The following is a 248,105-nucleotide window of genomic DNA, read 5'->3' as shown; positions in this document are numbered from 1 at the left end:
AAATCACCTAAAGGACTGTGAGAAACAACGTTTCCTGGTCTGGTGAAATCAAGGCCAAACTGCTGAACTCCAGCACCTCAGCATCAGCTCAGTGCCATCACATCGTGGGGCACTGAGAATAAACTGAAAAGAGCAAAGTATGATGATTCAGAGGCCGTTATTCTGAATACTGAGTAAAGGATGTACCTTTTTTTTAATAAATCTAAGAGGAACAAAGCTATAATTTAGTTGGACTGACAACGGAAAAAGTATTTGAAAGCTTTCCGGCGACAACACAAAAATGAAAAAAAAAACGGTCTAAATTCTTCACTCGGTCTGAAGGAGCATTCTTGACTTGCCTAAAAGTGGCCTGTTCTAAGCAGACAAAATAAAGTTTGCTCATTGCATGTGGGCTCTTTGGAGACAGAAACTAAGCCAAGTAATAAACAGATACACAACAATTTCATATCCGCAAGTTTTCCACAGTATGCAGACCATGAGATAGACTCTAAACAAAGGCTTTTTAAGGATTGGGGCTAAAAGTGGAGCAGGTTAGGGCTGCACGAGGTAAAGTGGGAGATAAGGGAACACATTTATTAATAGCCAGCCATGGAGCTGGCAAAGATTCCTGTCAAATCGTCAAAGACAGACAGAGTGGGGACTGTCTGACCGAGAGGAAGAGAGGAGGGGGGCACCAAACATTTCTCCCTAATATAGGACAGGACCAGTCTGCTGACCATGTGCCACCCGGTCTGCCACACCAACACAAGCCACAGTCAAGGAAACCGACTGGGCTCGGAAACGATGTCCCAGAGAGACATGGGGACGATGGGAACACACACACACCCAAACACAGTTTCAAACCGATAACTCGAAGCAGATTTTGTGTTCGAGAACTGCGGTGAGAGTGGCGGACGGGCAATGTAGGCGTGTAGCTCGTGTGGGCAGGCAGGCTGGCAGCCCACCCTTCCTCCATGACCACCTGATCAATTAGCGATGTGGTGGGGCTCCACAGTCTCTCCCATGCTCACCAGAACTTAGAATAACAACATGGATGTCAGCAACGACATCAACTGCATCGAGACCGAGTCAGAAAGGCAACAGATGCTCCATGTGGTTTCCCAGAACTTGGCTAAAAACAAAGAAGTCCATAAATGTCCAAATATACACTTAAAAAATAGTGGACCTTGTCAATATAAACTTTATGTAACCTTTCCAAGGAAGTCTGGAGTATTTTAGATAAACATGTTGCGCAATTTGTTTGTATAACGGTACAGGAGTAAACAACACAAACTGCGGTGAGGAGAGCTTGTTAATGTCTGGGAGGAGAGGCTGCTCTAGAGCTGGGAACTGATGGTGGAAACCACCAAGCTGCACTGACGCACTATGACCAACAGGGGCACTTAGGAACATTTGCCCACATCTCCACCCCCACCAGATACTCTAAATGGGCACCTATATGTGTGTTTCTGCTGTTGTGCAGGCAGCACATGGTGAGAAATCAACATAAACACAGGGAGAGACGTCTGTGTACAGTTACACATGTTTGACCTAATGAGGTGAAGTCCAAAAAGGTGAAAGGATAAATAGTTGCTGGTCTACAAATCTGTGTGTGTGTGTGTTTTGCATGTGTGTGTGTGTGTGTGAGTGAGAATGACAATGTGACTGCTGAGTGCTTGCACACCACACATCGCTGTGGCCAAACCAAACAACCAGGAATTAGAAAACACACACACGGGGGCTCCTGGAGGCCTGTGACGTCAACAGTGGCCCAACACACAGCAGTGTGTGTGTATTCACATGGAGGTGGCGTGTGTGCCGTTTCACCAGTGTGAGGTGAGCAGCATGCATCCATTCACATGAAACACCCACTTTTTTTACCCCCTTGATAACGGAATGGGATTTAGTGTGTGTGTGTGTTGTGTTGGTTGCTTACAGGGAACTCAAAGACAAACACACACCCACATAAACACCCTCACAGCTGTGACACAGCTAGTAAAGCACTTTTTTTTTCATTCTGTGCACAAATATCCATGAGGTTTATTTAGAAGGAAAATGGGGACAGTGCAGGAGACATGGACGAGGTCTGCCCTCAGCCTCGGCTGAATACTGTATACTTACAGTATGTATGTGGCATTCCTTAACTATTGGTTTGAGGGAGCCAGTCTCTCAGCCTCTCTCTCTCTCTCTATGTGTGTGTGTGTGTGTGTGTATGTAGTGGTTTTTGTAACCTAAGGTATAAACACTAACTTTTTCTGGATCTCGCTTGGTCCAAAGTCCGCTCCTAAAGAGGCAGAACCACACTCTGGTGATAGGTTAAAGTTAGGGTTGAGCATTAACTGCTTATGGTTAAGGTAAGTCTTTCATTCTGCTGCCCAAATGAATGGAGGTGGACGCATAGTCCTGACATGAACAGCCAACCTGTGTGTGTGAGTGTGTGTGCGTGTGTGTGTGTGTGTGTTTGGCAGCAGTGATGTCCTTCCTAAAAACAAGTACATCCAATCCATATAGATTAATTTAGCATTTTACGCACAACGGCTCGAGTCTTGGCGCACACGGCAGAGCAGTGGTCGCCTGCCTGCTGTGAAGGCAACGAACCATTTTCTGCGCAAAAACACTATCCTCTCAAAAACTTTCAGGAGCCTTTTAGATTTTTTTTTAACCCCAAACTAACACATCACTGTGCAATGTCAGGCCTCCCCTCTAAAACCCCGCGGTCAGGGTTGGTGGTTGACATCTGTGTCTGCAGAGCAGCTCCTGTCTCTTTCTGCCTTTATATCTTAAGTAGATCAGATTAGCCACCTTTATCTGCTCCACTATCACTAATCTGTGTTTTACAAGAGCAGGGAACACCCCCGGCTTTGGTCAGCAAAGGAGCACCACCGCATCGGGAGCGCGCCTGTCATGTATCCACCAAATAACAACCCAAATATAGGCTCCACGCTAAAGCCACGGGCTTTTGAAAGACAATAGTTCGACACAAGAAGAAAACGAGTCTTTACCTTGTTTTTGCGTCGGTATGAGAATGCTGTTGAGTCGTTTGGACGCGGCAGGGGTGCACACTCCTCGCCCCTCCAGCAGCGCCTGCAGAGGTCGGCTCTCCCCGGGCTGGTGTTGGCAGCTCAAGCCGGAGCCGCAGCGCGCCGTGTACACTCCACACGCATGTCCCTCGCCGAGGGCGCACGTCATGCAGCAGCCGCAGCCGGGCTCTCTCATCCGCTCCGCGCAGTCCTTGGGCAGGGGCTTGCACTGCAGCAGCGCCCCTGCGTCGCACGGCTCGCACCGGACCACCGGCCCCACGGTGTCGGCGAGCCGGGCGAGCGCAGCCAGCGTCGCGGCGAAGCAAAGTACGCAGAGAGCGGGCATTCTGCCGATGAAAACTGGTCACAAAGGGACAGAATGCGAGTTGTCACGCAGGTTTAATGGAACTCTCTGTGACACAGCGAGCCGGCTAGCCTTCTCCATCTGTGTTTACTTTTACGCGAACTTCTCGTTTTATAAAGGCGAGGGGGAGCAAAAAAAAAGAGAGCCAACAAGTCACACCCTCCGTATGAATAATGTAGACGAAGAGCCCCGATATGAGGCAGCGCTGCATCAGCCTGAGGAGAGAGCTGCTCGAACATTTAACTCTATTAATCAACTCATCCAATTTAGCACACTAATCATCCGCTGCGCCTTTATTCCCACACTCATTTATTTTCTGTTAATGCACAGTGGTTTGTTTCCACTTGGAAATGTGGTTTCTTGCCACACAAGTGACTGTGATTGAGCTGCACGCGCATTTCTGTTCACTGATCACTGATACAAACAGTGTTTTTATGTCAGCAGACTGAGAATTGAATGCGCGGCTGCGCCGGCCAACGCTTCGTCTGTGCTGGCTGAGGGTTTCCACACCGCTGGCCACATCCCCTGCTGGCACCAGTGGTGTGAGTGCATGCCAATACACCCCCACCCCCCCCCCCCCCCCACACACACACACACATGCAAAACATTCCTCTGGGCAGGTGTGTGTGTGGAGGTGGCTCTGTATGTTAACCCCTTGGAACAATCATGTGTATGTGTTCGTTGCAGTGTTGCCTCTTTAAGACCTTTTTTTTCTGGCTAATCTCAAGCCCAGGACCTGGTCCTATTGAGGCAGAAGCTAATTTGTGAGAAACTGAAGGTTAAATTCGAGTTTAACTGTTTATGTTTAGGGTAAGAAATGACACTTTGTTTAGGTCGTCCAAATGAATGGAAGGCATCACAGTGTCCTCAGCAGAGTAGCTGTGTGTGTGTGTGTGGGACCACATGCTCAGAGGTGGATGCAGGCAGCCAGATTGCTTTACTGTTCTGGGTGGTGGAAGCTGCAGTGTTGGAATTGCACATCAGTCAGAACAGCAACCCTCAGCTACCAAGCGTGCGGGCCAGACTGCATACCCGAGCCCTCGGGCCAAATAACTTTCAGGAGCGCTGCTCACCTTTCACGTACCCAGAGCAGACCTGGTGATCTCCCACCCCCCGCACACACACACCACCTCCAAAACATCCATACCCCCTGCAACCTTTCCTCCTGTATATGTATTCCATTTACGAATTATTTGAAAGAAAATGTTCAGATTGTGCAGCCTCAGCATTGCAACGCTGCCCCCCCCCAACCCCACCACCACCACCTTGTTCCAGCATATCCTCCTGTTCTGCAATAATAAACATAAGAAGGGGGTACACACTGAGAAAATAAAGCAATCAGTATCGGCCATTGTGTGATTTCTACCACAGAAGCAGAAATAGTGTTGAGACTGCATTATGAAAAAACAAGCACGGGGTAAGGAAACACCCCCAGAATAGCACCAAGACGTCTCCAGCTAAGATTAGTTTTCTTATTACTCCACTTGCATTTTTGCACGTCTAAAATATTCTGACCTTTGCCTTGTTTATTGTCTGCCCGTCCGTCCAGAATGTATACATTACCCAGCGCAGACTTTTACAGTGGAGACACATTCAGCCTGTGGCCCCTCTGTAAGAACACAGTACACTCTCAGTTTATTTTGTCATCGTGTGAAGGAGGCAAGGTTTGTCCTGATCTGCTGTTATTGTTTCCCCGGCTGCTAAACCAGTCTTTAGACGGCACATAAACAGCTCAAATAGCTCCAACATTCTCAAGTTTAATGGCATTTCTTTTTCTGCTTGATTAGTGTGCAACGCGGGAGGGAGATGTGGGTAAAGGTCGTCTAAGTAGAATATCATTCACCTTCTTCTGCACAGCCACCCTCCAGACGACAGCACACTGTATGTATTGTAAATTATGAATTATGTATTGTGACGAGGTAAATTAAATGTCTGGGTTTCAACCTGTCTGTGTTTTGAGTTACGAACAAATTGCAATAAGTGACACAATTCCTCTTGTGCATCTGCACTTTTGTCTTTCACCCGCTTTGTTTTGTCGGCCTCGGGGAATCTGATATTCCCTCAATATTAATCTTTCCTTCCTTTTTGCATCTCTGTCCCAGTCAGCATTCCTCGGCATTACATTCCCACAATGCAGCACATTTCAGGACGCAAATCATTAATTAAAAACACAAACACAAAGTTGGTGACAGTCCTCAGTAACACTGGCAAAATGCACTTTATAATTTTGCGGATTTGCACGGACAAAGCGGTTCTGGACCAGCGCAGTCGTTTCCTTCTGCCACGAATGATTAGCACAGCACATTTTTTTCATATATGTGTGCTATAGCATGAGCGTGTACCCACACTCGCTGACCACATTATGGCCCACATATCACATCATATAAGAACAGGCATTTTATAGGCCACGCACCATGGATCATGTTGACAGCACTGTTATTTAGTGTTTTGTCACTTGGCTGACATTCAAGGCCGTCACAGTCTGCTGTGCTTCGTCTACATGGCTGGAAGTCTGGAGTCTTTCTCTTTTTTTAGGGGCTTTCTCCATGTTAGTTAGTTTACCGAAAGTCAGTGTCAGTACATTAATTATTCATTTACAGATCGTTGATTTATTTTTGAGATCGGACATGACAAAGATTCATTGGTTCTGGCTTTTTCTTCACCTCTGTTGACTCAATTACAACAACAAAAACAACACTTTTACTCCATTTTACATCCGTCCATCCCAATCGTTATCTCCATCACTACCCTACATGCCTCTATGCTGAGTACTAAGTTGCAGGCTTCAATAAAATAGCGAACATTGAAGACATTATTTAATCACTGGTGATGCCAGTGAGAGCGAGAGCGGTGACAAGCAACAATTTTTATATTTCCGTATGTTCGCTGCGACTTTGAACAACTTCTGATTTCATCTTGCTTTCCCGGGTAGCCCCTGGAATCAGGTGAGTGCCTGGCAGTCACTCAGGATAAGCCAACAAGCCCTGGCTTGAATGTTTTCAATTGGGCACTGCAACTGTAGTTTACTTCTACGTAATTTTTCCTGACTGTTTGGACTATTGACTCCATACTGCCCCCACGATTTCCCGCTGGTATTGCTTCTTTTGTCCGTCAGAGTATAAGAGTGTAAATGGGCCTTTGCCTGTACATGGTGTCAACTGAAGGGCCTCTCATTTACCTTTAATTGAGCAGAACAATCACGGATGGTGTAGTTTTTGCCTTTGAAGCAGGAAGACCCGGGTTCAAAGTTTAATTTTATTAATCCCCTTAGGGAAAGTATTCCTCTGCATTTGACCCATCCTAGAATTAGGAGCAGTGGGCTGCCACACTGAGTAGTGCCCGGGGAGCTTTGGGGGTTGGGTACCTTGCTCAGGGGTACCCCAGCCCGGGTGGGGATTTGAACCGGCGACCCTCCGGTTACAAGTCAAGTTCCCTTTCCACTTGGCCACGGGCTGCCCTTGAGCCCCCGGTTGGAACAAGGGTCTTTCTGCATGGAGTTTCCATGTTCTCCCCTTGTGTGTGTGGGTTTTTCAAAAACCGGGTTCTCCGGCTTCCTCCCACAGTCCAAAAGCATGCAATATGGGGATTAGGTCAATTGGTCACTCTAAATTGACCGTAGGTGTGAATGTGAGTGAATGGTTTAATTGTTGTTTGTCTCTATATGTGGCCCTGCAATGGACTGGCGATCTGTCCAGGGTGTACCCCACCTATGTCAGCTGAGATTGGCATACCTCCTGTGGAGGATAAAGTGGTAGAAGATGGATGGATGGATGAGCAGTACAATGCTCAAGGTCCCTCAGACACGTCTGGTTCACAATTGAAAGGCCCGTTGGGCAGGGGAGTTAGGGTGTCAGCTGGTTTGAGGGTCGCCAGGTCGAGGCTCGGATGACTATCCTTGGCGACTTCTTCTGTTGCCGAAATTGTTTTTCTGCTTGGTGAGTGGGGCTTGTACTACACCTTTCGGTGGGGGCGGATTTTCAGTTCGCTCATGCGCTGTCCACGCGCACCCAACGTGCGCAGTTCCAAAATCTGGAAGTATACCAAGGCCTCCAGAAGTTGAAAATGTTACCGCTTTCCAAGAGGCAGCACGCGCGTCAGGTACTAGCCAATAAAATCACATTCAGGACATGGTTTTTCAGACCAAGTGTGAATAACAATATCATAAGTGATTGAAATCATGGCCAGAGCTATAAAAACAAGTTCCCTTTTAATTAACTAACTTACACTGAATGTTCCCGCTCCACATATCGAGGAAAGCCAGCGATGATTAAAAAGATAAAAAAAGAGGAAAACAAAGTAATCACCTAAATCTATCCAAACTTCATCACAGTCAAATTACGTGGCTGCCTCCCCATGTGTTTTCTTTGAAAACCATTTTCTTGGTTTGATTCATTATATTCCAGAAGGTTAAAGAGTTTGAATGAATTAAGCATTCTTTTACTCAGCCACACGACAGCGTTTCTCATCAACAGAATGTGTTTCAGCTTGGTAAACATGCTTATTTGGGCAATTGTGTTCTATTGCTGCTATTGTGCTGCTCAGCCAACACAGCCACTTTCAATTTTAATGTTTTTTTCTTTTTTATCTTACGCGGTTGGGTTGCTTTCCCATCAGGAGAATGAACAAGATATAATTTTGTGGAATGATGTTGTCTGTGGCTCACGGGAGGGGGGCGGGGGAAGCATAAATAATGTGTTGTGCTGCCATCTGAGGCAAATCATTCAGGGCTCCTTAACTCAGCCAGGGGCGCTGACAGCGGAGACTGGCCTCGTCCACGAGGAGGGAACATGGAGATCAGCTCGTGAAGGGGGGTTTCGTTCTTTTTCAGACTGATAATTGCATCTGGGATGTTTTGGGGCCTTCAGACCGACTGCATGTCATAAAATCTGGTAAACTCGCTGCAGAAAAATGTCAGGATTTGTTGGTAGATGTTGGAAATGTAATCGTTCCATCGTAGCTGGAATTGACATCTAGCATTACCGCCTAATGCTTTTAACTGTTTTGTGAATTTACTAGAGCATACAAGATGGGATGTAATCGTATGTCGGATGCCAACTTGGGTGGCAGACATCTGCGTTTGTCAACCACCATCCTCAGACTCCATTAATTTAGCTGTTTTGAGGTCGGGACTGACAGTTGAATAATTTTTCCAGGAAATTCAAGGCCTTGACTTTCAGCTGTAACTGTATCTGAATCAGCTAGAATCCCCCTCCCCCCCCCCCCCCAAAGTTCTCATTCAAGTGGGAGCAGGTAAATCTGAGTCAGAACAGTCCTGTTTAGTTTTTATGTGTTTTCCGAACTTACATAACCATGAAATTTTCCACATCAGCCATCAGTGATTTGGGATTTTTTTTTTCTTTCTTCCAGGCACAGGGCTAAGTTTAGAGTAAAGCATACCAGAAATTATAAGTTCTTCTGTTCACATAACATGATTTGCGACTTTAATTGTGCTGCTGTTACACAATGCCACCCCTACTTCTAGAGATAATGGTGCAGCTTTTATTGGAATCTATTAAGCATGCTTTTAAAACCAGCCATTCATTATTGATTGCTGTAATAGAGAGGAACTGAATTCTTCCTGTTGTCGTGTCTGCTTTCAATAAATTGAAGGAGTCAACATGGCCCCCGAACACTTTGTCACTATGTGCATGATACAGTCGGAGAAACATCTGGAGGCAGGAGACAAGAAGAAGCAGAGGAATGTGTGCAGCTCGAAAGGTGGAGAAAAGAACCACAAAGACAAGTTAACTAGCTGTAGGTTTTTAATCAAGGCCGCTGCATGTGGGAGCAACCAGAAGGCAACGGGGTTAGGGTTCGAGCATGTGTTATACGAAGTGTTGTGGTGAAGTCTGTGTCGTTTGTTTGAGCTGGAGTTGGATATGCCTGGCAGCTCCCAGCAGGAGGTCTGGGTCCTGCCCAGCAAAGGCTCACTCTAATTGGTCAAAGAGGCAGTGTGGCATCTTGGGTTGAACTCATGCCTGCAGGCCAGGTATGGCATAGTTAGCAGCACAGTCATGTGTTCACAGTCACTGACTGTCTTTAGGTCAGGAGGAGGAGGAGGAGGAGGAGGAGACTGCTGTAGGAAGGAGATACAAGGCTAGACAATCTCGCCGGGTGCTCTCAGGTTCACCAACTCAAGTGACACTTTCCTGAGCATGGGCCAATTCCAGGCTGCTAAGAGGATCAGTTTCCCCTTCCTGTCCTGACACACATACCCAGCAAGGGCCACTCGGATGTCTTCAGGCTCGCTGCCCACCAGGCGCAGCCTCTTCAAACACTGTCCCACGCTTTTTTCAAAGCCTTGTGGGTTCTGTAGCACGAATGGGATCAGAGAGTGTTTCACTGCAAAGACAAAGTCCTCACTAAGAGGATTGGGACTCTTAAACCTAACTCATACAACAGTGTGACCACAGGTAGATGGCAGGCCAAGGATAACAGTGCATTTCACATGATTTTAGATTAGAGGAACATTTTAAAGAGGTTATTTTAGGGGGGAAAACATTGGGATTAAGTCTGTCCGTACGCTTCTCTTTGGCCTTTGGCACTTTGTGAGATGTTTTTTTTTGATTTTTTTTTATTTTAATTGATTTTATTGTATGGCTGCTATTTCTTCTTGTGTTTTTCATCCATCATCTACCACTTTATCCTCCACCAGAGGGTCGCGGGGGGTGCTCTGCCAATCTCAGCTGACATAGGGCAATAGGCGGGGTACACCCGGGTCTTCTTGCTGCAAAGGCCTTGTGTTTTTTATGATTTTTTATTTATTTTAAGCTGTTTTATCTCATTTTGAACCTTTTACTTAACAAATAAAGTTGGATTGGATTGTTCAGTTGGGGAGAGAGTGATGCAGAGATGTGTCTGATTCTGGGTCCTGGAGAGGTGAGATCTGGGCATGTGCTCAATAGGTCGTCTTCATTGAATGGACACCTGGGACAGAGGAATGAAGGCAGACAGAAGGCCATTAGAAATCATTTATTTAACCCAAACTTTACTTTACTACATTACTTTTGTGTGGCAAACAATGACACAACATAACAAATCCTGAATGAAAGAAGGATGGAATTATTCCGGGTCATATTCAACAGACAAAACAAATATGAAAACAAAAATGAAACGATACAATTTTGGCATTTTTAAAACCCACCCCACTTACCTACAAAATAAATTCATGTTATCATTGTCAGTTATGACACATCACATAGTTACAACTCATACTTCCAGATTAAATTAATTAAATTAAGTTTTCCTTTTTCCACTGATGAATACAGACTAGCACCACCTGCTGGTGAGGAGAGTAACTTACTCTCATGCAAGTATAGAACGTACATGGCTGGTTGTTCTTTGCCGTCGGTTTGATGATGTGTCCTCCTCGGCTGACGTCCTTAGATCGGCTGGTGTATTATACTTGGCACCGGTCGCCTTCCTTCAACGAAAACCAAAAGCTGCTCAGCTAAGCTGTGAAGGCCAAAGTCAACAGGTAAATGACAAGTCTTCTTGCAAATGAAAGGGGCAACCCACCCATGATTGATTTATCAAATTTAAGTAGGGCTGCAACTAACGATTATTTTGATAATCGGTACATTTTTTCGATTACTCAATTATTAATCGGATAAAAAGGAAAAAAAACACATTCTCTCGCTCTCTCTCTAGCAACAAAAGGGAAATGCAATCAATATATATTTGACCAGATATTGCTTAAGTTTCTGTTTTGAGGAAATGAAGGATTCGTGTTAAACTGTCTCTGAATAATTGCATAAAAGCTGTGTAGGCTTCCAGAATCACGTCACATGAGCTACACAAGGCGTTGCATTGGTTCTTTTCTTCTCCCTCTACGGCGCTCGGCATGGGGTAGCAACTGTACATGTAATAACGTAGAGCCAACTAACTTAATAATCGATTTTAATCGATTAGTTGTTGCAGCCCTAGTTTTAAGAAAAGGGACCAAGAGACAGTTTGAAAAATGCTGAGGAATGAGGAATCAGAGAAGCTGTATCAAAAAATTTCAGACTAATAGTAACTAATCTATAGGATGAAGTACCCGTACAGAAATGTCACAGTGCCATTCCGCAGCCCTTGTAAAGAGAAGTTAAAGAATATGTGTGAAATTAGCGCAAACATCTGCACAGTCACATTTAACAACGTTATTTTATCATCACAAATAGACCTGACGTCAGTGTGAACCGCACAGGGAAACGATCACACGCACGTGGCCACAGGCGATTCATCCACAACGCTGTTTTAATGCCAGGTGTGACTCGCCTCACTTTATTCTGTCCAACTGTGATCTGATCTCTCACCGTGGATGTTACTTAACTTGGGCCTCAGCTTTTGTTTTTATACGCAAACGAGTGCCAAAGCCGTCATGAAAGGTGTCGTATTATTTAATTTGTCTCACCTTAGCAAAGGCGACTGCGAACATGGTCCCATAGTACGAGAGTTTGCGGAGTGGTGTGAGGCATCCTGTCGACATTAATATGTCAAAGATTAAAGAGATGTTTAGAGATTTTAAAAATAATCCTACAGTTACCTCAACATTCAATCTGTTAACTTGATGCAAGCATACATTTACTCAGTCTTAAACATATGGTATTGTAATGGTGTGCAGAAAAAATTGTCTCAAACTGCCCTCAATGACCTGTACAGGGTCAGGTCATGAAGAAGACCTGGACTATCGTGGCTGATTTGACTCTCTTTTGCCAAAGATACAGTCTCAGGCTCACTGCAGAACAAATCATCCATCCATCTTCTATCGCTATATCCTCGGGGCTTACGTCTCAGCTGACGTAGAGCAATAGGCGGGGTCACAACCTGGACAGTTAGCCAGTCCATTGCAGGGCAAACAACCATCCACCCTCACACCTACGATCAATCTAGAGCAGCGGCCCCCAACATTTTTTGCGCCACGGACCGGTTTAACGTCAGACAATATTTTCAAGGACCGGCCTTTAAGGTGTGGCGGATAAATACAACAAAATAAAATGATATGAGCAGCATTAAAACTGGTATTTTCTAAATATAATAATAAACGCAACTTTATTAGCAGCGTCCTCGCAACATCGCACAACGATACTGCACAGAGCGCAGCCGTGCGTCAGCTCGTGACCGAGGCAAGCATCTTGACAGACAGACAGATGTGGCGGCGAGAACCTGGTAATTTTTCAAAATAAAACATCGTTCAGAATCAGATAATAAATAAAACGGAAATAATGTAAGTTATGTATCCTTTCTGTGCGGCCCGGTACCAATTGACCCACGGACCAGTATAACGGTGCACGGCCCGGGGACCACTGATCTAGAGTGTCCAATTGCAGAGTGTCCCCTTATTGCATATTTTTGGACTGTGGGAGGAAGCCAGAGAACCCTTGTTCCAACCGGGGAGTGCTAACCACTACACCAACCGTGTGGCCCAGGAACAAATCAATCAAATAAAAAAGTAGTTTATACCTTATGCCATTGGCCCGTTCTGGTTTTCAATAAGCCAGCCTAACTATTGAGTACAGAGAAATTTAAACACCTTTATCATTTTGGGCCTTGTTAAATCCATCAACTTGAACTTCTGACAAAATTCCAGGTGTTAGGACTTCATGCTGATGCTGCCAAAACCAAAGAGCACAGGCTGAGTGCCGTTCACCTCCGTATATTTTGACACACACTGCAGCCCGGCCTGATAGTGAGCAGGTGTGCGTGTGCCAGAACAGCCTAAAAGGCAACATGTCCTGCACACCAGCTGCAGAGTGGCTCCAGATGAACCCTGACGCCTGCTAAACCTGTCCGCCTGACGTGCTGTTTGGATTGCGGGTGACTGATTAGATCGTGATGAGAAGCCTTTTCCACCACAACGTGTCTCGACTGCTGCACTCAGGCAGCTCACAGCTCCTCTGAGCAGCACCTAGCCTTTTGCTAATGGATGCCCTTCATGATATACATGTGGAGGAGCCTGACAGGCTGTGTAGGAAAGTTAAGGTGTTTGTCAAGTAAACGCTGGTGTACAGAAAACCCTCTCAGGGTACGTACACACAAGAATGAGCTTAGGAAAAAAACTTGGTATCGTTTCGGCTTTTAATCCGCACTGACCTGCTCCCAGAGTCCCCACGAGCTTCATGCACATCCTCTTTATCCTCTTCTTCTCCATTTTTGGTGATTCCGTTGCAGCATTACAGCACCACATACGGGCCTGGCATATATAAGAGTTGTAGTCAAGACCGCCTAAACCAAGACCAAGACAATACCAAGACCAAGACCAAATCGAGACAAGACCGAGACCGGGAAAAAAAAACCTGTGGTTGAAGACCTTCCTTGAAACGATGCCTTTTAACTTTAAGAACAAAAAGAAAAAGTTGGAAAAAATACTTGTTCTGTTGCTACAGATTTAAAAACTGTTGTAAATTGCAAATTATTGCAATCATCAAGATGTGATTTAAAAAATGGAATCAATCTCGATCAATTTCTGAATTTCTGCAGTTGATTGCGCAGAAGAAAAGGGTCATGATTTGTATTTACTAACCTTAACTTACTCCCAATTCAAATCTTAGCCCTAAACTTAACCAGCTCCTCAGACATTGGGTTCTGCCTTAGGACCAGGTTTTGGTCTCAATGAGGGCTACCGGTCCAGACAAGGCCAGTGTTTGTGCCAGAAAACGTCCTAAAGCGGTAACAAACTTTCATGAGTCCCTTTTACATTTGTTGACCTTTGTGAAAGTGCAAAGGTTTTGTCACTGATCGCTCAAAGACCTTCTTTTACTCACATACTTGGGTTTGATATCTACTGTTGTGTACTCAGCAACCAAGAATAACCGTGTGCACAATCTCTGCTACAAATGTTTTTGGTCAGTGTTTCCTCGCAACTGGACAAGGCGATTCCACAAACCTCAGTTTATGTCTCTGCTTCAGGCACGAGTCCCATCTCCTGTCACCTCCAACAGCTCGCTCAGCGGGGGAATTCATGCGTCCCCCAATAAAACATCTCATGTGTTGATTCTGGTGAACATTGTCAGGGAAGTCATTGAAAAAAACAAACCACACTCCTGTAATTGATCATAACAATGAAAAAATGAAGGTCGGGTAACGGCTTAATTTCATTCATCACTGACTCTAATTTTCTTCCAGCTGATTCTGCCAAAACTGAAATTCTCAAACAGTTTTTCACAAGTGCAAAGTTGTTTACAGGCATATAACCAATCTTAAACTTGCCGTATATGTTAGTTTCTAACAGCTGTCTCCCAAGTATGCGGCCAAAGCTGAAAAGTTTCTCCTTCACTTTGAACGAAGTGGTGTCAAGTGAACTGCATTGTGGGTCAGCGGAAGAAGTTTAAAAACGTTTTGACTTTTCAAGGGGTCTTTCTGAGCGACTAACAATGACCAACCATAGTGGAAACCTTAGCCATGTGTGAACCTATGAAGGCCACCAAACATCAGGCCTGTCCACCATCCAATCCAATCCAACATTATTCCTGAAGCACTTTAAAAGCCAACATCAACTCGAGCAACAAACCTCTGTCTGTGTGTGTGTGTGTGTGTGTGTGTGTGTTTGTGTGGAGGGTTTGTGCTGCATATGTAACGTAAATGATTCCTTGAATTTTCATGGTGTGCGTGTGTGCACGCTCACTGTACTGTATGTTCATATGCACACGCATGTCTGTGCTCTTCGCCTCAGTGGTTGCGTAAAGGCCATGTTGAGCTCTGTAAATAGTTTAAGTGAATAGAGAGAGTGGGGGGAGAAATGAATGGTTGCCCCTGCTTATCACTGAGCAGAGCAGCTGAGTGAGGCGGTGGCAGCGGTGGTGGTGGTGGAGGGTGACGGCTGTAAAAGGTTGGTTAAGTAAATACACCGTGCTCTTCTGACAGCAGCGGAGAAAAAAAGAAAAAAGAAGAATGAAAATGGAATCTCACTCCAGCTTTTAAATCTGTCTCCGCTGCAAGACCTTGAGAAAAACACGTTTCCCATCTAACGGCAGATTAATCTCATGTATCTCATGCGTGGTCACATCCCGGTTCCCCTCGCAGTGCTGGGAAGCCTGTGTGGGAGTCTGGCGGGGGAGGGATGACAGGGGAATGATGGGAGGAAGGGCTCACGGCACGCATCATATCACTTGATTTGTGGGGCGCGCGGGGAAGCGAGAGAAATAATGAAGATGCCGGCAGTGAAAGCAATATCGTTGCCCGGGCCAGCGTCTCCCTCTCTGTTCTCATGCCACCTGCTCTGCATTACAAGGCTGCTGACAGCAGAGTCTGGAGGCTGCTGCTCACACAGGCACTCACACATGTGGGAGCAAACGCAACAGATTTCAATGAAGGCAATCAGAGACCATTAGTGAATCACAGCGACTGTGACACCGAACGCTGAAATGAAAATGGCGTTTTCTGTCTGTTAACTGCAGACGAGAAGTCCTAACATTTACATCCACCACGAGATACTGTGAACGTGTTCACATGATCGACAGTTTTATTTACTTTTTAAAGACGCCGGCGTTTTCTCCTCTTCACATATTACAGCAAAGAGCAAAGAATTATGGAGAAGCCTGAAAAGAGTTTCTCTCCAGTGTTTCTTTTCAGGATGTCTAATAACATGGCTTTGGCGTACTTCATCAGTGATTTACCGTTCACTCGTGAGTAACTGCACCTGCTCCTACACGACTGTCTTACATTTAACATTCACATTCAAGCATTTAGCAGATGCTTTTTATCCAAAGCGACTTAAAAGTAGTCTTGGAAAGAATTCCACTCGATGGGAACAGTGGACTGACTGAGGGTGAGCATGATGAGGTGGATCCGAGTGCAGAAGGAGAAGATGCTCTTGGAAGAGCTGGGTTTTCAAGAGCTTGAAGATAGATGGGGACGTCTTCCTCCCCTATAGCTCGCTTAGGTGTCTTTGTCCCTGAAAAGATCACGCAGGATTAGGCAGATCTGCGACACGAAGGCATCGCACATGCCTTTCCCGAGGCCACATCTGCAGCTATATATTTATATTTACTTAAAAAAAGCATCACTTTCACAGCATTTGTGTCCACAGTAAGGATTCCTTTGGAGACGCTTCTGGCCCTTTTTCATTTAAGTCTGGGAACTCCAGAGTTGCATTTTAGTCGGGACGAGCCAGACACAAAGACCGACTGCAAACAATGACTCAGACGCCTACGTTTCCTTCCAGATTAGGTCTCATCAGTCAGTACAAATCCTTCCCTGATTCATCACAGTCCTATCTCTGCAAGCAGCTGCCAAGCCACTTAAACTCTGCATATAATTCTGCAACTGCCTACGAGCTCATAAACGAGATGAGCTGTGTTTTGGCTCGTGACGTTTCTGAGAGCGAGAGAGAGGTGTCTGATGAAATGATCAGCTAATTTTAGTGGTTAATGTTTTTCCGCTGACTCTTCACTTTTTTTTTTCCCCCATGAGCAAAAAGACGGAGCTAAAAGATTCCACTACAAAGCAAAGCATAGAAAAAAAAAGATATTTCCAGCGTCAGGAGCAGTTTTTCTATCACACCCATACCATTGTTGAATGGACATAATGTAAACAATGTACAATTTTTGTCATGCAAACATTCACACACCTGAAACGAAGGCTTAGAGCAGACAAACCCGTAACTCTTTCATTTCTCCTCTAACGTCACCTGCCATTTGTGAAGCCTGTTGAGCAACGACCCTTGGACAGTTATGCACTTAACAGACAGACGTATTGACAGTTGTTTGATTAGCCTCGACTTACTGTGGTGCACACAGCAGGTGTTGCATTTATCTTCATTAACAGCTTCTGTGCAGTAAAATCCTTAATTTTAACAGTAATCTCACATGTCTACATCAGGGAGATTGTAACGTTTGAAGCCTCGGGTTTTAGAGTTTGGTGTCAGTCACTTACATGTGCCATGATTTATCGTCTATTAGAGAACATTGTTTGCTATTTAGGAAGAGCTGGAACTAGTGATTGAGGTTGTTTAAAGTCTTCAGAAAAATGTTTCATTGTGGTTATAAATCAAGTGGGAAAAAGAATCACATTTCAAACGGAATCGTTTATGCAGAAATAGCAGAGTTGTTCCGTGGTGGCTTTTTTAGTATATGCTTCCATCCACAAAGGAAACCAAAGGACTTTGTCTTCTTTACATGAGATGTGTTCACTTCTGCGTTCTGGATGCAGCAAATGCAGTAAGTGTTTAGGTTTAGGCACAAAAAGCACCTGGGGGTGTCCAGTAAAGATCGTGTTATTGTTGTTTTCTCACAGCATTACAACATAAATACACACTAAAATGTGCTCATCACACCACAACAAAACATATGTGTGTGTATATATATGTGTATGTGTGTGTGTATATATATATATATATATATATATATATATATATATATATATATATACACACACATATGTATACATATATATGTATACGGCATGTATACATATAGATGTATGTGTATATATATACTGTATATGTGTATACGGCATGTATACACATATATATGTATGTGTATATATATATATGTGTATACGGCATGTATACACATATATATGTATGTGTGTATATATGTGTATACGGCATGTATACACATATATATGTATGTGTGTGTATATATATATATATATATATATATATATACACATACACATATATGTATAGTTAGACAACACTGCACATGTCAAAATAGTCCATTCTGATTGAACACCTGATGCACGTGTATGCACGCCACCATCTGATCATTTATTTTTGCGCCAATGTGAACGGTGGAGTTGTGAATTAATCTTTTGTGAATGACGAAAATGTGATGTAAACTTTTAAAGAACGAAAAGGAGGGAACGTTCTGTTTCTGCCTTAGGCACCAAATATTTCACCTGAGCACAGAGTCTTCAGACACACACACACACACACACACACACACATACTGCAGTCAGAAACACAGGGTGTTTTGTGTTCACTGACTCTGAACAACTTGTACATGTCAGATTTATTTCCTGACCATATAGTCTAATGTATTTTTGCCACGAGCGCCTGTGAAATTCCTCACATGAACTTTATTTCTGACACAAAATATTTGGGAGCTACTTGACATAATGAAGGAGAGAAAGTGAGTGTGAAAGTCAGAGAGAGACAGAGAGAGGGAGGAAAAAAAGAGTGTCATGCACGCACATGGACTCATCAAGACTCACATACACACACACACACATGTAAGCACATACATAGTCTTTCTTAGAAAGCCACAAGTTTCTAATTATATCCTGGGTTTCAAATAAAAAGCGTTTACAGCCAATTCGTTTGCGTAAATGCCATTCCTGTCTGTGCGGAGAGATGTAACCATTTCTACCCTCCAGACAATAAATAGTTTATTGCTTTTATTTGTCATGGCTTTATGTTGTATTGCCAAGCCCTCAAAAGAATTGAAAAAAAGCATATTTTCCCACTAATGACTGCGTGTGATTTACAGAGTCTGCCTTTGACATGGGGGTGTCTGCGCTTTCAAACCCAGCGTAATTAGACCCCTGGAGCTGCATGCGGCGCAAAACACATTGGACAGAAACGCTGCGCTTCCCAGAGACACTCTGCTGTGCGGTTAGGGGAATGATGCTGCTGAAAAGTTGGTGCATGAGAAAAAAACGCTTGGGGGTTTCCTTTCCAAACCCACACACACACACACACACAGGGGTCAATGATATCTGAAACAAACGTAATGATTGGCTTTGACACACTTTCAGAATCGGATACAAGGGGAGAAGAAAGAGCATATAGATTGGCTCCGTGGGGATCCAAAGAGTTAGTCAAGCATGAGCTGTTCCCTGCTGAGCAGAGAGAGAACAGATTCCCCTCCCTCCTTTGTCCCCGCTGACCCTGAATGCTCACCGAGTGATTCCAACAGGTCACAAAGGAGCCGGAGTTCACACTTTATTTTTTTTGACACCCCTCACCCCTCTCTCTCTCTCTCTCTCTCTCTCTCCTCCACCCCCCCACTCGCTGCCTTTGTCTGCCTCTCTTTTTTCAGTCCATGTGTGCAGGAGGAGAAGAAGAAGAAAAAAAGAGCAAGAAGTGCCGCGACGTTTCTGTTTTGGGTCGCTGTCAAGTGATTTCTAATGACACACTGCTCTTGTGTGCCACAACATGTATTTTAGAGTAAACGAATCAGGCGGTACATGGCGTCGTTAAGTTGAAAGTGCCGCTCTCTGCCACAAAAGTACATGGTGCGTTCACACCAGGAGGCCGACAGAGCTGCAACACCAACACGCGCAAACAGGCATTTTTATGTGTGTGTGTTTATATTCACTGCAAAGACAAGAGCGTTGAGCAACACATGAGAAACACTAGTGGATTTTCCAGAGCCGGTACACCTGAGTCTTATCCGATAATGTTACCGGCCTGGTTTTACTTTGGAAACCGCGGGGGTTGACAGGCAGAAACAGATTTTTGGAAACAATGACGCACACACAGCCACGTTCCTCTTCCTGGGTCTCATCAGTTAGTACGTGTCCTTCCCCGATTCATCACTCTTCTTCTGTCCTAAAACATAAAAGCTGAGACGTAAAAATGTGCTTCAGGTCGCTCCAGTTAACTGTGCAGCCTGTGGTGCCCCCGTCTGAGTGCTGACTGAGCAAGATCATTTGTTGATCCAGCCTCGTGCAGGCAAAGTAAAAAGAGTGGGAAAAAGGTTATACTTAATGCCGTCCCTCCGTCATCTATACCAGGGCTCTGAGCTGGTACTGGCACTGAAACCGACAATAAAAACCTGTTAGAATCAACTCTATGACATGTTTTCTCACACCTGACAAAGCAGCACGTTTAACCGTATAAAACCAAAACAAGGCTCTGTGGCACGGACTGGACCTGCTGTGACTGTCACTCACTCATAGTACCAAACTCCACAATCATTCATTCATTCATTTTCTATTATCCTCAACTGTCCGGCAGAGGAAATCCTGGACAGGTAACCAGTCCAACGCAGGACAAACAAACATTCACTCGTACTGTCAGTTTAGAGTTGGAGAACCCAGGGAGATCATGCACACTCCACACAGAAAGGCCTTTGGGTGAACCAGATTTCAAACGGGTGACTCTCTTGCTATGAGGCAAAAATCCCAGCCACTGTTCCACCAGTTGTGACAACAATGCCTCTGGAAAACTGGCTCATTGTGCGAAGGTGTTGATACAGAGTTCCAGTAGGTGTATCCCTGTAAATCCACTCATGTGAAAGCTAAGAAGTAGGACAGAAGTAGCCATCAGCCTCCAGGGGGCAGCACCACACGGTATAATATAGCAAATATTTGACTTAGATTTGAGTCTTTTTTGAGAACATGAGAACATCAGTTTTGTAGATTATGTTCCAGTTTAGAGGAAAATAGATGGTAAAAGTGACACATGAATCCTGTGTGATTGACAGCTGGTGTCATCCACTAGGGGCCTGGCTGTTCTGAACTGTGAAATGACATGGCGCCACTGAGGGCTGCAATTTATCATTATTTTCTCAGTTAATCACTTGGCTGTTTGGTCTATAAAATGTTTAACCCTCTCATGACCGTCATGATTTATTTAGATTTTATGGCTGTAGAATTGTCAAAAAAATGTTCAATGAGTGAGTTCTTCTGCCGCTTTTTCCCAAGATGACTTTCACATTCGATATCTGGCATCATTCTCACGCTGGTGAATCTCGTCTGTGATTGGACAGTCGTTCCACTGAAGTCCTGAGGTTCTACCGTAATGCCAAGTATAAGGGCCCAAAGCTCTATTTCTCTGCTTTCCGGTATCCATCCATCTTCTATCTACCGCTTTATCCTCCATGTGAAGGTCACGCGGGGGTGCTGTGCCAATCTCAGTTGACATAGGTTGAAAGGCGGAGTCACACCCTGGACAGATTAAATTTTATGGATATCACAAACGGCCTTGGAGGTACGGCCACGAAAAGAACGCATGCCAAATAACAGAAGGGTTAAATCTGTTATTTGTTGTAATGTCTTGTATTGTCAATTGTGAGGTAAATTCTAATATTTAGCACCATCTCACCCTAAATTCATATTGCTGTCTTTAATTTGAAGGTCAGTCACACTTAGTTTCACACGAGATGTGATTCCTTAAGTCTCACTGAAGCGAGAGGATTATAGACGCAGAAACTATTCAAGGTCGTCTCCACAGAAATCACAACTCGCCACCATCAGACCTTTCAGATGCTGTGGGAGCTGAGAGCGTACCATTCCACAGACAGTTTGGCGTCCAGGTTCTAATAAACTATGTTAAGGTCGTAGACCGATGACTCGACAGTATGTATCAGCCTGAGCAAGCTGCTCGTCACAATCTGAGGTCATCGCTCATTCGTCTGACGTTACCTCGGTTTTCCTCAGTACTGAGCTGTAACTCATAGTACTGTCACTGATTCCAGGGACAGTACTTTCCAAAGCCTTGGTAACAGAAAACTCCCCCAACATCAGTGTTAAGGATTTCTACCACGGAGTATTAGCGCCACTTTGAGGAAAAAAAGTCTTAATTTACGAGAATAAAAATTTAATTTACAAGAATAAAATCTTAATTTACGAATTTACGAGAATAAAGTTTTAATTTAAGAGAATAAAGTTGTAAATTTACAAGGATAAAGTTGTAAATTTACAAGAATAAAGTTTTATTTTACGTGAATAAAGTTTTATTTTACGTGAATAAAGTTTTATTTAACGTGAATAAAGTTTTAATTTACAAGAATAAAGTCGTAAATATACAAGAATAAAGTTTAAATTTACGTGAATAAAGTTTCAATTTATGAGAATAAAGACGTAAATAAAGACGTACATTTACGACATTCTGATAAATGTACGAGATTAAAGTGGTAATATTCTAACCTGTTGTTTTAGAAGAGGAGAGTTGTTAAAATGAGGCCGTGGAGTATTTCGTGGAATTACTTAAGGAGATACTTAAAGTTTTGGCACATCAGCGTCACATTGTCTTAAGTATCAAGACTTTAAAAAGTATATGCAAAAACATGCATCTGTACCGCAGAAAGAACCAGGCGGAAATGGCTGCTTTTGTGGTCGACTGCAGGATTATCGGTGGATGCATCAGCTGGTCATTCAGAGGGATTTTGTGGTTTCTCTAGTTTATCATATGAATCCAGGTGTACTGCAGGCTTTGGAGGCTGTGCGCTGTGCTCGCCAGATCTCGACTCCTTCTGGATCCAAAATCATGAGAAACCACAAAACCCCTCTGAATGGTCACTGATGCATCCACCAATAACCTGATTTCCCCCTCTACAAAAGCAGCCGTTTCCTCCAAGTCTGCAACTCTCCTCTTCTAAAACAACAGGTTAGAATTTTACGACTTTGTTCTCGTAAATTTATGACTTTATTCACGTAGTTGTGAATTTCTTTTTTCTCAATGTGGCCCTAATGCTCTGTTGTAGATTTCTTTGTTATACGGAGCAAAGAAAACCTGATAATATTCACATTTCTGAAGCTAAAAAAAACTTTTTTAAATGATTAAAAAAAACACTCAAGCCAATTAACATATTTGTTGATTCATTTAGTAATTGTAAAACGTTAATTTTACAACCAGATGTACATTTTTTTACATTGATTTAGGTTGAACGATGGGGAACCTTGGCTTGTGATCGAAGGGCTGCCAGTTCAGGTCCCTGCCAGGTTCTCCTGAGCAAGGTACCAAATCCCCATCGCCACTCTTGTGCACTCCTTGTGCTGGTTCTATCTGGCGTGAGAAAAATAGCTGCAGATCATAAACAAAAAAATATATAAAGAAGTAGGTTCAGTGTGCCTTACATATCCTCACATGACATTCATTTAGAAATATGACGACTGCTCTGTTATAATTAATAAAGGGCTGGGAATCCCCGAACTTCACTGCTCATCCTTCCAAGAGTCACAGTGGAAAAACTGCAGCCAAATACATTTCATTCCAAATAAAAGCAGAAAAGAAGCAATTGAAGAATCTGAAGAGATGATTTCTCACCTTATTAATATTTACACTAATAACCATCACTATCAACACAGATGATTAAAAACCGGGTATAAATATAAGAACAGGCTGATATTTCCTGTGATATGGAGAAGGATTTATGAATTTTCCTATTTTGCACTGGAGGCAAAACTTAAAATATGAAAACATTCCATGACTTAAAAGATTAACACCTGTTAACAGATAACGACTGTGTACATGTCGGTGCACTGAAGATTCTCAGCAACACATCAGGTCTTAATGAAGCAGATGTCTACATGTGATACAACATCCTTTTTTATCATTGGGTGCAAGAAACCGCACGCTCTGCAAAAAGCCCCTAACCTCCGTCGAGCCAGGACGCGATGGACGTTTCCCATCACACACACAGACACACATTCATTTACACAAAACCCAAAAACACATGGTGAAGTCATCGCGCACCACTCACTCTGCTCGAAAGCTGTCAAAATAGCTTTGTTTATGAGACACTTTTGTGTCACTGGGCTTGATTTTTAGAGAGAGAGAGGGGAGAGAGGGGAGAGAGGGGAGAGAGGGGAGGAAAAACCAACGTCATATGACGTTTGTGAGCCAGATCGAGAGTGACGCCTCAGCACAATGTTTGATAATGATCATATTTGTCCAATAATGACCGCAGAGATTTCGCTATTTCTGTGGCCAAGAGTTAAGAAGAAACAGAAATCGTTCGCAGCAGAGCTCATAACCTGTTTGATCCCAAACGCCGCCTGAGATGATAAATCTAATCTGCCATCGACCACGAACCCAGCCACAGGAGGTGAAAATAGACTTTTGAGAGGAAGAGTTTAGTGCATTGATACATTTCTGCTCTCCATTAGTGGCCGTCCTGCAGATTGTGAGGACAGAGTGATCACATTGATTTTTTTTGTGCAGAGAGTCACAGTCACCTGACTGGCAAGGACTGGTGGAGACGGATCAGGAGGTTTCAGCGGCCAATCACGGCCACGCCGTGCCGCCTGTCAGTCATCGTGCCACAACCAATTGGCTCACCCGCAGCCCGGCTGAAGTCCCGCCTCCTGAGCTGCAGTCAAAGGGTTAAAAAAGAAATTCATTATAGTCTAATCATATGGTCGAATGATTGAAAAACCACAGAAAACAGAGAGGCTTATTTTACCCCCGTCTGTTCTGGTTCTCCAAGACATAACAGAGAAGATGCTCCCTCGTGTTTCCTCTGTCATGTAATATAATATAATGTAATGTAATATAATATAATATAATATAATGTATATACAGTATATCTATATATATGTATTCATTAGTACATATGTATTATCCCATGAATCTCATTTTCAAAACCTCCGAGCCGTCACGTTTTCTTTTACATGAACATTTAACCATAACAGACTCTCACCCTCACCCTGCAATGAACTAATAGATAATAATAGAGAAGTACAGACGCTGGATGAAGCAGATGAAGATAAACACGAGGGAGGAAAAAATGACAAATCAAACGCTCTCTCATCAGGGTGGGACCAAAAAAACTAAACACACTGATTTATTTGTCTATCATTTCAAAGGATATGATGATCTCCTGCAATCTTTCACAATGAGTCTTGGCACAGAAAGGAGAAGAATAAAAGAAAGAAAATCTTCAGGACATTAATTGACATTGATTCAATTCAATCAAACATGGTTTAAGTTTATATTTTCACCGTTTTATTCTCCCGGGGTGTCTGTGTTTTTCCAAAGTTGACAAAATGGCAGAATACTTGGACTTGTGCTGCGTTTCATTTGTAATCAACCTCAGCGTCATCAACATTGGATTCCACCGTAGAAACACGTGCACCAATTTTACCTTCTTTTCCAAGGTTGGGTCGAAGCCCAGACTTCCCTCTCCTCGGCCACTTCATCCAGCTCTTCAGGGGGAATCCCCAGGCGTTCCCAGACCAACCGAGAGACAGAGTCTCTCCAGCGAGTGCTGGGTCGTCCCCGGGGGGCCTCCTCCTCCCAGTGGGACGTGCCCGGAACACCTCACCAGGGAGGCGTCCAGGAGGCATCCTAACCAGGATGCAGCTATCTTCTGAGCCTCTCCCCAATGACCAAGCTTCTCACCCTATCTCTGAGGGAGAACCCATTTCGGCCTCTTATATCCGCGATCTCGTGCTTTCAGTCACTACCCACAGCTCGTGACCATAGGTGGGGATAGGAACTTACACCAACCGGTAAATCGGGAGTTTCGTCTTTTGGCTCAGCTCCTTCTTTACCGTGACGGAGCGATGCAGAGCCCACATTACTGCAGACGCCGCACTGATGCATCAGACACGCAGACTCATCAGGAGAATGAGATGCTCGGTGTAAAACCTGTGTCTGTTCTCAGCCCAACTCTCCCAATCACCGCCGCCACCGATCAGCGCTATTCACCAAACTACAGATGAAGTTAATTCACCTCACTGTCGCGTCGTTAACGCTGCATGTGTTGATCAGGTTGTGCTAATGTTTGATTTGTTACGTTGTGATCGTAGTTTTTTGGTTTCCTTAATGAGGTCAATCAGGAATACCCAATGGATTGAATAGCCACCAGGGGGAGACTCCCACGTCACTAGTTTCAGCTCCTCTTTAATAGAACATGATGTCAGTTTTTTTTATGTCATTCCCCTGTAGAGGAAAATGGATGATAGAGTGCGTCACACATGAGTGGACACCAGTGTGATCAACAGCTACACACAGAGTCTGGTTTTGGGTAAAGCCTTTGAACTTCCTTTTGTCAACATGGCGCCGGCCAACTTGTGATTCTGGTGACTTCAAAACAGGAGTTCAGATTGGGTCGATGGCTGACGTCTGTGCCGGTTGTCATATGGTTATGATGCAGTGTGTTGTGAATGTTACACAGCGTTTCTTGTAACCAGTGATTGACGCGTAACAGCTGTTTCATTTTCCGCCGTCTTAGGGCGTGTTCACACCAGACACACGCGAGAAAGCAGTAGGGGCACGTGGATCCACTGTGAAGCCGGATGAATCGTCGGGAGGGACGCTTGAAAACCCTGGAAAAACTAAGTGATGGAGTTAAAGCAAAGACAAAAACTGAGCTAAAACTGAAACACACAAAATGAACCGACCTGAGCCGTGTTCATCAAAGGGTTAACACCCTGTTCTCAGCAGACTGTACACAGTAATGCACGGACCGTTAAACACATGTGAGACATGCTCGCAGTCGCCACACACACACACACACACACACACACACACACACCCCTCTTTACATGTCTTTATTTTAATAACCTTCTTACCCCCTGCTCTCTCTGCACCACCACCCCCACCTCTAACCTATGTGGCAGGTGGGACGTAAAATGTTGGGAGGTCTCGAGCGCCGGACATCAAACAGATGCATCGTGGGTGAGTCACCCCCACAGAAACGGCATCGAGCAGAGAGCCTGTGCGTAACAACCCTCGTTGGCAGCGGGCTGAATGCAAAGCACCATACGAGCGTTCTCAGTGGAATGTAATCAAAGTGCGTTTTTACTATGTTTGGCGCTGCGGGGGCCGCAGAACGCTGCGGGGGCCAGGGGCCATGGGACGCTGTGGGGGCCGCGGCACGCTGCAGCCTTCACCTCCTTGTGTCATTCATCTCAGAGCGTGATACACGCCCGCTTTGATTCTGTGTTTGGAAGGATGTCTGCACGTTCCTCTCATTCATTACACAAGCACGCTGCATGCCTGCATGCTTATGAGTGTCTGAGCTGCCACATTATGCCTTATTTAAAATGACCCAACGTACAGGCGGCTGAAGGGAAGTGGAGGTCCAGGGTTCAGTTTGAGACCAAAAACCCGCCTCAAAGTCCAACTGATGCAAGCAATCGCGAGGATAGTTATGACGCGTTAATGTGGTTCAATTAAAAAGCTGAGGTCACGCAGATATCAAAGTACAGTTGGTACTGATTCCCCAAACAATTGTAGCAATTGTACTGACGTTCGCGCTGCATTTGCCAGAATCCGAGTAATCAGCGGTGGATGTGTGGGGAGTGTCTGAATGTTTGTGCCTGTGTTCATCTGAAACTGTGACTCATACCATCGCCTCACCAGAAACTCCAGATCTTTCTGTGATTCCCCTCCGTTCTACCCCCGTTTAACGTCCTCGTCTCCTCTGTGTGGAGCGCTGCTCCAGCCGAAACATCTTGAACTCACACGGAACACTTTTGCCTCTGATCACGCTGGCCTGGCCAAATCTGTGTCCAATCAACATCTCCCACTCTGTTAAAGGCCACAGGAACGTATGCCTCTGCCCTTTAAAATGTGTTTACACACAATACAAACACACTCTCCCACAACCATCACGGTGCCTTTTTTGATGGAGATGCTGCAGCCTGTCCATGGTAATTCAACACAAAATGAGTGTATAAAAATGTTTTTAATTCATCTATGTTAGTTTCAGTACTGTTTACCCTTCTTTAATGGCTACAAATGAAATAACAACAGGTGTATTTTGTGTGGGGTGTTGTGAGTACTGTATGTACATCATGGAAACAGAGCTCTCCATATATCATCTATTTCTTTTTCATTCCTCAAGTTTTCCATAAACACGGCTCTGTTTCATAAATGCCTTCATATCCCCTCCATAACAACACCGTAAACACTGTAGTTTACAGTATATGTAAATATGCCAGGCCTGTATGTGGCGCTGTAAAGCTGCCACAGATGTAAACCAAGGGTCTTTTGAAATGTGTGGAAAACTGGTCGACAAGATATAAAACTTATTCCTGGTGTGTACCGATCGTCATGCTCCTCATTGTTAGAAAGAAATGGCCGGAAAAAGTGTCAGACAACACACAGTCGTCAGTTGATTGCTCATCACCTCATCATCTCCATGCAGAGGTTACATCTTTAAATGTCAGACCCAAACATAATGATTCTCCCCGTTGCTCCACTGACGCAATCGACCTTTTAAAACCCACCCATTATAAAAACAATGGAAAAGTAGCGCAGATAGAAGATACATTAAAACAGACAGATGATAGAATGAAAACTGGCCTCTGAAAGAACTCATTACATTTTATGGAGTGACAATTATCACAAGAAGTGGAGACTTGGATGGACAGATGGATCGACTCTGCAGTCATTTCACTTGGACACAAATGGAAAGCCTGATTTATACTTTATGCTCTCAAGGACTGAAGTTGAAGCCCACATAGACCGGAAGCTCCAATTAACGCTGCGTTTGTGTGTGTATCTGCGTCATTACCTCGTTTATGAAACCCTAAAGTTTCAGAACAAACAGTTCAGCCACTGCTGAGAAAATAGGGTTTTATTGTTTTCCTGGGCTCTGCGAAGTGGATCGGCACTTACGTAATTTGATGTCGTCATCAGAAATCCTCACCACCGTAGCGCCTCCTGGTGCGGGCACTAGTCCGGGCACATCCGGTTGCGTACTTTCAAGAAGAAGAAGAAGAACTATTCTCGTTGTAGCTGCTGAGATGCAGAGCATCCACCGTGCCAGAGGGGGAGCTGTGTATCTGAGAGCTGGCCTACCAATTACGTCACTTCTAGGTACCTGGCCAATCACAGGACAGTGGGAAAGCTCTCGTTGGCTGGCCAATCACAAGACAGTCCACGTTCTGGGGGTGTGGTTTTGGTCTGAAACAGCGCGGCTGGCGAGAGCGTCAGTGAGGAGATATTTTGATCGGCTCGTTTGCAGCGATAAGGAGGTTTTTAATCATGAAAACAAGTTAATATATGTAAGTAGACCTCCATAACTAACATATATGTGTGATACAAGCATTCTATGTCACCTTTAAATAGTGTAAAAACGTGTTTTTAGTCCCTGCTTTGGTTAAATTTCCTCGTTTCCTTGAACAACACATGACCCTCCAGCTCTTTGAGTTACCTTGCTTTGTGTCAGCACTGCACATCCATCTGTGGAGCATTTGTTTGCCTGGCTAATGCCAGACTTAGCCAACAGATGCAGATCAAAATGTGAAGGGACAAACCTATGACCAATCAGATCCAATGATCTGGACGATGTACGTGGAACAGTGCTTGTTGTAGTTTTCGTAGAGCCATGGCGATCTACTAATGTCTACGTCTCGTGACTTTTTGTGGAGCAAGTGGAAGCAACGGCTGCTCTTCAGTGGTCGCCATGTTTGGATGTTTACAAAAGCTGACTCAACCTTGCTTATCTGTAGTCATCATCACATAAAAGCCACCACTTTTAAGCTCGCTCATACAATCTAGTAAGAACAATTTTAACGTCTGATTACGTTGCGAGGTCAACAGAAGTTGAAGAAACGGATGTGGTCAGTGCATCATTTGAACTAATCAAGAGAGCAACAGGGAGAATAAGATGATGATGATGATGATGATGATGTAACATCAACATGGAGATGGTGACTGTTGATTACTGTGTGACAAATTATGACTGCAACACAAGACATCTCTACAGGTCAAGTGGATTTTATGTAATCCAACATCACAAACACATTTTGCCTAGAAGGGCTTTACAGTCTCCTTAGACCAGGTATAACCAAAGTCTGGCCCGTGGGCCAATCACAGCCCTCAGTGAGATTTTGTACAGCCTGCAGCTCCGTTTTTTTCTTTTATTTTTTCACTCCTGCTGATTTGGTTACGTTGACATTTAAAATTGTAAAAATGAAAAAGGTCTGAAGTGACCATTGGCCCCCTGGACATCTTCACATTATCAAATCTGGCCCTCGTTAAAAAAAGATTGGACACCCCTGCCTTAGACCCTTCCAGTCTCCTTAGACCCTCACTAGAATTAACTTTACAAAAACACTTGTATAGGGGGGAAAATTATGGGCGAAACCTCAGGAAGAGCCACAGATGGGACAGACGTGTATGGAATGAGATAAAAATGCCAAGTGACACCTTGATTTGTCCAAAAATACATACTTACTGATGTCTATTGCCTTCAGAAAGTGCACTCTTAATGCTGCTGGAGTGCACAGGTTGAACACTCCACAATTGTTTTCCTCCACTTGTTATATTTTCATTTGCAGTTCACATATTCCAGCGTTAGAATATCCGGCCATCTCTTCAGTATTTGTCCCGGCAGAGCCAAGAGAAACAAATGGAAATGAACAAATCTATCAAACAGACTAATACTCGAACACAGGGAACATTCTACCTCACAGAGTGAATTGATTTTTCCTTTCATTGTGTTTGGGATTAGTGTAACGGCGAAACGGAGCCTTCGAGATAACAGCGGATATGAATCAGACATGTGACAAAGTGTCTCTGGTATTCATTAAGGATGGTTGAGAATGTTTTCCACCCTCATCTTCCAAGATGTTAGTCACCCAACGAGACGAAGAAAAGTACCAGAAAGAGAGGAGTGAAGCATACGGGTGAGGGATGAGTGGTAGAATAAGAAGCAGGCGACTCCTCTGAGTAAGACGAGACTCTCGGTCGCCTGAAGATTTATCACATCCTCTGCGGAATAACCTTCAAATTCTGAGAAGTGTTTCAATGAACCGGGCATTTGCTGGTCACCTCTCACAGCAGGGGGGAGTGAAGAGGAAAGTGTGACACTTTTATTGAGTGAGGAAATGTGTTAGGGGGTGTAAATATGACAGGAATTCAAAACAGCCTAAAAATCTAAAGGTCCACCAGGAGTGGATGCCTCTCTGCCTCTGGATATCACAACACAGTGTGTATTGGGCTGAGCGTCTGCAGCAGGAGGGCGACAGAGCGGCACAGAGTCAGTGAGCGACCACGCTCGCATGGCCCTCTGCCTGCCTCACAGGTGTTCATAGGTCATATATTCATATTATCTTATGTGTTGTTGAGTCAAAGTTTTGATTCATTTTATATCGCATTTTTAGTAGCGATATAAAGTAGCAATGATTGTGCAGAAGTCACAAATTCGACCGTTTTTCTTTTCTTATTTGTTCATAAAAAAACGATCCAAGTGAAATTTGAACTGCGATGTATTTCCAGATTTCACAAATTCAATCCGATTTTAAACATTTCGAGTACTTTTTACTCTGGTGTATTTATATAGTTTGCCTAAGTTGTGCTGAAAAAAGGATATAAGACATTTTATATAGCACATTATTACAGCCTCTGTATATACTGTACTTTAACAACACAACCCTGACTCTCTAAACTGCAGTGGAACCATAATTAATGTTAACGTTTGTTCTACTGTTTCATGCTGGGAAAAAGGTCCATGACACCAGGTCAATTCAAGACATTACATACACTCATCGACAGCTACTTTGCTAATATATAAGGCTAGTCTTTTTTAATCCAGGGATTGAGAAATCCTGCTCTAATCCAAATGCCAAAGTTGTTGTTTTTTTAAACGTGTATATATAATACAAACAAAAAAAAGTATATACTAGGTCACAGGCTCTTTCCCTGGCAGCAGAAAGAAAAGTGGTAACATGGAAGACACCCTTACACAACAAAAACACAACTGATAAAACAAAGATGTATGTTGTAGAATTATACATATCAACACATATTACAAAATTAAGTGAGGAGACAATAACACAATGGAGTTACTGTCATCACACATTTAGGCCCCGTTCACACAAGGACGCTTGTGGGTAAAAACGACAAGAGACGGTGGCGCCGTTTTTGGGGCTTAAAAACGCAAAAATCTGAAACCACCCTCCAAACTTGAATACGCTCCGCCGTAGCGTCTCCGTCTACACTGGCAAGATGCAAAACTCTGCTCAGATCTGCTCACGTCGCGTACGCGTTTACGTCACATACCGTTTACGTCACATACATGTGCCAGTACAGGGAAATAAACAAACCATGGGACGGACCTTCAAGCTGCTCTGGCAGCTCTAATAAACGTACAGGAGTCTTTCCACGAAATGTACATGATATGTACAGATAATATTACTGAACAGAGAAGGATCTGTAATTACCTCTCTCAAATTTTGGATGCACCAATGCGTTGGAGGCGAGCCAGACGGCTTTGGACGAGACCTGGGAGATCTAGTCGATGGTGGGCTAACTTTGTGGAAGGAGTAGCTGATGAAAACGCGTGGCGTGAAAACTTCCGCATGTCCAAAGATGCTCTTATCGCTTTAAGTGAAGAACTTCCACACACTTTTGCGTCACCGCATGCATGCAGATTTCCTCCCGAAAACGCTTGTCTAAACGCGGAATAAAAATTGAAGACGCGACGCCACTTTTGCGTCTTCTGTTCAGACCGTCATCATGTAAACGACGTAGCCTTAAACTCCAGTGACACCGAGTGGAAAATTTCAAAAGGGCAAATAAACCTCAATAAAGTAAGAACGACATAAGATGAAGTCAAAAATAAAGAAAGTTTCACGACTAACGAATATGCCAGAAATAAATCTGATGGAGACGTCCCGTGCGTTGGCGACATGTGACCGGCGAGTGAATGCTGATTGAATCCCCCACTGATCACAAACACAGTGGGAATGCACGTATTACTTTGACTTTCACAATCATTGCTTTTCAAGAACTTCAGAACCCTGACTCTCAAATAACTGATAAGATGAAGCCAAATTTGATACTTGATAAGATTAACTGAAACCAACGTTAAGACACACACCGCCAAGATGATCTATGATGGAGGTCAAGTCCTCAATGTACTGTGTGTTCCATCCCCGTGGTCATGATGTCTGGAGACTAATAACTATAATTAGATTTAGCAGTTTTTTCCCCACAGAATTAGATTCTGTTTATAGCTGCATTAAAGGTGGATGTGCAGCTGACCAGTGTGTCCAGTTTCAGCACACACTCGTCCTGGGTTTCACTGAGGTTGTGTTCACAGCAGCCTGGTGCATTTACCTCATTAGGACCAAACAACCAAACTCTGGACCGCTTTAAAGACGTGTTCACGGGCCGCAGGCAAATGAACTCTATCCGCACCTTTCCTCTGTAGAATTAAAACCCTTTAACGTCGAGCGTATCGCTGACGACACGTTTGCACAAACACATTTTGTGTCACCGTAACTGCGCGGCGGTTTGTGTGTTTGCACGTCAACGCCAGCGTGTGGTTATTACGGTAATTTCACTCACGGAGAATCATTGTCTTCGTCGCCGGAGAGGAGAGAGTTGGAAAAAACACCTGTTTTTGGACATTGAGGCAAATCTCCAACAAATATTATTATTTAAATATTTTATAATTTAATATTTATTATTATTATAAATACACAAACACTGGTGTTCATCTACAACGACAGTGTTTTTTTCTCAATAAAACTTGTTAATAAACTATTTTAACATGCAGTAAATTGTAAATAACTGGCAGATATTGAAATTTAATACAAAAAAAATGTGCAAAAGCAACATACTGTAGTCACAGGACATTTTCTGGCCCTTTTATGGTCAAAAGACGGACATTTTGAGGCTTTGGTGCTAAAGTGTGAACATCTACAGCCGCAAGTGAGGAGAAGGGAGAACTGGGAGTGGAGCTCGGCTCGGCAGGTCTAAGCTCATACATTTAGCCAAGCATCATCATCCTGAAGCATCACACAACCACTGACCTGCTGCTGTTTCTCAACCGTGGGCAGTCGGATAAGGACGAGGGCAACGCCTGCAACTCCGGACCCTCCTGGTCACAGGAAGGAAACACCAGTGTCGAGCTAACCATGATGGCTCAGACGGGGGCCAGTTGGCCCCTCACAGACCTGGACTAGAGCTGCCATTTTACGGCACATATCCTCTGACCCTGCTCCGACTTTTTGATGGTTCTCCACCTGGTTCCTGGTTCTCTCCGTTCTTTTGGGAAATGTGGATGATGAGACCCTTACCCTTAAAACCCACCTGTGTATAAATACTCTTCACCAGTATTTTCAATCGCACGTTTACTTTCCAACGCTTCAAAGTAGCCTCAGGTCCACAAGACGCCATATATGTATATATATATATATATATATATATATATATAAAAATATAAAATCCACATTATTATAACTATTATTGATGATTGTTACCATAGTGTTGTGATGCACTGAGCAAGAATATTGAAGGGAAAATGGTTGAAAAAGTTTATTGGAGATGAGATCAAAAAAAGACTTTCATATAGAAGAAAAATGACTTCATAGGTTGAAAATTCTGAAAGTTCTGATATTATTAAAGCTATAAAATGACACATGTAAAGATGCTGTCAGTGTTGTCAGGGACAGAGAAAGACGACCGACTCTCTCCTCTGCTCTCCCCCCGTAGCGCCGGCAGCTTTTGTGTTTAAACAGGACGGCCGACATAACCCCCTCCCCGTCTGCGTGTCAGTGGAGAGAGTTAGAAGCTCTGCTCTCTCCTCCACCCCCCACTGACTCCTTGGCAAGTGGCCGTCAGTCAGTCAGTCAGCTGATCCGTGCTGCTGAGGGGGATTTGGAGTTCCACGTAAGCTATTTTAAAAAGCACTGACACCTCTCACCGCTGCCTCTCTCTTACAAACACATAAGAAACCCCTCACCCATTCCCCTTTATTGCTCTCTACGCTCGACCTCTCCCCCCTCTACTGCTGCCTCGGTGTCTTTTCACTGCTTATATTTATTCTACTGTATCGCTCTGTTCACATCTACTCTTTAAGTTTATAGACATTTTAAAAACACTAGAGTTTTATTTTGGACTTTGTAGACATGGTGTCGTCCTGTGAGCTTCAACGTCTTTTACCACAGTCACATTGCTCAGAAAATCCCATTCAAACCAAGGTTATACAGTGATTTAGTTTTTAGTTTTTATTTACTTGTTGACTTTTTGTTTTTAAAATGAGTTTTTACACCTAATCCTCAAAATGTCCGTCCAGACATCTTTGCTTAATCGAACCATAAAAGGACCAGAAAGAACAGGTGAATGATGAGGACAGACAGGTGAATGATGAGGAGGACTGATCCTCTGAAATTATCCCGGAAGTGCCAATTAACGCTGCATTTTTGTGTGTATCTGCGTCATTACCTCGTTTATGAAGCCCTAAAAGTCCATAACATCAGTTCAGCCACTGCTGAGAGCGCAGGGTTTGACTGTTTTCCTGAGCTCTACGAAGCAGAACGGCATTTCCGTTGACTAGTTACGTAACTGGCGAATTTCACCACTCCTCTAAACAGCAGTGCCTCCTAGTCCGGGCACATCCGGTGACATACTTTCAACCGTAGAAGAAGAAGAACTACTCTTGTTGTAGCTGCTGAGCTCCGTACAACCGATACGCTCAGCAGCTACAACGAGAGTAGTTCTTCTTCTTCTACGATTGGAAGTAGCAATACAAAGAAGGACACAGCACCAAACTTCACCTAAAGGAAGGAGCAGTGCCAACAATATGTATATAACTGTCTTTGTGTGCTTGTTTTGTCGTTTAGCATTAGCGATAGCCGGCTACAGGCTAAGCTACGCGCTAAGCTACACGCTACGCTCGTGTTTCATTTGCATGTGTGTTTATCATCTCGGTAACCACAACGTCATCCAAGCTGCAGGCGTCCTGCAGCAGTCTTTCACTTGTCACAGTGTCTTCTGACTCTGGCTCAGACTCCGGATCAAATGCATCCGCCTTTCCAGAGGGGGAGCTGCGGGTCTGAGAGCTGACGTGCCAATTACGTCACTTCCAGGTCCCTGGCCAATCACAAGACAGTCTGTGTTCTGCGGGTGTGGTTTTGGTCTGAAACAGCGCGGCTGACGAGAGCGTCAGTGATGAGACATTTACATCGGCTCGTTTGTAGCGACTAGAACGTTTTTGACCGTAAAAACGACTTCATGTTTGTAAGTACACCTCCATATCTCACATATAAGTGAGATAGGACCATGCTACGGCCTCTTTAAAAACCAATTCAGGTGAGATTTGTGTTCCCTTGTCCCTTTTGCACAACAAGAAAACAAAAAAGTAACTAAGTAACTCTTACTCTGAGTACATTTTAAACAAGCTACTTTTTTACTTTAACTTGAGTAGAATACTTCAGTGCTCTTTCCACCTCTGGTAGCACTTATATAATAATGATAATACATTTAAACGTAGCCTCTTACTGAATTTCACAGAGGATAAAGTGGATGCAGAGCATATAATAAAAATAATATAATCTTCATTCATGTGTCACTGCTCAAGCAAAGTTACAAAGTGCTTCCAAAGCTCATCTTCAAAAGTTCCTGCTGAGAACTGTGGGGCTGTGTCTTCATAAGCACGAGCAGAAATGGACACGTTTGAAAACATTTATGTTGTGACTTTTTTCATTTCCTGCTTCCTCGTTCTTTTCACAGAAACACTTTCAGTTCCGCCTCAGAGTCCCTGGAATCTGCTGCTTGTTTACAGCGGCACAAACGCACAGATTTACCACATGCGGCCCACGACCTCACCTTCTTTGAAACACAGCGTGAGGCACAGCTGCCGGCGAGGTGAATATAGACAGAATATAAGATGATATCTGTTTGCTAGCACTGTTTTTACAACAGTAATAACAAGACATTCATAGTCATGATTATCACATTATTAAATGTATTACATACAACATTCAATGACGTGTATAAATGAGCTTGTTTGGTGTTTAATACATCATTCCATATCAAAACAAGCACTTTTACTTTGAAATATGATCATGATTGTTGATATCATGATGGAATATTGTGTTGTAATTCTAAGCTTTTTGTTCTCTTGACCAGACTATAGATGCTCATTGGCCCCCAGGTCATTGGAGTTGTAGACTGTTGTATTTGAGTCAGGGAAGATTGTTCATGTGTCAAATTGAGTTTTTATGACACACAATACTTATGAGGACCTTTTTGAATCTCACACCTGGCAAATACTCCACTTTACAATTTTTTTTTAACTTAAACTAATGACAAATCCAGAACTATTATAAACAACTAGGTGATTGTGTGAATAGAAATACATTCACAGCGATGAAGTGTGTGTTGCTCTCCTCTGACACCGGTCCTCACCTAAACCACACAGAATATTTCCAGTAGGTGTGAGAACATGTCAGACACGTACAGCCTAACTCATATGTGTGTGAGTGTTTCACCCTGAGGAACATGTGCAGATGTCTGATGGATCACAGCATATACTGAATACCTTCAGTTTTCCATTATTTTCAGTCTCGAATGCACATTTGAAACGTGTTTCCGACTAAAAAGCCCCTCAGCTCACCAGTCATAGCATATACTGTAACCTGTATATAATATCTCAACGTGCTTGTGTGGAGTCATCATGTTGAGGTGCACGTCATGTCAGGTCCTTGTTGCTGCATATGTATGATTTACAACAGGTGTGTGTGTGTGTGTGTGTGTGTGTTCTTGAGCACCCTAAAGATCATGTAACGCAAACGCCAAGTTTCTCCACTACTCCATCTATTAAGATGTTGTTATTGTTTGTCTTCACAATTCATTTTGCTGATAAAAACAACATTACAGAATCCTTGTATGGATTTCTGGACGTCTCATCTGTTTGTCCTCGTCCATGTTGACGTCTGTGTAGATCAACCTATCCTCTGTACCTCTTCTCTTCTGATTGGTTCTCCTCCCAGTTCAACATTTTCCTCATGTCCCATCAACTTTATATTTTTTATTTACTTAAAGGTCTCGTTTTTTCTCACTGAAAATCTTGTCGTTGACAAACATTTTTCAGCGATGACAGTTTAAGTTCGATTGTCTCATGTATCTAAATCTTTTCTAAGATCATTTTAGAAGCTGTACGTGCACGTTGTTGGATTTACACCGGCTCGCCTCGGCACGGCATGGCACAGTTAGGTTCCATCTCCAACACAATAAAAAGTACCTACACAACGTGGGCGGAGTCATCACTGCACGGCTGCGTGAAACTGCGATGACTTTATTCGCGACACACACACACGAGTGACTAGTGACTGTGTATCAGCCTCTTAATTAGTCGTTTTTATCTGTCCATTTCCTGTTTTCAAATTGTTATACTGTTTTAGGATCACTGTTTTTACTGTGTATGACATGTTATTAAATGTTTCTCTTTAATTTTTATATCATTTTTAATGTTGTCATTGTGTACATTTTAAGGTGTATGTTTTTATTTTGTAATGTAAAGCACTTTGATGTTCCACTGTGTGTCCCAACATTGAAGTATTTACATTTAAAGCACCATTCTAGGACTTTGGTCCCCACTAAAGTGTATAGGTCTGTGTGTGTGTGTGTGTGTGTGTGTGCGCGCGCACCCCCACCCACATGATTTACAACCAAATTTAAACATTTTGTCACTTTTTTTTTGAATGTATTTATTAAACGTTGGTGAGGTTTTTAGTATGTTTTCTCACAGGAGACATTTTTCACTTTGCACAATCTTTAATTACTTTTTTCTGATGTGATGTTTTAATCAACACCCCCCCCCCCCCCCACACACACACACGCACTGATAGATATACACACACACACACACACCATAACATGCCCCCCCGCCCTTCTAACCTCAAGAATGTAACCATGCAGAAGTGCTGCAGAGTGTCTCCAGTGTCTGAACTCTGCATTTACCCTGTTACATTTACAACGGAAACAAAAACATGGCCTTGGGACTTCACGGTAATATATAACACACAGGAGTGTGTCTCACTAAGTGTGTGTGTGTGTGTGTGTGTGTGTGTGTGTTTGAATGCGTGTTTACAGATGCGTACGTCTGTGTGAAATTAGAGGGGGAAAGACAGAGGAAGAGTTATCTGTTGTTTCTAAAGCAGTTAGTGCAGATTCCTTGGAGCAAGACACACACACACACACACACATACAAAAACTAGGCCACAGAACAAGAGGAGATACCAAAAATGGATTAAGAAAACAACTGAGAGAGAGAGAGAGAGAGAATGAGTGGCAGAGGGCAGAGGACAGAGAAGCAAGCGACGACTGCATGATACATACGGCTCTGTTAATCGTCCTCTGAGTTTTAAACATCAGGTGAAAAATACCAAATAAGCTCACTATAGCAGAGAGTACTTAACTCCTTTTTTTTTTTTTGCTTCTCAAATGCACTAAAAACCCGGCGTTATGAGCTCTGTGTCCTTATAAGGTACAAAAGAGTGGAGTGTGTTGAACTGTGCAAAGTTTATCAGCGTGTGCTTTTGCTTCTCTCTCAAGTTTAAATCTGAGAAGATGAAGACTGGATAAAAGGATGTTGTGTTTTAGGCTCCGAGGCTCAGAGAGGGAAAGGGATGAAGCTGACGTTCAGGCCACTGTCCAAACTGTAAATGGAATTCAGATCAATTGAAATGAAAGATTTATTTAGGGAAAAGATTAAGAGAATAAATGTGTCTTTGAGCAGCAACAACGTTATTTGTCTCCATTTGCTTACTTGAAGCACTGACTTACCTCGAGCTCTTGTTTGTACCCAAATGTTGAAAGTCTGCTAAATGACATGTAATGTCTCAGCAGCTGATCCAAAGTGACAGAAGTGACTTCAATAATAACCAGATTAAATGTGAAAGTGTTAACCGTCCATGCTGAGGACAAGTCAGGACGGACGGACGAGAATGAGAAGAGAATAAATGACTTGGCAACTTGTTTGTTTGAGAGATGACGGTAATCTTATGTCATGCTGCTTGTGGTAATTGTTCTGGAGAAAGTAATGGAATGTCTTCATGTCTGTCTTCATGTCTGTCTTTATGTAAATTTATGACGTCTCTACGCCACTGTCTCATCCAAATTTTATTCCCCTTCTTTTCTCTTTCACTGTCCCTCTCCTCTCCCCTTCTTTTCCTTCTCTTACAAATCCCCGACTCATCACCTCCTCTTTTCTCCTCCCCCTTCCCCCCCGTGTCACACATCGTCCCACTCTTAAACTCGTCCCATCCCCTCTCTTCCTCCCATATTCGTTCCCGTCTCCTCATCTTTTCTGCCGATTCTTCTCCTCACTCGTCTTCTCTCTCTCAACAACACGTGGTGTAGAGTTACTTGTCTTGAAGACGTGAAGACACAGGACAGTCCTTTTAAATTCTCCTTCTGTGTCTCGGCCGTGTCTCGGCGGCTCGTGGGACAGCCACTGCCTCCGTCCTCCTCCGTGGTCCCGCTGGGCAGAGCAGCTGAATAAGCTCATTGTCGGCCTGTGGAGAGTGCAGGTGCGCCTCTTCTTTTTCACCTCTGACCCCCGGCCCTCGACCCCACAAAGCCCTTTGTGAACTCTATTTACTGGCAACTCCAGTGAAACTGCAGTCCATTACCAACATCTCCTCTCTCCCTTTCTCTCCCCATTTTCTCCTCCTCAGAAGAAACCAATTAGCGACAATACAAGTAGGTTAGACTCTCTATACAGAGTGGGCATTGTTGAACACAATACCAGGAAGCATTGTGAGCTAACAATTAGTGGCAGTGAGTGTCACTGACATTGTTGGGTGTTGCACAAGGCTGGGTTTGTTCCCAAAGAAGGAGCTGGGACAGGGGTGGAGGGAGAGAGAGAGAGCAGAGAGCGTTCCCAGGTACTGAATTAGTCCGGACTCAGCCCATGTGTCCCTCATCACACAAGGCGCTTATCAGCTGCAGGGCTCAGGATACAGGAATGTGTCCCCGCGAGGGTGTGTTGCTTTCTTTGAGCGTACATGTTTACGTTGGATGAAACTCTACCTGGATGGGATTGTGTGTTCATGCATGCATTTCTGTATTTGTTGTCGAGCGAGTGTATCGCCGGAGTGTGTGAATGTGCGTCAGGTTACCGGGTGTTTTTCCATTTTTCCTCTTTCGGTTTTTGCCGCGTGGGCGTCGCGTACAGATATGGCAGCACTTAGGGAAAGAACACGGGCACTTACGGGGTTATTCCAGCGACCGCCTGCCCCCGGGGGGTCAGGACCCCGGGTCATTAGCTCATGCTAATACTAAGAAGAGGCTGCGATGCCACGTGACGGCGCTGCTGCACAGAGGCCTCACCCACGGCCGGTGACTCGGTGCAAGAAGGTCACGACCAGAAGGTCAAGGGTTCAGCCATCATTGTTATCCTGCCCCTCTGTGCTTCCACCCCCAAACACACCCCCGCTGCAGCATGACATCATAGCAAACGCAGCCAGGGAGAGTGGAGGAGGAGACACAGCCGCTGACAGCTGACACTGGCTGAGCTCAGCCTGAATACTCGCCCGTGATCAGTAATGAGGAAAGGTAGACGACCGTGAGACTCCACCATCCAGGTAGAAACCTAAGAAGTTTGCTTCTCGGCAGACGTCGGGGAGGAGACGAGCCTTGATCCAGTAGTCGTGTATAAGACGTTGGGAGACAAATTAGCCCTTTTAGGAACACATCTGGTAATTATCATGGTAAACCTCAGTAAACTCGACACTGCGGAGCAGCTGACTGCTGAATAAGACACACTCACGCTTGTACTCTGCTTTCTTTGATGTGAATCAGGCCCTGAGGCTCGTCTCACAAGGTAGGTTTATGAAGTTAGCGAGCGGAACCCTCAGGAGCTATTTTTACTGAGACTCCACGGTCAATTATCCTGATAATTCAGTCATCCTAAACTTACTAATGCTAAGTTTGTCCTGCGAGCCTTACTTTAAATAGCCGCTCCACTCTGTGGACTGACAGGCAACTTAATAACTCGCTTAGTTCGGGGTGAAGCGGCTCTGTGACTTTGACCGTGTACAGTAAAGCGAGGAAATCTGAATCAAAGGATCACGCGACACGCAACTCCTCTCACATTCTATTTTTGGTCATGGGTACATTGGGACAAATCTAATAAACATATACTGTCGGGAGCATACGAGGCAAAGATTGATTGTCACAGGTCAGTCACACAGTCCTCAATGTTCTTGACAAATGTTCCCACCCTATCTCACCTGATGAGAAACGTCTTGTTGTTCACCTCATGTTTATTAACACTTGTATTTACTCGTGTCATGAATTCAAACTAAAGCTCCCATCGTTGTTTGGAACACGCTGTGAAAGCTTGATCTGTTGAGGCCTTTTACCGGTGGATGCACTTTATATGTCAAATATGTACCTCAGTCACCGTGAGTGTTTAAAAGTGTCGCTACAATCCCAACTCAAAACACGTAGTTGCCAAATGACATCCAGAATATGAAAACATAGGTACACGGAGAGAGAGGGAGGGAGAGAAAGTGATCCACGAGCAGATGATTTCCACTTTCTCTTCAGTGTCAGTTAAAGGCTTTTACTCTTTTATCTCCGCAGATCCTGGGGTTTTTCTGGTCGAGATGTTTTTGAGAGGGGTAGTGTTTTTTTTTTGTTTTTTTTTAAAGTTTGTTAACATTACCGTAGCTGCAACTCGCTGTGGTTTGAGTAACCCTGGATTATACTGCTTGCGTATCCTTTGCGATCAACAGTGTTTATTCGAATGTTTGTTCAAATCCGAATTTATTGTACTTTTAGTTAAACGATGATGTATTTAGTTACATCTTGTTTTAGTTCAAAGGTTATTTATTTTATTATAAAGACGGTATTTATTGTTTTATTTCAAATATTATTATTTAACATATCTTAATTTGAACAATGCTGTTTCATATTATATTGTGTCTATTTTGTACCGTTTGTGTTGCTTTGAATATTTAAATCCGGAGAAACTCAGTACTCTTGAGTACTTGAGTAGTCTTTTCACTGCATACTTTTTTACTCCTACTCGAGTAATTATTTTCACGAGTACTTTTACTTCTACTTGAGTAATTATTATCTTAAAGTAACAGTACTTTTACTTGAGTATTTTTTTTTGGCTACTCTACCCACCTCTGATTATAATACATGTTCCTTCTGTAATGTAACTAACGCATCACAGAGTTTGCCATGTCAAGCTTTCACCATATTTACATACACAAGACATTTGCAAGTGAACTATCGACAGTCGTGCAATCAGATTAAATATATGAATCCATTGACAGGCCGAGTTCAACCTGCGACATTTTGTTGTGGCTACGTTGTTGACGTTAGAAAAACAAATATCTTTACCAGGTGCTTTTTCGCACCTAAACTTACTCAAGGCGTGTCCTTTTGTCCTCACCCTGGTTTTTTGTCCTTCGTTTCTGGTTTTATTTTGTAGTTTCTCTTTGTGCGTACTTTGCTAACTTTCACTTCCTGTCTTCTTGTCTGCCCCGCCCCTCATGTGATTCACCTGTGTCGTCCCTGGTGTGTTTATTGTTTTTATCGACGTGTCGTTGTCGCTTCATTTGTTTAATTTCACCCTGTTTTCCAGAGATTTCCATGAATTCTTGTTCCCCGTGTTTCAGGGGTCGTGCAGTTTACTTGTGTGGGAACGTCATTGTTTTTATTTCGGAGGTTGTTTTTGCACATTTCTTCCTGACAGCGTCAACAAAACACACAGTATCAGTCGTCCTCCTTCACTCGGGTCACGGCGACTTTGACGCCGCCAAGGTCGGAGAGACGAGTCAAAACAAATGTAGCCTTTTTTTTGTCAGCACGCTGTTAGATGCCCAGACGCTGAATATGACACACTGGTAAGGAAACAACAAGCAAATGTTGCACCAAATGCTGAGAAGGTTAGTGTTCATCCTGCAAGTCACGCAGATGCAGCGCAGTCTGGTGACGGCGTCTGGGAGCCGAGTCGCGCCCGAGGAGATGAACGCCGCGATAACTCGACATGGGACTGCAGCCACATCATAATGGCGCCCACCACTGTGGAGTCGAGACACGCAGACAGTCGAGCCATCTGGGTTCAGGCCAATGCCTGTCGTTCCTTTACTTAACCACCGCCCGCCCGCCCCCCACCCTCCGTTCCCGCAGACGGCCCCTGGTTTAATGTGAGCAGTGTTACAGCAGAGATATGGGGCAGCTCGCACCGATACTGGAGACTCTCCTCACTGGGAGCCCATTGTGCTGCAGCCATCCCCAATGACCCTGTTCTATTTCTGTCTGCTCTTCTCGCTTTATCTCTTTCTCTCACCTTCAGCCTTGCTGCCACTCGTTCTTTCTTTCTTTCTTTCTTTCTCTAATCAGCGAAAGAAAGAAAGAACCTCCACATATTTGTATTGCTCGATGTTGGAGAGAAATCTGGGTCACGGCATCCAAAAAAACTCTCAGGGTAGAAATGCTGAGTGGGAAAACATGGGGGTCAAAACAAGACAAGGAGATTGTGTGTGTGTGTGTGTGCGCGCTTGTATTTTATATATTTGTGAGGTCCAAAACAACTTAGAAACTTCTCAAAATGTAAATGTGGGAACTTTTTGTCCGGGCCTCACATTTATAGGGTCAAAGGAATATTTCACCGATTTGCGTTTAGCTTTAAGTTACTAGAATAGTGTTTTTGAAAAATGGTGCTTCTCAACCTCAGTTTCCCCTGAGTCGAGAAATACCTTCATCCTTTTCTTTGTTATGTGACCACCAGTGACACTGTGGCCGAGCCTTGGTACTGCAACGCTAATTCCACACTTTTTAGACCACAGTGTCCGCCATCTTTGCTAACAGTTATGCTAACAGGACCAAGTGTCACTGGTGGCCTTGTAACAAAGAGAATAGTAACACAAAGCTAAATGCTAATCGGTGAAGTATTCCTTTAAGGGTTAGGCACTTAGGGCAAGAGGCTCGGGAATGCAATATGGGAATCTTTGTGAGGACCAAAAAACATATTATACCTAAGAAGTGAGGACATTTTGGGAAAGTGAGGACATTTTGTTTGGACCTCACGTCTAAAAATGGCTTTTCCAGGGTTAAGACCTGGTTTTAGGGTTAGGTTAAAGGTTTGGGTTAAGCACTTAGTTGTGGTGGTTAAGGTTAGTGTAATGCGCTAGGGAAAGCATTATGTCAACATGAATGTCCTCACTATGAATGCTATACAAACGTGTGTGTGTGTGGGTGGGCGGAGACGGGACAGGCAGCGCAGGAGAATCACGTACACTCACTCACTCGCCTTTGTTCTCACAACATTCTGTAAAGTTATTAAAGTGCGCACAAGAAGCCAAATAAAGGACAGGAAATAGGAGAGAGAGAGAAAAAAGGGGGGGGGGGGGGGGGGAGAGAATGAGCCTGAAACTGAATACAAGGAGAAAAAACAACAACACACACACACACACACACACACACACACTGCTGCTGGTGTCATACAAAGCATATTTATCGATGAATCGATTATTAATCTGATAAAATGAACTTACTACAAACTTACCGTGAATCTCCTTCACCCATGGCTCCAACATGCTTCCTCTTTAGTTGCTCGTGCAGTTTAATCGATTGTGTTTTTTGTGTTTTGTTTACGACATAATTCTGTGTTCTCTCGTAGTTTTAATGGTCTATAATTTACTTGTTTTTATATCTTAGCGAGGACACATCATAGACAAAATGCCCCTTACACGAACCTTAACCATCACAACTCAGTGCTTTAACACTAACTTCACTGAAAAAGCACCTTAAAATGTGTGTGTGACAGACAGACACACAGGGACTTGGTTATCTTGGTTTAACGTCGCAGCTCCCTTGTGTTTATACATGTATTTATACACAATGACAAGTGTAATTTTGCTTCTTTACTCACGTTAAAGCAGTAAAAGCCTTGAGCTCGTTTACATTTGTTAAGTTATTAACAAACTTAACCTGAGATGACTCTGCTCCCTGAAGATTGAACTGGACCTGTTCTGGAAACAGTTCTGGAAACTGGAAACATTTTGAGATAAAAAGTCGAAATTATAAGATAATAAGTCATAATTATGAGACACTCACAATGTGTAATCTTAAATAAGGTAACTATAACAGGTGACTTTAGCTACATCAGACGTTAGACATAATCGTTAAGTCTTTTAAACGATTCAATGACTTAACGATGATTTCTTTGGTTTGGTTTTGAGTTTGATGCTCAGGCTGCTGCTGAACCAGACTGTACATCACTTGTGTTTGAGTCTTATCCACACAGAGAGCAGAACGTTCCCGACTTGATCTTATTTTCTTTTTCTTGTTCTGTGAAACACGGCATTGTTTCAGGAAATGTCGAGTCATGTGATCATATCCGTGTGTTTGAATATGCCCACGTTCACGCAACCGAGCGCACTCTGAATCAGCAAAAAAAAAAGTGAGTCGCGGCATTTAATTAGTGATGCAATGGCCATGAGAGCCAACACACACACACACACACACACACAATCCCTCCCTCATTAGGTGTATTGTGGGGATGCTGATGTAATGCAAGTTAATCTGTTGGCCTCTGGTTGGCTCGGTGGCCCAGTGGGAGCTCTTTGTGTGGGACATTACCCTGGCCCCGCCCCCTGGAGACAGGTTCATTAAGACTGACGCTGATACCCAAGTGCCCAGGCCTTTTGTGTGTGTGTGTGTGTGTGTGTGTGTGCCTGAAACAGTGTGTTTCAGTCAGTCATACCAGAGACAATGCAACGAAGAGGCTTGGCCATAAAGGCAACTGCTTTCTCAGCATGTGCCTGAGATCACGTAGACAAATTTTGATTGGTGTGCAAAGTGGGTGTGGCTCTGTGTGTGTAGTGTGTGTGAGAGCCTGTACTGTGTTTGTTAGTTCTTTTTTATGGCATAAATACAGGACCTTGTGAGGAAGAGCAGTCCTTGTCCTGGTCATAATGAGGCAGAACCTCATTTCTGAGGAACTGTTTGAAGCTGTGAAAATGTGGTTCTGGTAAAGATTAGGGATCAGGCTTTGATTGGGCTGTCAGTGCAGTGTCTAACCTGTGTGTGTTAATAAAGCCATGAAGTGTGTGCCCACACAAATATTGCTGTGGTGTGTTTATGTTTTTTGGACGCACAGAAAAGCTCAGTGCATGAATTGTAAGTTCCGTGAAACAGCGACGTCCTCACAGGTTTCCTGGTCTGAACAGCAACGATGAAAAATACTGTCAATCAAATTGAGACCTCTGTCGCATCATCCTTTATTTCCAAACACTGACTTGTGGGTTGTTTTGTCTCTTTATATTTGCCCTGTGATGGACAGGGGGACATGTCCAGCACTGTGACCCCGTCTTTTCAGCCCGTGTCAGCCTCCGTGAATGAATGAACACTGACGTGCTTCAGCCTCCATCCTTGTGCAGTTTAAAGTTTACAGTGTTTATTCCTCCTGAACACCAGGGGGCGTAATGGTAAAGTTCATGTCACCCTGATCACGGGTGTTGCTAATTTTGGGGAAAGCAAGCGTTTCTGGACTGTGCGCGGAAGACGCATGTTGGATTTTATGGTTAAAAGACTTTGTACGGAAAACTTATTGAAAGTGAAGCCGCAGCAGAGTGTGGACAGTTTCACGTCTGAGCAGTCTACCGATTAGCAATCAGTAGCGGCCGAATACGAGACTTGGCAACGTCAAATATACTCAGTGTACTGACTGACTTCAAGTACTCGGTATCTTTTAAAATATCGGTGCCTCTTCTTGAAATGAACACACAGAGGCTGTGAGAACGAAAGGAATCTGTACGCAACAAAAATAAACTCAAAGTTTAAAATGAGCTGAACATTTACAGTTGTGGGCAGTTTCAATATTCTTTGCACTCCCTGATTTGTTCTTTGCGCTCCCTGATTTGTTCTTTGCGCTCCCTGATTTGTTCTTTGCACTCCCTGACTTGTTCTTTGCGCGCCCTGATTTGTTCTTTGCGCTCCTTGATTTTTTTCTTTGCGCTCCCTGATTTGTTCTTTGCGCTCCCTGATTTGTTCTTTGCGCGCCCTGATTTGTTCTTTGCGCTCTCTAATTTGTTCTTTGCGCTCCCTGATTTGTTCTTTCGCTCCCTAATTTGTTCTTTGCGCTCACTGATTTGTTCTTTGCACTCCCTGATTTGTTCTTTGCACTCCCTGATTTGTTCTTTGCGCTCCCTGATTTGTTCTTTGCACTCCTTGATTTGTTTGCGCTCCCTGACTTGTTCTTTGCGCTCCATGATTTGTTCTTTGCGCTCCCTGACTTGTTCTTTGCGCTCCATGATTTGTTTTCTTTGCACTCCCTGATTTGTTCTTTGCGCTCCCTAATTTGTTCTTTGCGCTCCCTGATTTGTTCTTTGCGCTCCTTGATTTGTTCTTTGCACTCGTTTGCGCTCCCTAATTTGTTCTTTGCGCTCCCTGATTTGTTCTTTGCGCTCCCTAATTTGTTCTTTGCGCTCCCTGATTTGTTCTTTGCGCTCCTTGATTTGTTCTTTGCACTCGTTTGCGCTCCCTAATTTGTTCTTTGCGCTCCCTGATTTGTTCTTTGCGCTCCCTAATTTGTTCTTTGCGCTCCCTGATTTGTTCTTTGCGCTCCTTGATTTGTTCTTTGCACTCGTTTGCGCTCCCTAATTTGTTCTTTGCGCTCCCTGATTTGTTCTTTGCGCTCCTTGATTTGTTCTTTGCGCTCCCTGATTAGTTCTTTGCGCTCCCTGATTTGTTCTTTGCGCTCCCTGATTTGTTCTTTGGACTCCTTGATTTGTTCTTTGGACTCCTTGATTTGTTCTTTGCGCTCCCTGATTTGTTCTTTGCGCTCCCTGATTTGTTCTTTGCGCTCCCTGATTTGCTCTTTGCACTCCTTGATTTGTTCTTTGCGTTCCCTGATTTGTTCTTTGCGCTCCCTGATTTGTTCTTTGCACTCCTTGATTTGTTTGCACTCCCTGACTTGTTCTTTGCGCTCCATGATTTGTTTTCTTTGCACTCCCTGATTTGTTCTTTGCGCTCCCTGATTTGTTCTTTGCGCTCCCTAATTTGTTCTTTGCACTCCCTGATTTGTTCTTTGCACTCCTTGATTTGTTCTTTGCACTCGTTTGCGCTCCCTAATTTGTTCTTTGCGCTCCCTCACTTTGAATGATTAAATGGATATTTTATTTGCTTCTTAAAAAGTGTAAATAAAAGAAATCCATAAAATAGCACCTTTATTGCTTCTGCAGCGTTTCATGACAGACATTTTGATAGTTGACGAGAGAGAATAGCACAGATGTAAATAATCAAATGCATGACTTGCGTGAAGTGAATGTGATCAGTTACACGTGCGCTGTGTTTCTCAGATCGCACAGTTATACGACACTGTTGTGTTAAATGTGAGCAACATAAACTGTCGCTGTGTGGTCACGGTGGAGAAAACCAATAACAACAACATTCATCACAATCGAGATCATGTTTGGTTCGTAAAAGCAAAACTGTAACCAGCTGTGAAGTAAAAAACATAATGACGGTGTCCATGTATTAAGCAGAATAGACCCTAAAGTTAATGCTAAATATACACGTACTGTGATATTAAAGCTACGCTAAATACAAACTCAGCCAGATTTGGTGCAAAAACAAAGTATCAAATGGCAAATGAGAGAGAGAGTGAGTGAGGTTGTCGGCCTGGTCACAGTCTGTGTCCCTGCTGCCCACCAAATTAAAAATAGGAGAGGGTTTATTTGTGGGTCGCTGTGGTTTCAGTGTGTGAGATGTGACTGTGTGTGTGTGTGTGTGTGTTTGCTGCAGCAGCAGTCGTACACTTAGGCTTTAAATAGCCTAACTCGGCTAAAGTGAGCCGAGGCCGAGGATCAGAGGCTGAGAGAGAGAGAGAGACTCTGTGAGGGAGGCATTCCCGAAACGGAAGCGGCCTCTGGATTTCCAAACACCGTCCGCCCGGGCGCCAGCAATGCCAGGAATGTGATGTCGTCCGGCAGCGATGAGGACGCCAGCAGGTGCAGGTGCAGGTGCTGGTTTCACGCCTGACAGGAAGTGCCAAGGAGAGGTCCAGGTCCAGCTGGGCAGGACAAAATGGCAGCAGGTGACTCAGCAAAGGGACGGCGGGTTGTGGCAAAAAGCGGAGCCTCTGTCAACCCCAAGAATCTGTGGAAGCAGTGAAAAGGGAAGACGACTCCCCCTCTGAAACGGCCTCTCTTTCTCTCGCTCCTCTCACTTTGCCTCCTTTACACACTGTGGTAAATTTCTATTCTTTCTCATCCTTTTTACCTTTTGACGGCCTTCTTTGTGTGCAGGCTGTGGGAAAGTTTTCCGTAATGGTGAGGTCATCCACCACCGGCAACCCACCACCCCCCAACACCACTCTCACCCCCACCCCCCTCACACACACACACACACACACTCACTCCATGCTGTCCCTCTTTCCCGTGGCCGGGCAGAACTGCGGGGGACAGTGATGGGTGATGCGTCCCCGCGTCTCTGTCCCACTTCCAGGTCCTCGGCTCCCTCTCTCTCAACAGAGACGAGGAGCTGTGAACAGATGATGATCTGACCTCTAAAAACCAAGACACTGATGCAGCAGCAGGACTTTGAGGCACCTGGAGACCTGTGACCTCACTTTGTCTCTCTCTCCCTCTCTCTCTCTCTCTCTCTCTCTCTGTCTGTCTGTCTGTCTGTCTGTCTGTCTGTCTGTCTCTCTCTCTCTCTGTCTGATTCTCTCTCTGTCTGTCTGTCTGTCTCTCTCTCTCTCCTTGTCTGTCTCTCTCTCTCTCCCTCTCTCCTCTCTCTCTGTCTGTCTCTCTCTCTGTCTATCTGTCTGTCTCTGTGTCTCTCTCTCTCTCCTCTCTCTCTCTCTCTCTCTCTCTCCCTCTCTCTCTCTCTCTCTCTCTCTCTCTCTCTCTCTGTCTGTCTGTCTCTCTCTCTCTCTCTCTCTCTCTCTGTCTCTCTCTCCTCTCTCCCTCTCTCTTTCCTCTCTCCCCCTCCCTCTCTCTCTCCTTTTGTATCTCACACACTCGTACAAACTCGTACACACTGTGACATTACCAAGTTTATTCAGGGAGGTTCTTTCTTGCGTGTGTTGACTCGCTCATCTTTTTTTTTCTTTTTTTTTTATCTTGTTCTAATGAAAACAAGGAGGAAAAAAAAAAACCTGTCATGTAGTTTCTGCACACCTCATCACACACACACACACTCTCTCTCCTTATTCTGTGTGGAAGGTGGACTGCGGTGGTGGCTAATTACTGCCATCTGTTGGTCAAAAAGTGTAAACATCTAATGTGCCTTTTAATTTTAAAGACCCAGTGCGAGCAAAACGTTTTTAGATAATTATGAATCATTGAATCCATATTTATATGCAACATGCGTAACATTTACATTTCAAAATAAAGTAAAAATACAAAATGTGAATATTTCAAGATAAACGTGTTATTTGATCATCAGACAGTGGATCTGAGAGACGTTGGGACTTCCTTCAAAGAAAAGAAAAGCCCTGCACTGCTCTTCACTGTGTTCTGTCAATTATAACATGTTTTATGAGTAAAAGATCTAAAAAATAAAATGAAATAGATATTTTTTTATCCAACTCTAATAAGTAATTGAATTTGAACAGACACAGCAGCGCTGTAATTGTCTTTAAGTTGACTCTTCATTTGAAACAGCCCTTTAATGTTAACGCTAAAGAATGTGAAGAAAGTTCTGCCTCATTAGGACCAGGTTTTTCTGTCTTTAGGTCGGTTTTTATGCCAGAAAAAGGTCCCAGGGAGACTGTGAGCATTGTCTCTTCATCACGCCTCGTCTATAATCTCATTTTGAACCAAAATCAAATCAGCAAGAGTCGACTTGAGGGAACCTGTGAGGACGCCTCAGGCCGGATGTGGCCTCAGGACCTGATGTTGCCCACGTGTGGTCTTACATACCTTTACCGGGTAACCGCTGCACTTTTAGTGAAAAAATATCAATTTATTTAAAAAAAAAAACCCTGTTCATTTAAATAAGTTTGAATATAAAAGAAGTCACTTTTTTTTCTCAGTGTTGTGAGCACAAACATCTGCTCTTCTGCTGGATTCTCAAAGCCTGTTGACATCAGAGTGGAGCTTCCTGTGTGGTTAAACGCTGTTAGTTGTGTTTTTAGTAATTTGGGCGAACTAATCCTTTAACAAGGCCTCGGATTTGGAGGAGCTGTGGTAACAGTCATGATGTTCTCACATTCATCACAGTGAGTCAGTGGAGAAGGAAGGAAGGAAGGAAGGAAGGATGACACAAAAGCGGCACAAAACAATCCACATTAAAGGAAGAGTTCTAAAAACAGATTTTTATCCACTTAACAAACTGTTCCCTTGATAAAATTGTGTCACTTATTATGTAAAACATTCACTCCATAGAGAAAATAAGCGATTTTACATCACATCCCCACAGGAGTTGTTGATCGGTGACTTCAAACGTGTCATTTTGTGACTTTGGTGTTGGAAATTGTTGCTTTCAGATTCACCTCAGTGACACAAATTTACCACACAGTGAAGGAGTAGAGCGGCAGCTCCAGTGTGGACTTTGGTTTGTGAGCGGTTCACTCACAAATGTTTGTAATGATGTCCAATGATGGGATGAAGTTGTGATTCATGTTTTTGAGGCGTCTTGGATTTAAGCAAAATGCTGTGTTCACCAGATCATCTGCTCACATGGCTTCTCATTATCAACTGCTATGCTGATGACACGAGACCTTGTCTCTCCCCTCTCCCCTGCACCATCTCCTTCTGCACTTTCACCCACTGTCGCTTTGGATAAATGCTTCGATGTATCTTAGTAATTCCTGATAATATGAATGGTACACTGCCTTTAATCCGTATGTACAGTTATGTGTTAATATACAAAAATAGATGACATCATGTACATAATTAGTGAAAACACATAAATACTTTGAGCAATATACAGATAAAGATGCACAATACGACCACATCATTGGCTTTGTCATGTGACAAACATGTAGTGACACACACACACACACACAGCGGGATCGGTGGTTTCGCAAAAAAGAGAGATTTCACAATCATCATAATAATTATAAGTTTGTACTGTTTTCTGATTTTCTTCAGGTTTCATCGGAAGTCAAATTCGTCCTCGAAACTGAGTTCCATCAACGAGCAAACAAGAAACCATACAGACGAGATCAATCTGACTTTATACTGTAGAGATATGGAAAAACCGGGGAGTCTAACTTTATACAAGGCGGTTTTGGCTCCCTCTAGTGGCAGCGCGACACAGTTCATTCTCCACAGATGATTGGATTTCATGTTGTCTTTCTGAGTGTCTTTCTCTCTTCCTTTCTTTCTCTCTCCCGTTACTTTTTATGCGACCCGATCATGACCTTTGACACAAAGTTGACGATGGCGCTCGCCGGCTGCTCGGGGTCGTGCTCGGCAAACAGGTGGCAGATGTTTTCGGTCTCGCTCTGAGATTTCCTCGCCACGAATCCAAAGATCCTGGCAGAGAGAAAGGAAAGGAAAGAAAAGACGAGGGACTTTAATAAAAGCATTTTTGCAAATACAGGAAAAGGTTAGAACAAACCGAGAGAGACGATCTGTGTCTTTACTTGACACAAAAAAGGTTTTTGCACGTCAGGAAATCTAAATGCAAAACACGCTCCTTCAGTTTGATCCAGGTCTTCTTTGATATGGGAACAATAAAGTCAAGTTGTGTCAATTTGGGCCAAAGTGCAACATACAGCACAGCGGCAGCAGAAGAGAACATAGTTTCAAAGAGAAGGACACAACAATACACGGCAAAATAGAAGTAAATCAATGGAGAATGAAAGTATGTCAAGTTCTGCATCGGCCCGAAATCTTTCAGAAAGAGAGGAAATGTCTGCACGCCTGAGTCTGAGAGTTCTTCCTCTTTATATAGAAGCAGTTTATAGAATATCTTGTCCTGAAAAAAGTCACAAAGTGTTTAAAAATAACGTTTTAGAATCATGTAAAATGCTCTGAAACACTGGGGGCGTGGCCACATGCGTGCACACGCAAGTACACGCAAAGTGAACAATGGAGAACTCACTTTGCCGTGGATCCGCTGCCTCTCGTCCATCTGCGAGTGACAAAATGAAATGATCATCGTAAAAGTAGCTCTTACATCATCATCATCATCTCATCACAACTGCACATCTTTCCCAGTGAAGACATTATCATGGCGGGCCGGATGTGGCCCACGGGCCTTGAGTTTGACGCCTGTGTTGTAAGGGGAACGTAAATGTCCAATTTCAGACTCATTCTGACAATAAAGTATTTATCCATCAATCAATCAATCAATCAATCATTTCTATAGCCCCTTTCCCACCTGTGGTCCCAGCTTTGCCTCGGCACAGCACGGTTTAGGTTTGGTTTCCACTATAAAGTGAGTGACAGTGACTTGTAAAGCAGTTGTTTTCAGTGTAACTGAATCATTAGAATCATTATGTGTTCAGTTCTTTCTCCATGAGCGGAGCACAGACTCCGTCTGTTCAATACATTTCCCTGATAGCTGTCTTTAGGATTGTTAAGTCTTTTTTAACTGATCTACAGTTTACTTGATTCTTGTGTCAGACGTCTCTTCCTGTGACAAAGTATCAGCTCAGCTCACTTTGAACCTCAGACCAGGTACCAGATACTATGCCAGTGGAAACATAACTTTGTCGTGGCGAGCCGGTGGAAACACTTCATTAGAGGATTGTTTCCTCGTGTTGCCGTGCAGCAGCGTGAGAATGACGTCAGTAGAAATAAAACAAAGTCGCAGAGAACTCACTTCCTGCCCTGTGGGTCCAGAGAACAGAATATGACCGTGTTGACGGCGTAGTGTCTCCTGAAGAACAACCTGCACAATCACACACAGACACAGAGAATCACACACTGACTCATCAGCCACAGGAAGTGAAGATATTTAGGCTTTTCCTCATTAAGTTTGGATTCTCTTTGGCTTTATTGATCCCACACAGGGGGGAGTTTCACTTGTTACAGCAGCAGCAGAGTCGTGAGCAGATATTTAATATTTAAATATAACAGCAGAACACTTTAAACGATGGATGTGCAAGAAGTGCTTACAAAATATTGAAAATACAAAACTAAATTGGCTGTTCATGGGTTAAGACCTAGTTTAGTGTTTAATTGTGATGGGTAAGAGTCAAGGTCAGGGGTCAGGGGTCAGGGCTCTGCAACATTTAGTATTAAAAGAGCCCTTGTTGTCTTTTCTCCACCCAAATAAATGTGATCCTATATTGATGTATAAAGTTTTATATATAGATATAAAAAACATAGTTTGTTGCATTTCTGAAATCTAAACAGCCGAAAAAGAAAAGTGTTAACAGTCATGAGATAGTTTTTACCTCTTTGAAGCTAAATATGTAAAAATGACTGCTGCCATAATTATTTGGATCTATGGATGGACAGGACGTCTCCACTTGAATGTCTCTCCACATGTGTTCTGGGACGCGATGCACATTCATTTTAGTGGACGAAATATTAAACCACTTTCATTTATCGCCGTGATCCCTAAAAAAATGAGTGTTCACTATGACAGAAATAATGATAAAGAAAATAAAGATAGATTTTTTCACTGGATATAAGTGTCCTCACTGCCACTGTGCGTGTTTGTGTGCAGGTGTGCGGCAGCGACGACTCACTTCCTCTGGTTGTCGGTGAGCGTGATGCCCTGCGCCGACACTTTGAAGTGGACGGCGGTGGAGGCCGGCGGCGGGTCCGTGGAGAGCGTCACCGTGGTCGCCTTCTGCACGGCCTGGTGTCCCGTCAACGACTCCAGCTCCACGGAGCCCAGGTACCACACGTTACACGCTGCACACACACACACACACAGAGAGAAAGTTAAACTGGACTGAGCGACTGATACAAACATCACTGGAGTTCTGTGTTGTACCTGCTCCCTGTTTGAGGAGTTCAGCTGCTGAGTTTGTTGCTGTTTGTGCAGGTGAGTCGTTCAGCTCCTCCACTGGGTCTGAAAACACACACACAGTTGTTTCAGTGCACAAAACCGCTTCTCTCTCTCCACTCTGAAGTTCTGATGAAGCGTCATGAAGGATGCTCTTATGCTCTTATAATGTATTTAATCTTAAATCAGAAGAATGGTCTTGTGTGGTATTTAAAATGCCACATACACTGACATTCATCCTTTACTTTTTGAGTTTTGTGAGTCATTTTTATAAGCTGTTGTCAGTTATGTTGCTTCTTTTAATGAATAACAGACGTCTTTCAGATTTTTCAGCTTCATTAATATGATTTTTTTCTTTTTCTCTGGTTTCTTTGCTCTGTTTAACAAATAAATCTTTTCTTTGGAGGAAACAAGACGTTTGGGACCTAATTGATAGATTATAGGACACTCTATAAACACTCTATAATGCAAGAAATGTGGGCCTTAAACGGAGTTTGTGTATGAATATTGTGAAATATTTTATATGACGTTATTTAACAATGTCAGTCGACTAAAAAGTGAAACAATAGACGTTCATTGTAACTATGAATAGTACTGTTTGTATAATATGATCTAGCCTGTGTTTAAAATCATGCACAAAACAAAAGAAAAACATTTGTAATTAAATAGTCTAGGGTGCCCCCTGGTGGTCAAGGGGGGCAAAAAAAAAAACTTTTAAAAAAAAGACCTTTAAAGGGAGTGAGAACAGCTTAAAATGTCCACAATTAAAGGAAGACATGACGACATGTCCATGTTTACCTTTATGAGGCAGGATGAGTTTACACGGCAGAGCCAGTGGTGTGATGGAGTGTTGACAAACCAGAGCCGTGAGACTTCCTGTCACAGGAGAGAGAGACAAAACATTCATGTTTGAGTTTTTGTCTCAATGTGTAAAAACGTATGTACAGGTGTTTCCCCCACTCTCTCCTCTCTGGTGATTCCTGCCACAGCACGAGTGAAATTACCGTAATAACCACACGTTTGGGCTTTGACATGGGCAACTTCACATCAAAAATTGTTTCACGTTTTAATGTAATAACAGTTTGCACTTCCAGGCCACCGTACCGTCTACATAAGACAAAAGTCAAAAACCTTATTTATTTAGCGGCGCATGCTGCACCTCACATTTCTGACCACTAGATGGTGGCAGAGGGCACGCGATGTGTATGTCCTCGGTCCCCTGTTGAAATCTCAGCAAATGCACTGGATTATTTAATCTGAGTGCTGTCTCGGTGTGAAAGTGAAGGATCTGCTGTCACTGGACACTTTTACTGTGTTTTTAAAATATCAGATGATTTTATACCATATTTTGTATTATTTCATGTATTTCACATTATACTGAGTATAAAAGTCGTATCCGTGCCCCCTGACCTTGGCCACAACGGGATTTTTAATCTCAGTGAGATTTTTATTACTAGTTCAGTAAAAAGTTCAATAAAATACAATCATTGGCAGTGGATTACAGCTTTTTCTTTGCTGCACGTGAGATTTTGTTTATCTCACTGAATGCCAACCTCAGCCAAGGCCGCTCAGTTCCTCACATTGTCCTTTATCTTTCAAGGTTGTTTTGAAATGAATTCATATCGCCACCAAAATATAATCATTTCTTCACAGGGACAAAACAAACACTTCCAAATTCATCCTTTACTTTTTGAGCTGTGCATGCAGATATATCCTACATTATTTCTCTGTCTGTGGAGATAATATTTAACTTTTTTAACAGGTACAAACTATACTCATACACCAATATTTGACTTTTTATAAGCTGTCGGTGCTTTTTTAACGAATAACACACGTTTTCTGATTTTTCAGCTTCATAAACATGAATATTTTTTGGATAAAACCAAACGTTTGGGGAGATTTTTAAACCCTAAACACAGAAATGTGAGTTTGTGTATGAATATGTTGAAATATTTCCCCTTTTTCCTTTTAAATGTGAGAAATATCATATTTGGCCGTTTCCTCACCAAAATAGGGCTCATTGGGACAACCTTTGAGACGGACTCCCTTCTGTGTGCACTCGATCAGGAAGTGTCTCACCAGCTCGTTGGACAAGTCTCCCGCTGCAGAGACACAAAGACACGAGCTCATTTTATCACTGCGTCATTATAGTTCATAGACGTCCATAAAGGTGAAATTATGAAGTCCTTCTGACCCCACCTTTCTTACTCTGCTGTAACACAGACGGAGGGGGCGTGGCCACCTTCATCGCCAGCCCGTACGCCCCGCGAAACGAGTGACTGTCCCTGACGATGAACGATCCCGGCTCTGTGTCCTTGAGCACTGCGATGGCTGAGGAGGAAAAACTGTAAACTCTCCACAAACTCTTCTGCTCTAAGGCTAATATTTATTTATTTACCTTGGTCTCTGGAAATGTCGGGCTTGTACCAGAACTTTGAAGTGTCCTGAACAAACTTCACTGTGTCCTGCTTCGTCCCCGAGTCTGCGTGACACAGATTAAAGCTCTGAGTTAGGATTAGAAGTCTGGCTTCAGCCCAAAAATAATACGTACAGCCAAACTACAACAGGACGGTGCGTTAAACCCCACATTATTTAATTGTTTCAGTTTCTTACAACTCATAGTTGTGATTCAGGATCTTTTTGTGAGGCTGTTTTTATCATCGTTTAGTGTCGGGTGTAAATTTCTCTTCTTCAAGAAAGAGAAAAGAGATTCAGGGACCGAAGAAATGTTTAGAAGACGTGGGGGGAAAATGAAATGACTGTGTTCTGAAATCGGACTTTCAGAATACATGTAAACATAGTTAGTCAGACTGAAAGTCTCAAAGTCAGACTAACACGGCTAGTTAAAGAACAAGAAACCGATACACACACACGTCAGCTTAAATAATTCAATATTTTACAAGTTAATGGATGGTAGACAGACACTCGACATGATACCGACTTGGTCTGAGACATTACTGGAATTAACGTATATAAAAAAAACTTTTCTAGGTTGTCTGGCTGAGGACAACCTAGAAAAGTAAGAATATATTAAGTAGCCACCAGGGGGCAACACTGCTGTTGTCAAAAAGAAGTCCATTTGAATAGAAGTCTATGGGACTTTAAAACTTCAGTAAACATTTACCTCAAGAGTAAAGTGTCTCACAGAAACAGGTTTAGGTGTTTCCGTCCACACAGGAAACGCTTCCGTGTAATGACATGATCATATTCCCAGCTCGCTCTCTCTCTTTTGCACTATCATTCATTGTCTTGTGTTTGGAAATTGTTTGACAGTTTTACCTTTAACGACTGTCAGTGAACAGTAAACTAAAGTCAGTGTGAACAGACACTCGAACGTGTCCTTGTCTTTAGAGAGTTCACACATTTCAATAAAGAGAGGAGAAAAACAAAAGCTATTTTTACTTGAATAAACAAACAGATCAGTGATTGTTCCTCACACACAGTCTGCTACTGCACTGCACGTCCACTGCTCTGTGCGCTGTGTTTGTTTAAAGTCGTTAGATTTGTCGCTAAAGTCGTTAAATATTCACAAGGCCACTTACAGCACTAGCATATGTGCTACAGAGGGACAGTTTTTGAATACGGCAAAGAAAAAGATCGTTTCCGTCCGAGCGTGGCCTCAATCACTCGTCTCAGATCTTCTTCTTGGGAACATGATGTCATGTTTTGTAAATGATGTTCCCATTTCGAGGGAAATCATCCTTCAATCATCTGCAAGATCATAACATCACAAAGCTGGAGGCCTTAAAACACAAGTTTGGATTCTCATGTGTGACATCACGACCGGTTGCCAGAGGAAAAAGAGCCTAAAACTGACTCACATCTATAGCTCGACTTAATTGTGCGTGGAGAGGTATGAAGTGTTTTGTACCTGCTCCTGGTGACGGCGCCCCACTGTGTCCTCTCAGGGGGTCGGGGGTCATGGAGGACGAGAAAGGGATGCTGATGTTGCTCCCACTGTGAGGGCTGGAAAACCCACTGATAGAGGGGGAGCGGGAGTTGAGGTCTCCCCCCTCGCCCCATATCCTCCTCTTCTCAGGCAGCAGTGGAGCGAGGCCCCCGTCCCCGACGAGGTTCAGACTCCCGAGTCCCTCCATGGCCTCCAGCAGGCTTTGGTCCAGACTGCCGTTCCCCAACAACGAGGACAAGTCTGTGCTGTCCGTCTCCCTGCGGACACCCAGGCCTCCACCCAGGCTTTTCAGAGGCCCCCGGGGGGAACTGTGGGCATTGGGTGTGCTTATGGAGAGAGGGGGTGACGGCTGGGGGGGGTATGGAGAGTTGAGGGAGTTGGGAGTGCGGTTGTGCCATACTGGAGGAGGCGTGGCACTGCAGAGGGAGTGAGAGGGAGCACATACGCAGGTTTTGACATCTTTTGGCTAACTTCCTGTCCATTACTGCTGTTAGCAAACCCCGCCCCTTCTCCATTATATTAATACAGGAATATGGGGATGTTATCTCACTATTAGATGGACTGTTTACATCGTTGGAAACCCAGCAAATTAAACAGCTGGCGCTCCTCCACCAAAGTCCATAGAGAAAATCTCTGTTTTTAGGTCACAGGGACACAGCAGCTGCTGGTCCAACGCTGCCTCGTTTGTGTTACTTAAAATCAGGATAAAGGATTTCAAACTCTGAAGTTGCAACAATAACATATTTGAGCTTCCTGACGCAGCAGAGGATGCAGCAGTGGATCAATCAGCCCCGAGTGCCATGGTGTAAAAATGCTGATTTTCTTCATGGACTTTGGTGTGGGGGGAGTGAGTGAGTTTACAAACTTCAGATTCCCGTCAGAAAAGGCAACATATATAGGTCTATTTGTGTGTTTCCTTGGATTTGTTATCTCTTTGGGACATTTTCTGGCATAAACGCTCACCTTGTCAGGACCAGTAGTCCTCATTGAGATCAAAACCTGGTCCCAAAGAGCTTTAGGGCTAAGATGTGGTTAAAGTAAGCGGTAACACTTTGTTTAAGCCGTCCAAATTAATGGAAGTCAATATAGATTCCTAAAAAGAATAGCTGCACAAACCTGTGTGTGTGTGTGTGTGTGTACTCTTGTCTCTCTATGCTTGTGTGGACCGACCATTGACAAAACACCTTTCTTGTGAGGACGTTTTGCCCTGTGTGGACATTTCCTCCTGTACCTGTCTGTGTGTGGGAGGGGACTTCCTGACGACACTGAGCACATGGAACCAAAGATCCTCTGACAGGAAGCGGGAGTGACCGCCACGTCTGAGCTGAACAGGTCGCCCTCTGTGGAGCCGCCGCTGTGGTTCATGCTGTCCAGGAAATTACGGGCATCTGGTGAAAAAAAACCCCAAATCAATCAACCTTTTCTGCACACACACACACGTCATCACATAAAAAATGGAGCAGATGCTGTGAAAGAGGAATGAGCACAGTTTCATAAAGTGTAATAACCGCCCGCACACTTCACCTCTGCATTACCAGCTGCCACTGCTGTTTACTTTTGTTGGTAACGCTGCCTTTGTTTGGATTAAAAATCCATCAACCACACAAAAGAACACACCTGTCATTTTGCTCTCAGGTTTCGTTCAGCTTTGTTTTTGTCAGGGGAAAAACTAAATAACTGTTTAACTTTAACTATTTGATGTTATTTTAGTGCAATTGCCTGCTTTAGGACTAAGATGGATAAAAATGACAAGTGTTTATATTAATTATCAATGAATTATTATTCATATTCAGGGCCCAAGCACGAATGCTAGGGGCCGAAATGGCTCCTGGCACAAATTTGTGAAAGGAATTTATTGTTTTTCCTTCAGATTATTATTAAATCCGTGGGTTTACAGTAATTTTTGAGGCAGTTAACGTGCATAAAAACTCTGGCGTGGCGAAAATTACTGTCATAGTGGTCGGATCTGTGTGTTGCACCAGGGCTCTATAGCTAATGGACTATATTTAATTTAATTTAAGTGTTACCTGCTGAAGTAATTTTTCAGTGTATAGTGTTGCTTATAATAATTCTATTTTGTGATACAGCAAATGAATCTCTCACTAACCTAGTGCATTAGATGTGTTGGTGTTTGTATTTGTGTGTTTCTCTGGATAAGAGAATGCACTCTCTGTGTTAACTGTTGAGCTTCATGATTTAAGCTACAGTTTCCCTCCATGTTGCAGCTGCAGACAGTAGGGCTAATTAATCGTTTGTGTGTATCTGTGAATCTAAATCTTTAAATTTGGTCTGTGCGACACAAACGTCGCCGTCCAGTGGATTAATAGTGTTGGAATGAAATGTGGGATCACGTACACATGCAGAGAATACCAGACTGACAAAGACTTTCTTTGTTTTCCTTTTGTCATGGACAATAAAGGCAACATAAACACAAACAAACACCAGTGTAAAACACACACAACTTGAATGCTATATATCTTCATTACAGCACCAACACCGTTACAAAGTGCTGCACAAAGAATTAAAACCCAAATTATAAAGCAGGGAGAAAACAACAAGTTAAAATAATAATGTTGTACAGTATATGTGCACGTGTGTGTACTTGTATTTTAGGACATTTTCTGGAATAAACACTGACCTTGTCAGGACCAGTCAACCTCATGGAGACCAAAACCATGTTCCTCAAATTCAGATTTGAGGCTGGTCGATTATTAAGTATTTTTCATTCAAAATGAAAAACAAGCTGTCGGATTTTTCCAGCTTCTTAAATGTGAAACTGAACAATTTTGGCTTTTGATCCACATGACATTTAGAACATTATCAGTCCCAGGTTTGAGAAACACTGATCAAGATTTAGCAGGAAAACAATTGCCAGATTTATCGATTATTAATTATAAAAAAGATTATAAAAAAGATTATTAAAAAGGTTAGGTTGAGGTTAGAGTTAGGTATTAACTGGTTATGGTTAAGGTTAGGGATAATGCTTTATTTTTGCTGTCCAAATGAATGGAAGTCAATGAGAGTCCTCAGAAGAACAGCTGTGTGAACCTGTGTGTGTGTGTGTGTGTGTGTGTGTGTGTGATATCACAGAGCATTTCAAACATGCCAACATGACATCCTGACATTCTGACAACAGTATGTCATTCAGTAAACAGCACAGATACAACTCCTCAGGCCACAGACTGAGGCCTGTGAAGCTCGATGAGTCACCGTGAACACAGTCAGTCGTTATAAAGAAATCCTTGTTATTGAATATGACCTCCCCCCTCCCCTTCTCTCTCGCTCTCTCCCACTTCTTCTCTCCATTCATGCACTCAGAGATGGAGTGAGTGGATAATTCGGACTCGACCTCCAGCTTTTGGATCAAACAGTGACAAGTGACATCATCTGAAGTGGATCACGATCATGAAGTGTGTGTAGTTTACGCATTTTCTTTTTTTCAAGCAACTATTCAATTTTAAGAATGGGAGATTAATAAATAAATAAAATTCATATTTTTTACGCAGCTAAACCTTATACCTAAACTACGGAGCCCCAGACATCAAAAATCAAAAATTATTTGTGGGCACGAAATGCTAATTCCTTCTCATGAAATGGGTAAAATGTGCGCACAAAATACTAATTTGTTACCATGAATTACACATTTGTTCCCACGAAATAGGTAAAATGTGCGCACAAAATACTAATTAGTTCCCGCGAAATAGGTAAAATGTGCGCACAAAATACTAATTTGTTACCATGAATTACACATTTGTTCCCACGAAATAGGTAAAATGTGAGCACAAAATACTAATTAGCTCCCGCGAAATAGGTAAAATGTGCGCACAAAATACTAATTCGTTCCTATGAATTACACATTTGTTCCCACAATATACTAATTTGTTCCCATGAAATAGGCAAAACGTGCACACGAAATACTAATTAGTTCCCACGAAATAGGTAAAATGTGTGCACGAAATACACATTTGAATTACCCTTTTTTTTCCACAAAATACTGATTTGTTCCCATTAAATAGGCAAAACGTGCACACGAAATACTAATTAGTTCCCACGAAATAGGTAAAATGTGCGCACGAAATACACATTTGAATTACCCTTTTTTTTCCACAAAATACTAATTCATTCCCATGAATTACACATTTGTTCCCACAAAATACTAATTTGTTCCCATGAAATAGGTAAAACGTGCACACGAAATACTAATACTAATTTGTGGCCACAAATCAACATTTTATGTGCACATGTCATGTCTGGGGACTAAAACCATGTTTCCGTACTAAACAGATTTGTTATGACAAAGTATTTCAACATTATTTCAGCTCAACTCGTCATTGACGATCTTTGAGGCTAAAATTCTCCCTAAAGCAGTTTGAGTGCCTACATTCAAAATGCCGCATCTTCTTAAATATTTTCAGATTTCCATGGGTTAGACAGTGATGGAAAGCTTAGAATCTGTAAATAACCACTTGTTGCTGGTTTTGCCATAGCTGGGCACTAATGTTTGAAGCGCAGCTCTTGTAGTTTACATGTCGATCTATTTGGACTCTTTATTGTCTTGTGTTGTTTTGAAAGTTTCTCCAAAGCTTTGATTTGACTGTACAGTGAAAAGTAGAAAAGTTCCTTCGTTAAACCTACACCCTTTCAAACATTTTGTTGCTGTTTATTGAAGATATTCAATAAATATATTGGTTCAACGACATTAAATTAAAGCCCACTTTATGACAGAGTAGGAAGGTGTGATACAGTAAATGATCTGTGTGAACCATAACTGTGGTGTAAAGAGTTTCAGAGGCTGCTAAGACTTAAAAAAAAAGCTTAAAAAAATGTTTAAATAGTGTAATATATTTGTATAATGATAATTTATAATATACAAACTCACTGTAGATATAGTATAGTTATTTTTAACTCAATTAAATTTAATTTAATTTGTATAGATAAATCATAACATACATTATCTCAAGGCCCTGTACACAGACAACATCATGGAGAGCAGAGAAACCCAACAATTCACACAATGAGCAAACACTAGGCATCAGTGGAGAGAAAAAACTCCCTTTTAACAGAAGAAAAATTCTCTGACAGAACCAGACTCAAAGATGTGCGTTAACGTGCCAAGACAGGTTGGGGTGAAAGGAAAAATGGGGGACATAGGAGAGGTGGGGGACAGAAAGGGGGGAGAGAAAGGACAAGAGGGAGGTGAGGTAGAGACAGAAATGAGACTAACTTGTGCTCATAAATACACTCATAAATAAAGTGATGTTTATCACATTCAGGGATCCAGGAAAGTTTAAGTTTTGCCGATACAGTCTTGCTGCCAAGTTAATTCAGTCATAGTTTTACATAACAACAGTGTGACTTTCCCACAGCAGACGCCTTCCTGCGCACAGTCCTCTGATGCCTACTTTATGCACAGTGTGTCAGACAATTTCTGCGTGTGAATTGATCAGCAGCTGCTCTGAGCGAGGAGAAAGTAGTGTTTTTACGTCACACTGGTCATAAATGGAGTTTGTGGCATGGTATTTGGCAGAAACACAAAGTAACGGACAAAGAACTGTAAGCACAATTCTCAGGTACTTAAAACAACAGGGGTATGAATTTGATCCTCTGAAGTATTTTACTGTGTTCTCTGCAGGGCAGCGTTTAGCGTCTTGGAGCGCAGTAATTTTAGATTGACAGCCTTAAATGTTGACATTCATTTAACAGCAGAGAGAAACTTTGATCTCGTCTGCTGTCGTGTGATATTAATTTTTTTCTTATTTAATATATTTTCTGAATTCTGTTAGTTTGTGGTTTTTAAGTCTGCTTATATTCAGTTAAATGCAACCATTTCCAGCATGTTTATATACATAAATCATAGTTTTAGAGGAATTGTCCCTGCTCATTGGGAAACATACAACAATATGAACAATGCAATTGCAGATTGGAATAAATAAAGAGAATTCACTTGAATATGATCTACGGCGATGAATCAGCAACTAAAAGTGTTGATTATATAGACAAAAATAATCTAAACCAATCAAAATTGGACTTGGATTTGATTTATGTTTAAGTTTTCTTGTTTAGACAATAAATAGATAGATTTTTGACTTGTTTCCACAGTGTAAGTAATACATGGCCAGGGTTTTGCTGCTGAAATCCTGAATATTATATTAATGTTGCACATTGTATAGAATGTTTACCTCACTAACACTTTTAGAGGTTAAATGTCAACAGTCAAGAGATAAGAGATAATCCAAGGTTGTGTTGTTGTTGTTGTTGTTGTTGTTTAGAGGAAACAAACACATGCTGAGAGGAATGCACTGAGGGCAGCAGGGTTTTCCAAACATTCCCACAGTTGCTGTCAGTTTTCCTGGACTTGGACAGCGAAGCTTCGTCTCCCTCTTCCTTCTCTCTGTTCCCACGGCAGCTTCTTCTTCCTCTTCCTCACCGTGGTTTGTCACATCTGCTGCTTCACAGCTCATCCACTTAATTACAGAACAGGCCAAACTGTGGCCGCACTGGCTGTGTGAGTGACCTCTCCCCGACCCCCGACCCCTGACCTCAGACACCAGACTGTAGTATAGGTTGCGTCTGGTCAGCTTTCCTCCCTCACACACCTTTGACCTCCCGTCTCCATGCTGCACTGTCACCATAGCTACTCATGCGCAGGAAAGATGGATGGAGGGAGAATATTATGAGCTCGGTGTGAAACAGAAGGACCGATGAAGAGTAAATATTCTTCGTGGCCTCTGTGAAAGGTTTCAGTCGTCTCCATGGCCCATGTCAAATATGTCATTTATAGTCAGGTTATACATTAAGCTTTCGTGTGACTGAGGTGTTTGGGTTTGAATATTTTATAGAAAAGAAATGGTCAAATTGCAAATATCAAACATCAGGCCATATGAATGCTCTTGAAATACTTATATATTTAATGATCAGCAGGACGACTTCATACTGCAGTGTCTTATACACTAATTTGCCTCTTTATTAGGTACACAGACACCTGATAAAGTGGCATGAGTGGCACCCGGTGGTATGTTCTTCAAACCAATCTCCTCTGACATCAACGTGGATTTCCCTGCCCACTTTTTATTATTTATTATTTTATTATATTATTTTTATAATATATTATACATTATTTATACTCACTTACTTAAATCACACTTCTTCCTCTTCATGCTTGAGTTTCTGCCCTGTGATTGGCTACTGTTGAGATGTTTGCATTAAAAAGGTGTTTAATGTATTCATTGGCTCATATTGTATATCCACGTGCGCCCATTATAATTTGCTGAATAGAACTGAACCCACATTTTCCACATCAACATCTACAGTTTAACTTCAACACTTTACTTTTTTCCATGGAACTCTTTCAGAGACCTCGTTTTGTGTGTTTTTCTGTCTGTTGTTGTTCGAGCCCCCCCCCCCCCCCCCTAGTCTCTAATGCGGCTCACAAAGCCTCTTCAGTTTAGGCCGAACTATGCAAAACCAGTTCCAGATGGCACAGACCCACATGGGTCCAGCTGCCAAACTTCACCAGCCCATAACACCCTGAGCTCAGCCACCTCGTCACAAACATGCAGTATGAATACTGGCTCTGCACCTCTGCACCTCTGCACCTCCCCGATCGCTGTGACTCTTACACGCATACCTTCACGCTCGCTATGCAGACGGACGCCATGAATCAATAAAAGCACAGCGAGGTTATCTGGAGCTAATATCTGAACCTCATATTTCCTACCTCAGACCACACTGACGTCCGCATGAGAGAGAGAAGAGAAACACACACACACACACACACAGCCAGAGCTGCTGTGTGACAAAGACACACACTTTTCCTTGTGTCTTTTATTCTTCCACTCACGCACCCAAACATTTACTCGTGCAGGGTGAGCACACACACACACACACACACACACACACACACACACATACATTTAAGAAACATGCAAACACAGGGAGGACAACAGACTCCCTGCTGACCTCAGGAATGTGACTACACACACACACACACACACACACACACAGCTATTCTTCATAGGACACAGCACTGACTTCCATTCATTCACACAGTCCAAACAAAGTCTCGTCTCTAACCGTGACCTGACACTCAAAACTCAAAACTCAGAAATAAAGGTTTCTGCTTCATGAGGACCTGGTTTTGGTCTCCATGTGGACCTCCGGTCCTTACAAGGTTAGCATTTGTGCAAGAAAATGTCCTAAAGAGGCGACAAATACAAGTACACACACACGGTTACAGCTGTTCAGAACATTCACACGGGCTGCAGACAGAAGGAAGAGAGGGACACAGACGTCCTGAGGGAAAAAAAGCACCTGTTACCACTGAGACTAGAATAATTCTGCCCTGCTCAACATTTAAAGGGATAGTTCACTTATTTTTTTACGTGTGATTTTTTTTTTTTACGTCTTGATACGTTGACCTCGCCGTGGTCGGACACTGTAACCACGGCTACCAACAGAGACAAAAGCCATGACTCAAGCCACACAACAAAAAGCTCATCTGGTTAAGTCTACATGTGCTTGAGGACTCTATGATATATTTAGAATATGTTAGCTTTGTGAAAAGAAGCCTTTTTAAACGTGACAGCACACAGGAGTTGTCCCTCTACCACTGCCTCGTCCATTAAGTTCAAATGTGATGTTTTTGTGACACCCGTGAGTGAAATCCTCCGTGTGGATTTACTCGCATCACAAATGAGGCAGCAGCAGACCTGCAGATGTTGTGTCCCTGTGAGCTAAAAACACAGATTTTCTCAATGGACGTTGGTTTAGTGGAATGAGCGGAGTTTTCCAAACGGGAGTTTCCAGTCGGCAAACACTTTATAAGGTGCGCCTTTAGTGTATAGTTGCTTTAAATGATTTGCTTTTCTTGTGTACCTTCTGGCAGCCGTGTTATCAGTTATAAGCCAGGTGGGTCCACGGAAGCGGCGGCGCGCTCAGCAGTGCTAGCTGATAATGACTGATACAACACAATGAGGAGTATCACAGCACCAAAGTACACCAAAGAGTTTTTACTTCCCCTGTATCTTTACAAAAGTTATCCGATAAAGTAAAATACGAGAAGGATTCAGTGTTCTCTGTCGGGGAACAGGCCTCTCTCTCCTTGGCCCTTGGCTGTGCTTCAGAATGTGATCACTTTCTTTACCTCACCCTCCCTAAACACAATCAATCAACCTCAGACCCTGCTGTGTCCTCCTCCCGCCTGAGCAGAGCGCCGGTGCTTCTGTGTGGAGTGGACAAACTTATCAGGCGGTCGACTGGGAATCAGATTCCTGTGTTTTCTGAGTCAGTGAAGTGGCAGTAAACGGGCTCGCAGTGAAAGGGAACTGTGTGAAACCCCAACGTGTTTATTAGTGTCTGAACTATTGTGGTCATGAGTTCATGGCTTTATAAACTGCAGTCACAGCCACTGCTGCGGTGTCACTCACAGCAACGCTCGTGATGCACAAACTGTACGACATGTCGGATATTCTCGTGTCCGGAACTGCAACGACGAAAAAGAAGACAATGATGAAGAAGAAGAAGAAGATGGGGAGAGAAGCTCACTGAGAATGTTTGTGCTCACAAAGGAGAAACACGCTGCTGATCATCGATGGCCAGCCGGACAAACTTTCTTGTTCAATAGTTCAGTGATTCAGTGCATTAAGGGAATAATCTGAGCAGCTAAAACGCCCCAGATATTTGATCATGTTTTGAAGCTGCAGTTAAATTCTTCCATCTGGACAAGTCGTCATGGCTTTGTCCTCCTGCTGGGTGGAGACACACATGACAACACAGGCAGAAGATAAAGAAACTGTGGGACCTGCTTCAATCTCTTCGAGTCATATTCTTGTTTCGGGGACAACAGTTTTGTCTGTTTCCAAGCAGGTTCTGGAGCTTTCATTCAACCTTTTCATTTTTTTCCCACCAGGAATTCAAGTCAAATAATAAGAGAACCCTGTCACCAGCCTTTCAGTGATTTGTTTTCAGGTTGTACGTATTCAAAAAGAAACGTACATAAGCAGCACGCAGACATTCTAATGACTGTGGTTATGTGGTTATAGCTGTTGCTGCATTTTTGTGCTAATGCAGTCATTTCCAAAGTGTGGTTAGCAATGGTTTCATTGTCTTTAGGCTCCTTTTTATAAATGTTTTATAAATATTTGCACACAGAAAGCTTATCAGGAGCCGCTTTGTTGGGGAAAATCTTTGCATTAAATCCATAAGGCGTCATTTTGTCCTCTGGCTAAGACGATTGTTAAAGTGTAAACTCAGCTGCCAACCTGGACCAAAGATGACCAATCACAGAATCTATATGGACGAGGCCTAAAGTGACACAACAACTGCTAAAATAGAGGCAGCCATAGTTTATCTTCACCTGCAGTCAGTCACCAGGGGGTGGTAGAGATAATAATAATTTTGTTTATAAAATGTCACATTGACTGAACGTGGATTCCAAACTTCCTGTATTTATTTGTCATGTTGTCACAAACTGCGGTCGTACCAGTCTCGGTTACATCATCAGAGTTGACGTGGAGAACAATCGATGCTCTGCTACGCTTCACACGTGCTCGGCTTCTGACAACACAGTCCACTTGTTGATGAATTCTCCGTGGAACAAAATGTCCCCTTTTGGTCCTCAGCGTCCTCAGCTGGCCTTCTGTCCTCTGTGCTGTCAACATTTTCCAGCCTTGGGGTTTAGATTTTCTGCCTTTTTTGCCCTTTACTTCCTGCAAGTTGTGCAGAAGTCAAATGTTTCTCACACGGCAAATGGAAATGGATTATTAAAATGTCTTATTTGTACATTTTATATATCGATAAAAAGATATTTGTAGTTGGAATTGCCAAAAAAAACTATTATAAAAGGCTTATATTTCTAACACACAGCTCTAGTTTTGTGTCAGCCTCTCTGCTGATTGGTCGTTGCCCAGGCTGACCACAGGTAATGAATCGTGGCTCAGTCGTGGAGAAACTCACTGGTAAATGCAAATGCTGATGGTCAGTCTGGGCTGAAATGAGCTAAACAGATGCTCTGCTTTCCTTCAGACACTGTTCTCCAGAATGACTCGACTCTGGAAGGAGATTTTTCTGTCTTTCTCAGCGACAGAACGACTACATGCTGCGTCCAGGTGAAGGACAGTGACTGTAGAGTTCTCGCTTTAGTTTTCACACTTTCTGAACTCAGTCTTTATAAAGTGTCTACAGCAGCTCTATAAACATGATTTTGTTTAAAAAAAAGTAACTTTTCTGCACAGTGTCTCAGAACAGTTCTTAACCTGTACGTACATCATCATGCTGAGTTTGCCTCTGTTTCATCAGCAAAAGAAAACGTTTCCCTGTAACTGCAGTTTCCTGGCAACACTGTCATTAATCCGTGATTCAGCTTCAGTGTGTTTTCATAGTGGGAAAACTGCCATGCACTGAATTAAAGGCATTTGAAGGTCCAGTGTGTAAGAATTGGTGACATCTAATGGTGAGACTGCAGATTCATAACAAGCGTCAGTGCTGAGTCCACTCAAGCACATCATAAGGGAACTTTGGTGGCTTTTGCATTTGACCAAAATATGTCATTCTTCTTGGTTTACGTCGTGAATTTCCTCTTCAAAACACAGACTGTGTCTGGGCAGAAACTGAATACCACAAAGACGGCTGTGTCCCTGACATGTCTTCTGAAGGGAATATTTAACTTCTGATGCTGAAATGCTGAGTCACTGAACTCCTTCTAAGCATAAACACAGAGACTGCACCTAAACAAATGTGGAAAAGCGAAACTTTCAAACTATTTGTCTTGCGGCTCGGTGAGATGTTGCCATTTCATTGTGTGTGGCATATCTGGCAGATGTTGGTTAACACAGCAATAATAAGAACCCCAACAGAAACAAGACGCTTCAAAGACTGACTTTTTTTTTGTTGGTTCAGTCCAGGTCAGCAGTGCAGAGGGAGGAGGGGAAAAGACCTCCCTTGGTTAAACCACCAATACATCAGGCCAAAAGTGTCTTTAACTAGGATGAGATCATGAACGCAGCAGTGGAACAAACCACCTCACCATCCCAGCAGCTGTGGGACGTCAGGAGTGCTGCAGACACTGCTGCTCGCGATGTCAGCTCAACAACGACAACAACAAAAGTCTTGTGAACCAAAAGTGTGAGAGATGAGGTTTGGATGGGCGTGCTGCAAAATTCCAGTGGCCTGGAGGAGAGAGAGGAAGTCTCTCTGTGCCCTCCTTAAAATTCCCAGGAGGGATAGAGGGAGAGATAACGCTGCATAAACACAAGAGGGAGAAAATAGAAAGAGAAAAGAGAAACCTGCAACCAGAATAGGTGCATACAGAAGGAAAGGAGGCAAGGAAAGGTGTTCAAAGTTCCTCTGATGAACATAATCAATCTTTGACACACAGACAATAATGAAGAGAATCATTCATTCATTTCTCTGACACTTGAGTATGATAAATGGTACATACCCAGAGACGCAGTCATGATGGAACACTCTGAAGACAAGTCGCCCCGAAACTGTCCTGTTTCCTCTTTAACACCCAAGTAAAGGATCACTTTCCCTCCTTCCCGCTCCAAAGTCTTTATCTCTTTCTGTGACGCTCTGCCTCCCAGCTTGAATGGAACTCGCCGACTCTCTCTCTCTCTCCCTCTCTCTCTCTCTCTCTCTCTCTCTCTCTCTCTCTCTCCCACTCTCTCTCTCCCTCTGACTCTGCCTCAGTAAAGTTTTTTTTTCCGGGGCTTAATAGTTTTGCCCAGCTCCTCGTCGTCCAGATGGAAAAATAAAATCTCCTTGTTCATTCCTGGCTTCTTGTGACACCACTCGACTTCACGCTTTGTATGAAGGGAGGGACAGAAAGAGGGAGGGAGGGAGGGAGGGAGGGGGGAAGAGGAGAGGTAGAGAATGTCAGACCCCCCCCCCCTTCTCGTCCATTGATGCCCACATACCCTCCCGTCTCTCTTCCTCCTGCTGACCACTGAGCATTGTTCCCGCTGAGATCCTGCCAGCACTTTCTCCCAATCAGAGTGGATTCCGCTGGGGTCAGAGTTCACATGTGGCCTTTTATGGAGCGCGGCGAGGAGGTGGTGTTTGCCGGGGTGGTGGCTGGTGCTCGCAGTGTTGCATGAGTGGGCTTACTGTGGCCCCTCTGTTGGACCATGTGTGTCCACTCCCACCATCTGCTCGCCACAAACACAGGGACAAAGGCCGCTGCGGACGCACGGGGACTGCGTCTGATCTCAGCACATCATAAAGTGCACCACAAAGCTCCTGATTGAATTGAGTGGAGTTGACTTTTGTTTGGTTTGGAGCATGTGCCGCCTGCCTTCGCCTCTGTGTCACAGGAAATGGGCTCCATCCATCTGTGTGTGAAACACTTGAAAATGACACTGCTGACATAAATAAGAACTGCTGAAGGTCCACCGTGTAACGTTATTGTCAGAAATGTAATGTCTTTCCCATAATTATGGTTTAATAAATGAATAATGGCTTAATTATTAAATTCAGGTGTTTCAGTCAGGCTTTAGGTCCCTTATCTCCAATGAAGGACAATCTTCACGCACACCAAGACATTGCCACCAGACTTTAAAGACTGGAAGAGCCCTGACCTCAACCTTCTCGTCCAACGTCAGTGCCTGACCTCATAAATGCTCTGCAGAAGGAAGGAATGGACACAAATTCACATAAAAACACTTCAAAATCTTCGAAGAAGAGTGGAGGCTGTTATAGCTGCAAAAGCAGGAGCAAAAACTCCATATTAATGTATTGTATATGTATTTGAATGTGTCATTACAGTCCCAGTCATTGTCCATTGGTGTGTCCACAAAAACCTGGCGCATCATGTTCTGCGGCCACTGTCAAATGAAGAACCCGAGAAAAATGTCCCCCAAGAAAGACACAATAGGTTGAGAAAGTGGATGAGTTTAAATATCTGGGGTCAAGCATTCACAGTAATGGACAAGAGAGGTGAAGAAGAGAGTTCAGGCAGGATGGAGACGAGTGTCAGGGGTGATGTGTGACAGAAGGATGAAAGTCCACTAGACAGTGGTGAGACCTGCTATGACTTGGAGACAGTGGGAGTGTCTAAGAGACAGAAGAAAAACAGAGCTTAAGAGGCTGAGATTTTCTTTGGGAGTGACCAGGATGGACAGGATTAGGAATGAGCCTAGTCCAGGGACAGCTCAGGTTAAACGGATTGGAGATAAAGTGAGATTGAGATGGTTTAGTCAAAGGATGATGAAGATGGAGCTGCCGGAACAGGAGGAAAACAGGAGAAGGTTCATGGATGTTGTGAAGGGGGACATGAGGGCAGACGAGGTGGCAGATGATGCGCTGTGGTGACCCCTAAAGGGAGAAGCCGGAAGTAGAAGAAGATTTTCAATAAAAATAAAGTGTAAACCTTCTCTAGTTTCTGTTGAAGACCAGCAACTTCGACTTTCACTCCGTTTATCACAGACTCTTCTGTTCCAAAGCTTTGCACTTTGTCGTCTCATTCATCACAGATGAAACATCTCACCACTGACCTGCACTTCCCCCTGACCACAAACACTCCAGCGTTTGTCTGCGTGAAAGACCATCTGCCTTTTCCTGAACCTCAGCTCATAACCACATCTGTATTCCTTTTGGCTCAAAGATGCTTCCGCTCCCTGAGAGCTTCTGTATATATATATCACTGTTTATTGTGGATTTGGCCTCAAGTAAACAGAAAGAGAGGTTATTACATAACATGTCTGAGCCGAGATGAGCCGAGCTGAGCCGTCACGTGGAGCTGGATATTCACAAGAGAAGAGACAACGGGAGGGTTCATCTTCAGTTTGATGAGATAAAGATTATCACACGACTAACTTTTTCCTTTTATGTTTCTGTAATACAGTCTTGTAAGGTGTGTCTTCATGTGTGTGTTTGAACCTCACCAACACAAACACATCACACTCACCACAGTGTGTGATCACGCTGGTGATAACACTGTGGGAACTCGTGCCGCGGGGGCTCAGTGTGGCAGACACCGCTGATGTTTTGCCCCTGCCCACAATAATCACTCCACGCACTCTACAGCTGCCTCAGGCCAATTTGTGATTACATTAATGACTGTAAACATGAATAAAAAAAATGTACAGGGGGTGGGGGGTCCGAGTGTTCTGTCCCGCCGTGGTAAACTGTTTCCCAGACTGTTGTCTGCCGTTTAACGTGGGAAACAGGAAACTCGTGTCTGCCCCCCAAAATGAGTGCGAGCCAAAGATATTCTCTCTCCTTTGTTAATTCTTCTGTCCGTCCAGCAGAATGAAAGAAAGACTGACGAGTTTCACCCTTTCATCCTCTCTGTTCTGACAGAACTGGCCTTTAAAGCAGTGAAGCTCTCGTTAACATCACTGTCGCTGTGTTTTCAATCAATGTTTAGTTTTATGATGCTCTGCACTTTATTACTTCATATAAAAAATGATATCTTTAAAAAAGGTATATATATATATATATATATACACATATATATGTATACACATATATATATATATATATATATATACATACAGTATATATATGTAAACTATTTAATATATTATGTACATGTTTTCAGGACCACAGCAGTGCCTCAAATCTACTCATTATTTAAGCTTTGGTCTAAACCAATTATCGGTGTGATAATAAGTCTTTTATGTCCCTTATTAACATTGTTGTGAGTACGACCTAAGTGCTGTAACCCGCCATAAAACATCCTCCTCCAACAATGTGGCGGATTATTGCAGCTCTAGTGCAAATGTCACAAGTGTAAGTGCTTCCAGTCCTCTTCTATCACCTTTACATGCTTTTATTTTGAAGTGGTTGCAGGAAGCAGCGCCGCAAACACACAAGACAGAACCTAAAGTGGAGTAATTGTGTAAAATTTGCCAGAGGATTTAGAATTGTCATCCAAGTTCCTTGAATTCGCCTACAATGGCTAAGCTACACAAAAACCAACAAATTTGTTCCTGGCGGCAAAAAATGTCCACTTCCCCAAAACACCTGTCAAAACATTTTATATTAATGTTTTTTTCCCCACTTTAAACAAGTCAATCTTTGCTTCCTCATATCACAACTGCAGACACACATCAACATGGCATCGACAAAATGTTGAAATGCCTAAAACGCGAACCTGGATCAGGGAGGAAACGCTGTGTTTACTTTCTGTTTGGGGAGAACGTCGGTTTCAGTTTGAAATGGTGCGTCACCACGCCATGTGGGAAGAGCTGTGTTTACCTAAAGTAATCAGAAGTTTCGTGCTTTTGACCTTCTTTTGGTTTGGAATGGTGTTCATCATTTGCCACAGACTTGACCGACCACCTAGTGTGAAACTAAAAACTACTTGTAAACAGGAAATGATGGAATATTTACTCACATATTTACTGCTAGTCTATTTCCTGACATTTTTACCCAAGGTAAAAGTCGCTGTACTCTTTACTGACATGGTTTGGTAAATGATTGCTGCCATGGCACATTCGGACCAGAAGCCCTTGTAATAATTACTTTACCTGACCTCTTCGTCTAAAACTAATCCTGTCTGAATAACACTGTGTTTAGCATTAACTGGCTAATTTCCGAGATCACCTGCTGCTGACATTTTTATTCCAATGAAAACAAGCTTTATTGCTGTATTTGTTAATAAGATGTTGTTACACCACAAAAAGTACAACTTCTTCCGAAGTGAATAAGCACTAGCTCATAAACTAACTTTAAAAAACAACTTTGACTGCACTCATCCGTCCAGGAACCCTCTCATCACCGCACTGATTTCACACCGTCCAGTTACATGTCCTTCGTTTGGTCTCAGGATCGGATATGAAAACTGGGCTGCAGGTTGGTGTGTGTTTTTGACACTACAGTAAATTCCTCGTGCAGCTGTGAGCTGCACATCTCCTCCAGCAGGATGTCCCAACAAAACAAAAGACCCTCCCTTCTCCCCCCACCAGTCCTCACTGTCCCCTCCCACAACAGGACGTGAGTGGACATCCTGCCAGCAGTGTTCTCTTCCTCTGTGACCGCCGGCTATTATTAGCATCAGCTGTCCTCCATCAGTCTGTATATTATTGGTATTATATAATCAGCAATAATGTTCAGTATTCAGCAAAGTACAATGTGTGTGTGTGTGTGTGTGTGTGTGTGTGTGTGTACTAGCTTTATATATTTGTGAGCCCCACAAATTTAGAGGGCTTTTTCACAATTAAGACCTGGTTTTAAGGTAAAGGTTAGAACAGGGTTTAGGTTAGAGTTAAGGTTAGGCTGACTTTTTAGGACTGGTTAATCCTCATGGGACCAGAACCTGGACCTGATGAGTTTGGTTTCTAAAGGTTCTGGTCAAAGTTAGGATTATGATTTGAATCATTATTTGTGCGTGTGTGTGTGTGTGTGTGTGTGTGTGTGTGTGTGTGTGCATGTGTGTGTCTGTGTGAGCTTGTATGTGTGTGTGTGTCTGTGTGAGCTTGTGTGTGTGTGTGTGTGCGTGTGCGTGTCTGTGTGAGCTTGTATGTGTGTGTGTGTGTGTGTGCATGTGTGTGTCTGTGTGAGCTTGTATGTGTGTGTGTGTGTGTGTGCATGTGTGTGTCTGTGTGAGCTTGAATGTGTGTGTGTGTTTGTATATATGTGTGCATGTGTGTGTGTGTATATATGTGCATGTGTGTGTATATGTGTGTATATATATGTGCATGTGTGTGTCTGTGTGAGCTTGTATGTGTGTGTGTGTGTGTGTATATATATGTGCATGTGTTTGTCTGTGTGAGCTTGTATGTGTGTATATGTGTGTGTGTGTGTGTGTGTATATATGTGCATGTGTGTGTGTGTGTCTGCGTGAGCTTGTATGTGTGTATATGTGTGTGTGTGTGTGTGTATATATGTGCATGTGTGTGTGTGTGTCTGTGTGAGCTTGTATGTGTGTATATGTGTGTGTGTGTGTGTGTGTGTGTATATATGTGCATGTGTGTGTGTGTGTCTGCGTGAGCTTGTATGTGTGTATGTGTGTATATATATGTGCATGTGTGTGTCTGTGTGAGCTTGTATGTGTGTATATGTGTGTGTGTGTGTGTATATATGTGCGTGTGTGTGTGTGTCTGCGTGAGCTTGTATGTGTGTATGTGTGTGTGTGTTAGGAGGACATTCCAGCAGCTCTTGTCTAGTACCAATTAGGAACTCAAGTGTTTGGGTTCAAACTTTAGGGCTATCACCTGTCACACATGCACACTGTGTACACACACACACACACACACACTCCTGGGAAAGTGTACCTTGTGTCCAGCTGTGTTGGTCCCACTGCTCTCCACTCCTGAGCTGGGAAAACTCAGAGAAATGTTTCACTGGGAAGAGAAGGAAGACGGTGATAAGATATGAAGCATGAGGACACGCCCACAGTGAGGGAGACTCTGTCCTGACTGTGTCTCTTACTGTAGGGCGTGGGCGGAGACACCGGGAAGGCCGGAGTTTGTGCGACCATGTCCGAACCGTCCATTTGTCCCCGGTCATCCACGCTGTAGGTTTTGTGTAGATGTCCATGCTGTGGAAGGAACAAGAGAGAAGGGGAATTATTTATTTTTCTTTGTTTATGAGGTGACACACACACACACACACAGACATCAGTCTTGAGATCTGCATGTGGCTACAGTCTGTGTTTTGGTGTAAACAGTTGGGCCATTCCTGCCAGCCAGTTTTTTTTTTTTTTTTTTAGAATGCTTCAAAAACAGAAAAGAAGACAAAAAAAGGGGGGGGAGGGCACTGGAAGAGAACCATGTGAAGATGAAGATGAAGATGAAGGTGTAGAGTTACAAACACAATCTGTCTGTTCAATCACAGGTGATGTAAAAGAATGCCGAATTGTCTATGAGCGAGCGAGAGTGAATTGAATATAATAAATGAGTGAATTGGCTGCACCTTATTGCCAATAACAAAAAAAAGTAAACACTAAAGTCAACTGACCTTTAACTCTCTTATGAACGCCATGATAAATCACTGTCCATATCTGGCAGTTATTCATTCGCGTTTAGGAATCAGTCCTGAGGTCCTACCGTAATGACAAGTATATGTGTGCAATTAAAGCTCTACTTCTCTGCTTACTGCTTTACTGAAATACCATTTATTTCTCATGTAGGTTTTCCCTTTTTAATGGCAATTACAATGCTGTGGTAATAAGGATATAATTATGGCCAGAAAAAAAAAAGACGTAAAACTTAGCCTTTATAATATAATAAATTATGAGATAAAAAGTCATATTTATGAGATAAAAAAAGTCATAATTATAAGATAAAAAGTTGAAATTATGAAATAAAAAAGTAATTTGGACTTTTTATCTCAAAATCTCGACTTACTTTGAGGATATTTTTATTAAGTTTTACCTCTGGCAGAAATGGGCTTCCATATATAATACTACATTAATAAAGTGTTATTTCCAAAGTGATTTCTAGGTTTCTGGGCTTGCAAATGAGAGTTATCACAGGCTGTCATCACCGTAAAACCTTCATGTGGAAATGTTCATGAATTATGACCATATTCATCTTTCTTCATTGTTATTACAAAACGATTATAATGAAACAATAATATTATTCTACACTACAAAATAACCATAATAATAATCTCTCTTAAGATTCCCTCAAGTGTCTGTACTTTAAACTTTAAAAGTAAGTGTCCTTTATGTGACCTTTGTGTGTTAGTCTGCCTCTGAATTCTAAACTCACTCATGCTTAGCCGCCTTAACCCAAGCCTCTCTTTCCTCCGTCATGACGTCAGGACACATTGTTTTCTCTTATCTCTCTAAAGTTCCAGTATGTTACGTTTGCACTGTTCCAGCTCACAGAGGAACTGCTGCACACTGTGCTCTGATTTGTATTTTCAGTTGATAAGGAGCTCATATAGGACAAGGTTTTTTGTTCTCAAAGTGAGAAACTTAAAGATCTCACTCAGACCTTTTGAGAAAAAGCAACTTTTCATTGGGGTTAGCGATAGAATATAGCCCAATATTCCATTACAATGTGGAAATAATGATGTTTGTAATGATTGTTGTGCAAAATTAATCTTTTAATTAAAAAACACAGACAAATAACTCATTATATTAAATGGAAAAGCCACAGGAAATCGCTCAGGGCCATGTTTTACAACTCTGCATTGAAGTGAATAGTAAAGAGACTTTTTCCCGTTTATTTTCTAGACTTTTACCTAAAATAAAAATCATGCATAAAATGAAGTGTTGATTCATTTAACATAATATGTATGAATACAGGTGCAGATATTGTGATAAATATAGACAGGAATGTTAATGTTAAGGTCATTTTACCAATTTATGGGAATATAAGGAATCCTCTTTTTTAGTAAAATGTGCTCATTTCCTGTTCCTGGTGCTTTAGATACGGCGTTGTAAAGATAATTAGTTGTAGTTCATCTGCTTATTTATGTATTTTTCTCCTCTCAGTGGGATGAGTTTTGTGAGTTGGCTCACGATGGTTTGCCAGCTTTAAAAAGTGGGCGCCCATATAAAGAGTTTGGGAAAATTCAGATCTATTTAAGTGAGGAAAAAAATAGAAAAACAGTTTGTTGTTATTGTTTTTTTTTTACCTGAGTCTGTGAGAAAGAGAAAGCGGGACTGTAGGCCGGAGAACCTTTGAAGGTCTGAGCTCGTCCTGCTCTCCATCCCGGACTGTGTAGTCCAGCGTTGCCGCTCACATCGCTGATCTGCTTGTGCTGCTTCCACCCTGACCAGGAGATAAAGAGTGAACACAGAAGATAAGAATCAACTGAATCATATGAAACAGCCACAGAGTGTTGTGTCTATTCCTGTGAATCCCGACACTGACACCAGGAGACCTCGGCAGTGATTGGTGTTTGTTGTGTTTGCTCCTGACAAAAGTGTCTATCACGTTATGTTCATGAGCAGTCGTCAGGACACAGACCGTGTGTGTGTGTGTGTGTGTGTGTGTGTGTGACTCAGTGAAGCTTTCACTGTGCACAGATGTTGGAACATCACAGCGTCTTTAATGGAAAAAAAAAAAAGCAACATCTGTTGGAACAATCGGTTGTTCTGTTTTCAGATGTGAGCAGATCATCATCACCCACCCGCAGAAAATCTATAATACACATGTTGTGGTTACACAGTCACCTCCTCCTTCACCAGAGACAGACAAACTATATGAATGATAAAGCAAATTATAATCAAAGGATCATCTTTAGTGTATTTCTGTCTCACAGCTGTTTGTTCAGCGTCTTAAATGCTGCTCTTTGTCTCATTTAATGGGAGTGAAAGTGGACTCCCACTCCATCAAACACAAAAACATCTGCTTTCTTTTGCTCTTTGCTTCTGTATGCTACACTGTGTTAAGTGGTAATAAGAGGAGGAAGAGGAGGACAGGGTTCTGGCCAGGATTTTATTTTAGCGTGATGGTGATGGCGAGGGGGCCACACAGCTGGTGTAGTGGTTCGACCCGGGTTCACGATCTCAGCTGATATCTCACCAGCAGACCTGGGCATTTGATGGCCTGCGGGCCACATACGGCCCTTTGGGTATCCCTGTCCGGCCCACGGTATGTCAGTCATAAACACAGATGAACAAGTATTTATGCTGCGCATGCAATACAACTGTGTTGCTTTTATTTTGAACGTTAAATAAAGAAAAGTTCATTCCGAATGGTTTTCAACAAGACATGGACTGCTACATATTTCTTTACAGGCGTCAAGGGTCACGCCGTGTGTTTAGTTTGTGGCACACAAGTCGCTGTGATTACAATCTGAATCGCTACTACGTGACCAAACACCAAGAGAAATACAAGAACTTATCTCATGCAGGTGTGCTCTGTGTGCACACCTCAATAGAGTTGGTTAGTAATTGTGTTTATTGTGTGTTTGTATGCTGCCCAATTTACACCAAAACAATACAACTTATTGCTTTTTTAGATAAAAGAGATCAAATTTAACTCAAATTAACTCAAATTTGGCTCGGCCCTCAACAATGCAAAGAGAACATGCAAACTCCATGCAGAAAGCACAGGACTCGAGGCCTGGGGCTCGAACCCTGTAAAGGCAAGCGTGCTAACCACTACACAACAGTTTGAGGAAGGTCCCCTTTCTATTCCAACATGACTGTGTCCCAGTGCACAAAGCAGGGACTATAAAGACATGGTTTGACTTTGAGTTTGGTGTGGCCCCGCACAGAGCCCTGACCTTTAACCCCATCCATCCAAGCACCTTTGGGACAAACTGGAACAGGGACTGTGAGCCTTAGACCCTCTTGTCTCCAAACATCAGTGCCTGACCTCATCAATGCTCTACAGAATGAATGAATGGACACAAATTCACCACAGAAACACTTTCAAATCTTGAGGAAAATCTGTTATAGCTGCACATTAAAGTACTGTATACGTCATTACAGTGTGTGTTGGTGTCAGGCGTCCGAATACTTTTGTCCAAAAAGTGTAATATTTAGAATATTTTCCAGTAAGTTAACTTAATTTTACTCATATTTTATTGAAAACAAACACGTTTAATACTTCACTATGAATTGTACTTACACGTTACTAGTGTGTTATAAATGTTGCTTGTTTTTAAAGAGAAAAGTGTAAAAAACAGCATGCATACTGGGGTCATAAACACTCTGTATTTAACAGAAAACTCCCTCGTTCTTGTTTGTTGTTGTACAAGCAGTAGTTTGGCTTAATTATGCGGCACGTTCTTTAAACGCTCTCGTCTGTTTCCTTTAGCTGGTTTTACCTTCTGACTTATCTGAATTAACTTCAATAAAACCTGACAACTTCTCTGATACTTATCAAATATCATGCCACAGTTAAACAAGTATTAGAGGTTTGCTATAAACAAACAAAAGGATCATGTTAAAAACTTTATTTTGAAGTTAAATCGTTTGGTTTATCATGGTTTGGTTTAAAAGTAATAATTAAAAAAGCCTTAAACGCTTTATTCTCCAGACAAAGCTAAGAGCAGTCACTGGAGTCTTTAACAACAAAGTTTAAGATCAAGTTCAGATCATTCATTATCGTAGAGAACAATGTGTTTGTCTCTGTCTGTGATAAAGAGCGATGTAAGAATCTTTTATTCTGAGCAGCACAGACGACAGAACGGTTGAAAAACAGCATCAGCTGAGTCTGGGCCTCGGGGCAGAGACTGTTTACCAGTCCTCGCTCAGAAACCACATCAGTCAACTGACCCTCGCCTTGTAAATCACAACAGTCCCTCCGGGCTTGTCCTGGGTAACATTGCTTTTTTTAAAAGAAGAGTGGAGATTTTTGATGAAAAACATCTCACAGTTTATTATACCCATGATCACTGCGGGCACAAAACAAGCACCAATCATGTACTATTTTGCGTTTGGCTTGTTTTACTTCACTCTTACAATAAAATCAACTCTGAAGTTCACGGTTCTGCTGCCAGGAGACACCGAGAAACACACGCGTGACATGTGTGTGTCATAATAAAGATTCATCATTCATGGACTTCATTCATGAAGTGACGAGGAATCAATACCGGCTCAGTTTTCACTGTGACCGTCCATCAAACTCAACAACGACAAGTGAAACTAATCCTGTGAGTGTTCCTCACCACAGGGGTCCACGATCACTCCATACTAAGGCTCAACATTAAATAAAACCACTGACGTTCTTTAATCTTTCTGTCTCTTGTGGGTTGGGCTAATCCAAAATACTGAAAACAAGGGGGGTGTTCTCTGAAGACACACTGTTACCTGTGAAACAGGGGTGCTCTGAAAACACCCCCATTAGCACTTGGTACATTCCTCCAGATCCAAATCAAATCAACCATAGACTGTATGAAATGAACACAGAAGGAAGTCGACTTATCAGAATCTGAGTCGAATCAGAATCTATCGACTCATAAATCGACCAGTCGACCGGGACTTTACTGCCCTACTCGATACCCACTGTGCTCGCGGAGATGATGAGAGGGAGAGCAGAGGAGGCGTGACACAAACGCACGCTGCAGAGCAAAGTGTTGTGTCAAACTTCAAAAGCATTCCTCGTCGCTGACAACAACATCCCCTCCAAAAAAACACATGTTAGACACAGAGCGATGCTGCGTGCTGAGGTGTCAGAGTTACGGCTCCAAATGTGCCTTCAGGGAAATCTCAGCTCTGCAGAACCCTGACACACACACATGTTTCCTGTGCTCTGCTTCCACAAGTGCAGCAGGACTTATATCAGACCTCTTGTTGACCCCGCAGGTGTGCAAAAATGCAGAGGTTAAACGTCAGGGATCTCCCACGTGGACCATCTTCATCACACAACCCCTCGGAGGCTAATGGGCAGCTGATTGGTACGTGGAGAGACCCATGACCCGCTGTACTCAAACAGAAAATGAACCAGGGACGGAGGTCGCCGCAGAAATGCGCCTCTCCCTCCAGGTTCTGTCCCGGCGGATAAATCTGTCATACGTGTCAGTACAGTGAGAAGAAACAGAAGAAGAAGAAGAGGGAGCACCGGCACCCGTGGGGAAACGACGTTTCTACACAACCAAACTGCAACTGCATCGTGTGTTCATGCACGACACGGGAACAGCAACGCAGGCCGTGTTCAGAGGCAGCGTTTGTGTTATGAGACGGTGTTTGTGGTGGAGGGAGTAAACACGTTTGTACGCTTGAGCCTGTGATTTTTAATTGAAACGTTGAGTGTTCAAAACATGGACTGTTCCAGCAGTTGTTTTCGGTGTAACTGAAACATTAAAAAGATTAGTTGACACAATGGTTCAGTCCTTCAGACTCCGTCACTGAACTGAAGTACCAGTGAACGTGGTCACGCATTTTTACACTGTTTTCTGAGGTTTTACCAGACAGAATTAAAGATTAAAATGAATTCATCTGGGAAAATAGGTTAAAAAGGCTTAAGATGAAGTTTTTATGTCATTTGTTTAAATGTATACACATATATTATATATATTTATCTATATAGCGCTACAAAACAGACTTTGAACTGTGATGTTTTTCCAAATTTCACCATTTCAATTGGATTTTTTGCTCAGGTGTGCATGTATTGTTGGTAAAAATTAAAATAATATATAATTTCATCACATTGCCTGTGGGTTGGGCTGGAATAAGGGATAAAAGACACTCTATATTGCACTATATATTCTTATAGCCTCTGTATGTAGGCTCTTGATTCAGAAGTGAAAACATGCAGCAGCTCTGTCCAGCTTTGTACGATCTTTGCTTCGTTATTATTCTCACAGAAACTCATTCAGCTGCTTGTAAAGCTGTCGTTTCAGCGTGTGTGTGTGTGTGTGTGTGTGTGTGTTTTCATGATGTAACTCCAGTATATTTCCATTCAAAATAAGACAGATTGGACAGTAAACACGGCACTGTGTGCAGAGAGCAGAGGTCCTGACTTTACTCTGCTTACACAGCAAAGAAGATCCAGCATCACCTGTTTCATCAAACGCTGCCACGCTGACAAAAAACGCCAACTCCAGATTTACTCTGTATTCAGGCGTCTGTATGTGGGTGTACTGGAGTATTTATATCTTCTGTCTGGTCTGCGCTTAGGCTAAGGTTTAAGGTTAAGGTTAAGGGTAAGGGTAAGGGGCTAGTGCAGGGGTCGGCAACCTTTAGAATGAGCCATTTTTGTCCTCATGCCACCCAAATAAAAAATGAATCTGGAGCAATAAAAAAGCATTGTGTTAATATTTTCAAACAATACTTTTTAAGAAGAAACTACAATATTGATTGAATCGTTCAAAGATATTGTATTTTATTGTTTGAAAATTCACTTGTTCTTTGAGCCGGGTTTTTTTTATTTGTGGGCGGGGCCTTTGGAAGCTGCCTGCTGATTGGCTACTGAGTTTTGGACCGGAAGTCGCTGTCCGTTTCCACACAAAAGCTATTTGAGCCATAAAATGATGATAATAACACGTATAAAGTCGTCGTTTGTTGCACTGATGAAATTTAAGAAGTACAAAAAGACATTTCATTGCTCTTTATACCAAACACACAATCATGTCCACACAGTCCTTCCAGTGTTTGTGGTAAATGAATGAAATTAAAAGTAACCTGTGGATCCAAACATGGACAGGACTCCAGAATGTCCACATTACTGCATTTTAGGCTTTTTAATGTTGTGTTTGACGTCGGATGTAACGCACAAATCACTCGTATTTATCGCCTTGAGCGACTATAGGAGCTACTGCAGAGGGGCTGGCGAGCCACATGTGGCTCCAGAGCCGCAGGTTGCAAACCCCTGAGCTATTGGAATGCGTTATGTCATTGATGTGATGGTGAGCATGTATACTGTCAGTTCACCTGCAGCAGCTTGTTGGCACAGGTGTGTTTTTTCCTTCCTTCACTCATAAAATGACAACGTGTGTAAAACTATAATTACCTTAAAGGAGCAGTTCACCCAAAAATAGACGTGCGTCGAGTTACGTGCGCTGCTGTGGAATTTAGACGCTGAGGGAGTGGAGTCAGGTACCTCACTCAAAATGTGTCATCAATTACGTTTCAAATGTGTGTGCTTTTTATTTATTTATGGGATATTCTCACGGAAAAGGAATGTTTGTGAGCAGCGCACGATTTTTCTTTTTTTTTTTTAAACTAATCTGAAGATTATTATTATTACATGCGTGGCTCTCCGGTCAGGTTAACGAACATAAAAACTCTCGAAATTTGGCATGTGTGGTGAAAATGCCAAATTGAATAGAATGAATACTTAATTAATCCCCTTTGGGAAATTATTTCTCTGCATTTGACCCATCCTAGAATTAGGAGCAGTGGGCTGCCACACTGAGTAGCGCCCGGGGAGCAATGGGGGTTGGGTACCTTGCTCAGGGGTACCCCAGACCTTTCGAGGACTTGAACCGGCGACCTTCCGGTTACAAGCCAAGTTCCCTTTCCACTTGGCCACGGGCTGCCCCGTTATAGTGATCAGCTCTATATCGCCCCCTAAGGCGAAACATGGATGGAGCAAGCCATATTTAAATGGTAAATAGTTTGTATTAATATAGCACTTTTCTAGTGTTGATGACCACTCAAAGCTGCTGTACACTACAGTTTTGCCATTCACCCATTCACCCACACTTACATACAGCACATTTTCCGTCACTCATCTTTTATACCCACTAAACGTAACGCGGGGTTAAGTGTCTTTCCCAAGGACATATTGGCATGTAGGCTTGCAGAGCCGGGAATCGAACCTTCGAGTTGAAAGATGACTCACTCTACCACTGAGCTAGCGTCACCCAAAATTAGGTTGCACCTTAAGTTGCAATTTCACGAAACTTGTTGGGAACTTGTCACCGCCCAAGACGAAACAAAAAAAGTAAATTGGGACCATGGCCTCAACCCAACAGGAAGTTGAATTTGAATTTAGCGTCCATTGTCGATTTGCTCACTCCGTGCATTTGTCGTACCAACATAAAAAAACAAGACAATTCATACTAGACACATCAAAGACAAAAAAGCTATGGAAAGGTTTTGAGAATTCAAAAGGCCGCGGCCACGGCAACCATCAGACGTTTGGGCGAATTTTGACCAATCGCCTAAAAACAGGAAGTTCCCTATAACTCCGCCATGCATTGACTGATCGCCTTGAAAATTCATACATGACACAAGAGATCGTGTTCACGGACACAACCTTGACAGGACCAACAGGACTCTATAGCGCCCCCTAAGGCGCAACGTGGATGGAGCTGCGGTCAGGAAATTGCTGCACTCCCCGTCCTTTCATGACTGCGTGTTTCTAGTCCTAGTTTATTTTTGTAATATTATATTTCTAATCACGTGGTACTAAAGACAGATAAATCACATTTGACTGACCTGTGAACTCTGACAGTTTACTGAGCACTATCCCATCAGACATAGAAAGAAAATGAATGAAATAATACACCTTTTTTAAACATTACGCAAAGTCACAGACGAGACTGAGTGTCGGTCGGAAGCTAAAGTTGAAAACTGACGGTCGAAAACGGCAAATTTACGGAAATAAAAACTACAGCTAGAAGCTGTAAATAGAAATTGATGAAATAGAAACAGTAAAACGAAGAGCGCTCCAGAAAGTCCCCCTATTTGTTCATCATGCTGTTGCTGTCAGCTTTGTAATACTTGTTATTTCTTAACTTCTTAACTTGTTATTTTATTTGAACGAGATTTTCATTTCTGGGCTTTTTTGTAAAATATGGCAGGAAGGGTTGAAACTATGATGAAGTATATTGATTGTTGCGTTGTCTTACCTGACTGATGTGTATTTCCCTTGTGGCTGAGGCCGTTGGTGTGGAGGGAGGCCGAGCGGGACAGAGGGGCACAGTGGGTGGGAACAGGGACAAAGGTCGGGTCCAGGTCTAGAATCAGCTGGTTGAGCTGCTCCATGGACTCGTCGAAGTCCGTGGTTAAAGTCGTGAGATCGTCTTCGTTGTCACACGTGTCGCCCGTGTTTTGTCCTCGCTGCACGGCTTCCCTGCTGCTGACTCCTCGGTGTGGTGTGTCAGGAGCTACCAGAGGTGGCGGCCTCTCTTTCCTCACACTGCTCGACCTCCCCTCTGCATCCACTTTCAGGTAAGTATCACTGATGACGTCCTCCACCACCACCGGATGATGATGCTGCCGAACCCAGGAGTGCGTGGAGTTCCCGGTGTGGACTGACGTCTCCGAGGACAGCGAGCAGATACTCCTTGAGCTTGGCACACCGTCTACTACATCCTCATCATCCAGTATATCAGTCTCCCTCTCACTGGATGAAGCCTCTCCGTTGATAGTGTGTCCCAATCCTGACTCATCTCCTGCCACCTCCACGTCCACTCCACCGCAGGCGGCGAGCTCAGCCATGACCTCCAGAAGAGGCTGAGCAATCTCAAAGTCCACCCCAGGGAGGGGCTTCCCTGCCTGGGCACGTTTGTCCTGTGGGGCCCCTCTCCTCTGGCGGGCTTCAGTTCTCCCCTGCGAGGCCACAGACAGGCCCGAATCACTGCTGGCAGACAGAGCTCGGTCACTCCAGCTGGGGCTGTTGGTGGTCAGGGGGAAGGAAAGCCCTTCCTCGCGGCTCTTCTTCCTCACTTGGGCGTACAAAGTGCCATTTCCAGGGTCCAGGACGTGAGGCGGAGCTGCGAAAGACACAAACACTGTCAGGATCACATGAAGACACACATGAGACAGTTTGAACACGGACAGTAGCTAACGTGTGCAAAGGAAGGTGAAGAAGGCTGCACTGAAGAAAACCTTCACAGACTTCACACTAAAGACAACTGCACCTGATGAGGGAATCACAGATGATATGATTGGTCAAACCAACTGAAGCCAAGTGGACGCATCAAACTCTCGCGAGAGAGTCCACGAGAGCGTCCGCGTGTTTGCAGTCGGGTCTGTAATCAGTGCACACTTACCCCCGTGTCCAGAGTCGGCTCAAAAAAAAAATCAAACATGTTTGGCCACACGGTGGTGTAGTGGTGAGCACTCTCAGGTCCGTGACCAGGTCAGAACAAGGGCCTTTCTGCATGGAGGTCACATGTTCTCCCCGTGTGTGTGTGTGTGTGTGTGTGTGTGTGGTGGGTTTTCCCCAGGTTCTCCGGCTTCCTCCCACAGTCCAAAACATCCAATATGGACACTCTAAGTTGACTGTGGGTGTGAGAGTGATGGACTGGGGAATTGTCCAGGGTGTGACCGTGCCTATCACCTGATTTCCTGTGACTGAACCGGAATTTACAGCCTTTATCTTGTCTGTTTATGTTTTACCGTGTGTATGACTCCATATACCTGCACCTCTGTGTATATGATTCATGATGACACACACACACACACACACTCGCCGCTGGATCACAGCCGCCACTTCAGACACACTCCATGTAGATAACACAGAGCCCCCTTTGTGTGGGCTGGCGGATGTGTGTGTGTGTGTGTGTATGTGTGTGTGTGTTTGTGTGTACTTTTCTGTCATAAACCAGTAGTCCTTATGGAGACCAAAAACCTGGTCTATACCTAACATCATTCAAGTTTGAATTGTGGTGTTAGGTTAAGGTTAGGGTAAGGTTTTAACTGGTTAAGGTTTGGAGATAAGGCTTTTTTTTGTTTAGACTGGTGTGTGCGTGTGTGTGGGTGTCTACCTGATCAGATTGTCAGATTGTAGTGATTTTACACACACACACACACACACACGCAGAGTTTTGTCATACATGACTGTTGTGATACAAGCTCAGATAACAGATTCTCTCATTCTATATATGTATATATATATATAGTGTAATATATATAGTGTAATATATATATTATATAGTGTAATAACAGAACAGCAGAAAATGCATCTATTTTGTCTGTATATAAACAAAAACATATCTTATTTAAGGATTTTACTGGATCTATAGTCATTTATCATAAATATGTGTGTATTTTATTGTAAATTGCCGGTGGGTTAAACCTCACAGTTAATCTCACATTAAACCTTAGGAAATTGTTTTCGGAGATTTAGTTTCTATCGTCACACGTCCGTAAAATGTATACACTTTAACTAAAAGTCCCAGTTGTGTTCTGATACAGGACGTCAGATCAGATCAGCACAGTGTTCAGTGACTGCAGCGACACAAAACAGCTCATACCAGAGAAAACCAGAGTGAAATACCAGACACCTCACAGCTGGTCACACACACACACACACACACACACACAGAATACTTAGTGACAAACTGATAAACACACACACACTCACAGGTAAACAGAGAAAAAAGCAGCTTACTTTTCTTACAGCGTCAGTCAGGAGTTAACTTTCACTGTTCCCTCTGCAGACGAGAAACAGGATGGAAATGAGGGAGGAAAAGAGAAGCAGATGACAAGCAGAGGAGGAAAGGGGAGGAGGAGGAAGAGGAGGAGGAGGAGGGGACAAGTGGACAGGGGTGAGGAGAGAGAGGGAGAGAGAGAGATGAGGGAAGACTGGAAAGACTCAGCTATAAGTTGAAGTTTGTCTTCGCTCCTGTGCGATCGTGCTCCTCTGTCTGTGTCTCATTCTTTCTCTTAAGGTTCAAACAGAACCCCCCTCGCCCCTCCCTCCCTCTTTCCTCCCCCCTTTCCTCAAACTCCCAACTCTTCCCCCCTTCTCTCTCTCTCTCATGTCACTCCTGTACTCCTTCCTCTCCTGTTCCACGAATCCCCGCCTTCACCGTCACCAAGAAACAAGTATTTGCTTTGCCCCCCCCCACCTTAAATTTACCACCCACCGACCACCATCACCCCCCCCCCCCCCCCCCCCCCCCCGCATCCTGTCCAGGGCTGACACAGGTAAGTATTCCTGCAGAGAGAGAGAGAGCACTCATGCATTTTCATGTCAAAGGGGAAAATCAGGAAAAGGAAACTGAAGGGTGGATCATTCACCAGGCTCTTACACACACACACACACACACACACACACACACACACACACACACACACACACACGCACACACACACAGCTATTGTTGTCAGGACGCTGCGCTGACTTCCATGTATTTGGACAGCCTAACTTAAGCCTGCAGTGCGTAGAACCTTTAAATGTAAACAGCTGAGTCTCGTGTGTTTCTGCAGCACTCGTCCACACGGAGACAGAGTTTTAGGGGACCTCTCTCTCTCTCTCTCTCTCTCTCTCTCACTCTCTCGTCGCGCTGTCATTCTTGTCTCTTGTGTTTAAAGATTGTTTGACAGAGTGACCAACTACTGTCAATGAAAAGTAACTGAAGTCAGTGTGAAAAGACACTAAAGACATCATGAGAACACTTCCTGTCTTTAGAGATTCCACACACGGGGATGAATAAATGAAACAGATCAGCTGTTCCACACACTGCACATCCACAGCATGTTCTTGTCTGTGACTGTTTATGTGCGGCGTGTGTGTGTGTGTGTGTGTGTGTGTAATAGATGTCACTCGTGCAGCAGAATTGTGCATTTCCTTGTTTAGGTTTATGACAGAAAGTCGGCAGTTTTTTGTGAAGTCACTAAATGTGCGCACGGAAACGGCACGGAAAAGTAAAACAAACGTTATGTTTAACCTGCAGAGCCTTGTGTCCAACACTGTAAACAAAAACTCATTGAAAATGTTTATCATGTCAGAATAATAAAATAAAACCTTTGAAAAAAATACTCTCAATCAACCCAAAAGGATGATGTATGAAATTAATTTAACAAAGATGAAAACTAAGCACATTTATGCTCCAGTTTCAGTTAGTTATAGTTAGATTTAGTTAGTTGTAGTTAGATTTAGTTAGTTTTATAAACACACAGTTCATTTTCAGTTAGTTATCTAGTTACGCGTTTTTATTTTTTATTCCAGCTGACAAAAATATTTCTTATATTTTTAGTTTTTCATCAGTTTTCAATAACTATAATAACCTTGGTACACACACACAGACACACACTTTAAAGTGCAGCAAAAGAAGAAGAAAAGAAAGAAAGAAAGAAAAAAACACAAGGACCTTGAGTTAGAGAGAGGGGAATGTAAACATGGGGGCGGGCTCTGGAGAGAAGGGGAGGGAGATGGGAGCGACAAGTCGGACAAATTGCAACCTGCAACTTGAACCTGAAAGCACACACACACACACACACAGAGGGAGAGAGGGAGCAGGTAAGGGGGGGGGGGTTAGTGTGAGAGGGTAAAGTAGAACCACCTGTGGTTGAAAACAACATTCTTGTCACTAACTGGCTGCCACCCTTATTATGCTTGTATGTGTGTGTGTGTGTGGTTAGATGTAATGATGGTGTGTGTGTGTGTGTGTGTGTGTGTGTAGAGGAAACTTTCCAGTATTTCTGTCCCCAGTGATCAGTCCATCTGAATTACATGGCTGCAGATTTAGCAGCAGCAGACACTGTGCTGTGTAACAGCTGGAGCAGGAACCTCAACCACAGGTGATTGTTCCTGTCATCTGGAGGGGCGGGTGTTTGTGCTGTTGTTGTTGTTGTTGGTGTTTTCCTTCGTGTGTGTGTGTGTGGTGTGTGAGGTCCAGGTCCAGGTCTGGCTGCTGCTGCTGCTGCTGCTGCTGCTGCTGTCGAGGTGATTGTAGTCGCCCTCGTTCCCAGAGAGAGAGGAATGTCAAAGAGGCCTTTGTGGCCTCAACAGCTGTTCGCTGTCACACTGATGACTGGACAATTTCCCCACAAGACTGAACCACAGACCCGAGTCCAGTCCAAACAGACAATCTACCAGACCTGGATCTGGACCAAAAGAGACGGGTATGACATGTGACCAGCAGCAGCCACGGGCGCAGTCACGAGTCATTTGTCCACAAGGGGGCGGAAAAACTCAGAATATTTACTCTATAAAGCTGTGAGCTGAGTTCACCCACGGTTCTCAAACTCTGGTGCAGAAATACTGTTCTACTTTGGGTACCAGGGTATGTGATTGGAGCGGAGCTGAGTGTGTGGAAAATTAAAAAAATAAACAAATAGTAAAACAAATCCATCTTCTACCGCTTTATCCTCCACAGGAGGGTCGCGGGGGGGCGCGGTGTCAATGTCAGCTGACACAGGGCAAAAGGCGGAGTCACATCCTGGACAGTTCGCCAGTCCCCAAATATCAAAAGAATGAACTTCTCAAATGTCTTGTTTTTGTCCACAAACCAAAAATGAAGAATTCTTTGTTACAAAGAAACCAGAAAATAATCCCATTTAAGAAGATGAAGCTTGGTGATCAATTTAGTCATTGATTAATAATTGCAGCCTGTTACCAACCATATGTCTGAAATATGAAAGTGAAACCTAAACAACAGATGAAATAATTCCCACTTAAATTTAGCAGAAGAAAAACAGAAAGTTTGTGTTTTCTTGTGATGAATCACAGATGCACAGAAGCCAAACTGGAAATGTAGCAGCTGATTACCAGCATGTGAAGAGCGCCGCACATGAGACGAGATATGAGGGAGATTATCAAAGCCTGTGTGCTCTTTGAAGGTCACTGATGTGACACAGCAAAACCAACACAGTTTTAATCTTAAACAGGCGGACACTTTAGAAAAGCAGAGGAAGGAAAAGAAAGTGAAATAAGAAAATGTCTCTGCTTTACCTTTGTGTCCAGGAGACGTCTGGTCAAAGGAGTCTCGTCTGACCACAGGGTCCAGAGTGTCGTAGTCCAGCGTCACAGAGGAGCTGTTGTGCCACAGCTCTCTGCCTGCGAACAGAGGAGAGACACAGAGGTGAGACACAGAGGTGAGACACAGAGGTGAGACACAGAGGTGAGACACAGAGGAGAGACACAGAGGAGAGACACAGAGGTGAGACACAGAGGAGAGACACAGAGGTGAGAGACACGGAGGAGAGACACAGAGGAGAGAGACAGAGGAGAGACACAGAGGTGAGACACAGAGGAGAGACACAGAGGAGAGACACGGAGGAGAGACACGGAGGTGAGACACAGAGGTGAGAGACAGAGGAGAGACACAGAGGTGAGAGACACGGAGGAGAGACACAGAGGAGAGACACAGAGGTGAGACACAGAGGTGAGAGACACGGAGGAGAGACACAGAGGAGAGAGACAGAGGAGAGACAGAGGTGAGAGACAGAGGAGAGACACGGAGGAGAGACACAGAGGTGAGAGACAGAGGAGAGACACGGAGGTGAGACACAGAGGAGAGACACAGAGGAGAGAGACAGAGGAGAGACACAGAGGAGAGACACAGAGGAGAGACAGAGGTGAGAGACAGAGGAGAGACACGGAGGAGAGACACAGAGGTGAGAGACAGAGGAGAGACACGGAGGTGAGACACAGAGGCAGCACCTCAGTCAGGAGTCAGTTAAACAACGACACACGCACACACACACACTGTGCGTGTGTGTGTGTGTGTGTGTGTGTGCTTGTGACTGCACAATAACACCAGCGGATTTTATTTCATGTTTCCTACATTAATTATCAGATTTAAGTTAATTTTTTCACTGAATCTGTGTGTGTGTGTGTTCTGGTATTTGTTGTTTTCCTGGCCTTGTCAGGACCAGTAGTCCTCATGGAGACCAAAACCTGGTCCTCATGAGGACAGGAACCTCATTTCTAAAGGAACTTTATAAAAGAGCTAATATTTGAATTGTGTTAAAGTTAAAAGTTAAAGTTATGGTCGACACAGAAGAATAGCTGTGGAAACGTGTGTGTGTGTGTGTGTGTGTGTGTGTGTGTGTGCGTGCACAGTATCTGCCATCTGCATTCCTGTCAGATGTGTGTGTGTGATAACCCTTCATCTGACTTCCTGTTATAAAAGGCGTGGGGTGTGATGAGATGAGGGTGCTGAGGACAAGGACATCATTTAATATTGAACACATTCAATAACTACTCCTAAGTAAATATCTTACATAATTACTATTATAGTATTATATTCTGTCACCTTACTGGCACTGTGTTTAAGCGTATATTGTACATGATATTAAATGGGGGAGGGCAGATTATTAGATATTCAAAAATCATAAATTTACCCTGCTTTTAAATGGAACTGGAGATGACATATTATGGCAATTTAAACACCCAAAAACACAGATTAACACTGGACGAAAGCCTGAGAAACATCTGAAGTTACAGATATTGTTATTCTCTCAGACGTGTAGGCTCTCGCTGATAAAAAAATTAAAATAAATCATTTCATGCGTGAGAGTTGGTCTACCTGTAATCTTTTCAGGACTTTCTGAAAACAACAGCTCCACTTTTCCATCTTCTGGGAACCGAGGATCTGGAATGTTACATAAGAGAGAGAGAGAGAGAGAGACAGAGAGAGAGAGAGAGAGAGAGAGAGACAGAGTGAGAGAGAGAGAGATCAGACGTGTGTTCACATCACACCTGCAGCGCACACACAGGAGACCATGGAGGTGAGCTCAGGTTAGTTTCTACTGCAGGGCAGCTGCAGATTTATCAGTGACAGATTAGAGAGAGAGGTGTGCACACACGATTACGTAACATTGTAAAAACACACAGAAAAATGAAGCCATGTTTTAACGTTAGGCTGAGGTCAGGGTTAGGATTATGTCAGTAGTAATCGTGGTTAAGTTTGAGTTACCAGGAATTTAATGTAAGTCAATGCGATGTAAATGACAGAAACTAGAAACTATTCACATTTAAGAAGCTGAAAATGACAGAAAGTAGAAAATATTCACATTTAAGAAGCTGAAAAATGACAGAAAGTAAAAAATATTCACATTTAAGAAGCTGAAAATGACAGAAAGTAGAAAATATTCACATTTAAGAAGCTGAAAAATTACAGAAAGTAGAAAATATTCACATTTGAGAAGCTGAAAAATGACAGAAAGTTGAAAATATTCACATTTAAGAAGCTGAAAAATGACAGAAAGTAGAACATATTCACATGTAAGAAGCTGAAAATGACAGAAAGTAGAAAATATTCACATTTAAGAAGCTGAAAATGACAGAAAGTAGAAAATATTCACATTTAAGAAGCTGAAAAATGACAGAAAGTAGAAAATATTCACATTTGAGAAGCTGAAAAATGACAGAAAGTAGAAATATTCACATTTGAGAAGCTGAAAAATGACAGAAAGTAGAAAATATTAACATTTAAGGAGCTGAAAAATGACAGAAAGTAGAAAATATTCACATTTAAGAAGCTGAAACTGACAGAAAGTAGAAAATATTAACATTTGAAAAGCTGAAAAATGACAGAAAGTAGAAAATATTAACATTTGAGAAGCTGAAAAATGACAGAAAGTAGAAAATATTAACATTTAAGGAGCTGAAAATGACAGAAAGTAGAAAATATTCACATTTAAGAAGCTGAAAAATCAGAAATCTTGTTTTAATCACGAAAAAAAAGCTTCAAAGCGATTAATCGATTACCTACTGGACTTCAATTCACACACACACATTTATAATACATACCGAAATCCCCCCTTTAAATGCAGAGTATCACTAATTCTAACTCTAATAGTTACCTTTAGTGGCACAGTCCAGGTCTGACTTAAAGAACGTGAGACAGTGTCCGTGCACGAGGCCCGTGTGAAACTGGAGACGGAAGACGACGTGACGACAGGACGAGCGGATGTTTTTATCATAACAAACCACCTGCACACAGGAAATAATGCCATTAACATCACGGTGTGTGTCCATATTCACCTCATTAACAACGTCCAGAAGCAAACCTTAACAATAAGAGTAATGTTTCCAAATGCTATTTATTCATAAATCTGATTTCAGTAATGACATTTTTATTGTTTACTTATGTATGATTTGAATATTTTACATATTATGTATATTCTTAATGCTTATGATAATAATACACGTGTATACATACATATATACACAATAATGTATAATGTACATTTTTCACTCACCATGATGTCGCCTTTGAGCAGCTGAGCCGGCTGAAGCACAAAGTACAGTCTGTCTGTCTGTCCTGCTGCAACATGGCTGCCACAGACACAAACACATTATTATCATTTATATATCATATATATATATTTTTACATTATATTTATGTTTGTTTGTGTGTGTGTGTGTGTGTGTATTTCTTACTAAACTGCAGACGTGCACACAGCCTGTAGACTCTGGTAAACTCTCAGAAAGAGGCAACATCCTGAGAGGAAATGCAACAAGTAGACGCCATTAAAAACAACATGACGGCTTTGTGATTTAGAGCTAGCAGATAGATAGATAGATAGATAGATAGATAGATAGATAGATAGATAGATAGATAGATAGATAGATAGATAGATAGATAGATAGATAGATGTTCGACTGTTTAACATACTTTTTAAAGTTGTCCTGGCACACCATGACGGCTTTGTGATTTAGAGCTAGCTAGCTAAATAGCTAGCTAGGTAACTAGCAGATAGATAGATAGATAGATAGATAGATAGATAGATAGATAGATAGATAGATAGATCAAACTGCTGTTCTTCATATTTAAAATGTGTGTATTTTGTATACTCGTTTTAAAGTGATTTATGTTTTTACTCTGCTTTAATTCATCTGTTCGACTGTTTAACATACTTTTTAAAGTTGTCCTGGCACACTTGCATTTTTAAATTTAGTTTCCCTTTATTCTTTATTTGGAAGTAAGATATTTCGCTAACCCTTTATTTTACACTCCACTAATTACAAGGACTATATATATACATATACATATATTTATATATACACACATATATATATATATATATATATATATACTGTATATATACATAGTATAATAACATAGTACTTACTAACTTTATTAACTATGTTTTGTTACCATCTAGTTTCTTAGTAAATACCTGGTAATTAGCGGACTGTAAAACAAAGGGTAACCGATATTTCTTGCTCTGAATATGATGTTTACTGTTTTAAACTGAATCAGATCCGGAAATTTTAGAGCTTGTATTTTTAAGAAGAGTTTGTTTGTGTTTCGTCTGAGTCAACTTTACAGTCAGTGCCCTTAAAAAACAGCATATGTAATATTATGCTGTAATGTGAATAGCAAGTTGTTTTTGGTACACACTTTTCCTTCTGCTGTGAGCCTGTATACAGTACATGCGGCTGTATAATGACTTTTAAACTTAGTTGGAAAAGAGTGACACACGCAGGATTGAGGCTGTTATCAATCTGCTTCATTCCCTGTAATTCAGATCAGACGTCCAGCTGCTGCCTACCTCCATCTGGTTTTATTTTGGGAATTCCGTGAAGCACCACACAGAGGAGGAAAGTGGGAGACGGACTCATCCTCAGTCCTCCTTTCAACATGCTGCCCACCATCCACACATACCTGAGAACAGAAACAAACAACAGACACATTCACTTTGTTTTGGCTTGTTTTTTTGGCCTCACAGCAAGATGGTCTCCAGTTTGACTGAGGCCCTTTCTGTGTGGTGTGTGTGGGCTTTCTCCACTCCACAGTCCAAAAAAAAAGTTATGACTTTATGCAGATTAGGTCATAACTGTAAATTAACCGTAGGTGTGAATGTGAGAGTTAATGGTTGTCCGTCTCTGTATCTTGTTGTCCCTGCGATGGACTTGCAACCTGTCCAGGCTGAGACCCCTGCCTTTACGCCCTATTTCGTCATATATGAGTGGACACCAGTGTGATTGACAGGTGGTATGATCCAATAGGAGCCTGGGAATGTCCAGTTGCCATATGTCAACATGTTTTATTCAGTAAATATTAATCTAAAGCTGGACTTAAAACAGTGCATTATGAATCAAATTACAATATGTTTAATCAACAATCTCAGTAAGACATTTTACCTGACACTCAAGCACCGTCCTTACCGTTTCTGTGAGGGCGTCATCAGAGCGGAGAGTTTGTCGTTGTAGAACCTTCTCATGGCGAAGTGGTCGAGTGAAAGGTCTGCACTGAGGGAGAGGTGTGTTATTCAAGGAGCAGCCAAAAGGTCAAAGTTTACCTTCACTTTGACACCAAATTGTTGGCTGTGATTTAATGCGATAATGCAGAGATTACTTGTCACCATGTTTCCTGCAAACCTGATTGGTCAGTGGAGGCGTGAAACAATGAGGCTTTGTGAGGTTATGTCCTCAAACTACATTCAGCCAAATATCCTTAAATTGGTTTAAATTCTCTTGATTTAAGATGGGGTGAGCTGTGAGACAGTAATGTGTCTTAAAATGAGGGAAAAACTGACCAACGTTGAAGAAAGTTGTACTTAACACGCGGGGAAATAACTTAAAATGGACCTCCTTTACTTGATCAAGCTGACTTTGCAAAGTTTAAAGCGAGATTTAAACTGCAAAACCTTTCTTTTTTGGCAAAAAAATAAGATAGATTTCCCAGAAACTAAGCTTATTTGTTGAAAATGACTTTGTCACAGAAAAAAACAGGAGAAAAAAAGAAAAGAATCTGATTAAACTAGTGTTTTGTGACTAAAAAAAGACCCCACCACTTTGTTTTGTAAGTGGACTGAACCATGAGATCAAACATCTCTCTGTGCACCTGCACTTACTCACGCACACACACACACACACAAGGTCATCATCGCATATTTCTCAACAGATGTTGGGCCTTAAACAGAGAACAACAAACACACATAAACACACACGGACAAACAAACCGGTTTTTACATCTTAGTGAAGACACATCATTGACATAACGCCTTCCCTGACCACTTCTCCTGACATTAACCCTGAAAAAGTTTGAGAAGTAGACACACACACTTTTATGGAGCTATTCTTCTCAGCCTATTCATCTGCACAGCGTCAACAAAGCGTGATCACGAACCTTAACCATAACCACAATTCAAATCATTAACTTCATATCATCATAAACCAAACAGTTTCCTCAGAAATTAGGCTCTGCCTCATTCAGACCAGGTTTTGGTCTCCATGAGGCCATTCACCTCTCACTTCATCCCACGTTAGAGCTCCACATAAAGATCTGCCTTTAATATTTGACATGGAAACCATAAAATAAAGCTTCTATAACAACAAAGAACGTCATGTTTATGACCCGGCCTGAAAATCAAATAACACGTCTATAGTTCAAAGTCTGGTGAGCACAGACTCAACCTTTATTCACTGTCAGTGCTTTCTATTTTATTCTTCTGCGCGCACACACACACACACGTCCAGCAGTGTGTTAATCATTTACATTTACATTATTCTTAAGAATAGTAATTTCCCCACATCACATCTGGACATGGGTCTTCTTCTGCTAATGTTAATGGTTCTGCCCAAGGGACAAAATTGGCCTTGAGCCTAAAGTGGCCTACGTGTGTGCGTGAATATCCTGTTGGAGCTGAAAGAGCTGAGCTGGCTTCTGATATCAACATAAAAGACTCATAATAAGGCAATAAAAAAAACAAACCTTCACGCAATCATCTTCACTTCCTGCCAAATTAACACCGTTTCAGCTCAAGTTTCACACACTGGACCTTTAATTGTTTTCATTATGGAAAAACACATACTGACGCTGGTGGGCCAGTTTTTGTCCACGGGCCACCAGTTGCTGACATAATCACATCATTACACTGTGCAATTAATTTGAACATGAGTATTAGGATAGCAGATAAGTTCAAAAAATTAAGCTTTAAACCTAATTCACAAAAGGTGATTTAATGTAATAACACATGGTTGAGCATCAGTGTTACCTGGCTGACATGTTGCTGTAGTGGATGTATGCGGCCACCAGGACTCCAAGTCGTCCTTTTCCTCCCTGTGGAGGACAGACACTGGTTAGAGATGATTCATTTAACACAGAAGATATCAGTGTCTCTGTGTGTCTCTGTGTGTGTGTGTGTGTGTGCAGAAGAATAAGAACGAAAGAAAGGTGTTAGTTTTACCCTGCAGTGAAGCACCAGGACGTGCTTCAGGTTTGTCTGGAGCCAGTTCTCCATCGTCGTGCACACACTGAAGATCTGATCCAAGCTGGGAGACAAGACGTCCATCCAACCTGTGTCCAAAACCTGACACACACACACACACACACTGCACTTTACTGTACACTCTGGACGACTGTGTCCACACTCTTGGTTTCTGCCAAAAATCCTGGCTGTGATTTTTGACAGCTCCTTGAAACTGGACAAACACATTAGTTCAGCAAAGATAAAACCCAAGAGAAGACTTTGAGACTGGACTACTGTCATCGTCGACAGCTCGTCTTCTGACTGGAAAAATAAAGTATGTCCTCATCACACCAGTTTTGTCCTCCCTCCACTGGCTTCATATCTGGTTTAGGATTGATTTTAAGATTTTTAATGGGCTGGCCCCAACTTATTTATGTGACAAGATCGTTCATCCTGTGCTTCTTGGATGTTCCCTGAACAAGATGAAAACCAGAGGAGATGGAGTCTTTTCAGTGGAATACTGTAGTTTACCTTCTCATGTAAGAGCAGCTCTAACTTTTATTTCCCGAATGAAAACACAGCAGCAAGCACTTAGATAGTGGTGCTGCATGTGTGTGAAATTTACGAGGTTTCTTGAATGCATCTTAAAGCTGCTCCTGTCAGTTTAACATGCTGTGAACCCTCCATTAATTTCACTGTAGCTCTTATGTGCTGGAGTTAAGAAAGTTCAACAAATAACACAATCAAATAATAACAAATAAATGATCTTAACAGTCATGTAACTTTACCTTGTGGTTCATGTGTGTGAGAATCTCATTCCTCTGTGAGAGATTGATGAGCTGAAGAAGAAAGGAACAATAAATATGAGAAATAGAAACTTTACATTAATACTAAAAAAGTATCAGCAGTTTTATTTCTTAAATCAACAATTCATCATTAACCAAATTTGTATCTCAATATCTCGATTAGAACTGAGTCTATAGGATGTAACCTAACCTAAGTATATTTAAATTCATAGTCTTTGGTGATCATGTAATCTCTCTGTTGAGTTTTATAATAGGTCAAGTTTAATTAAATGACTCAAAATTAGGATTTTTTTGGTGATGCCCAATAATAATAATACTAACTGTAAAGCAACAACAAAATTAAGAATTTTATTTCATGTCGTGTTCACAATTCTCACCGTGTAAGTCACAATAATAAAACTGCAAATTATGAAAGTCTAAAACAGTTAAAAAAAACAACAACATAATTTCCCTCCAGAAAAACTCCATGTACAAGGTCTCCATGTAAAAATGACTTGAGATCAAAGCAAAAATGTGAGGCAGCCTTTGTGATTCATGAGGAATGTGTGTGTATAATATTTGACAGTTATTTGTCTCAGATGTGAGTGTTTTATTTTAAAGTTTTCTTTGAAACCTCTGCATCTTTTTAAGCCGTTGCACCAACTAAATACATTAACAGCAGCTGAATGGAGGATCCATCAGACTCCGGGATTATTTTGGGGCCCTTGTGCTGTCGTCGCTTTGTTGTTAAAGTTGCAGAAACCTCACCATGTAGTTGTGTCCATGCTTTGACTGCAGCATGTGAATAATGTCCTGCAGGTTCGGTCTGTACGTCTCCTCTGGACATTCATGGGGGCAGAATAAGGTGATGATGCGCTCGGTGATGTAGGTCAGATCGATTTGGTGCGGTTCCTCCATGGCTGATCTCAGTCACATGGATGCCTACAGAGACATAGAAGTGAAATACAGTGAACATTTAAGAAAGTGAGAACTGTTAACCCTGGTCAGCAGATGTTTTTCAGCGTATTTATATGAAGTTGGAACTGGAACTGGTTTGTCCCAGATGGCAATAGTTGGGTTCAAATGTGGTCAAAACATTTTAATCCTAAAATCCTTGTAGAACCTGATAATGTAATAAATCCCTGATAATGTAATAACCCCGATAATGTAATAAAAATTTGCACTTGAGTCCACTGAAAATGTAATAAAACCTGATAATGTAATACACTTCCCGATAATGTAATAAAGTGCATTTCCCAATAATGTAATACACTTTTTACCAATAATGTAATAAAGTATTACATTAACGGGAGGTTATTACATTATCAGGTTCTACAATCCTTTTACTGGATGTTGGGATTGAGGCCAACAACAAAAAGAAAAGAAAAGAAAAAAAGATTAGCAAGTGAACCAAAGCTTAGTCATTAGAAGATCTCATTCATCTAATGACCAGAGGAGATATGATGAAGATGATGATGATGAGTCAGAGAAGCCTCATATATTTTCAGCACAAAACCTCTAAACCACTGATACACACAATCTGACCTTAATACGATAAGATTCTAATGAATTTTACTTCCCGTGAGTATGAGTCAGTTTTCATTTACATGACGTTATAAAAAATAAAATGTGTTGAGGCCTTTTTATACTCAGCATAAAAGACAGCATGGACACAGTCTTTCGTCCGTACTTTGTGCTCATTTCATCCGTCATTGTGCGCCTCGCAGGGAAGCTTACGATGACGGCCGAAAACAGAGCAATACCACTGGCAATCATGGGGGCAGTGTAGAGTCAATAATCCAATCATTCAGGGAAACGACAAAGCAGAGTGTGTACGGGTTATGTTCGGGCTAATCATTGTTAAACCCAACGTTAACAACAGTGCCAGTCAATAACACAAACAGTGTAGCAACATGTCTACTGATAAAAGTGTGACAGTACTTTTAGGAGACAGACAATTAAGCTACAGACATAGCTTGACTAAGCCACAACCAGAGTGTCAAGAAACTACGGTGGCCTTTGTGTCGCAGAAATTATGTCATTATCTTTGTTTGTGAAGTACGATTACACCTCAAACTGCACACTAGCTATTTTTTATTTTTTTTTTTATTTCCATTCAGGCTGTCGTAGAAACATAATGACTCAAAATGACTCAAAACAATATTTTTCGCACTGCAGAATTTCATCATTATGCCATTTTGTCACATATTTTCTCTTTCTCAAGTCACTAAGGTGTTTTGCAGCCCCACTTATTTAGTTTAATTCCTCAATGGAAGAGGTTTTAAGCAATAATTAATGGGTTTATTAAAGCTTATAAGCAATTATGCATCACGCACTGGTGCTTTGTTTATCCACAAATATTAGAACCTTTAGGTTGCCAGGTTGAGGAAACTCCTCCACCAGCACAACACTACATGTTGTGTCCTTTTAGTTCTTTAAATTATATGAAACACCTCTCTGATGGACTCTTTTACCACTTGGGGCAACAGGCCAGAGGAGCTGGATTTTCCACTACCTGGCAACCCAAAAGAGAGTCTTATTATAGAGCTCTAATAGAGTGAGGTGCCTGTTATTCTGACCTTAAAAACGGGGCCATGAAATGTGTCTGTAAATGCTGTTTTTGTTTAAACACAGAGAAACCTTTCAGTTCTGTAAATTTACAATTTCTTCCTCCCTCAGAATCTGATGGGAGATGTTGAAGAATGTCCTCCCACATTCCTGTGTGAACCATGGAGCGGCTAATTCAGTGCTATCTGTGCCTTATGTTAACATATGGACCAGAGCAATTACACGCATGTCGGTGCATGTCTGTGGGAAGGAGGGCAGCAGACTGTGGAGCAGGGTGCACACACACACACACACGCACACACACACACAGCGGTGGTTAACCTCGCCTTCACCCTGACCATGTGACCACAGGAGGGTAAACAGTGATATGACCAGTGTTCACCAGAGCAACACACAGAAATAACCTGCTGAGAACAGCAGCAACACGCATCCAAACACTCCACGACTTCCTGTTTCATTCTCTGTCGCAGTCATTCATTTCACAGAATCACCATGTCACGAGCATAATGTGGTTACGCTAATGTGTTCATGTACGACACAGAATAAGTGACAGCTCGGCCGTTCCTATCGAAAAAAACCTGAAGTCCTGACTAAACTATTTAATTAATGTTGAAAGTGTCAATTGTCAAGTGTCAACCATTAAAAATACTCTACTATTTCTACTTTAGTTGACTTTTTCATGTCTTTTTGTCTTATTTTCTATTGGATTATTCATAAAATCTAAGTTAAATTTAGTTTTTGAGACATTTTGTCCTCTAGATAGTAGTTTTTGCGATAATTTTGGATGTGACTATAATTTATTGCCTCCAGCTTCAAATGAAATTCTTCTTTCAAGGATTTTAAGAACCCATGGGAACCCTGACGTTATCTCTGCAGATATCTCAGTGACATCTTAAAGGCCCTGGAATACTTCCTCACACACTGCCCCAGCGCACACCGCGCTGACTCCACGACTCTCCTGCCCGAATGGGCCTTTCAGCTGATGAGCCACTCGAACCGTCGTTGTTCTCTTCTTCTTTGTTAAGAATGCGTCCTATTGCCTGCGGCCAGACTTGTACCGCCACCCGATGGTGAAGTGGGATACTACAGGACCCTGACATGTGAGTATACCAGGGCCTTAACATATCAGGATGAATTTTGTTCCACTTATGTAAGAAAATCTTCTGGATCCAGTGGACCAACATGTAAACACTTCCGGTGCTGGTCTTTAAAACGCAGGAGACAAAGGGTTTAAGCCTTGGCAGAGATCTGCTTTTGTTTCTGGATTGGCCTCAACCAACAAACTGGAAGATTACGTCCACTCTGTTTGTACCTTATTACGATATTCTTTTTTTTTTTTCTTTCAGTTGCGGGAGAAAAAGGGGAAGAGCTGAACTGAGTCAGAGAGCATATTTATATATGAATATGACTCACTGGTGCACTTTGACAAATATCTTACCCCTCACCACTTTCCCGCCCAAGTTCATTGTGGACTAACCAAAGTTCAGAAGACCGAACCCAGGAATCTGCTGTTTGTCCTCCATCAGCAGGCATCGGGGTGCACGTTTCTATAGAAACTCTGTTTTTTGAATGTACACAATGTCTCCTCGACTGAATCAGTACACTGGGTTTTCACCAAACTATATATAAAATGAGCCGACTACTCTCCAATTATGTATCGCTGCTCTCTTTTTCCAGCATTTTTTCAGATGCTAAATTTGTCGGCGCTCCGCCTGAGGAACCAAAACAAATGGAAGTGAGTGACTGAACCGCGCATGCACTCACACACACACATACATGGTGTACATGTACATGATTTACCATGGCCTTGAGCTGAAACTATAGCCACGTTTAATTTTAGTCCGTCTCTATTTCCCACATTTAAAGGAGCGGCATTCCAATGCAGATTATCCTCTATTGTTTATTTCTTTTCCCTCAGTGTGGACACAAACATCGTTTGTCATCTTAAACGCGGCAGGAACATAATCGTGTTTGTTTAATGGTTAATTCAACTGACAGTTGATTCAACAGCGAAAGTGTTTGTGCAAAAATACCAGAACTGAAATTGACACGAACACGTGACAGAGTCAAGCTACTGTTTTTCTTTGTCATTCTCAAATATCCTATAATTGTTTTTTTTATCCCCATTCAGTTACTCCTTCTTTTTTTGTATGATTAGAGCAGCACAATAATCCCCCTTTAGCCTCACTGAGGCTCGAATTACAAAACCTTATTTGATTGTAAAGTTATTGAATTAAACTCGGCGGCAGCAGCAGAGAGAGGTAATTTTCTTCATCACAATCACTTTGTTCTTCCTCAGGAGTTCATTTGCATTTAAACAAGTGTACTTATCAATTCATTTGATGTGGGATCACCTTACCTCCTAGGTTAAATCCCCATTCACCCTAAAATGCATCATCCATCACATGATCATTTAGTGGTGGAATTTGGATCAGCAGTGGCAAGGAAGTAAGGTTCAATGAGGATTAAAAAAACAAACACATGTGTAATCTGTGCAGTTTACAGTCACCATGCTGCAAAGGCAGATTTTTCACCCATTCACCCTTGATTTCATGTCACATGTCACGTCATTTGAACATTTAAAATGGAAAGTTCTTACCTGAATGTGCTGTAGCTGCAGTGACAGGGAGTCAAAATCACAGCAACTGTGGAGCCTGATGAGTGAAAGTCTCTGTGCGACTGGTTATTAAAAAACAAGGTGGAGACTTGACATGGAGGAGGAGGAAGAGAGAGAGAGAGAATGAGAGAGAGAGCCCAGGATAAACCTACACTGTCACAGTTGCACTTTGCCCTCTGTGAGACTGTTTGTGTGGATAAGACGAGGCGATAAGGACAAAGACAGTTCTGACGCCGCTCACATTCACAGCAGTTTGAACTGAGACGGCACATGGGAATGATTTTTTCAGGTTTATTTGAACAGTGAAAGACACAAAGGGACACATTTCTATGTCACAGACCCTGATTTGATTACTCAAGCACTTTCTGCTCATGGTTTATTCTCATATAATGTCAACTTTGCACAGAGCGGCTCATTCGCACTATTCATTATTGTTGATTTGGACATTTATTATATTTATATATTTTTTTATTTTATTATAGTATAGTAGTATTTTAGAGTTGTCAAGGGCCTGAAACCGTGCTGCTGTAACACATCATTTCCCAGTTTTTGGGGATTACATCTATCTATGTATCTATTTATTAGGTGTGGGTCAAAACATCCATTTGGTGCTACATTGTCAGCCTTCCTCATGCAATACGATGCAGATATCGTAATGTATCACAATATGATTGTCTTGCAATATAGTGATCATCACAGAATCGTTGTATCGTGATATTATTGGGATCTTGGACCATGTATTTCTTCCTACCTAACTGCCTTCCTACCTACCAAACTAGCTTCCTACCTAGCTACCTAACTGCCTATCTACCTACATGCCTGCCTTCTTACCTACCAAACTTGCTTCCTACCTCGCTACCTACCTAACTGCCTATCTACCTACCTAGTGACCAAACTGCCTTCCTTCCTATATTGCCTACCTACTTTTGAACACATTTTGAGGAAAGGAAAGTTGAGGAAATTTACCACTGGGTCATCTTTTCTTTTAATTACACTTTTTAATGGTTTCTGAAGTGACTAACACTAATTGTTGTAGTTTTGCAAGTGGACTTTTTGCTCATTTTTGCTTGAGCCAATATGAACAGATATGGAGTGACTGCAGAGCAGGTCAGTCACGCACACACTTAAGTGTGTACTGTAGTTCTTAACGACACAGAGTTCTGTTTCATATTGTGCAATAAAGCAAGTAGTCAATAATGCCAATGCAAATATATAATATAATATAATATGATATGATATGATATGATATGATATGATATAATATAATATAATATAATATAATATAATATAACATAATATAATATATTATATATCATACTTCAGGAATTGCTGGTCACGCCAGTGATGTCATTTTTCTTTACACCACTAGATGGCACTAGAAGACGTGTTTTGAAACAACTGCAGAATTCCACAGTAAACTGCGGACCTTTTCATAGTTTACAGTTACAAATGAATGTAGAATGAGATAATGAATGTTATTGTTATTTGGCTCAATGACAAAGTAATAAACTACAGTCCGTGTTGCATTCACATAACTCGTATAGGATAACTTTCAAAGGATATAAACTAAACATTATGCATAAACAGACAGTAAATCGGTATTTTAAACTTTTTTTTTTTAAAAGCCTGATGTTGTGTTGACTCCCATACGTTAAAAAATATTTATATTTGCTTCGTTGTAAAACGCTGTCAACCCGATCACGTGACACCAAAAGGACACGTAAATGTGTAAAATAACTCGAGGATTTGTACGTTTTCTAAAGCAATGCGGTTTGGTTCGGAATGGAAACTCACACACACAATGCAGATAATTCCGAGCACTGTGCTGACACTTAAACGCCTCATAATTCATATCCAATGAGACCCCGCCCTGTCCACCGTGTACCGCTGACCATAACTGCTGCTGTGGGTTTGTACAGTAGCTGTCGCGCCTTCTCGTGGCAGCCTCCACGGAAAGCAGCTGGAAACGCCTTTTTCTCATGTCGGCCAGCCGGTCCGTTCCTGTCGGAGAGCTAACGGGTGCGTTACCGGACGGAATGATGTAGCGGAGTAACTCTTTTCGGGCGAACTGCGCAGCACTTTAGCATGCTAAGCTAACCAGTCGCTGAAACTGTAGCCAGTGAGAGTAGAGTGAGGCTAACAGGCTCCGAGCTAACGCGGGGCTAGCGTTCACCACCTGCGGGCTGTTGCTAACTCAGTGACGCCGCCGCTTGCTAACGGGACGATGGAAAGTGTGAAGGAAAACGGGACTGGCGGAGTCTCAACGCCGTCAGCGCCACATGGTTTACCGGACTGTGTCAGTGACAGTAACTCTATGAAGCCCAGTGGATTAACGCCGCTTTCCACTGGAAAGAGACCGTCCATCGGAGAGGATGACGGGGGAGGCGCAGAGGCGAAACTCTTCGGGAAGGGAATCGCGGCCACCTCCCTTCTCCAGATTGCGATCAGGAACGGTATCTATCAAAATCAAGTTGCCACCGGCGGTGCGGCCAAAAACCTCAACATGCCCGCCGTGAAAACAGCCAACATGTATAATCTGACATCGGCCAACAGCAGCACTTCTGTCAACTCTCTGCTCAGCAGGAGACGGCACAGGCACAAGAGGAATTTGTCGCTGGGGGCTCCGCCGACCAGCGCCTCTGCCGCGCTGTCTTCCGCGGAGGCTGCCGGCGCCGCTGCCTCCGCCTCGCCGCTGAGCACCCTCAGCCTTGACAGGAGGACTTTTCTTCGGCAGAAGCAGTCCAAGCAGCTCCAGGCCTCTGATAAGTCATGGGTGAGATCGGAGCACCGGCGGGGCTGCATTCACGTCCACGACTGGCTCACGCCCTCCTACCCACGCCCCGTTCTGTGCACAGTGGACACCCCAGCGCGGGAGGTAGCCTCGAAGCTGGAGGGGAGCAAAGCTGGGGCTGTGCTAAGAATCAACAGCAAAACTGCTGCACCAGTTGACGTAAATGATAATTGTAAATACAGTAATGGTCAGTCTGATGATAGTAACAGTGTAACTGTTGGTGTGGACGCCAGAAACCATAAAGGAGAGGAGAATGGACTCATAAAACAGTATTATCTCGACACTAAACTGTCCTCTAACTTGTTGGATGATAAAAGCACAAGCAACTCCTCATCTGAGGTTTACCTTAATGACATTGGGGTGGACTTGAGTCTGAGTGCGGCAGACTGTTATGGTGTCTACTCAGGTTCAGATATGGAGAGCAGCACCTGTGAGGACTTCAGTCCAGGTGGATCCAGGAGCACAGAGCACCGGGACTCACTCAGTGATGCCCTGGGTTTGGGCACAGACTCCTCAGTGATGAGCCAAAACTGTGACAGTGCCACAGAGGAGCCTGACCCGTTTGAGAGCTCCTCTGATGAAGTGGACCTCGCTTCATCCCCAACACACTCAAACAGTGACTGTGCCGTGGACCAGCAGGGAGACCTGACCACCACCACCTCTGACCCCTCCAACCAAGTGACAAGACTAGATCAAAATGCTGAGACAGGAGCTGGGGATAACACAGATACCCCCATATTAATCAAACCTCCCTCCAAATGCGCCAGCAGCTCCCAGTCTCGACCCCTGACCAGCCAGGCATCTGTCCAGCCTGACCTGGAGATCTCTGGGGGGAGCAGAGGATGGTCGGAGCCCATAAATTCTAGTCTGACCCCAGCCCTTTTTGTCCAGCTGCATGGTGGAGCTGTGCGGCGGCTGGGCGATGAGGAGAGGCCTCTGCAGATATTAAACGAGTACCTCACCAATCTGGGCTATGAAGATGCTTGGAGGGTGCAGGAGGAGGGGATGAATCCAGAAATCGGCTGCCTGATCCGTTTCTACTTTGGTGAGTTATTTTTCTGAGTTGTACACTGATCAACCCTTGCGTCATGTTTTATTTTTAGGCAGTAAATACACTGCAGGTATGTTTTAATACGCCTGATAAACCATCCTGAGAAGATTTATCAAGCGTGTTAAATTGAGCTGTCAGAGTCTTGCCCCTGGGCGCTAGTTACACCATGCCATTTTCATCTCTGCTCATTCATTGTTCATCCATTCTCAGTGTAGCGTGAGTGCTGTCATTGTGTTTGGTCAGTGGGACTGTTAAACCAGTGTATGCGATTGTCCTGCGGGGACAATACCCAATGTTTTGCCTGCAAACTCCCCTCTACAACTCTCTGTGTGTGTGTGTGTGTGGTGGTGCAGGGAGACACATCTGGAGGTGACAGGTGTGATCTGTTGACACGATGCGAAACCGAAAATATGAGGCACAATGGATTTAGGTTCTCTTCCTATTATGGTGCCGTTGTTGTTGTTGTTATTGAACCTGTTTCAGTGTAAGAGGATGTAAAAAAACAGCCATGATCTCTTGTGGGATTAACACAACTGGATATTGTTTGTGACCTTATTTTAACACCCTCAGCAAAGAGACGGGGATAAAGATCAGGAGCTACTGGTGTAATAATGAGGAAGAAGAACATAACATATTTTTGGACCATTAACTCACACTTTCTGTTCTTTGTAAAGATTTAGAGAATAGTCTTTTCCTTATTTTGTCAAATTTATTTCACATCGGAAAGAAACCATTAACTCAAGACGGCTTGCAACCAGTCATTATTTTCAATATTGATTAATTTGACAATAATGGCTCCATTCCATAATTTGTCCAGTGAAAAGAATTGCTCCCAGTTCCCCCTCCAACCCTCAAAGGATAAGCTAATAATATATAATGGATACACAATCAATCTGGATTCTATTGTTTATTGAGAAATGCTGGTTTATAAACCATTTTGTAAACCAATAGTCCACAAAACAAAGACACTAATTTCCTTTCCAGTTGTCAAACACACCCTGAAAACTGTCACATAGAGAGCCGGGTTAATTCCCCGCCTATCCTTCCACTCTCCACCCCTCACAGCTCTTTGGCTCCCACATTCGCATGACAGAGGAACAAAACATGACATATTATAGTTACGCTGTAGAGACCAGGGGCCCTTTTAACTGCTGCACACTAACATTTACACACAGCCATGAAACATGCTGTTTATTTAGAAATAGGGCAGCCTAATTTGTAATAGTTGGCTAATTTATTATTTATTATAATATTGTTTGTATGACGGGAAAGTGCCGTGCGACATACAACTTCCTAGAGAAGTAGTGTGGTGAGATACTGAAAGCTGACATGAAATGAAATAAGATAATCTACTGTAAAACCTGTGCCTTTTTGACATATAACCCCTTTTAAAGGGAAGTTAACTGGCAGTCCTTTAATGAAGGATGTATTTCTCTTTTCAAGCAGGAAAGAGAACTTGGAAGAGGAGAAGTAAAACTATGCACAAAACCCCTGAATCTTGTTTGTTAATGCTGATGTTCAGAATCGAGCCAAAGGAGAATGACTAAGAGAAAAATGCACATTGCCGTGTATTCTCTATCTCTCTCTCTTTTAAACACACACACACACACTGTGCTGACACTAAGAAAATCAACCTTAGCGGAACTCAGATTTCACCTCCTCAGTGTTTTGGATCTCTCAGAGACGGTCACAGCAGCAGGCGCCTCATCATCCTGGGACTGCAGCACTCAGAGGTCACTGCTTTACTTTACAAGGTTAAATATGATGTGATGTCCAGAATGTGTCGACCTGAATACAAACGGGTTGTTCACTTTGTCCCTCTGATGTTGCCATCATAAGGAAAAAGCGTTATTTGTATTGCACAAGTGCTTGACATTAAACATAGGAGTACAATTTCTATGGAACATAAGCTGAAATAGAATAAAGCCTAACAAAGACATTGTCCAATTTTTTTTTCCACTAAAATCTAATATGAAACCAGAAAACCATAAGAGCCGAGGTTTGTTCCTAATGAATGCTACCATGGTCCAGAACTAAGAGGCTGGTTTGGATTCAGTGAAAGTTTGTGGTACATCCTCAGAAAAAAAGATTGGAAATTGCAGATTTAGACTTCAGATATAGGGCTATTTAAATTTTTGGTTAATCCTCAAATTATTTTGTTGTGTTATGTCTATATTACATCAGAAAATGTAATATAGACATTACACAACTTGAATTTGACTTGAACTTGAGATTTGTCCATCTTACAGTCCAAACTCAAGGATATTAACTTTATTGTCACATATCATAAAGAAAAGTTTGTCCAGGACAAGATGCGGCAAAAAAAAGGTTGGGTCGTATCACGGACAGGAAATGAGACGGGATGTTCAACACTGAGAGAAATGGACGGAAAGAAACTCAGACAATACACATTCCACTTTACTGTTTATTTTAAAACGGGGCGTGTTTTGAAAGGATCGGAACCGATTTACCCCTTCATTCATAGCGGTCAAAGAAACCGCGTGATGTCACCGTCACTGACGTTTCGTCTTTTGGTTTCTTCCACCACCGCTTCACTGATGTTTGCTTGCGTCATGTTTCTCTGTATGTTCAGGACTCGCTGTTCCTGTTTGTACTCTGCTCTGTTCAGAGATCTGAAAAGGAGCTTTCATGTGGGCAGATCCTACATCCTGGAATAAATTGCGAAAAGCCCTGGAATTATGCATGGCAGTGATACAACAGAACTGCTGACTGAGTCGACCGAGAGAAAAACTGGTCAACTATTTTAATAATGGATGAATAGTTTCAGTCATTGTTGCCGTTTCCATCTTCATCATTTCTATGTTGGACTGTTGGTCAGGGAAAAAGCTAGAAATTACCTTGGGGTTTTTCAAAATTATAATATACTTCATTTTCTATTTTGCTCGTACAGTACCCATTAAATATGGACCTATTTTTGTGTAGTTTTGGGTTTGTGTGAGGAAGTGGAAGCAGCTCTTTCAGCTATATATCTGTCACATTTCTATGGACATCTCTAGCATTTCTCATCCAAACACTGTCAGAGTTGGCACTGTACACACTGATGCCCTTTGTAAGTAACCTCCCAAGTTTGAAGCCTGTCAAACGAACTGTTGGACAGTAATGTGGCTACTGAACTGGCTGATGATTGCAGTCCCTTGCATTTGTAGATATATATTGCAATGTCTTAAATGAACAGGTTAATGAACAAGTTGCTGCGAAGATTTCTTCTGTGTACTTTTCATGGTAAATATTACTTTGCTGGAAGAAGCGTAGATTTACAATCTCAACATGTTAAATATTGGCTGAATGAAGTAACTGAAAGACCATTAAACCACCATTAAAGTTTATACATCATCTGCTTAAAATGTGGGGCAACTATTTTATTAAAAAAAACTTTACTTACTCCAGTACCTTTTATGTTAATGGATATATAAAATGATTTACCAGCCCTGCAACTATTGATTATTAAATAGAAAGTAAACCTGGCACTCTTCTTCTTGGCTAATTATTCTGCTTATAAAATGTCAGAAATAGCTAAAATTGTGTGTCTGGTTTTTCACACAACTTTGTCTGAACTGATTCACTAATTGATTTCCTCATCCAGTTATATTGACTCTTATTTTTCCTTCCACTGTAACTTAAATGGTTGTAAAGTATGAAATCTTGAAACAGATTTTCTTTTAAAAACAAATTAAGTGGTTTAATCGCTTTTTCAATGTGGTCGAAAAGTATTTATTTCCTTTCCCAAACCGAAACAATTCATCAAGTGTCCCTGATGTGATTGTTATTTAACAATTACATCAAGCAATTGTTGATGTAATATCTGGAATTATATGATTTTAAAAAAGAAACAAGACATTGACTCTGACCCTGACATTTGAAGCTCTTTGACGCGGACACACTTGAGTAGGTTTGATCCCGAATGGATGCTTGATAATCTCCACTCAACCAAAGTGACGCTTAGTGTTGCATAACAAGCTAATCTGATTGAAGGCCTCGACTCTGTGTGTGTCGTGTTTCACCTCTTCTCAGCAGAAAATGAGCAGGTTTTTAAGAAAGTTGGATTTAGACGCACAGAGCAGTAACACAGACAGCCCTCCCCCCCCCACACCACCACCACCTCTACTACTGCCTGTGTCTTTACTGAACTGTGGTAGCTTGTGGTGCCAGCGATGTAACAACTCGCGCCTGAGTGACTTGTTCACTCACTCAGCCCTCGGGCTATTAGCTACAGTTCGCTTACATAACCACACATCTCCCTGCTGCTCTCACTTTCTGAAAGAGAGGCCCCAGCGTGAGAGCTGATTCACAAAAACCCACAGAGCTTTGCTGCGCTGCTGTGTATCTCTGTTGTTTAAAAAGCAATAACCATCATACTCGGGTTTGCCAGCAAGCTGGACAACATCATATACAGCAGTGACTCCCAAACACTGGGGTCAGGACAAATTTGCTGAATTTGTTAGTTAGTTATTTTTCTCTTTTAAACAACATAACATAAAATTAAGTTTTAATTAATTAACCTAACACGGGGTCCCCACAGGTCCTTGAAATCGCAATCGAAATACTTAATAGACATGGGTCATTGAATTTTGTGCAGTAAAGAAGTGAAGTTGATGTTTAGGTAAATATCTCCCTTGTTTGTTATGGCGCCACCTACTGTTACATGCCCTGCATTGTTTGATGTATGTAGACGAGGCCTACACAGGACAAACGCAGAGTCAAAGTCACTGTCTCTCTCTCCGCCAGACGTAAGATTCCACACAGAACAATGAGCGAGTAAAGTTAAACAAGAGAGAGAGAAAATGACGAAGATTCCAAGATCTCTGTCTCACCAAAGACTGACTTTGACCCAAGATCCTGAGGACAATCACTTGTCCAGATGCAGAGCGTGCTGCAAATCAATAAAAGTCGACGCCGTGGGCGAAGAGACTCTTAAAAGTTGTCCTCCCATCTTAAGTTGTGTCAGCGCATTCAGTCCTTAAATTGAGGGAACTGGTCCTGGAAAGTCCTTGAATTTGGTGGCTTCATATAAGTTCCTACGTTATGTAGAAGTTTGCTGCTGTCACGATATTTAGAGTAATCTCTCTCCGTCTCTCTCTCTCTCTCTGTCTCTCTGTCTCCGTAGGTAAGCCTCGCAGTGTGGGCGGTTCTGAGCGTGTGCAGCTCTACGGCGTGTTCAACGTTCGCAAGGGGAAGCTCGCGCTGCCAGTGAACCGCTGGTCGAAGCGTCAGGTCACACTGAGTGGAACCTGCCTCATTGTCTCGTCCGTGAAACACGCCCACACCGGCAAGATGCACATCCTCCCCCTCATCGGAGGAAAGGTGGGTACATTTCATGTCGTCATTCAGTCTCTTCATGAACGAGAACATGTAAAGTTGCCTCATAGAGACAGTTTTTCCCCTTTGTGTGGTTTGGACCCCGCAGAGCAAAACAGATTTGTTTTTGAAACTCTGAGGTCGTTCACCTCCTGCTGAGCAGTTCTCAGACAAACTGCAGGTCAATGCACTGCATACAGAAGTTTTAAAAATCACAGTTCAAATTGGTTTATACCTGCCATGATATGTAAGGTATTCTACAGTCCCCTCCCTCTCATTTGTTGAAGGGAGGCAAGAAACACCTGCAAAACACAACAGTTTCACATACAGACTTTTTTTTGGAAAGATTTGTGAACAAAGCCTAGAACACAGAACAATCCAAAATAAATCGTTTTAAAGTCACACAAAGTCGGATTTGCTCTAGGGGGGTCCCACTCTAGTTGAGGAAACGGTATTACAATTGTCATAAAATATGCCACGGTGACATGTGTATTTGTCGATTAGCCAAAAATACGCGTTCATTCTGAAGCAGGACAAAAAAGTCAAAATTATGAGAATAAAAGTCCGAATTATGAGATACAGTATGAACAGACAGCTGTAGTTGTCAACCCCCGGACTCTTCAACTTTCACTTCCGGTCCGTCACTCTAAGACGTCCCTTCACAACATGAACAATGACAACAATTACCATTGTTACAGAAAGGGCCATTACAAACCTTGCCGTTTAGGTGCATGCACACTTCTTATCTCATAATTGCGGCTTTTTTATCTCATAATTTCGACTTACTTTGAGGATAATTTTATTATCAGAGCAAAGTTTTACCTATTTTTTTTTCTGGCAGAAATGGGCTTCCATAAAAGTGAACACCTGGAAAGTTATAAATTCTACTATTATCAGCTAGAACGTGCTGTGCCCTCACACCAGTGCATGTGGCTTATTTATAGCGTGAAAACACACACAGCACGACTGTTTTTTCGCAACACAGTGGAACGAATCATCTGAAATGTGGAAGCAGTGTCAACACAGACACCACTGTCGTGAGAAAGAACGGAAAATCTGAGAAGAATTGCACATGTGGCTTCTCCTTTAGTATAGGGTGTATCTTGAACCAGCAGAAAAAAAGCCTGAGTCATGCTCTGACCTATTTTCAAAAATATTTTCAGTGCGGTTTAGTCCTGACTGCTGTTGTCATCACATAAACATAAGCAAAAACACGCCGCCTAAGACGGAGGGAACCAAAGGGAAGTAGAAAAACGGTTTTGCTCAGAACATGCGTCACATTTATTTCATGAAGACTTATTTATGGGCGACGCTGGATGTGTGAAGTGCGCTGTTGATCTGCCGTGTCTCATGCACCTCAGCTGTTCACACAGGGAGTGTGTGTCTCCTGACAAGCTGCACAAGGTTTGCCTTTAAAAATAGCCGTAAATAACGTCATTTAAATATGTCACCTTATTCAAGTCTTCAGTATGAAGCCGTGCTCACATCTTCTGGTCCTGCAAATATGGTAATATGAGTCTTTTTAATTCAGTTCTTTTACTTTGAAGTGGGTTCAGAAAGAGTGTTTTGTGACATATTATTATTTGACAGATACAGACACTGAGACTGTGGTGCAAAATCAGTTTCACCGGCTAAATTTAGTGAATGCTGACTTGTGCTAAATTATACTTTCTGTCAGACGTGTCTGAGAAGCAGTTTTTGGTTGTTTTTTTCATTTGGGCATGCGTGTCTCTCCGTGAGACTTGTGAGACCAGACGTCCTCGTCTGACACAGCAACAGGTCAGGTGATGTGTGTTTCTTCTTTGGGAGCAGCAACTTGCTTCATACACAGCTTAATGTGAAGTAGTCACATGACAATGTCACGTCCATTAAACAAAACATGTATAACCCTGAACCCCGGCCTGATGTCACCGAACGACAAGCTTTACGTGCATGCTCATGTTCTTCTCCATTTTTTGTTTTGGTGCATTGCTACTGCATTAAAAGTCTTTTTGTTGTTTTTTGGGTGTGTGTGTGTGCGTGTGTGTGTGTGTGCTGCAGGTGGAGGAGGTGAAGAGACACAGCCACTGCCTGGCTTTCAGCTCTGCGGGTCCTCAGAGTCAAACCTACTACATCAGCTATGACTCGTACACAGATCACCTGCGGTGGCACAGAATGGCCTCAAAGGTGCGCTCCCTTTTGACCTTGTTTGTCCGTAGAAGCAGCTTTGACGTTTTGATCGACATAAATTCAGTGTTGTTGATGTGTCGCGTGGACGGTTGTGGCCATGTTTTAAACATCTGCCTCTCGTGCTGCTCAACCTTGTCTGTGTCAGATTGCGTCGCAGAGGGTGAACTCGGTCGACCTGTCCTGCTGCAGCCTGGAGGAGCTGCCTGCTCAGCTGTTTTACAGCCACGACCTCACCCACCTCAATCTCAAAAACAACTTCGTTTCCCCTCACAGAGGAGTTCCAGCACTCACCAGGTGAGTTTCTATTGTCAGCACACACACACAAGGGGCATGTATAATCCTGTGTGTTTAAACACAGCAAAAGGAGGAGCTGGCAGATAAAAGCAGTGTTTTCCCTCTTTGTTATCCTCTTGTTTGGATGTGGGAATGTCCCTCTGGTTCCTTTCTGTGTCGAGGATCTACCATATGGTGTAAAGAGGAAGCAGCTTAGCTCAGATTACAGATGAGGTCATGCATGTGAGGGGTGACTCTATGGTATCCGAAGATTAAAAACAAGCTGAGGTCATGTTTGGAGATTTGACGTTGGTCACCTGACCTCAGGGGCTGAGGGCTTCTTGTTTTTTGTTGTCACTGACATCACAGGGAAAATGAAAATACAAATGTGAAAGTGATTACATTTGTTCTCCAGGGACTGATAAGAAAATTAAAAAGGCAGCAAAGTAAACTAGGGAAACCCTATGTACAGCAAACTGACAAGAATGGTTGTATTTGGTTCATTTGATGATGAACCACATATACTGGCTTGTGTCTGTGCTTCCTCTGACCAGACACTGGTGAGGCTGTGATGAAGGAGGAGGAGGAGGAGGGAGATTCCTTTGTTTAGACTCTGTCTCCACTCCGCAGTGTGGATCAAAACGACATGAAAACACTTGGGATCCAGGTTGTTGTTTTCATGTGCGTGTTTTCAGATTTGGGCGAGCACACTGTGCCGCTTGTAGTCTAGGAAATCTGCTTGTTGATATTGACGCTGTAAAAATGAGTTCTGTATCCAGTCAGAATATTATATAGTGCAGATAAAAAAAAAAGCCCTTACTGTTTACATAATCATGAAATGTAGGTTTATTTAAAAAAAAATGTTGTGTCATGTTTCCTCTTTCATTCACATTTGAATTGGAGTAAGACCCAAGTGCTGTTTACAGACTCCCAGTGGATCCTTAAAGATCTGGATGTTGTGTTTGGATGTACAAATACCCAGTATAGACACTGTGACTGTCCTGTGGGAACTCGCCTCCACTTAAAATAACAGCTTTGTCTTTGTCTTGTCTTTACCGTAGGAAGATATTCACACAAACTTTACTTAACTGTCTCCTGTTAGTTAGATAAATAAATAAATATATATATATGTATGTGTGTATATATGTTTGTGTATGTATATATATATATATATATATATATATATATATATATATACATATACATACATATACATATATGTATATATTCTTCCACTGTTCCCCCACAAACACATGCTTCCTCGGCTGTGTTCTGAGGAATATGCTTGTCCCTCGTGCTGTGTCTTTCCCCTGCCCGAGAGAACGTGGGTCTAGTTTTGCCTTCTTCTCTGACCCCTCTGTGAACCGGATTATGTGAGGAAAGCTAGGATACACACACACACACACACACTCATGCTCACTCCCACCTGAACCGCATGATGCATTGTTATGGTGAACCTTTAAACCCGAGTAAACATTCTGCTTTAAATAGTTTGTGTACTGTCGAAGACCTTGTGCAGGTTTCCTCCCTGGTAACATTTCCTTGTTTGTTCTCATGTAACTATGAGTTTGACAGATTAACGTGATTGTTCCACTCTCTCTCTCTATCTAGGTTTTGTAAACTGAGAAGCCTCAGTCTGTCGAATAACTCGCTGTCCGAGTTTCCTCTGGCCTTGTGTGACATCACCTCGCTCACGGAGCTCAACTTGTCTGCAAACCGTCTCTCGTCGCTGCCTGCAGATGTAGGAGCCATGCACAAGTGAGTGAAGTGAGCTGGAGGAGGGTGACTGCTTCATCCCTGTGGTGGTTGTTGATGATGATGATGATGATGATGGTGGTAATTTGGCAGGTTATTTGCCCGTCGTGTGTCCTCACTGACTTGTGGTGTGGTGCTGCTGACAGACTGAGACAGAAGTTTGTTCAGCTGTGCTTTTAATGTCGAGACTGTGTGCATCCATATTCTCAGAGGATAGTAATTATCTCTCCACAGGCTACTGGCCTTACCCCCCTTTCATAAATGATTGAAGCAGCAGATGTAGCTCATCACTTTGATCCACAATAAAAAGATGTCCTCACAAAAAAAAACCCCCACAGATTTGTTTTTGCAGATAATAAAAAGGCTACACGAGATGAAGGGATTCCTCTGTCCACAGGAATGTTAAATATTAAAGTAGATTGTGTCTTGTTATGGCTTTTTTGTATTACATTCTTGCTAATAGATCACACTTCATCCAATTTATTGTCATAATACTTATTCTCATCATTATCATTAGAGTTTTTGTCTTTTGGGCAGCCCATGGCCTAGTAGAAAGGGAAATTGGCTTGTATCAGGAGGGTTGCTGGTTTAAATCTTGACTTTGCAAAGGTTGGGGTAGCTCTGAGCAAGGTACCCAATACCCATTTCTCCCTGGTTGAAGGATGTGACCCACGTCACAGGAGGGGGACGGGGTGTAAAAATCTCTGGCAAATCAAATGTGGGGATCACTGAAAGAGCAGGTGATCCTCAAGATAGGGAGAAATAATTATGTTTTTGTCTTTTTGAGCTTTTTATTGCTCACTTTCACAAGATATGAATGTCATTACTGACACTTTGATATTAATGATGACATTTTAGCAGCAGTTTATTATTTAGGGAAACAAATGGGAGTACTTTTGCCTCTTTTAGCCTCAACGTTGATAAATCTTAAACTAAACCTGACTTTCTAAATCCCAGTTCACCCTCAGCCTGCAAACAGTGCCTTTAAATCATGAACCTATGTTGAAAGGATCATTTCACACTCGTGTGCCAGCACATCATTTACCTTGAACTGTGAAGCAGGCAGCCTCTATGTGATGGACAGGAAAAATGCATCATTAATAATGCACGATTAATAATCAATGAATGGTCGCAGCTCTAGTCATAACTATAGCTTAAAATATAGTTTCCCTGCTCTTGGCTAAAGATAGCTCCCTTTAACTCACGTCTGTTTGTGTCCAGTCTGCAGACGCTTCTCCTGGACAGTAATTTGCTGACCTCTCTGCCCGCGGAGCTGGGCTCTCTGGACAGCCTCACCTACCTCGGCTTATCCTTCAACTGTTTCAGCGGCGTCCCCGCCCTGCTGGAGAAGCTCAAAGGCATGGAGAGACTGTGTCTGGCAGGGAACCAGCTCTCTGTCCTGGACATGGTCGGACTGCAGTGGCTCTCTGTTCACCATGTCGATGTCAGGTAAGAAAATCTGACATTTTTTTAGAAGCAGTGATACTGGAACGGCACTCGGTTGAAACGCAACACTCTCCGCTGATGCTGCAGCAGGAATGTGCTCCAGGTTTCAACATCTCAGAGAGCTGCGATTTTTCTTTTCTTTTATTAATTTATGAGGTCACAGATTTTTCTGCTTCAGTTCAAAGGCAGTTGTTAAATTTGTTGCAGCCAAGAACAATTAGAGGTTGAAACAGTGTGGCCTGTTTCCTTGTTAAACAGATTGAACCAGCTTCAGAAGGTGACAGTCGGGGACCTGGAGCATCTGGACCACATCGTCCACTTGGACCTGAGGGATACTGGTCTGCAGGAGCTGGATGTCCGGTCTCTCTGTAGACTCGAGGTCCTCCGCTGTGACAGAAACACTCTGACGAACCTCAGAGTCAGTGGCCACGCCCTCAAGAGCCTGCACGCCACTCATAATGGTACGGGCACTTACTATTTGCTGTAGAGCAGCTAAAACTCATTATGTTTGATGCAGAGACGATAAAGAGCCGCGCGTGTGTTTTCTTTGCAGAGCTGCAGCAGCTGGAGGTTCAGCCCATGCCAGAGAATCTGACGGTGCTCGACTTGTCCTGGTATGAAAACTCACGACAAACGTCCTCCTCTGTTCTGTTGACGGTGTAAACAGTGAAGAGCAGCTGACTGACTGTGTTGGTTTGTTTTTCGTAAAGGAACAAGCTGGGATGTGTCCCTGCCTGGGTGTGCGACAGCAGCAGACTGGAGGTGTTGGACGTCAGTCACAACTCTGTCACCGAGCTGCCCATACAGTAAGAAACTCAACTCAAACACTTACTTTATCCCCAACCTAATTCTAATTCTAACAGACTTTGCACACCATAAGTAGTTTTAATGTGATTTATACTTGTGTTTATTACATTTTTCAATCATTAAAATTGGCCTATTATTACTTGTTAAACAGCCAGATAACTAGGGTTATGAGCCACAGACTAACGATCTACAACCCTTCTCCTTAAAATGACAGAAACTGTTGATCAGTGTTTGTCAAACCTGAAAATGATGGTGTTTTAAAATGTCTTGTTTTGTCCACAAACCAAAAATAATTCAGTTTTAATCATTTCTTTGTTTGAAATTGCTCGAATTTAAGAAGCTGAAAAATCTTAAAACTCAAACCGATGAATTGGTAAAAGAAATCCTGTGTAAAATGTGTAAAAAAAATAAGTGTACAATCACCTGATTGTATGGAAAGTTGTTTTTCATGACCTCAGAATGAGCCTTTTCTATTTATATCTGGAGCCGGGGTCAGTGGAGGCTCCGTGTTTTTACAGACAAATTAAACATCTTTAGGGTTTTGATGCTGACTGAAGGCTACACATGTTGGAAGGGTGAGGTGAGAGATGTTCAGCAGCAACTTCACCAGTAAAACGTCTTAACACACTTTGGAGTATATTAGCGTTTCATATAGAGCTGAAACAATTAATCTACAACTATTTTGATAATCGATTAATCGGTTTGAAGCTTTTTTCATGATTAAAACAAGATTTTCGTTTGCTTAAGCTATTTAAATGTGAATATTTTCCTAATTTCTTTGCTCTTGATAACAAAGCAATCATTAAAAGTGAATCATTTTGGTTTGTGGACAAAACAAGACATTTCAGAACATCGTCATTTCGAGGTCACCGATCAACATTTTTAAGGTTTTCTGAGATTTTATGGACCAAACGATTCATCGAGAAAATAATCGACAGAATAATCGATTATGAAAATAATCGTTAGTTGCAGCTCTAGTTTCATGTCATAGGGTGTCGATTGTCATAGGTTTTGCACGTCACAAGGTCATAAAGTGATTTGTGCCAATTTTATAGTCATCTGGAGAGGAAACGTAGGAAGCAGCTCGACATGTATTTAATGCTTTCTTTGTGGAATAACACTTACACAGTACGTATACAGCGTAAGCATCATCACCGATCCACTGAGCAATTAAGATGATAGACTCAAGCACTTAACTGTCTTCCCCATGTGGATTTTTATGTAGCACATTGGAAATATTATTTAGTAATAGTTATTTAAAGGGTGTCATAAATATTTAATGATTGTAGTCATTGTAATCATCATCATCGTTCAGAGTTGACTTAAAGAGGAGTATTTACTGAACCTCAGTGGAAAATGAGATCACTAGAGCAAAGAGTGTTTTGTGTACTGTTCTGTTTCCTCATCAGGGGAATCCAGAGCGGTTTCCACTGACAGATTTACACACACACACACACAGACTGAGCTTGTTGTGTTGTTTGTGTTGCAGGCTGCTGTCCAGCGTGAGCTTGAGAAAGCTTCTTGCAGGCTGGAACCAAGTGTGTCGGCTGGCTGAGAGGCTGGAGAGGTCGCAGCTCGAGGTCCTTGACCTCCAGCACAACTATCTGACTGAGCTCCCACACAACCTGTTCATGAAGGCACAGAGGTGCACGAAACAGTGACATAGCAGCCGTTGTTTTCGTTTCACTTCTTCCCCCGAATCCGTATTTCACTCTTTTGTATCTCCTCCTCTCTTTCACTGTGTCCATAGCCTGCGATATCTAAACGTGTCGGCCAATAAGCTGGAGAACCTCCCCGCGGCCAGCGTATCGGAGGACAACGTCAGCAGCCTGCAGGAGCTCTACGCGACCAACAACAGTCTGACAGACAAGTGTGTCCCTCTGTTGACGGCACACAGTCGCCTCAGGGTGCTTCACCTCGCCTTCAACCAGCTGCAGACCTTCACTGCCAGGTATATGACAGAGCTGCTGCATGTGAACAACATCTCCCTGTATGTATAATGCTCTACATCAGGGGTGTCAAACTCATTTCAATCCGGGGGCCACAAACGGCACAATCAAAATGAGTAAAATGATAGCATAATAACTTTAATGAAGTATCTTTTTACCAAACAAATGATGAACAAAGCTTTCTTTTTTCTGAGAAAAAATAAGTGCAGTTTCAGCTATACTTAAGTATCAAAGGTCATTTTCTGATATAAAATGTAGGGAGTTAGGATTGAGGAGTTAGGATTAACCTCTCTTCACCTGGAGTTAACTGATCTTCTGACTGAAGTGCAAACATAATTTTTAAAAGAACCTCCTTTTCTTTTAAGTTTGTTCCAAGAAATGTGTCATAAAAGTGTGAATTCAGTCAAAATTATTGTTATTAACAAAAGTTTTGTTTATTATGTGAGTTATAGTTTTATCTATTGTACTAAAGAGCATTGGTTTGGACATTCATTTAAATTTTGGCACCATTTTAAAAGTTTTAAATTTACCATAGACCCTAATGACACCCCACTGTTGACATAATCATCCCTGCGCCTCCTCCTGCAGTAAACTGGCCCGACTGGAGCAGCTGGAGGAGCTGGACCTGAGCGGCAACCGACTGAGGGCGGTGCCCACCACCATCCTCAGCTGTCAGCGCATGCACACGCTGTCAGCTCACTCCAACTGCATCAACGCGTTCCCAGAGGTCCTCCAGCTGCCTGAGATCAAAGTAAGTAACGTCGGCTTTCATACAGCTGCGGGATTGAAACCCACAACCACCTGCATCAGCTGCTCCCAATGTAGGGACTCTGTGGAATTAGTTTTGGGAATTAAGGAAGGAAACTTCAACCTCATGTTTTCCATCTTCCTCTGCATCTCTGTCTTAATCGTACCTGGTTTGGACCAGATTAAGAAATCATTTCTAATTTCTGGTTCCTTCCTAATCTCTGTGTTTCTCTGAACCAAAACGATGCGCCGTACTCCTGCCACTATCTGCGTGTGTGTACGAGGGTGAAGGAAGCTGAGGGAAGAGAACAGATCCTGATTCTTTTGAAGATTTTGAAACTTATTTAGTTGCCTGCATCTTTTTTTTTTTTTCTTACACTGAGATTTTTATCGTCAGGGTATTGAGCTGAACAGGATTACAGGATTTCCAGAAACCACTCCTCACTTTGATGTTGATGTGTACTGGAAACTGAGGACCGTAATAATTCTATTACAGATTCAAGTTCAAGCGAGTTGTTCCCTTTGAAACGGAGCACGGTATTTGATCAGTGTTTGTCAAACCTGGAAATGATGATGTTCTCAAATGTCTTATTTTTGTCCACAAACCAAAATGATTCAGTTTTAATGATTTCTTTATTTTATGGAGCAAAGAATCCAGAAAAATATTCACATGTAAGAAGCTGAAAAGTCGGAGAGCTTGTTTGAATTATTGAAAAAGCAAAATAACACAAGAAATCTTAATTATTAATGCAAGTTTGCACATTTTCTGGTAGGAACACTATATGCCGATAAGTGCAGAATTTCAGCCGGGTTTGAGGAAACTTGTACTGAGGAAACTTGTAGAATAATCTCACGTGCATCGAACAACAGCATTTGGATTAGCGGTAAACGGATTAATCAGATGATATTTTCTTAGCATGAAATAGTTGTCAATTTTAAACATTTAGTTTATTAACTTACATTGGCTGATTATTATTTATTATTGCACCAATTATTAGACACGTGTTTAATGTTTGTTATACATTATTTTGATAGAAAACACTGTAAATAGACAAAATATAGATAAAATATAGATTTATGAGTGATTAGTGTTGTTCAATTCCTGGTTCCTGAACTTAAGTAACTTTTTGTATTATTTGCTATCATTAAGAGAGAAAAAGAAAAAAAACTTTGTCTACAGGCCATAAAAATCATCACAGATCTGACCCTCTCTTTGTTTTTCCCTTCTTCAGTGCGTCGACCTGAGCTGCAACGAGCTGACAGAGGTGACTCTGCCAGAGACACTTCCTCCGAAGCTTCAGGAGCTGGACCTCACAGGAAATCCTCGCCTCAACCTGGACCACAAAAGCCTGGAGCTCCTCAAGTGAGAGCTGCTTACATAAGCGCGCACACTGCAGTGTTCCAGTTACAGAAAAACCCAACAGGCTACTCTTTATCAACTCCCCTCTTTTCTGCTCGTCTCTGCAGTAACATCCGATGTTTCCGAGTGGATCCGTCTCCTTCTGCTCCGTGTGGGAGTGAGGGTCACGGGGCCCCTGCGGTGTGGAGCCACGGCTACACCGAAGCCTCTGGAGTCAAAAACAAGTCAGTCCCCTCTCCATCTGTCTCCGTCTGCTTGTTAAGCGTTCTTGTCTTTTATGGATCTCTTAGGTGAACTTAATTGAGACGATTCAGCACTTTTCCACAGCGTCACAGTAAAATACAATAAAAATCAGAGGAAAGATGTCGAGCATGAAAAGGGCATAAATCTACAATATTTATAGATCGCTCTGAAACATGTTGTGAAAAAGCGCCAACTCGGCTCATCAGATGTCACGGTTTGGCAGCTCAAGAGTAAAGAGATGAGTTTTTAATCTGGATAATAAAACTTTAAAAAGCGTCTCTTCAGCAGACCTGAGAAGTTTTATCTCAATCAGTGTCAAGAGCAGGTTGTCCTATTGATTTTTGTGTGTATATATATCTATATATGTATGTATATATATATATATATGTATGTATATGTATATATATATATATCTTTATACTCCATTTGTGATGCATATATTATAAGAAGGTCGCAGCAAAAATGTAGTGGGGGGACTTTATGTGTGGTTGCAGAAGTGATGAAATTTACAAGGTTTCTTGAATGCATCAAAGTGCTTTAGATCGATGGTTCTCAAACTGTGGTACGTGAGCTTCCTCTGGTGGTACTTCAGAAACACTGTTCTACTGTATATACCAGAGGCTCCATCTTAATCTAATCTCTCTAAACCAGTGTGAGGAAGAGGAGGACAACAACGAGAGAATAAATCTTCCTCCTGTGAAAAGTCTATCACTGACTTTGCTCGGCCTATTTTAAGGTCACTGTCTTTTAACATTGTTACTTCAAGATGGTACTTGGTATAACAAGTTTGAGAACCACTGATGTAAATCCTGCAGAAATGGACATTTACCAGGGTCTTTGAATGCATCTTGGTAGCTTCTCCCTTAGTGCAACACACTCTGAACCCGGAGCTACTTTCACTTGCTCTCATGCGCTGGAGATTAGAATATTCAACAAATAATACCTAATCTAATATTCAAAGAGCACTTGCTTGAAATGTCCGTCCCTAATTTCCGTTACATGTGTGCAGAAGATACAGGAAAGTGCATTTATTAAAAGGTTGATCTGAGGATTTTATGTGAACCCAGCCCAAAAATGAACGGTCGAGGGATCTGTTGTTCTCAGGTTGTGTGTGGCTGCTCTGGCTCTGGACGGTTTCTGCGGCATTCGTGAAGCTCTGTACGGGGTTTTTGATGGAGACCGGAATGTCGAGGTGCCCTACCTGCTGCAGTGCACCATGGGAGACGTGCTGGCGGAGGAGCTGCACAGGGGCCACAGGCAGGAGGATTACATGACCAACACTTTCCTCACCATGCAGAGGTAACGGCACGTCTCAAGAAAACCCCACACACAATCATGACATCATCCCTCTTCCTCACACTGTAATGCTTTCTGTGTCTGTCTGCTGCAGGAAGCTGGGCACTGCAGGTCAGAGGATGGGCGGCTCCGCGGCTTTATGCCACATCCGACACGACCCGGTGGCTCTTGGCGAGCACGGCGGCTGCTTCACGCTGAAGGCGGCTAACGTAGGCAGGTGTCAGGCTGTTCTGTGCCGAGACGGCAAAGCCATGCAACTCTCCAGCACACACACTGTCAAAGACATGTCTGAGTACCAGAGGGTGCGAAAGCACAACGCCATCATCACAGAGGTAAACACAGACTCAGAACTGAGATTTGGGAAAAATATTGTATCTTTTAAGTTTAGTGTGAGGAAAAACAACCTTTTTTTTCTCTTCTTCTACAGGATAACAAAGTCAGTGGCGTGACCGACTCCACCAGAATGATGGGTTACTCCTTCCTGTGCCCGTCTGTGACCCCTCAGCCCCACGTCTCCACGGTGACGCTCACACCGCAGGACGAGTTCTTTCTCCTGGGCAGCCGGGGATTATGGGACATGTTGTCTCCCAGCGAAGCAGTGGAGGCGGTCAGGAACGTGCCGGACGCTCTGGCTGCTGCAAAGAAGCTGGTGACTCTGGCCCAGAGCTACGGCTGCTCCGACAGCCTCAGCGCCGTTGTCGTCCAGCTCAGCATCACCGAAGACTGCTGCTGTTTCTGCGAGCCGCCGCCGCCACCGCCCAGCCCCGGCCCGGGCACACACACCAGCACACACCAGTACTCGGCAGGCGGAGACAGTGGCATACCGGTGCCGCCGGCCTCCTCAGGGACGGTAAGCGAGCTCAGCAGCGAGTTCAGCACGTCTGAAATGAGCAGCGAGGTGGGATCCACGGCGTCGTCGGAGGAGCCGCCACTTCAGACCGAGCCCCTGACGTCACACCTCAACCTCCTGGGACGAGCCAGCTCGCGGAGACCGGCGTGTGGAGGCAGCGGCGGCTTCCAGAGGCAGTTCTCTGGAGCGCTGTCGGACAACGGGCTCGACAGTGAGGACGAGGAGCCCATCGCCGGCGTCTTCTCCAACGGCAGCCGTGTGGAGGTGGAAGCTGACGTCCACTGTCTGCACCGCCAAGATTGTCCAACTCATACTCAGCCGAGCACAAACATCCCTCCTCCTGCATCACTGTCTCCCTTCTCCTCTCAGTCTCCCTCACCCGTCCCTCCCTCCTCCCCCTGCCTCAGCGGGGAGTCCCGGTCTGGGACTCTGGGTCGCCGGGCTCGCGCTAACGGCTCTGTCGCCTGCCAAGGCAGGAACCAGGATGTCATAGAGGAAGCGGCCGACGCCCCCGTCAGGAAACAAGGAGGCTACTTCAACGCTCCCGCGCAGCCGGACCCCGACGACCAGCTCATCATCCCGCCAGAGCTGGAGGAGGAAGTGCGGCAGATCATCCAGCAGCAGCAGGAACAGATGCAGACACACAACCAGCAAGCACACAGCTACCAGAAACCTGCAGACTATTTTGTAACACCCCTTTAACTCCTGCCCCCTACTGGTGTCTCATCCTGGACTTCAGACTGAACTGAGAGTCAGGTCTCGACACTAATTTTCTTACCGCTCCTTCCAAAGAATACTCAGAGTAGGGCTGCACGCTTCACCGGAAACTAAGTTTGAACTAATTTCACACCATTCCTTTGAAGAACATCAAACATGACGGCCATTGATTCATTCATACTCTTACTGCTATTCACACAAAGTTGATTATTGGTTACCATGATGTCTCCTGCGCTAACAGGTGACTCAGCAGATTTGTGATTTTTGATATAGATGCAAAAATACTTCCACACTCAGGACGGATTAGTTTGCGCTTTCACAGTAAAACAACCAACCATTACTCAGTGTGTTTACATTCATGGTAAAAGTCCAATTTTAGTCGGACTAAGACAATAATCCAGTTTCCTTAATGTCACGTTAGTCCGCATTAAATCGATTTAGTCTTAGTCAGACTATCATAGGATAATGCGATTGATAGTCTGATTACTGCTGCATGTGTACGCTTAGTCGGACTTGGTGTTCTGCACATGCACCAAATTGTCCTCCCGAGACGACGAATATACTGCTGTAAGAACAAATAACACGATGGCGTTGTTGGCCACAACAGGAAAGTGATTACAGCGCCACCTACATGGCTGAAAACATCGATTTTCTCCTCCACATGTATACTCAGGGGTCGGCAAGTTGTCCAATTTCCTGTCTTAGTTGGACTTCGGCCTTAGCTCGATTTAAAGTGAGGGCATTCAAAATGGATCTATGTCCAAGCTCCTCTCACAGCGCCCTCTGCTGGATCACGTTGTTAAAACTTTTCACCTTAAAAGTGACGTTCCAAACACCTCGGTGATCTCATTTCTAAAATAACTCCCAACATGACAAACACAGGTAGTGAAACATTGAGAGACAGAGCCGGTGGAAGTGCAGGTGAGAGGAAGAAGAAAAGATAATATATATTTATTTATCGTTAATGTTTGATTTAAAAAACAATTGTACACGCTCAAGTTTTCCGCTGAAGACTCGTGCAGCTCTGACTCGTGAGTTTTCACGACAGTTTAATGGACCACGGACAGTTTGGTTACTTTTTTATTTTTACTTTATTTCTACTGTTTATGCCCCTTGAAATGCAATATTTTATAACACTTTCCGTTGATTAAATCTCCATATTTTTTAATCATATCTTTAAGTTGAAGAAGCACTTTCGCTTTTTGCTTTTTTTTTTGTTTTGTAGACTTTGGAGTTGACTGATCTGTTACATGGTACTTTTGGAGATTTTGGACCATTCTGTTTTTTTGTGTCAAGGCAGAACCTCCCGTTCGTCGTGGGCTGACGGCCTTACAGTAGTCGGAGTTAGTGAAACTGTTTTAACTAACTCCTAGAGGAGTTTAATACTTACGAGTGACCTAGTCACTGAAGCGTACTAATATTCTCTGAGAGAAAAGACGATTATTTCAGGCGGCTGACGTTTCCGGGTCTGTGTTGTTGGGGCCGAGCGGAGTTCAGAGTGGTGCTGCAGTGGTGAGTAAATGGATCCTTCACTTATTACCAGCTCAGTAGCTGTTCTCGGAGCAGTTTTACACACTTCTTTACAAACGGCAAATCGCACAACAGAGCTACTTTTGCTATGTAATAAATTAAAAGTTTTCAGATAACCACAACATGTCCATTCACTTCCATCTCTGACTCAATTTCTGTTCCGAGGCTGAAATTTTGGGGGCTGAACTTGTTACCCTTCTTTTATTTTGAAAGGGACGCACATCGAGAGGCAAACAGGGTCGCGTTTCTCTCGGCCGAGTTGACGTCGTCTTGTTTTGTGCCTGTGATACAATCCGCGGCATTGTGATGGTGATGTGAAATGGTAAAATTAGAACATGGATAATTACCTCACTGGGTTCTTTTGTTAGGGACAGACAGACAGAGTGAGTGAGTGAGTGGACCAGGCAGAGCTGGGGTTACATCACTGCTCTCTCTGTGTCTCTGTGTCTGTCTGTCTGTCTGCGTGTGCATACGTTCAAACATCCTTGTGAGAACCAGACGAAGGACAATTTTCTGAAAGTGAGGATAATTAAGCTGGTCCTCACATTCTCTCACACCTTTAAAAGTACTGATTATGTGTCGACTTATATTTGTTGCCCTTTCAGGACTTTTTTTCTGGCGTAAACACAGGACCAGTCGTCCTCACGGAGACTCAAAACCTGGTCCTAATGAGGCAGAACCTCATTTCTGAGGAACTGGTTAAATTTAGGGCTAAGATTTGAATTGTGGTGAGGTTAAAAAGGTTTGTGTGTAAGTGTGTGATCATGGTTGGCAGGGAGCGGGACAGAGGGTGCTCAGATCTCTGACACCCTCTACAGGCTATTTATTATAATGAATTGTATTTATTTGGTGAGCGACTCAAAATGACCAGGGGTTGAGCTGAAAAGTCACAGTGGTCGAGGTTTAATTTTGAGCAGACAAAACATTCAAATCAAAATCATCTTTACATTATAAACATCTAATAATAAAATATGTATAAAACACATTAATTCACATGAGTTAAAAATCGTTAACTTGAAAAATAACAGTGCCATGTGACCTTGTTAGAAGTCCAGTGAGGTCACACAGAAAAGGTCAAACCACACAAGTAAAAAGAAAAATTGACTTTACTCACTGTGTGGGCGACAGGGTGTGGATTATTTCTCTTGAGAACAATGACAGTGGTTGGTTTTTAAGGAATGTCATAAAATGAAGTGAAATATCTCTTATAAACTCTTGTTTATCAATAAAAAAAAAACAATAGGTGTTACAGATATGGCTATATTGTGATTTGGGTCATGAGCCATCTGTGAATAGTTTTGTTCATAAAAACACAGATGTTTTACATCTGATGTAAAAAGTGAGCAGTGAGTGAGAGGTTTCCATGGTGATCAGCTGTATGATCACAGACTATGGGAATCCGTGAACAGACTCCAGATGCTCACACGGCGCTGGTTGCAGCCCTCAGCGGGCCCCTGGGTCTCTCTGCCTCCCTGCGTTTCCGCTCCTGCAGGTACCGCCTCACGCCTCGGATGGTGTTGACGGTGAGCACGGCGCCGGCCGTGTAAAGGATGGCCGTGATGAGGCCGAACAGAGCCACGGCCGCGTCCGCCCCGCCAACGTCACAATTCATCCAGGTGTAGCCGCTGCGTGCGTACAGCCGCTCCCGCTGCTGGCAAATATCTGTGGCGTTCACGCCGATGATGAAGTGCAGGTAGAGGCCGACGGCCACCACGTACCCCGCCGCGCCCACAGCCTGGAACACCAGCGCTCCGACCAGAAGCTTCCTCGACATCAGGTGTGCGGGTTTGTTCCCGGAGACCACGAACAGCAGCGAGAGGACACCGAAGGTCAGGCTGAAGGCGATGCCGCCGTAAATCCCCGGCGCCCTCATCTGGCTGTACTGCATGTCCAGCTCCCGGGCTTTCTGCAGCTCGGTGCCCTGCAGGTTGAAGTTGGAGTTGATGTTGAACCCGCCCATGTTGGCGGCGGAGGTCATGCCCGACGACACCATCTGAGCGGCCACCACACAGATCAGCACCAGAGCGTTGGTCAACACGGCGCAGATCAGCATGATGCCTGAGAGGAAACAGGTGAGCAAAACAGACAAAAGTAAAATCAAATGAAATGAGTTTCTTTGCCTGATACGATCATGATGATGAGGTCAGACGCTGCTGTATCACAGAGGACTTCTCCCACATCTCTAACCCTAACCCTAACTGAAGTTTCTGCAAGTTCTAGACTGTTGATCCCAAAAAAAAAGGAGACATTAGAAGACGATGTCATGGAATAACCTTTGATGAAGAAGAGATGTGACTTAGTCATGAAAATAGGTATTTTTCTAGAAACTCCTGGTACTTAAAACTCATTATTTAAACAAACTCACCTTAAAACTACAATATTTTAACTGAACCTCCACAGTCACTGCCATTCTCTGAAAAGTGACTTCTCGCATCGTTCAAAAACTTCACACCTATAACGTCATGAATGCCACATAAACACAGGCGTTCAGACTCCATGATTTATTCATAAATAAACGAGTAATGGAGCAGACTGGTTTGGTGGAATGTGCTGGTCCTGTGATGGACAGCTGACCTGTCCACAGTGGACAGTGCCTCTCTGGCTCCAGCTCAAAGGTTCCACAGCAGATCATGAATCAAGTATCAGGCTCCAGTATCGAGCTCAGGCTTTCTCACCTTTTTAACGGTTCATGTTTCCTTGTTTAAATCAAGACTCTGAGGAAAGAGGTGTGTTTACACCAGAGAACCAGTAAGTCCAGTAATTCACAGAGCGGCGCGGGGGGGGGGGGGGGGGGGGGGGGGAATGAAGCTCAGATCCTGACTCACCTCTCCTGGAGCACATGTGTGTGCATTTAGAGTCCTGCTGTTTCACTCTGGGGACGTCCCGCACATGTGTGGGAGCAGAGTCTGCCTCTCTGGGGTAAGATGGAGGTCGAGAGGAGGGCGACCTACAAAACACAGACACACAAGAATTGGAGAGAGTTTTTAATTCTGGAATATTTTATTTCTGAGGTATAAACACGAAAGAGGACGCCTGGTTTCACTGAAGAACTGAAACTTTTCCACATGTAGAAAACTGTTCACCCTGTTCAACATGTTCAACGTGGAAAATGCATCGACTAAATAGAGCTTGTGATGAGATTATTTTGTTGATGGAAGAACTTCAGCGACAGATCCACAAGTAGGAGGGAATCAGAAAACATTACAGGAGAAGAGGGAGGCAGGAATGTAACATTACAGATGTCAGCCGAGGAGGAGGAGGAGAGAAGAATGAACTTAAACCTCAGCTTTAGTTAATAAACTACCATTAAAACTAAAGAGTCCTGTTGTCCAATCATTTATATGAACTAAGGGCACAAGGTAGAGGAAGATTTATGAGCTTTATCACCAGTTGTGGATGATGTAGTACGAATCCAGGGTGTAAATTCTTGTGTAAATCTGTTATTTTGAGTTAGGTGATTTATATGCTACCACCGGATAAATCAGACCTGGATTCTCCTTTCCTAAAATGTTTGTCATTTTTTTAAACATAATAGACAAGACACCGTAACAACTTTGACAGTGAAACACTTACAGTTTGCAGAGCTGTTACTTTCATCTACAGTAATGCATGCTGTAAGTTTATACTATACGTTAGTAGCTATAACTGCTTTCCCTCCCCCATTATATTTAGATATTTTCTGTAATATAAGTACATTTTCACAGTCTATAACACAATAACATTCTTCCACTCTGAATATTAGAACTGAAACAATTACTCGATTAATCGTTAACTATTTTGATAATCGATTTGAAGCTTTTTTTCATGATTAAAACAAGATTTCTGAAATGTGAACATTTTTAAAACTCAATCATTTTGGTTTGTGGACAAAAACAAGACATTCGAGAACATCATCATTTCCAGGTTTGACAAACACTGATCAACATTTTTTTTAACATTTTCTGACATTTTATGGACCAAACATTACTTGATTTATCGAGAAAAGAATCGACAGATGAATCAATTATGAAAATAATCGTTAGTTGCAGCTCTAGTCAATATCGATCATTTTTGCTGCGCTAAATACTAAATAGCCTATTGACAATAAGTGAATGAGTGAAAGTTGAAGAAATTGTGTTTTTTTTTTGTTTAAATAATGTTTCACACAAACAAAATGGCGGCAACAACATTCAAAGCTCGCATGTGTTTTTTGTAAAATGTTTGTAGAGAAAACAAACAAAGGCACGAGAAACTGTTGAGAGAAAAAGTCCACCTGTTGTTCCAGGTCAGTGAACGCACCTGTCAGTGTCGGGTGATGGACGTCTGTCATCGTGGGGGTCCCGGTAATGTCGGTGGTCCCCGTTTCTCTCCCGGTGATCCCCGTTTCTCTCCCGGTGTCCCCGGTTTGAACGGGGCGGGTGACTCATACCTGCTGACCGAAACCGACACACAACCTTTGAACGCCACAGAAACTCTGAACAATAAACCACAGTCGAATAAACGCCATTGTCTTTACTTTAAATTTACGTTAATGTCAAATAAAAACCAACAAAATTGACGCCGATGACGTCACCCCGTACCCAAAAGGTGAACCCCTCGAGACCCACGCACACACACATACATGCATACAACGAAGAAACTATTCTTTTTTTAAAAGAAGATTTTGAGAACCATTTTGAAGAGTTTAGGAAATAGTTTTACGGCAAAACAAATAAACGTTGTCAGCGACGCCAGTGAACAGATTGTTGTTGTTTTTGTTGCTAATTTAACCGGTTAAGAATCGACTTTAGCGTGAGCTCTCGCGGATCACTGTAAAATACAGACTTACTGTGAGGTCCGTGAACAGCACTCAAGCCAAAACTGTCCGTTTATAAGTGCATGGTTGAAACCGTGAATGAGTCCGTGAGAACGAGTCCGTGTGTGTGTGTGTGCTCCGCCACAGAGAGAGAGAGAGTCAATCCAGGTAAAAACACAAGACAAGAAAAACTCCACCCGAGCCTGGAGGAGGAAGAGGAGGAGGAGGAGGTGAGGCGGAAGAGGAGTCTCCAGGTGAGGTCAGGAAACAGGACAGGTGAGTGGTGGATGATGGGAAATGTGGTTTTCACAGACAGACAGACAGACAGCAGTGTGAGTGTTGAGGGTGTTTAATGATTGTGTATGAAGGAAGGTCAAGTCATGAATTTGTTTGAATCTCTTTGTTTGTTGTTGTCAGTCCCACAGGTTAACTGTCTGTCTGTCAGTCTGTCAGTCTGTCTGTCTCTGTAGGCTGTGAGGACGCACACTTGTGAGGACATTTTGCCCTTGTCCTCAAAACACGAGAATCAGAATAGTTAATGAAAATGTTCAGTTATTTTGTTAGTTTTTTAGTGAACTGTAATAACCTTGGTCAGGACCTGTCGACCTTAGGGAGACTATAACCTGGTCCTAATGAGGCAGAACCTCATTTCTGACTAACTGGTTAAGTTTTAAATTGTCAGGAGTTACTTCAGCTGTCCAAATGAATGGAAGTCAAAGCAGTGTCCTCAGAAGAATAGTTGTGTGTGTGTGTATGTGTGTGTGTGTGTTGGCCTGTAGCAGCATTGTCTCTGTGGAATGTTGTTATTTATGTTCCTCTTTCATCAGCACACACACACACACACACACACACACACACACACACACACACACACACACACACACACACACACAGAGAGAAAGAGCTGTAGCTGTTGTGTTCACCACATACTGTACACTGTGTGTCTGTGACTTTGTTCACTCACTCACGAGTCACTTCATTACACAACTCCACGGTCCATATACAGTATGATGCTGCTGATGATTTTCAGTTAGTTATCTTCTCTTCACCAGATAAAATATAACAATTAAACAATAATAACAAAAGATAAAAAAAATTGCTTTGCATAGAAAATGCTGAACATGTAAAATAAGGTATTAACAAAATAATAAGTACATGAAACAGGATGTTGGAGATCTGAACAAATAAATAAACTTGTGGATGAAAAAATGAAGCACATTCTTTGACTCTGCTCCAAGTTCTCCACCCAAACCGCTCCCTCTCATCTGCTTCAAGGTTTGATGTGCTTTGTTTTTTCTTCATCACTTGGCTATAACACGTCTATTTATTATTCTGAGTTCATATATTGCATATCTATCATTTCTAACTGCCCTCTGCCCTCTGGCATAAACAAGGCATTGCTGCTGCTCACTGGATATTTCCTTGTGTTTTTTGGACCCTTTCTCTTAAAACCCTAGTAGAACAGTAGTCGTTTCTGAAAGCATGGCACATTCAAAGTCACTTAAATCACCATTCTGATTCTCAGTTTAAACTCACGGCCATGTGTATGTGTCTTAGGCAGTGTAACAGGTGAGGTGTACCTAATAAAGTGGAATGTTTTTGCACTTTTTCCTCACAGTTACTCAAAATGATTCCTGGTAGTGGAAAATGCTGGTGGTAGAAGAAGAAGAAGGAGAAAAGACTGGATGAATTTTGAGTGTCACATTTTTAATCGTATAGTTGTTTAATTGTCAGGAATCTCATTACTGTGGCCATGACAACATGTTTGTTAATCAAAGATTATAGTTTGTACTGTATATACTTCAATAATGCAATTTATTATGCAAACTGAGCTAATAATAACTCTATATTGTGCTTCTGTAGCGCCACTGTTTATTTTCATTCTAAACAAAGTTCCACCAGTGTCCAGCAGGTGGCAACATCCACAAACTGACGGCGTTGCAGCGGCGAAAAAAGGTTCCGGGTTGAATCTACAGCTGTGTAAACAACAACAACAACACGAGTGTAAAGCTCGTGTAGAGAGCTCTTCCGCTCTCTTTTGTGTCCTCTGTTGTCCTGTATTCCGTGTTTAAATTCTTAAATTCTGTCACGCTGCTGCTCGGTCATGTTGTTGCTCCGGACGGCGGCTCTCAGTGGCAGAGCTGTGGCCGCCCGGCGCTGCCTGCCCACCGGCTTCACCTCCTTTAGAAGCACCGCTGCGTACATCCAGGGCCAGAGCCCCGAGCCACGCATCCGGGAGTACTTCTACTATATGGACCACCAGGGACAGGTGTGTGTGTGACACAGCCATTTCATATATACATATAATATGTGTGTGTACATAATACTGGATTCTTATTCCTGTGTTTGATGTAATATTTACAGCTTTTTCTCGATGACACAAAGATGAAGAACTTTGTCACCTGCTTTAAAGGTAAACACACACACACACACACATGCTAGTCTCTAACCCTAACACTAAAACCAGGTCTTTACCCTCAAAAAGTACTTAAACGTTTTGAGGAGCAGCCAAAAATGTCCTCACAAAGATAGTTTTGAATGAAATGGTTCCTCACAACCTACTATAGCCACACACACACACACACAGACAAATAAACTGTGTGTAGTAAACCCTGTTTTAATAGATTACTGTGATTATTTTGTTATTAACAGACAGTGTTGGTGAATCTCAGTCACAGCTCGTTTTAATTGTGGAGCATTTTTAAATAAACAGTCAACAAACAACATAGTCACGAAGTCAGAAATATAATGTCCATCATTTAACTGGAAAAGGGTTTGATGTTAAGAGGAAACAGTGTTACAAAATTCTGTAATGTTAAATCCCTCACATGAAATCTTAAAGATTGAAGATTCACCAAAAACAATGTGTTGATGATGTTTTCATTCATCAAAATTCTCAATAATGTCATCACATCCCAAACCGACACTGTACAAAGACACTAATAATCAGATAGTGTTGCTTTTGACTGAATTCATTCTCTCTTTAACTTTTTATTTAATCCCCAAAATGTCTCATCTGCACAGATTGACTGGTCAGTCCAAGCCTTTGTGATGACCACATTTATGTTCTATGTCTCTCTCTTCTTCAGACAAACAGTTCCTGGTCTTCTTCTTCAGTCGGCTGCGTTCAAACCAGAGCGGGCGCTACGAGGACGACTTCCCCTTCCTGTCCCTGTGCGGGAGGGAGAGGAACTTCCTGCGCTGCGATGACCGACCTGTGGTCTTCACCCACCTGCTGCAGGGAGACCGGGAGCTGCTGTCTTACTGCGGCGGAGAGGAGAAGCTGGCCGTGCCGTTCCGTCCCGAGGCTCTGTACATGCATCCCAGCAGTGGCCGGTTGTATCATCCCTGCTCGGAGCGATCGGGAGGTGTCGGCCTGGTCTGCTCGGCTCTGGCCATCGAGCTCAGCACCTTCTTTGTCTACGATCAGGGGGAGGGACAATCGGGACAGCCTACACATTTCATATGGGGAGGACAGAAGCACACGCTGACCAATGAAGTGGCAGGATGCTTCCCGGCAGCAGAGCAGGGCAGTGGGCAGCAAGGAGAACTGGGATAACGACAAGAAGCAGTCACAGGTTTAGTTAGTCGTCCACACACAGCATGTGGACCACTTTGACATCATCGACAGATGTGTGCGTGTGTCCAACATTGACCCATGTTCATCGTGTGTTTGTTAGTGAGATGCATGGACCAATGTCCTAATTTATAAGATTATTGATGAGTGGAAGGTCATTTTTTTGGATTAAATCAATTAGAGCTGCAATGATTATTTGATTAATCAATTATTTATCGACTACTAAATTCATTGCCAACTATTTTGATAATTGATTCATCTGTCAAAAATAATTAAAACATGCTTTCTGATTTTTCAAATTCAGTTCCTTTGCCCCATTCGACAAAGAAATCTTCATTAAAATCTTAATTTTAGTTTTTGGACAAAACAAGACGTTTGAGAACATCATCACTTCCAGGTTTTGGTAAACACACTTTACGGACCAAACAAGTACTCGATTAATCGAGAAAGTAATCGACAGATTAATCGATGATGAAAGTAATAGTTAGTCCAGACTTGGTATTGTGTTTTTCAAGACTACCATCACAGCACTTGTTGCAGTATCTGTACACACTCATCGGCAAAGTATACCTCAGGATAATCTGACGCCTGTACTGACTTGGAGACTTGGAGCTGCAACGCATAGGAAAAGCAGCAGCTCTGAATGAATGTGCAGGTATGTCGTCGGTCAGCTGTGAAGGGAGCACTTGATTTGCTTTGCCAATTCTTTGCCATAGCACACACGTGACAAGTCAAATGAGCAGTTCTAAAATAAGTAAGTGGTGTCTTTTGACGGGGATTTGCATTTAACATTTATTTAGGCAGATGAAATGTGCTTTGACAACAAAAGAAACCAGTTTCTCTGTTGAATATGTAATAAACTTAATACTGACTTGTATTTTGCCTTCTCTCAACTTCAAAGGGCACGTTATAGTTCCACATTATGATGCTGTGAGTTCAGACCAGATTAAAATTTCCTCACCCACCCTTAGCCACAAATCAAGATTGACTCAATTTGGCGTGTTTTCGATTGCTCATAATTTATTGCTACTTGTGTTCTTGTGTCCAGAATCTCTGTGATGCAAATCAGGTCTGAACTGCCTCTCAGTTACTTTACCAGGGTCGCTTTTTGGGGACCCCGGTTGTTCTTGAAACGCCTCTGGTAAGAATTTTACAAGGAAAGACCACTGTAAAAGATAAAAATAAATAAATATTCATCTTGCCCTTTGCGCAGCAGTGATCATGGCTGGGTTCCATTTAGCTTGCTCAGTTTTCAGAGTGGGTTGGTTGTGTGTGTGATGAGTAAAACACGTGAAGCATGTCTGTCTCAATAGTTGTGTTACAGAAAACGAAGCCCGTGACATTAGAACCTTGTCGGTCACGAAAGTTCAGTGGAAAGTGATAATGCGTGACATCAGGTTGATTGGGATCAAATTAACTTAGCTGGAATCTGTCAGCAGAAAGCAGTACGAGTGCGAGGAGGTTTCTTCTGGAGGCTGAGCCTGAGCTGGAGGGGGGGGGACTCCATGTCCCAGACATCTCGGCATCAGTGAACCAGGAGCCGGGGCTGGAGGAGGAACATGGCAGCGCCGTCAACTGTCAACACATGCCGCGAGGAGGCTGCTACTACAACCATGGAGCGGTCGATCCGAGAGCGGGTCCCGCCGCTGCTCACCGACCTCTACCAGTTCACCATGGCGTACTCGTACTGGCGGGCCCGCCGCCACCAGGAGCCCGCCGTGTTCGAGCTCTTCTTCAGGGATAACCCGTTCGGCGGCGGCTTCTCGCTGTTCGCCGGTCTGCACGACTGTCAGCTGTTTCTGCGCAGCTTTCGCTTCACACACGAAGGTGAGACACTCGCTCGACTTCACGTCTCACAATCTGTTTATAATACACGAACAACCGGGTGTTTTAAAGTGAATAACAACGTAAAAACGCCGTGATTTTCGCCCCCCCCCGCGCTTGTCCTCTTTGACGCATACCGAGCTGATTGCGCAACACCGCCGCCGTGTGACCCTCTTCATGATCCCTGCAGTGCCGCGAGAAACCGTCAGATTAAAGTTTATCCTTGAACTTTAGACCATAAAAATAATCATGTGTGGGTCACAGGTCTGCGAGGGTCAGTCCACCTTTACACGGACGTGGAACTTTAAAAACACGAGGAAATCCAAGTTCACGGTTCACAGCAGAGGGAAATTCAATCTTGTATAAATCACCTAAAAGTGAGTCAAAAAGTATGTGACCACAAAGTGACTTTGGTAGAAGTTGAAGTCACTTTAAAAAACAACAACAATATTACTGAAGTAAAAAGTCTTTAAAATGTATGACATTTACTGTACTTAAGTATCAAAAGTATAATTTTCTGATATAAAATGTAAGTAAAAAAGCAATTTGTCATTCAACTGGAAGGTTGTGGGTTCAATTCCTGGCCTTGCTAGAGCAGAGACACTTAACTTAACCCCATGTTGCGGCATTTGTGAATGAGTGAAAACTGTAGTGTAAAGTAGTTCATCAAGACCATAATACTAACTCTTCTTCTTCTGATTTTATTTGGTAGTAACGAGTAACAAAGTGAGACGGAACGTAGTGGAGTAAAAGTACAAGTTGTTAGAAATATAAATAACAAAGTAAAGTACAGACACGTTACCAAAGCAAACTGTAGCACGATGTATTGTGTCGCTTAATCCCTGCTTTCCACCTCTTGTCATAGACATCTTGATCCTGGACGAGTCACGGCCACTGCTGGATTAGATTAGCTGTTATAAATGTGTGTGTGTGTGTAATTATGGGACACGTGAGAGAGCGAGCTTGAAGGCTGAATCTGTAGGTCTGGTGATCCAGCTGCTGTGTTTCATGGTGTTTCACAGATGTGGAGTTCCTGCGCTCGGTGCTGCCTCCAGCCACTGACCCCGCCTTCTTCGAGTTCCTGCGCGGCCTGGACTGCTCGGGTGTCACGCTCCGCTCCGTGCCAGAGGGAACCGTGGTGTTTGCCAGGGTGAGAAGACGGAAGATGTCAAAGGTCACGTTTGGTGTTTATAAACTGCGCTGACATCTAATATCTGCAGGTGCCCCTGATGGAGGTGGCAGGTCCGCTGGCTGTCGTTCAACTGCTGGAGACCAGTTTACTGTGTCTGGTTAACTATGCCAGGTAACAACACACACACACACACATAGATATAGGACATATCATAGATTATAATGCATTCCCGAGCACCTCACTCTAACCTTAACCATCACAACTAAAGTAAATACCCATAACAATTATCCTAATCCTAATTCTAACCATCTTAACCCTGGAGCTCTGCGCATCACAGCGATTCTTCTTCATTTTATAGATACATTTTTTATTTTTTACTAACTTTTATCTTTTACACATTAGATTAAAGAGATTAAAGTCAGAATTCTTTAATCTCAGAATTTGTGCTCTTTTATTTATTTTTCTTTAATTTTTAATCGTCTTACGTATCTCTCTACCTTTTCCAACTTCAATAAAGTGTTTACTGAAATCACAAAATCACAACACACATAATCTCAAGGCATCGACCTTCTTTTTACAATAGAAGAGCAAACACTCAGTGTCAGTGGGAACAGATTAAAAACCTCTGACAGAGCCAGATTAAAAGGTGTGCAGCATCTGCCTAGGCTGGTTGTGGTGAAAGGAGAGTAAAGGAATGAGGGAGACGGCAGAGTGAGGGACCAGGAGCAGAGATAGAAGAGTTTAAACTGAAGCCAGGACAGAATTCTGAATCAGTTGTGATGTGTGTATGAATATGCGTCATGTTTTTTAATCGTGTAATTACACATGCATGTCTGATTGTGACTAAACAACAAGTTTAAACGACACAGTTTACCTAAATGATCCAGTTATTTCCCATTATTTCACATGAAAAGTTTCTTATTTGATATATTTATGCGTGTGATGCACAACACAGTGTAAAATGATCGTACGGATCAAGTAGAGCTGCAACAAACTCATCTGTCCATTATTTTCTCGAGTCATCGTTTGGTTTATAAAATGTCAGAAAGCGTTGTTCTGTGTTTCTCAAACCTCTCAAATGTCTTGTTTTTATCCGAAAACCAAAAACTATTCTGTTTTAATGGTTTCTTTGTTTTATGGAGAAAATATTCAACATTTAAGAAGCAGAAAAATCAGTTCCTTTAAAAACTCTCAAGAAGATAATTCATCTAAAATTATATTTTACACGCATATTTTGCGCCTCCTGTGTCTTTGATCAAATTGTGATTAATTTTTCAGCCCTATTAGGGTCTATAGGTCGTCTGATCATGACACCACAGAGACATGGTATATATCTCAAAGAGTTGTTATGTCATAAACCAAATCACAGAGAAAGAAACGTAACGTAATCAGTGCTTCTATATTTACCCTTTTTCTGAGTATGTGACCTTGTGCCCTCTCCCCCCAGCTCTTATATAACACTATGCAAATGTTTTACCGTAGCAGGGCTCATAAAAAACAATGTGCTTTCCCCACTCCCCTCCTCTCCTCTCTGTCGGCAGCCTGGTGTGTAGTAACGCAGCGCGCTTCCGCCTGGCAGCTGGTCCCAGGAGGAAGCTGCTGGAGATGGGCCTCAGGCGAGCGCAGGGGCCAGACGGAGGCCTCACCGCCTCACGATACACACACATTGGAGGTAAATGTTGCGTAGCCAGTCAAACATGTTCAGGCACTTACTGTGTTCACTTGCAGCTAATGCATTTTTCTTTTTTTTTTTTTTATTCTCGTTGGCGACTGCACAACGAGTCGTACCAGAGACACAAGACAAGAGTTATGAGCTGCTGCTGTGCAACAAAATAAAACAAGAATGAACAAAAATGTAACCCAAAGACATTTAGAATGCACTCTTATGGTAAAAGAGGAGTTTTTTTTAAGAACTAATGAACCACTATTTACTTAAGAGGAGTTCAGTGTCTCTCTACAAACATAAAAAACAGGAATATTCATTACATACAGTGTCAGTTGGGATGTTCAGGAGAATCTGACAGACAGATAGATAAATAACTTTAGTTATCCCAGAGGGGAAATTGTACAAATAAATCTAAAATACAATACAATCACGATACAAAAAATAAAAAATAAAAAATTAAATTAAAAAAAGTGCAATACACAGTGAGCCAAACTATACTATACACCATATACAATAAGATAAGATGCCTAGCAGTGGATTTTAAGGTGCAAGATAAATATATATATGGTGCAGTTTTATTTGCCAGTAATTTAAATTATTTCCGTGTGATTAGTGGACGTTGCTGTGAGGCATTGTACAGTCTAATGGCACAGGGTAGGAATGATTACCTCTGTTTCTCTCTCTTGCTCTTGTGTTTTGATTTTGTACGCCGCGTTTAAGCTTTGTGCACGCGCTCCACGCCGTCTTCTCTACTCTTGGTGTATTTCTGTGGCTGTGTTACAGCTCCACCCCTGGGCCTGGCATATATACTGTGTTAAGAGTTGTTTTTGTGCTTATTTTGTAAGAATGACAAAGTAAAAACATTCTCTATGTAAAGTTCTGTCTCTGTGTGAACGTGTCCTGACTTTTTTTTTCCAGGGTTCGACCTCACCAGTAATGTTCAGGCTGGTTTCCTGTTCGGGATCCCCACTGCAGGAACCATGGCTCACTCATTCGTCACCTCCTTCACCTCCCTGGAGGAGGTGTGGCCACGAGTGAGTATTTTTTCATGATCACCAAAAGATCACCGCAGGTTTGTGGATTTCATTCATAAATCCATTTCACTCTCTATCATATCCAGGTTTGTCATCACTTTATTTTTGTCGTGGCACAGAGACAAACATCTGCTGAGGGATAGGTGGAGTCACTGAGGCATTCTGGGATTTTCTGGAAGCACCAGGACTCTTGTGTGCTCGTTCTTTACCGCTCCCATGTGCATGTATTCATACTGTATCATCATAAATGTGCCATGAACTCATCATAATGTGATGAAGCTGTTCTTTCCTCTCATGAGTTGATAGCTAGTAGAGTGTGTTAGCACTCTTGATTTAGCTCCTGGACAGTGGTCAGGAAGCAAACATGTGTTATCTACTTAGAGCCTTTAACGCTCCGACAGGTGATGAACACATTGACGCTCGGCTTGAACTGGAGGACGTGGGCATTTATTCCTTCCCGCTGGCACAGAACATGACACCTACAGTGCCTCATTTTACCAAGTCACTTTTATTTATATAGTCCCTCATCACAAACACAGTGAGCTTCAAAGGGGCTTTACACTCTGTACAGCAAGTGACACCCTCTATCCTTAGGCCCTCTATCCTTAGACCCTCTTTCCATAGACCCTCTATTCTTAGACCCTCTATCCTTAGACCCTCTTTCCATAGACCCTCTATTCTTAGACCCTCTTTCCATAGACCCTCTATCCTTAGACCTTCTATCCTTAGGCCCTCTATCCTTAGACCCTCACGTTGAGTGAAGAAAAAAAAAACCTTTTTTAAAAATTGGAGAAATCTGAGGAGGAGCCACAGAGGATCTTTCTGGACAGACAGACATGTAGGATGTGTCACATGTTCAGAGGCCTGGGCCCGGTCCCTTCTCATGCTTCACACACACTTAACTGCACTGTTCCCACTCGCTCAGTGATGCCCCCAGTGCTTTTTCTTTTTCGATTGTAATGTTTGTTTTTCCATATTTCTCTAAGAGGTTACTTATTAATTTCACTTAAAACTCTCTTTGAGACTAATTAGTATTAAATGCTGCTTCCGTGTGCGGCTTGTATGGTCTAAGGTCATTATTTTCAGGTTTTAACTGAGTCTTTAATACACCAGATCTGATGTGTCTGCTGTGTGTTGTCCCTCTTCTGCAGACTCTGGTGGCAGTGGACGGGGACTCTGATCCGGTGGACGTCATCTCTCTGACAAAGGGCTGGTTGAGTCGCGTGTGTGAGCTCCTGGGAGCGACGCCCGGAAAGATCCGAGAGGGCGAGTTGGCTGCCTTCCTGTCCTACGCCATCGCCTACCCCCACAACTTCCTCACCGTGATCGACAGCTACAGCGTTGGCTGGTATTTACAGAATCCCCATACTGAAAACATGTCTTTGATATTTTTTTACTAACAATATTTGAGACTCATTATCAACACCATCAAAAACTAAAGGGAAATCTCTTCAGATTTTGTAATTTCGTCATTCACATTTATGATGTTTTACTGTTGTGATGCACGTGTATCGACAGTGAAGAGGAGTGACCAGATGTTTGTGCTTTCTCTAGCCATTCGATTTATCGGTACATCTGTTGATATATGCATTATAGTACAGGTATGATGACAGAAATGACATCCTGTTGCCACTGTTTAACCATTTACAGTACAGACATTACTGAGAGAAGGAGAAAGCAAACTAAATTCTGTGTTTTGCAACACACCAGAGATAACGCAGGTGGCTGTAGACTCACACATTATTATGAACACAAAGCTTTGTGAAAACCATTGATACGAGTCATGTACGTGTGTGTGTGTACGTGGTTTCAGTAGCGGCCTGTTGAACTTCTGTGCCGTGGCCTTGACGTTGTGTGAACTGGGCTACAAACCCGTGGGCGTTCGCCTGGACAGCGGCGACCTGTGTGCGCAGTCGGTGGAAGTGCGGCGCGTTTTCCGACTCTGCAGTGAGAAGTGAGTGAGTGTTTTACAACCAACAGACTGTGTTGGGATTTTACTGCCTCTCTCACCTCACAAGTAAAATCGTACCATTACCTTACGTCTCCACAGCTTCTCCATTCCCGCTTTTAATGCGCTCATCATCGTTGGGTCCAATAACATCTCAGAGGAAAGCATGGCCGAGCTCAACTCAAAGGTCAGCGTCGCTTTAATCGTCTTCTCCTTCTCGACTCCAGTCCTTGTCCCTCATGGTCTTGGACGTGCTGTTTTTTGTTTTTTAGGAGAATGAAATCGACGTGGTTGGCGTCGGAACTCACCTGGTCACCTGCACAAAGCAACCCTCGCTTGGTTGTGTGTATAAGGTAATGAAATAAAGACACACTGTCCTGCTGCAACACAACACCGAGTTCAGGAGGATCCAGAATCTTCTTATCCACATGGAATCAGTATTTTGAGAACCCTAAATGGTCTCATTCTCACCTCTCGTTCCCTTAACTCTGCCAGACATTTTTCTTCTTCTTGTGTTTTATACACGTCTTCTTCTTCTTCAATTTTGGTGTATTTCTGTGCCACCTAGCGCCGCACACAACCTCACACACATCTGCCAGACATCAAATAATTGTACTAAACCTTTTCTTAGCTCACAGTGACTTAAGGTGAAACATGTATTTTTTTTTTGTGTTTCCATTAAGAATAGTACCAAAATAACTGGCCCCAACCATTAAATCCTCCGGTACCCTTCCCTTGGGGTTACCAGGGTAATGGTACAGTACAGCACAGTTCCACACCCCGCCTACCAAGCCTGACCGAGGGCTTAACCATTCCAAACCGTACCAAACTGAACTGTACCGTGATGGAAACACGGCTTCATGGGCACAGACTGTAGTTTATCTAACAGTTCCAGCAACGACTCAAGCAATACTACGTAATACTTAAGTATCACTGTACTTTAGTACCGATACTAATAATGTCACATATAGATTAAAGTAGATTAAAGTTTAAAAAAAAAAAGTGCTGTAGATGCTGAAACTGTATAGTGGGAAAGCAGAATTACATACTTGGAAGTGAAACTTTACACACTGTACCTTTTTAAAATGCTGTGAATGTGTGGCCTGGTGTGTGTTAGTTGGTGGAGGTCCAGGGAAGACCCAGGATGAAGATCAGTGAAGACCCAGAGAAGAGCACTGTTCCTGGGAGGAAAGCCGTCTACAGGCTCATAGACGCTGACGGTGAGAGCGGCCTCAGGTCCCTCATGCACCATCTGCAGTTCCTTCTCTTTGCTTTCACACCGTTGCCGCAGCGCTCTCTTCCGCTCGGCCGAATAACAAGGTCACTCTTTTCACCTTAATTTAGCTTTGATTACAGCGTAGATTAAGAGCATTGACTCCCAGCGACATTGGAACATTTTAAAAGTCACTGGTGAACTCTGAGCTTCCTGTGGCTACTTCCTGTGACTACAAAATAAAAGTCATGCTTATGTGCAGTATGTGTAATTATTAATTATAAATCGGTCAAAGCTGCTGACTCACTGTCACAATGACATTTCTTCATAATTCTTAATTAATTCTTAATTATGTTTTATATGACGTCGTGGGCCAGATTAGGGCTGAAAGATTTTTGAATAAATATCTAATTGCGATTATTTTGACAGAAATTGCGATATGATTCACAACATCAGAGGGATTTCATTTTTATATCATTCATATATTATTATTATTGTTACGTCTTTGCGGTCATTTATGAGGAGGTTAACGTGCATAGAATCTATTGAAACTTTGCATGGAGGTCAGGTCTGGCAAAATGCAATATTGACATACTTCCCGGTCCTGTGCGTTGCTCAAGGGCACTACAGCCCAGTTTATATTCACCAGCCTCATTACAATCTTTACAGATTTTGTCTTGGGAATGTGTAGTTGTAAACACTCTTTCCCACCCCTGCAGGTCATCCCTTTCTAGACCTGGTGTGTCTGGCGGTGGAGTCTCCTCCAGAGGCGGGAGTCGCACTCAGCTGTTACCCTGCGGTTCATAATAGCGACGCCGTCTCGATCACTCCAGCTCAGGTCGTCTGTCTGCGTCAGGAAGTGTTCGCCACAGGAGAGGTGAGGAGGGGACGGGTTTATATGCTGTATTTAAGCAGGTAAAAACAGATATACAACCATCACACGCGCTCAAGGACAAAACCAAGTAAAGTGAAGACCTTATTATTGATTTTGTTTTCTACACATGGAGGTAGATGGTGTGGGAACCCTGTTATTGGCTGTTATTTTTAGTTGACTCTTCATATATTCAAAACTCTGATGAAAAGAATGCAGGCTTTACTGTTTGTTGAGCTATGTGGTGAGGAGCAGCTAATGAGATGCATTCAAAGACCCTGGTAAATTTAATGACAATAGATAATACACAATGTTTCTTTAGCTCCAGTAACCAGTTATTGAACGACTCTAATGTGCTATTATATGCAGTATTTTTACATATAAACTAAGTATTCAATACAGGGAAGATGACACAAAACTGTTTAATAAAAATAAAATAAAATCCAGTTTTAACACCATTAAAGCAAAGGAGAAGCACGTATAAAAAATAAAATACAATAAATTTGGTCCCAGTACTGATCCCTGAGGCACACCATACAACTAAAAGTGTCTCCTTATTTCCTCTTTAGAATTGTACAGGAAGATTTGATATCACTTTGAGTCTGTGCAGCATCTAAAATAACAGTAAATGACAAGATAATATGTGTAAAACATGCTGAGCGTTTTCTCTTGACACAAAAATGTGTCTCCCACATTTCGCAGGTCACGCAGCCTCTGTGCAGCGCCGCAGAAACTAGAGCAAAGGTCCAAAGCTCTCTCCAGACTCTGCACCCTCGACATAAGAGGCTGCAGGAGCCAGACACTTACTCGGTGAGCCTCATTTACAGCTCTACTCAGAATATACCTCATGTGCCTCGTGAGTTACGTAAATGACAAACATCGCTCTTGTGCTTGTCCACCACCAGGTTGCAGTGTCAGAGAAACTCCACAACCTCGTGACGGAGCTGTGTAAAGGAAGCTCCAGCGACAGCAACTTTCTTCTCGCCAACTAAAGATCATTCTCCTCGACTTCTTCTTCTCTTGTCATCGCCTGCTTCTTTTTTTTTTGTTGTCTTTTTACTGGTTTGATTTTCTTAAGAACTTCACCCAAAGAGTGCCTACACAATCTGGATCACTGCCAGAGTAAAAACCATCCCAGAAAACACATGTGCAGTCCACTGTGGTCATTTTAGTCCCCATAGCGTTGGCTCGCTAACCCAGATTGCCACACAGCAAGAGGGTCGCCGGTTTGAATCCCAGCTCGAAACAAGGGTCTTTGTTTTTGGAGTTAGCATGTTCTCCAGGTACTCCCACTGTCTTAAAACCAGCACCAAGTACCAGGTTCTATCACTGATGGAAAAGCAAAAAAAAACAAAAAACGACAACAGCAGAATAGAAAAGTGTCAACTGGGATTATCTCCAGCTCCCTGTGACCCCTCCTCATGTGTCGGATAAAGCTGTAGAAACTGAGTGAACACAGACATTTACAACAAGGTGCTTGTGTTTAGGACCTTTTCTGGCATGAACACTGACCTTGTTGGGACCAGTAGTCGTCATGGAGACCAAAAAAACCTGGTCCTATTGAGGCAGAAGCAGGTTTTTTGAGGAACTGGCGAAGTTAAGGGCTGAGATTTAAATTGTAGTTAGGTTAAGGTAAAGTAGTGAGAGTCAATGCAGTGTCCTCAGCATACTGCTGCGAGGGGGGGGACAAAAATTAAATTTGAATGTCAATATATTTAAGTTTTTTGAAACCTGAGGAGTTTTTCTTGTTTGTTTCCCATCGTTCTTGGACCAGTGTGTCCCTGAATGAAGCCCATGGGGCTGAATTCTTTGAGAACCTTGAAAAGTCCTTGTGAAAACTCCACCGACACCGCCCCCCCCCCTCCTGCCTTCCGGCTGCGAGACATGTGAGAATTGTCTCTCTGCGCTGTGATTGGCTGCCTGCTGACCAGTTGTAGCAGAAACACCCGGTGAGACATGTGGAGCTGATTAGACATGAAGGCAGCCATGACGGTCTCATGTCAGCCCGGCTGGACAATCATCTCCACACGCTCTTAATACGTCGTGTGTGTGTCTCTCTCTCTCTCTCTCTCTCTCTCTCTCTCTCTCTCTCTCTGCTGCTCACATTTTTGTTGCTGAGTCATCAGTCAGCTGACACAATAGTTAAGTTATCACTGATTTAAAGATTGATTTTCTAATGCCAGAAAATGGCAATAATGCAACTTCATGGATGCAAGCTGTTGGGAAAACAGTGTGAGGTGAATAAAGTGTAAGCCCATGGCCAAGTGGAAAGGGAACTTGACTTGTAACCGGAAGGTCGCCGGTTCAAATCCCCACCCGGCCAAAAAGGGCTGGGGTACCCCTGAGCAAGGTACCCAACTCTCAATGCTCCCCGGGCGCTACTCAGTGTGGCAGCCATCCTAATTCTAGGATGGGTCAAAATGCATTGATTAAAAAGGGGATTAATAAAATTAAACTTTAAATCTGGGGGATCGGCATCGGTATCTGTCCGATATTGATCAAAATCACTGGATTGGATGTTGGACAGATGAAAATGAATAATCCAATCCAAACGATACAGGGCTTTCCCCAGATCTCGAGGACAATCACTTGTCCAGATGCAGAGCGAGCTGCAAATCAATAAAAGTGGACACCAAGTGGTTCTTACTGTACGATGTGCACTCCCATCTTAATTTGAATTTGCGGGAACTGGTCCTGGAAAGTCTTTGAAAGTCTTTGAAAGTCTTTGAAAATTCAACCGAGGTGTGGGAACCCCGTTATTGGCTGGTATTATTTGACTGTTCAAATATTCTAAACTCTAGTGAAAATAATGCAGGCTTTACTGTATGTTGAGGAGCAGCTTGTGAGATGCATTCAAAGACCCTGGTAAATTTAATGACAATAAATAACACAAAGTTATGAGTTTTGCAAGAGAAAAATCCAGTTTTAGCACCATTAAAGCAAAGGAAAAATAAAATACAATACATTCGGTCCCAGTACTGACCCGTGAGGCACACCATACAACTAAAAGTGTCTATTATTTCCTCACAGAGACAAATGCATGTGATTAGCAAACACAAATGTGTCATTAACAGCTTCATATGTTCATAAATGGTCTAAAATTCAAATGTATCAGACTAATATTGGTAGATATTTGAGTTTGTGATATTGGTATCGCACAAAGTCCAGTCTTTGAAATCTGGATTGCCTAGTATCTTTTTTCAGATTAAAACATATATTTGAGGTTTGAGTAAAATTAAAATGAGTGAGTAAAAGAAAAACATCTGTATCTGGCAAAAATGGCATTTATTTTACTTTCAATAAACAAACAATAAACAAACAATATTTCCCTCTCAAACCATGACACCTTGACTTTACAGCTGCAGCCTGACACGTCAGGTGACCTCTGACCGCACTTGACCTCCTGACATGACTTCACCTCGGGTGCTAAATTACACAGAAAGAGAGAGGAAGAGTCACTTTCCCTGTTTCCTCCTCCTCCTCCTTTACCTTGAGTCTGCTTGCAGGTCTGCTGGACGCCGGCAGAGGTCGCTGTCCTCGCTGCTTTCTCTCGCTCCTCACTCGCTCCTCATCTTCCTCTCATGTTGCTGTACTTACAGCAGCTCTGAGAGGAAAAGGAGAAAAAAAACGTGATGAAGCTTTTCCGGTCTGTTAGCCCTAATTTCCTCTAAAGACCGCTGGCGTTGGAGCTGAGGGACGCGCAGGCACAGACGCGCTCACACACACACACACGGAGGAGGAGGAGGAGGAGATACTGAGGCGGTGAACGCGCAGTGCCACTACACTTTGTTCCAGGATTTATTTTAGGATTATTATTCTCTTCACAGTGTGTGTGATAGTGCGTTCTGTCGCCGCAGAGAGGAGCAGAGTGTGAGGGGAGCACAGAAGAGAACGGTCGGTTCGGCGGATGGGAAGCGCGCACGGTTCTCTCCCATCCGCGCGTCTCTGCGTCTCCGTCTCACTGAAGCCACAGCCCCGCGCTGCTCCCCGATATTTCACCGAGTCGTTGTTACATAAACCGTCGTCTTTGGCTCCATTCAGCCAAAGCCAGGAGAGCGAGTGACCGAGTCCTGTCTGCCGCAGGAGCGGCAGCGGGCGACGACGCGGCGGCGGCGCAAACCAAGGCTGTGTTCCCTCTTATTTGCCGTCTTGGAGCAAAGGGACCAGGAGGAGGACGCGCAGAGGGTGGAAACCCGAGTCCAGCGGTGATGAGAACTCACCCCGAGTGGATTTCACTCGTCAGCTGCCAGAAGCATCTGGAAAGGATAACACAAGGATTCTGTCCCCCTCCAGAGGATCATTTACATCTCAGATATTTTCAGGCTTTTTACTTCTGCGGCTGCTGAGTGGAGCAGTGTTTTAATGTGAAATTACTTCAATCACATTCACAATAAAAGCCCCTGGCTCTCCTGAGTGTCACAGCTGGGCTTCATCACCACATTTGTCTCCTGGCACCACATGTTTGGATAATTATCATCTCCAAGGTTTCCTGTCAGCCATGCAGTGAAGATGAGTGCAGCCAGGTTCAGTGGCTGCCTCAATGGCTGTGCTGAGGAGGCCACAGGGGCCGCCGGTCTGGTCATGGCCTCCAGGATGCTGGACTGGACAGAGGCAGGTCCACGCATCCTCCACAGCCTGGAGATGGGCACGGTGATGACCATCTTCTACCAGAAGAAGTCCCAGCGGCCTGAGAGGAGAACTTTCCAGATCAAGGACACACGACAGACGGCGTGGAATCGAAACCCAGACAAAGTTGAAGGAGAGAGTGAGTATTGTCTCTGACCTCAGTGTACGGTGCTTGTAGTGATAGTTCTGGTTCTATGAGGTACTGACGTCAATGCTGCCATCGCCGGGAATCATTCGGAGACATGGACGCTTGAGTAAACATGGCTGCCAGTGGGGACGCGAGACCAAACAGGTGGTCGCTGCTTAACAAAAGGCTCACCTTATAAGTCTCCACCTGCTTGAGTCTACGATATCATAAGAAAGTCATTAGACAGACTTTTCTGACCAGAAACTGAGTCGTTTCTTCATTCGCTCTCTCCCTGCATCAAATTCTGATCCTGTGTACCTGTGAGCTAAAGACACTGGTTTTCTCTGTGGACTTTGGTGTAAGAGAATGAGCGGTTTACAAATCTCAGTTTCTAGCCGGAAAACACTGTCAAACTGTGACGAGGTGAACATATTATTCTCATAAGCTTGATTGTTTTTTCGTGTCTCAAGCAAAGTCTGCCTCATGTAATCACTTTAAAATTCACATTATTCATCAGAAAGTCACTGACTACAGTCATTTTAGACTATATAATGCTATGCTACTATACTAATGTATTCATTATAACAATAATAACATTATATAGCAACGCTAGTAAAAACTAAAAAGCAGCTTGAGAGCAGAGCGACAGCATTGAGAAAGTACAATCATATGGATGTAATAGTGTCTGTGTGGCTGTGATGAGGAAAGAGGAAGATTTGAACATCAACAAAAAGCCCAAACGTCTACAAAAGAGACTCAAAACAATAGACATGCAAAACTTCTGCCATAGAGACAGAGTGACAACAAACAGATGTGAGTCAGAGAGACTTGGAGAAACTGAAATAGACGCATAATGACTTTAAAAAGCTACAGAGGAAGTGATAAAATGACAACCTCATAGTCTCTGTGCGTGAGCAAAGCTGTTCACGACATCACTGCGGTGATGAAATTCACATCGCTGTGAGCTGTGTGAGAAGATACGGAAATGGCAGCAGCAGGTATCTGAGAGTGTGCTGTCAAATCCAGAACCACAAGTCCAGGGACATGGTCTTCCTCTGTGTGTGTGTGTGTGTGTGTGTGTAAAGGCTCTCGCATCATCTTTAAGTGAAAGTGTTTCTTAAAGTTACAGCTATTTTTTATTCACTTCATGTCCATATAGCTGTCAGTAAATAAAGTCCCCGACATACCGGTCCCTAACCGGCCTGTGTGGTTCAGAGCAGACAGGAAGGGGTGGGGCTCAGATTTTTTTTATTCCTAGATAACCGACCCGAACAGGCATTTGAAGGATTGAAGGTTGGGGGAAAACATTTTGGACACAACACGTGTGAAACAGAAGTTGAGCCTCAACTGCTGAGTCAAGTGGCGCGAGTGTACGACCTCTCAGAACCTGTTGGCTCTCAGGTTCCAATTATTTTTGTAATTTCCGCAAACATTGCCACGGTAACACTGTTCTTCATTCAGTCATCATATTCAGCACCAATAGTCTACCACATGTTGATTTCACCAATTTTGAAGTGGACACCATATAGTCCCTGTAGACCAGAGCATGGGTTCCCTGACCTTGGGTCTCGACGGGAACTGTAGAGTCAGGCTGAACTCAGCTGACAGATCATATCATATAACAACAACAATATTTTCAAGTTCCTTTAGTGAAACATAAGTAAAACATTCAATAAATAGATGCATGACTTTCACGTGGGGGTGTAGAGCAAGTATAGCAAATGTAGACCACACCCTGAAAGCGTCATCTAAATGAGCAATGTTTATTATTGAAGGTGTCCTTCCTGTTGCCAGTAGGTGGCGCCGGGACTGGCTTTGCAGGTTATTGTCATGGACTGATTGACCCTAAAAAGAAGACGGGAGGAAACCAGGCAAACACGGGGGAGAACATGCAAACTCCACGTTGAAAGCCCTCGGTTGAACCCGGGATTCAAATTGGTAACCTCTTTGCTGTGAGGTAACAATGCTATCTACTTTCGCACTATGTGTCTTCTGAGTCACATGTTTACATGTATTTTAAAAGTCCAGTAATGTGGTTTTCTTTCTACTGTCATGTCCACACATCGACTGTCTCTAATCTGTGGACTCCATCTGTACGGTTTCGCATGGTTATTGTGCAGATGGTAAAAGAGGTCAGTGGTTGGAGTCGTGTTGTAGGGACCGGCCTGCAGCGTTTTACACCAAGCACAGTTTCCTGGTCTGTGCTGTCACTTCTCAGACTCAAACCACAGACACACACATTCAGTCTCATTTTGGAGGACGAGGGCACGGTCCAGATTAATCTCGCTCTGTTTCACATATTTTCTCCTCCACCTTTGTTTGTCTTGCCTTCATGCACACATCCTGTCTGCATCCATGTTATATGGAAGACCACAAACTGTACTTGTGGCAAAGAGAGGGAAAGAAATGCAGCAGAGCGCCACAAGCCGGAAGCAAAGCTGTGGTCACTGCAGACAACTGTAGCCTCAGTTAATGAAGCCAACTGAGCTACCACGTGTCCCAAACTGGCTCTTTCCAAAGGAACTAAGGTTCCCATGGGCCCTTGAAATCCTTGAACGTTTATGAATTCAAGTCTCTTTTAAAAAAAACTAAAATTGGACATGTGTTGATGTACATAGATTAGGCAGATGCAGAACAAAACATGGAGTCATAATTACTAGCGTTTTGGACACTGGCCACTATCTTTCTCTGCCGTTGACGTGAGATTCCATGCAGAACAATGAGCTAGTAAAGTTAAGCAAAGAGAGAGCAAATGACAATGTGATGCCCAGGAAATGCAATTTTCCAAGTGTCTCCTTTGGACAAGATCCCAAGGACAATCACTTGTCCAGATGCGGAGCGTGCTGCAGATCAATAAACGTGGGCGTCATCATGGGTGAAGACGCTCTTACTAGTTGCCCGCCCATCTTAAGCTGTGTCAGCACATTCAGTCCTGGAAAGTCCTTGAATCTGATGTCAACCAAGGTGTGGGAACCCTGAACAACATACATGTGAACTCTCTTTTCCCCCAGTGACTGGGTAGAGGTGACCTCCCACCTCTTCCTCTCTTGATCGTGCAGCTGAGTTGCTGTCACGGCGTCCTCAGCAGACAGACGGATCACGACCCCGTGGCCTGAGCTTCCGTGAACGTCACCCCTCACTGAATCTTTCCCTGGCCGTGTGGGTCCCGAGTCCTTGCCCAGCCCCCCCCAAAGCTTCCTGCCTTTCGGCCCGACACCACGGCTGATTGTGGGTTGAGGCAGTCCTTGCTGGAGTGGAGTGGAGTGGCAGTGGTGAAGTTAAAGCAGCAGCAGGCTGTTGTTGTTGTGCTGTCGAGGCGGGATGTTGCAGCACCGGTCGGCCTGTCTGGGCTGCCGAGGCTATTGTCTGGATGCCCTGGATTCTGTGGCCCGGGGGGAGGATTTGTTACAGAGTCTCTGTGTTCACTGACATGATAGAGTTTCCTTCTGTCTGCCATGTGTTATTCTCCCGACTTTATGGTAGTAAAAAATTGTACTGGACTCCGCCCAAATGAGGAAGAAGTAGTTCTATAGATTGTCTTTTTCAGTCCCTCAATTTGCCGTTGAAGAGCATGTTTTCTTCTTTTTTACTCGTATCTTTCCAAAGTTAAGCAGATGAAGAATAGGTCTTCAGTAGTAGTTCTTCACAGAAGGGTCATTTGTTGTTTGGACACATTTCCTTGATATATAGTTAAGTTCACTTTATATCCAGGTTTTATAAACTTGATCTTTCCTCCTGTCATTCTCAGAACCATGTCCATCCAGCAAGTTAAAACTCACATTTATCTTCAAGTTAACTGCTGTTTTTGTCATTAATCGTCAGGAGAAGATACACTTTTTCAGCAAATGTGGCCTTTCAGTGACCAAATACAGCCATTTAACTCATAATCTGATGAAGAAAAGATCTTCTGCTGCAAATATAGAAAGTTAAGTACATTCCATGATTACACTAGTTTTTCATAGAAGGGTCATTTGTTGTTTGGACACACAGTTCACGTGTTTCCTTCATTTGAAACTAACGTTTATCTTCAACTTAACTGCTGTTTTGGGCCATTGATCATCAGGAGAAGATCATGTACATGCACACATCCTTCAGTGACCAAAAATGCAGCCTTTTAACCCATAATCTGTGCCTGGCGCGCTCATTGCCAGTAGCGACCCTGCATGTGGAGCGTCCATGCAGAGCGGTAATCTTTAGTCTCCACATGAGGAGCAGAGGCAGCGCTGCCATCGCTCATTATTCGAGTTAGAGTCCGACGATAGTGTGTAAAATGTCCAATCCGACCTCTAGGAAACCAAACAGTAAGAAATGTAGTCGGTAAAAGATAAAGAAGTGCTTTATTGTCATGTTTTTCTGTTTTGTTTTTTTGGTCTTTTCGCTTGTTTGAGTGTCTGTGTGTGTGTGTGTGTCGGCTTTTGTGGGTGTTGTTTCTGCACACAGAACCTTGTCAATTATTTATCCATAATCATAAACCACAAAGATCGAGCAGGCTGACACCTACACTGCTCACATCTGCACAGCCTCACACACACACGCACACACACACACACATGCTTTTATAACCCACAAACGTCCCTTTACAAACAACCTCCCTGTGGACAAACCCATCAGTACATTCCAGGAACTCAGTGGGTTTCCTTCACTTTATCTCCCACAGCTCGCTCTCTCAGTTATACCTCACTCCCTGCTCTCAGTGTTCCTCCGTTTTCCACCTTTTCCCACCCCGACGTGTTCACCTAAAATCTTTTTTGTCTTATTACCGTCTCCTTTTTCACTTTCTCGCTTGTTTTCTTTCAGTTTCGTTTGGAGTTTACAGGTCAATCACCTGATACTCTGGTTTGTTGCTCTCAGATATTCCTCATATTTGTCTAACTGACCCCCGTTCACTCGCTCTCCTCCGCCTCCTCTCCCTCTTTTCCTTCCTTTTGGTATTTGTTGCCCACATTTTTTTCCCCCTACTGTTTATTTTAAAATAACGTTGCTCCCTCAGTTTTCTTCACACACACACACACACACACACAGAAAATCAGTGTTTTTCTTTGAGATGAGCTCTTCATAAGCAGTGGAAGCACGGGAAGTGTGTGTGTGTGTGGGGGGGAGTGCAGGGTTATCAGGGAGTGTCTGTCTTCCTGTCTCCAATTGAAGGACAAAAGCACCAGCATCTTCTGCAGGAAGCAGAGACGTGGATCGCAAATGAGGCGCTTGATGCCTCTGATACTCGGCGTGATATGCACACATTTAAAAGGACTGCACTTAACACTTGTTTTGTTTTCATCACCGATTAATGAGCTGGTTACCGTCTCATTTAACTTACTAACAGGTCTACGCAAGTGCACTTTGCATTAGCGCAATTACGCGAAATCTGTGCTATCGGAAAAATTCCAACATGTGGTTATTACGGTAATTTCACTCGCGCTACAGTGAGTTTTTTTTCTTCATTTTAAATTGTTAATACACTATTTTAAAGTAAACTGTAAATCACTGCCAGATGTTGAACGTTATTCTGGGAAAACGGGCAAAAGCAACTTACTCACAGGACATTTTCTGGCCCTTTTATCATTAAAATAAGCAACAACAAAAAAAGTCCTGACGGACATTTTGACACTTAGGTGTTAAAGGGTTAAAGCTTAGCGCTAACTTTATTACGCCATAAGAAGAAGAAACTGAAATCATAATTCTTTTTAAATATATTGCATATCACTTTGGATGCATATTATTTTGCTTTTGGTCCACTAATTGTTCATTTTAAGATTATAAATAGGCTTTCATTATTCATTTTATTTATATAAACCTTTATATGAACCCACATGTGACCAAAGGGCTTTACAAAATATCAACAATAAAGACACACAGTATAAAAACTTCATCAGCATAGAACAGAGCATTAAAATACAGAATCAAATGGGAAATCCTATAAATACATAAGGTACTTTATTCCTCCGAAACATCAGTGTGTGCACTGTACATTATGTGTATTTCACAGCTTATTAGCAAAAAAAAGCATTTGTATTTGCATTAATTTGTCGAAAGACTGCTTTTTCCTTCCTTCCTCTCTCTCGACCTTTGCGTTTCTCTGACTTTACTGTAAGACTCTCCATACCATCTGGCAGGGGAGTGATGTCACCAGCTGTACCAGGAACAGTTTATTTCACTGCAAGCACACTGCAATTATCAACGGCTGGTGGTTTCAGGTCAGCAGTGCACGCAGCTGCTGAGATTGAACTTACATTCACAGTCTCTCTGCAGCACTTTCTCTGGAAAAAGGAAAAGTAATTCATGTGCCGCTCTGATGAAGAAGCAGGCAGTAGGACTCAGTGGAGTGAGCGATTCGGGAGGAAGGCTTGTTATTTATACTCAACAGGAAAACAAACACCTGCCCCGCCCCACATTCATCAACGCTAACGTCCAACGCAAACCAGACAAGAGGGTAATCTGACCCAGAGAGAACAAATGGCCGAAACTTTCTCTTTATCAAAACACGCGCGTACACACTCAGGGTGTCGCGATCTCGACTGTAAATCGAATAATTGATTGAAAGATTTAACCATGCCCCCAGTGTGACGACCTGTCAGAGAAGAGAAAAAGCACAGTGTTGTGGTTGTAGCCATTGTAGCACGACGACACGTTAGCCCGAAGCTGCTTCCAACTAATAGCGAACACGGCAACTGCTGATGTGGGTGACCGCACTGACTGCAACTCCAAGCCCCTCCCGAATATTACTAAACACACGCAGATATTAACATTGTCCGCAGTGGAGAGGAATCGGGTGACAATAAGCACGAAGCAAATGAAATGACTCGTAGTGATAGCTGTCAATCAAATACAAGAAGTTCCTTGTGGGTGTGATTACACTGAAAGTGACCAATCATAAGAGAGCTGGTGCCCTCCCTGGTCTCCACCCCCAAACTGTCAAAAGTGTAGTCGACAGTTGCGAGCGCGTGGTGGCTGCTCGTGGTGGCTGTGTGTTGCGGTGGACCTGTATTGTGCATATTATTTGCTCGTGAGCACGCTTTACCGCTCTCACGACCTTTGACATAGATGTGAAGCCATGCGTCCGCGTTGTCGACAAGAAAACCGCGGTGTTTAAACCATGTTATGAGTGTGTAGCTAAGCGCGGGACGTCTCTGGTGCATCATAAGGACGTAGACACAACTACGAAAACAAAACAACCCCGTTAACGTGTGTTCTGTCCTCATTTGGAGCGAAACGTTCCTCAAAATTCAATTTGTGCCACAGAGAGAACTGGCGTGTTTGTAGCATCAGACATGTGATGTGACCTTATTCAGTGGTGGAAAACCCTGGATTTAAGCATTTACTGGTTATTGTAACATTGAAAACCAATGATGGACATTATATCACTCATGACACCACATACACAATCAAAATGGGAATTGTTAAAAATGACATAAAACCAATGATCCTAGACAAAGAGAGAAAAAAAGTCCGAAAATCTAATCGAATCTAGGATTTGGAGAATCGTGACGCCCCCAAATACAGACGAGTGATGCGTGTATTGTCTGACAATTTAGAGCGTCCACTTAACTTAAATCCCCAATCTGCATGTTTGTGGATTGTGGGAGGAAGCCGGAAAAACCGACCGAGAGAACCCACGCCCACGCGGAGGGAACACGGAACAGTTGAACCAAGATCTAAACCTGTGATCTCCTTGCTGTGAGGATTAGTGAAGCGTTAAATCACTACAGTGTGAGTGTTGCTGTCCCTCCAGTTTGACCTCTGTGTCCTTCTCCCCCCCACCCCACCCCCGTGTTTTATTCATCAAAGTTCTCGTCGGGCTGTTCTCCAAAGCGCTTCGTTATCTCCGCCATGTTTATAGCCTGGACCAGGATTAAAGGCCACATTCGGATGATTTATGTGTGCGAGTGTGTATGAGGTCAAATTCTGCTTCAAACTATTGTTTTTCACGACGTTTTTGGCCACTTCTCTCACTTTCAGAAGACAGCGAGCTGTCCTTGCAACAATAGAAAGACATGTGTGTGTGAGTCAGACATGCAGGGTGTGTGTTACAGGTCTTGGAGACCCAATTGTGACGTTTGGCAGGCTATTTGCCTCATTGTCCAAAGTCCAAGCTAAATGGCAGGAAGTAATAAAGGACGAGATCAGAGAAAAACAAATACAAGATATGGACGGGGTTTTTTTGTTAGCAAAACATCGGCTCAGTTCCATTTCACCCACTGCCCTGACCACTTGCACGTTAGGCAACACATGTAGGGTATTCCAATTCTAATGGAGGACACAATGGGGACACAGTAGCTCTTGGTCTCCTGTTAACACTTGCAGTAAATCACAAAATAGCACTGATTTTCTTATGGACGTTTGGTGTGGGAAGCAGTTTACATGCTTCCAGTCTTTGAGTTTGACAGCAGCCCCCTACTGTCTGTTTGTGGAAAACCAGCCTTAGTAAGATCAGAGTCCTCAGAATTGGGAGGTCTTGCGAGACTTCACGGCACGTAGCCAGGTAGCGGATATAAGATCAAGGCAGTGATGGCGAGTGAAAATTGGACTGACTTTTTTTTAATTTTTTTTTTTTCAATGGCGAGAATTTTTTGCTGATGCATTTTACAAACTATAACGATCCCTTAAAAACATGCTGTTCCTTCAAAGACACAGAGAAAGAAATCAGCACAACTTGATGCCTCGTGTTTAAATTTATTTCATCACAAACTTTTCAAACTTCACAGTTTTTTCAATATTCGACTCAAGTCATTTTGAGTCATTTTACACCGGGGTATCTGATCGACTCATCCCTATAAGTTTTTAAATCCACATTAAGTTTTAATGAGTATTTCTGGCAGAGGAATGTTGGATCTGTGATGAAGTCAGATCAGGATCATGTCACCCAGATGTTCACCAAGTGCATTAGGACACAAAAGATCTCATAAGTTCTTAAAAAAACATCGTTTTACTCAGAGTTTGTTTACGATAAGATGAAACTGTAGAATGCTGAGGCTGATGTGGTGCAGATGGATGAGAACTTTCATTCAAACTCAAACTCCCTGTAGATTATTGATGTACGTGTCCATCTGATGATAACGGAGTTTCTCCTAATCTCGTGCCAAGTGTGCTCCCTGTCATCTCCACATGCTGGAGCCTCAGATAGAAACCAGATTTCTCCCTTTGGCTCAGTTTGACTCAGGATTGTAAACAACCTGCTGAGAATGGCTGACACTGACTTGGAGGTTGGATTATTCACTTTCCCGTTGTTCTCCTGTTGGATTGACATATTTTCTTTATGTCACATAGGGGGAATGAGTCTATCATTGAGATTATTATCACTTTAGTGGAGTAAATATGTGTTAGCTAGTGTCTGTGTGTGTGTGTGTGTGTGTGTGTGTGTGTGTGTGTGTGTGAACGCCAGAGAATTTACGAGTGAATGTTTATGTGTGTTTGTGTAAGTCGTCTGCCATGTTACTAAGCCAGGGTTTTCTCTGTGGGTGTGTCTCAAGTGTCGGCCGCTGCAAGTGTCAAAGCGGAGTCCAGAGTTTGCATCATACTCTCTTCAGTCTTCAGTCGCTGTGATTAACCCTTCGCCGTGTGACACAAGCTTTCTATTGTTCATTTATACAAAAAAGAAACTTGAAAATGTGATCGTAACCAGCCGTTTGTGCGCAGTACAACCTCAAAAAAAGCTGAGAGTTGGGTTTTTGTTGGAATCTCAAAAAAAAGTTCCCACCATTCTTGAACTCCTTGAAAGTTTGTGAATTTCAAAAACAAAATGTCCATGGCCCTTGTAAGTTTTTAAAAATCACACAAAATAGGCACGGGTCATTGAAAGTGAAGTTCATGTTTAGGTAAATGTCTCCCTTGTTTGTTGCGACACTGCCTGCTGTTTCATGCCCTGCGTTGTGGACAAGTGAATGATGAGGACAGGTGAATGATGAGGACATGTGAATGATGAGGACAGGTGAATTATGAGGACAAGTGAATGATGAGGACATGTGAATGATGAGGACAGGTGAATGATGAGGACAAGTGAATGATGAGGACATGTGAATGATGAGGACAAGTGAACGCTGAGGACAAGTGAACGCTGAGGACATGTGAACGATGAGGACAAGTGAACGATGAGGACAGGTGATTGATGAGGACAGGTGAACGACGAGGACATGTGAACGATGAGGACATGTGAATGATGAGGACAGGTGAACAATGAGGACAGGTGAATGATGAGGACAGGTGAACGATGAGTGAGTGACATTTGTGACTGATACATTATGTGTTTACACATTTTATTTTGTCAGCACTTTCATTTGCAAAGTTTTGCCTTTAATTAAAAAACAATTAATGTGAGATTTGTGTTCCCTTGTCACAAGAAAAAAAAAACCTTGTTAAAAAAGTAACTAAGTAACTTTTACTCTGAGTACATTTTAAACCAGTACTTTTACTTGTACTTAAGTAGAATAGTGGTATTTTACTTAGTGGAGTATTTCAGTGCTCTTTCCACCTCTTTTCAAAACTATATAAAGATTTTGTGATTCTTTTCCCAAACACAGGTGAAAGGAAGTTGCAGAAAAGTGCTCTGCAGTCATTAAGCAGCATCCTGCCACAGACAGCTGACATGTTTGCATCTCTCTCTGGACCTGTGTGTGTGTGTGTGTGTGCACAGTACATTTGTTCAGCTCTTCAGTAGCAAATTTCAGTGTTTTTGGCAGGGAAATGAACAACGAAACCGAACCGTGATTTATGGTTGTGCATATTTGTGCTCATGCAACATTATCCTTCCTTCCTGCCTCCCTTCCTCCCTCCCTCCCTCCCTACTCTAGTTGACATACGAGAGATCCGGGAGCTGCGGCTGGGGAAGGGCTCCCGAGATTTTGAGCGCTACCCGGAGGAGGCTCGTAAACTGGACTCCGCCCACTGCTTCATCGTGCTCTATGGCTTGGAGTTTCGCCTCAGGACGCTCAGTGTGGCCGGTCAGTGTCTCACAGTGTGTTTGTGTGTACAGGTGATTCCCTAAACCAGGGGCTTCAAAACCATGTTTGTGTCCAAGACAAACCAGGCCCCCCCAACCTGAACCCCTGTTCATGCACACAAAGAATTACAAACGTTTATATGCAAAAATAAGCAGCAGTTGTAGGTTTTTGTTCCTGTTCTCACAGTGTATTTGAAAAAAGAAAATGTCCACTGATACCAGTGAGTTTTTGGTACTTTTATGTTTTAAACAAATCATAAATATGTATAAGTGGCACCTTTTGTCCAGACAGTCATTGATACTGGTACCAAGTTATCACAGGTTCTTGATTTTTTTGTATTATACTTTGTTTTGTATGATATTTAATGGTAAAAAGTTGTCTCTGTGACTTGACAGCCTTCAGTGAAGAGGAGGTCAACATGTGGGTCACTGGTCTCAACTGGCTGATGTCCGACACTCAGAGAGCTCCAGCACCGCTGCAGATAGACAGGTGGGTGGTGCTGAGCTTTAGATTTATTTCATCCTGCTCTGGACTCTGGAGCGAGTTTCCAACAACAGAAACTGGAATGCTTCATCCTTTAAACCATCTTTTAATGTGTACTTCTCTTTTTTTAATTTATTTTAAAGGGGACATATTATGCAAAATCAACTTTTTAATCATTTTAATATGTATATTTGGGACTCTGGAGGCCCTACCAGTCGCCAAAGTGTGGAAAAAGAATACTCAGTCCTTTTTTCGTGGTTCCCCTTAGTGTAAGTATAGGTGATAAAACACGCCATGTTGAATTCCCTGCACATTATGACGGCAGCATGCGCATTTCACCGCGAATGTTACCACCCCACCACTAAATTTACTTGGAGAGCTCCACCTTAGCTCCACCTATAAAATGCGAGAGTGCAGGCGAGGGAGGAAGAGCGGTATTACGTCAAAGTGTGCTGTTGGTGGCTGCACAGTGGAGCCCAGTGTTTTACAGAGGATTTTATATATGAAGCTAATGTGCCGGATAAAGTCAGCAAACGTGTGTTTGTGTGTTCGCACCACTTCACATCAGACTGCGGCCAGCGGTCGCCGTATTTAGTCAGCGACCGTATTTCACCGACGTACAAACACACACATTTTTAAGAAAAGGTCACATAGAGCTCATAACTGACCATTCTGACACGTCCTAATTAAAAATATTTGTTCAGTACGTCCTCCATGACCGGAGCACAGACTCAGTCTGATACAGTCACATACAGCAGCAGTTTATGCAGCTCGCCGATCGTCGCTTATACTTTACACAATTAAGTACAAAACTACTAGTGTTAGAGAAAAATAATTAGATTTTTCGAGAATAAATTCGTAATATGAGAATAGTTGTAATATTTAGAAAGTCTTAATATTACGAGACAAAAGTCATAATTTTTGCAAGAATAAAGTAGTAATATTTTGAGAATAAATTTGTAGTATTTTGAGAATAAAGTCGTAATATTTTAACAATAAAGTTGTAACATAACGAGAATTAAGTTGTAATATTTTCAGAATAAAGTAATATTTTGAGAATAAAGTCGTAACATTACGAGAGTAAAGTTGGAATATTTCCAGAATAAAGTAACATTGTAACATTATGAGATTCTTTTTTATCACTATCTAATTCATTATTATTAAATAACAGTTTGAGCAAAATGTAGGTCATTATTAGTCCTGATGACAAAAGTCAGTATTATGTCATGTTTATAGTATCTACTTAGTCATGAGTCAACAGCATCTGGACTGGTGGACACTGAAGTGGACTTGTTCTTACACAGCTTTTCATCATGAATTTGGAATGAATGTTTTAATAATTAATTAAGATTTTAGCTTTCTTTTTATTTATATGCTGCTAAACATACAGCGTTTCTTCATTGTTCCTGCAACAGTGACAGTAAAAATCAAAACGGAGTAGTCCTGCATCGTCATGGGCTGGTAGCAGTTTAAAACTATGGTATGGAATAAGTAAAAATACAATACAGGAAAATGAAACAGAAATTTATAATATTAACAAACGTAATTAGGGCGTTTTATTTGTGTGTTACCTGGTAGCAGAAGGAACCAGCCTGAGCTGGAGAGCAGGCTGCCGGTCAGAGGGGAGGACAAATATTTGTTTTGGGATGAGGATGTTTACTCCTGACGAAATGTGCGGAGGCAGAAAAACAGAGCGAGGCTGTGAGGATGTGCACGAGAGAGAGACATGACGAGACGTGGTGTAAATTTGGAACTGGTCAGCGGAAATGGAGATGCTAAATCGGTCTGTTCTTGATGGTTGTGTAAACTGTTTTGGGAGTGAATTCATCAGCTGCAAACTATAGACATGTCAGTTTTCTGCTAAATATAGGGACTAAACAGCTTTTGGACACAGAAACTAGGGCGGAAAACTAATAATTATTTTCTTTACTAGTCCATTTTTTGGAATAACCACAAGATATTGACTTTAACGCAAACACTTTCAGCTCCTGCTCAAAAAACCCAGTCGTTCACGTGAGTTAGCAAGCATTGTTAAGATAGCACTAAACATTAACAGAGATTATGACGTAAAATTTGACTCTGCGTGAAATAAAACATTCCATTCCTTTTTATTTATTGACAGTTACTAAATGGAGCAATTCAGCTGAATTCAAGTGAAACTGAGAGCATCTTCCAAAAGTATTTGGTTTTAGAAACATCATAGCACACTTTTAGCGATGCTAACAGCTTTTGCAAAAACCAAGGTTATTTTATGAATCGATAAATTCGATTCATGTTTGGCTCAAACTGTGATTATCACAGTTTTTTTTTTTTTTAAAAAGTTAAAAAGTAAGTAACTTTTAACTCCGCTAACTGTCTAGCTTTAGCCATAGCAGCAGACGCTAACATGCTGTTGGGGGGAAATTAACTGTTTTAAATGTGTTTGTCATACAAAACTAAATCTGTGAATGTTCTCGGTCGTCCAGGTCATAACCGAGCTTGAGTTAAAGGTATAGTGTGTAAAATTTAGCAACATTTATTGGTGGATATCCCTTACTCTTCCCTTTAAAGTGTTGTTGAACCTATGTAGCCTTCAGTCAGCATCAAAACTCTAAAGATGTTTAGTTTGTCCATTGTGAGCTACTGAAGGGACGACCCTGCTCCTGATAGAAATATAAAAGGCTTCAAACTATTCAATTCAAAACTTTCTAAAGAAAATGTAAGTGTATTTATTTTATCTTCAGTTCACCTTAATTTTATACACTGGTCCTTTTAAGTTGAAAAGCTTAGCTCAACTCAAGCACATCAGCACATGGTTTCTTGGAAACAAATCTGAAACACAGGGACATTTTGTTCATGAAAAGAAGTGAAATGCAAATTTTAAAGAGTGAAGGAAAAACACAGAAGACATTTTTCATTCACTAATCCCCCTCTCTTTTGAAGGAACCCAGAAGGAAGTTGGACACAATCCCAGCTCACACAGTACAACCTGGACGATGATTTATTGCGTTGCAAAATTATTGATGAATCAACTTAATGAACTAATTAGAATGAATGATTTAGGAAAACACATTTTTAATGAAAATCAGTTCCTCTTTATTTCTACGTGTGCAATGGAATCGATGTAAAATTGTAAATCAAGTTTGTTGTTTCTTCTCTTTCTCTCTGTAGGTGGTTGAGGAAACAATTTGACATCATGGACCGGAACCATGAGGGCAGGTGAGTGAGCCGCCACAAAAACCCTGTCAACACCCCGTCATAGCCGTTTACAGCCGCGTGTGAATTATGCTCATTGGTCGTTCTGTCACAGCGGGTGGGAAGCAAAGGTGAAACCAGATCCAGCTGTGTTTCAAAGAGCTTGTTACGGTCCTGTGTCGTCCAGGACCCTGGACGCACACCCTGGACGCTTCTCACGGGGCCGGGTTTTTCTCTCCAGGCTTGTGTTTGGGTGGAAGCTGCTCCAGGACAAACAGCCTGCCGCCCTCTGATAAGGAGCAGGAAGTGATGCGATGGGCTGGGCCTTGGACAGGGCAACTTCCTGTCTCTTGTGAAAATAGTAACAGTAGCAGTAGTCGGACAGAGGGACAAATCAGACCTGGCAGAGACAACAATGACCCTTTGACCCATTTGACCCTAGATGATCCTCAATACCTCCCAAGCATCAACTCTGATTTCTCTTTTTCCAACCTGCCGTTCTTTCTTTGTTCCACATGTTGTTAGTGACCGTTCCTGGTTGTGTGTGTTTTCTTAATCAGCTGAAGCGATTATCCATGTGCTGTTTGTGCTAGAAAGAAAAAAGACAAAGTGGTAAAGACATTAGGATCTGCACAGAATCTACTGCAACAGCTTATAGTTGTAAGGATTTGACTTCTCCATTTACCACAAGATTTTTACGGGCTTATTCGTCTGCGTTGGTTTTGAAAAACTGAGGTTAAATGTTTTGTTCTCATCTCTGGAAAGAGCTCCACATTTTTTTTGCCAACACTGAATTCAGGACAAAGTCCTTCTGCTGAATCATGAAGCCTGAGTGAAAGCTTCTGAGCCGCCGCTGAACTCAGTGAGGTTAAACCTCAGTGAGGTTAATGTTTGACGCCTGGTGTCAAAACAGTCCCTGCCAGTTTCACTCGCCAGGCGTCACTACTTCATGAATAAACAGAGAAATCCTGCACTTTTAAAGTTTTCACATTAACGTTTTGTTTTCCTCAGTGAGACAAATATCGCGATGTAATGCTGTATGGTTGTCTCGCAATATATTGACTGTCACGGAATCGTTGTATCGTGATGTTATTGGTATCGTGGACCATGTGTCTGGAAACGTAGCTGACAGAATGTAGAGTAAACTGAACCGACAGTTGCTTTAAACTTTATAATAAACACATCGTAAAAGACATGAACTAGGATTTCAGGGCATTACGCAAAGGAAAAACTTATTTTCTCTCTCTCGCGCGCTAATATCTTTGTGTTTGTTTTTGTACTACTGATTTTGGCCAATTAGGGGGTGCCATATCACCGTTATCTAATTGTAAAGTGTTTTCAGAAGCGTCGCTCAGAGTCGCTCCTCTGCAAATACTTGTAGAAACATGGGATTCATAGTACGCACATGTATGTATGTATGTATGAATATAGTGACTTAGTTATCCATCCTTTAAAATTCAGTTTTTATCTTCTGCAGTAATCTTCTCATCGCCTCCTCAAACCACACAGCGCCATCACAGGGTTATTTATGAAATACTCATTTAATGATCTACTCTGCTGTAGTTAAGTTTGTCTCGTGCGTTCCCTGTCTTTGTTTTGCGTCTCCAGCGTCACAGTGAAGGAAGTGAAAGCTCTGCTGCCTCAGGTCAACTACAGAGTCCCCAACATGCGTTTTCTCAAAGACAAGTTGCAGGTGAGAGTGGATTCTGAGCGGCAGTTTCATCGGGTCACATCTTCGTCACTCACTTTTATTTGTGTCTGACTGTGGTGTCACGCCGACAGGAGGTGGAGGCCAGGAGTGATCTGTCCTTCCCCAACTTTGCACAGCTCTACAGAACACTGATGTTTGACGCACAGAAGAGCGTGAGTGTCTGTCACACACACACACACTTACAGATGAGCACACACAGGTGAATGAAGTACTCAAATAATTTACTTAAGTCATTTACACACAAGGGAGGAAAAAAAAAATACAATTTAAAATAATCAACAATAACTCACTGCTGTAATCCCTTCATTTAATCATGGAAATAATCCAAAACAGAACATTCAGGCTGCTTTTTTTCATCACAATGTTAAAACGTATATGCAGAGGCTGTAAGAATGTGCAGTATAGAGTGTCTTATATCCTTTTTTCCCACTACAACCTACAGCCAATCTGATGAAAAAGTACTACGTCACAGTTCAAATTTTCACTACTGACCTATAAACACACACCCCCACAATGTTCATTTGAGGAGTTGTGTGTTATTATTCCCATAGCAATTTGTGAGCCCTGTAGAACCTGATAATGTAATAAATCCCCGATAATGTAATAAAAATTTGCACTTGAGTCCATTGAACATGTAATAAAACCTGATAATGTAATAACTTCCCGATAATGTAATAAAGTGCATTTCCCAATAATGTAATACACTTTTTACCAATAATGTAATAACGTATTACATTAACGGGAGGTTATTACATTATCAGGTTAGCCTTCATTTCGCAGGTCCTGATGATGTAATAATTCCCCAATATTGTAATAATTTAACAGCAGACCACCCGTTACTTGGGTTCAAGTGGTGATACTGTGTAACCAACAGAAGCTCAAGAGCTCTAGCGCCACCAACAGAACACGAACGGCACCTATACGGTGCAGATTATGAACTCAACACGACAGTGACTTCACACCAGAGGACATTCTCTCTCTTCTCGCCCCCTTTGAGCAGTTAACTAAAGAGACGTTATTCCCTTAATTGCAGCAATAAAGCATCTACTACACAAAGAGAGCGACCACGGAGTGGTCTTAAGAGTCCGTCAACACGTTTTACTAAGATCTACTCGGACTTCATCGCGACTGTAATGTTTAAAGATCGTTATTTGGATGATTTTGGGGAGAGTGTGTCTGCAGATGAGGGGCATGAACCCTCATTGTCTGATATGTTCTGTGAGATCCTCCTAAATATTATCATAGATTCTTAATTGATTTATTCTTTGAAGCATGAATATTAATCGATCTAGCTATATTATAATATGATATAATATGATATAATATACTATAATTGCGACGCCTTGACTTTAGTGAGGTAAGTACACACAGTCCCAGCCGTAACAACACATTTAGATAAAAAAAAAACCAATGGTACAGAAAATCAGCCTGAAGTCAAGTATTTGAGCAGATTCACCAGCACTGTCAGTCTCCACCTCTGCACTTGCATCACACGTTGAGCCTGAACTGTTTATGCTTCACCTGGCTCCCTCCCACCTGTCCGTCACACGGTTCCTTCCCCGTTTGTGTTCCCAGATTATTGAGCAGCTGGAGCTCTCCTTCCCTCTGCGGTGAGTCCCTGCACCTTCACCTTCACCTTCACCTTCACCTGCTCCTCCTCCTCCTCCTCAGCGTCCACTCTGTCGTATGCACACCTCCCCACTTTTTTTCCTTGGCTCTCTTCCTCATGATATGGGACATTAAACCAAAATGCACTTTTCTCAAACTTTTCCATAACAACCTGTTGTGTTTGTAGGAACGTTGACAGACCAGAGCTTTGTCAGATCTCGCTCTACGACTTCCAGAAGTTCCTACAGATGGACCAGAAGGTACGGAGCAAACTCGAGAGCAAAAAAGTGTCTAAAAAAAAAACCTCTGACTGGTTTTGAACTCACTTCTTTGTGTGACTTTCAGGAGTCCTGGGCGTCAGACCTGAGTCGTGTCAGAGAGTTTCTCATGGGTTACATAAGAGGGGGCACACAGCCTGAGCCTATGCTGCAACTGGACGAGGTGGAAGCAACTCACAAACTGAAATAAACTCTACTTTATATTGTTCTTTTACCTCTGCCTGATCCTTTTATTTGTTTGTTTTTCTAGTTCCTGACCTTTCTGTTCTCTAAAGAGAATTCTGTGTGTGACCCTCGGCTTTCGCCTGTCGTCCACGACGACATGAAAAGACCTCTGTCTCAGTACTGGATCTCCTCTTCACACAACACGTAGGTCTAATCATCAAAATTAGCGATGGGACGATACCACTTTTTGTGTCCGATACCGATATCGCTTGATAACTGAACGCTACTTTGTGAATGTTACTAAATGTACTGACGATGTCCTGCTGTTGTTGTCTCAGCTACCTGACCGGTGACCAGTTTTCCAGTGAATCGTCTCTAGAAGCCTACGCTCGCTGTCTGAGGATGGGCTGCCGCTGCATTGAACGTGAGAGCTTTAACCCTTAAATTTTGACTTTTGAGTACAACTTTTTGATTAACTTTGACTTATTTTTGGGCTTATCTTAAATTATTGTGTCTTTCCATATTATTTCTGAAACGCTGAGTCTATTTTTGCTCTTATGACTGATCAAATCCTGACTCTTTAGTTTTTCTTCATGTAATGTTTTGTCACTGTACATTAGTCTCACTAATGCAAGGAAAAAAAACATTTCTTTGCAGAGACGCAGCAATAAAGCACTAACACCAAGTAGCTGCATTTAAAAACACATCAGTTTTAACCTTCTTGATTGCCTTTAGTTTATAATATGAGTCTAACATGTATTTGCCATGTGTGTTTGGTTTAAATAATCAAACGATGTGTCTTACATAGCTCGTACTTATACGTGAAAATGGATCTGAGATTTTAAGAAAAGAGAAAAAACAGTTCTAGTCTTCATAGTCCAGGCTCAGTCTGGTGAAAGCTTCCACTGAGCAGAAATGTGTGTGCTCCTTTGTCCTCTGATCTTAGTGGACTGCTGGGATGGACCGGATGACCTGCCAATCATCTACCACGGCCACACACTTACCTCCAAAATCAAATTCCTGGATGTGCTGCACACAATCAAAGAACACGCCTTCGTCACATCCGAGTGAGTGTGTCTGTGCGGCCGCTCACTGCAGCTACGCCTCAGCGGAATCACCGCTGCTCTTAAAAGAGGTAAAAGTGTCATTCTAACATGGGTTCTTTCTTCTGAGCAGGTATCCCGTGATTCTGTCCATCGAGGACCACTGCAGCGTCGTCCAGCAGAGGAACATGGCCACACACTTTAAGAAGGTGTTTGGAGATCTGCTGCTCACCAAGCCGGTCGACAACAACGCCGAGGAGCTTCCGTCACCGTACCAGCTCCGCAGGAAGATCCTCATCAAGGTACACGGACACACACACATACACACGCACACACAGACACTCACATCGTGAATCTCATCCAGACAATATCCTGCTACATCTGCAAAATCCTCACATGTTCAAACCCAAATCTGAGGAGCTGTATCCTGTAGTTCTGATTTTCCCCTTAAAACTGTTAATGGACATTCAATTACATTACATTACATTACATTACGACTTACAATAACAGTAGTATTTTTTAAATATTAATATCATAAGATTGAATTTTGCAGAGAGTTTGATCACATTCACAGTTTTGGGCCTTTTAGACTTAACGTGACAAAGTGTTACCGTTGCACTGCGAGAACCTGAAGTTTTACAGTGTCACGCTGTGACGTGCATCTGCTCGACCAACTGAGACCAAAGTTCCCGTCTGCCCCAAATTCAGCCAAGAAAGAAAAAAATAGATGCTTGGGTAATTACTCTCTTTAAAATCCAGCCATCAAAACATGGGAAGTTTCCTGTTTGGATTAATAATGTCTTAGACAGTAGTAACACAGAAATCTTTCTAGAGTATTCTCTCTCTCCAGCTGCACAAATCTACACTTTTGAACATATGCAGTGTGACGGAGACTCTTGGTAGTCAACTTAAACCAGTGTCGGTGTCTCGTTGTGTTGACGATCGTGCCTCGATTGTTTCTTCTGTTGTGTCACAGCACAAAAAGCTGGTGGAAGGAACGCTCTACGAGGAGGTGACGTCGGCCAGTTACTCTGAGAACGACATCAGCAACTCACTGAAGAACGGCATCCTTTACCTCGAAGACCCCATCGACCATGTGAGTGTGTATAGCTCATGTCTGTATATATATATATATATATATATATATATGTATATGTATATGTATATATATATATATATATATATATATATACATATATATACATATATATTTATACAAATATACATATACATATATATAGATATACTGTATAAATATATATATATATATACAGTATATCTATATATGTATATGTATATTTGTATAAATATATATGTATATATATATATACATATATATATATATTATGGCATGCCGTTCAGGAAATTAATCTTTGAATATATTGAATGAAACTGAATATATCATTCCATATATTCAGAGTTTCATTCAATATATTCAAAGATTAGTTTCCTGAATGGCATGCCATAATATATATATGAATATATATATATATATATATATATATATTTGTATACGGTATGAACTGAAGTTTGTTTCTGTTTGACAGACATGGACTCGGCATTATTTCGTCCTGACCACGAATAAGATCTACTACTCAGAGGAGACGTCTCATTACCAGACAACTGATGAAGAGGAGGACGACGAGGGAAAAGAGGTAGAGAACTGACAAAGACGGTCAAGACACTGGTCGCCATGGCGACGACGATGAAGATGTTGATGATAATGTCTGTCTGTGCAAAATGTTTTATCCAACTCTAATCCAATCTTATTTATAAAGCACTTTAAAAACAGCGACAGCTCAAACAAAGTGCTGTACATGCACACAGATAAATAGAACTAATGAAATATATAAACATTAGACCTAAGAACAAACAGTAAAACATACAATGAAACAATAAAATACTGTGGAAATTATAAAAATTCAAAAAATAGAACTATAACAATGATAAAACCAACATCTCATACTGGGTCCAACATCAAAGAGTAAAAATGGGACCATTTAAGAATTTAAAACCAAAATAAAAGAATATTCAAATGAACTCTAAAGTGGCGTGAGGATAAAATAGGCGTTATGTGTTCCCTCTTATGTGCTGCAGTTAAAAGACGCACAGCAGCGTTTTGGACGAGCTGGAGACGTTGAGAGGGACGTCTGACGTATTAAAGGCGTGTATTACTGTCTTAAAGTGCTGTTTGGAAAAGATCGATTTTACCTTTGCCAACTTAAGTGGAAAAAAAGCTGGACTTCACTACTGCACCCATTTGCCGGTCCAATTTAAAATCATTGTCCTTAAAATATTAAAACCCAGATTTGTGACCGTAGGCTTAAAGTGCACTTAATACACGATGCCATGTATTTCCATTTGTCTCCAATGACCATCTCATGACTATCTCCTCCTATTACTATTATTACCACAAGGTGGCAGCAGCACATATTTAAAGTTTGTTAAATAGACTGCAACCCTAACCCAAGTGGTGAAATAAATTTACAAGGTTCATTGAATGCACCTTTAAGCTGAACACAGTGGGCTCTGCATTTCTCACCTGGATCTTTCATGGATACAAACATTTTCAGGACGATGGGTTGTCAAATGTCCTATCAGAGTCGATTTAATTTAATGACACAATATTACAGTATATTTGAGTTTGTTTTATGGCTATATTTGCCTGCAGCATGTGCCAAAAAGAGACAAGACAGTGAAACGGATCAGATTGGGTCTAACAGTAGTTCTAGGAGAAACATTTTCAGTGTCTCACAGCACTTTATTGTTGCTCATTTCTGCTAGCGTGTCTGTGGATAATGTGTCTGTGTCTCCGTCCTCGCTCGTCAGGAGTGCAACAACAACGAGCAGCACTGCGCCGAGCGCTGGTTCCACGGGAAGCTCGGCGGAGGTCGAGACGGCCGACAGGTGGCCGAGAAGCTGCTGCAGGAATATTGTGAGGGCGGGGCCAAAGACGGCACCTTTCTGGTTCGGGAGAGCGAGACGTTTGTTGGCGACTACACCCTCTCCTTCTGGTCAGTGACCTTTTTACACAGGAAATAATTCTGTTTTTGTCACTGTAGAAAAGAAAGAAAAGGGAAACTAGGACTCTTTTTTCCAATCCAGGCGCTCGGGACGCGTTCAACACTGCAGGATCCATTCACGCCAAGAGTCCGGCTCCACCCGCTTCTACCTGACTGACAACCTGGTGTTCGACAGCCTCTACCGCCTCATCTGCCACTACAGAGACACGCCGCTGCGCTGCAACGAGTTTGAGATGAGGCTGGGAAACCCGGTGCCTCAGCCCAACGCACACGAGAGCAGAGAGTGAGCGAATTCTGTCTGAGAATGATGAAGAGGCTGCCGTGGGCAAACAATTAAAAGAGGAACTGCGTGTGTCTTCTCTCAGGTGGTATCACTCCAGTCTGTCCCGGGTTCAGGCAGAACACATGCTGATGCGGGTTCCCAGAGACGGAGCTTTTCTGGTGCGAAAACGAAGTGAGCACAACTCGTACGCCATCTCCTTCAGGTAAAGCCATCTCCACACGTTTAAAGACGAGCTGAACAGCTTTATCACTGAATTACACCAGAGGGAGGGATTATGCACATAAATGTAGTTTTTTGCTGCTTATTCGCCTCCTAAATTTTTATTATAATCTTAGAAATGTTCATATTTCCTGTCCACTGAGCATGGATATATAAATTCCCACTGGTTATGTCAGTCTTATTCAAGTAGCCGATACAGCCCTTTTTAATTTCCCTACTCTCTGTAAATGTAGCAGACTTTACTATGATAAAGAGAAGTATTTACTTTACCAGCAAGTACAAGCACCGAACCGGTGTGTTTATAGTGTAATCATAACTGATTTTCTGCGGGCACCACAAGTCAAATCATGGCTCTTTTTGTGACAGTTTTCCTGAGGGCTAGGAGGAACGGGGGAGGAATGGGGGAGGAACGGGGGAGGAGCATCCAGGCGAGAAAAGTCACTGCAGTTTCAGAACAGCACGTCACCTGCACGCTCTCTCTCTCTCTCTCTCTCCCTCTCCCTCTCTCTCGTCTCCTCTGTGACTTGCAGTGATGTTTTTGCTCGGCTGTGATGCATTCACTGAAGCTCGTAAAAATCCGCTCTCCTCTCACACCATCGCCGCACATTGGCTCCAATATAAGTAGGGACAATCTGACTTTCTCCAAATATAAGCGGGGACACTGTCCATATGCAAACCTACGCCCTTGTATTCAGGGACTCCATTTAATCAGGTCCAGGTACGATTAACATCATAACAACACAGTCAAGTGACCCTGCTGTCTGGATTTGATTAGAATGCCACAATAAAGTATAAAACATGGGATATGTTTGGCTATTTTTTTTTCAAAATACCCTGTGTGTGTGTGTGCGTGTGTGTGTGTGTGTGTGTGTTCAGGGCGGAGGGTAAGATCAAACACTGCCGTATCCAGCAGGAGGGTCGTCTCTTCATGCTCGGCAGCTCGGCAGAGTTTGAGAGTCTGGTGGATCTGGTGAGCTACTACGAGAAACATCCTCTTTACCGCAAGATGAGGCTGCGCTACCCGATCAATGAGGACACACTGGACCGCATGGGCACCACGGTGAGTGAGCCAGTCACATCAGGACATCAGGAGGAGGTTTAGAGAATGCACACTCAGCACTGATGAATAACACTATAGAATTAAATAAAGTCGAGTTTAATAGTTACAGGAGAGTATTAAAAAAAATGAAAGAAAGAAGTAAAAATAAAACAGCATGAATTCTGTTTTCTTTTCATTCTTGATGTGGCCTGAAAAAAGTCAGAATTCTGAGATTAAAGTCAGAATTGTGGCTTTAATCGCAGAATTTATGATGGGTTTCTTTGTTTATTTATTTATTTATTTAATATGTGGCCTGAAAAAAGTCAGAATTCTGAGATTAAAATCAGAATTGTGACTTTAATCTCAGAATTCATGCTGTTTTATTTATTTATTTATTTATTTTTATATATATTATAATAGTCAAAATGTCAGACTCATGAAAATTGAAAACGAAGCACCTACAGAAGTGATGTAATCAAGGCGGGCGTGGAATTAAACTTGAACAATGACAGGAAGTAAGTCGACATGTAAGAAATTGATAATGTAAGTTTCAAAATAAAACAGGAAACACCACAGTCAACAACATCTACACTAGAAGGACAAATACATTCTTCTTCTTCTTTGTCTTTATTGTTATTATTATTGGGTTTTGTGTTTGTGTGTGTGTTCGTCAGGAGCTAGACTATGGAGCTCTGTATGAAGTCCGAACTCCTCATTTCTACGTGGAGGCCAATAAGATGCCCACAGCACGGGTGAGTGAAACCCTGAATATTCAATATTTGATGTATTTTAACTTGGAGGTCACTCTGAAATTAGAGGTTAGAGGTCATGTTGATATATGAAAGGTGTGTTTGACAGAAGAAAATAAATATTTTTGTCTCCTCCCTCAAATAGCTGGTTGAAAAGACAAATGGTGCGTTGCTGCTTTTACTATTTTCTGCCACAAGGTGGCAGCATTGCACCTCCACTGTTTTGGAACTTAACTGAAAAGTGCTTCACACATAAGATGAGAATTGACTTTATTGATGGCTCAGAGGCAGACGCGTGATTAATATGAAATCAGAATTGAATTAGATATAAAATCACATCAAATTACACAAATACAGATTATTTTAACCTTTAAAAATTTTGAGAATAAAGTCGTAATATTTTGAAAATAAAGTTGTAATATTTTGAGAATAAAGTCGTAATATTTTGAGAATAAAGTCGTAATATTATGAGAATAAAGTTGTAATATTTTGAGAATAAAGTCGTAATATTATGAGAATTAAGTCGTAATATTTTGAAAATAAAATTGTAATATTATGAGAATAAAGTTGTAATATTTTGAGAATAAAGTCGTAATATTTTGAGAATAAAGTCGTAATATTTTGAAAATAAAGTCGTAATATTTCGAGAATAAAGTCGTAATATTTTGAAAATAAAGTCGTAATATTTCGAGAATAAAGTCGTAATATTATGAGAATAAAGTAGTAATATTTTGAGAATAAAGTAGTAATATTTCGAGAATAAAGTCATAATATTATGAGAATAAAGTCGTAATATTTGAGAAAAAATCGTAATATTATGAGATTCTTTTTTATCATTATCTAATTTATTATTATTAATAAACAGAACACTGATGTAACCAGCGTCGACCATTACCAGCCATTTCCTCCTCCAGTCCAGAAAAGAGATGATTTCCTCCTCGTCTGTGTTTATCTTGTCGCACGTTGCAGCTGAGCGTGAGCGAGATTTTGTATGTAGTATATTGTATTGTATTTAAATATATAATATTGTAATATTCTCTACTCTGTTCCTGTGACTAAATATTCCCGTGTTGCTCGCCGCTGCTGTGTTTCAGTGTACGGTCAAAGCTCTGTACGATTATCGGGCTCAGAGGGAAGACGAGCTCTGTTTCCCCAAACAGGCTCTGATCCTCAACGTGGACAAGCAGGAGGGAGGCTGGTGAGTGAGTCTGTGTGAGGATCTACGTACCGTACACGTGCAGGAGCTCGTCTTTAACGTGTCGCTTGTCTTCAGGTGGCGGGGAGATTACGGCGGGAAGAAGCAGCTGTGGTTCCCTGCAAACTACGTGGAGGTGGTTCCCAGTTCTCCCACCAGAGAACTGGACGAAGTGGTGGGTGTTTGTCCACACGTGGACCGTCTTTTAAAGAGGATTATCTCGCTGTTGTAACACAAGTCTGTTTTTTCCTTTGTCTCAGTCCACAGAGAACAGCCCTCTGGGTAATTTCCTCAAGGGTTTCATCGATGTACCTACCTGCCACGTGGGTGAGTCCAAGTGATTAAAAAGCCTCTTTGAACTGTGTTTAACCCCATTTTTGTCGCTATTTACACTTTTCTTCTTTTGCCACGTGTTTGTTCAGTGGTCCACAAAGACGGCAAAAATTCCAGGCCCTTTGTTTTCACCATCCACTCGCAGCACCTCTCCTCTCACCCGGTGCAGATGCTGGACGTCGCAGCGGACACTCAGGAGGATCTGAACACCTGGGTCTCCAAGATCAGGGAGGCCACACACAACGCAGACGCACGGGTCAGTGTGACGCTGCACAACACACACACACACACACACACACACACATATGTGTTTTTATATCTTAGTGAAGACACATCAGAGATATAAGGCATCCCCTAATAGGGGTGGGAATCTTTAGGGGCTTTTGAAAGTCGTTGTCTCACTCACCACCACTGTTTTTACAATGAGAAACAAGAGTTTAAATCTATTCCATTATCATTTATTAAACATTCATTTAATCATTTAACTGCATTGTAAAGAAGTAACAATTCACAAATTTATGAACAAATGTCAACTGAATTGTGCTTTTAACAGCTCAGCGTCATTAGCACCCGTGTGGCTCTCATTCATCCATTCATTCATTCATTCATTCATTGCTCTTGTTTGGAGCACATGTAACATTAGTCTGCAGTTATAGTGACATATGATACGGTGGCAACAGATTTCCAAGCATCACGTGTGTCATTGTTTCGTTGTCATGTGTCTTGATCGCTGTGTCAGTGAAATAGCGTCGCTGTATCTCGGCTCTGTACGTCTTTGTTATGTTTCCCTCTCCATAAAGATTTAGCATTTAAATAATCTGAATTTGGACATTTTGAATCGATTGAGAATTTATATTTTTCCCCCCACCCCTATTCCCTGACCCCTAACCCTAAAACCAGGTCTTAACCCTGAAAAGGGCCTTTGAAATTGTGGGTCCCAGACAAAATGTCCTCACAAAGATATAAATGTATATACATGTATATATATATATATATATATATATATATATATAAGTACGAACACACAGACACACACACACACACAGGTTTGTTCTGCATTGACTTCCATTCATTCAGCTCAAACAAATCCTTATCAACCAGTTCCTCAGAAATGAGGTTTTGCCTCATTAGGACCAGGTTTTGGTCACTATAAGGACTACTGGTCCTGACAAGGTCAGTCTTTATACAAGGTTGTAAAAATGTAACACACACACCTTTTTACACAGTACAAATACATCTGTGTACCATTGTATTACATTACAACTTATTTTAACAATGAACCAACAAAACATCTAACTCTGCAGAACTGTCACAGTCACTTTTCGTTTCCTGATGGTGATTTAAACTTAAATTTCCATTTCAAACCTAACAAAAGTACATGAAACACATTCATATTATGCATATTTTCTTTAAAATGTTTGTCTTCGTCTCATAGAAAGTTAATATTTATCATCAGCTGTGACTCACCCTTGTCGTCGTGTTGTTTCCACGGTGACAGATGCAGGAGGAGAAACAGATGGAGAGGAGGAAAAAGATCGCGGTGGAGTTGTCGGAGCTGGTGGTTTACTGCAGACCCGTCCCCTTCAACGAAGACAGTAAAGACTCGTCCTTCACTTTCATTTCCCTCGATCCCTTCCCTTTAGTTTCCCTGCGTCTCATTGGTTTTCTCTGAAATCTGTCGCGGGTCCGCAGAGATTGGGACGGAGCGGGCGTGTTACCGGGACATGTCGTCCTTCCCGGAGACGAAGGCGGAGAAGTTTGCGACGCGCAGCAGAGGGAAGCGCTTCCTGCAGTACAACCGCCGCCAGCTCTCCAGAGTTTACCCCCGAGGACAGAGACTGGACTCGTCTAACTACGACCCGCTGCCCATGTGGATCTGCGGCTCCCAGCTGGTCGCACTCAACTTTCAGACCCCAGGTCAGTGTCTGCGTGTCAGTGTAGGGGCGTAAACCAGGGTCTTTCTAGGACTCTCACACCCAAAATACACTGGTCTCCAGTCCAACCTGGGAGCTGATGCACATATCGTATTATTAATTGTTGCCTTGAAGTTAAGTTAACATAATTAAATAACATGATTATGAAGTTAGCTGCTTTAAACTGTTAAAATCCTGCATGTGTGAATGTGAAAGAATCTTTTTGAAAACATGGAACTGCAGGTGCTTTTATTTCGAAGTGCAGTAAGCGACACGCTGGTTTGCGTTGCTTTTGGTTATTTTACTTTTTCAGTTCCCTTTTTCCGGCATCGCTCCGTTGTACAAACTGCAGCATGAAGCATTAAATGTTACACGAACAAAGAGACAAAGAAGCTTCCACTGCACAACAACGCATCCATTCTAGTCAACGTGTCAAAGGTCACCGGTGGCGAACGGCTGCATGTCGGGTCCGCGTGGATACGCAGCACTTCTATTTCTGGCGGATGACGCGGCAGCACGAGCGGGAGAGGAAGTAGTAAAATAAAACATTGGGTTTAACTTTCAGAATAAAACATCGCACGTAAAAGCACATCCCATCCCATGTCATGGTGCTGACGGAAAGAACCCTTCCGGCCTGCTCCTGTTTCTGCTCCGTTTGTTTGTGTTTACAACACGTGCAGTGTTTTTCTGCACGAGAAGCTGTGTCACCTTTAACTCTGTCCCCTCCTCTGTCCATTGCTCACAAATGTGCCTGTGAAAGAGGATGGACGCACGCACACACCCACACACACACACACACACGTTCATCACGCCTGTCTCCTGAACTGTGTGTGTGCAGACAAACCCATGCAGCTGAACCAGGCCTTGTTCATGCTCGGAGGAGGCAGCGGTTACGTCCCCCAGCCCGACATCATGAGGGAGGACGCCTTCGACCCTTTCGACAAGGACACTCTGCGCGTGGAGCCGATTACAATCCAGCTGCAGGTGAGAGCGGGATCAAACCTTTAGCTCACATGTCTGTCGTTTGTTTCTTGAACCTTTATGACACTGGGACGTCAGTTGTTTTAGAAGTCAGTTGGCAGCATACAGTTTGTAGAGCAAAAGGCAGCAATAATTAGAATTAATTTATCAATTAATTAAAGAACCACAGGTAATGGGTTAGGATTGCGAGTTTGAGAAGGAAACATCTCTGTTCAGACTGACGATATTTTAAAATGAAGCAAATAATGAGACCTTTTTAAGAATATAAACTTCTGACTTAAATAAGTGGGAAACTCGCCTAAAAATAACTTCATAAATTAAAGTTACGGCTGAAACAATTGCTTGATTCATCGATTATTAATCGATTACTAAATGAATCGCCAACTATTTTGCGTTTTTTTTAATGAATTAAAACCAGTTTCTTTGATTATCCAGCTTCTTAAATGTGAATACAAAAACAAACGTCATCATTTCCAGGTTTAAAAAACATTGATCAACATTTTTCAACGTGTTCTAAACCAAACGATGACTCCTTCAATGTAGAATATAACTGGATGAATCGATGATGAAGACAATCGTCAGTTGCAGCACTAAAACCAGCGATGTACCCTTTGGAAAGTGAGGGATGGAGTGTAATGGAAAATAACACTTATTCCTTATATGTCTTGATCATGTGAGAACCGGTTGGACAATAAAGGGGAACCGGAAAATAACCAGAATCTCACAACCTGAGAGAGAACTAGAGAGCCATGAGGTTTTTTTGTCTCCCTTCAGGTGCTCGGTGCTCGTCATCTGCCTAAAAACGGCCGCAGCATCGTCTGTCCCTTCGTGGAGGTGGAGATCTGCGGCGCTGATTACGACAGCTGCAAGTGCAAGACGGACGTCGTGGGTAAGAAGACGACGATCGACGGCTGCTGCTGCTGCTGCTGCTGCCACAACACTGCCCCCTGCTGTTTACACTCATGTGGGCGTGCCACTAACCTCTCTTTTTTTTTTCTACCCTGTCCCTCTCAGCTGATAACGGCCTGAATCCCGTGTGGGTGCAGAAGCAGTTTGTGTTCGACATCCATAATCCCACCTTCTCCTTCCTGCGCTTCACCGTCTACGAGGAGGACATGTTCAGCGACCCCAACTTCCTGGCTCAGGCCACCTATCCTGTCCGTCTGCTCCGAACAGGTGAGCGTCCATTAATTCCTTCTCATGGACTCGCTGTGCGTCCAGTGAGTGAATGAGTGAATAAATAATGCGGTGTGTTCACAGGCTACAGGAGTGTCCCTCTGAGGAACAGCTACAGCGAGGAGATGGAGCTGTCGTCGCTGCTCGTCCACATCGAGATTGTCAACGCAAAGGTTTGGATGTGATCGTCTTATATTGATGAAGTCAATCTCACAGTGTTGTTTTCAGATTACATTTTATCATTTGAAAGCGAGATGATTTAATGGAAGTCAATAAATACTGTAATTAACTGTAGTCAAACTATTGGAATCAAACTGCTGCAAATCTGATATTTTCACACATTTTAATCGACCAATTGATCTTACTGAAAGGTCTAATGAGTAAGAATTGATGACATTGAATAATTTGACTGCCAGGACTCGTCTGCCTGTTTCCTTTATCAGGGAACTACAGTCACCAGTAGGGCTGTAAAGTCCCGGTAGACTGGTCGATTTATCAAATTCTGATAAGTCGACTTTTTGACATGTTAATTTCATACAGTCTTAATTTGATTTCATCTGGAGGAATGTACCAAGTGCTAATGGGGGTGTTTTCAGAGCACCCCTTTTCCACAGGTAACAGCGTGTCTTCCCTTGTTTTCTGTATTTTGGATTAGCCCAACCCACAGGAGACAGAAAGATTCAAAAACATTGGTGGTTTTATTTAATGTTGCGCTACAGTCGTCCTCTAACATCCATGTCAAAGACATCAGCTGTGTGGCAGCATTTTACAAAAATAGATGGCAATAAAAAAGTCAAAGTCAAAGTTTGCCAGCAACAGTTCTCATATCACAGCTCGACTTCAAACATATCATATAAAACGGTAAGCTAACTTGTCTTCGTTATGTTGCTCCGTCCGTTTTGAGTACATGATCATATCAGAATTGGCATATTTCAATGTTTTAGTCTAATAATCATTGATTTGTTATTTAACTGCAGACACACTCGCCCGCAACAATGGCAGCGATCTATTTGTGTCTCAGCCGTGAACCCGACTAGTTGATTTTGAGTTGAAATTTCAGGGCTTCAGTCGACCAAGAATTTCTTTGGTTGATTACAGCCCTACTCACCAGAAAGGAGGCTTTCGTCAACATAGTCGAATAAAAGCTCATCAAATGCAGTACTGTGCAAAAGTTTCAGGCACCACCAGCTCTGTTGTTTTTTCGGTCTGTGATCATTGGAATTTGGAATGAAGTGATGCGACTTAAAGCTGGTCTTATATTAGCGAGCTGTCAATGAGTTTAACTCATGCAACATGTGCATGTAATGCTCAAGCATGTCTTGAATAAACCTGGCGTAATAAACGTTTTTTACAGCAGATATTTCTTTAAATGAAATAGTAGGACAAACACAGGATTTACCAGTAACATTAATTAAGGTTCCATTACAGTAATAACAGAGCTGTGTTATTGTTCAAGTGTAAGGGTAGATCACGCTAAATACTTGACACCTGTAGAGGATTTATTTTTTTTCTGAATTTTCTTTTTTTAACAACAAAAAACTGCATACATATTTTCCAGTAAAGTGAAATAGAAATATTTATCCTCTATTGTCGTTATAGCATTACTAAAACAACAAATCTAATGGTGGCCTAAGACTTCTGCACAGTACTGTAGTTCTGGATACAATTTAAAATGAAGAAAAAACAAGTTTTATTGAGAAAAGAACACTGTACTCAATTTAAAATTTGAACAGTATAAAACATATTTAAAATCACATTTGTTTGAGTTTGTGTCTCTATGTCCAAAAAGAGGCCAACAAAATTTAAACTTATGTACAGGTGTTTTTCCAATTTTGGCTTCCTGCAGCAGCACAACATTAAAATGACCGTTATAGTCACATGCTGGCTGTGACGTGTGACGTAACGTAACTCAGCTTTCAGAAACCGCTGGAACTTTTCCGATAGCACAAACCGTTGCGTAATTACGGTCATGCCAACGTGTCGTCTGAGATGCGCTCGGTGTTAAGTTTCAGTACAATCACAATTATTATCCTCCTACACTGACCCACGTTTGTGCCGCTTACAGGAGGAAGATGACGAGAACCTGTACACGTCCATCCAGCTGCTGCGGGATCGAACCAGCGAGCTGTCGACGCAGGTGTCGCTGCTGGAGAGGTCGGGCTCAGCCGACCTCAGCTACCAGCAGAGTGTGGAGGAGCTGAGAGCGGCTCAGGACCAGCTGAGTGAACTGGTGGAGGTTCGAAACCGCAGGTGAGTGAAGGAGAAACGAAACAGCTTTAGAGTCTTTAGTTGGACTGACTCTAAATAGATGTTTACTGATTCCAGCTTCTCGAATGTGAATATTTGCTGTTTCATATCACTGTGGATGAAATATCTTTAACAAAGGTTGCGAGTGACGATGTTAGTTTTATATTTTTAATGCCTTTTGGCACGTTTAAACAAAAAATAACTTTATTTGAGTTACTTTCACAGAAAAACATCAAAAATATGCACATTTCAAAAGGAGGAAGCAGTTATTTGTTGCTTAATTATCTAAAGAGCCGAAGATTAATTATCAAACCAATTCACCTTTTTTACTTTCCAAAAAAATGAACTCTGTATATAATAATTATACTGATGTATTTGTTATTATTTTAGACAGATAAAAGCATGTTTTACTGCTAACTCTTTGTTTAAGATGAAGTTAAAATGCACGCAAATTTGTATTTGGATACGTGTGAATGTCAAAGGAGCAATTTAAATGACAGTAGTTCATTATTTTCCATTCTATTACAGATTAAAATCTTAGTTTAACGTGTTGTATATTCATAAAGAATAGATTTAAAGTCAGAAAACACACATTTAAACACACCTACAGTGTTGGTTTCAAGAAAGAATAATACATTTTTTCCCATCCTTTATTTTCCAGGCTGGTGGAGAAGAAGCGGCGGGAGAAGCTGAGGCAGCAGGTGGCAGCAAAGCGCAGTTAATCCTCCCCGCCACCAGAGAGCGATAAACTCAAAAAAAAAAAATCTAAATAAGTCAAAAGGTGCCTGGAAATGAGTTGCTGTCATCAGTGATGACCTAAAGATACAAAAAAAAACAGAAGAGAAATCCACCGATGACTGAGAGGAGGAAGAAGAACACGATCCTTCCACAATGAAACAGGAAGTGACAAAGAACAACAAAGACAAAGTAGAAACTTAATTGTTACATTATTTAATTTCATTTGCCAAAAAAACTGATACCCTATTTATGATTTAATTGTTTAAGGGGGAAAAAAAATCTAAATTTTCCCTTAATCCTACAATGAAAAAATGGGGGAAATAAGGAAATCAGGGAAGCGTGAATGTAGCTTCCCTGATTTCCCTGATTCCCTGAGTAGAGCTGCATGAAATGGTAAAAAACTTATATTAGTTTGTCCAATATTGCAACTTAAATATGATTTCCAGTTGTTAGTAATTATAATTTTGAATCTCACTGATCATTTTCACAAAAAAAATAATCATAATTGTGATAATTTGACATTTCACAGAAGCACTTTTAGCCTTAGACTTGGCCCAAAGTCGTTAGAATTCAGATTTTTAAAATACATAAGCCAGAATTTCAGTGTCTTTCCATTCGGATATTGCAGTTCTTTCTGATTAATTGTGCAGTACACAAATCTACAGTACACTGAAGAAAGAACAGGTTTGTTTTTAGCTGTTAGGAAGTTAGGAAAACACGGAGTTGCATTGGTGGCACGCGGTGCTACAGAGCTGAAATAAAAACTGTAAAATGAGCTTGTCCTGTGTTTCAGACAACAGTAAGACAAAAAAAACAACTACCCAGCAGGATAAAAGGGAGAAGAAAACTCAGGAAAAAAGAAGAAAATACAAAAAAAACTTTGATACCTGAAAGGAAAACGGGAGCAGAGGGCATGCGTAGCAAAAAATAAATAAAAATAAATATCATGTATGTGCCTTTAATGTTGCAGTTTGTAGAACTATAGTTCCTTTACTGTTTCAGGAAGCAGAAGACTGAAAACTACTTTATAAACAAAAGGAAGAAGAAGAAAAAGAGGAGAATTTACTCTTCTAGCTCTGACCACTACTCACGAAATGGGTTTGAAGGGATTCAAAGACGTTGACACAATCAGGGCCGAGGTCTTGTTCAGGCTTTGGTCACAAACTGGACTGTGAAGTTTGTCCCCACGCCGTGCTGTGAAGGTCTTTTCATAACTTCTCTTTAAAGGGCTTTAAACTCATGAACGCTACCTTCAAAGAGGCACCAGAGCAGGAGGAGGAGGAGTCTCCTGGATTTCACCTTAAATGAAGGACTGAGGTGTTTTCACTTTGACTGGACACAAAACAAAGGGCTATCACAGAAAAACTAGTAAAGCACTTCCTTCCCCCCCCCCCCAAACCTCTATTTTGGTGCTTTTCCACAGTTCCAGCACGACTTAGTAAGGCACAGCTGTACTGAATCATTAGAATCAATTTGATTACAAAGATTTGTTCACGGAAACGTTCAGTACTTCCTGCATGAGTGGAGCAACAGTCACTGAGCTGAAATACCACTGAACGTGGTCGTGATTCAGCTCAACGGTCGCCGACTTTCAGCAGTGCTGTCGCTAAACACACCAGACTTTATGAGATTTTTTTGTGGTTGTTACAAGTATTTTTTCTCCATGTTTTTTTTCCAGGGTCCGTTTTTACGATATTTTTTTCGGGGCCTGTTTTTACGAGATTTTTTTTTTCAGAGCCTGTTTTTACAACATTTTTTTTTGGTTCTGTTTTTTACAGAAAAAAAACTCCAGGGTCTGTTTTTATAACATTTTTTTGGGGTCTGTTTTTTACGAGATTTTATTTCAGGGCTCTGTATTTATGAGTTTTTTTTCCGGGGTTTGTTTGTAACTGGCAGTCTGTTGGTGCCCTAAATAAGTAGCGGGTACTATCCTTAATGGAAACGCAAAAAAACGCAGTAGAGCAAAGTCGTGCCGAGCTGAGTCTTGCTGGAACTGTGTAGTGGAAAAGCTAATATTTCACACCTCACATCTGAACTGCGCGTCCGGGACCAGCTTCTCATTGTCTGACAGCCGGCTCTGGATCTAGATCTTGATTGATTGATTGATGACTGCATGGCACTAAATAATTAGTGACTTCTCATTTTCTCTTTTTGTATATAATTACTTTTATTTATCATGCAGCAGGTGCAGATCCTGTTGTAACAGAAGAAAATATGACTGAAAAATCTTTATGTGTATTAATAAATATTGTTTACTTGGAGCTTCCCCTTTAAAAGTCCTCTCGCTCTCTCCTCGCAACAGGTGTACGGACTTCTATGCAAACGTCCTCCTCTTTGTCTGACAGCCATTTGACTCAAGTTGTGTTATTTTTCTTTATTCTCTCTCTCTGTATCTATGCTATAACTGTCCAGTATTATTACTCTGGGTTACAAATCCTGTGCAAGTTTTCATATAATAAAGCTCTTGGACGTACGTCTGACTGTAGCGTTATTTTTCTCCATTTGCCATAATATATGGTAAAAATTATGTCACTGGGATGGATATGCCTCAGAGCTCAAACTTCAAATGAGTTGGAGAAATAAGAAAATTCATGTTTTATACTTTTGTATTTGAGCAGGATCAAAAAAATTGGGATATGAATGGGTTTTTCAACAAGCACATTTTTGTCCACAGGTGCATTAGTGTGAGTATTTTAGTTCACATCGTTTACAAGACGTTTGAAATTCAACAATATGCATGAAAAAATTAAAAGATATTCTAGAAATTAAGTCAAAAACACAAAATGTGTCTCTAAGGGTTAAACCTTCTGACACTGAAAATATAACCACAGCACACAAACACCATACCCTAACCTGTTTGAATTGTTTATTTTATTTATCTTTGAAAGAGGTCAACCTGCATTTTTCAATCTTATTTCTGAGAGAAAACCCAAAAAGAACACACCAAAGTTTTCATTCCCCTGAAGTTTAAGTAATACTGAAGGTCAAAACCAGAGGTGGGAAGTAATAAATTTACTCGTGTTGTTGTAATTGAGTAGGTGTTTTTTGTGTACTGATTTTGGACGACATACTATATTATGACTTTTTTGGACTAATTTTGGATGTAAACTATACTATGACTTTTTTGAGTGATTTAGGACGACATACTATATACTATGACTTTTTTGACAAATTTTTAACGACATACTATACTATGACCTTTTTGAGTGATTTTGGACGACATACTATACTATGACTTTTTTGAGTGATTTTGGACGACATACTATGACTTTTTTGTCCCCTTTTTATACGTCATACTATATTGTGACTTTATTGTCACATTTTGGATGACATACTAACGTATGACTTTTTTGACTAATTTTAACAACATACTATATACTATGACTTTTTTGTCCCCTTTTTATACGTCATACTATATTATGACTTTTTTGTCACATTTTGGATGACATACTATACTATGACTTTTTTGTCACATTTTGGATGACATACTAACCTATGCATTTTTGTAATTTTTTGGACGCCATACTAAACTATGACATTTTTGTGACTTTTTGGACAATATACTTAACAAAGACATTTTACTGTAACACCTGAGTGGCATGGTGGCGTAGTGGTTAGTAGGTCTTAACTATGCTACTGCAAGAATGTGCTGGGTTCAATCCCAGGTCTGAGATATTTCTGTGTGGACAATTCAAGATTTTGTGTCTGTCACAACTATGACATCTTGGATGACGTACTAAACTTGGTCACAATTCATGACCCATGTCAGGAATTTGCCTTTTTATTTTTTGCTTGTGTAGTGGCCCTGGTCTTCTTGATACCCAGATTCTGATGTTGCACTATTTTTATTTTTTAATTTTTATTTTTCATTCCTGTACCAGAAGTCTGAATTGCTGGTGTTACGACCATACTCGTCGTTATAGATCGTTTGAGTCATTTTTGTTGGTGTGTGTTTTTGTATTTGTTTATATCTTATTTGTTTTTGTGTTTTCCCTTTCCGCGTTGTGTTATCGGGTTTGTACAGTGTGAATGTATTTGTGGGGATGCCACCTGGATGGGGGGCAGGGTTCACAACTGTGTAATAAATGCTTGTATAAATACTTTTGATATGGAAAAATGATAAATAAGAGTCAGTCTCTTTTAAAGGGTGATTCCACCAAAATGCCACTTTGTCTAAATACTTAAAGTTTTAAAGGTTCGATCCACCCAAATGTTACTCCTTTACCAGCACAAGTCCTGCACCCGACGACATCAGCAGCAAGAACAGCAGGCACGCTCAAAATTTTGCTGCAGAATTTTCTCGTTCTTTTTCCTCTTCTGCCCATATTTTGGCGCGTAACTAGTACCACAGTTTTGAGAAAACCCCCACACATGTTATATCAATGTGCGGCTTGATCGGAAATGGTGTGCTATGACTTTTCTAAGACTTAAGAGTAACCATAGCAAATCGCGAAAAACTGCGAAAATTTCCTCATTCAAATGAATGGGAAACGGTCGAAAGAAGGAGAAAAACCAAGCCAACTTTGAAGCATCACAGTGTCGTCATACTTTAACGTAGAAACGTGATTGTAACTTTAAACGGGACGTTTCTCACCTAAGTCAAAGTTTTGATACATATTACGGTTTTTACACAATCACAGTTTAAGTTTTGCACTTTTTTTGGAGGTATTCTGATTTTACAATGAGTGTGTATTGCGTCCATGGGCATGGCGCTAAAGTGAGACACTGCTGAGATCCAGAAAAATAATCACAAAAATCTCTAAACAAACTCTTCTCCTGCCAACAATTTCCAACCTACACAGACAAATTGTTTTCATTTTCATATGACTTATGGCAGTTTTTCTTAAACTCACCTAAAAGCGCAGAGAGTTCTGGTCAAAGCTCTCATTCACTCCCATGTTAAAAGTCTGCTTTGGAGTCAAGACGTGGGTGATTTTAAAACTGAAAGTTATAACCAAATAGGAAATGGCAGCTTCAACGAAAGGTCAGCAATGCTACTACAGCAGGTCCACGGAGCTATGATGTGTTTAATGACATATGGAAAATCCAGCTCAACTTCACAAAAATAACCATATTCTTTCTGGAAATATAATCATAACATACTGAAAAAGTAATTGAGTTCAGACACGTTCAGACACACATTCATTTGATTATTAAAAAAAATAATAATAATAATAATAATAAAAAAATACTTTTTTGATATTGTCAGGGCCAGCAGAGAAGGCCCTGCTGGCCCTGACAGCCCACCACTGAACAAATCAGATGTAAAAACTAAAGAACACTACATTGTATACAGTGTCACATTTATTAATAGCTTAGTAGTAAAAAACACCAGTATGCAATAAAGTTTGATAGGTTATGTTAATCATGTTTCCCCTCCCACCACACTGACAGACATACGCTCATATGCAAGTGGGCAGACAGGTGTGCGCGTAAATCAAACACAGTATCGTCTGTAAAGCAGCTTTTTGACAACTAATAAAAACATGTAGCTCTAACACAGTTGGAGATGTAGGAAAATTAAAGTTAAAGAAGGGTCAATGTGAACTACCTTCCACCAATCATATAAACATTTGACTTTTAACTTGATAGCATTTAACAGTTTTTTTTTATATATCATTTTAACAGCTTTTACAAATTTTGGACACGTTGTCAAGTTATGCAAATGTAGTTATATCTATCTAAAATGTATATAGTCAAAGAAAAAAGAAAGCAAACAGACAGAACTATAAACATGGCTTTGGACTTTACTTCAGTCTAGTTGTTCAAACTCACTTATAAACATAGAATAGGGTCCATGTTGAAAAATAACCAAAACACCCCGTCTGAATTTTACATTGCAATTTGAATAGACACATCAGAGTACGGGGGTATAGTAGACATGTGGACTTAGAAGGAAAATAAAGAGTAAAATTAAATCCTCAATAAAAAATAATTTGCCAGATTAACAATCATTTCTCACCTATTCCCAATGTATTGCTATAAACATGCAGTTCATGATCAGCCTGGATCCATTCCCCCGGGGTTTAATGTCAGAATAAGATGCATGGGATGCCTGACCAGATTTATTGGCCAACTGTGTCTTTTCTGTCATGAATATCCACAGTTAAGTCTACCTACCATCAGAGAAATCTATTCCTACACACATCAGATCACCTGCCACCATTAGTCTCAACCACCGCTGCTATGCTGATGACACCCAGCTTTACCTCAAAACTAAAGCATTTACTCAACTCCCTCTATAGTCTCTTATCAAGTCCTTATATGAAATCATATCTTTCTGTGGCTGCTACATCTGCTCTGCCCCAGACGTCCACAATCTGGATGTCCTTTCCTTCCAATCTCAAATCAAAGTCACCACAAAATCCACCTTTTAGTATCTCAAAAAATATCTCCATCCTCAAGTCATCCACTCTCCAACTCTGTGGTTGGGAGGTTCATTCACACATTTATCCCTTTCCACCTAAAAAGCCTGGGTGAACCCAGCTGAGTCTGCCAACAATTCCAGTACATTTTGCAGGGTAACAACAAAGTCTTGTCAGGTACAACCAGCAAAGACCTGGATCAAGTCCAGAATGTGCAGAGCTTAGCTTTCAGAGTTCTCACCCAATCCAAGCCCTGGCAGCACATCATCTCCACACTCCAGTCTGGCTTCCAGTCAAGTTCCATTTCACACACAAAATACACCTCCTCCCCAACAACCTTGTATTGATCTATTCACCATATCACCGATGATCTGATTGGATCTTATTTCTAATTGTTTGTGTATTGTTTGGTCATTGTTAGTATTGTGTGTTAGTTGTTTTGTAGTTTAGTGTTTAGTGTGTTTCCGTGTTTTCACGGCAGGGATGGTGTCTGCTGAGACGCTGTCCCTGTCCCTGAAGCACGGAGTGCGCATCGTTCCTCCGTCCACTGTGACGGTGGAACAGGTGTTGTTGGCGGTGGGAGATGAAGTGGGACACAGGAACATCAGCTACGCTTCCCGCATGAACAAAGCGGTGGTTGTGTTTTTAAAACAAGAAAGCGATGTAGCTAAGCTCGTGGAGAGCGGCCTCGTGCTCAGCGAGGAGTATATACAGGTGTCACCGTTGGCTGTTCCTTCTACAATACCTGCTGGAAGTTTTTAAAGAGTCTTTTAGCAAAGGCACTCTGCCAGCTTCCTGCAGGTGTGCAGTGATTGCCCTTCTACCTAAGAAGGGTGATCTGACATCATAGAAAAACTGGAGACCAGTCACTCTACTGTGCACGGACTACAAAATTTTATCCAAGTTTTTATCAAACAGACTGAAAGTTTTTATAAATGTGTTAATTCGGGCGGATCAGTCCTACTGTTTCCCTGAAAGGTCCATGGTAGACAACTTGTTTTTACTGAGAGACTGTATGGATGTATGCAACATGTACGGAATGAATGTTGGTGTCATCTCCATAGACCAGGAGAAAGCATTTGATCGTGTTGACCACTCTTTTTTATTTGACACACTAAGAGCCTTTGGTGTTGGGGAGCACTTTCTCTCATGGGTGAAATTGTTGTACAGTGGGGCATGTTGTGTGATAAAGGTGGGCGGGGGTCTTAGTAGCCCAATCCCAGTAAAGAGGGGGATCAGGCAGGGCTGCCCCATTTCAGGCCAGCTCTATAGTATGGCCATTGAGCCTCTCTTACATAGACTGAGGTCCCGGTTGAGGGGCCTCTCTCTACCAGGGCTGACTGACCGCTCCTCTGTGGTGATATCGGCATATGCCGATGACCTTAATGTCTTTGTGAGGGACCAAGGCGATGTCAAGGGCTCAAGACACTGGGGGTGTTTCTAGGCCACAGAAAAAAAGAACTGGGAGGGAGTGCTGGAAAAGGTTGAAGCCAAGTTGTAGAAGTGGAAATGGCTGCTCCCCCAGCTGTCCTACAGGGGAAGAGTCCTCATTGTCAACAACTTGTTGCCTCTGCATTATGGCACAGGTTGCAAGTCCTAGTCCCACCATCGGGTCTGATAGAACAATTGCAAAGACTGCTGTCGGACTTCTTTTGGTCGGGTCGTCACTGGCTGCGGGCTGCTGTCCTGTACCTCCCTGTGGCAGAGGGAGGGCAGGGCCTTATTGACATCAAGGCCAGGATAGCTGCCTTCAGACTACAAACTGCTCAGAAGCTGCTGTACAACTGCTCTATCTGTTGGAAAGTACCTGCCCAACTCATTCTACAGAAGGGCGGAAGTCTTGGCCTCGACAAACAGTTGTTCCTGCGGGACTCTCATTGTGGTCTCACTGACGTCACTACATTTTATTGGTCAGTGTTAGAAGCCTGGAGGACTCTGGGCATCAGCTGCCCTCCCACCACTAAGCCTGGACTGTGGATATTTGAGGAGCCACTGCTGGACTAAAGTACACTGTGAAAAAAGGACAAACAATGGTGCTCATCAATTTTTGAAAAAGCCAGAAAAGCCAGGTGTCAGGTGTGGGCTGGACTGAGCCGGTGCTCTATCTGAAGGCACTGGTCTCTGCCAGGCTCAGGATAGAGCATGCATTTTACAAACTGACATGTAATCTGGGGTTTTTTAAGGCTGTTTGGGGCATCAAACAGGTCCTGTGCTCAGTGGGTGAGGATGGCGCACTACAGGTTAATTTTTAGTTTTGAGTGAGTGAGTGAATGAATTGATTAATGTTGACTAATTGTGAAAAAAAAAGGGTTTGAAATTAAAGTTTTCTAAAAAGTCAAAAAAGTCTTCTTCTTTCTCTGTCTCTCTGGTTAATGCTTCTACTCCTTTCTCTGTTTCTCTGGATAATGCTTCTTTTTCTTTCTCTGTCTCTCTGGTTAATGGTTCTTCTTCTTCGTCTGTATTTCTGGTTAGATTCCAGGCACAATTTCATTTGTATCTGCCGGTTGCTTTTCCTCTGTGTCAGGCTGATCAAATGATTCATGTAATACATCTGGTTCTACTAATGGTTTCACAGCGGCTTCATTTAGATGATCAACTGAGGACTTTTCTGACACTTGAGCTATATTCTCTTGGATACCTACATTGTTTTTTATATCAACATGGACCAACTCACTCAGGTCATCTCCTTTTGTGTCCTCTTGTGATGTGAAGGTAATCACATCCTCTGATGCTGACTCTTCAAATGTACCATCTGCCTTTTGCTGAACTGCATCACTGCTGTCCTGAAACAGATTTCTCATCTGGACCTCTTCCTTTGAGGGTAGATGACATTTTATGATTTCAGCAGGAGTGAAGTTATATTTAATGTCAATGGTCTTGTTCTCCTTTTGTGAATCAAGTGTACTTGCCTTTGGAAAACCAGCGGGATCCATTGTTTGTCCTAAAGTAGTGAAAGTTTCTTGGAACTGATTTACACTGGCCTGCTGAACACCCACTGTACTAATTCCAGCTGGCCACATCCCAGCCACTTTTGGCTGCCCAACACCAACTCCCAAAACGGTAAGTGGCCTGAACCCCATCTGCTCTGGCTGCCCACCCCACATTTGCCCACCTCCATTACCTGCAAAAACACCCCCATTTTTAACAGTGTGTCCTGGCAGAATGCCATACACACTCTTCTGGGCTGCTGTGCTCTTTTACCAGGACAGCACCTCTGGGCAAAGTACCCTTAGATGAGCCTGAACTCACAGGATCTGTCGCACTTGACAAACTTTTCTTAGGTTTCTTTTTATCCATCACATAATTACCATTGGTATTTGATCCTACGACTTTCCAACCCTCTGCACGGAATGAGCCCTGGGGCAAGTTTATGCTACCAGGTAGCAACTGCATGGGGCTGACAAGTCTGGGCGGGCTAGCAGAGCTTTTGGTGCTCTCAAAGCCATGCATAACTAGCCCAGGAGCAGGAGCAGGGGCTGTGGGCATATTGAATGGGACTCCAGAAGCAGTCTGGGACCCACTGACTACATACAGTCCTGGAACATTGGCTCCATGGGCCCCATCTGCCAAAAGAACTGTGGTCTGCAGCTGTGGTTGAACTACGTACTGCATGGGTTGTAGCATAGGGCTGGTGTAGTAAAGTGGCTGCTGCTGCAGGACAACAGTCTGAACCGGAGAAGGCAAAGTAGCAGTGTGATGGATGTTAGATGACTGATGGATGTGAGATGACTGACTGATGTTAGTGAGCTCAGACTGAGTTATTTTCATGGGTGGAGGTTCAGTTGGTTTGGTGACGTTAACAGACGACACTACCTTCTCTGTATTCACATTGGCTAGTTTTGTCTCAACAGTGTGTTGTGTGTTGATTACTAAATCAGCATCTATGACTTTGCCAGGCAGGGACGGTTTTGGTGTCGGAGGTAAACAGATGTCTGCAAGAGTCTTGAACTTGGGCTCTAAGTCATTTAGGAACTGTAGGTCATTGTCAGGCTCCAGGAGGCTGCAGCAGCCCACTGAACCAGCACAGGAACCTTGTCCCTCATAATTGAACTGCAACAGACCATCCTTGCCCAGCTCAGCAAACATTGCATTCTGTTAAGGGCAGAGAAAAAAAACAAATAACAGTGTCAAATGACGCTGGGCATAGATTTACATGTTGAAAATGTGGTGAAAAACAGCTTCATATTTAACTATCATCGTACCTCTGTGTAGTAGTGATCGAGAAAAGACCGAGGTAAAGCCATATCCTCATAGAGATAAGTCGACTTTTGAGTACCAAATCCTAGCTTCGTGAGTTGCTGCGATTTGCTGCTGCCGCGGTAAAATGATTGCCGAGCAAACCTGTAGCCATCGACCTCCATGAAGCTTTGGCTGCTTTCCTGAAATTTCGGCACGGATTCATTATAGTATGTTTTGGGCTGGTAGTTTTCCATGTTTAATAATCTCTGCTTTTGAAAGTTCATAGGGACACTTTGGAGTGGGACTGCCTAAAAAAGGAACAGAGGAAACATCGTGTTATTTATTGTCGCATAATAACGTCTTGGATCAAAATTTTTTTTACTTAACACTAACATAATGACGACAACATAACACGTTTTCAAAGTTAAATAATAAGTAATTCCAGAATTATCATATTTCAGTGACACACGTGCAGTAAATACTGTACCCCAAAACATACAAAACATGTCAACTCCTGGGCAATAATACCATTATTTTACTCATTTTTTAATAATTGTTGTGCTAGTTGTATGTTTTCACCATCTACCTGCCAGGGACTGCAGATCAACCCTAGTGTTAAAGCTGAACTTTGCAAATCGTAGTTGGGAAGCAAAGGGGATATCATTTCTCCTGGGCTGAAGATGTTGCTACTTTGGGCTAGCACCTTCGTTTATTCTGGCAGATGATGAACACACAGATGCTTCACGTGTCAGGAGGAGTCTGGGCATTTATTTTATTGCCATTGGCACGGAACATTATTTCCCTCCTTTGTCGCTGCTTTATGCAAACTGTGTGCGATCGCCAGCAGCAGTCCAGAAGCAATGGTGGCTGTGAGCAACAGTGTCACTTTCATTCAAATGGAAAAGGTTCAGGAGTCAATTTCTGTAAAATAGAATAAACAAATGCCAGCTCACCTCGCCTTTGCCCTCAGTGTGGTAGGACATGAGATGTTGTTTAGTGTCAAACGGCAAATCATTAAATTGATCGGGAAACAGGGCATCTTTTCCTCCGCACTGACAGTACAGTAGGAAAAGAAGAAGTACTGTGGAGAGAAGTACACCATTCACATCAGTGAAGCTCAAAAGGATGAAGCGATTGTTTTCAAAAATAAAAGAAACAGTTTTATCACCTAGATGTGTCCTTTCTAAAATACAGTCATCATTTTCTTTGATAGATAAGTTATAATCTAGTCCTACTTTGCTTTTATGGCGACAAAAAGTCTCTAAAAAGTTTCTTGATTAACGCTCGACTCACGCAGCAGTAAGCACATTGCCAGGAACATCAGACCGATGGCTGGGGCAGCGAGCTCAGATGAAGGCGTTTGCAGTTTCCTGTAGCACGTCTCTGCTGTCCCACAGGTACAAACATCAACGTGAAAAACCTCCTTGTCTGGGCAGGACAGACCCTGATTGTCCGACACCTCCACTTGCAACTTGTATGTACCGGGCCACAGAGCCTCCTGAGAGTGGAGGGCAGCAGTCGTCTCTGCAGGAAAAACCACAGTGTGGATGTCACGGCTGTTAAACATGCACTGTATGATCATTATGATAGTGGAGGAAGTAGAGCAGAAACAAGACTGGAACCTTTCCTACTCTATGCCATCATTAAAAACTATTTATTCAAATACTTTTTTTTTTGAATGTTTGTTGTTGGAATAATGTCCTGCTAGCCATAAATAAATAATATTGTCAGTCTCTTGTCAAAGCTCCAAGGTTAGCTTTACATATACCAGAATTCTGGTAGAAATGTGCCAGGCCTGCATGTGGCGCTGTGGCGCTGCCATGGAAGTATGCCAGTGGGGGGGCATAAAGCTTGCACACTGTGCGCTAACTCCAAACACAAGAAGAACAAGATGATGACAACAAAGATGGCAACAGTATACGTGAGTGGTGGGGCTCAGTGTGGAAAAAAGTCCATACGATACAAAACTCTTGTGGATTCTCCTAAACTCTGGCCTGTAAGAAAACACTAAAAATGGTTGTCTGTGTTCTTACCATTGAGGACTTCCAGAACCCAGCTGCCATGAGTCCCCTCAGATAGGATTCTGAACGTGAACGGCGCAGCGTTGGGATAGGAGTCCTCGTCCAGGCCGGTTACGTAAACCATTTTTTTGTTCGAGCACAGAGTGACGTGGCTGGTTTTGAGAGTGGGGCAGTGGTCGTTGAAGTCAGAGACTTGGATGGCGATTGTTCCTGTTGCTGTCTTTGCCGGCATGTCTGAGGACACAATGAGTCAGCGTAGTTAGTTACACAGCAGTGTGCCTGTAATGCCACATACAATTAAAACTGTAGTGTGTAACTTTTGGAGGTGCAACTAAACCCCTAAACTGGTGTCAAGCAGTGGTTAAAGTATTGAAATTATCCAAGCTGTCACTGTGACTGTTAAACCTGGCAGTGGAGGGACAGTTTATTTACCTGAAGGCTTTTATCTGGTTAGTGATGTTTTATTTCATAAATCATCTTTGACAGCTATGTTTATGAAACTGCTATTAAGTTAATTTGTAGGTGTTTTGAAAGAGACAACATGACCACACTGGATGTGTGAGTAGCATGTCTTCGTCTTTATTTAGGCCGGGGGTGCCCAAAGTGTGGCCTATAATTATTAATTTTTTTAATATGTGTGTAAAGCACAGGTGTAAATGCAGAGCGATGCTCCTCATATAGTGCTTTCAGTCAGAAACCAGAAACCAGAACCTGGTGCTGTTCTGGAGCCTCAGAACCAAGGCCCACGTTCAGAACCGACCCATGTTCATATCACTTTAAGAGGAACTACAGGGACGTTACTCTGCGTTACTCAGGCAGAAGTAAACACAACACCAGCACAATCTCCAAAACCTTTCTCACTGGTGACGTCATGGTTTGCATGGTTCCATCTGAAAACCAAGAGCTAACAGTGGTCACCGTTACGGCAGGAGGTCAAGAGGTGAACAATGTTAACCTGTGTAGTTGTGGTTCTGATTGTTTAAAAAGCTGATATTTATTGTAATGGAGGTACCTTACAAAATAATATTTTACAATGTTAAATAACACATTTAAATGACCAGGACTTTTAAATGTAGACTTTAATCTACATTTAAACAATAGAGCACAATGGGTGTTTACTTTTTGCCCACAGCTCACAATTAAGAGAGAAAGAAATTTTAGAAACATGCAAACTTGTTTCATCATCTTGTTCTTCTTTGACTGACACACACACAGTGGTTTGGCAGGTTCAGTCATCGAGATTTGTGTGCTTTATGTCAGTAATTATCTTTTACAGCTGCGTTAACTTCCTTTTCATCGTTATATATGACGATGATGTCAAACAGATTATTCAAGAAAGACAAGACAATTGTCCACAGCAAGAGATGTGCAGTTCTCAGAAAGTAAAGGATCTAGTATCTTTCTCCACGGTTTTAATATGTACTATATATCTGTTTAAAAACTCTGAACCACATTTCAAAGTAAATGAAGATTTTCTGTAAACTAAATTGCTAATAAAGTTTTTGACTGTGATTTTTTTTTTTTGACAATTATTTATTTTGCGTATCACTCCAGAATATACACACTTAAAGTTATGGTTATTTAAAAAAAAAAAGGCAAAGTGGATGAAGAATTGTTTCTTGCTACGAAATTTGCATTTTAGTCTCAACACTTTTCAGCAGTAGTGATTCCAATTTTTTTTAAAATAAGTTTTCATTTGTTTTCCCACTCCCACTTTGTATTTGTTATTTTAATCAGATATTTAGCCTTACTTTGAATATAACATATCCTCCCTGTGCAATAGCAGTACACACATCTGTAACCCAGGCCCAAAAACGTATAAAATGATAATTTACCTTTAGTTATCGCCACAATCTTGGCGATGTACATTCCATTCACCAAGAACGGTGACTCCTTGTCAGGTGCTTTGTTGAGTTTGATCTCTGCCGTTTCTTCATCGATGATAAACCAGTGGTCTGGATCATAGGCTTTAGCATAACTGAACAACAACAACAACAACAGCAATTTCGCTTATTAGGCTTAGTGGATTTCTTCTTGATCTTACGTTAAAGTTCAGTTTTTCCACACACAATACTGATTTACTATTCAATTCAATTAAATTTTATTTGTATAGCGCCAAATCATAACATACATTATCTCAAGGCACTGTACATAGACAACATCAAGGAGAGCAGAGAACCCCAACAGTTCACACAATGAGCAAGCAATAGGCATCAGTGGAGAGAAAAAACTCAGGAAGAACAGGAAGAAATCTCTGACAGAACCAGGCTCAGAGATGTGCGGTCATCTGCCTTGACCGGTTGGGGTGAAAGGAAAAATGGGGGACAGCGGAGAGGTGGGGGACAGAAAGGGGGGAGAGAAAGGACAAGAGGGAGATGAGGTAGAGACAGAAGAGAGAGAGAGACCAGGAGCAGATACACAACAACTGTATCAGGTTACAAGTTTATACAGTTAATGATATCGACTTTTTAATTATAGCACAATAATAATGGTGATGATACGTATGATAGCAGTAGCCTCGAAAACTGGATCTTGATCCCACAACTTGCATGATGAGAATACAGAGAGAGAGAGAGAGAGAAGGAAGGTAAGACACAAACTAGGGAGAGAAAGAGACAAGGTTAATGACATATAAAAAGTCATAATCATATCCTGAGTGTGAGAGAGTGAATGTGCGTGCACCACAGGAAAATCCCCCAGCAGTCTAGGTCTATAGCAGCATAACTAAGAGATGGTCCAGGTTTTCCTGAACCAGCTCTAACTATAAGCTTTATCAAAAAGGAAAGTTTTAAGTCTTACTTTAAATACAGAGAGAGGCTCCGCCTCCCGAACTGTCATTGGGAGCTGGTTCCACAGGAGAGGAGCCTGGTAACTGAAGGCTCTGCCTCCCATTCTACTCTTACAGACTCTGGGAACCACAAGTAAACCTGTATTTTGTGACCTAAGGGGTCTATTAGGGTGATAGGGTAAGACTAGGTCTTTCAGATATGAAGGGGCCTGACCATTAAGTGCTTTATAAGTGAGGAGAAGGATTTTAAATTTAATTCTAAACTGTACGGGGAGCCAGCACTGGATATATATTGTCTCTCTTTCTAGTTCCTGTCAGAACTCGTGCTGCAGCGTTTTGAATTAACTGAAGGGTTCTAACAGACTTGTTGTAACAACCTGATAATAAGGAGTTACAGTAATCTAATCTAGATGTAACAAAAGCATGAACTAGTTTTTCAGCATCCTGTAAAGACAGAATGTTACATTCGGGACGGATGGGATAAGTGGAAAGTCGTGTGCCTTGCTACACTGGATGTAGAGGATGTAGAGGATGTAGAGGATGTCGAGGATGTGTACATATTCACATTTATGATGATCGGAATGCTCTCCCTGGGATGGGGAATGTTCCTGCAATACCGGGAACTGAGAAAGATCGGCAGCGAGATGACCAAGGAATTGATCGACGTGAAGGTGGAAAGCGCAATAACAAAGAGAGTCATGGTTGGGCTGCGCGCCGACGTCTCCACAACCCTTGAGCACGTGAAAAGAATGGAGAAGCAAAGCGAGGCAAATCCTACAGATGAGATGGATGACTAAAGGGAAAAAATGATGCATTGACCTCTATTGATTGGACTATTTTGTGACTTTTGGGAAGTTGAATATGCCAGGCAACAAGTCGAGAATGTCACGCGCGACGGAATATCATGGACACGACACACATGGAGTCTGAGTTGACTGTCTAGAGCTAGACTATATCTCTAGACTATAATAAGGATAGATTAATTTGAGTTAATATAGAGCTGTTAATTAAAGGAAACACATCTTTAAACAGCTTGGTGGGGATAGGATCTAACTGACAGGTTGATGGCTTAGATGATGAAACTAATGATGTTAACTCAGGGAGATCTATAGGGGAGAAACTGTCTAACTGTGCACCTGGTGCTTCTAAAGCTCTTGTGCTAAAAGATGAGTCAGTCCCAATATGAGGAGATGATCAATTTTTTCTCTAATTGATGTTATTTTATTCAGAAAAAAGTTCATAAAGTCATCACTGCTCAGTGTTAAAGGAATAGATGGTTCAGAGGAGCTGTGGCTCTGTGTCAGCCTGGCTACAGTGCTGAAAATAAATCTATGATTTTTCTTATTTTCTTCAATTAGAGAAGAATAATAGGCAACTCTTTGTGTATGGCTTTTTTGTAAGCTACAAAACCATCTTTCCAGGCTATATGAAATTCCTCTAGGTTATTGGAATGCAATTTTCTTTCTAATCTATGTAATGTCTGTTTAAGAGCACAAGTATTGAAGTTAAACCATGGTGTTCGTCTCATCTGATTCACCACTTTCTTTTTCAGAGGGGCAACGCAATCTAATGTAGTGAGGCCGCTGTACTATTAACAAGGTAGTTCATTTGTTGTAGTTCATTTGTCATTTGTAGTTCATTATTGTACAATTAAATGTGAGTAAATAATGATCAGTAAGGAGAGGGTTTTGAGGAACTATGTTTAAGTTATCAATATCAATACCATAAGTTAAAACAAGGTCGAGGGTGTGATTAAGGCAATGAGTTGGTTTATTAACGTGTTGAATAAAACCAATTGATTCCAAGAGCGACTTAAATGCGCAGCTAAGACTATCACGGTCAACATCTACATGGATGTTGAAATCCCCTACAATTGTCATAGTCTGCTCTGCGCCTTTCCTGCTCTGCTGCTCTGCCACACCCCTCATCAGCTAACTGCTTCCACCTGCTGCTCTCACCTGCTCATCATCTCCAATCAAGTTAGTATATATGCAGCTTCTTTCCACTCACTCTTTGCCAGATTGTCTTCGCTCTCATGCCTGACTCTCTAGCATTCATACCTGGACTGCTTACCTGGTATCGACCTGATCTGCCCCTGACCTTTGCTTCACGCCTCAGCCTCGGTAAACCCACCTGCCTTCTGTCCCTGACTATGAGCTCTGCCTGCCTGTTTCCTGCTATTCGTGTGCCTGCGGCTGGGTGGCACTCAGCCTGTTCCTGCTCTGTCAAGATCCCCCTTCTCGTCAGCTTCACCTCGCCAACTCACCTCCTCTGCAGACGTCAGTTCTGCCAGCTCCATTTCAAGTTCTGGATCCTCACCTGAACCACTCTCCCAGATATCTCCCTTCAGCTGTGAGTTTGAGCGTTTTCCCCCTTCGCCACACTTGTTGAGCAAATTGAGACTGTGGACAATTACGTGCTCGCGAGTCCCAGATTTCTAGCCATCCTCTGCTAACTTGCTCGCCTAGCACCTGGAAGACCTGGGTTTGAATCCTGCCATACACAGCTGCTACACTCTGCTGCTTCTTTGGTTTGGTGTCAAATAAAGACTCTTGTTCAAGTAAACCTGCTTGTTTGTGCTGCAATTGGGTCCAGTCAATACCCGTTAGAACAATTATGATTTTATCTGTCTTAAGCACTAACTCGGATAAGAACTCAGAACTCTGATAGGAACTCTGAATAAGGTGCAGGTGGACGATAAACTGTGACTATCATAATTGGTTTCTGTGATTTCCAACTAGGATGAGCTAGATTAAGAATAAGGCTTTCAAACGATGAATAACCTGGTTGGGATTGATTAATAATCTAGTATTAAAAATGGCTGCTCCTCCTCGGCCTGAGCTTCTAGGAATATGGGTATTAGCATGAGTGGGGGGAGTTGACTAATTTAGACTAATGTAATCTTCTTCATGTAACCAAGTTTCAGTTACACAGAATAAATCAATACAGTTGTCAGAAATTAGACCATTTATTAAAACAGATTTTGAGAATTGAGACCTTATATTTTAATAGTCCACATTTAAAAGTGGTATTATTTAACTCTATTTTATTGTTGGTACTAATGTTTATTAAGTTAGAATGTCTAACTCCTCTTCTGTTTGTTATTGATTTATTTACTTTAGTAGGTCGAAGGGCAGACACACTCTCTATGGGGTTTTTAATTGGTGACTGTTCAAAAAGAAGCACAGAGAAGCATGAAAGACTGCAACTCTGTGTCCTGGTCTCAACTCTGGATTGTCATGGGTTTCTACTATTGTTTGGTATAACTTTTTTTGGTGCAGATATACAGATATGTCTTAAAATGTCAATAGTTTTGTTTGGTTAGTCGAGTTTTAATATCCATATATATGTTTCTAGAATATGTGTTCTCTCGAGAATGAGCTCTCTATGATCATTTAGCACTTTACCACATGCATTTACACCTGGTATTACATGAAGTCGTGCTATCATATGGACTCCTCTTTGCTTTTCAAAGTAGGGGAAGTCGTCATCTTCGAGTTTTGATTGAACTCAGTTCGGATGTTTCCGCCAACCTGTCATCCAACTGAAAGGTAAATGTGAGTCGTCTTGGCCCCTGAACATGGTAGGTGTAGGTAAGTTTTTAGTGCACCGGCATTTTTCAACTCAACTAGACACAAGGGTTTGTGAGGTAAGGGTTAGGGTTTAAAAAAAAATTAGCCCGTCGCGTGGTATCGTGTATAAAAGTCTAACAAGGGAGTAAAACCTATGTTGATTGTGCCAAAGTACCAAAACTGCCAGTACAAACCTCAATGAAGCTACTTGATGACGACACACCCAAGGTACCATATTGCTAGCATTTATTTTAGGGGCACATATTTTAAAAACATGGGTCGACTAATTGGTTGTGGGCCACATGGTTGGTGTAGTGGTTAGCGCTCTTGCCTTTGCAGCAAGAAGACCCAGGTTTGAGGTTGTTGGTTGTTTGTCTCTATGTGTGTGGCCCTGCGATGGACTGGCGAACTGTCCAGGGTGTACCCCGCCTATTGCCCTATGTCATCTGAGATTCGCACAGCACCCCCCACGACCCTCTGGTGGAGAATAAAGCGGTAGATGATGGATGGACCAATGTGTCGTAATTCCTGCATACGAGCCGTAGTTATGTTTTGATGGAGGACAGTCTCCATTACGCTCACGTAGTTGTTGTGGGTGGAGGTGTCTCAAACCACCTCCCAAAGTTGTTTGGTCGATTGGATAACAATCCGTCCAAGTGGTGCAGCACTGTCTGATTGCAATCCGATCACACTAAATGCATATTAATACCCGGTGTAAAGGGAACCTTTGACGGCTTGACTTACTTGACATTTTCTGCTGGTTTTCCTGTGTCTGGATCAGTAGCAGCGAACACTGTGATCACAGAGTCTGTAGGATCTTTATCTGGATCTTCTGACACAGGAACAATCTTGGTGTCAGGTATGAACGCTGGATCCTCTGGCATGTTATTCACAGCTATCTTGCAATCAATTCCACCCAGTGCATTAGTATTTGCATCCACTCCAACTCCAGCACCAGCACCAGGTCTGACGGGAGCACCACCTTCTCCAACCTGAACATCCACATTCATCGCAATAGGACCACCCTCCCCAAAAGGTGCTTCATTTTTAATCAGAAGGCTAAGCTCAAGATTTTGGAGTTCCTCAAAGTCCACAGGCTATTTGGTCATGGTTCACGTTCAGAGAGAAAGAAATGGGCAACAACAAACAAGTGTTAGGAGCTGTCGCATAATGAGTTACGGTCACTGCAATGAAAACAAAATGAGCTAGTCTAAATACCTTGATTAGCTTCAGGACGCCCTCATTTGTTTCTCTGTCCGTCTCAATTGAGAAGAGATTGTCCTCGTTTCCTTTGTCGATTGAAAAGATGGTCACCCAGTTGTCTGAGTGCTCAAGGTCCTTGTCCAGAGCTTTGATTCTCATCACAACAACGTCAACAACATTTTCATCCACCGAGCCAGAGCACTGCAAACAGAAAATAATAGTGAGGACGTGGGCCATTTTCATTAGAAAACCAGTGGAGGATAGTAAAATTCATCGTGTGTACTGTTTTTGACCGTCTCCCACCACTCTGAAGTGTAAACACTGTCTCTCCTTTGAAGTGTGTAGGTCTGATGGTCTCAGTGCAGGAAGTGGACAGGTCAAGGTGGCTCAATTGTCATGTGAAAAGACCCCATGGTGGTCAAAAGGTCCTCAGACAGAAATAGCATTCCCTTGTCAATTTCAATGGATATGTGAATTTGAAGTGTCTGTGTTGTGGTTGGATATTTTGGATATAAGGGACAGAGCTCCCATTCACCGTGGAGTTGGTCTGCTTATCAGAAGCTCCCACACATCGGCTGTGTGTAACTTACTGGCTGTATTTTCTACTTTGGACGTTTCAATAAACTGGTATGTTAACCCTTCATTTCTAAGATTGCCTTGTTGAGACTTCTGTTCTAAATAGTTAAGAATCTGTTATTGAATATTTATTTAGACATTTTCAACGATTGGTTAACTTAAATTCACTGATATTTAAAAGTGAAGTTATTTGTTTTGTAAATGGAGTCAGATTAAATAAATATTTACTTTTCTTTATTTTGAAAAACCTCTTCCTAATGCCGAAAAAATCCTGAAAACATGCACATGAGTGTGGTGTATTTAGTGACAGCACTGTTGAAAGCAGGCGATCGTGAGCCGAATCACAACCACGTTCAGTGGTATTTCAGTTCAGTGATATCCTGTCTGTTAACCGTTAGAACACGGAGCATTTAGGCTGCTTTTTTCCATTACTATGTTTAATCGTACAGTATATACAGAGGCATAATAATGTGCAATATAGAGCGTCTTATATCCTTTTTTCACCGCCAGTCTTCTCCACGCATCATTTGTTGTGTTTGCGTTGTGCTTTTATTTAGATGTTGTTATGCAAATAAACTTCTTTAGGACAACAAACTCTCTGATGACATTTCAGTGACATCGCCGCCTCGAGACAAAGCACTTATATCTTCTCCTCATCTCCTTGAACTTCACTGTGTAATCAGCTATTATCGCTGTGTAAGCAAACTACTCATGTTACAGTTTCATAACTACATTTAGTTTATGACCTTTCACTCTTAGGATGTGGAAAAGCTTCATAACGGCTAATTCACACTAAAATGAATGGGTATAACCCTTCTTTTACTAAGTTCTCTCTTTAAATTAAGCAGACAAAGACTTTGCTTGTTCAACCAGGTCCTTAACATTCCCACTGATACTGATCAGAGCCAACATTGATAAGAAACCTGCAAGCATTGCACAGCGATTGCCAATTTCCCACTGGTGAAAAATCCCTTAACTGATGTGTGGCCCATGGAAGTCTTATAAAAGTAAAATCAAAGAAACTTACGGGTGTTCTCTACTGTTACACAAGATCAAATGTGTGTGGAGATATTCCTCACCTCAGATTTCTCCAGAGTGGGGATGTTATCGTTAATATCCACGACCTTGATCTCCACTGTTCCCGTCCCAAATAGCCCTCCTGGTGCTCCGCCCAAATCTCTCCCCATTACAACCAGTTTGTACAAGTCATAAGACTGTCAGGAGAAAAACAGTGAAACCGAAACCATGAGCTGCACAATCTTAACTTCTCTCACTCCATGAGACAACTGTTCAAAGAAAGTTGTTGGGCAAAAACAGTGCTGCTTTATTTCGTTTCGCTCCCAGTCCAGTTTTCAACGCACAACACTATTCAAATTTTACAAAAGTGCAATTAGTTGATCATTGATTTTTCTAGAAAAGGATTGGATCATTATGCAGATTCACGCTGTCCTGTGTTAGAATGTAGATGAGTTGTAGATTGTAGATTGAATCAAAATTATTTTCAGTTCAAACGTTTTCTCAGCCGTGTATTATGAGGTATCCACACTAAAAAAACGTTTTCCATAAACACAACATCGCTTCAAGAAGTGTGTTCATCTACATGGAATCCCCCAAAACCACTCTGTAGATTCACCAAATCCAGAGAAGAAAATGTTGAGTCGCGCACTTTTTGAAAATAAAGCAATTGTCATGATCTGTTACCTCTGTTAAGTATCTTGTTTTGTTTCTCCCTTCATGTTCCATGTCTTGTCTTCCTGTTTTATTTTGGAAATCACTCACCCTTGTCTCTGTTTCAGGTTCCTGTCTACCCCGCGCCCTTCCTTGTTGGCGTGCACCTGATCCCTGATTGTGTCTACCACACCTGCATCCTATCACTCCCTAATCAAGCACTGCTTATATTCCCCTCTGTGTCTTGTCTTGTCGCCAGTTCGTTGTAGTTCATAGCTCACGTTCCAGCACTCACAGCCATAGTCTTGTCTTCTCGTGTTTTTGAACCTTGCCTGCCTTTTTTTGACCTTGCCTTTTTGCCTGACGTTTTTGTACCTCTGCCTGATCTCTTTGACCTCCAGTGTACCCAACCTCTGCCTGGTATTAAACTCTGTTACTGACTGATTCGTGTTCTGAGTCCTGCCTTTGAGTCCCTTGTTCTGCTCAGCCATAGTTCATGACAGCTTTATATGAATAAGTATACATCGCAATCAAAGAAACGGATGGAATGAACCAGGAGGACAAACACAAGACACAAACAAGGGGACACTACCAATATTAGTGACAGCACAGCACAAGAGAGTGATCTGGGATTTTTAGTATTAGTTGTAAACATGAAAAAGCATCGGTGTGTGATAAAATCGCTCCTGATTCGAGAAAAAAACTAAAGCGGATTCTCCAGAACTTGTCTTCAAGTGTACGGGAAGCAGTTGCACTCACCTCTCTGTCAAGCGTCGGCTGTTTGACGTACACTTTGCCTGTCTTCGCGTCGATGGTGAACATGCGACCTGTGCCTGCTGGCTCCTGGCTGATGATGCTGTAGGAGATCTCTGAATTAATATGTCCTGCTTGGTCGTCATCTTTCCCCACAATCTGCATGACAAAGGTTCCTGTAGTGGATCAAAAAAAACAAAAAAATCAAGTCAACGTCCAGTGGGCTCGTTCACGTGGACAAATACTGTAAGGCCACGATGTTCAGTTACCTTTCTATACAGATCACGTCTGATGGTTCAAGTTCAAAACTACTAAGTGTCATGTGATTAGCACTGTTTTCATGTTCGTTTGTGGCCACGTTCATTAGAATTGAAGTTAAAAATTCCTTGATTCCCTCCACTTTAGCTTGAGCGACGTCTTGTGCAAGATTTAGGACAATTTAGTGGCAGAAATGGAATATACTACCAATAATATGTTTGTATAAGCATACAATTGCTTTATAATAAAGATTCTTAGGTACTCGTAACCTTAGATGAAGCCTTTTATGCATACTTTAGGTCATGGTCTTGCCATCTTGTGCTGCAGTGTTTCTAGCAGAATAAAATCAGTTTTGTATGGACTTACTATGTACTGTAAATCAAGACAAATGGCTCCACCAAAGAAGAGAGAGAGAGAGACTGAAAGAGTGTTTACATCCTTGGCCACCATAGTTTCGGTAAAGGGAGGGGTGAGCAAAAGAGTCACTACTAGATGTCACTAACTCTTACACACTGGTCCTTTAAACCTTCACTTTTGACATTGCATCATTTTCTGACTCTAAAATGACATAACAATGACATCGCTGTCATGAATAATGAAGATGAAATGGAAAATAATCCTGTTCTCATGCCTCAGGCATGTACTTCCACATTCATATGGATCATTTACTGATCAACATAAGGTTTGGATTTTCCTTTTTTTTTCTCAGTTACGTGTTCAGATATCTCTGAAAATGATTTTCTACAGAACATCAATTTTGCTGACCTTGATCTTTACTTGATCATCATCAAATGTTCATTGTGTGGAAAAATGTTCTCAACAAATTGGAGATTATTCTCAATATCTGCATTGACTTACAACAACACCACAATAGTTATGATACCAGTGTGGTCCTCTGGCAATAAACATACATTACAATTTTTCACCTTCACTAAAACCAGAGACTCAAGTAAAAGTACTGTTACTTTAAGATAATAACTACTCAAGTAGAAGTAAAAGTACTCATGAAAATAATTACTTGAGTAAGAGTAAAAAAGTATGCAGGGAAAAGTACTTAGTTTCTCCGGATTTATCTTTGAAATATTCAGAGCAACACAAATAGTACAAAATAGACACAACATAATATAAAACAGCAATGTTCAAATTAAGATATGTTAAATAATAATATTTGAAATAAAACAATAAATACCGTCTTCATAATAAAATAAATAACCCTTGAAATAAAACAATAATACATTAATTAAACTTTGGGAAATTAAATACATCACCCTTTAACTAAAAGTACAATAAATTAGGATTATCCAATTCAGATACAATGGCACGGTAAAAGTTTGCCGCTCAGCTGACAGCTGAAACCCGGTGTCCGGAGTGTACAACAGAAGCATGGAGACAGGAGACCAGAGACCAGAGACTCGGTGTCGGACACGGTGAACAACGAGCCACTGGTGGGTTTTAAATCCACTTGGTGCCGAAATATGCGGCTCCAAGAGAAATCTGTGAATTTCTCTGTGAGATGAATAAAGTATCTATCTATCTATCTATCTATCTATCTATCTATCTATCTACCTGTCTAACAGCTGAGCGGCTAACAGCTGGTGCTGCGGCACGGAGTCACATGACAACACTTGTCATGTGACTCAACTGGCTGCATTTGATTGGCAAGATTTTGTCAGCCATGGCCGACAGGGAGAGAACTAGATCGCGCAAGCAATAAAAAAAAAAAAAGATATTAAAAAATAAAGTAATAACCGTCACTTGGAACGGCGTAAAAGTACCGTTCTTTCTTCAAATATATACTCAAGTGAAAGTAAAAGTATGTTGCAAAACCACTCCTAAAATTACATTTTATCCAAAAAGTTACTCAAATATTTGTTAGTAAATATAAATATTTAGTAAATATAGCGCGTTACTATCCACCTCTGACTAAAACACACTAGAACACATGTTTTGTCACTGAAACTGCTCATCTCAGACGACTGAGAGGAGAAGCAGACACTAGACACAGTGTGGTCATTTCAAAAGTCCAGCATTACCTGGTTTGCTTGCCTCTTTGATGCTCCCATATTGCTGCTCAAAATATGGAGCGTTGTCATTCTGGTCTAGGACTGTGACCACCAGCGGGATGTTCTCTTCTGCTACACTTCCATTTATGTATTTAGCAACTCCAGTCAACTGCAGAAGTCACATGAAGAGAAAGGGCACAATTAGTGTATAATGTGTGACTGGATTTGGGCTGATCTCAAACGAAAGATGGTAGAAACATTTGTGGAGATTTCTTTGGTTGTGCCTCTGGTGGTCCGACATTGTACTTTGGGTTCAGTGGGTAAAATAGTTAAAACTGTCAGAAATTGTGCTACTATGACCTACAGTAAGTCTACTGACTAGCAAATAAAAGTGCAACATGATAGTCTGGCTATGAGTTTCTGAGCTCATGTTTGTCTTGAATATGTTAAAGATGTGCATCTCCATTTCATTGAGAAGCAAACAGGAACTTCATTTTGGGGTTACACGCATCACTTAGGACAGTTTTACAACATGTTCTTGATAGAAGCCTGTAGGCCAGTCCTGGATAAGTCTTGTTGAAGAAACACAGAGACTTCCTGTAAGTGGCACCACTGTCAAACCTGTTGTTGTTAATATTATTATTAATAATAATAATAATAATAATAATAATAATAATAATAATATTTAATAATACTAATACGCCTCGGGATCCCTCAGTCGGAGCTGGTCAATGCGGCTCAGGAAAAGGAAGTTTGGGGTCCCTTGCTGAAACTGCTGCCCCCGCGACCCGGCCCCGGATAAGCGGAGGATGATGATGATGATGATGATGATGAATACTAATATTTACAATCATGTGTTGTATAGGATGAGGATGTTAGAAAACCTTTAAAAAGTGTGGTCCTGCTCATGGAGGGCAGAGTTGGACTGAGATTGTGCTGAAACACTCGCTCAAGCTTGTAACAAATAGAGTTCTCTTTTTTCTATACGAGCCTACAACCATCAACTCATCACCTGCTGTTCTTAAGAAGAAGGAAGCCTGACTAAACGACAATGCAGTTGGACAGACCTACAACCAATCACGTCGTCGATGACGATGTATTGAGAGCAACGGAGAACATGTCAGCAAAGGTGCTTGTTGTGGTTTTCTAGCAATAATGACATATAACAACTTCAAACTAAGCAACAGCTAAATGTTGGCTGTTTACAAAAGCTGGCAAGAAGTTTCAGAATTTTCTGAGATTCTGTAGTTGGCCAAAAACAGCGTCCTTTCCAAGACACATCTGTAGAGTGAAGCTACCTCAATGGCAGACTCAGCAACAGGAGCAAAGCACCAGGTTAGAACCAGCAACCACTCTCATTTCATCTGTGATGCGGCTTCCCTTAAAACCTGTTATGAGAAGGGAACTTACGTTGTAGGATGAACATTTCTCGCGGTCCAGTTTACCAGTGATGGTAACAAAGCCTGTTTCATGGTTCACCAAAAAGAGGTTGATGGGTGGTTTGTCTGCTCCCGGTCCAGAAAGATAGTAATACACTTTTGTAGTGAGTTCCTGATCGGAGCGAATCTAACAAGGAAACACAATTTGAATTTGCATTGATCTAATTATTGCTGTTAATCCCAGAGACACAGGATTAGTGACTTTGAGACTATAGGACAATTTTTACTTAAAAATTGCTGATTAAGACATTGTATAGTATTGATATTACAATAACTGTGCTGTCCAAACCTAATGAAGCTTCAAGTCAGTCAAATGCAGAATCTGAGTTCAGTCAGACATAATAAAAATGTATTACATATATAACATATTTGGGGGCTTTGACATCATCCATCCAGGATGGCTGTTTTTTTTTAAAACATTGTTTTTGATGAAGAGAAGTCAAATGACCTTGGCGATGAATGGCTTGTGGATGTAGCTTGTTGTGTTCTCCATCAACTTGGAAGGAGGACGAATCCATGCTCTCTTCTTCCTCACAAGTGTCTTATTCTCCCCCTTGGCCTCAGTGCTGAGAGTCTGAAACAAAGCATATTAGTGGTATTAGTGTTATGTTCTTTTCTTTTCATCTGAAGTGTTAAATCTTGTGGAAAAACCTTCAATAAAATATTGAAAGTCTTCAGCTTTGGTTAAAATCCATATGTCCAAAATGTAAATATAAATATTTATAATACTTGTATAAATATAATATAATAAATCTTTCATGGGAGACTACTATACCAGTTTGCTGTAGACAACACTTTTTTGTTGCTGGAGGTTAGTTTGTTTTTTATATCCACTGTTTTGAATAAGTTATCATACTATAATATCTATTTATATCCGGGTTTTTTTAATAGGCCAGACTATAATGTGGTAGGACATCTTATGTATTGCCATTTTCTCTTAATTGTCTACTTGTCTTTTAGTTTTCTTATGTATTCTTATGTAGCTGTTAGACAACAGTACAACAAGCACTGCTCTCAGTAGGCAATATACTTATCCTTTATTTATACTGGACAATGAATTGGATTTACTCTGTTTTACCGAAACCTGGCATAAACCATCAGATTACGTCGCACTCAACCAAACAACACCATCTGGATACCTTTATTTGGACAACCCCCGCCCTGACCGTAGGGGGGGAGGCATCGCTGTCATCTACCACAACAGACTCAATCTCCGCCCCATCTCCATTCCACCCACATCATCATTTGAACACCTGGTTTTCCGACTTCCTGGTTCTCGGTCACTTCTCATTGCCATAATCTACCGTCCCCCCCAAAACTGTTCATCATTTCTCTCAGACTTCACAGACTTCTATACCCAGCTCTCTTCTATCTCTCCATTTATTCTCCTCCTTGGTGATTTCAACATCCACATCGACACTCCGAACTCAAAACTGCTGATCACACACCAACATCTACAGGATTTACCGTTTGTCCTCTGTACCTAATAAAATGGCCAGCAAGTGTATTATTTCTTGTCTAGTTGAAGATTCTTTATTGCCAAACGCTCATACACCATGCATTACAAGTCAAACTCAGCTTTGTATAACAAATCTAAGTGTTATATAATTGTGTCATGTTATAAAACTTGCTGTACGTGTATTTGTGACCTCTTCAGGAAAATAAACGCTGACCTTGTCATGACCAGGAGTCCACATGGAGACTAAATGGGGCACACCCTCGTTTCTGAGGAACTTGGCTGTTGTTGTCACTTGTTTACCGTGACCTTAATCTGTTTTGCATCTTTAAAACATCCCTTTCTCATTCCCCTGTTACTGATCACGGTTGTAAAAATATGCTGCATTAACCGTCTCCATTTCAGCTCACATTGATCTGAAATTGTGGTAAATATGCATGATTGATTGACTTGATCTTTCATTGGTATTTACTATCTACTGCAAACGTAGTACAGCCTTAACTATAACGCACAAACAATATAGCCTCTGCTAAATCCACAGATCAACTCTTTACCACAGACTTGTCAGTGAACTACCTGCATGAGAAAAGGTCGTAGACTCTGGCTGCAAAACAAACCCCTAATGCAGGGGTCTCAAACTCAAATGACCTGTGGGCCACTGACGGTCTCGTCTGGTCAGTGCGGTGGACGTTATGAGCTCATATCATTTTTTTTATATGTATTGCCTCGTGTGAGCTTTTCTGTCTTTTACTTCTTCTGTCATTTTTACTCTCTTCTGTCATTTAAAAATAAAAACATATAGAAATGACTCGTAACAACTTGATATTGTTTGGAGGGCCACATGAAATCGATTGGAGGACCACATGTGGCCCCCGGGCCGCCACTTTGAGACCCCTGCCCTAATGCAAAGCCTTATATGTGCCATACTTTATTGTCTATTTTCCTCAAAATTAAAATGTAATTTACAAAATTGGCAACATGTTCTGCTGAAGAAGCCCCAAAAACCAGCGCTGTAGACGCTACAATATCAAATAGGGCAGTAACTAATGGTTATTTTCATATTATATTTTGTGACATTTTTCAGCTTCTTAAATGTGAATATTTTCTATCGATTAATCTGTCCATTATTTTTGTAGATTAATCGTTTGGTCCATAAAACCTCATAAAATATTGAAAAATATTGATCAGTGTTTGTGAAACCTGGAAATGACGATGTTCTCAAATGTCTTGTATTCAGTTTGAATGATTTCTTTGTTCTATGGAACAAAGAAACCAGGCAATGTTCACATTTAAGAAGCTGAAAAATCACAGAAACTAGTTTTAATTCTTTAGAAATCACTCAAAACTAATAATTTAATAATCGTTTATTCCAGTAATCGTGTAAGCCCTAATATCAAGTAGACCCTCATTTTCCCATAGACTTTAATTACATTTTGTAGTGGCTCATCCTGTTATAATCACAGATAAACATATTGTGTGATTGCTTATATACTACTACTACTACTACTACTAAACATGAGAGCACAACTACTGCAGAACAATTTCTTAACTGAAATTTTCCATCAGCATTAACACAAGCGTAAGAATAAGGACAATAAACACTCACCAGCACTACCAACAGCAGCAGGAGGACCATTTCTTGGCTGTGTGGAACCATGAGTGCAGGGGATGTCAAGTCTGTCTGTCCTTCCACTGAGCGTGCCGACGACTCATAACGGACGACTGAGCACAAACTGGTTATCAGTTCCACTGAAGTCACACCTCTGTTGTCTTAATACACCCACATGCCCACCACCTCCTCCTTCATGTATGCTGTAACTAACAAACATACATGTTTTTTTTTGTTTTCTTTTTAAATGTGTGTCTGCTCACTGCCGTACAGTTTTGAAGGTCAGAGTAATCTAAGGCCTCAGGGTTGAACACTTGTTCAAACTTCCAGGCAAAAGACACTCCAAAAACAGCACTGTTTACAAAATCATCCGCTATTCTTCTCTCCTGCAGATTAAGATTTAAGATTGGATTAAGAAGAAGCAATCCTGAACAGAAAAACAGGTTTTAGGGGTGGAATGTTATGTTTGATTCACTTCTGAAGAAGCCCAGTGAGCCGGCTTCTTCAGAAACGAATCATTTTATGTGGGCATGAAAAGGTGAATTCAGTTTGTTATTTGCAGAGATCAGATTGGTTTCTACTTTAATTTGCCTGGACTTGTTAAAGTCACACAAAACAACACGGTGACAGTCACAAGCTTTCAGAGCCACACTTGAGTTACAATTTTTTACAATGTATTGATTTATTTGTTCTCCATTTAGTGATTGGAGTCATAATCATTGATCTCTTCTAGACTTTGAATTTGTGTATATTCTCACCATAGCACTCGCATCATGTCATGATTATTTTACGGCTTCTAAGTAGTTATTGTATTGGATGGTTGGTTGTGCACACACACACCAATGACAGTTTCAGCTGTGGACTAAAGGATGTAACTGTAGCAACAAAGCTGTTCATCTGTTCAACTCTTCCTTAAAGATACTTAAGGAAGATTTCCTTCAATCTGAGTATGTTAAGTACCAATCTGTAAATTGTCTGCTATTGCTGTTCCTAACTTATTCCTATTATTAGGGGTCATGGACCTGTGCAAGGGACAAGAGATAAAAATTAGCCTTTGACTATCATCTTATATATTAACATTTGTCTTATGTTCATTGATTTACGCCGTCCCAGTCTTAAAAAGTGAGGTTTGCTAACGTCATTCCTGGCTGATGGTCAGGTGATGAATGCTTGTCATAGTGCTGCACTTAAAGTGACTCAGGAAATTTGTACTGCTGCTAAAAAAGAAGATGAAAAACAGGGTTCAAACACCTTTGTTGACATCAAATTCAAGTATTTTCCAGGACCAGTTTGGCTTGTTTTCCCTTTCATTGTGGGCTTCATCTGTTGTTGAACACCTGTCACAACCGAACAAGGACTTGAACCCAATAGCACGACTCAGAGACAACTTCCAAAAATATTCCAATTTATTGGACAAAGTAACAAATAAAAATCACTCTCAAAAGGAGGAAAAGTATCAACAGAAAATCACTCTATCGAGGAATCACTAGATAAGAAAAAGGCAAAAGTAACAAATTATAATCACTCACTGGGAGGAGACAAAAGGTTTGGGCAAGGTTCCAAATCAAAATCACTCTTCACGAGGAAAAAACTCTGATGGCTCAAAAAGGGACAAAACAAAGTAGCAACTAAGAAAAGCAAAAACCTTACAAACAATTGACGTGGCATGGATTGGCGTGGGTTCTCTGGCATGACAGACAAGACGAACTGACGCAGGGCAGAGGGAAGCACAGGCTATATGTAACTCAAAGTAAATGGGGAACAGGTGGAAACAATCAGGGCGGGGAAGATAATCAGACTGGCGGGAAAACTACAGGGGAAGGGCAAGTTATCTGAAACAAGAGGAAAGAGAGATGTCAAAATAAAACAGGAAGTCACAAAACAAATAGAAGGCAAAACTAAACATAACTTAACACAACTTTCTGGATATGACAGTACCCCCCCCTCTAGGGACGGCACCTGACGGCCCAGATAACTGAGGGTGGCGTCTGTAAAAGTCTGTGATGAGGTCAGGATCCACAATAAAGCTAGCAGGAACCCATGATCGTTCCTCTGGACCGTAGCCCTCCCAATCCACCAGGAACTGCCTGCCCCGGCCCCTGTTGCGCACAGCCAGCAGAGCCTTGACTGAGTAGACAGGGCCGCCGTCGACCATCTGGGGAGGTGGAGGGGGTGCGGCTGCGGGCACCATGAGGCTTTCCTTAACCGGTTTCACCCGGCTGACGTGGAAGGTGGGGTGGACTCTCATGGACCGGGGCAAACGCAGACGGACAGCGGAAGGGCCGATGACCTTGGACACTGGGAAAGGCCCCACGAACCGTGGAGCCAACTTCCTGGAGGCGACTTGGAGAGGCAAATCCCGCGTAGAGAGCCAGACCTTCTGGCCAGGCTTGTATACAGGAGCAGGTAGGCGCCTCCGATCAGCAGCCCTCTTCATGCGGTCCACACTGCGTAGGAGTGCCTTACGGGCGGCTGCCCAGATGCGGTGGCATCGCCGGACCATGGCATGGGCCGACGGGACGATGATCTCCTTTTCTGTCTCGGAGAAGACAGGGGGCTGGTAGCCGAAGACGCACTGGAATGGAGACATGCCAGTTGCCGAGGTGAGAAGAGAGTTGTGGGCATATTCCACCCACACCAGCTTCTTGCTCCAGGAAGCCGGATTCTGCGACACCAGGCATCGAAGACAGGTCTCTAACTCCTGGTTGAGACGTTCCGTCTGGCCGTTGGCTTCTGGGTGATAACCAGAGGTGAGGCTGACGGTGGCTCCGATGAGCTTGCAGAACTCTTTCCAGAACCTGGATATGAACTGGGGCCCCCGGTCTGAAACAATGTCTTTGGGAAAACCATGAATACGAAATACTTGAGTCATCATAATCTCTGCCGTTCTTTTGGCAGATGGAAGCTTGGGTAATGCTATGAAATGAGTCATTTTAGAAAACCTGTCTACCACTGTGAGCACAGTGGTGTTTCCTTCAGAGACCGGGAGCCCCGTGACGAAGTCGAGTGAGATCTCAGCCCATGGACGAGTGGGAACAGGGAGTGGCTGCAGCAACCCCATCTGCGCTCTGGAGGAGGTCTTGTTGCGGGCACAGATGGAACACGCCTCCACATACTCCCGAACCTCCCTCTCCATGGAGGGCCACCAAAACCTCTGGGAAATGACGTACATGGTCCTCTTAACTCCTGGATGGCAGGTGAGCAGTCCGGTGTGAGCCCAATGGATCACCTGTGGACGCATAACAACAGGGACAAACAAGCGATTCTCCGGACAACCACTAGGTGACGGATTCTCACCATTAGCCTGCTTCACCTGAGATTCTATCTGCCAACTCACCGCTCCTACCACACGGTTCAGTGGTATGATGGGCTCCGGTTCCTTGGCAGTAGGCTCGGGGTCAAACAGACGGGACAAGGCATCGGGCTTGGTGTTCTGGGACCCCGGCCTATAAGACAAAACAAAGTTAAATCTGTTAAAAAAAAATGTCCATCTGGCTTGGCGAGAGTTCAGTCTCTTTGCTTTGCGAATATATTCCAGATTCTTATGATCTGTCCATACAATGAATGGGTGCTGTGCGCCCTCTAACCAATGTCTCCACTCTTCCAAAGCTTTTTTCACTGCTAATAACTCACGGTTCCAACATCGTAGTTTCTCTCTGCCGGCGAGAGTTTATGAGACAGGAAGGCGCAGGGATGAAGCTTGTTGTCCTTCTCAGAGTGCTGGGAGAGTACTGCCCCCACTCCATTATTGGAGGCATCCACCTCCACCACAAACTGCCGGCTGGGATCAGGAACTGTGAGAATGGGGGCAGTAGTGAATCGCACTTTGAGCTGCTGGAAGGCCTCCTCAGCTTGAGGGGACCACAAAAAGGGAGACTGAGGAGAGGTAAGTGCATGTAGAGGTGCAGCTGTGGCACTGAAGTTTCGGATAAACCTCCTGTAAAAGTTAGCAAATCCTAAGAATTGTTGAACCTTTTTGCGGCCATCAGGTGTTGGCCACTGAGCCACAGCGCTAACTTTAGCCGGATCCATTTGCACCTTTCCAGGGGCTATGATAAAGCCAAGGAAAGATACAGTGTCGGCATGGAATTCGCTCTTTTCTGTCTTGACATATAATTGGTTCTCCAGCAGTCGCTGGAGAACCTGCCGTACATGATGCACATGAGAGTCTAAATCTGGGGAGAAGATCAATATGTCATCTAAATACACGAACACAAAGTGGTTCAGGAAGTCTCTCAGTACATCGTTGATCATTGCTTGGAAGACAGCAGGAGCATTGGTCAACCCAAACGGCATGACTAGGTACTCGTAATGACCACTAGGAGTGTTAAAGCCTGTTTTCCATTCATCCCCCTCTCTGATCCTAACCAGATGATAGGTGTTTCTGAGGTCTAATTTAGTGAAAACCTTAGCTTGCTGAAGCTGATCAAAAGCTGATGACATTAGTGGCAGAGGGTACCGATTCTTAACAGTTATGTCATTAAGTGGTGCATAGTCTATATATGGTCGAAGTGTCCCATCTTTCTTTCCCACAAAAAAGAACCCTGCCCCCGCTGGAGATGAAGAGGGGCGGATAAGACCAGCCTTTAACGAGGACTCAATATACTCGGTCATAGCCTTCTTTTCGGGGCCAGAGATGGAATATAGTCTACCCTTAGGAATAGGGGACCCCGGGATCAAATCAATGGGGCAATCATAAGGCCTGTGGGGAGGAAGGGAGGTTGCCTTCTTTTTACTAAATACCTCACTCAACTCGTGGTAACATCTTGGGACTGAAGTCAGGTCAGGAGTTTCAGAGTCTGTGACATGAACAGAGGCAATGTTATCACTAGTTTTCACATTATGACAAGACTTTAAACACTTGGTTTTACATTCTTCTGCCCAGTTCAAGACCCTCCCAGTACTCCAGTCAATGTGCGGGTTATGTTTCTTCAGCCAGGGAAAACCCAAAATGAGAGGATACTGGGCAGAGTTATATAAATGAAATTGCATAAGTTCATAGTGGTTATCAATGATAACTGTGAGCAGTTCAGTCTTGTGCGTCACTCGAAAAATCAGACTGCCATCGAGAGCGCTGGCCTCTATAGGCTGAGATAATTGTTCTGTTTTTAGCTTGAGTCTCATGGCAAAATCCCAGTCCATGAGACTTTCATCAGCCCCCGAGTCAATGAGAGTCTCCAAACTAAGTGTGGTGTTGTGATGCCTCACCTTAGTCTGGGTTAAAGCTCGAGGAGGGAATTCCGTGGAGGAGAAACGTCTCCCCAGTACCCCCCTGTCGACTGGTGAGCCTGTGCCTTTTGCCGGACACGCTGCTAGCAGATGCCCTTGCTGTCCGCAATAGAAGCACCTGCCTTCCTGCAGGCGACGACGGCGCTCCTCTGTGGACAGTTTGGTTCGCCCCAACTGCATGGGCTCCTCCACCTCCTCGGATGGCCTCTCCCTCCGGGTAATGGGTGATGGAGCACGTGAGGAGCTCCGCCAACTGGGTGTAGTGACAGCAGCGCGACCCTGATGACGACCAGCTGCAGAGGCCATTCGGCTTCGTTGTAGCTCCTGTAAGCGGTTGTCTGTTCTTATGGCCAGAGTCATTACTGAGTCTAGATCAGAAGGCAAATCTAGGGGCACTAACAAGTCTTGAATTTGATCTGAAAGTCCCTTGAGAAAAACATCATACAGGGCCGTGGCATTCCATCCGCTATCCGTGGCTAGGGTGCGAAAGCGGATAGCATAGTCACAAACAGAGTCTCTATTTTGTTTGATGTTGCTCAACTCACGTGCTTTCTCTCGGTCGGATGAGAGGGGATCGAAAGCCTTCCGCAGAGCCTGTTTAAACTCCTTGAGGGATCCGCAGATCATTGAATCCCGAGACCATTCAGCCGTAGCCCATGCCCTCGCCCTCCCGGTGAGGTGGGAGATCATGAATGCCACCTTCGATCGTTCCGTAGGAAAGGCTGAGGGCAAGTGTTCATAATGCATATCACAGTCCACAATAAACGCCCGACATCCTCCTGACTCACCAGAAAACTTTTCTGGGGGGGAAAGGCGAAGAGTCGTGGCATGGGGAGCTGAGATCAATGAAGCTCTGGTATCCGCCGGAGATGGTGTGGTCATGGTGTCTGAGGGAGAGGGATCCCTTGTGAGATGAGCAAGGACTTGATGTACTTGGTTTGCCAGGAGGTTAACTTGGGCTGTCATAGAGGCTTTGAACTCCTCCTGACTTTTAGCCATCCCCTTCACACCACTGTGCAGAGAGGCCATGTGCTCCTCCTGCTGAGTCAGGCGGGTGTTCTGGGAGCGAACGGCCGCTGTCAGTTGTTCTGAGTCGGCTGGGTTCATGCTGGTCAGTTCGTAATGTCACAACCGAACAAGGACTTGAACCCAATAGCACGACTCAGAGACAACTTCCAAAAATATTCCAATTTATTGGACAAAGTAACAAATAAAAATCACTTTCAAAAGGAGGAAAAGTATCAACAGAAAATCACTCTATCGAGGAATCACTAGATAAGAAAAAGGCAAAAGTAACAAATTATAATCACTCACTGGGAGGAGACAAAAGGTTTGGGCAAGGTGCCAAATCAAAATCACTCTTCACGAGGAAAAAACTCTGATGGCTCAAAAAAGGGACAAAACAAAGTAGCAACTAAGAAAAGCAAAAACCTTACAAACAATTGACGTGGCATGGATTGGCGTGGGTTCTCTGGCATGACAGACAAGACGAACTGACGCAGGGCAGAGGGAAGCACAGGCTATATGTAACTCAAAGTAAATGGGGAACAGGTGGAAACAATCAGGGCGGGGAAGATAATCAGACTGGCGGGAAAACTACAGGGGAAGGGCAAGTTATCTGAAACAAGAGGAAAGAGAGATGTCAAAATAAAACAGGAAGTCACAAAACAAGAGAAGGCAAAACTAAACATAACTTAACACAACTTTCTGGATATGACAACACCAAGAAAGTGAGTAAAGATACTTAAGGAAGAGTTCCTTGAATCTGAGTATAATTTCCTTGAATCTGAGTATTTTTTGTTTTTTGAAAATACAAAAATACAGTAGTTTATTTATTAGTTGAGTATTTGGTATTTTATTTTAAAATACATGCATTTTTGCTCGCATGTGACTATTTCTGTGTAAAACTAACTATTGATTTCTGCATTTTTTGCAGGAGCTTTGGGGAATTGCTTAATTGGATAACTCTAAATGTGTGCAAGGTGTAAGTGTGAAAGTGAATGCGATGGACTGGCAACCTCCCTGCCTTTTGATTCTCAAAAAAACACAGAATTTGTTACCACAGCTATGCAGACGACACACAAATTTACATCGCCCATATCACCTGACAACTGTAGCCCAACACAAGCGCTCAACGACTGCATTGAGCAAATTAATGAGTGGATGTGCCAACTACAAACTCCCAGAAGGGACAGGTCTGCGAAATCAATTCATTCTTTTAAATCCAGCCTGAAGACCTACCTGTCTGCCACTGTGTTTCAATAAAAACTAGTACAAATTGGTGTGTTTTTTATGCCGGTACGACAAATGTGCTTGGGCGAGTTCGCTCATTTACGTAGGGTGCAAAACGCCATAATGGACGCCAAAATTCAAAATGGCTGTTGAGTCGAGGCCATAGTTACGGTCGACTTTTTTGTTCGTCTTGGTCTATAACATCTTCCATCAAGTTCCGGGAAATTCGGTGGAACTCAAATTTGCCTCTGTTTTCAACTTAGTGGGCGCTATAGAGACCATGAGCACAGACCTCCATGCAAAGTTTCAAGAGTTTTTATGCACGTTAACCTCCTCAAAAATGACCTCAAAGACCGGATATAATAATAATCTAAAGCAGGAGTGCCCAACCAGTCGATCGGGGTCTACTGGGTGTTGGAATAAATAATTTAATTTAATTTTTTTAATTTTTTTTATTTTTGGGGTGTTTATTTTGTATGTGTGTTATATTTTGTATTAAATGTACACTACAGCCTATCATCAGTCTCTTAAACACGTCCAAAAAAAAAAAGAGAAAAAGAGGTAGTGCGTGACATGAATCACAGGAAGTTGACAATCAACAGTGGCTACTAGCTAGCAAACAGAGTGGTTACAGTCCTTTTGTAAACATGGCTGAGGGGAACGAGTCAAGACCTACCATTTTCACCCTGAATGGGAGGAAGATTATTGTTTTGTTTATTCTATTCTAACCTGTCTGTTTGATCTGCAATGCAACTGTGGCGTTGGCCAAGAAAGGGAACCTAGAGCGGCATTTAAAAACAGTACACGGGAGCTACGAGAGGGATTTCCCTACAAAAAACGCCTTTACGCGCCACAAAAGTCTGAGACAGAGAGAGAGAGACAGGCAGAGAAGCAGAGCCAGAGAGAGAGAGACAGGCAGAGAAGCAGAGACAGAGAGAGAGAGAGACAGGCAGAGAAGCAGAGACAGAGAGAGAGAGACAGGCAGAGAAGCAGAGACAGAGAGAGAGAGACAGGCAGAGACGCAGAGACAGAGAGAGAGAGAGAGAGAGAGAGACAGGCAGAGAAGCAGAGACAGAGAGAGAGAGAGACAGGCAGAGACAAAGAGAGAGAGAGAGACAGGCAGAGAAGCAAAGACAGAGAGACAGGCAGAGAAGCAGAGACAGAGAGAGAGAGAGAGAGGCAGAGAAGCAGAGACAGAGAGAGAGAGAGAGAGAGAGACAGGCAGAGAAGCAGAGACAGAGAGAGAGAGAGAGACAGGCAGAGAAGCAAAGACAGAGAGACAGGCAGAGAAGCAGAGACAGAGAGAGAGAGAGACAGGCAGAGAAGCAGAGACAGAGAGAGAGAGAGAGAGAGACAGGCAGAGAAGCAGAGACAGAGAGAGAGAGAGATTTGATTTTTGAATCAACTTTTATTTTTCCGTTCTCTTTTCAAAAATCATTTAAATGTAATATATATGCACATTACACTCTTACAAAATAGATAAATAAATAAAAATAAAAATAAATAAAAACTTCACATGAGCACGTCTCCCAACTGCAGTGTGTTGTTTTCCACAGAACACAACGCCTGATTAAAACACCAAATCTGCTGGAAAGAGTCCAGATCTCCTGCTGCTTTGAAATAGTTAAAATCAATGAGGAGTCTGGACTTGATCATATTGATACACACAGTGACAGGTTCAACAATAAAACCATCCTCCACCTTTCTCCTTCGGCTAAAATACACCGCCATCTTGGCCTGCCCTAAAACAAAGTTTAAAAGCTGGCATTTGTCCTTGTGTTGGCGTGTGTATTTAAAACCCAGGATAAAAAGCTGCTTGGTAAAAACCTCTCCACATTTGGTAAAAACAGTTTGTAAAAACAGAAACAAGGGTAAAAGACGAAGACACTCATAAAAACAGTGAAACACAGTCTCTCTTTGGTCACAGTAGGGGCACTTGTCCTCCACTGCCGGGTTTATTTTGGACACAAAGGAGTTCACTGCGACGACCCCATGGAGGACTCTCCAGTGAAGGTCTGCATGTCTTTTTGAGAGTGGAGGTTTGTAGAAGGACCTCCACTCCGGTCTGGCTGCAGGAGCCAGTTGCAGATATCTCCTCCATGGGGTGTCAGGTCTTTTGTCCAGTTTTGTCCGGTTTATTGCTTTCACCATCATTCTGTAAAAAAAATTCCCTGTGGTACCATCCAGTGGTGCAAGGTGTGTCTGTTCCATTAAAATCCCAGAGCAGTCTTTAAAATCCGATGCCAGGAAAACGGCAGGAAAAGGATCGTCATCCGTCACTGTCTGATTAAAAGAGGAGTTTAAAAGCAGGCGGTCGTGTCCTGTGAGTCTCTGCTTCCAGTGTTCCAGGAGTTTCTGTGTGACCCTCACTGACGTTAGTCCCAGCTGGGCAGCGGGTCCAGAGGGGTCATCCATCTGGGGCCCAGTCAGTGCCACCACCTGTCCCAGAGTAACGATCCCCGCAGTCTGCAGCCTTGTGGTCAGACTCTGACCTGCCCAGCTGGGAAGGTCCAGACGGGTCCCCCACAGGACCGGCTCCTGGAGGATCCAGTACAGGGAGTCCGTCTGCTCTCTCCTCTCTTTCTTCAGCAGATTCCACACTCTAAAAACACTTTTATAAAAAGCAGGTAAAGGAGATGTGCTCATGCTTGGTATGTTCATTAAAAACAAATTAAAATCCTGACCAAGGCCTTTAAAACTCTGCAGAATGCAGCGGGACAGGGGTCTCCACAGAGTGTCCTTTGGCCCGGTCAGCAGTCTTTGAACGAACTGGAGGCGGAAAGCCGCGCCCCTGCTGGCCAGATGGACCAGGCCTTGCCCCCCCTCTTCTTTAGGTAAAAACAGGACACTCTGTGGGACCCAGTGCAACTTGTCCCAAATAAAATCAACTAAAACAGACTGAATTTTTGACAGGAGAGAAACCGGAGGATCGACGCAGGCCAGCCGGTGCCACAGGGAGGATGAGACCAGGTTGTTTGCTATCAAGGTTCGGCCTCTATACGACATTTTCGGGAGTAGCCACCTCCTTGTGTATGTTCTCACCATAGCACTCGCATCATGTCATGATTATTTTACGGCTTCTAAGTAGTTATTGTATTGGATGGTTGGTTGTGCGCACACACACCAATGACAGTTTCAGCTGTGGACTAAAGGATGTAACTGTAGCAACAAAGCTGTTCATCTGTTGAACTCTTCCTTAAAGATACTTAAGGAAGAGTTCTGTGGGCTTTTCCCACTCACTGGGGTTCGGGAAGGACGAGGAGGCGGCGTTGAGGGAGTAAATAGACCGGTTTACTGTCAAATGAAAACAATCAACCAAACAAACAAAAGAAGTCAGCTGTGGCTGCGATGTCAGCGCTCTGCTGCGCTGCGCTGCTCTGACTCTCTGACTCCCCGTGTCTCTCCGTCTCTCTCTCTGTGTGTGTCTGCGTGAGGACCCAGCCTACTGCAAGAGACCAGAACCAGGTTACAAACATGCTTATATAGCTGACTAATTACCTGATTCTGTCCAGCTGTCTGATCACCGGCTGAGCCACTCCTTCCTTCCCTCCAGCAGCCGTCGCTCTAACCAAGCCCCACTGCCACAAGTTCCTTCAATCTGAGTATGTTAAGTACCAATCTGTAAATTGTCTGCTATTGCTGTTCCTAACTTATTCTAGGTTTAGGCAGAGAAGGGTAAGAACTACATTAAAATCCTTTACCGTATCGGTCACGGGGGTCAGACAATGGAATAATCTGGATGAGGAGATGAAAAAATCAGCAAAACTGAGTGTATTCAAAAAGAAGTATGTAGATATGACTATTAATCAATACAGAATGACCCAGGAGGAAAGTATGACAAAGGTCAGGGACAGAAATCTGTAGACACTGTGTGGAAACGGCAGTGGAAGCAAATGTAACCAAACAAAAAAACAAGAAGCGTATGTACCCAAACAACAGCTGACATTGATACAAATGTCAACACATGAGAAGTATTTAGCTGCCCCTGTGAATCGAGTCACTACGGAGAATCAATTGATCCAAGATGGAACTGCTAAGCTGGTCACTGAATGCGATCGACAGAGTGTTCTTAACAAGAAGTGCAGGTTCTGGTGAACCTAGCTGCCCAGATGGGACCCTTCATGGCTGGCTACATTCGGGACGGATGGGATAAGTGGAAAGTCGTGTGCCTTGCCGCACTGGATGTAGAGGACATCGAGGATGTGTACATACTCACATTCATGACGATTGGAATGCTCTCCCTGGGATGTGGTATGTTCCTGCAATACCGGAAACTGAGAAAGATCGGCAATGAGCTGATCAATGTGAAGGTGGAAAGCGCAATAACAAGGAGAGCAGTGATTGGGCTGCGCTTCGATGTCTCCACAACCCTCGATCACGTGAAAAGAATGGAGAAGCAAAGCGAGGCGAATCCTACAGATGAGATGGATGACTAAAGGGGGAAAAAAAATGATGCATTGACCTCTATTGATTGGATTATTTTGTGACGTTTGGGAAGTTGAATATGCCAGGCAACAAGTCGAGACTGTCACTCGTGACAGAATATCATGGACACATGTACAGACACACATGGAGTCTGATTTGACTGTCTAGAGCTAGACTATATCTCTGAGTGCTACCTGATGCTGGAACATGTTTTTCTTTGTAAAATGTCATAAGAAAATAATAATTATGTAATGTAGGATGATAATGGGGGCGGGAATAGATAAGCTTTTGCTTCTCCCACTTTCCCTTTCGGTTATGTGTATTGTGTGAACTACACTGATGTGTGATGAGTGATCTAAATGTCATGACTGAAATAAACATATAAATAAATAAATAAATAAATAAATAAATAAATAAATTCCTATTATTAGGGGTCATGGACCTGTGCAAGGGACAAGAGATAAAAATTAGCCTTTGACTATCATCTTATATATTAACATTTGTCTTATGTTCATTGATTTACGCCGTCCCAGTCTTAAAAAGTGAGGTCTGCGATCGCCATTCCTGGCTGACGGTCAGGTGATGAATGCTTGTTATAGCGCTGCACTGAAAGTGACTCGGGAAATTTGTACTGCTGCTAAAAAGAAGATGAAAAACAGGGTTCAAACACCTTTGTTGACATCAAATTCAAGGATTTTCCAGGACCAGTTTGGCTTGTTTTCCCTTTCATTGTGGGCTTCATCTGTTATTGAACACCATGAAAGTAAGTAAAGATACTTAAGGAAGAGTTCCTTGAATCTGAGTATTAGTTCCTTGAATCTGAGTATTTTTTGTTTTTGAAAATACAAAAATACAGTTGTTTTTACAGAGTATTTGGGATTTTATTTTAAAATACATGCATTTTTGCTCACATGTGACTATTTCTGTGTAAAACTAACTATTGATTATTATTATTATATTATTGATTCATATGTGTGTATGAGAGCATAACATTTCACATGTGTGTATGAGAGCGTTTCATATGTGTGTATGAGAGCGTTTCATGTGTGTATGAGAGCGTTTCATGTGTGTATGAGAGCGTTTCATGTGTGTATGAGAGCATTTCATATGTGTGTATGAGAGCATAACATTTCATATGTGTGTATGAGAGCGTTTCATGTGTGTATGAGAGCATAACATTTCATATGTGTGTATGAAAGCGTTTCATATGTGTGTATGAGAGCATAACATTTCAGTTGTGTGTGTGTGAGAGGATTTCACTAGTGTGTGTGAATGGTAATTCTGAATAATGTCCCCGACGGCCCCTCATAATACAGTAGTTTTTACAGAGTATTTGGGATTTTATTTTATTTTATTTTTTTTTTTTTTTTTTTTTAAAACCTGTCCTGTCCAGTACCCAGGACATGTAATATGATTGACTGCATGCCTTTTGGTGTCGGACAGATTTGATATGTGCAGGACGAGTCTGGGATACTCGGAACTGCAGTATTTTTATTTATTCGTTTTATGATTATGTGTTGCGGGCAGCCGGACCGGACAGGGGGACAGGGAGTGGACTGACAAGGGGATGGGGAGTGAGCGGGGAGGAGGAAGGGAGGGGGAGTGAGAGAGAGAGAGAGAGCAAGGTGGACAACAGTATAATACATGGGTTAGTACCATTAAATTGAAATTATATAAAGTAGACAGAACATACCTGATAAGACAGAACCTAAACAACTTAAGGGTGACATTAGTGTGTTAGTAACAGGTTAATAACATTAAACAGTTGAAATTATTTAGCGTATACAGAACATACTTTCAGATACAGTTTATATAGTAATTGTTAACGACCACATCAAGAGAGTATGTCCGGGCTTACAACAGTTATATCAGTTAAATTTAATTTATATGTATCATCTGCGGTGGGGGGGGGCGTAGGGGGTGGGCAAGAGTGCCCCCCCAAGTAGGTTGCCAGCTTCCTGACTGGCAGGGCCATATGCCCCATTCCCACCCACCCCCGGCCAAGAAGGGAGCAACCCGTCCAGGCCAGAGTCACGCCATGGCATCCCATGAGTGCCGCCGGGGCGGAGGACCAGATACCCCCACACCCGACCAGAAGGTAGGACCCCGGTGAGCACACCAGCCCCGACGAGGCAGGACCCACACCCAGGCCACCGCGGCATTACTGACGCAGCAATCCCCAGACCCTGGCCCCGCCCACAGCCCAGGAACAGTCCAGACCAGGCCCACGCTCCACCCCATCTCCCACCCCAAGGGTCCCCAAAGCAAGGCGCCCCCCCGCGTGCCTCCCACCATGCCCCCCCCAAGGGACGGAGGACGCACAAGTCCGCCCCAGAGCGCAGCAGGAGCAGGCCCCAGCGCACAGAGACCCAGGGCCCCTACCCCCACCCGCAGTGCGGCGCCAGCCCAGCCCCAGCCCACGGTCCAACCTCCACGTGCCCCCCAGGCCAAGGTGGCAGCCCCCCCACAAATCCACCCCGACCCCCGTAGGGCAGACCCACAGCCACCGAGGGACGGTAGACCCAGGGCCACCAACCCACACAGACCACCAGACATCCCCAGTACCCCAGATGCACGGCCCGCAACACCACGGACCGACCAGGGAAGACACAGTCACCAACCCGCCCTAGGAAATATAATCAATTAGAGGTGTCCAGGTCAAATCAAATATAGGTAATTGTTTCTTTATGGAAGAAACATTCACATTCTCTCCATAGAGATGTGATCTAAAATTAAATTTCTGTATTGGTTTAAACTTAAGTTTTTCTTGTTTTTCCAGTTCAAGAGGATAGTTTTCTTGGCGATGCTTAGGCTATTGATTAATATGTGTGATTTTTCCATGTTTATATGTATTCCGTTCAAATCACCCAGTATGCATAGCATGGGGGAAGGTGGTATGGTGTATTCGAGACATGCTGAGAGGTCCTCGCATACCCTACACCAGAAGTTATACACCGGTGTGCATAGCCATATAGCATGCATGTAGCTATCTGCTGTGTTTTCGTTGCAGTTTGTGCAGATATTTGATTGTGAGAGCCCCATTCTGAACATCCTTTGTCCTGTGTAGTGTGTTCTGTGTAAGATTTTGTATTGTATTAGTTGTAGGTCTGGATTTTTTATCAATTTGAATGTGTTTGATGATATCTGTAACCAGACATTTTCATCTAGGTTGATGGATAGGTCCGCCTCCCATTTTGTGGTTGGTAAAGAGATTATACAATCATTTTTAGTCAATAGTACATGTGTTTTAGACACCATTTTGGGAGACATAAGGTTTAGAAATTGTTTGATCATTGGAGGTAGTTCTAGATCCAATTTACTGGTTTTAAACCTCGTCTGGATTACAGATTTTATTTGTAGATAATCAAAGGACGTGTTGCTGTTAATGCCATATTGTTCCACTAAGTTATGAAATGGAATGAATTTGTTATCTTGAAGAATTTGTTCCAGGTGCCTTATACCTTTTTCTTGCCATGATTTGAGTTTTAGTGTTGTTTTATTCCGTAGTATGTCTGGATTATTCCAGATTGGGGTATATTTACATGGGATATGCGAGGACCCAGTGAGTTTGATAAATTCCCACCAGGCTGACAAGGAGGTATTTATATTTATGCTTTTAAAGCACTGATGCCGTTTAATGGTTTTGCTTATAAATGGTAGATCGGGGATTTTAATTTCATTACAGAGTGTTTGTTCGATGTCTAGTCACAGACTGTCCAGTGGTTTGGGTTGAAACCATTTTTGGACATAGTGAAGCCTATTTGCAAGAAAGTAGTTGTGGAAGTTTGGAAGTTCCAGACCACCATAGGCTTTTGCTTTTTGGAGTGTTTTTAAACTGATGCGTGCTGGTTTGGTTTTCCAGAGGAATTTTGTGGTGGCAGAGTCTAAGGTTTTAAACCAGATTGGTGAGGGTTTAGTTGGAATCATTGAGAAGAGGTAATTGATTTTTGGTAAGATCACCATTTTCATGGTGTTAACTCTTCCCATAAGTGATATAGGTAAGGAATTCCATCGTAGGAGGTCATCCTCTATTGATTTAAGTAGTGGGGTATAGTTTAATTGTGCTAGATCTGACAGCCTGGAGGAAAAATTTACACCCAAATATCTAATGTTTCCAGATTTCAGAGGACAGGATGGTGATGATTTGAAGTCATGGTTGATTGGTAGGATGATAGATTTTGCCCAGTTTATCGAGTAATCTGATATGGCTGAGAATTTATTAAGAAGTGTAATAGTCTCAGAAAGAGAGCTTTGTGAGTTTTGGAGGAAAAGTAATACATCATCAGCATAGAGGCTTATTTTGTGATGTAGTTTTGTTGTTTGAATACCTTTGATATTTTTGTTTGTGCGAATAGCCGCTGCGAGTGGTTCGATAAAGATGGCAAAAAGCGATGGGGAGAGTGGACAGCCTTGTCTGGTGCCTCTCTGGAGAGTGAAGCTTTGAGAAGTTTGATCATTTGTTCTGACAGAGGCACTGGGTGAACTGTATAAAATTTTGATCCAGGAGATGAGTTCTTCTCCGAATCCAAATTTTTCCATTGTGGCAATTAGGAATTTCCAGTTTACTCTATCAAATGCTTTTTCTGCATCTAGTGAAGCCACTGCTGCTCTAAATTTATTGATTGTGCAGTAGTCTATTATATTTACTAATCTGCGTGTATTATTAGTTGAATGTCTATCCTTAATGAATCCTGTCTGATCTGGGTGAATTATGAAGGGGGTGATTTTTTCCAGTCTCCTTGCTAAGGCTTTGCAGATGATTTTAAGATCTGCATTTATGAGTGAGATGGGGCGATAGCTTGATGGGAGTGAGGGGTCTTTCTCAGGTTTGAGGTGGAGACAGATATGTGCTGTATTTATGTGTGTGGGGAGAGTGTTACTTTCCTTGATTTTTATTATCATTTTATAGAATGTTGGTGCTAGTATGGACCAGAATGTTTTGTAGAATTCCACTGGGAATCCGTCTGGTCCTGGGGCTTTCCTGTTTGGCATATGGTGTAGGGCCTCATTTAATTCAGCTATTGTGATATGGGACTCCATAGTATTAACCTGTTCATTATTAAGTTTTGGTAGATCTATGGAGTTTAAAAATGTGTTTATGTCTGTACTTGATGAGTTATTGTTTGATGAGTATAACTTTTTATAGAAATCTCTAAAAATTTTGTTTATTTCTTCCGGTGCATGGGTTAGTTTACCGTCTGGGTCTTTTATAGAGTGGATAGTTGTTTTTTCTTTGTTTAATTTAAGTTGGTTAGCTAGGTATTTACTGGATTTATTGTTATGTTCAAAGTTTTCCAAGCGTAATCTCTCCAGTTGGAACTGCGTTTTCCTTTCTATTATTTTGTTTAATTCAATTCATTTTCTTATATTATTCAGCAGGTTCTCATCTTGGGATGCAGCATAGGCAGTCTCTAATGTTTTTATTTTATGTTGTAGTTCTAATTCCAGTAGGTTTTCTTTCTTCTTTTTAAATGAGGAGTATGAGATTATTCTACCCCTCATAACTGCTTTTGCTGCCTCCCAGAGGACATCTGGTTGTGTTCCTGGCAGGTCGTTTGTTTCTAGAAAAATTAACCACTCTTTTTCAAAGTATTTGATGAAATTTGGATCATCTAGTAATGATGTATTAAATCTCCAGTTTCTGATTGGTGGTGTGATGGCCTTATTAGTTATCTTTAGTGAAACTGGTGCATGGTCACTAATGGTGATAGGGTGAATCAAAGTGTCTGTGACGTCTGATAGAATTGAGCTGTTGGTGAGAAAGAAGTCAATTCTAGAGTAGGAATTGTGTACAGGTGAGAAGAAGGTGTATTCTTTATCAGCTGGATGACAGGAGCGCCAAGCATCACAAAGACCATAATCACTCATGTATTGTTTAAGTGTTTCTGTTGATTGCCAGTTCCGTGTTGTTCCTGCCTTACTGAGCCTATCAAGTTCTGGGTTGAGTACCATGTTGAAGTCCCCTCCTATTATCAGGGTTGTGTCTAAGTGCGTGGACAGTGAGGAGAAGAACGTGTGAAAAAAGGAGGGGTCATCAACATTAGGACCATATATGTTAGATATACAGAAGTTTGTATTATTGATTAATAAGTGAAGTATTATAAATCTACCTTCTGGGTCTATCATAGTGTTCTTATGTATTAAGTTTAATTTTCTATTAATCATGATGGCGACTCCTCTCTGTCTAGAGTTGTAGCTTGCTGTGTATATGTGGGGAAATTGTGATGAGGTGAGCTGGCAATCTGACTTAGCTAAGTGAGTGTCTTGTAGTAAGACAATGTCCGCTTGGAGACTATTTAGGTGGTTGAGGACTTTAAGTTTTTTATGTTTCGAGCCAATTCCACGCACATTCCAAGTGACAAGCCTGAGTGTATTCATCTTATTAACCATATTTACTTATCTAGTGTAGCCTGTGTGTGTTTTCTGTGCATGTGCACAGGCTGATGTTTAACACAGGGTGTGTGTGTTCCCATGTAAGTATGTGTGTGTGTGTGTGTGCCTGTCTGACAGCCTATGTGCGAGTGCTGTTGTCTAGGATAGGGTATGTGTGTGCGTGTATGCATGTGTGTGTGTGCATGTGTGCTTGTCTGACAGCCTATGTGCGAAACTACAGCCTGTATGTGGATGTGTGTGTATGTGTCTACGTGCTTGTAACGTGTTTGTGTGTGTATTATGTGCATGTGTGTGCGTCTGTCTGTCTGATAAACTGCAATACTACAGCTTGTATGTGGATGTACATATGTGCGTGAGTTTACGTGTTCAGCATGTGTATGCATGTATATGTGCGTGTGTGCGAGAGAGAGTGCATGCGTTTGTGCTGTTATATGCAGGGGCCTCGTTTTGATGTGGTCATTAATTACAGGATACATGTTGTAAATTGTGACATAGTAAGTCAGTCAGTCATCATCTACCGCTTTATCCTCTGCCAGAGGGTCGCGGGGGGTGCTGTGCCAATCTCAGCTACATCGGGCGATAGGCGGGGTACACCCTGGACAGTTCGCCAGTCCATCGCAGGGCCACACACAGAGACAGACAAACAACCATTCACTCTCACACTCACTCCTTTGGTCAATTTGGAGTGTCCAATTTACCTATCCCCACATTGCATGTTTTTGGACTGTGGGAGGAAGCCGGAGTACCCGGAGAGAACCCACGCACACACGGGGAGAACATGCAAACTCCATGCAGAAAGGCCCTTGTTCCAACCGGGGCTCGAACCCGGGTCTTCTTGCTGCAAGGCAAGAGTGCTAACCACTACACCACCGTGTGGCCCTTGTGACATAGTATACTCTAGAAATACATGAACATAGAAAAACATAAAAACATAAACATGAAAAACACATAGAGGGATTCAGTGACAGAAATAACCAACCAAAGTCCAACAAAATTCTTACCGTCTTCTTTTTTACCTTGGTGTACGTTACGGAGATGTGCAGTGATTGTGAATTTAGTGGCGGATTAAATGAGGGAGCGAGGGAATAATGTGAGTGTGGATTTAATTATGGTTTTATTGTATTGATTTAATGTGAGCGATATATCGGTTTACTGTGTGTTTAGTAGAGCCAGGGGGTTACCTCTTTGTCCCGGTATAACTGACCGTTGACGTAGAGCTTGTCCACTGCTATTACTGCCCGGGATCCGCCGTCAATAAACTTTCTTCTCACCGGGAACAGTCTCCTGCGTCGCTCCAGGATCTCTTTCGGGAACTGGTCGTTTACGCTGAAGTCCGTTCCTCGCAGCTCCCTGCCTCGGCTCTTGACCAACTCCTTTTGTTTAAACTGTTCGAATTTGACAACAATCGGACGTGGTCGCTGGCCTTCCTGTCGTCTCCCTCCTAGACGATGGGCCCGGTGGAATGAAATGTTTTTGACGGTGTCTGCCGGGAGTTTGAGTTGTTTTATAATGAAGTTCTTAACTGTCGCTTCTGCGTCTTCTTCGTTTTTTTCCGGGATCCCAGAGAAAACTAGATTGTCTCTCATACTGCATGCCTGTAGATCAGTAATTGAGTTCTTTATGTGAGTGTTTTCTTCTCTGAGGCGCCTCGTTTCCTCAGTGAGCGTTTTAACCGACCCTTGAAGTGTGTTGTTTTCCGCCGCGAGCTGGGACACCTGTTGCTGGCTGAACTCAAGAGATTCTCGCAGCGATTGGAATTCCTTGTGCAGAATCTCTACCAGAGAGAGTCGGCCATCGAAGGTGTCCAGCTTCGCGTTGATGGAGGTAAGGATCTCCGTGAATTCGCTGTCAGATGATGAGGCTGCTCCAGGTGAGTCCTCCGGGCGACTGCGTTTGGAGGAGGGGGTAACCGCTGGTTGTTTTGGTTTCCCCATTACGACTCGTTCAAAGTACTCGTCGATGTAATCCTCCAGATCCTCCAGTCTCCCGTATTTGCCCTCTTCTCGTGCAGAAAAGGAGATGTGACTGACAAGTAGTTTTTCCCTTATTTTTCCTTCTTGATAGTATACTGTGTGGAAATGTTTGGGCTAGACGCGCACCGCCATGTTTTGGTTTGGTTGCACAATCTCGCGCAGTCTCGCGATACTACCACGTCTCTCTCCCTCTGCATGGGATTTTATTTTAAAATACATGCATTTTTGCTCACATGTGACTATTTCTGTGTAAAACTAACTATTGATTATTATTATTATATTATTGATTCATATGTGTGTATGAGAGCATAACATTTCACATGTGTGTATGAGAGCGTTTCATATGTATGAGAGCATAACATTTCATATGTGTGTATGAGAGCGTTTCATATGTGTGTATGAGAGCATAACATTTCAGTTGTGTGTGTGTGAGAGGATTTCACTAGTGTGTGTGAATGGTAATTCTGAATAATGTCCCCGACGGCCCCTCATAACTGTACGCTGGTTTAAGGTGATGCTACAATGGCGGCGGCGCGTGCACACGCAGCCGCTCGGGGCTCTCAGCTGTTTATGTTTACATTTGTGTTTTACGTGTTTCTGTTCGTGTTTTCACCCACATCCGCCATAATACAATATGGAAGGGCTGAAATATGGGACCTAGGGAAGATCTGTGGACCTTTTTCACCCACAAAACTGAACTTTATTCCACCGGAGCTGCAGCGGACCATAGAGGCTCCCACCATCCCCCCTCTGTGGCCAAGGAGACGGCGGAGGCTACGGAAACGAAAGCGGGGTAAGCGGAGCGGGCTGCGTGCTAGGCTACAAGCTAACCCACACAGACCGGCTTTGCCCAGTGTCCTCCTCGCCAACGTCAGGTCACTCGCTAACAAACTGGACGAAATTCAGCTGAGGATCGTCTCACGTCGGATGGACAGCTGTGTGGCAATTTTCACCGAAACCTGGCTGGACAACAACATCCCCGACGCGGCGGTGGAGCTAGCCGGCCGCTCTTTGTTCCGAGCCGACAGGACTGCAGCTTCAGACAAGTCCAAAGGCGGAGGTTTGGCGCTGTACATCCACGACTCCTGGTGTACAGCTACGAATGTCATCTCAACACTCTGCTCCCCCGACCTGGAATATCTGGCAGTGAAGTGCAGACCGTTCAAACTGGTGAGAGAACTCAGCTCTGTTGTTATCGTAGCCGTGTACATTCCACCGCGAGCTAATGCTAAGCTAGCACTGGAGGAGCTGTACTGCCTCATCAGCGGCCAAATGAACGCGAATCCAGAAGCGGCTGTGATAGTGGCTGGGGACTTTAACCATGTGGAACTAAAGGCTGTCTTCCCCAAATTCCACAAATTCATCAAGTTTCCAACAAGAGACAATAACACACTGGATCAACTGTACTGTAACATCAAAGGGGCATACAAGGCTGCAGCAGCACCTCACTTTGGCATGTCAGACCATATTTCTGTGGAGCTGATTCCTGCCTACAGACCTCTGATCTGCAGGTCCAAACCCACCACCAAGACCATCCAGGTTTGGACTGAGGAGGCCTCTGCAGCCTTACAGGACTGCTTTGAACAGACAGACTGGGAGGTGTTCAAAAGGGATGCAAACCTAGAGGATTACACGTCATCTGTGCTGTCCTACATTCACTTCTGCACCGACGCTGTTCTACCCACAAAAACAATCACGGTTTTTCCCAACCAGAAGCCATGGGTGGACGGCACAGTGCGGTCCCTGCTAAAAGCCCGGGATGCAGCCTACAGAGTAGGAGACAAACTGGCTTATAGCAGGGCCCGAAAAGAATTGAAGAAGGGCATCCAGCTGGCTAAACATCGGTACAGGCAACGCATCGAGGAACACTTCCGCGACAACAACACCCGCAACATGTGGAAAGGCATCAAGACCCTCACTGACTACAAGCGTAGTGAGCAGCAGGCCAGCCACGACCCCACTCTGCCTGACACTTTAAACAGCTTCTTCGCACGCTTCGACTCTCCGAGCAGAAGGACTGTACATCTTCCTCAGCCAGAGGTGCAGCACCAGCCTCTCACCCTGCAGCTGCACCAGGTGACGTCCACCCTGAGGAGGATCAACACCAACAAGGCGGCAGGCCCAGATAAGGTGTCAGGTCGGACACTGAAGTCATGTGCGGATCAGCTAGCAGCAGTTTTTCTGGACATTTTCAACATGTCGCTGCAGCTCTCCTCAGTCCCTGTCTGCCTGAAGTCCTCCATCATTGTGCCTGTGCCCAAAAAATCCACTGTCACCTGTCTCAATGACTTCCGTCCTGTCGCCCTGACCCCAGTCATAATGAAGTGCTTCGAGCGGATCCTCCTGAAGTACATCAAAGACGCCATCCCTGCGGGCCTGGACAGTCTGCAGTTCGCCTACAGGGAGAACCGCTCTACGGAGGATGCTGTCTCATTAGCACTTCACACGACCCTGACTCACCTGCAGCATCCAAACACTTACGTCAGGATGCTGTTTGTGGACTTTAGTTCAGCGTTTAACACCGTTCTCCCGGACGTGTTGGCGCTGAAACTGCACAATCTGGGTTTGGCACCATCGCTCTGCTCCTGGATCAGCGACTTCCTCACCAACAGACCCCAGGTGGTTAGGATACGGGGGTCCACCTCTGCACCGCTGGTCCTCAACACCGGAACGCCACAGGGTTGTGTGCTCAGCCCAGCCCTCTTCACTCTCTTCACACAGGAGTGCTCTGCCATCCATCCCACAAACATGGTTGTAAAGTTTGCGGACGACACCACCGTGGTGGGTCTCATATCCAACAATGATGAGACCCACTACAGAGAAGAGGTCCACCACATCACACAATGGTGCTCCAGGAACAACCTCATCCTGAACACCACCAAAACAAAGGAGGTCATAGTAGACTACAGGAGGTCCAGGAAGACTGAACACGCTCCACTCTGCATACAAGGAGAGGGAGTGGAGCGTGTAGACAACATCAAGTTCCTGGGAATCCACATTTCCTCTGACCTCTCATGGAGTGTGAACACTTCGCACCTGGTGAAGAAGGCTCAACAAAGGCTCTTCTTCCTCAGGAAGCTGAAGAGGACTGGACTCTCTCCTCAGCTGCTCACAAACTTTTACAGAGCCACGATAGAGAGCATCCTGTGTCTCAGTGTGACGGTGTGGTACGGCAGCTGCACGTCACAAAACAGGAAGGACTTAGCCCGGGTGGTGAGAACTGCACAGGGGATTGTGGGCCGCCGTCTACCTGATCTGGATTCTGTTTACACCGCACGACTCCAGAGGAGGGCCAGACGGATAGCAACAGACCCCACCCACCCAGGCAACGCTCTTTTTGCACCACTTCCATCAGGAAAACGGTACAGGATCATCAGATCCTCCACCAAAAGACTCAGGGACAGCTTCTTCCCCAGGGCTGTGAAATCAATAACCCCCCCCCCCCCCCCCTCCCCCCTCTGTAGTGGATGACACAGGTCTGGCACTAAGTTCTGCACTTTATATTTATATTTATAATACAACTGCCCCTTTTTCCCCCTGTACATACATTTCCCTGCACTGTTCACTTTTTGCACATTTCACCTGCAATAACCTTTCTTGTTTTCTGTTTTGTTCATTCGTATTTCAATGTTTGCTGAGAGTCTCGGGAGGAAATTTTGTTATGCTTGCATAATGACAATAAAGAATCTTGAATCTTGAATCTTGAATCTTGATGTCCTGTTTATATGTGTTAGCAATGGGGATTTTAACATATCCTGACCTATCATTAGGGAGAGTGATGAGACCCTGCTCAACAGTGACACCCTCTGGTAATATAGGCTCTGCACTAGAAACTAAAAGAAGGTCCTGGCCTCCAAACAGGGCCCCAGCATTTGCTTTGACCGTAACAATGTTGACCTGTTCAGACTCTAACCTGATTTTTCTTTTTCCTGTGTGCACAATGCCTACATCTTCATCACCACCTGAGGTCTGTATTAATTTTATCATTGCTTGTGCTGTTTTGGATGTTACGGAAAAAGGCTTTACACACTTTATGAATAGCCTCAGACTTCGTATTTTTCATGCCTACATCACCTACTACTTCCTCTATCACAATGTAGCCAATTATGGGCTGTTCTGCGACATTTAAGTCACTGGACACAAGGATGGGCACTAGTAGTGGCTCTTGAAGGTTCGGGTCTCTGCCTAGTCTGAATCTTACCTCAATCCAACCCAGGAAAGGTATTTGTGTCTGGTTCGCCACCAAACCCATCAGCTGCTCCGACCCTAACAGTTCATCAAGGGGTCTCACCATGTGATGTGGTAAGTTCAGTTTTCTCCATTCTTCATTAATGACACACGCTTGGGCGCCTGTGTCCCACAATGCTTCTACTGGAACTACATCTAGCTGGCAATGGATGAGACATCTCTTCCCAATCAGGTTCAGGAGTCTTTCTGTGGAAGGTAGTTGACTTTACTTGCAGCTATAAGAGGTGTGTGAGGGGGAACCGTAACCTGTTTGGTGGGACTGGATAAACAGTCATGGGCAACTGAGGTTCCCTGCTCAGCAGCCCTCTCCAGTTTCCCTGCTCCTCTCGGCTCCGACGACAGCCTCTGGACTGGCCACATTTATAGCAATGCCGGCAGGACTCACCCAACTGAGCTTCTTGGCATGCCCGACAGCCCCTGACTCTTGTTCGATTATAAGTGGTTGTTCACTCATTTTGGTTTTTCTTAGTAGCCTCAATCTTGCAATACATTCAGCAGCCGATGCAGAAGATCTGATGAGGTGTCCACTCTAAAGTGACCTCGGAGGATTAAGTGCAGGAAGTGTCAGTCCCCTCTTTATTTCAAGCATTTCTCTCAGATGCAAGACTGGGCTTACTGCACGGATGACTGCTTCAATAATCTCTGCTTCAGAATGTTGTTTCTGCTGTCCAGACTTTATCTGATTGATAAGACTTGTATAGGACAGTTTGTCTTTCTGCCCTACCTCTCCAATCTGTCCATGGATCCGAAACTCTCGCCTCAGGGTCACCTCTGGCAGTTTGGTTCATATTGGTGTAGTGGACATGGCATCTGCTGACAGTGTTCTTGTTTTGGGTCTTACCTCCAACGGCCCAATTACCTCTTCCAGCTGTTGTCGAGCTTCATCCTGTTCCAGCTGCAATGTCTCATACTTGTCTCTCAGAGCGTCTAGTTCACTAGGCTCATGTTGTATCATCTCTGGTGTATTTGGGCTTAACTGCTTTAGGGAACACACAAAGGACAGAAGGTTCTGCAGAAACTGCTGAAACGACTCCAAATCTTCATCATCCTCGACTTCATCTAGGGTAGTCTCAGCCAATCTGATGAGGGCACGGCAAGCTTTGCCGTCAAACCCTCCCAATGGCTCACTACACTTTAGGTGCTCGCACACAGAGATGAGGCCCGATTTCTCCAATGTCAACAGGGTTCTGCTTACTTCGTCCTGTAACTGTTCCATTGTTCTTCTCCTAATGTTGGTCCAGGTTCATCTCCGTCGGATGGACCACTGACTGGATCACCCTTTCTGGCTAGCTCGCCAAAATATGTAGCAGGGATGCAGAATGAAGACAAGCTGGCTCAGACTGTTGCTACACATTTAATGTTGGTTTTCTGCAAAATACAAAAATAGGACTTATATTGACAATTTCCACACAGCATTCTCCGATTGTGGTTTCGTACACAGGAATTCTCATTTTCTGACGTAATCACAATAACGACCCAATACCAAAAATGCATACAAATGACATACTAAACCATTTTCATAATAAACCACGGCCATAACCGTACACAGAATATTAATACAAGCAGCGGGCTCCCTCGCGAGGGTTCATTGTCAAGGTATCTGCCCCGCACTCGTGCTACTACCCCAACATGACGGCAGTAAACGGACATTAGCTGCTAACTGGCTAATCAACACAGTTAATGCGGCGAACCGCTCATACAAACATTTTAAACATACACAGGGTTACTCATGTACAGTGTAAACATTCTCTAAACTCCACGCTCTAACCTAACATCACCAGCTTACCTGCAAAATGCAAAAATAGGACTTATATTGACAATTTCCACACAACATTGATTGTGGTCTCGTACACAGGAATTCTCATTGTCTGTCATAATCACGCGAGAGTTGCACCCTGTGACTCGCACCGATGCTGCTCCTGTAACGCGTCTGACACCTACTGGCGAGTTATGGTTACTACACCTTCAAAATTACACTGGCAATATAAACACTGTACTCTGCATTTTTAACCAGAAATAATGACTCTCTTTCTATAACCGAATACAAAACATTAAACTTTTAAACTTTATAGAAATACACTGTTTAATGAGTTTCAACAGGCTTAATATAAGAAAATGATAATGTCAATTTTAAAATAAAAAAGGAAACAGCACAGACATATAAATTCTTCTTCTTCTTTGTCTTTATTGTTATTATTATTGGGTTTTGTGTGTGTGTGTGTGTGTGTGTTCGTCAGGAGCTCGACTATGGATAAGATGCCCTATCAATAAGATACCCACATCACGGGTGAGTGAAACCCTGAATATTCACACATATTTGATGAATTTTAACTTGGAGGTCAATCTGAAATTAGAGGTTAGAGGTCACGTTGATATATGAAAGGTATGTTTGACAGAAAAAAATAAACATTTCTGTCACCTCCCTCAAATAGCTGGTTGAAAAGATAAATGGTGCTTTGCTGCTTTTACTATTTTCTGCCACAAGGTGGCAGCATTGGACAGCCACTCTTTTGGAACTTAACTGAAAAGTGCTTCACACATAAGTTGAGCAAATGTGTTTAGTTCACAATCAAACGTATTTTTAAGTATATATATATAATTTTAAAGTTGTTTTAATCACTTACATACAACAGAGTATTAGGGTCAAACTGGAGAGAAAAAAACTGTAATCCTCCGTAATATTTTGAGAATAAAGTCGTAATATTTTGAAAATAAAGTCGTAATAATTTTAAAATAAAGTCATATTATTTTGAGAATAAAGTCGTAATATTTTGAGAATAAAGTCGTAATATTTTGAGAATAAAGTCGTAATATCTTGAGAATAAATTCTTTTTTATCATTATCTAATTTATTATTATTAAAGAGAACACTGATGTAACCAACGTCGACCATTACCAGCCATTTCCTTCTCCAGTCCAGAAAAGAGATGATCTCCTCCTCGTCTGTGTTTATGACTCCAAACAAACTCAGTTTCAGAAGCCGCAGTGAGTGCACATGTCCGCGGCGAGGTCCGGGCGGGGGTTCCTCTAAACCACCTTCGCTCCGAGCCCTTCCTAGCCAATCTAGAGTCGGTCGCGGCGCACCACCGGCGGAGGAATTTTCATGTCAAACTTATGTGTGACACTGTTGTATGATGAAGTCGGCATCAATTCATGGAAAAAACTGTTGAAAAGTTGAAATATGGAGATTAAAGGTTTCTGCCCAACAGTAATCTCCAATACTTACTGACCTAAATGGATTTATTATTTTGAAACACCCAGACAGACACAGTTCCAGTGGGATTTGAACCCACGATGTTGTGAGTGGTGATGCGACATCCTTGTCCACTGGACTATCTTCAGCGCTGGTGACTTGCCAGACAGGGACAGACGGTCACATGAAATAGGTTAACTGATGAAGGATCCGAAAGGTTGTCCTCATAATTCAATGGTTCAATTTTTGGAATAACTGAGTTCTAATCTGAAAATGAAGTGAAGGTCACACACTTTTAAAATGTTATTTTACAACAAACCGTTTATGCTGCTCAGTATAGGACGCGTGCTCAGTATAATCCAACGATGAAATACTAAACTATCCCTTTTTTAAAAATTTGGATGACATACTAAAGTATGACTTTTTTGTGTGATTTTGGACGACATACAAAAATATAACTTTGACTCGGAAGTAGCACACGGTGTGGTCTCCTGCTACTGTAGCTCACCTGCTTCAAAGCTTCACAGAGTTCAGAGATTGTCATGGTCGTTGTTATTTCAATTGCTTTCTCTGACCTCTGGCATCATCTCAGAGAACCGCTACTCAATGGATATTTTTTCTTTCTTTGGATCATTCTCTGTAAACGCTAGAGATGGTTGTGCATAAAAAGATCAGCAGTGTTTGAAACACCCTATTCTGTGACTGGCTGATGAATATAACGAGCAGTTGAACAGATGCACCACACGGAATAATGTATAATTGTACTCTGCGTGACATTGCAGGTTGTAGAGGTGAGCTTGCTTCTACTGTAATAGTTACGCTATATGACAGGTTTTACTGCAGTGCTGTCATAACAGATCAAAGAGGTAATGGTTCACTGATCCAAACAAAGAGTGTTGACAGATGGTAATTCATCTTCATGCCAATGAGGTTTACATGCATCTGTGCTGGTGATATACAGTATGTGCCACATGTGACAGTTGCACAAGAAAGCCTTTAGGGCAAAACAGACCTGATTCCTGGTGACATGAGAACGAGAGGTTTAAGACATTCTCAGCCTTCAGTCTCATAAAAGCCACACACCGGCTGCTGTTCACTGATGCAATAATGCTCACAAAAGTACACTAATGTTATACATACTCTGTTTCTATCATGCGGAGAGTGGACAAAATACGTACATTTCAAGGAAAGCAAATATTTTGCGGTTGGTCTCATATATGTCGTCAAAACTATGACATTTTTTGAGTGATTTTGGACGAAATACTACACTATGACCCTTTTGAGTGATTTTGGACGTCATAATATACTATGACTTTTTTGTCACATCTTGGACGACATACTATACTACGATGCGCCACACAGTGGTGTAGTGTTAGCACTCTCGCCTTGCAGCGAGAAGGCCTGGGTTCGATCCCCGTTTGGAACAAGGGCCTTTCTGCATGGAGTTTGAATGTTCTCCCCGTGTGTGCGTGGGTTCTCTCTGGGTTCTCCGGCTTCCTCCCACAGTCCAAAAACATGCAATGTGGGGATTAGGTAAATTGGACACTCTCAATTGACCGTGGGAGTGAGTGGGAGAGTGAATGGTTGTTTGTCTCTATCTGTGTGTGGCCCTGCGATTGACTGGCGAACTGTCCTGGGTGTACCCCGCCTATTGCCCGATGTAGCTGAGATTGGCACAGCGACCCTCTGGTGGATTTTGGACGTCATAATATACTATGACATTTTTGTGACTTTTTGGACGACGTAGTTAACAATGACATTTTACTATAACACCTGAGTGGCATGGTGGCGTAGTGGTTTGTAGGTCTTAACTATGCTACTATTGCAAGAATATGCTGGGTTCAATCCCAGGAATTTTCCTCTTCCGCCCGTATTTTGGTGCGTAACTAGTCCCACAGTTTTGAGAAAACCCCCACACATGTTATATTACATTACATTACATGTCATTTAGCAGACGCTTTTATCCAAAGCGACTTACAATAAGTGCATTTAAACATTTGGGTACAAATAAGAGCTAGAAGTAAGTAAGAGCTTCAAGTAAATCAAACTATGAAGTGCTAGTCATAAGTGCGATATATAGTTTTTTTTTTTTTTTTTTTTTTTTTTTGTCGTCGTCGTTATCGTCTTAGTCGAGGTAGAGTCGGAAGAAATGTGTTTTTAGTCGGCGGCGGAAGATGTGGAGGCTTTCCGCTGTCCGGATGTCGATGGGGAGCTCGTTCCACCATTTGGGAGCGAGGACAGTGAACAGTCTCGAGTTCTGTAAATGCCTCTGCGATCCTCTCAGTGAGGGGGCAGCGAGCCGGTTTGCCGATGCAGAGCGAAGTGGGCGGGCTGGGGTGTAGGTTTTGATCATGTCCTGGATGTAGGCTGGACCGGATCCGTTTGTAGCATGGAACGCAAACACTAGAGTCTTGAAGCGGATGCGAGCAGCTACAGGAAGCCAGTGAAGGGAGCGGAGGAGAGGTGTAGTGTGGGAGAATTTTGGTAAGTTGAAGACCAGTCGAGCTGCTGCATTCTGGATGAGTTGCAGGGGTCGTATGGCACACGCAGGGAGACCAGCCAGGAGGGAGTTGCAGTAATCCAAGCGTGAGATGACAAGAGCCTGGACCAGAACCTGTGCCGCCTTCTGGGTTAGAAGAGACCGTATCCTTCTGATGTTGTACAACATGTATCTGCATATCAATGTGCAGCTTGATCGGGAATGGTGTGCTATGACTTTTCTGAGACTTTTGAGTAACCATGGCAACAAAAATTGCGAACATTTCCTCATTCAAATGAATGGGAAACGGTCGAAAGAAGAAGAAAAACCAAGCCCACTTTGAAGCACAGTGTCGTCATACTTTAACGTAGAAACGTGATTGTAACTTTAAACGGGTCACAAGTCAAAGTTTTGATACATATTACGGTTTTTATACAATCACAGTTCAAGTTTTGCACTTTTTTTGGAGGTATTCTGATTTTACAATGAGTGTGTATTGCGTCCATGGGCATGGCACTTAAGTGAGACACTGCTGAGATCCAGAAAAATAATCACAAAAATCTCTAAACAAACTCTTCTCCTGCCAACAATTTCCAACCTACACGGACAAATTGTTTTCATTTTCATATGACTTATGGCAGTTTTTCTTAAACTCACCTAAAAGCGCAGAGAGTTCTGGTCAAAGCTCTCATTCACTCCCATGTTAAAAGTCTGCTTTGGAGTTTTGGAAAAATCAAGACGAGGGTGATTTTAAAACTGTGATTTCTCTGTTAATTCACACCCGTTTCTCACAAATTTAAATGTGGGAGCTGCTGAAAGCCTTTTATCTCTATCGTCAACCGTTCTTGAAAGTTTTAAAGGTTCAATCCACCCAAATGTTACTCCTTTACCAGCACAAGTCCTGCACCCAACGACATCGGCAGCAAGAACAGCAGGTACGCTCGAAATTTCGCTGCGGAATTTTCTAGTTGACTTTTGTTGTTCATGTTATTACTCTGCATACAGTAGCAGAACAGGGTCAGTTGGTGGGCAAGAAGCATTTATCCCGTCAAAATGCTGAACGACCAGGTTTTTTATTG

The 248,105-nt window shown here is 42.6% G+C and overlaps 8 protein-coding genes and 1 long non-coding RNA gene across 11 annotated transcripts in view; 4 read left to right on the top strand and 5 right to left on the bottom strand.

The window, feature by feature from the left end:
- The window catches only part of LOC131466234 (insulin-like growth factor-binding protein 3), a 22,467-nt gene extending 18,952 nt beyond the window's left edge, over window positions 1–3,515 (bottom strand). The window contains exon 1 of the mRNA XM_058639436.1: window positions 2,982–3,515. Within this exon, the coding sequence (XP_058495419.1) occupies window positions 2,982–3,345 (364 nt within the window). The 5' untranslated portion in view covers window positions 3,346–3,515. The remainder of the gene's footprint in view (window positions 1–2,981) is intronic.
- A 19,401-nt stretch (window positions 3,516–22,916) lies between these two features.
- LOC131466166 (uncharacterized) lies at window positions 22,917–25,320 on the bottom strand. The gene is made up of 3 exons (XR_009241393.1): window positions 25,098–25,320; window positions 24,190–24,323; window positions 22,917–23,035 (listed from the first exon to the last, which is right to left on the bottom strand). It is a non-coding gene; the product is annotated as an uncharacterized LOC131466166 (long non-coding RNA).
- Window positions 25,321–51,969: 26,649 nt separating this feature from the next.
- On the bottom strand, window positions 51,970–106,702 carry tns3.2 (tensin 3, tandem duplicate 2). Its single transcript, XM_058637999.1, has 27 exons — window positions 106,567–106,702; window positions 102,168–102,341; window positions 101,403–101,453; window positions 100,612–100,734; window positions 100,420–100,484; window positions 98,588–98,671; window positions 97,972–98,084; window positions 96,857–96,917; window positions 96,676–96,751; window positions 96,277–96,406; window positions 94,998–95,063; window positions 93,419–93,523; window positions 87,642–88,508; window positions 80,025–80,161; window positions 77,868–77,976; window positions 77,711–77,779; window positions 60,727–60,883; window positions 59,457–59,911; window positions 57,984–58,067; window positions 57,785–57,916; window positions 57,592–57,687; window positions 56,384–56,461; window positions 55,574–55,651; window positions 55,323–55,491; window positions 54,449–54,517; window positions 53,726–53,755; window positions 51,970–53,154 (listed from the first exon to the last, which is right to left on the bottom strand). The coding sequence occupies exons 2-27, from the start codon at window positions 102,315–102,317 to the stop codon at window positions 53,013–53,015; spliced, it is 3,696 nt and encodes a 1,231-aa protein (XP_058493982.1). The 5' UTR covers window positions 102,318–102,341; window positions 106,567–106,702; the 3' UTR covers window positions 51,970–53,012.
- Window positions 106,703–108,475: 1,773 nt separating this feature from the next.
- LOC131465562 (PH domain leucine-rich repeat protein phosphatase 1-like) lies at window positions 108,476–131,006 on the top strand. The gene is made up of 17 exons (XM_058638353.1): window positions 108,476–110,420; window positions 115,552–115,748; window positions 117,783–117,908; window positions 118,057–118,205; window positions 119,796–119,942; window positions 121,161–121,388; window positions 121,644–121,846; window positions 121,939–121,999; window positions 122,096–122,191; window positions 123,682–123,837; window positions 123,943–124,143; window positions 124,730–124,892; window positions 126,121–126,251; window positions 126,356–126,472; window positions 127,596–127,790; window positions 127,882–128,119; window positions 128,215–131,006. The coding sequence occupies exons 1-17, from the start codon at window positions 108,809–108,811 to the stop codon at window positions 129,337–129,339; spliced, it is 5,145 nt and encodes a 1,714-aa protein (XP_058494336.1). The 5' UTR covers window positions 108,476–108,808; the 3' UTR covers window positions 129,340–131,006.
- A 765-nt stretch (window positions 131,007–131,771) lies between these two features.
- On the bottom strand, window positions 131,772–135,958 carry si:ch211-191a24.4 (uncharacterized protein LOC100150331 homolog). 2 transcript variants are annotated; one of them, XM_058638434.1, is made up of 4 exons: window positions 135,692–135,958; window positions 135,163–135,295; window positions 133,710–133,831; window positions 131,772–132,942 (listed from the first exon to the last, which is right to left on the bottom strand). In XM_058638434.1, the coding sequence occupies exons 2-4, from the start codon at window positions 135,288–135,290 to the stop codon at window positions 132,305–132,307; spliced, it is 888 nt and encodes a 295-aa protein (XP_058494417.1). In that variant the 5' UTR covers window positions 135,291–135,295; window positions 135,692–135,958; the 3' UTR covers window positions 131,772–132,304. The 2 variants fall into 2 exon arrangements, with proteins under 2 accessions (XP_058494417.1, XP_058494418.1); XM_058638435.1 differs by having other exon boundaries at window positions 135,163–135,292; window positions 135,692–135,957.
- Window positions 135,959–136,985: 1,027 nt separating this feature from the next.
- Window positions 136,986–140,112, top strand: c9h8orf82 (chromosome 9 C8orf82 homolog). Its single transcript, XM_058637633.1, has 3 exons — window positions 136,986–137,927; window positions 138,023–138,071; window positions 138,748–140,112. The coding sequence occupies exons 1-3, from the start codon at window positions 137,763–137,765 to the stop codon at window positions 139,215–139,217; spliced, it is 684 nt and encodes a 227-aa protein (XP_058493616.1). The 5' UTR covers window positions 136,986–137,762; the 3' UTR covers window positions 139,218–140,112.
- A 609-nt stretch (window positions 140,113–140,721) lies between these two features.
- Window positions 140,722–150,069, top strand: naprt (nicotinate phosphoribosyltransferase). Of its 2 annotated transcripts, none has more exons than XM_058637632.1 (13): window positions 140,722–141,062; window positions 142,082–142,209; window positions 142,280–142,362; window positions 143,733–143,863; window positions 144,776–144,891; window positions 146,043–146,239; window positions 146,708–146,845; window positions 146,942–147,026; window positions 147,112–147,192; window positions 147,957–148,059; window positions 148,772–148,929; window positions 149,626–149,733; window positions 149,829–150,069. In XM_058637632.1, the coding sequence occupies exons 1-13, from the start codon at window positions 140,795–140,797 to the stop codon at window positions 149,913–149,915; spliced, it is 1,683 nt and encodes a 560-aa protein (XP_058493615.1). In that variant the 5' UTR covers window positions 140,722–140,794; the 3' UTR covers window positions 149,916–150,069. The 2 variants fall into 2 exon arrangements, with proteins under 2 accessions (XP_058493615.1, XP_058493614.1); XM_058637631.1 differs by having other exon boundaries at window positions 140,725–141,062; window positions 146,705–146,845.
- Window positions 150,070–152,534: 2,465 nt separating this feature from the next.
- Window positions 152,535–189,438, top strand: LOC131465203 (1-phosphatidylinositol 4,5-bisphosphate phosphodiesterase gamma-1-like). The gene is made up of 32 exons (XM_058637630.1): window positions 152,535–153,688; window positions 164,458–164,607; window positions 165,003–165,096; window positions 168,241–168,288; window positions 169,873–169,957; window positions 170,047–170,127; window positions 171,551–171,585; window positions 171,771–171,843; window positions 171,929–172,024; window positions 172,112–172,230; window positions 172,365–172,450; window positions 172,973–173,093; window positions 173,203–173,371; window positions 174,046–174,165; window positions 174,617–174,724; window positions 175,899–176,083; window positions 176,175–176,375; window positions 176,458–176,577; window positions 177,471–177,654; window positions 178,308–178,385; window positions 179,477–179,580; window positions 179,656–179,752; window positions 179,838–179,904; window positions 180,000–180,166; window positions 181,409–181,505; window positions 181,603–181,827; window positions 182,662–182,807; window positions 183,579–183,693; window positions 183,819–183,980; window positions 184,065–184,153; window positions 186,046–186,230; window positions 186,889–189,438. Exons 1-32 carry the CDS (start codon window positions 153,433–153,435, stop codon window positions 186,947–186,949), a joined length of 3,924 nt encoding a protein of 1,307 aa, XP_058493613.1. The 5' UTR covers window positions 152,535–153,432; the 3' UTR covers window positions 186,950–189,438.
- Window positions 189,439–191,980: 2,542 nt separating this feature from the next.
- On the bottom strand, window positions 191,981–217,743 carry LOC131466042 (desmoglein-2.1-like). The gene is made up of 14 exons (XM_058639097.1): window positions 216,853–217,743; window positions 214,239–214,364; window positions 213,762–213,917; window positions 212,382–212,520; window positions 210,097–210,266; window positions 208,749–208,883; window positions 207,109–207,294; window positions 206,635–206,987; window positions 201,366–201,508; window positions 199,543–199,764; window positions 198,803–199,033; window positions 198,463–198,590; window positions 197,533–197,817; window positions 191,981–197,422 (listed from the first exon to the last, which is right to left on the bottom strand). The coding sequence occupies exons 1-14, from the start codon at window positions 216,901–216,903 to the stop codon at window positions 196,472–196,474; spliced, it is 3,276 nt and encodes a 1,091-aa protein (XP_058495080.1). The 5' UTR covers window positions 216,904–217,743; the 3' UTR covers window positions 191,981–196,471.
- Window positions 217,744–248,105: the final 30,362 nt, after the last annotated feature.

The sequence above is a fragment of the Solea solea genome, chromosome 9, assembly GCF_958295425.1.
Source record: "Solea solea chromosome 9, fSolSol10.1, whole genome shotgun sequence".
NCBI classification, from domain to species: domain Eukaryota; kingdom Metazoa; phylum Chordata; class Actinopteri; order Pleuronectiformes; family Soleidae; genus Solea; species Solea solea.
This window is presented reverse-complemented; position numbering and strand designations above follow the sequence as displayed.

Coding starts and splice junctions, on each gene's coding strand:
- tns3.2 (XM_058637999.1), bottom strand. CDS start 102,317: ATGGAGGAACCGCACCAAATCGATCTGACCTACATCACCGAGCGCATC. Junction 96,407..96,675: donor TGCTCAAAGGCGACATCATG/GTGAGTGAAAAA, acceptor TCCTGTGTGCAG/GTGGTTTGTTATGATAAAAA. Junction 80,162..87,641: donor GGGAAATACACATCAGTCAG/GTAAGACAACGC, acceptor TCTCCTGGTCAG/GGTGGAAGCAGCACAAGCAG.
- LOC131465562 (XM_058638353.1), top strand. CDS start 108,809: ATGGAAAGTGTGAAGGAAAACGGGACTGGCGGAGTCTCAACGCCGTCA. Junction 121,847..121,938: donor CCTGCACGCCACTCATAATG/GTACGGGCACTT, acceptor TTTTCTTTGCAG/AGCTGCAGCAGCTGGAGGTT. Junction 122,192..123,681: donor GTCACCGAGCTGCCCATACA/GTAAGAAACTCA, acceptor TTTGTGTTGCAG/GCTGCTGTCCAGCGTGAGCT.
- si:ch211-191a24.4 (XM_058638434.1), bottom strand. CDS start 135,290: ATGAGTCACCCGCCCCGTTCAAACCGGGGACACCGGGAGAGAAACGGG. Junction 133,832..135,162: donor CCATCACCCGACACTGACAG/GTGCGTTCACTG, acceptor TGTGTTTTGTAG/GTCGCCCTCCTCTCGACCTC. Junction 132,943..133,709: donor ACACATGTGCTCCAGGAGAG/GTGAGTCAGGAT, acceptor GTTTCCTCTCAG/GCATCATGCTGATCTGCGCC.
- c9h8orf82 (XM_058637633.1), top strand. CDS start 137,763: ATGTTGTTGCTCCGGACGGCGGCTCTCAGTGGCAGAGCTGTGGCCGCC. Junction 137,928..138,022: donor ATATGGACCACCAGGGACAG/GTGTGTGTGTGA, acceptor TAATATTTACAG/CTTTTTCTCGATGACACAAA. Junction 138,072..138,747: donor CTTTGTCACCTGCTTTAAAG/GTAAACACACAC, acceptor TCTCTTCTTCAG/ACAAACAGTTCCTGGTCTTC.
- naprt (XM_058637631.1), top strand. CDS start 140,795: ATGGCAGCGCCGTCAACTGTCAACACATGCCGCGAGGAGGCTGCTACT. Junction 142,363..143,732: donor TGTCTGGTTAACTATGCCAG/GTAACAACACAC, acceptor CTCTGTCGGCAG/CCTGGTGTGTAGTAACGCAG. Junction 146,240..146,704: donor GACAGCTACAGCGTTGGCTG/GTATTTACAGAA, acceptor ACGTGGTTTCAG/TAGCGGCCTGTTGAACTTCT.
- LOC131465203 (XM_058637630.1), top strand. CDS start 153,433: ATGAGTGCAGCCAGGTTCAGTGGCTGCCTCAATGGCTGTGCTGAGGAG. Junction 173,372..174,045: donor GCAGGAAGATCCTCATCAAG/GTACACGGACAC, acceptor GTTGTGTCACAG/CACAAAAAGCTGGTGGAAGG. Junction 183,981..184,064: donor TGTCCGTCTGCTCCGAACAG/GTGAGCGTCCAT, acceptor GTGTGTTCACAG/GCTACAGGAGTGTCCCTCTG.
- LOC131466042 (XM_058639097.1), bottom strand. CDS start 216,903: ATGGTTCCACACAGCCAAGAAATGGTCCTCCTGCTGCTGTTGGTAGTG. Junction 206,988..207,108: donor GCGTCCTGAAGCTAATCAAG/GTATTTAGACTA, acceptor ATGACCAAATAG/CCTGTGGACTTTGAGGAACT. Junction 199,034..199,542: donor GGTTCTGGAAGTCCTCAATG/GTAAGAACACAG, acceptor TTTTTCCTGCAG/AGACGACTGCTGCCCTCCAC.